Source organism: Suncus etruscus, chromosome 5 (assembly GCF_024139225.1).
Source record: "Suncus etruscus isolate mSunEtr1 chromosome 5, mSunEtr1.pri.cur, whole genome shotgun sequence".
Classification (NCBI taxonomy): Eukaryota; Metazoa; Chordata; class Mammalia; order Eulipotyphla; family Soricidae; genus Suncus; species Suncus etruscus.
In genome coordinates this window covers 101339015-101627372 of record NC_064852.1, presented here as the reverse complement: position 1 = coordinate 101627372, position 288358 = coordinate 101339015, and the positions used below count along the sequence as shown (strand labels likewise).

The following is a 288358-nucleotide window of genomic DNA, read 5'->3' as shown; positions in this document are numbered from 1 at the left end:
TAGTATATTAGCTATAATTTGATTACTTAATAAATAGAATGATCTAAAATAATTTTTAAAACAGCAGTGCACAATAAAATTCTTCACACTGATCTTATTTTTTCCTTATCTTGCTGAGAAATACAACTAATGTATTAAAAAATCTGCTGTGAATCCCACTGAGAAATGTCCTACTTATCCTCACTATAGTTTTACTATGAATTGCAAAATTAGAGTTCAGATGTCCATTTAACACACAAAGAAAGTAATATTAAGTAATTTACCCTAAGAAAAATTATTAGGAAAGTAGAAAGTATTAGAAAGATCTAAGCCTCTGTGTTCTGAAACTCTGATGCCTTAGTACTGGAAAAGATTTTTACTATTAATATGTCTCTCAACTACATTGAACATGAGCTTCTCTTTTTATATTTAAAAATTTAGGTTTCCTTCAGATTTCACCTTATGGTAAAATCATTTTATTATAGTCATTATTATAAAGTCTATCTACAAAGAGACTTCCATAATGAAATTGTCTACAAGCTCTAGGATGAATCCTTTCTTTCCTTAACCACACTCTATACTTAAGATTGGCACAATGTTTTAGAAGATCAGTTGATTGCATGTTTATATATAACCCATTTTATATGCTATAATAATCAATGTTTATCAAGTATAAAAGAAATATATCAATGATTATTAGCTAGTACTAGAAGTTGGACATTTTATGCAGGGAAATACTTTTAATAAAGTATTAAAATAACGTACCTTTACATATTATCGTGGCAGCATTGATAAGGATATGTTCTTATGTAACAGAAAGTCTGTGATTTGGTCCTAATTTTCTAGAGAACAAAAGATGTCAGCATAGCCCCTGCAATCATTTAGGATGGTACATGGGCATTCCTCCCTACAGAAAAATAACTATAAAAAAAAGAAAAGAAAAATAACTATGATTTTCTATGAAGGAAAATGTCCAATATGACAATTAAGGCAAATACTATAGCTGTTTCATCAAAAATTGGCTGAATAAATCTTGTAAAGATCAAAAAACCGGCTAAGCTTTGCAAGAGCTGGCTCCCTGTGTGTGACACCAGGCGGGGAAAATCCGCGAAAGTACACTGGCCCAGTGGGGCTCAAATGTGAAAGACTGTGAGTGTGACCTGTCTATGTCTGTCTACTGTCCTCTTGCGTGAAACTCTTGCAAGTGGGGCAAAAAGAGGCTCAGAGGAGCACGGCCGCTCCGCTTCGCTACGCGGCCGTGCACTCTTTCTAAGGAAAGAACTCCATTGCAACAAGAAGGAAAAATCACACTAAGAACGGGGCTATATCACAGAAGCAAACATTTCTCTCTGGACTGTCTTCTCTGTTGCATGCTCAGGCCTAAGATTTGACCCAGTGTGAGGCTTCATCCACGGAGGACTCCCCTCCCTTAGAGGCAAGTCAGCCCATCCAGAAAGGGAGGAGCCAGAGGAGTGTGCTGCCTACATCATATAGACAATGAATACCACCACAACACGTAGAAAAACCCACAATACAAGTGTGACAATGGGGAAACAACGCAGGCCAGCATCAGACATAGAGAATGAAGATGACAATTCTGAGGACCAGATAATGACTGAACAACTAATCAACCTCTCAGATAAGGACTTTAGACTAGCAATATGGAAGGTGCTCAACAGACTACAAGAAACCATGGATCGAGTTGAACAGAACACTAATAAGAACCAAGAAAATATGAAGGCAGAAATGACAAAACTCCAAACTGAAATAACATGCCAACTAACAGGACTGAAAAAGTCAGTAAACGAAGTGAATGACAAAATGGATAAGCTCTGGGACAGGGTATCAGAAGCTGAGAATAGACTTGGTGCTGTGGAAGATGAGATACATAACAATTCCATACAGCAGGAGAAATTGGACAAAAAACTTAAAGCAAATGAGCAGACAATGGAAAAATTAGTCAAAGAATGGGAACAGACGAAAATAGAAGTCTATGATAAGATCAACAGAAACAACTTAAGAATCATTGGAGTCCCAGAGACCCAGGAAGAAAATTTCCAGGAAGAATCAATGGTCAAGAACATCATTAAAGAGAAACTTCCAGAGCTAAAGAATATATGTGATCAAATCCTGCATGCCCGAAGAGTACCAACCAAAAGAGACCCCAGAAAAACCACCCCAAGACTCATCCTAGTCACAATGACAAATCCCACAGATAGAGACAGAATTCTGAAAACAGCAAGATCAAAAGGGGAAATTACATTCAAGCAAGCATCCTTGAGATTTACAGCAGACCTGTCACCAGAAACACTAAATGCCAGAAAGCAGTGGTGGGATATTGTAACAAGACTGAATGAAATGAATGCTTCACCTAGAATACTGTACCCAGCAAAACTCACTTTCCGGTTTGACGGAAGAATACATGGTTTCACAGACAAAAAACAGCTCAGAAACTTTACAGACTCAAAACCAGTCTTAAGAGAAAAACTGAAAGACCTAATCTAAGACAAGACTACCCAAAAGACACACCAAATTTTGAAATAAAGATTGCGTTAAATCCCAGGACAATTCTTTCTCTCAACGTCAATGGACTAAATGCACCAGTTAAGAGACACAGAGTGGCTAAATGGATCAAAAAACTCAATCCAACCTTCTGCTGCCTACAAGAAACGCACCTGAATAGTCAGAACAAACATAGACTCAAAATAAAAGGCTGGAGAAAAGTTATCCAAGCAAACAACACCCATAAAAAAGCTGGAGTGGCCATACTAATATCAGATAATGCAAATTTTATACTCAGGAAGGTTGTAAGGGACAAAGACGGACATTTTATATTAATCAAGGGGTACGTAGAGCAGGAAGAATTTACTCTCCTAAACATATATGCACCGAATGAGGGGCCAGCAAAATATTTAATACAACTGTTGACAAATCTGAAAAATAATATCAACAACAACACAATAATTGTGGGGGACCTTAACACGGCTTTGTCAACACTGGACAGGTCAACCAGACTAAAACCCAACAAGAATATACTAGACCTGAGGAGAGAAATGGAAGAAAGAGGCCTAGTGGATATATATAGGACACTCCATCCCCAGAAACCTGGATACACATTCTTCTCCAATGTACCTGGGACATTCTCCAGGATAGAATACATGCTGGCACATAAAACATACCTCCATAAGATCAAGAGGATAGAAATTTTGCAGACTACCTTCGCTGACCACAAGGCTCTGAAATTATTTGTGAACTCCAAAGGGACTCAGAAGAAACACTTTAACACCTGGAAGTTAAACAGCCTCATACTCAATAACCAGTGGGTCCGAGATGAAATCAAGGAGGAAATAAAAAGTTTCCTGGAAACAAATGACAATAAAGACACAAACTCTCAGAACTTATGGGACACAGCAAAAGCAGTACTGAGAGGAAAATTTATAGCTTTGCAAGCACACATCAGGAAGGAAGAAGGAGCTTACCTGAGTAGCTTAATGACACAGCTAATAGAACTAGAAAATGCTAAACAAAAGGACCCAAGAATAGGAAGACAGAAGGAAATAACAAAGCTGAGAGCAGAAATCAACGAAGTGGAAACTCAAAAAACAATCCGAAAGATCAACGAAAGCAGAAGTTGGTTCTTTGAAAAAATAAACAAGATTGATAGACCACTGGCAAACCTAACAAAGAAAGAGAGAGACAGAAACTTGATAACTCGTATCAGGAATGAAAAAGGAGAGATCACTACTGATATGACAGAGATTCAAAGGGTAATCAGAAACTACTTTGAAAAACTCTACGCCACTAAAAATGAGAACCTGGAAGAAATGGATAAATTCTTGGACTCTTATAATCTTCCACGGTTGAAGGAAGAGGATGTAGCATATCTAAACACCCCCATCACCATTGATGAAATTAAAACAGTAATCAAATGTCTGCCGAAAAACAAAAGCCCAGGTCCAGATGGATTCACTAATGAATTCTATCAAACTTTCCAAGAGGATCTACTGCCAATCTTGGCAAGACTCTTTCATGAAATTGAACAAACAGAAACACTTCCAAATAGCTTTTATGAAGCCAACATCACCTTGATACCTAAACCAGACAGAGACGCTACCAAAAAAGAAAATTACAGACCAATATCACTGATGAATGCAGTTGCAAAGATCCTCAACAAAATCCTGGCAAATAGGATTCAATGCCTCGTTAAGAAGATCATCCACTACGATCAAGTAGGTTTCATCCCAGGAATGCAAGGCTGGTTTAACATCCGTAAATCTATCAACATAATACACAACATCAATAATAAGAAAAATAAAAACCACATGATCACATCAATAGATGCAGAGAAAGCATTTGATAAGGTCCAACACCCATTCTTGATCAAAACTCTCAGCAAGATGGGAATGGAGGGAACCTTTCTCAATATAGTTAAGGCCATCTACCACAAGCCAGTGGCAAATATTATCCTCAATGGAGAAAAACTGAAAGCCTTCCCTCTAAATTCTGGCACAAGACAAGGCTGTCCTCTCTCACCACTCCTATTCAACATAGCACTGGAAGTACTTGCTATAGCGATTAGGCAAGAAAAGGATATCAAGGGAATCCAGATAGGAAAGGAAGAAGTCAAGCTCTCACTCTTTGCAGATGACATGATACTCTACTTAGAAAACCCTAAAGACTCTATCAAAAAGCTTCTAGAAACAATAGACTCATATAGCAAGGTGTCAGGCTACAAAATTAACACACAAAAATCAATGGCCTTTCTATATACCAATAGTAATAAGGATGAAATGGACATTAAGAAAACAACCCCATTCACAATAGTGCCACACAAACTCAAATATCTTGGAATCAACTTGACTAAATATGTGAAGGACCTATACAAAGAAAACTATAAAACTCTGCTCCAAGAAATAAGAGAGGACACATGGAAATGGAAACACATACCCTGCTCATGGATTGGCAGGATTAACATCATCAAAATGTCAATACTCCCCAAGGCATTATACAGATTTAATGCCATCCCTCTAAAGATACCCATGACATTCTTCAAAGAAGTGGATCAGACACTTTTGAAATTCATTTGGAACAATAAACACCCTCGAATAGCTAAAGCAATCATTGGGAAAAAGAATATGGGAGGAATTACTTTTCCCAACTTTAAACTGTACTACAAAGCAACAGTTATCAAAACAGCATGGTATTGGAATAAGGATAGGTCCTCAGATCAGTGGAATAGACTTGAATACTCAGAAAATGTTCCCCAGAGATACAACCATCTAATTTTTGATAAAGGAGCAGGAAATCCTAAATGGAGCAGGGAAAGCCTCTTCAACAAGTGGTGTTGGCACAATTGGATAGCCACTTGCAAAAAATTAAACTTAGACCCCCAGCTAACATCATGTACAAAGGTAAAATCCAAATGGATTAAAGACCTCGATATCAGCCCCAAAACCATAAGATATATAGAACAGCACATAGGCAAAACACTCCAGGACATTACAGGCATCTTCAAGGAGGAAACTGCACTCTCCAAGCAAGTGAAAGCAGAGATTAACAGATGGGAATATATTAAGCTGAAAAGCTTCTGCACCTCAAAGGAAATAGTGCCCAGGATACAAGAGCCACCCACTGAGTGGGAGAAACTATTCACCCAATACCCATCAGATAAAGGGCTAATCTCCAAAATATACAAGGCACTGACAGAACTTTACAAGAAAAAAACATCTAACCCCATCAAAAAATGGGGAGAAGAAATGAACAGACACTTTGACAAAGAATAAATACACATGGCCAAAAGACACATGAAAAAATGTTCCACATCACTAATCATCAGGGAGATGCAAATCAAAACAACGATGAGATACCACCTCACACCCCAGAGAATGGCACACATCACAAAGAATGAGAATAAACAGTGTTGGCGGGGATGTGGAGAGAAAGGAACTCTTATCCACTGCTGGTGGGAATGCTGTCTAGTTCAACCTTTATGGAAAGCGATATGGAGATTCCTCCAAAAACTGGAAATCGAGCTCCCATATGATCCAGCTATACCACTCCTAGGAATATACCCTAGGAACACAAAAATACAATACAAAAACCCCTTCCTTACACCTATATTCATTGCAGCTCTATTTACCATAGCAAGACTCTGGAAACAACCAAGATGCCCTTCAACAGACGAATGGCTAAAGAAACTGTGGTACATATACACAATGGAATATTATGCAGCTGTCAGGAGAGATGAAGTCATGAAATTTTCCTATACATGGATGTACATGGAATCTATTATGCTGAGTGAAATAAGTCAGAGAGAGAGAGAAAAACGCAGAATGGTCTCACTCATCTATGGGTTTTAAGAAAAATGAAAGACACCCTGGTAATAATAATTTTCAGACACAAAAGAGAAAAGAGCTGGAAGTTCCAGCTCACCTCAGGAAGCTCACCACAAAGAGTGATGAGTTTAGTTAGAGAAATAACTATATTTTGAACTGTCCTAATATTGAGAATGTATGAGGGAAATGTAGAGCCTGTTTAGGGTACAGGCGGGGGTTGGGTGGGGAGGAGGGAGATTTGGGACTTGGGTGATGGGAATGTTGCACTGGTGATGGGTGGTGTTCCTTTTATGACTGAAACCCAAACACAATCATGTATGTAATCAAGGTGTTTAAATAAAAAAAAATTATAATAAAAAAAAATCTTGTAAAGATCTCCCTCTTTTATTCATGTGAGTAGATATTGCTTTTTCTTTTTTTTAGGTTTTATTTCTATTTTCTGCAGCTGAGCATGAAAGTACACTGACTAACAGTCTGCAATTTAGCTGTGTTCCTAGGACCATCTGTAAGAATTTATGCATTTTCTGGGAATCTGATCAATTCTAGCAGCAACTCTATTTTCTCTGTGAGATTAAGGAGGCCTGCAATCAATTTATATTTAAAAGTTGGTTTATGTTTGAAATGTTGTGAGCATAATGACCAAAACTCATTCTATGCTTCAAAATTGATTTTCCTGAATAATTGTTTTTCATGCAGACACACATTTGATGTAATTATAAATATGGTATTTTGGGGGTGATGTTCAATGTTTTTTCCATATTCCTTTCTTCTTTATTCCTTTATTTTTTCGGTCTCTCCCACACTGTCTCCCTTGCTCCTAACTTTACTTGGCTTTTCAGTCATTTTATTTTTTGTCCTTAACTATATATACTTCATGCCCCTATAGATTACTTAAAAGTTGATACATTACAATAAATTTCCTGTTACTGGTATGAGAATACAATATCAATGTAGCACACTCACCATCAGAGTGCAATCATTACTTCATCCCTCCACACTGACACTAGGTCCTTTCTGCAACATTCCCATCATGTCCCATCATGACCATCACCATGATGATCATCACCACTATTTAGCAGACATTTCTATTTGTTTCATCTCATTTCTTAGGGTTTGTTATTGTCTAATATTTATTTCCCTGGACTTTTTTATATTCTACATATTAGTGAGATCATTAAGTATTTGTCTTCCCTCTGACTCATCATGTTTAGCATGATACCCTAAAGTCCCATCCAAGTTACAGTAAACTACAAAATTCCATCTCTTCTAGTATATAAGCAATATCATATATATATATAACACAAAATTTATTTAATCACTCATTTGTTCTAGAATATTTGGATTGTTTCCAGATCCAGGCTATCATAAACAGTGCAGCAATGAATATAGTAATACGAAAATCTTTTCACATTAACATTCTTGCATTCTCAGGATTAATTATAAGTAGTTTAATTGCTGAAGTATATAGAGATTCTAATCTTATTTTTTTTTGAGAAGTATCCAAACCATTTTCTAAAAAAAGACTGAACTACCACCAATAGTCCCACCATCCATTTATAAGGGTTCTTTATTTACTCCCTCCATTCAGCAATGGTTGATTTGGGCTTTTCTCTTTGATATAAAGCAATGCATCATTGTCATTTTGGTTTCTATTTCCACAATAATCAGCGGTAATGAATGCTTTTCAAGATGCTTGTTGCCCTTATCATCACTGACAAAATTCTGTTCTTCTCCTCGTCCCATATTTATATGGATTATTCGAACTCCTAGTTCTGTGCTTAGAGATCCACCTATTAGGGATCAATAAACCATATGGATTGCAGAAATTGAACCCCAGTCAGCTGCATGCAAGGGGTCAAGCACATTGCCCACTCTACTTGTAGTTGAACTCTGTGAGAGCTTTAGTTATCTTAAATATTAACTGTCTGTCATATATATAGTCTATAAATATTTCCTCCCATTAAAGTGCCTTTGTAGGTAGGTCATCATTTCCTTCACAGAGCAGAATGTTTTTAGTTTGATATAGTCTCAATGGTTTGTTATTTATTTGTTTCCTTAGCCATTTGGTGTTGAATCATTGAAGATGTCTGTGAAGTTAACATCATGGAAAGTTCTGCCTATTTTTTTAATGTATTTTATTGATTTAGGTTTAACATTGAGGTTTTTAAAACTGTATTTTAGATTGACTTTTTATGTAGTATGAGATATAAAGTCAGTAATCCCTGGCATAAGATAATCTGAACAAAACTTACTGTGGTCTCAAAACAAACCAAACAAAAATACAAATGACCATTTAAGATTTCTACAAAAAAATATTATGACACAAAACTGAGAATATATAAGAATATACTATTAGAAAAGAGTACACTCAGTGTTTCTCAGGAGCTACTCTGCTCGGGTATCACTAATGCAATATGCAGGGAATCATGCAGCACTAGGGATCAAACTCAGATCTCCTGCAAGGAAAGCCTGTGCTATAGTACATGGAGCCATTCCTGTAGCCTCTTTCATTAGTTGTTTGATTTCTTTTGTATTTTTGTGGTATGTTGTATTGACTCATTTATTTTTTATATATTTTTTAGTTTTCTTTTTCTTTTCATGAGTCTATCTAGTGGTTTGTCAAATTTATTATTTTACAAAACAAGCCTTGGACTTATCAGTCTTTTACATTGAATATTTTTAATTCCTATATCATTGAATTCTGCTATAAATTTTATGATTTTTCCTTATGTATTATTATTTTAAATTTCTTAAGATGTAAACTTAGCCTATTTATTTAGGACTTTTCTTATATCTTGATGAGCTTTTCCTTGTATAGCCATTTTTGGTGTGTTATATATGCTTTGATTACTTGTGACTTTATTCTTATGAGTTCCTTTTTTTATAATTTCTTTATTTAATTAAGCCATGGTTACAAAGTTTACCTTGAGTTTAGTTATACAGTATACACTACTCCTCACCAGTGACACTTCCCAGCACCAACGTTCCACTTCCCTCCCACTAACCCCTTTCCCCTTGCCTGCCTCTGGAGCAAGAATTTAACTTCTCTCTCTCTCTCTCTCTCTCTCTCTCTCTCTCTCTCTCTCTCTCTCTCTCTCTCTCCTCTTTCTCTTGGTCTGTCTGTCCTGTGTCTGTCTGTCTTCCTTCCTTTCTTCCTTCCTTCCTTCCTTCCTTCCTTCCTTCCTTCCTTCCTTCCTTCCTTCCTTCCTTTTTCTTTCTTTCTTTCTTTCTTTCTTTCTTTCTTTCTTTCTTTCTTTCTTTCTTTCTTTCTTTCTTTCTTTCTTTCTTTCTTTCTTTCTTTCTTTCTTTCTTTCTTTCTTTCTCTCCTTTTTAACACTGTGGTTTGCAGTATTGTTAATGAAAGGGTACCACTTCATTCCCTTTCAGCACCTGGTTCTTGTCCAAGTAATAAATTCCAAGTATCATTGACATAGTTTATCCTGCTTTACCATAAATGCATTCACTACTCTTTGTGACAAGCTTTCTACCATGGACTGGTTCTCCTGGCCCTCTTTTCTATTGTTTCTGGATATTATTACTATATTATAGTTTATTTTTCTCATATCACAAAAATGAGTGATAGCATTCTATGTCTATTCCTCTCCCTCTGCCTCATTTAACTCAGCATAATACTTTCCATATCCAGCCCAGTATAAGCAAATTTCATTACTTCATATTTTCCTAACAGCTGTGTAGTTTTTCATTGTGTAGATGTGCCACAGTTTCTCAATTCATTCATCTGTTATTGGGAACTTGGTTGTTTCCAGATTCAAGCTATTGTAAAAAGTGCTGTGACAAAAATAGAAATGCAGAGGTCTTTTCTGGGTATTTTTGGGTTCCTAGGGTATATCCCAAGGAATGGTACAGTTGTATCATATGGAAGCTCAGTTTCTAGTTTTCTGAAGAATATTATTATTATTTTCCAAAATGGCTGGACCAGTCTATAGACCCATTAGCAGCAAATAAAAGTCCCTTTCTCCTCACACTGATTGTTTTAGTCCTTTGTGATGTGTGCCAGCCTCTGTGGAGTGAGATGTATCATTGTTGTTTAAATTTGCATCTCCCTGACTATTATTAAAGTGGAGCATTTTTTCATGTGCTTTTTGGCCATTTGTATTTATTTGAGGAAATGTCTGTTCATTTTTTTCTCACTATTTTTGGATGGACTTAGATGTATTTTTCTTGCTAAGTTCTATCAGTCCTTTATATATCTTAGATATTAACCCATTTACTTCATTATGTGGGTAGCCTTTATATCCTAGTCACTGTTACCTTTGAAATGCAGAAGCTTCTTAGTTTAATATAGTTCCATTGTTTATCTTTGTTTCCACTTGCTTGGACAATAGTGTTTCATCCTTGAAGTGCCTTTAGCTACAAGTCATGGAATTTTCCACTATGTATCTTATGCCTTTGTTTTCCTCTATAAACCTTATGGTTTCAGGTCTGATATCAAGGTCTTTAAACCATTTTGATTTAACCTTTATGATAAAAATTCTGCTGATATTTAAAAATCAGTTTTTGTTAACTGTTGATTTTGTTTTGGTAGTGCTTTATTATATGCCAACATATGTTAAAAATAAAAATATATTTTTGTTTTGTATAAGTTAATAAATTAAAGGCTGAGTATAATTTTGATAATTTTATTTCAAAATACAACATATGGTATTATTAATTAAAAACTTATTCTTAAGTAGCTCTATTGTTCAAAATAAAATCAAATGAAGTATAATGTTCTTTAAAAACTTTACATGCTATAATAGATCTTTCCTTATAGTCTATTTTGATGTATGCTCTTTACCTGTTTGGAAGTTCTCCTTCAGAATGAATAATGCTTTCATGGTTGGAAGTATATTAAGTATGCAGTAATATTTTTCAGACATGTAATTGCAAATTAAGTTATTGTACTAAACTTAAGTTTCATCATCATCATAAAAAACTAAGCATTAGGGCTGGAGCAATAATACTACAAGTAGGTAGGGCATTTGCCTTGCATGTAGCATCCCCAGCATTTCATATGGTGCTCTGAATGTCACCAGTAGTGATCCCTGAACACAGAGTCAGAGCAGATCCCTGAGCAGATCACTGAGCCCAGAGCACCACTGTGTGAATCCCAAACAAAAGAAGAATATACAAATACTATACATCAAATTCACATTTTCTTAGTTATATTTGTTACTCGATTGTTTTTTTTTTTTTTTTTTTTTTTGGTTTTCGGTCCACACCTATTTGACGCTCAGGGGTTACTCCTGGCTATGCGCGCATAAATCACCCCTGGCTTGGGGGGACCATATGGGACGCCGGGGGATCGAACAGCTGACCATCCTATGCTAGCGCTTGCAAGGCAGACACCTTACCTCTAGTGCCACCTTCCCGGCCCCTCGATTGTTCTTTTTGACATAAAAAAATTGTGACACAAACCAATATTCCAAACATAAGCGATATCTTTAAGGGTCTGAATTCTTTGATGCTAAGAAAAATAGATTTCCTCTCAAGATACCAGCAATTGTAAGAAACAAAAATTTTAAAGATAGGAGCAATACTAGAATTCTTTTTTAACAATTTACATTTTCTTATGGTCAGTCATCAAATCATCCATTAAAAATAGTACAAGCTGACTTGATTTGATCGATTAGTCAAGACTACTACTGAGATGTAACCTTCAGTGACCTCAGTGAAATCTAGCATGGCTATTGATTAAAACATGCCAACAAGAGTTATGCGCCTCACTGACCTACAGCAGTTGCCCTTTGGAGAAAATGTTGATAAACATGCAAGAGTTTCATGACCTTTGCCACACCAAACAGCCAATTGGATTTATAGAGGTTTTTTTTGCACTAATAGATAACCAGGAAACTAAGACAAATGAAACATGAAAAGGTAGTCTTCATGTTTATCTGTAGTTCTGCAATAGTGCAGAAACTTCTAAAAGAAAAAACATATTCTTTGGTTAGGGTTTTGGCAATGCTGGGTCTTAAGAACCATTTCATTCCTTGGGCACCACCATTGACTGTCTGAACTGGCTGACCAAGCATTGTTGGTAGTATCACTTTGTAAGACCCTCCCTTTAAAAAATTGATCTTCTGGAAAATTATAAATTGAACCCACATACTATAAATGACCATATTTTCTTTTACGTGTACACAAATAATTTATAACAAATACTTAATTAAGCTTATATTTTATAGAATTAAATAAGAAGCTGATTCTATGGGTAAACAATATATCTGTGAGACAATATTACATTTATTATTATTGCTTGCTTTCTGATTCTTTTACAAATATCCTCTTCTGAAATTGTTTTCAAAATGCCCAGAGAATTATGTTTATCCAAAAATCAGTCGCAGTTATCATCTGTTAGTGATGAAGCCATTTACAGGACCAGAGTTTACACTTAAATTATGATCTAACTGACTGGGATGGGAGGATTCATTTCAAGCTTTAACTTTATATCCTTATAGGCAAGAAATTGGAGACAAAAGGGTAATCCCTTATAATATGTTCAGAAGAACATATTGTTGCCAAGGTAGCAAGCAACCTTATATGTTCCTGAGGTACCTTATGTGATGATTATTTTCCTACAAAGTTGCCTGACTCATAATGGTGTTATTGCTAAAGAGAATTTATCAGCAAAATTCCTCTTTTTTTCTTAATTATTCACACTCAAAATCAATGATATGGTATCACATTACCAATTTCTATAAGTCACCCTCAGAATCAAGGAGCTGAGATGGAATGATTTCCTACATGAGTCACTGCAAATACATTACATCTCTAGAACTAGCTTGACCCTCAGATCCCTAGCACTTGGAGCTGTACACTTAATATTACTTGTTCCCTCAGAATTATTCCTTTGAGGACTCTTTTCCAGAGACTTGATTGACTATAGAGTCAATCAGGTATATTCATTTATCTAAATCTGGAAACCACCCATTTTTTTAAAAATTTCATCCATTCTATCAATTTTCTGACTCTGACCTAGTTATAAATTTACATTATAAATTAACAAATAAAAACATTAGAAAATACATAATCTTTTTCTTTAAATTAGTATATATGTTACAAATATGTAGATGTTTTCTTATTTTATAAATCAAAATTGAACTACAAAAGATAATTCCCCCAAGGTTTTATAGCATAATGCATTTTTATTCTAAAAAAAATAGTGTTAAAAATCCCCTCATAGGTAGAAGTGATTTTTCAGTAACATTAAATTTGTTTTTCTTAGCAAGAATATTTGAATAAAGTAAATAAATGAGTTTTTAAAACATTCAACTCAACATCTAATTTTAATATTTTGTTTTAATTAAAAATGATTGCTGTGAAAAAAAAATGATTGCTGTGGACCATTTCTGGGTGAATAGGCCTGAAGCAGGGATTAAGGAAATAATACAGATATAAGAGAGAAAGTCATAGGATCTGGGGGGGGGGCTCACAACCTCGTGGACTGAGAGCCCTGACTGTCTTAATGTATCATAATTACTGTTTAGAAACAGTGACACAGGTAAAAGGGCAAATGTTAATAGCCATTTGTCTATCTACGCTAATCTTAACAAAAATTTTTTAACAAATCAAAAGAGCCTAGGCAGTTAAAGCAAAAGTCTCTAGAATATCTTCTTCTAGAAGAGGAGGCAGATATCAATACCCCTACCAAGAGGCACTCTAGTTATTGGTAATTAAGTGCCCACAAATCATCTTTTCTACCCCCTTCCCTGTTTTCTAGCTAAAAATATTTAATCCCTAGATGTCTGTATATCTGACAAATAATTTTAGAAGTCTATATTTGGTGGACATATTACAAATATTTACAAGCATCTGTTTTCATGTTTACTCATTGGTTTAATTTCTTAATTTACAATCCAGCATATGTATGATTCACAGTAGATAAATATATTTTCTTAAATTTTTTCAAAACATGTGTAACAGGTAATGCAAATTATTACTATGGTGATATTTATATATCCTCACTTAGTGTGTCACATTCTCTATGGAGTTTTGAAATATTTAAAACTTTACTTACAATTGAATTGTGAGTCAGTCTTCCTCAGATTTCAAGTTCTTTTTGTTTTGTTTTGTTTTTGTTTTTGTTTTTGGGTCACACCCAGCAACGTTCAGGGGTTACTTCTGGCTCCACGCTCAGAAATCGCTCCTGGCAGCTCAGGGGACCATATGGGAAGCTGGAATTCCAACCACCATCCTTCTGCACAAAAGGCAAACACCCTACCTCCATGCTATCTCTCCAGACCCCTCAGATTTCAAGTTCTGCTATTTGCGGTTCATCAGAATCAAATGTATTAATTCTAATACAGCATGAATCCTCTATGTTACTTTTTTCTAGCACCACAGTTATTATATTAATTTTTGAATCTATATCCCTAAATAAGAGGGTCTTTAAGACATGATTTTATGATATAATAACTTTTTTTGTTTCTTTGGCGGGGGGGGCACACCCATTTGATGCTCAGGGGTTACTCCTGGCTATGCGCTCAGAAATCGCACCTGACTTGGGAGGACCATATGGGATCCAACCGCTGTCCGTCCTAGACTAGCACTTGCAAGGCAGATGCCTTACCTGTAGCGCCACCACTCAGGCCCCAACAATACCTTTTCTTAAATATTTTTACATGTCACACTTCTCTGAACATCATCATCTTTTGTTGATTTCTTGAGCTATTCATTCTAAGATCACGTTTGTAACATTTCTATACTACAAACAGAAAGCTTCAAAAAAGTGATATTATAGAGGAAAATAAGAAATGTCATAACGCAAAGGATTTCACTTCCTCTTTAACTGATTATACAAACTTTTGTATTATGGTTCCTTCCACACTTTTCATTTTTCTTAGAATATATTTATTTTAAAACTTTCACTTAACTTACTTTGTTAGTTATCTTAAAACCTCAATAAGTTAACATTATCATTAGATTGTTTTCTTAAAAAAGGTTTTAATGGGTTGGAGAGATAGTATAGTGAGGAGGGTACTCGCCTTGATCTTTTCCCACTCAGGTGTGATCCTGGCATCCATCTGGTCCCACAAGAGCAACCAGGAATAATTCCTGAATATTGCCAATTGCCAGTCTTATCCCAAAAACAATCCCTCAAATTATTTTAATACACCTTATTTATTGTGACTTTCATGAGTCACCTTAAGCATTTTGATTGATTTTCCTGGTTTCTTTTTGTCTTGAGAATGTGAGTATTCTGAAGACTAGAAAGTAATCTAAATAATTAAAATTTATTTCTGATCAATTTCTTATCAAAACTAGATTGAAATGCAGGTGGTATGTGAATGAAAATACGTTTAAATGACTAAAAAATTTACTACGTACATTCTTCTAAAGTGATATTGTCTGTTTGCTTGGTTTGGGACCACATCTGACATTACTCAGGAATTATCATGAAGAAATCACTCCCAGTGGACTCAGGTGATGCTACGGGATAGTGGGAATCAAACCTAGTTGGTTGTATACTAGGCAAGAACCCTATCCTGTACCATCTCTCCAGCCCCAAGGTTTGTTCTATCTGCACAAAATTGTATATTGTTTGATCATTCAATCTATATTTTTTACTATTTGTATTCTAATCTTTCTATGAAGTTTTTTGTATCACATTGTATTTTTAGCTTGTTATCAAGTTAATTTTGGATAATTTGATTTTTTGAAGGAAAAATAATGAAGTCAACAGACTGAAAAGATGTTTTGAGAGGAAGAACATCTACAGGAAGATACTGGAGTTCATGAGATTGCAAGGTTAGCATTTCATACATTATTATAATATGTTTACATACTGAATTATAAAATTATCACTCATGCTATTATTGCTATTGTATAATTTGGAAATTGATAAGAAAAATTGTGCTTATTGAAAATACATTTTTAACAAGATTTCAAAATATTTATGCTAAAACTATTATTAAACTATTTTATTAGCTCAATTAGGAAAGAATAAATGCAAGGCCGGAGAGATAGCATGGAGGCAAGGCATTTTACCTTGCATACAGAAGGATGGTGGTTCGAATCCCTACATCCCATATAGTCCCCTGAGCCTGGCAGGAGTGATTTCTGAGCGTAGAGCCAGGAGTAACCCTGGAGAGCTGCTGAGTGTGACCCAAAAACAAATAAATAAAAAAAATAAAAGTCAATCACCTGAAAAAAGCTGCTCCATAAAAATCCTACCTTTTACATAACCATAAAGCTATTTAATCTTGATTTTACTGTATAAAATAGAAGTCTACAAACAAAACTATCCCTTGGATTCTAACTTCAAGAGTTAAGCCACTTACAGAAGAATAAGCTATTAAACTGTGGTGGTAGAAGTTCTGTGGAACTTAGATGTTAACATGGACATGACTGGTTCATTTGAAGAACTTTCAATCGGTGCCCCTCAAACATAAATCAACATCATCTAAAAGTACAAAAAATAATAATTAAGAACTCTAATTAATTTATTATACAACAGAAGTAGTTACATATATATTAATTGTTAATAAACACGAAATAGGGGCCAGAGCAATAGAGCAGAGGTAGGGCATTTGTCTTGCACACAGCCAACCCAGGACAGATGGTGGTTTGATTCCTGGCATCCCATATGGTCCCCCAATTCTGCCAGGAGTGACTTCTGATGGTCACCAGATGTGACCCAAAAGCCAAAAAAAAAAAAAGTGAAATTTTGCCAAGCCATCTAAATAGGAAAAAAAATGGATTGGAAGATATGAAAACCTCTAAGTTTTTTCAATATATTCATTCTCAAAAAAATCTTTCTATTTTATTTTTCTTTAATAGACAGTAATAACTGTTGAGCACCTATAACATCCAAATCATGGTACTGAGTTTACCTAATTAACAGTTATAGTTATTCTATGTCCCCAGTTTGTCTCCCTCAGGAACTTTGTACTTTCTTTCTTAAACTTTTTAAGTTAAATATTTTTTAAGTACCATGATTACAAACTTATTTGTAGTTGAATTACATTCATAAAAAAAAGTACACCCCCAGGTCGGAGAGATAGCATGGAGGTAGAATGTTTGCCTTGCATGGAGAAGAACGGTGGTTCGAATCCCAGCATCCCATATGTTCCCCCGAGGCTGCCAGGAGCAATTTTTGAATGTAGAGCCAGGAGTAACCCCTGAGTGCTGCCAGAAATTACCCAAAAACAAAGAAATGTACACTTCCCTTCACCATTGCAACCTTCCAACCACCAATGACCCTCATTTCTCTCCTCCCCCAGCCCTTGCCTGTCTTCAAGACATACATTCTATTTCTCTCACTGACTACCATTGTCATGATAGTTGTTGGTGTAGTTATCTCTCTAACTGCACTCACCAATCTTTGTGGGAAGCTTCATATCATGGGCTGGTCCTTTCAAACCTCATCTCTATTGTCCCTGGGTATTATTACCATAATATCTTTATTTTATTAATTAATACATTTATTTATTTATTGGTTTTTGGATCAACCTGGCGGCACTCAGGGATTACTCCTGGCTCTGCACTCAGAAATCGCTCCTGCAGGCTTGGGGTACCATATGAGATACGTGGGATTGAACCCGTGTCCTTATGCGTCAGCCGCTTGCAAGGAAAATGCTTTACAGCTGTGCTATCGCTTCAGCCCCACTACTATTTTTTTAAATCTCACAGATAAGTGAGACTATACTGTGTCTGTCTCTCTCTCTCTCTCTCTCTGACTCATTTCATACAGCATAATAGTTTCCATGTACGTCCATGTATAGGAAATTTTCATGACTTCATTTTTTCCTGACAGCTGCATAGTATTCCACTGTGTATATGTACCACAGTTTCTTTGGCCACTCATCTGTTGTTGGCATTTGGGTTGTTTCCAGATTCTGGCTAATAGAAATAGAGCTGCAATGAGCATATGCATCGGAGGGCATTCTTTTATTGTGTTTTTGTGTTCTTGGGGTATATCCCTAGGAATGGTATAACTGGATCATATGGGAGCTCAATTTCCAGTGTTTAGAGGAATCTCCATATTATTTTCCATAATGACTAGACTAGACAGTATTCCCACCAGCAGTGTATAAGAGTTCCTTTCTCCCCACATCCCTTCCAGCACTAATTATTCTTGTTCTTTGTGATGTGTGCCAGTCTCTGTGATGTGAGATGGTATCTCATTATTGTTTTGACTTGCATCTCCCTGATGATTAGTGATGTTCATTTCTTCTCCCCATTTTTTGTTGGGGTTAGATTTTTTTTTTTTTTGGTTTTTGGGTCACACTCAGCAGCGCTCAGGGATCACTCCTGGCTCCAGGCTCAGAATTCACTCCTTTCAGGCTCAAGGGACCATATGGGATGTCAGGATTCGAACCACCACCTTCTGCACACAAGGCAAACACCTTACCTCTATGCTATCTCTCCGGCCCCAGGGTTAGATAATTTTTTATTAACTTCTGTCAGTAACTTATATATCTTAGCTGTTAGCCTCTTATCCGATGGGTATTAGGTGAATAGTTCCTCCCATTTCATGGGTGACCTTTATATCCTAGTCACTCTTATATTCGAGGTGCAGAAGCTATCAGCTTAATATAACCCCATTAATTTATCTATGCTTCTACTTGTTTGTACTGTGGTGTTTCCTCCTTGAAGATGCCTTTAGTCACAAATGTCATGGAGTAAGTTTTATCTATGTGTTGTTCTTCCATATACCTTAACATCCCAGGTCTGATATCAAGGTCTTTAATTCATTTGGATTGATCTTTGTGCATGGTGTTAGATGGAGGGCCAAGTTCACATTTTTGCATGTGGCTATCCAAGTGTTCCAAAACCACTTGATGAAGAAAACTTCCTTGCTCCATCTTGTGCTTCTTTTCCCTTTATCAAATATTAATTGGTTGTATGTCTGGGGAACATTCTCTAAATATCAAATCTATTTCATTGACCTGAGTGTCTGTCTTTATTCCAATACCATGCTATTTTAATGACTTGCTTTGTAATACAATTTAAAGTTTGGGAAATTGGGCCCGGAGAGATAGCACAGTGGCGTTTGCCTTGCAAGCAGCCGATCCAGGACCAAAGGTGGTTGGTTCAAATCCCGGTGTCCCGTATGGTCCCCCATGCCTGCCAGGAGCTAATTCTGAGCAGACAGCCAGGAGTAACCCCTGAGCACCGCCGGGTGTGGCCCAAAAACAAAAACAAACAAACAAAAACAAACAAAAAAAAATAAAGTTTGGGAAATTGATGTTCTTCATCTTCTTTTTCCTAAGGCTTGCTTTAGCTATTCTTGGGTGTTTATTGTTCTAAATGCATTTCAGGAGTGTTTGATCCACTTCTTTGAATAATGTTATGGGTATACTTAGAGTAGTTGCATTAAATCTGTACAATGTTTTTGGGCAATTTTACATTTTAATAATGTTTATCCTCCTATCCATGAACAGGTTATGTGTCTGTATTGCCTTATGTCCTCTTATTTCTTGAAGCAGTATTTTATAGTTTTCCTAGTATAGGTCCTTCAGTTTTTTACATAAATTGACTCCAAGATATTGATTTTCTGTGGCACTATTGTGAATGAAATTATTCTTTTAAGGTTTATTTCTTCTCTGTCATTATTGGTGCATAAAAGGCCACTAATTTTTGCTTGTTAATTTTGGAGCCTTGCACTTTGCTATATGAATCTATTGTTTCTAGATGTTTTTTGATAGAGTCTTTAGGGTTTTCTTTTTTGTGTATCCAGTTATATCATTTTATTTTTATATAATATCTTTATTTAAACATCTTGATTACAAATATGATTGTGATTAGGTTTCAGTAATGTAAAGAACACCCCCCTTCACCAGTGCAACATTCCCACCATCAATGTCCCAAATCTCCCTCCATCCCACCCCACCCCCACCTGTACTCTAGACAGGCTTTCCAGTTCACTTTAGGGTTTTCTAAATATAGTATCATGTCATTTTTGAATGAAGAGAGCTTGACTTCTTCCTTTCCTATCTTAATGTCTCGGACATCCTTTTCTTGCCTAATTACTATGGTAAGTACTTTCATACTATGTCAAGTAAGAGTGGTGAGAGACGACAGCCTTGTCTTGTACCAGATATAAGAAGGAAGGATTTAGTTTGTCCCATTGAGTATAATATTTACCATAGGCTCTGGTAAATGACCTTGATATTGAGAAAAGTTCTTTCCATTTCCAACCTGTTGGGAGTTTTTTTTTTTTATCATAAATGAGTGCTAGACCTTATCAAATGCTTTCTCTGCATCTATTGATATAATCATGTGTTTTTTCTTTTTTATTTATTTTGGTGGTTTTTGGGTCACACCTGGCAGTGCTCAGGGGTTATTTCTGACTCCAGGCTCAGAAATTGCTCCTGACAGGCACGGGGGACCATATGGGACGCCGGGATTCGAACCGATGACCTCCTGCATGAAAGGCAAACGCCTTACCTCCATGCTATCTCTCCGTCCCCTGTGTTTTTTCTTTTGTTGATATGGTGTATGATGTTGATTGATTTATGTATGTTAAATATTCCTTGCACGCCTCAAATGAAACCTACTTGGTCCTGGTGTATGACCATATTGATGAGGTATTCTATCTATTTGCTAGGATTTTGTTGAGGATCTTTGCATCTTTGCTCTTTTTCGCAGCAACTCTCTGATTTTGGTATCAGGGTGACATTGCCCTCATAAAAACTATTTGGGAGTTTCTGTTGCTTCAATTTCCTGAAAGAACCTGAAAAGGATTGGTAGTAGTTTCTCTTTAAAGGTTTGAAAGAATTCATTAGTGAATCCATCTGGGCCTGGGTTTTTGTTTTTGGGAAGAATTTGATTACCATTTTAATTTCCTCAATAGTGATGGGTTTGTTTACAGGCTAGATCATACTAATTCAACCATGGAATATTATGAGTCCAAGAATTTATTCATTTCTTCCAGGTTCTCATGTTTTGTAACATAGAGTTTCTCAAAGTAGTCTCTGATTACCCTTTGAATCTCTGTAGTATCTGTAGTGATCTCTCCCTTTTCATTTCTAATTTGGTATATTAAGTTTCACTCTTTCTCTCTTTTATTATCGGTTTTGCTAGTGGTTTACTACTCTTGTTGATTTTTTCAAAGAACTAACTTTTGCTTTTATTGATCTTTCGAATTGTTTTTTGGATTTTCACTTCATTAATTTCTGTTTTAAGCTTTGTAATTTTCTTCTGCCACATATTTTTGGTTTATTTAAGCTGTGTTAATAAGTTATTTATGTAGACTCGTTCTTTCTTTCTGATGTGTGCTTGCAAAGCTATAGATTACCTTTTAGTACTGCTTTTGCTATATGACACAATTCTGATAATTTGTGTCAAATTTGCATTTGTTATAGATGGAATCTTTGGTTTCCTCTTTGATTTCCTCTCTGACCCACTGCTTCTTCAGTAGTGTGCTATTTAATTTCCAGGTGTTACAGTTTTTCTTCAGTGTCCCTTTGTAGTTCACTTCTAATTTTAATGCATTGATTTTATGGAGGTATGTTTTATGGGCCAGCATGTGATCTATCCTGGAAAATGACCCATGTGCACTGGAGAAAAATGTGTATACAGTTTTCGGGGGGGGGGGGTGGAGTTGGCTCTCTAATATATACTAGGCCAATTTCTTCCCTTTCTCCTTTTAGAGCTATTATATTCTTATTGGGTGTCAGCCTGGTTGATCTATGAAGAGTTGATTGGGTGTTTTGAAGTCTCCAACTATTATTGTGTTGCTATTAATGTAGTCTTTAAGATTTGTCAACTATTTTATTAGATATTTTGCTGGTCCTTCATTGGGTGCCTATATGTTTAAGGAGTGTGATTCCTTCCTGTTGTACATACCCCTTGATTATTATGAAATGTCCATCTTTATTCCTTATAACTTTTTAAAATTAGTTTATTTTTCTTAAATAATATTTTTATTTATCACCTTGATTACAGACATGATTGTAGTTGGGTTTCAGTCATATATAGAACACCCCCATCTTCACCAGTGCAACATTTCCATCACCAATGTCCCCCATTGCCAACACCCCCCCCCCTTATATTTGGACAGGCATTCTACTTCTCTCACTCATTAACATTGTCATGATAGTTGTTGGTGTAGTTATTTCTCTATCTGCATGTAGCACTCTTTGTGGTGAGCTTCATAGCATGAGCCAGTCCTTTCAGCTCTCATATTTATTGTCTCTGGGCATTATTATAATAATGTGCTTTATTTTTCTTAAAACCCATAGATGAATGAGATGATTCTGTGCTTATCTCTCTACCTCTGGATTATTTCACTGAGCATAATAATTTCCATGCCCATCCATGTTTAGGAAAATTTCATGACTTCCTCTCTCCTGATAGCTGCATAATATTCCATTGTGTGTATATACCACAGTTTCTTTATCCATTCATCTGTTGAAGGTCATCTTGATTGTTTTCAGATTCTGGCTATTGTATATAGGTGCATGTAGGTGTGCAGAAGCCAATTCTGTATTTTGTTTCTGTGTTCCTAGGTTATATCAATAGGAATCATTTGTCTGGATCATATGGGAGCTCAATTTCCAGTTTTTTGAGGAATCTCCGAATTGTTTTTCATAAGGGCTGGATTTGACGGCATTCCCACGAGTGTGAATGAGAGTTCGTTTCTTCTTGCATCCCAGCCAGCACAGATTGTTCTTGTTCTTTGTGATGTGAGCCAGCCTCTGTGGCATGAGATGGTACTTCATGGTTGTTTTGATTTGCATCTCCCTGAAGTTATGTGTATCATTTTTTCATGTGCCTTTTGGCCATTTGTATTTCTTCCTTAATGAAGTGTCTGTTCATTTCTTCTCACCATATTTGATGGGGTTAGATTTTTTTTTCTTGTTACCGTATTTATTTGAGTATAATGCTCAGAATTTTCTACCAAAAAAAAAAAATCAAAGTTTGGGTGCACGTTATAAGCGAGGGCTGGGCACAGGCGAATCGTGAGTTCGCACTGTGCCTTTTCTGAGCTGCAGCCATGCACTATACTTGAGGGTGAAGAAAAAAAACCTCAAGAAACCTGTATCTCTTGTGACATCCTGGTTTGGTTCAAACATCATGGGAACATACCAAAAGAAATGATCATCAAGAGCTTTTTGAAGACAGGCATCAGCAATCAAATGGATGGCTCAGAAGACGACCTGCTGTGGAATTCAGACTCAGAAGAAAGACAAGAAACTGGAGAAACAGATGTTCCTGCCAACTGGGACACTGATAGAAAATTAACTCGAGAAGAAAGGGAACAACTCTTTAGTGTATCTGATGATGAATCTGACTTTGAAGCATTTTAAATAAATATTGTTACTGATAACTTTATTTTGGTATTGTGTTTATACCAGTTTAGGTTGTCAATAAATGATTTTTATCATGGCCGCACATGTTCAACAACTTTTTTTTGTCAATTACAATGCTTGGTGTGAAACAAAATTTTATACCGATTTTTAATAGAAAATTAGGGGTGTGTGTTATACTCGAATAAGTACAGTAAGTTCTGTCAGTACCTTGTATATTAGCCCCTTACCTGATGGGTACTGGGAGAATAGTTTCTCCCATTTTGTGCAAGACCTTTGATACCCAGTCACTTTTTCTTTGAGGTGCAGCAGCTTCTCATCTTAATATAGTCCTGTGGGTTTATCTCTGCTTCCACTTGTTTGGAGAGTGCTGTTTCCTCCTTGAAGATGCCTTTAGTTTCAATGTCATGAAGTGTCTTACTTATGTGTTGTTCTATATACCTTATGGTTTCAGGTCTGATATCAAGGTCTTTAATCCATTTGAATTTGACCTGTGCATGGTGTTAGATGGAGGTCTGAGTTTGCTTTTTTGCATGTGGCTGGCCAGTTTTCTCAACACCACTTGTTGAAGAGGCTTTCCTTTCTCCATATTGCATTTCTTAACCCTTTATCAAAGATTAAATGATTGTGTGTTGGGAGAACCTTCTCTGAATATTCAAGTCTATTCCAATGATGCGAGAGTTTGCCTTTATTCCAATGTCATACTGTTTTAATTACTATTGCTTTGTAATGCAATTTAAATTTGGGGAAAGTGATTCCTCCATGTTCCATTAGTAAGGGTTGCACTAGATATTCATGGGTGTTTTTGTTTCAAATGAAATTCAGGAGTGTTTGATCCACTTCTTTGAATAATGTCATGCATATTCTTAAAGGGATTACATTAAATCTGTACAATGCTTTGGAGAGTATTGCCATTTTAATGATGTTAATCTTCCCAATCCATGAGCAGGGTATGTGTCTCCATTTCCTTGTGTCCTCTTATTTCTTTTGAAGCAGTGTTTTGTAGTTTTCTTTGTATATGTCCTTCCCCTCTTTAATTAAGTTGACTCCAAGGTATTTGAGTTTGTGTGTCATAAATGTGACTGGGATGGTTTTGTTAGTGTCCATTTTTTCTCTATAATTATTGGTTTATTGAAAGGTCATTGATTTTTGTGTGTTAATATTGTAGCTTGCCACTTTGCTATATGATTCTATTGTTTCTAGAAGCTTTTTGGTAGAGTCTTCAGAGTTTTCTAAATATAGTATTATGTCATCTGCAAAAAGTGAGAGCTTGACATCTTCCTTTACTATCAGGATGCACTTGATCTATTTTTTTTGCATAATTGCTATGGCAAAAAGTTCTAGCACTATGTTGAATAGGAGTGGTGAGAGGGAGCAGATTTGTTTTGTGCCAGATGTTAGAGAAAAGGCTTTTAGTTTATATCCATTGAGAATAATATTCATCATTGGCTTCTGGTAGATGGCCTTGACTATACTGGAAAAAGTTCCTTCCTTTCCCATCTGGAGAGTTTTATCATGAGTGGGTGTTGAACCTTATCAAATGCTTTCTCTGCATCTATTGATATGATCATATTGTTTTTAATTTTTTGTTGAAATGGTGTATTATGTTAATTGATTTACATATATTAAACCATCCTTACATTCCTGGAATGAAACCTACTAGGTTGTGGTATATGACCTTCTTGATGAGGCATTGGAGCCTATTTGCCAGGATTCTGTTGAGGATCTTTGCATCTTTGTTCATTAGGGATATTGGTCTGTAGATTTCTTTCTTTCTTTCTTTCTTTCTTTCTTTCTTTCTTTCTTTCTTTCTTTCTTTCTTCCTTCTTTCTTTCTTTCTTTCTTTCTTTCTTTCTTTCTTTCTTTCTTTCTTTCTTTCTTTCTTTCTTTCTTTTACTTCCTTCCTTCCTTCTTTCTTTCTTTCTTTCTTTTTTCTTCCTTCCTTCCTTCCTTCTTTCTTTCTTTCTTTCTTTCCTTCCTTCTTTCTTTCTTTCTTTCTTTCTTTCTTTCTTTCTTTCTTTCTTTCTTTCTTTCTTTTATCTTCCTTCCTTCCTTCTTTCTTTCTTTCTTTTTTTCTTACTTACTTCCTTCCTTCTTTCTTTCTTTCTTTCCTTCCTTCTTTCTTTCTTTCTTTCTTTCTTTCTTTCTTTCTTTCCTTCCTTCCTTTCGTTCTTTCTTTCTTTCTTTCTTTCTTTCTTTTTCCTTCCTTCCTTCCTTCCTTCTTTCTTTCTTTCTTTCTTTCTTTCTTTCTTTCTTTCTTTCTTTCTTTCTTTCTTTCTTTCTTTCTTTCTTCCTTCCTTCCTTCCTTCCTTCCTTCCTTCCTTCCTTCCTTTCTTTCTTTCTTTCTTTCTTTCTTTCTTTCTTTCTTTCTTTCTTTCTTTCTTTCTTTCTTTCTTTCTTTTTTTTTTTGCTTTTTGGGCCACACCCTATGATGTTCAGGGGTTACTTTTGGCGATGTGCTCAGAAATTGCTCCTGGCAAAGGGGACCATATGAGATTCTGGAGATCAAACCAAGGTCCATCCTGGATGGGTCGCATGCAAGGCAAATGCCCTACATCTGTGCTAACACTCCAGCCCTAGTTTTCTTTTTGTGCAGCATCTCTGTCTGGTTTTGGTATCAGGGTGATGTTAGCTTCATAAATCTTTTTAGGAATGTTTCTTCAACTTCATGAAAGAGCCTGAAAGCATTGGTAGTAGTTCCTCTTGAAAGGTTTGAAAGAATTTGTTAGTGAATATCTAGGCTTGGTCTTTTGCTTTTGGGTAGACTTTGATGGCCATTTTAATTTCCTCAGTAGTGATAGGTCTATTTAAATATGCTAGATCATCCTGATTTAATAGTTGAAGATTATGAGTTCAATGATTTATCCATTTCTTCTAGGTTCTCATGTTTTGTGGCATAGAGTTTCTCAAGTAGTCTCTTATTACCCTTTGAATCTCTGTAGTATCTGTAGTGATCTCCCCTTTTTCATTTTTAATTTGATTTATTAAGTTTCTCTATTCTTTTTGTGAGTTTTGCTAGTTGTTTGTCAATCTTGTTTATTTTTTCTAAGAACCAACTTTTGCTTTCATTGATCTTTCAGATTGTTTTTTGGATTTCCACTCATTGATTTCTGCTCTAAGTTTTGTTATTTTCTTCTGCCTACCTATTTTTGGTTTGATTTGTTGATCATTTTCTAATTTTATAAGCTGTGTCATTAAGCTACTTATGTAGGTGTCTTCTTCCTTCCTGATGTGTGCTTGCAAAGCTATAATTTTTCCTCTCATTACTGCTTTTGCTGTGTTCCATAAATTCTGATAATTTGTGTTTTATTGTCATTTGTTTAATGGAATGTTTTGATTTCCTCTTTGATTTCATCTCTGACCCACTGGTTTTCAGTAGTGCACTGTTTAATTTCTAGGTGCTAGTTTTTTTCTGTTTCCCTTTGTAGTTCACTTCTAATTTTAGTGCTTTGTGATCTGAGAAGATAGTCTGTACAATTTCTATTCTCTTGATTTTATAGAAGTATGTTTTATGGGCCAGTGAGTGTTCTATCCTAAAAATGACCTCCTGTGCATTAGAGAAGAAAGTGTATCCAATTCTCTGGGGATGGAGTACCATATATACCTACTATGTTACTTTCCTCCTTTTCTCCTTTCAGAGCTAGTATATTCTGGTTGGGTTTCAGCCTGGTTGACCTATTATGGGATGATAGGGCAGTATTGAGGTCACCCACTGTTATTGTGCTGCTATTGATGTCTTCTTTCAGATTTGTCAACAATTGTATTAAATATTTTGCTGTTCCTTCATTGGGTGCATATATGTTTAGAAGTGAGATTTCTTCCTGTTATACATATTCCTTGATTATTAATAAATGTCCATCTTTGTCTCCTATAATTTTTCAGACTCTAAAGTTTGCATTATCTGATATTCATATGGCCATTCTAGCTTTATAAGGAAGATTTTTCCTTGGATAATTTTCCTCCAACCTTTGATTTTGAGTCTGTGTTTGTACTGACTATTCAGATGTGTTTATTTTAGGCAGCAGAATGTTGAATTTGGCTTTTTGATTCATTTTTCCACTCTGTATCTCTTACCTGGTGCACTTAGACCATTGACATTGAGGGAGACAATTGTCATGGGATTTGTCATCTTTGTGAAGAATTTTGGTGTGTCTGTTGGTCTGTCTTTTCTTAAAGTAGACCTTTCAGTTTTTATTTAAAGCTGGTTTTGAGTCTGTAAAGTTTCTGAGTTGTTGTTTTTCCATGGAGCTATGTATACTTCCTTCAAACCTGAAAGTGAGTCTGGCTGTGTGCAATATTCTAGGTGAAGCATTCATTTCATTGAGTTTTGTCACTATATCCCACCACTGCCTTCAGGCCTTGAGGGTTTCTTGTGACAGATCTGCTGTAAATCTTAAGGATACTCTTTTGAATGTAATTTCTCGTATTGATCTTGCTGCGTTCAGCATTATTTCCCTATCTGTGGGATTCATCATTGTGACTAGGATGTGTCTTGGAGTGCATTTCTTTGGGTCTCTTTTAGCTGGTACTCTTTGGGCATGCAAGACTTGGTTGTGTGCAGCTCTAGGAGTTTCTCTCTGCAATGATATCCTTGACTATTGATTCTTTCTAGGGATTTTCTTGGATGGCTGGAATTTCAATGATTCTTTTGTTGTTTCTGTTGAGTTTATCAAGGACCTCTATTTTCATCTGTTCACATTCTTTGAGGATTTTTTTCTATTGTCTGATTTTTTTAAGGTTCCTTTTCAATCTCTTCTGTTGTATAGAGTTGCTATGCATCTCATCTTCCAGCTCACTACTTCAATCCTCAGCTGCTGTTACTCTTTTGGACAGGGTTTCCAGTGAAGTTTTTATTTCATCAAATTTTTCATCAAATTTCATTAAATTTTTCAACCCTTTATTTCAATTTGAATTTTTCTCATTTCTATTTTCATATTCTTTTGAGTTATTTGTGTTTTGTTCCACTCGATCATGCTTTCTTTGAGTTTTATGAACATTCTCTAATATTTTCTTTAAACTCCTTATCTGAGAGTCTAAAGAAGTGGTCAGCAGTTGTGTCATCAGGACTGCCATCTTCATTCCCTATGCATGTTGGAGGCCTGTGATGTTCCTCATTGTGACACTTGTAGTGTTGTGTTTTCTATGTGTTGTGCTGGATTTCACTGGATATGAGATTTGCATGGCTGCAAAGAGGAGCTGCTGAGCTCCTCTGGCTCCACTCTTTCTGGGCGGGTTCAGCACAGATAAGCTGTCAGGAGCTCTTTCTGGTGGGTGGTTCACAGCTACAGCAGAGCTGTTCAAGCGTTTTTGCTATCATAGAAACTTAGTTCTGTTATATCCACTAGTTTGTCTTTTTTTTTTCTTATGTATGTGTTTCTTTATGATTTATTGGCTAGAAGAAATATGTGTGGTTCTGTGTATGACAATGGCTCTTCTGAGTCATAAAGAGACCTTTCCTCAATTTTTCTGCCTCAGTTTCTTGAGCTAGGTTTATTTTCTATTTATAATTCTACATACTTATATTGCACATAATGGTGCAATCATCCAGTACATGTTTGTTTCTTACTGACTTAGTTTTTTCATACGGGTCCCTCAAACTCATTCAATTTTGGTAGGAATACTAAAATTTAGTATCTTTACATGTTATTTTATAAATTAATAAATCTTATTTATCCAATAATTTATCACATTTTGGTTTCTGCCATATTTTAGCTATTGTAAATAATTATAAACTGAAAGTATAATTATAATTTAACATTGGGGTTGTAAAATAAGCACAAAGTTAGGTTATACTAGTGGTTTTCTTAATTAAAACAAAGCAAAAATTTTATTACATATATTGTAGAGTGAAGCTCAGTTGTATTATATTGTTCAGCTGTATTAATTTAGAGACAATATATGTTGCCTGCTTTGTAAAAATCCAAAAGAAAAGAACAAATTAGAAATGCAGAAGATTGGAAGAAGTTAATGGGAAAAAGAAGGACTTCTCATATGATAGCAGTTATTTAAGACTGTTACTTTTCAAAATCAAGTAACAAATAATTTATTCTTATATTCTCTTGTTTTCAACAATTTTATAGTTGATATACAAAAGATAAAACTTGGAATTATTTGCAAATTTGTATCACAAATTCAGTTCCTCATGTAAAAAGAATAGTAAATAATTTGGCTCTAAATAATGACTCTCATTATCTAACAAGCTGCCACATTCAAATATTCATCTTTGACTCATATAATGACATATTCATATTCATTGGTTTTGGTTGATTTGTTCTTCTCTCATTATTTAATAACTTGTACAATAATTTTATACAATTTCTATCTGACCCTCATTCTTATAAATAATTTATCTAATCTCAGAACTTATTGCCATTATGATCCTGTTAATTTGCTGTAGCAATATCCTTAACACCAGATGCCACTTGTATCCTGACCTTTAGTTGTGAAAAACCAAAATGTCTTCAAGATTAAATCACCTAGAAGGGGGAAAGAGCTAATACAGCAGATACCTGGTCAAATGTGATAAAAAAAAAATCTTTAGCCCATGAGCCCGGAGAGATAGCATGGAGGTAGGGCATTTGCCTTGCATGCAGAAGGAAAATGATTCGAATCCCAGCATCTAATATGGTTCCCCCAAGCCTGCCAGGAGCAATTTTTTTTTTTATGATTTTTTTTCCCAGATCCCATTTATCTCACTATGTTCTACTATTTATACTTTCCTTTCATTCTTATTTTTTCTTTTCTTTTCTTTTCTTTTATACATTGTATTCCATTATTGAATAACAATATATTTTTTTTTCTTAACACCACCCATCACCAGTGCAACATTCCCATCACCAATGTCCCAAGTCTCCCTCCTCCCCACCCGACCCCCGCCTGTACTCTAAACAGGTTCTCAATTTCCCTCATACATTCTCATTATTAGGACAGTTCAAAATGTAGTTATTTATCCAACTAAACTCATCACTCTTTGTGATGAGCTTCCTGAGGTGAGCTGGAACTTCCAGCTCTTTTCTCTTTTGTGTCTGAAAGTTATTATTGCAAGAATGTCTTTCATTTTTCTTAAAACCCATAAATGTGTGAGACCATTCTGCGTTTTTCTCTCTCTCTCTGACTTATTTCACTCAGCATAATAGATTCCGTGTACATCCATGTATAGGAAAATTTCATGACTTCATCTCTCCTGACAGCTGCATAATATTCCATTGTGTATATGTACCACAGTTTCTTTAGCCATTCGTCTGTTGAAGGGCATCTTGGTTGTTTCCAGAGTCTTGCTATGGTAAATAGAGCTGCAATGAATATAGGTGTAAGGAAGGGGTTTTTGTGTTGTATTTTTGTGTTCCTAGGGTATATTCCTAGGAGTGGTATAGCTGGATCGTATGGGAGCTCGATTTCCAGTTTTTGGAGGAATCTCCATATCGCTTTCCATAAAGGTTGAACTAGACGGCATTCCCACCAGCAGTGGATAAGAGTTCCTTTCTCCCCACATCCCCGCCAACACTGTTTATTCTCATTCTTTGTGATGTGTGTCATTCTCTGTGGTGTGAGGTGGTATCTCATCGTTGTTTTGATTTGCATCTCCCTGATGATTAGTGATGTGGAGCACTTTTTCATGTGTCTTTTGGCCATCTGTATTTCTTCTTTGTCAAAGTGTCTGTTCATTTCTTCTCCCCATTTTTTGATGGGGAGAAGGAAATAGTGCCCAAGATACAAGAGCCACCCACTGAGTGGGAGAAACTATTCACCCAATACCCATCAGATAAGGGGCTAATCTCCAAAATATACAAGGCACTGACAGAACTTTACAAGAAAAAACATCTAATCCCGCCAGGAGCAATTTCTGAGTGTAGAACCAGGTGTAACCCCTGAGCGCTGCTGGCTGTGACTTAAAACAACAGCAACAATAACAACAAAATATCTTCAGCCTTGCATATAGTTCCCAGAAACCCTCTGCACAGACATTTATAACCTGAAAACAGCAAAATGTCCAGAAGCAGATTGGTGATCACACTTTACCCTCACAATTTCAATAAAACTCTACCCCTTGTCAATCACAAAAATTCTCAGGAAATCCAGAATCTTGTTATTAATTAAAATGTCTTAATTGAGACATTAATGTGTTTGATTTTCTTTGGTTTTTATACCTGAGATTAAACCTAAAACTTGTCTTACAAAATAGTAAGAATAGCTATATGGCTGTATAATTAGTGGCAAAAATTGGAAAATAGGAAAAATGTGTTATAAGCAAAAGAAAGTTATGCATATTATTAGATTACAAATGAAATATATTAATTCCTCTCATTTCTTTATTCATAGCATTCTAGGATATCTTAAGTTTTCATGTTTGAAATTTTGCTTAGACTCCAGCTACACTTCCACAAGATGTCCACGCATTCAGCTTGAAATCTAAGCTAGACTGAATCTTCTCTTCCTCTACCAGGCACAAGAGTGTTAAAGGAAAAAATTATACCACTCTGTAGATATGTGGTTTTCTCATCTGAATTAGTCCTCAGTAGCTTTTACTAATGCCTAGTCTCTGAATAAGATCAGTCACTATTTCAAAAATCTGTATCCTTTTCTATCCATACAGTCTCTCCTCTTCACTCACAGAATACCTGCTTTTTAAACAAAATAATGGGGGTCATTGTGGAAAAGTATTTTGCTTTCCAGGAATCTTCAAGCATCAAACACTTCACTTTTTACATTCTTGCTTTCTTTTCTTCAATCTGGAAGGTGTAGGAATTTTTGTTACTCAAGGCAGAGCAAATGTTTGATTTTTATTAACTAGCGCTGATGCTGAGGCATTTTGCCAATATTTTCTTTTTGTTCTTTATCTTCAACTCTTTCTATTTTAATGGTTCGATTACTTTAGCCTATACTCGTTCTTCTATCTTTTATCCAAAATATTAAGTTAATTAATAAGCAAAATTTTTTCCATATTAATTTAGTATAGTTGACACTTTCATTCCATTTCTGTCCTCCCCAACTCATTCAAATACTCCATAGTGCAAGTGAACACAAGTATTCAGCACATGTGAGATCTGATTTCAAACCCCATTTAACAGAGCATGCTCTGACTAAAGACACAGATGACCTGTAGCCCTTATCTTGACTGTCTCTCTCAGGCACACTCAACATTGTTAACTTTGTTTTACTTTATACTCCCAGGGTTATCGTGGCACCCCTTCCTCATGTTTGCCTCATTCCCCAAATGACCCTTTTATACCATTGCACAGGCTCTTATTCTCTCTTCACTCACAAATTCCCAAATCACAAACTCAAATACTGAAGGTGACCATATGGGTAATATAAATCGTAAAGTCAGTGGATTAAAAATAAAATTAAAATAAAAAACAGTAACAAGCCAAATAGCGTGCCTACAGAAATTCTTGATATTTCAGTGTTCAAATGATAATGTTCCCCAGAGATCCATTCTTAGTTTATTGCTCATAAGTCTTCCATGCTTTTCCTGTTCAAGCAAAGCCACTTTTATGGTTTTATTAATGACTCCAACCCACTTCAATTAAGCAAGAGAATCAAATACTACAAACACTTATCTGCAGAATAACACTGCTTATCAAGGACAAACACCAAAACAAATACCTAAAGCACATGAAATATTCAAAGCAAGTGAAAGCTCTATATGCATGCAATAGTAAAATACAATAAAAAATAAGTCATAAATCAAGGGATGACCCTCCAAGAAACCCAAGTACCTATAACTAATTAGTGTCTATAAAGAAATACTTTTAAATAGGGAGAACAGAGAATTATGAAATGAACATTAAGTTTTAGTACTAGAATAACTTTTTAACACTTAAAGGCAAATAAGATGTGATGCTACATTATACAATGTTGAAATAGATTGTAAATACTTAAGATATAAGTTTAAATCATTTTGTAAAATTTCTTTATTTTGGACACTATGGTTTACAGAGTTGTTCATCCTGCAATTATGTGACATTCAATATTCAGCATCAGTCCACCATTAGTGTCATATTCATTCCACCCCTGTCATCAGTTTCATCAAGTTTCCATAGTTTCCAAGGACTGCCACTCAGCATTTACTTAATACTGATTAGTGTAAGTAAGTGGAAATGGAATTATTTTAAAATTTTTTATTAAATGAAAATTTGTGGGGACTGGAGAGATAGCATGGAGGCAAGGTATTTGCCTTGCATGCAGAAGGACGGTGATTGGAATCCCGGCATCCCATATGGTCTCCTGAGTTAGCCAGGAGCAATTTCTGAGCATAGGGCCAGGAGTAACCCCTGAGTGCTGCCGGGTGTGACCCAAAACCAAAAAAATTTTTTATGAAAATTGTCGCATGGGATCTATGAACACTTAGACACACCCTACAATTGCCCTGACACCAATGACCCAGCTTCACATTTTTTTTTCAATAATGCATGCAGAGACTCCCAGTGCCCCAGAACTCCAGGATTGCTGTTTTTGTGGCTGACATCTTTGGGCATGGTTTGGGCATGTCCATCTCCCCCTATGCCTTTGCTCTTCCAAAAATGTTGGCACTTTTGTCAAATATTTACTCAAATATTTTCCCCATTTTTTGTTATTTTAGGGGCAGATGGGGAGTATACCCAGTGATGCATAGGGCTCACTCCTGTTTCTGTACTCAAGAATTATTACTGCTGGTGCTCAGGAGACCACATCAGATGCTGGGAATGAAACTCGGGTTGATTATATGCAAGACAAATGCCCTACCTACTGTACAATCACTCCAGCTTTAAATATTTTTCTCATTTTTAAGACAATTTTTAGAGTAGTTTTAGATTTGCAACAAACCTTAGGGAAAAGTAGCAAGATTTTTCATATGCCTTTTGCCTGAGTACATACAGTTTTCCCAATTACCAATAACCACTATCATAGCTTCTATTGATGACTCATCATATTTATTCTAACACTGTAGTTTACATTAGATTTCACTTTTGTGAAATATTCTGTGGATTTGAGCAAATGTAAAATGGCATATATCCATCACTGTAGGAACCTATAAAATGTCACTATCTTTAAAGCTCTCTGTGCTCTACTCCTCTCTCCTTCCAAATGGTGACAATCAATTTTCTTTTTGCTTGCTCAATAATATTGCTTTTTCCAGGAAGCTAAGTAGTTTGAATTACATTGATGTATTCTTCTCATATTGCCTTTCCCACTGAGTATTATGCATTTAAAGCCCATCCATTTATTTTTGTGTCCCAAAAAGCCATTTCATTTTCTTTTTGTAGTGTAAAATGTTCCAGTGTATGCTGCCTTGGTTGCTTCTAAGTTTGAAAAAGTATAAATAAAGCAAAAGTATTCATATGCAGATTTTCATGGGACATTATAGTAAATCTTTTGGGTAAATGCCCAAAAAATCTGTTGCTAGATTTATGGTAAAAAGGAAGTTGTTTGCATTGTTTTGTTTTTATAAGAAATTGCTAAAGTATCTTCTATAGTGGCCATATGATTTTGTATTCTATTAGCAATAATTCTGTTTGAACAAAATCCTTATTGGTGTTTTTGGTTTTTTCTTTTTTTTTTTTTCTGTTCTGTTAATTGCATAGTGGTATTTCATTGTTTTTATTTGCATTTTCCTGAAAAAATAAAGTGGAGCATAATTTCATATGCTTACTCGACAATTGTAGTCACTTGTTAAAAGTTTTTAAGCCAATTTCTAAATGCTTTAAATACTACTTTATATGTTACATTTTGACAAGTTTGTTTTCTATTTTTGTTTGTTTGTTTGTTTTGGGGTCACACCTGGCAGCATTCAGGAGCTACTCCTGGTTCTATGCTCAGAAATTGCCCCCGGCAGGTTCCGGGGACCATATGGGATGCCAGGATTCAAACCATTGTTCTTCTGCATGCAAGGCAAATGCCTTACCTCTGTGCTATCTCTCAGGCCCCTGTTTTTTTATTTTAAGAATATCTCATAGTTTACATAATCTTTTGAAAGATATGCAATTAGAAACATTATCTTCTTGCTTGCTTTCTCATGTCCCTAACTATGCTTTTTAAAGAACAAAAGTTTTTTTAACTTTGATAAAGTCATATTGATAAGTTGCTTTATTTATTTATTTTCGGTCACACCTGGTGGTGCTTAAAAGTAACTCCTGGCTCTGTGCTCAGAAGTCACTCCTGGTAGGCACGGCAGATCATATGGGATGCTGGGATTCAAACTGGGGTCCATCCTGTGTTGGTCACATGCAAGGCAAACAAACGCTATACCACTGTGCTATTGCTCCAGTCCCTATAAGTTGCTTTATTTTTATTGTAGATTGTGGTTATAATGTGGTCAAGAACTGTTTGCCTACCAAAAGAACAAAATGATATGGAATCTTCAAGATTTTTTTTATAATTTTATACCCCATATTAAGTGTATTATCAAATTCAGTAAATTTTTATATGAAGTAAGATTTAAGATTAAGTATTTTGTGCAGATATCTATTACTCCACGACAACTCATTTTATAAAATCTTTTCTCAATTAAATCTTCTCTGCTTGTCAAAAAAAAAGTCAATGCTTGTATACTTCTACTTATAAAATATTATCTCTAGTCTGTCCCATTGATATGTGAATTTATGCTTTGCCCCTTATCACACTGCCTTGATTGCTAGAACTTTAAGTTGGCTTAGAAAGTAAGTCACCTGGGTGTTTGTTTTTTTGTTTGTTTTTCAAAATTTCTTGATATTCTAATTTTTCTGTAATGGAATATACCACAAAAATCTGCTGGGATTTTTAATGGAAAATTTATTTATATAATATAATTGTACATATCCTATTGAATATTCAAAATTCAAATTAAACAGAATAACACTGCATGTATAAAACACTAATGATCAATATTTTTAAGAATTGAGAATTATTAAACATCATAAAAAGGTAAAAGAAACTTATTGAGATATTTGGCAAGACTTTGTCAGAACTTTCACAAAAGAAATTCTAGGGGCTAAAGAAATAGGACAGGGTATAAGATACAGTTAACCTCAATTCCTGAAACAACATATGCTCCCAGCAACACCCAGTGTGATCCCCAAGCACTGTGGGGTGTGACCCCAAAAGAAATAGAAAATAAACAAAAGAAGTTCTCAAGCACATAGTCACAGGAAACCAAGGCAGATAGACAGAGCAGAAGGGTACTCCTCTTTTTCATTCAGAAGTACCATTTTTCACACCCAGGTCAGAGGATTCTGAAGGAAAAAGAAACACCAAGACAAGACTCTGAGGCAGAACTCAACACAGCCAAATAGTCTCAAGCAACTGAGACAAACAGATAAAGCTATGAGGTACTTTTTTATGATTCAGAAGCACCATTTCTATATACAGGTCAGTACCCTGAGAAGAGTATGCTCTGTGTTACTCCATGGCTGTACATTTCTTCCAGTCAATGAGCCATACCACAACACGTGTGCGCGCGCGCGCGCACACACACACACACACACACACACACACACACACAAAGACAAATCTACAGACTGAAATAGTCAAAATGAGAAAGCAACGCAGAATTAAGAATAGTAATTCTGAAGACCCAACCATGAAATAAAAAGATAGCACAAAATTCTGTAACAGTAATCTCACTCAATGTCAACTAACGTACCAATTAAGGACAGAGTGTGGTAAATGAATTAGAAAGTTGAATCCAATATTCCGCTGCCTACAAGAAGCTCATTTGAATGGTCAAAGCAAACATAGAGTCAAAGGTTGGAAGAAAATCCTTCAAGCAAACAACTCCTTCAAAAACACTGAAGAGGACCCATAACCATATCCACAAACACAGTTACCATATTCGCTTCAGGTCAGCTCTATGTCTCATTCTTTCCCAGAAGAGATATAAATCAAGATACAAACAGTTATGTTGTACCCATGAAACTGGCAAACTCAGGAGAGGGAGCAGACCAAGCCCCCACCATGCCATAGCCATGATTACTCATAATCAATGCTTTGCCTATAGTCTTGTTCACCAATCCTTTATAATTCTCTGCAGAGATGTCAATCTGGTCAAACTTAAATTATGCTGGTATATGGGCTGATATTATCAGGACTTTGTTGGAGTGAATGTGGGAACCTTCCACCTCCCTAATCCTAATTCCAGGAGACCTGGCAGCCAAAAAAACAAAACAAAACAAAACACAGAACACTTAGCATAAAAGTCACAGTATCAGTAATAGTGCTTTAAATTCCTGGACAGCTTGATTTGTTTTATGTTGTTATCCCTTAGGATGACACCATTGGATCCCATAGATCCATCGATCCTATAGGATCTAAACACCAGTTTAGATGCCAATGTGTAGCTGAAGTCGCTTAATGTTCAGAAACAAGTGAAATAACAAAATGGTCAGCTAGCAACAAGAGCTTACTAAACTTTCTGCCAACAACTTAATGTCTTCATAGGAGATACAGTGATTTTCACAAATTTGCTGTCACTGTACATTTTTTCTTTCCTCTCTTCCTTTTTCTTTTTATTTCTTCCTGTTCTTTTGTATTATGTCAACTATGTCAACTATATGATACATGTTCATTATATAAAGCAAATAAAACCTAAAAATATTAGAACAGGTATTATTATACAAGCTAAGGCAGCAAGCCATTAAATATACTCAGCAATGTATTAATATACTAATTAAATTGAGCTAAACAAACAAAAACAAAACCACTGGGGTAGCCATACTAATATCAGATGACACAGACCTCAGGCTAAAAATCATTATAAGACACAGAGAGGGTCATTTTTTTTTGGGTCATACCTGGTGGTGCTCAGAGGTTACTCCTGGCTCTGAGCTCAGAAATTGCTCCTGGCAGGCTCAGGACCATATGGAATGCCAGGAATTGAACTGGGTCCATCTTGGGTTGGCTACATGCAAGGCAAACTACCTACAGCTATGCTATCACTCTGGCTCAGAGAGGTTCATTTCTTTTTTTTTTTTTTTTTTTTTTTTTTTTTTTGGTTTTCGGGCCACACCCGGCGATGCTCAGGGGTTACTCCTGGCTGTCTGCTCAGAAATAGCTCCTGGCAGGCACGGGGGACCATATGGGACACCGGGATTCGAACCAACCACCTTTGGTCCTGGATCGGCTGCTTGCAAGGCAAACGCCGCTGTGCTATCTCTCCGGGCCCATCATTTCTTAATAATTAAGGGATATGTACATTAGGGGAAAAATCACATTCCTGAACATATATGCACCTAATGCATGATCATCAAAATGTTTAAAACAACTGCTAATAGACTTGAAGAAAAACATCAATAATAACACAATAGTAGTTAAGATTTCTTTTTTTTTTTTAGTAGTTGAGATTTCAATACCATTTTATAACCTCTTGATAGGTCAACCAGGCTAAAGAAATACTCATTGAAGGAAGAAATGAAAGCGAGAGGACTAGTATATATGAGTGTGTGTGTGTTATATACATATATAACACATATATTATGTATACATATATAATGCTTTTCATCCCCCAAAAGCCGAATATACATTCTTCTTCACTGCACATGGGACATTCTCCAAGCTTGATCACAAACTGGGCCACACAATATACCTCCATAAAATCAAGAGGATAAAAATTGTATTGACTATCCTTTTGACTATGATGCACTGAAAATAGAAGTTAATCACCAGCAGAAAAAGAGAAATAACTATCACCAGGAAGTTAAACAGCTTACTGCTTACAACCAGTGGATCACAGAAGAAATCAAAGAAGAAATAAATGAAAATGAGGACATAAACTATCAGAATTTGTGGGACACAGTAAACTCAGTAGTAAGAGAAAATTTTATACCTTTGCAATCATTTATACATAAGTAACTTGACTGCACAGCTTACAAATTGTAAAATGGTGGTATAGAGATAGCACAGCGGTAGGGCATCTGCCAATCCAGGCTGGATAGTGGTTCGAATCCTGGCATCCCATATGCTCCCCCGAGCCTGCTGGAGCAATTTCTGAGCACAGAGCTCAGGAGTAACTCCTGAGCACAGCCAGGTGTGACCCAAAAACCAAAACAAAACAAAACAAAAAACCCAAACTGTGAAATGAGCAAAAAGTAGGCAAGAGGAAAGAAATAATAAAACTTAGAACAGAAATGAATAAAATGGAAACCCCCAAAACAACAACAAATGAAAGTATTTGTTTTTTGAAAAACATAAACAAGATTGATAAACCATATTAAACCATAACAGAAATAAAAGTGGGGATGTCATACAGACTATACAGAAATTCAAAGGATAATCAGATTATTTTGAGAATCTTTATGCCATAAGACTAGAGAACATAGAAGAAATGGATGAATTATTGAACTCTTACAGCCTCCAAGGTGCAATCAAGATTATTTGGAATACCTGAACAGACCTGTCAATATTATATTTAATTATAAAAATAATGTGTATAATGTATTTATATAAATAATATAAATAAAATTATATTTAAATTCAAGGAAATTGAAATGAAGGGTATAACCAAAAGTCTTCCCAGAATCAAAAGTCCAGGACAGGCCTATTTGAACTCACTAGTGAATTTTTTGTTGTTATTGTTTTGGGGCCACACCCGGTGCTTACACCTGGCTTTGCACTCAGAAATAACTCCTGGCAGGATTGAGGGACCACAGGAGATAGCTGGTGATTGAACTCAGGTTGGCCACATGCAAAGCAAATGCCCTACCTGCTGTGCTATCGCTCCAGCATCAACTAATATATTATTTTATACCTTAAAAAATGATTTACTGGCAATCCATTTCAAGATCTTTTAGGAAATAAGAAAAGAAGAGAAGAAGAAAAGGAGAGGAGGAGAGAAGACAGGAGAGGATGGAAGGGGAGGGGAGAAGAGAGAAGGGAGGAGAGGGGGGAAGTGAGGGGAGGGGAGGGGAGGAGAAGAGAGATGAGGGGAGGAGTAGAAAGGAGAGGGGAGGGGAGGGGAAGAGAGGGGAGGAAAGGAGAGGGGAGGAGAGGGGAGGGGTGGGGAAGAGAGGTGAAGATAGGAGATGGGAGGGATGGGGAGGGAAATGGAGGGGAGGGGAGGGGAGGAGAGGAGAGGAAAAAGAAAAGAAAAAAAAAGAAAAGACGCATTCCCAGTTTCTATGGCACAAACATCACCCTGATGACAAAAGTAGACAGAGGGGAGGGGGGGGGGGCAGACAGACAGACAGACAGACAGACAGAGAGAGGACATTACTTTGATGAACAAAGATCCTAAACAAAATACTAGCAAATAGAATTCAACAATTCATCAAAAAGATTATATGCCATGACTAAATAGGATTCTTTGCAGGCATGCAAAAATGGTTTGAAATATGCAAGTCAGTCAGCATAATACACATTTCATTTGTCTGAATTCTTTTCCAAAAACTATTTCAACCGTATGTCTTTGCATAGGTGTTAGTTCTGTTTGAAATGCTTTTCTTTTGGTAGTTTTCTCTTCCTTTGCTATGTTTCACTAACTCCTTTTATACTGAAATTACTAGATATGGTAAAGCTCCTCTCCCTAAATTTTATTCTGGGTTCTTGCAACTACTGGGTTCTTCTAGCAACTACTAATTTCTATGCAGCAGATAATCATTTGGCTCAGATTATTTATGTACATTTTATTGAATCAGTAAGTTCCTAAAGCATAAGTATAACTTACCACATGATCAAGGAAATCTTTTAAGAAGCAATGTAAGCTTAGTATTATTAAAGCCTATTCTACATTACTTATTTTGTATTTAAGTATTCATATGACTTACAAAACATGTATGAAGAGTTTTTTTACTTGTCAGAATATGTATTTTAAATGTTTTTAATGCTCTGGATATTTTCAAGGGCAAAGAAAATTTCTTAAGAAGAGTATGTAGTGGGGCTGGAGAGATAACATGGAGGTAGGGTGTTTGCCTTGCATGCAGAGAGACGGTAGTTCAAATCCTGGCATCCCATATGGTACCTCGAGCCTGCCAGGAGCGATTTCTGAGTGTAGAGCCAGGAGTAACCCCTGAGTGCAGCCTGGTGTGAGCCAAAAACAAACAAACAAACAAACAAACAACAGAAAGAGTATGTAGCAAAATGATTGACACATAAGAGTTATTTATTAGTATTTTAGTTTTTTGGTCAACCCAACGGTACTCAGGGGTTACTCCTGGGCTCTGTGCTCAGAAATCATTCCTGGCAGGCTTGGGGAACCATATAGGATGCCGGGAATCGAACCAGGTTTGTCCAGGGTTGGCCGCATGCAAGGCAAATGCCCTATTGCTGCGCTATCGCTCCAGCTCTCACCAAAGTTATTTTTAAATATTTTATTATAATACTGTGATTTAATACTGTGAATTCTATTCATAACACAATCATTTCAGTCATTAAAGATTCCCACACCAATTCCACCTCTAGTGCGACCTTCACTCACCAGTGTCGTCAGTTTCCCACCCTTTGCCCTAACCTGCCCCTTGCAGGTACAAATAAATTTAATTCATATTGTCATAACAAAAATTAAAATTGTAACTTGTTTATAAAATTATATTTAAATTAATTACAAATTTAAATTCAGGTAATTATTTCTCTATTTCCTTTACCAAATGATGGTTTTGGTTATTTTATTTTATTTTATTTTGGTTTTGGTTTGGGGGCCACACCCAGTGATGCTCAGGGGTTACTCCTGGCTATGGCTCAGAAATCACTCCTGGCAGGCTCGAGGTACCATATGGGATGCCACAGTCCATCCTAGGCTAGCACACAAAAGGCAGAAGCCTTAGCACTAGTGCTACCACTCAGGCTCTCAGATTTTTTAATATTTTATTGAATTTATTGAATTACAAAGTTATAAAGATATTTATACAGGATTGAGTTTCAGGTATACAATTTTTAGAGACAATCTGAAAAAAGAAAACAATAAGAATAAACATCAATATAAGTAACTTTTAAGATTACAGATTTTTCTTAATTTTTTTGGTTTTGGGGACCACACCTGTCTATATAGGATGCCAGGGATCGAACTTTGTATGGCTGCATGCAAGGCAAACACCCTACCCCTTGTGCTAACACTCTGGCCCCGAAAATTTCTTAGTTTTTAAGGTTTTTTTCTCTAAAAATTTTCAAAACAGGGTAATGAAATGTTATAAATACAGAAATATAAGAAATTGACTTCAGCAAAGCTTTGATTTCTAGTTGTCAACATCCTGTAATAATTTCTTTACATTCAGCAGAGGTGATGGCTTTACTTATTAAATATTAATTTGTCATGCTGAAAAAGTGGTTAAAACTTGGTGGGTTTTTTTTTTTTAATCTCCATGTGCTTTAATTTTCAGGAGCCTAAAAAATATATGTGACACAAATAATAATAAAAATTCACTTTTATCTCAAAAACTGATTAAGGAAGTCTTTGAAATTCAATTTTGATACATCTAATAACAATGGGAATCCTTTACTGAGTCATCTCTGTTTGACAGTCTCATAAGGCCAAAGGTCATAAAGTGCTGAAAAAAGCCAAGCTGCCTTGTGCATACTTACGTTATATATTCTGTGCTGAGGTTTATTGATACAGTGGGACTAAAAAAATAAGAGTTGAACCAATTACTTTCATGGCCTTCACCCTTTTCCATAGACATAAGACAAATGCTATTATTATTAAAAGAAAACTAGAATTTTTCTCTTCTCCTCTTCTGTTTCTGTTGTTCTTATTAAGCTAAATTAATGAGTTTTTTTGTTTGTTTTTGGGCCACACGAAGTAACACTCAGGGCTTACTCCTGGCTATGCACTCAGAAATCACTCCTGGCTTGGGGACCATATGGGAAGCCGGGGTATTGAACCATAGTTCATCCTAGGTTAGCACATGCAAGGCTACCCTACCGCTTGCACCATCACTTCGGCCCCAACTAATGAGATTTTTTTAATTTAAAATTTCCAAAGATATTTCACTAGATTACCTGTAAATCTCAGCAGGTATTTATAACATTCAGAACAAGTAAAATATTTTTATTTCTTATCTTCTTTTATATATGAGTAATAAAATATTAAAATTATATATTTTTTAAAAATTGAAGAATTACAATAGTACATTTGTAAATTTGTTAACGGATGGGAAAATATAAGTCATTATTTGTTACATATACATTATTGTAACATATCTGTTACAGAATATTTATGCAATACAATCAACATATTGGGGACAAGAGAATTAGTACAGCAGGTAGGGTATTTGTATTGCTGGCAGCCAAACAAGGTTTGATCCTTGGCACCCTATATGGTCTCCCAAGCATGCCAGGAGTACTCCTTGAATGCACAGCCAGAGTAAATCTTGAGCACTGCTAGGTATATCTTAAAACCAAAGGGTATATGAGGAAATTTTGGGACTGGTAAACCTATTTTATGTTTAGGATTTATACCCTGGTTACTAGGTTTATTCCTGGCTATATGTGTGCAGGGTATTGAAGTCAGATCTGCCAATTACCTGCATGTTTTATTTCTTACACTATTTCTCTGATCCATTATTTTGTGTTTAGGGTCTTGATTATGATAAAGTTTACATGACTTCATGCCATGCACTTGTCAAATCTTACGGAACTGTACACCATGAATAATGTTAATCAGCTCACCTTTCCTTGATATTAAGAATCAAATAAAAGAATGAAAATGACTTCATTTTTTGTTGCATTGCTTACTTTTCTAAACCAGAAGTCATCGAATTATTTAGCATTTGAATTCATCCAAATATTACAATAAATTAATATAAGTTATTATTGAAATTGGATTATTATTTTTTGTTTGTTTTTGAGTCACACCCGGTGGCGGGGCTCAGGATTTAATCCTGGATCTGCGCTCAGAATTCGCTCAGAAGTCACTCCTGGCCATCTTAGAAGACCACAAGGGATGCCAGGAATAGATCCAGGGTCCGTTCTGTGTTGGCCGTGTTCAAGGCAAATGCCCTACCACTCTGCTATCACTCTGGCTCATGAAATTGTATTATTGAAATTTAAATGGTAAATACTTAAAATATGGGGCCGGAGAGATAGCATGGAGGTAAGGTGTTTGCCTTTCATGCAGAATGACGGTGGTTTGAATGTGCCTGCCAGGGATGATTTCTGAGCATGGAGCCAGGAGTAACACCTGAGAACTGCCGGGTGTGACCTCCCCCAAAAAACACTTAAAATATATACTTGAAATGTTTAAATAATTTTAATATTGAAATATTCATGATCAAGAAATAAATTGGAGAAACTACATTCGGAAGCTACCCAGCAAGCCAGTGAGTGAGTGAGAAATGGCTGCATGTGGGGGTTTCCAGGCAGAGTGCTGATTGCTCTACCTGCAAAGTCTCCACCGGGCTGTACTTCTTCTGAGGAACTGAGCACCGGAAGGGAGCCCTGTCCTACCCTTCTCTGTCTTTCCTGAACTCTGGAAGCTCTCCTCAGAGCCCTGGGAAGTGAACCCCAAAGAAACTACATTCGGGAGCTACCCAGCTAGCCAATGAGTGAGTGAGAAATGGCTGCATGTGGGGGTTTTCAGGCAGAGTGCTGATTGCTCTACCTGCAAAGTCTCCACCGGGCTGTGCTTCTTCTGAGGAACTGAGCACCGGAAGGGAGCCCTGTCCTACCCTTCTCTGTCTTTCCTGAACTCTGGAAGCTCTCCTCAGAGCCCTGGGAAGCGAACCCCAAAGAAACTACATTCGGAAGCTACCCAGCGAGCCAGTGAGTGAGTGAGAAATGGCTGCATGTGGGGGTTTCCAGGCAGAGTGCTGATTGCTCTACCTGCAAAGTCTCCACCGGGCTGTGCTTCTTCTGAGGAACTGAGCACCGGAAGGGAGCCCTGTCCTACCCTTCTCTGTCTTTTCTGAACTCTGGAAGCTCTCCTCAGAGCCCTGGGAAGTGAACCCCAAAGAAACTACATTCGGAAGCTACCCAGCCAGCCAGTGAGTGAGTGAGAAATGGCTGCATGTGGGGGTTTCCAGGCAGAGTGCTGATTGCTCTACCTGCAAAGTCTCCACCGGGCTGTGCTTCTTCTGAGGAACTGAGCACCGGAAGGGAGCCCTGTCCTACCCTTCTCTGTCTTTCCTGAACTCTGGAAGCTCTCCTCAGAGCCCTGGGAAGCGAACCCCAAAGAAACTACATTCGGAAGCTACCCAGCGAGCCAGTGAGTGAGTGAGTGAGAAATGGCTGCATGTGGGGGTTTCCAGGCAGAGTGCTGATTGCTCTACCTGCAAAGTCTCCACCGGGCTGTGCTTCTTCTGAGGAACTGAGCACCGGAAGGGAGCCCTGTCCTACCCTTCTCTGTCTTTCCTGAACTCTGGAAGCTCTTCTCAGAGCCCTGGGAAGCGAACCCCAAAGAAACTACATTCGGGAGCTACCCAGCGAGCCAGTGAGTGAGTGAGAAATGGCTGCATGTGGGGGTTTCCAGGCAGAGTGCTGATTGCTCTACCTGCAAAGTCTCCACCGGGCTGTGCTTCTTCTGAGGAACTGAGCACCGGAAGGGAGCCCTGTCCTACCCTTCTCTGTCTTTTCTGAACTCTGGAAGCTCTCCTCAGAGCCCTGGGAAGTGAACCCCAAAGAAACTACATTCGGAAGCTACCCAGCCAGCCAGTGAGTGAGTGAGAAATGGCTGCATGTGGGGGTTTCCAGGCAGAGTGCTGATTGCTCTACCTGCAAAGTCTCCACCGGGCTGTGCTTCTTCTGAGGAACTGAGCACCGGAAGGGAGCCCTGTCCTACCCTTCTCTGTCTTTCCTGAACTCTGGAAGCTCTCCTCAGAGCCCTGGGAAGCGAACCCCAAAGAAACTACATTCGGAAGCTACCCAGCGAGCCAGTGAGTGAGTGAGTGAGAAATGGCTGCATGTGGGGGTTTCCAGGCAGAGTGCTGATTGCTCTACCTGCAAAGTCTCCACCGGGCTGTGCTTCTTCTGAGGAACTGAGCACCGGAAGGGAGCCCTGTCCTACCCTTCTCTGTCTTTCCTGAACTCTGGAAGCTCTTCTCAGAGCCCTGGGAAGCGAACCCCAAAGAAACTACATTCGGAAGCTACCCAGCGAGCCAGTGAGTGAGTGAGAAATGGCTGCATGTGGGGGTTTCCAGGCAGAGTGCTGATTGCTCTACCTGCAAAGTCTCCACCGGGCTGTGCTTCTTCTGAGGAACTGAGCACCGGAAGGGAGCCCTGTCCTACCCTTCTCTGTCTTTCCTGAACTCTGGAAGCTCTCCTCAGAGCCCTGGGAAGCGAACCCCAAAGAAACTACATTTGGGAGCTACCCAGCTAGCCAGTGAGTGAGTGAGAAATGGCTGCATGTGGGGGTTTCCAGGCAAAGTGCTGATTGCTCTACCTGCAAAGTCTCCACTGGGCTGTGCTTCTTCTGAGGAACTGAGCACCGGAAGGGAGCCCTGTCCTACCCTTCTCTGTCTTTCCTGAACTCTGGAAGCTCTCCTCAGAGCCCTGGGAAGCGAACCCCAAAGAAACTACATTCGGAAGCTACCCAGCAAGCCAGTGCCTCTCCTCAGAGTCCTGGGAAGTGAACCCCAAAAATACAGCATTCTGAAGCTGCCCAGCGAGCGAGTGAAAACTACGCCTGACCAGTGGGGCCCGACTGTGAAAAACTGTGAGTGCTGCCTGTGTGTGTCTCTCTGCTATCCTGTTGCGTGAAGCTCCTGAGAGTGGGCTGAAAAGAGGCTCCAGAAGGCACTTAGCTCCACTTCGCTACGCAGCCCTGCGCTCTTTCTAAAAAAAGAACACCATCACAAGAAGAAAAAAACCACACTAAGAACTGTGCTGGATCACAGAAGCAAGAATTTCTCTCCAGACTGTCTTCTCTGCTGCGTGCTTGGGCCTAAGATTTGATCCTGTGTGAGGCTTCATCCACGGAGGACTCCCCTACCTTGGAGGCAAGTCGGCCCATCCAGAAAGGGCGGAGCCAGAGAAGTGCGTTGCCTGCATCATATAACCAATGAATACCACCACAACACGTAGAAAAACCCACAGTACAAGTGTGACAATGGGGAAACAACGCAGGCCAGCATCAGACATAGAGAATGAAGATGACAATTCTGATGACCAGTTAACGACCAACCAACTAATCAATCTCTCAGATAAGGACTTTAGAGTAGCAATATGGAATATACTCAAAGAACTCAAAGAAACCATGAATAGAATAGAACAGAACACTAATAAGAATCAAGAAAATATGAAGACAGAAATCACAAAACTCCAAACTGAAATAACATGTCAAATAACAGGCCTGAAAAAATCAGTAAACGAAGTGAATGACAAAATGGATAAGCTCTGGGACAGGGTATCAGAAGCTGAGAATAGACTTGGTGCTGTGGAAGATGAGATACATAACAATTCCATACAACAGGAGAGATTGGAAAAAAAAACTTAAAACAAATGAACAGACAACGGAAAAATTAGTCAAAGAATGGGAACAGATGAAAATAGAGGTCTATGATAAGATCAACAGAAACAACTTAAGAATCATTGGAGTCCCAGAGACCCAGGAAGAAAATTTCCAGGAAGAATCAACGGTCAAGAACATCATTAAAGAGAAACTCCCAGAGCTAAAGAATATATGTGATCAAATCCTGCATGCTCGAAGAGTACCAACCAAAAGAGACCCAAGAAAAACCACCCCAAGACACATCCTAGTCACAATGACAAATCCCACAGATAGAGACAGAATTCTGAAAACAGCAAGATCAAAAGGGGAAATTACATTCAAGCAAGCATCCTTGAGATTTACAGCAGACCTGTCACCAGAAACACTAAATGCCAGAAAGCAGTGGTGGGATATTGTAACAAGACTGAATGAAATGAATGCTTCACCTAGAATACTGTACCCAGCAAAACTCACTTTCCGGTTTGACGGAAGAATACATGGTTTCACAGACAAAAAACAGCTCAGAAACTTTACAGACTCAAAACCAGTCTTAAGAGAAAAACTGAAAGACCTAATCTAAGACAAGACTACCCAAAAGACACACCAAATTTCGATATAAAGATGGCATTAAATCCCAGGACAATTCTTTCTCTCAACGTCAATGGACTAAATGCACCAGTTAAGAGACACAGAGTGGCTAAATGGATCAAAAAACTCAATCCAACCTTCTGCTGCCTACAAGAAACGCACCTGAATAGTCAGAACAAACATAGACTCAAAATAAAAGGCTGGAGAAAAGTTATCCAAGCAAACAACACCCATAAAAAAGCTGGAGTGGCCATACTAATATCAGATAATGCAAACTTTATACTCAGGAAGGTTGTAAGGGACAAAGATGGATATTTTATATTAATCAAGGGGTATGTAGAGCAGGAAGAAATAACTCTCCTAAACATATATGCACCAAATGAGGGGCCAGCAAAATATTTAAAACAACTGTTGACAAATCTGAAAAACAATAGCAATAACAACACAATAATTGTGGGGGACCTCAACACTGCTTTGTCAACACTGGATAGGTCAACCAGACTGAAACCCAACAAGAATATACTAGACCTGAGGAGAGAAATGGAAGAAAGAGGCCTAGTGGATATATATAGGACACTCCATCCCCAGAAACCTGGATACACATTCTTCTCCAATGTACATGGGACATTCTCCAGGATAGACTACATGCTGGCACATAAAACATACCTCCATAAGATCAAGAGGATAGAAATTTTGCAGACTACCTTCGCTGACCAAAAGGCTCTGAAATTATTTGTAAATTCCAAAGGGACTCAGAAGAAACACTTTAACACCTGGAAGTTAAACAGCCTCATACTCAATAACCAGTGGGTCCGAGATGAAATCAAGGAGGAAAAAAAAAGGTTCCTGGAAACAAATGACAATAAAGACACAAACTATCAGAACTTATGGGACACAGCAAAAGCAGTACTGAGAGGACAATTTATAGCTTTGCAAGCACACATCAGGAAGGAAGAAGGAGCTTACCTGAGTAGCTTAATGACACAGCTAATAGAACTAGAAAGTACTCAACAAAAGGACCCAAAAATAGGAAGACAGAAGGAAATAACAAAGCTGAGAGCAGAAATCAACGAAGTGGAAACTCAAAAAACAATCTGAAAGATCAACGAAAGCAGAAGTTGGTTCTTTGAAAAAATAAACAAGATTGATAGACCACTGGCAAACCTAACAAAGAAAGAGAGAGAGAGAAACTTGATAACTCGTATTAGGAATGAAAAAGGAGAGATCACTACTGATATGACAGAGATTCAAAGGGTAATCAGAAACTACTTTGAAAAACTCTATGCCACTAAAAATGAGAACCTGGAAGAAATGGATAAATTCTTGGACTCTTATAATCTTCCACGGTTGAAAGAAGAGGATGTAGCATATCTAAACACCCCCATCACCATTGATGAAATAAAAATGGTAATCAAAAGTCTGCCGAAAAACAAAAGCACAGGCCCAGATGGATTCACTAATGAATACTATCAAACTTTCCAAGAGGAACTACTACCAATCCTGGCAAGACTCTTTCATGAAATTGAACAAGTGGAAACACTCCCAAATAGCTTTTATGAAGCCAACATCACCTTGATACCTAAACCAGACAGAGATGCTACGAAAAAAGAAAATTACAGACCAATATCGCTGATGAATGCAGTTGCAAAGATCCTCAACAAAATCCTGGCAAATAGGATTCAATACCTCATTAAGAAGATCATCCACTATGATCAAGTAGGTTTCATCCCAGGAATGCAAGGATGGTTTAACATCCGTAAGTCTATCAACATAATACACAACATCAACAACAAGAAAAATAAAAACCACATGATTATATCAATAGATGCAGAGAAAGCATTTGACAAGGTCCAACACCCATTCTTGATCAAAACTCTCAGCAAGATGGGAATGGAAGGAACCTTTCTCAATATAGTTAAGGCCATCTACCACAAGCCAGTGGCAAATATTATCCTCAATGGAGAAAAACTAAAAGCCTTCCCTCTAAATTCTGGCACAAGACAAGGCTGTCCTCTCTCACCACTCCTATTCAACATAGCACTGGAAGTACTTGCTATAGCGATTAGGCAAGAAAAAGATATCAAGGGAATTCAGATAGGAAAGGAAGAAGTCAAGCTCTCACTGTTTGCAGATGACATGATGCTCTACTTAGAAAACCCTAAAGACTCTACCAAAAAGCTTCTAGAAACAATAGACTCATATAGCAAGGTGGCAGGCTACAAAATTAACACACAAAAATCAATGGCCTTTCTATACACCAATAGTAATAAGGAAGAAATAGACATTAAGAAAACAACCCCATTCACAATAGTGCCACACAAACTCAAATATCTTGGAATCAACTTGACTAAAAATGTGAAAGACCTATACAAAGAAAACTATAAAACTCTGCTCCAAGAAATAAGAGAGGACACGCGGAAATGGAAACACATACCCTGCTCATGGATTGGCAGGATTAACATCATCAAAATGGCAATACTCCCCAAGGCGTTATACAGATTCAACGCTATCCCTCTAAAGATACCTATGACATTCTTCAAAGAGGTAGATCAGGCACTTTTGAAATTTGTTTGGAACAATAAACACCCTAGAATAGCTAAAGCAATCATTGGGAAAAAGAATATGGGAGGAATTACTTTCCCCAACTTTAAACTTTACTACAAAGCAATAGTTATCAAAACAGCATGGTATTGGAATAAGGACAGACCCTCAGATCAGTGGAATAGGCTTGAATACTCAGAAAATGTTCCCCAGACATACAATCACCTAATTTTTGATAAAGGAGCAGGAAATCCTAAATGGAGCAAGGAAAGCCTCTTCAACAAGTGGTGTTGGCACAACTGGCTAGCCACTTGTAAAAAATTGAACTTAGACCCCCAGCTAACATCATGTACGAAGGTAAAATCCAAATGGATTAAAGACCTCGATATCCGACCCCAAACCATAAGATATATAGAACAACACATTGGCAAAACTCTCCAGGACATTGAGACTTCAGGCATCTTCAAGGAGGAAACTGCACTCTCCAAGCAAGTGAAAACAGAGATTAACAGATGGGAATATATTAAGTTGAGAAGCTTCTGCACCTCAAAGGAAATAGTGCACAGGATACAAGAGCCACCCACTGAGTGGGAGAATCTATTCACCCAATACCCATCAGACAAAGGGCTAATCTCCAAAATATACAAGGCACTGACAGAAATTTACAAGAGAAAAACATCTAATCCCATCAAAAAATGGGGAGAAGAAATGAACAGACACTTTGACAAAGAAGAAATACAAATGGCCAAAAGACACATGAAGACATGCTCCACATCACTAATCATCAGAGAGATGCAAATCAAAACAACAATGAGATACCACCTCACACCACAGAGAATGGCACACATCACAAAGAATGAGAACAAACAGTGCTGGCGGGGATGTGGAGAGAAAGGAACTCTTATCCACTGCTGGTGGGAATGCCGTCTAGTTCAACCTTTATGGAAAGCAATATGGAGATTCCTCCAAAAACTGGAAATCGAGCTCCCATACGATCCAGCTATACCACTCCTAGGAATATACCCTAAGAACAGAAAAATACAATACAAAAATCCCCTCCTTACACCTATATTCATTGCAGCACTATTTACCATAGCAAGACTCTGGAAACAACCAAGATGCCCTTCAACAGACGAATGGCTAAAGAAACTGTGGTACATATACACAATGGAATATTATGCAGCTGTCAGGAGGGATGAAGTCATGAAATTTTCCTATACATGGATGTACACAGAATCTATTATGCTGAGTGAAATAAGTCAGAGAGAGAGAGAAAAACGCAGAATGGTCTCACTCATCTATGGGTTTTAAGAAAAATGAAAGACATTCTTGCAATAATAAATTTCAGACACAAAAGAGAAAAGAGCTGGAAGTTCCAGCTCACCTCAGGAAGCTCACCACAAAGAGTGATGAGTTTAGTTAGAGAAATAACTACATTTTGAACTGTCCTAATATTGAGAATGTATGAGGGAAATGTAGAGCCTGTTTAGGGTACAGGCGGGGGTTGGGTGGGGAGGAGGGAGATTTGGGACTTGGGTGACGGGAATGTTGCACTGGTGATGGGTGGTATTCCTTTTATGACTGAAACCCAAACACAATCATGTATGTAATCAAGGTGTTTAAATAAAAAAAAAGAAATAAATTGATAAAAATTGTAATGATAGATATATCTTACATATAGTTTAATATACATTATATATAATGATGTAATTTTATTTAGGACTACAAGTAACTATTAAGACATATAATAAAGAGACAAACTGCAGAGAAAGCATGCTTTGCATCCTGGAAGTTCAGGTTTGTTCCTGAGAACTTCATGGTCCTCTAAGCACAACTGGGAACAGAATAATTCCTAAACACCAGTTGTGGTCCAGGAAACACAAAAAGCTCTATAGCACTTTCACAGTTGCATTGAGTTGTTATCTCACATTAAAAAAATAAAAAATAGTGTACCAGGGTCAAAGCGATAGTACAGCAGGTAGATGCTTGTTTTGTGTGTGGTTGGCCAAGGTTCAATTCCCTGAATCCCATATGGTCCTTCAAGCACCGAAATGCAAAAAATAATACCTGAGTGCAGAGCAAGAAGTAAGGTTTTTGTTGTTGTTGTTGTTTTGGTTTTTGGGTCACACCCGATGGCACTTGTGGGCTACTTCTGGCTCTGCACTCAGAATCGCTCCTGGCAGGCCCGAGGGACCATATGGGATGCTGGGAATTGAACCCGGGCTTGTCCCAGGTTGGCCTCATGCAAGGCAAATGCCCTACAATTGTGAGATCTCTCCAGCCCTCAAGAAGTAATTCTTGAGCAACACCAGGTATGGCCCATAAAACTAAACAGTAATCATTATTTTGCTAGCTTCTCTATATGGTGTAGATAAAATTATGACAGTTTTCTTGGTGCTTAGCTCTCTCTTTTGTAACACTTCAATTATTAGAGCAAGCAGGGAGCCAGTAACATTTATAGTTAATTCTATAGACAATCAGATTGCATTATAAGTTTTTGCATATTTTTCTTATGAAATTAAGATACATTATTAGGAATATAGAAAAGTATGAAATATAATTCATTCTTAGGAAGAAAAATCACTTACGGATATATTTATCATTGACGTAGAAGAAAATTTGGAAAAATTTCATTCTGAGGGCCAGGTTTATTTTACATACTATAAATATCTCTTCTTTTGACTCACAGTTTATAATTCTGTTTGGAAAGGAAAGAAAAAAGCATATTCCTCCCACTATTGAGAATAAACATTTGCCTTCTCTATCTTAATCATGAACTAGGCAGTGGGTTGCAAAATACTTGAGAAAATTTAGATGCCTCATCCTAAGAGACCATTTTGTCCAGAAATGTACACATGATATACAAGATGACCTTCATGTCATCAAAGATAGGATCAAGAATGAGGCAAGCTTGCCTGCTGAGGAAGGAATTTGTTCACTAGCCTTAAAATTTTTTATGTCCGAATTTATCACAGTGACAGTTTTATTGCCCTGATGAGAAAATTAAAACCTTGCTGGCCTAAAGAGAAACTTAAAAATAAAGAGAGGATTGCAATCTGAAAAGCAAGATCATGACTGGATTATTGTGATAACTATCAGTAACAGACTGAGAACTCAATAAACTCTCAGGGGTCTTCAAACTACGGCCCGTGGGCCACATATTGTATTTGTTCCCGTTTTGTTTCTTCACTTCAAAATAATATATGCAGTGTGCATAGGAATTTGTTCATAGTTTTTATTTTCACTATGGTCTGGTCCTTCAATGGTCTGAGGGACAGTGAACTGGCCTCCTGTTTAAAAAGTTTGAGGACCACTGCAGGAAAGGCATTGAATTAGGCATGGTGAATCTAATGTTATAAACCTGCTTGGGATAGATGTATAGAAAGACATAAATTTATTTAGTTAGTTTAATGTGATATCTTTATTTAGATATTACCAGAATTGATAACACTTGATAGTTTACTTTTACCATGAATTATGACATCTCAGAAAAATGCATTTGTAAGTTTGCACTAGAATCATGTCACTCATCCATAAATCCTTAGTTTAATTTTTAAATTATTTTTTAAGTTAGCTCTAAAGAAAGAGAATTCAATTTGTATTTTTACATTTCAAGATATATGTTCATTTGTGTGACAATAATTTGCTTCCAAAATTTATTTTAATTTATCTTAACCAAATTTGTCAGCACAAATTTCAGAGCCAGTTTTAGCTGTCATATTCCATCGTGTCATATTCCATAGTACTTGATAGTAGTTGATTCATTTTATAAAGTTTAATCGACATAGAAAATACTAGTTTCAGGTATACTAGATAATTATTCTAATAATACCTATTGCATAAATGATCACATAAAGTTGCATTGATATTTATTACATACAGAAGTTTATTTGAGACAAAAATCTTTCTAAAGCTCAACTTTCTTAGCAACTTTCAAATAAGCAATACAGTATTATCAGCTATAGTTACCATGTTACACATTATAAGCCCATGACATTTAATTTACTGGTTAAAGTTTATACATATTGTCACTTTCACCCACCTACTCTCAAAACCCTACATCTGCAGGCACATCTTTTTGTACCTATGAGTACATTACATTTTTTCTTTTAGATTCTATATATTAATATTTTCTTAAGACTTCTTCTCTCATATTTTCTTGTCTGAGAATTCATTTGGCTTATCACTGTTAAGATCCATCTATGTCATCATAAATGACAAGATTGATACTTCATTTTCTGTTAATAAAAAATCTTTGTGCCACACTCACTGGTGTTTAGGGCTCATACTAGCCCTAAACACAGGAATGACCAATAGTCATTTCTCATAAATGAATAATGTTTCATTTATATATACATATAATATACATATATACATGCACAGGTGTATATATGTATATACATATTATTTAGTGTAAAAATGCAGTGAACATGGGAGTACAAGTTTCTTCATGAAAATAATTGCTGCTTTATATAGAAGAGCCATTTTTTTAGAGATTTTTTGCTGTTTGTTTATTGTTTTTGGGTCATGCCTATCGATGCTCAGGGGTTACTCCTGGCTCTGTGCTCAGAAACCGCTCCTGACAGGCATGGGGAACCACATAGGATGTCGGGATTTGAACCACAGTCCATCCTGGATCGGCTTCTTACAAGGCAAGCGCCCTACTGCTGTGCTACCTCTACTGTTTTTATTTTTATAGTGACTGCCACTATACATTTCCACCAAGGACAAAAGAGTCAATAATATACACCTGATATTAATGTGTGCACATTAATATGTATTAGCAAAGATTGGTTCTAAAAGCCCCATGTGTTATAATATAATATCATTGTTCACATGTTGTATCATAAGTAAGATAGTCCTCAAAGGGAAATTTGAAACAGGATACATAAAACAACCAAACTGGAATTAGCCTTCCCTTTTCACTTCCTAGCTTAATAGACATTTCAAATGAATAATCCACAGCAGTTCAGACCTCTGTTTTTCACATTGTTCTATTGTCTCTACTGCCCAAAATAGAAAATAAGTCAATTTCTTCAGAAGTCAGGAGTGGATGGTGAATAACATGACTGTTACTTTACATTCAGCTTCAAGCTGTTCTTGTGTTCACAGCAAAGCAAGGAAGAAAAAGAAGCTAATTACTGAGAGCCACCGGGTTTGCAGATCCAGACAATAAAAAATGAGCTAGGGGGATTTGTTGACCACATGGTAAAGATATGCAGATACTAACAACAGGGAATCCAAAGACCTTTAAAACCAAGAAGGCACCTTGAATCTTCCAACTGAGAATATCCCTGAATCACAGATAAATAATGAATATTTATCTGTTCTATATCATTGATGTTATGTTAAGTTAGACAAAATAGTTTTGGTTAGTTTCAATTAATGTCTTGTTGATACATGCATATATAGGAAGAAAAATTATCACTAACTTTAAACTAATGTATGATGAATTATTAGAAATTATTTAACATAATTTGAAAAATCAGTTCACAAAGAAGCTCACAATTTTTTTTTTCATTTTATTTTTGGGCTCTTAAATATCCTTGGATTACTCACACAGAGGTTATTTTTCCTGTGTCCTGTTTTTTCTTTTCTCCATATTCCCCTTTCTAATTTCTTCTGATTGATCATAGAGTTTTTTATTTTTTTTCACCTTAATTAAATTTATGGCTGAACACTGCTAATTGTCTTCAATCTTTCTTTTTGATCTGCTCAATTTAGAAAACATTAACTCCCATGTATGTAGGCCCTGAGAATCCTGTAAATAAGGAGTAACTTATGTCATATGACAATAATAAAGTCTTTATTTTTTTCTTTGGATTCTGAAGAGAGTAGATGACAAACAAAATATTTAGATGACAATGGGAGAATACAAGGTCACCTTTTTCTTTACTATATCAGCGAGGACCCACCAGTACTTCAACTAAAATAGTTGCTGCTGTTTCTCAAGAGAACAAAATCTTTCATTTTATACTTTAAGAATTATTATTAATATAAATACCTCTGGGAGAAACATACATGATTAATCTTATCCTATCTGATATTCCACTGATACATTGTAAAATTTCTTATATCTTATAATAATTACATATTATTCTATCCCTAATGGTGTTATTTCCTCCAAACATGTAGAAAAAAATAAGGCTGGCCAGCTTGAGACTCCCAATCTAATTTCTAGTGTAAACTTCTATCTTTCTTACTAGTATTCTTGCTATTTTGGTATTTATTTCAGCTGCCCTTACTTCACATGTTCTTTATTTAATAGTTTTCTCTACATTGTATATTTACCTACCCAATTCCATTCTCTCTTCCTCTCTATTTCTTGAGGATAGAAGGACATGTTTGCGTTATTTCCATGTGGCCTTAAAGAGTCATTGTGTGGAATTGCTTTTGAAATGGATCATTGGCATTTCAATGGCATCTCCTTAGTATCCCACCATGACATCTTTCCATTTCTTTTATAATTATCTCCAAGAATAAAAAAAAGATCTATTCCTTTACATCACTTGTAGTATCCCTCTCCCCTTCAATAAAGAATAATGAATGGTTTCTTTATGCATTGAGGTGTAACATTTTCTAGAATGTGACAATATATTTGTGAATGCTGTTTTAAGGATACACAACTATTTATGAGCTGTCATTTTGCACCACTTTTGGTACCTGACAGCCAGTAGAAACACCAGTTCTGTATAGCAAACAGAAAAGGAAAAAATATTCTTAACAACAATTTTAGAAAATGGGATGGTTTAGGAAGGTCAAGTATTATGTAAACAACCCAAACAAGACCTTCTTTTTTGTTTGTTTGTTTTGGGGCCACACCCAGTGACTCTCAGGGGTTACTCCTAGCTAAGCTCTCAGAAATTGCTCTGGCACGGGGAAGCAGTGGCGTAAGCGGTAAGGCGTCTGCCTTGCGCTCACTAGCCTAGGATGGACCGCAGTTCAATCTCCCGACGTCACAAATGGTCCCCAAGAGGCATAGTCAGGAGTAACCCCTGAGGGTCACTAGGTGTGGCCCCAAAACCAAAAAAAAAAATTGATCCTGGCTTGGGGGACCATCTGGGATGCCTAAGATCGAACCCAAATTCATCCTGGGTCAGCCACAAGCAAGGCAAATGCCTACCTCTGTGCTATTGCTCAGGCCCCAAGACCTTTTTTTCCCATCCCACCCCCCAAACAAGGTCTTCTTAAAGCCTTGATGCTTTTCTTTAAAATTAACCAAACTTTTAACATTTAACTCAGTGTATGTTTATTATAATACAATATTAAGTTTGAATTATTTAAAGTATTTCTCCAAACATTTTCAGTATGCTGGCAAACTGACGTTCTATATACATTTATTTTTTGGTGGTTGTTGTTTTATGTTAAACTTTCTCTGGTAGTGAGGCAGAAATAGACAAAAATTCTCTTTTCCTTTCCTTTACACAACACTGAATTTTATCACTATCACTATTAGACTTTCTTCTTAGTCATATATACATCCACTTTCCTCCTCACTCTTGTACGAACTGACATTTCCCCTGACATTACATAAAAATCTTTTTGGGGGCGGGGTTTGGAGTCACACTCAGCAGTGCTCAGGGGTTCCTCCTGGCTCTCTGTTCAGAAATCGCTCCCGGCAGTCTGGGGGGATCATATGGAATGCCGGGATTCGAACCACCATACTTCTCCATGCAAGACAAACACCCTACCTCCATGCTATCTTTCCGGCCCCTACATAAAAATCTTACCTATTTGTACAAAAGTAAATAACTTTTCCTCTACTGCTGTGTACTTAAACATTTTTACATATTATCTCCATGTCATTGATTGAGAATGCCTAAAGAATAAAGACTTGGTTTTACTCTATAATTTAGTGTGATTTTTCACAGCTAACTTGCAGCAAGATGTCTAATAAATGTATTTTGATGATATTTTAAAATTTTTGTTCACAGCTTTGTTTAGCTGTCTTTATTTACTTCAATTAATATAACTTTATCTTTGTATTACAAGTGGTTGCCTGCTAGATATATGATATATATGCCTGCTAGAGATATGAATTGCACTCAGAAAAAATGTAGGCAATAATAGTAAGGACTATTAATATTAAATGGCATATTTTTAAAATATTAGGTGTCTGGGCTCTTTTTGTTATGTGAGAGAGCCTTGCTTACAGGGGTCATTTTTTACTGCCCTTAAAAAAAGATTGTTTAACAAAAAAACAGAATTAGAAAATTCTACAAGTGAAGCCTTATACTTGAGTTTGAGAGTTAATAGTTGTTGGTAAACACCAAGAGTAATTGACCTTGAATCCATCCCCATTAAAACAACATGAACTTACATATTATCCTGCCCAAGACTCTAAATTACAACCATTCTCTCTCTCTTTTCTTCTCTCTCTCTTCCTTTTCTCTCTCTCTCCCTTCCTCCCTCCCTCCCTCTCTTCTTCCCTCCCCTCCCTGTCCTCCTCCCCCTCTTTGCTCTCCTAATGTGTATTGAATAGTCTGGTGAACTTGTTTACATCATTTCCTTTAATAGCTTGCCTTGGCTAATTACTTTTTGTCTTTACTGTAAAATTCAGTATACTGGTGGCGTTTCACTTAGTTTGTAGTCCAGTATTTAATATTTCATCTAGTGTAAACAGTATTGAATAAGTTGATATTCTTTCTGAGAGATATTTTCTCTGAAGCTGAAAGTTTATCTTGACCTTTATTTGAAAGTCTCTTACTCAGTGCATAGTCTTTTTTTTTGCATTTAAAAAGTATCTTAATTCTATGGGAGACATAGTTAATACCTAGGATCAAGTCCTTTGCTCTACTGCTGGACGTGGCACTCTTATTTGCCTCATTTGAATGCTTAGCTGTGAAGTAGCTTCTCTTCGTCATTCTCCGCTCACTAAACCCTGGAGACTCATGCATACTTTCCCCTTCTATTCCACAAGACACCTCATTGATCTTTCCAGTTTTATTGCACCAGTTCTTTGTTTTCTGAAGGAATCCCTGCTGGCTCATCCCTACAGGATTCTGGCTGTATTCTGAATTACCTACTTATTCTAAATCTCTAAATTCTAAACTCTAGATTCTAGTAATTTAGAGGGAGAATTCAGCTGCCTGGCCCTGCTGAGAAGGGCACTTCCATTTACTGTTCTTAATAATTTGGCACTCTTTTTATATTTGTCATTAACATGGCTTCTAGATAATATGTGTAATTTATGCATCTAGAAATAACATCAAAGTGACATTTTGCATATATTTTTTAAAGCCAAATATGGCAGATTTTTTTCTTTCTAGAAGAAAACGTGCATAAATTTCCAAACAAAGTCTGGCATCATAACATTTTAACTTTTGCTGACTGCTTAAATTTGAGGTTAATATTTAAAATCCAATCAGTCACTTTTAATTCATTATTCATTTGAAGGGGCAGTTACTTTCAGATTTTAAATTTTAGTAATGTCTATAGTTTCTGGCTTTTCTTTCCCTTAGAACATACTAAATAATCACATCTTGTACCAAGGGGAGTTGTTTTTTTAGAATGTGAGGTATCTTGCCGGGTGCTTTCACATTGCAAAATTCATACAGTGGAGATTAATAATAATAAAGGACCTTTCACCTTATTCTCGACCTGTTGATTTTTCATATTTTCTCTAAATCTCTGGCTCAATAATATGTGAGCACTAAAGAGATTCAGCTATTGGGGCTGGAGAGGTGGCACAAGCAGTAGGGCAATTGCCTTGCATGTGCTAACCTAGGACAGATCGTAGTTTGATTTCCTGGCGTCCCATATGATCCCTCAATGCAGGAGTTATTTCTGAGTGCATAGCCAGGAATAACCCCTGAGCATCACTGGGTGTGGCCCAAAGAGCAGAGAGAGACAGACAGACAGACAGACAGAGACAGAGACAGAGACAGACAGAGAGACACAGAGAGAGAGATATTCAGCTATAGAACAATGATTATACTAAAACTTCTCTTCTCTGTTTTGAACTACTTCAGGATGACCTAACTTGGAGTTCTGCCCACTACATAATGCATGATATTTCCCACCAAACCATCTGGTCATTTTATAGTATAAATTCTTCTCTCCACAAGGACTGAGCTTGGATGACACACACAGTGAGTCAGGATGCTTATGCCTAGGACAATGACACATCTAGATGTAATTTTTACTAAACATTTTTTATTGACCCTCTAAAACTCACACTCTCAGGAGATCTTTCTGCTCCAGATATGTGGGTCATAATCTCAGCTGTGGTCCTAAATTCTTGCTTGGTATGTATTCTCCTACCACACCAAGAATTAGGATGTGCGATTGCATTTAACAGAGTATTGATCCCTTGAGCAAGTTTCCCTTCTAAAATTTTTTCATTAATCATTTTTTTTGGTTAAATTTTCCTTCCCTTTTAGTTGTTGTGGTGGTGGTGAAATGACTAGGGGTTACTCTCACAGTTGTTTATGTTGCTCACATATTCTGATTGTGAAGCTCAAACATTTGCCTACTGGGATGCAAATGTATATATTGCTTTAGTTGTGATATACATACCTGGCTACTATGTCCTGGGAGCTGACAAGCTCTGTTGAGACAGCTGGGATCCCACACAGCAGGGATGCTGGGAGCATGCTGCTGAATTGACCTCATGTTTATAAATCAACAGGCTCTCTTATAGAATCAGACTGATATGTGGAAGGCAAATGCTTGTTTGCGTGTGTATGGTGGGAGTGGGGGCAAGAGGATGGAGGAAGCATTGGTGAGGGAAGTGGGCACTGGTTATGAGATTGGTGTTGAAATGTTGTATGTCTAAAACTCAATCACAAATACTTTATAATTTCACGTGACTAATTTAAAAAAATTGAAGTAAAAAATAGCAAAGATTCTTGTTTTTTGGCCACTTATCTCCAAGTCTTACTATATATATAATATATGTTATATATGTTATATATATTTAAAGTATGCTTATTGTATCATAAAAAACAAGGTCATGTAGGTTTAAAACAAACTTCTTATCAACTAGGAAACCAATATTTGATTGATCAAGTGATTTTTCTAAGTTCTTAGCTCAGTCTAGAACTTGGGGTTTGTTTATGACAATAATGTCTTCACCACAATGTCCAGGTACAGCTATCATAGACTTGAGGTAATGGTTTTACAAAGACTTTTTAAAATCGATTTGCTATTTCCTTCAGAAACTTTTATTCTTCATTTTAAGAGTCCTGATATTTTATCTGTTCCTCTGGAAAATTAGTTTTCCCAAAACAAATGTTACTAATGAGATTGTCTTGTGCAACTGAATAGTGTGAAGAAAGTAAAAGTGTTAAAATCAGGTTTTTGAGAATCAAATGAAGCCTTGGAATAAATATTCATTTATGAAAATGCATATAAATTTTCCTAGAATTCCTGATCTCTTAAAATTTACTATTGCCATTTTATGGTGATACTGCCAGCATTAACATTTACCAATTTCTGTCTATATCTGTATCGAAAAATACCAAGATAATACATAATATATAATATACATTGAGAAACATAGTAAAGCTATAATTTGTTAAATATACACATATAAACATAATATGCAAAAGACTTAAATGATTTATAATGTAATATTAACTTTTTAGTTGCCAGTGTAGTATAAGTTTTAGATCAACACATATTAAGTGATATCATAATTTCAGTGACTGAATATTAATTATACTATAGTACTGTGCCGATTTATCTTTCTGGTTACTGAAATTTTTTCCATTATTTTAGTAATACTTAGAGTAAATTGCTTAAATACATATATGAGTGTTCTTTCTGCACAAATTCTTAGTGACTTCTAAGTCTTTTGACAAGTCATGTTATACAATGATGTAAATTTATTTTGCATATTCCCAGTGCAAGTAGTCATAAGATTCTTTTTTGAAATGGATTCTTTACATCAGAATAGACCTAGTATTTCACTTAAATATTCACACTTTTCAAGATCTCAAGTGACAAATCTTTGTAAAAAAAAATAAAGGAGTAAATCTGAATATTTTTCTAAATTTACAAAAATAAGAAATTCCTAAGGATTTGTGCTTTAGTAAATATCCATGAACTCTCAGACTTCTCTGAAACAGATCAAGCAACCAGTTGGCTCCTATTAGCTGCTGAAATATATCGTGCGGCTAAGATTTCTCGTGAAGAGGCTGAGGGTGACAGTTATCTGGCTTCCTGGGATTACTGAAACATCAGTTGACTCACTTTTAATTTGAGGCCTTGGGATTTTCTTTTACATTTACTAGACCAGGTTATCTCATCCTTCTTCCTTAACTATGCCAGACATCTACCTGGATTACAAAGCTATAGCTTCCCTTGTCTCTGAGGTCTAGCTGTATTCTTATGTTTGTTATCCTTTTTTTACTAATTGACTTTTATCTAACTGGTTTACCATTTTTAATTAAATGATTGCTTGTAGCAAATTAAAAGAGTACCTAGCTATGATAAAGATAGAAATAAGCTAACTGAAATAATTTTCTTAGTATTTTGTGCACATTTACATTATTTTTATTCAGAATCTGTAATAAATTGAGATTATTATCACACCTCCAATATGATTATTTACAAATTTTGAAATTTGATATGAAATAGATATAATTTAGAAAATTTATATAATATATATTAAACAATTTAGTTTATAATATATAATTTCTAATTTACATATATATTGATATATATTTCATATATTATATATAATATATTATAAATTATATATATTTTTTAAAAAATTAAAATAAACACCAAAATACTAGAGTGGATGGGGAGACTTCTCAGTCATTAAATTAAGTTATTTTCTTTTTATTCAATTCTATTCAGAATTTTGGTAGTCTCCTGATAAATATATGTGGTGATTAAAGTAGGAGGATAATGTTAATTTGAAGTTGCAATTAAATAAGATGTTTCAAGTTTTTCATTTAAAGGTAAACATTTAATTGGACAAGATACTATTATAGAGCCTTGAACATATCTATTAATGAGATGCAGGACAGAGAGATATTATAGGGCTACAACACTTGCTTTATACATGCCTGACCAGGGTTCAGTCTAAAGCACCACTTTGCATATGATCCTGTGAGCAAAGTAGGATTTATTCCTAAGTACAAAGCCAGGAGTTAGCTTTGACACAGTTGGATGTAGCCCCTAAATCAGCCCACCCCCATATAAAGCCAAGAGATGCAGACACACGCACTCCAGTAGCTTTCTTTCTATGGAGGAAAAATTAGTAGCACATTGTCATATTTTATAATATATTATTAAAAATCTCTTAAAATTGTATATTAAGTTATGTAGTATTTCTGATGAGTTGCAAAATTATATGAAAAAATAGAATTGAGAAAATGTGATCTGAAGTACAAAGGTAGGGAGATTTTAATATTAAATAAAGTGGGCAGGGTAGGCTTGATTTGGAGGAGCAGAAAGAAATGTAAGAGGCAGCTTAGGGTTTTCCTGGGGTTTTAATGTCTAATCAGAGTGTACAATCTACACAGGGGCAGGCTGACAGGACTAATCTCACAAGCAAAGGGCAGTTATGAGGCTGGGGGTAGCTGGAATGAAGAGTTACAGTGGAAGGATTGTAGGTGCTAGAGTCAGCATAATAAAGACCACCTATTTACCTGTCCTTTATGCTAAGAGATGTTCATTATTTGTTACTTTAAGTATTTAGGGTGATCTTCTGTAGGGTTTTGAGAAGAAAGTGACATGGGTAAGACCAGATACCATGTTAAAAATTGACTATAGAAGAAAGAAAAGAAGCACAAGGGAGAAACCTCTAAGGTTTAAACAAGGTTGACAGAAGTAGTCTCATTCTGCATATGCTTAGATGAGTGTTCAAATGGGGTTTATTAACACACTGTGTGCTACTAAAAAAAGAGAGACAAGGATAAAGTGACATCTAGAATCAAACTATAATTAATAGAAATGAAAACAGTTCTTGCTTTCAGGTTTAAGTGGAATTTCAAGTTGAAGTCAAAATTTCAAAGTGCTGGCTGAACATAACAAGTTTTAAAAATCCAGTGTAATTTCCAGTGGAGATTTTAAAGATGCAGTTCAGTGTTGAAATATGAATTTTTCAAAGAAAAGTCTGAAAAGTCTATATAGATTTAGCAGTTTCCAGCATGTATCTTAATACTTAAAACGGTGCATGTATAATGACTTTAAGTTGCTTTGCCATATAGGTAAACAAGGAAGGGTGCCAAAAACTATAGGCAAAATCATGTCAGATAAATTTTAATGGAAAAGATAACTGAATCTATATATGAAATGATCCAATCAAGAGTGAAGACATAGTACCACTGAAGAATGGATGAACTGCTGACTCAGAAAGGAAAATGGGATATGACTTAGTGATTAAGGAAAAGAAGCGTAAAGAGAGGTTTTAATATACTTTGGCATCGAATAAGGATAGGGTCATTATAAACAGTTTAAGGAGTCACAAAGTCACTGTAGAGAAGAGGGAGATTGTGGATAAGTATCATTACTTTTACTTCTTTTTAGGTTTTAAATTATACTTTTTTTTGTTTTTGTTTTTTGTTTGTTTTTTTTTTGGGCCACACCCATTTGATGCTCAGGGGTTACTTCTGGCTAAGCTCTCAGAAATTGCCCCTGGCTTGGGGGGACCATATGGAATGCCGGGGGGATTGAAACGCGGTCCTGATCCTTGGCTAGTGCTTGCAAGGCAGACACCTTACCTCTAGTGCCACCTAGCTGGCCCCTCTGAATTATTCTTAACCAGGATGCTTGAGTATAGTGACCACATCTATCTTTTTTACTCAGTGCCTCATATCTAAGAAGAGTTCTGACACATTATATATGTTCTTAATGTCTCTTATGACACAGGTGAAAAGGGCCATTTTTAACTTAAATTCAATATTGAAAATTTTTTATTTTTTAAATTAAAATGTGAATGCTATTTTTATCAAGAAGCTAAACAGATATTGGAATCTATACTTGTTGATTGCAATTGAAATGCAACATTTATAAATAGTCTACTTTGGATGACTTTATAAATACTGTATTATTCCAATTGTCAATGGAATTGTATGATAAGGTTTTCCATTTTTGTTAAAACAATGTGATTAGCTCTATTTTATAGCTGAGGAAGCAGAAGTGCAGAGACAGAGAGTATATTGCATGAAATCATTATGTAAAAAGTACGACCTGGACTCAGCCTGAGTCTTTCTGCATCTATATACTTTCCACTAATTTTCCTATTTTATACATCTCAGTGTCTTTTGCAGAACAGGTAAAATGTTATCCCAAAGCCTAATGTCAGGGCCGGAGTAATAGCACAGCCATAGCACAGCCTGTGCCTTGCACAGATTTTGATCTCTGGCATCCCATATAGTCCCCTGAGCCTGCCAGGATTGAATTCTGAGTGCAGAGCCAGGAGTAACCCCAGAGTGAGCGCCCCCCCCCAAAAAAACCCCCACAAAAGCCTAATGTTATGTTTTCCTTGAATCCAACTAATTATACGTCATTTCTTCACTATAAAAACTCAGAAATGTACATGTACATGTACAGCATGTTGGGTGATTGCCTTGCACATTGATCCCTAGCCACACATGGCCCACAAACTTTGCTAAGAGTTCTTCCTAAGTACAGAGCCAGGAGTAAGCACTGCTCAATGATGGGTAGAGAACAAAACACTCCTTTCCATTCAAAATTCTGAACTGTTTTCTAGAAACCATATTTTAGTTTAAAGTGTATTTTTTCATTACACTTTTAAGAGATATAAAAGCATATTTAAATGAATTGGGGGGACCAGAGAGATAGCATGGAGGTAAATTATTTGCCTTGCATGCAGAAGGACAGTGGTTCTAATCCTGGCATCCCATATGGTCCCCCGAGCCTGTCAGGAGCGATTTCTGAGCATAGAGCCAGGAGTAACCCCTGAGCGCTGCCGGGTATGACCCAAAAGCCAAAAAAAAAAAAAAAAAAGAGTTAGGGAATTTCCCTCAAAAAACACGTTTCTCTCCCCAATATTTCTTTTACTGAAACTTTCATATCAAATATATTAAAAAATTAAAAAAAACTACTTTACTTTTCCTTAGTTATAAATAGGATGAATACACTTAAATCTTCAAGATGCTGTGAGAATTAAATGACACAATTAACTTGACAAGGAACATGTTTACTAAATGTGTTTTAATTATCAGTTATCTTAATTTCTACAAATAACTTAATTGACTTTTTATCTAGATTTGTGATGTTATTTTCACCTGATTTTCTTATAACAAAAAATCTGTTTTATTCCAAATCTACTAAACAGGATTTATTTTAAATGCTGTGACATAAAATATTAGAACTTAACTAGACTATAGCATTTATTATTTTCAAGTAAAGGGAATATAAATTGTTTGGAAATAATTATGCTCTAAATATTAAGACCAAGGAGATGGTTCAAAGGACTAGTACACATGCTTCATGATAGATGTCCGAGTTTACTCTCTGGCACCAGATGGTCCCCCCAAGTACTGATAGGAGTTACCTCCAAGTACCATGTTGGTCATGAGTAACATCTGCTGTAGCCCAAACAAGAGCAGCAAAAGAAATTATGAGAATCATACTGGGAACGAAAGGCTTTTGCTGCATGGGAAACTGAGAGGCCTTATGTCAAATGCCTTCTACCAAGCTTAAATGGGGCTACAGGGCTTCTGCTGTCCCCAACATCCTTTCCTTTCCTTCCTCCTAGAATCCAGGGCCATCCCGGGAGCCCGCCCATGGGGCCAGTGAGGTGGGTGCTGGGAAGGACTTTAAAGGGGGACCTCAGGCCTTCCCCAACCCCCACCCAGCACAAGAGGGGCGGGCTTGGGGGAATTTGCAGGCAACTTTCCTTCCCATCAGTCTCCATTCTCAAAAAAGTATAGATAGTTTAATAGGATATCATAGAACTCATAATCTTAGAATGCTTTTAGGAAAGAAAACGAGGTGCTTAAGACCCACTGTATAGTAGTTAGCTCTCTCTACTTGAAAATTAGAAATGTTTTTAAAAATGCTCTCTCTATATAATCTAATCCATGAAGCCTTTCTTCAGTAAAGTTTAGCATCACTAACCATGATTGGTCTAGAAAATGGGAAACAGTTATGCCAGACTAGCCAGCTTTAAATGTGTGTGTGTGTGTGTGTGTGTGTGTGTGTATTCTTTCTTTTTTGTTTTGTTTTGTTTTTTGGTCACACCCAGCTGCGCTCAGGGGTTACTCCTGGCTCTATGCTCAGAAATCACTCCTGGCAGGCTCAGGGAACCATAAGGGATGCCGGGATTCGAACCATCATCCTTCTGCATGCAAGGAAAACGCCCTACCTCCATGCTATCTCTCTGGCACCTATATATGTTCTTTCTTTTTCTTTTCTTTTCTTTTATCTTATTTTTAAAAAAAGCATCCTTTATCACTGCACCTACAGTTTTTAAACTGTAACCCATGAATTTACCCCCAGTGTATGCTGATATAAATACATGAATATATGTCTTTGCCATACCAATGTCTGTCCAATGTCCTCTGTGGCATATGTCTATTTCATGGTATTGACTCCATGTAAGTGCTCATTAACATTTTACTTAGCTTTCTAGACTCGAATATATGATTTTCTTCTAGAAAAGCCCTATACACAATCTTATCCATGGAGCCTTTCTTCAATATAGACTACCCTTAACAAGCATGACTGGCCTAGAAAATGGAAAACCTTTATATCAGACTTTCCAGTTTTATCTTATTTTATTTTATTTTTTAAGCATTCTGTCCTTTTTATATGGGTCAGCTTTTTGACTGTAACCCATGGGTCAATCCTTAGTTTCTAATGATATATGCACATGAGTTTACAGGTCTGCCATACCTATGTCTTTTTAATGTACATTCGCAATATGTATTTTTTTTTTTAGAATGCCTATGTTATATACTATCTTCCCGCTTTGCTCACCACCAAATTTGTTTCTCTCTCTCTCTTTTGGTTTTTGGTTTTTGGGCCACACCCAGTGATGCTGAGGGGTTACTCCTGGCTATGTGCTCAGACTGACTTGGGGGACCATATAGGACGCCGGGGAATCAAACCCTGGTCCATCCTATGTCAGCTGTGTACAAGGCAAACACTCTACTGCTATGTCACCAATCCAACCCTTACAAGCTCATTTCTAGTCCTTCACTTCCTCACCCCCACCTGCTATTAATCCACATCTAACTTTTTTTACCCTCAGTTCTTGGCTCCTCAAGAAGCAGATCATTATTCTCACTCCAGCCAGCTACCAACCAGCACCCAAAGTGTAAAGATAGATTCTTAGCCTAAGAAGAAACCAATACTCTGTTTCTACTCATTTACTCTCAGAGGCCTTTTTTCCTCCACCTCCCCTCACTGTGGATCTTTACTTGCTACCAGACTCAGTTTCTGAGAAGTCCCCCACTCAAGGGAATTTCCTGATATAGGTCTGCTGCGAGCCGTTTTTTAGTCTCCACAAGGCCAAATCACAGATCTAAGCAGTATTCCAGATTTTACACACCCCTCTCCTGACTATTTCTAAAGAATTAAAAGGAACATGTATATCTCCTTTGAATATATTAGATGTATTCCCTTAACAGATATAACCCTTATTAAATATCCTCTTATATAACCACAATTTCCCACATTGTTTATTTTTTGTGCTCTGTTCAATAAGGAATTTTGGCAGAAACGTCTCTCTATTTAGAGTTCATGTAAAAACCAAGTTACGGGATTTTTGGACTTGTTCTCTTGGTCCCCTATATGCACCAATAATACTTTGTGGCATTGTTCCTCTTTTGCACAGGCACATTTAAATGGAAAAATATTATATATGCAAATAATTTCTTAGCTAATATAGATAGGAACCCACAAATTTTGTCATGCAGTAGAACCTTACACCCTGAACATTGTCATAATGACTTGGCTTGTGCCTCAGAAGAATGGGCATTGTCCATTCACCTCTGAACCATAGATACCATCTACAGAAACAACCATGGTTGTCTATAATATCACCAGGAAGCAAACCTCTATCAGGGATGACTCTACTACTGCCCTGGTATCCACTTACTTCAAAGAAGGTCCTTTTAACACCTACAAGACTTATCAACAGCAACAACCTGCTTTCAGGTCAGGGCTCTTCCACAGTGACCTCTAATGGTGAGGTGAAACTAGAGGACGCTCCACATCATCCTGACTTCAATTAGGATATGCATAGAAACTAGGATCTCAAACTACAGAAACCTGACACCAACAATGATTGTACAAAAAATTCTACTGGGACCACAGAGAATGACTCGGGTAGGACAACCTAGTATGCCTAGAACTCAGAGTTGGTCTTATGCCAGAATACTTCAGGGGTAAGGTCTCCTTGTATTTAGGCCAAGGCTTTTTCTTTCTATTTCCCCCATATTTTGCTGGGCCTATGCAACAACAACAACTGCCATTCTCACACTTCTTTTACTGTATTTCTTTAATTCTTATCCTTTTTAAAAAAAGAACTTACTAAAATTTCTGCTATTGCTCTAATGAATTCATTGGTGATACAATAATTTGCACAAAAATACCATATTGATTCGAGTATAAAAATTTCTACCAAAAAAAAAGAAATCAGAGTTTGGGTGCGCATTATAAAAGAGGGCTGGGGTGGCGTGGTAGTGGCAGCCGGTCCAATGAGGGTGCAGGCGAATTGTAAGTTTGCACTGCGCCTTTTCTGGGCTGCAGCTGAGCACTGTATGGGATCTCAAGAAGCCTGGTTATCTCTCATGATATTCTGGGTTAAAACATGGTGGGAAGACATACCAAAAGAAATGATCATCAAGAGTTTTTGGAAGACAGGCACAGAAGACGACCTGCTGTGGAATTCAGACTCAGAAGAAAGCCAAGAAACTGGAGAAACAGATGTTCCTGCCAACTGGGACACTGATGGAAAATTAATTCGAGAAGAATGGAAACAACTCTTTAGTGTATCTGATGATGAATCTGACTTTGAATCATTTTAAATAAATATTGTTACCGGTAATTTTATTTCAGTATCATGTTTATACCAGTTTATGTTGTCAAGAAATGATTTTTATCATGGCTGCCGTGTTCAACAATGTTTTTTTTTATCAATTACAATGCTTGGTGTGAAACAAAATTTTATACCGATTTTTAATCGAAAATTAGGAGTGCACATTATACTTGGGTGCACGTAATACTAGAATAAATATGGTACTAGCTACTGAACTTTTTTTTCTTTCCTTTCTCTTCCATTTTTTTTTTTTTTTGGATTTTTGGGCCACACCCATTTGACACTCAGGGGTTACTCCTGGCTATGCGCTCAGAAATCGCCCCTGGCTTGGGGGGGACCATATGGGATGCCGGGGGATGGAACCGCAGTCTGTCCTACGCTAGCGCTTGCAAGGCAGACACCTTACCTCTAGCGCCACCTTCCCGGCCCCTATATTTTCTAGTTTTTTAATAATAACTTTGCTTTTGGTTATCTTGAAACAATTGTAGTATGATCAGTTATGTCAACTATGTGTTGCATTTTCTTTAAATAAATGTATTTTAAAAAAGAGAATCATAAACATGAAAAGGTCACACATAATTTATCAACAAACTGTTTTAGGGGATCTTGGAGGGGCAAAAATAGAGACATGTTTATGCTTCGATATTTTTTTGAAATAACCTACTGTAAACAGATTTAGGCAAAATTATATCAAATTAGTATAATCCATAAGGATGAAATTTTTATTCTAATCTAAATAAAAAAGGAAATTAACTTTTTGAAAGGGTATTAGCTATATTTTTATCAAGTTAATTAAAAAATGTGGGGCTTTTTTGTAGTGAAGGTTTTATGGCTTAGGAGAAACTATTTTTTTATATTATCAAAATCTTGGAATTTGGCTCCTTAATCTACTCTTAGCTATAATGAGATTGCCTAGAAGGCATTGGAAGAATAAATCTTGAGTTGACATCTCAATTTAAAAATAATCTTTGTTGGTGCTGGAGAGGTGGCTCTAGAGGTAACACGTCTGCGTTGCAAGAGCTAGCCTAGGACGAACAGCAGTTCGATCCCCCAGCATCCCATATGGTCCCCCTAAGCCAGGGGCAATTTCTGAACGCATAGCCAGGAGTAACCTCAGACTGTCAAACGAGTGTGGCCACCCAAAAAAAAAAAAAAACAAAAAAAAAAAACAAAAAACAAAAAAATACCTTTGTTAACTGTGATGAAATAGTTATGAAATATAAACTTCAGAACCCTAATAAATCTTATGAAGGCCCAAAATTGGTGTTATTTTTTCAGTGTAAAAAATATTGTAACTTTCTGGGGCCAGAGAGATAGCACAGCGGCATTTACCTTACACACAGCTGTCCCAGGACCAAAGGTGTGGTTAGTTCAAATCCTGGCGTCCCATATGGGTTCCCCGTGCCTACCAGGAGCTATTTCTGAGCAGATAGCCAGGAGTAACCCCTAAGCACCGCCGGGTGTGACCCAAAAAACAAACCAAAAACAAACAAACAAAAAAAACAAAAATAAATATTTTAACTTTCCAATCTAATTATTTAATTGAGAGTTAAACATAATCATCATCATCATCTTCAGATACAATAACATAAACCTAAGAGATTTGAAAATCAACTAATCCAAATTGCTTATGAAAGTAGACCAATAAAAAATTTTAACGTTCACCCTTTAAAAACACTGAGATTCTTTTGTTTTTTTTGATTGTTAAAGAAATAAACATTACTTAACCAGCCTTCACACAGCATAAATGTAGTAGTGCTCAATTACATATAACATTACTGTTCCCAATGGCCTGTTACATTTTTGTTCTGTTATCTCATTTAAATCTTCATAAAATTGTTGAAAGACATCTTTTTATCAGCACTCGAATTTGAAAAAATGAAAATGGAAATATGAAAAATCTAATGTGAGGTCTTTTCCTACCCATTAAAACCCTACACAGAGCCACACAGGCCAGTTGTATAATATAGGGAAAATTCATTATTACAACAGCCTAAAGGAGTTTTCAGTCATCTGTAGTCCACATGGTATAGATGATGTGTCCTTTCACGTTTGTATTGAAGTTAGAGATAATTATCAAAATGACCTTGAAAATAGGCAAAGTTTTTACCTTGTCTTTTTCTCCTCACTGAAAATCATAACATTGCAGTGTGCTCAGCATATCAAATCTTTAGCAACTATATGTGTGGCAGTTTGGGTATTTTAAACTGATTAAATAAGCCTACACAATGAATTCAAAGTCTAGTAAAATAAGAAACAATCTTCTGACACTCTAGGAATGATTTAGTTAATGACTTAATCACCTCTCCTTAAAAAATCATTAAAATCCACCAAATTTTTTATAATAAAAGCAGTGCATGAACAAAGAAGGGATAGAGAAATAAATGCCAAGTGAAATAATATAATAATTATTTAGATATTATAGAATGCTTGGAAACAATATCTTGGTTTAAAGAAGAAGTCACTTTATCAGTGAAACTAGATGAATTATGATGTGGTAGTATGAGTAAAAGAAATATCAAAGGGAAGAGAATGGACAATTTATTTTAAATAGAGTGGAGTGGTATTAAAAGCTGGATTAAGTGCCAACAGTTTAGAATTAACTAAGAGTCATTGTCTCTCTGGGACAAATAAATTCTAGCTGTCCTATCTCATTTTATGTTTCACATTGATGTGCACTAAAATGTGCTTACATTGTTTTCTGTTGACAAAAAAACAAACCATAAGGCCTTAATTTGTGGAAATAAAGATTCTTGCAATCTTGATCTCTATAACATTTTCAAGGCACAATTACTTTGCTTTCTATATTTAATCAAATGTAGATAAATTTTAAAGGAAAAGGTGGACCAAATCTTTGCAGAGACTTATTGGATGCTCAGCTTTTTCTGTCTCACCAAGTCTTAGGAGGCTGCCATTACTTTGGTGGTGATCATCTTTTCTCAACCTTTGTTCAGCAAAGGATTTAATGCTCCAACAAGAACATCTGTTTGGAAAAAAAAAAATGAAAGCGGTAAACTTTACCTCAAATAGTTCTCTCCATTTTTGTTTTATTACATAATCTTACTCTCTCTTTCAGCTCCTGAAGTAGATGCATTTTCTTTCACTTCTAAAGTTGATATTTCAGATCCATCTTCTCTTAGCCTTTCCTATCATTTGCTTCCAGCACTGAACAGCTTTGATGACCCTTTCCCATGCTATTATTCTTTGATATCAAATCTGCCTGAGTTTCCAAAGTCATTACCACAGAAGTGTTGAAGTTCCTGTTTGCTCTTGCTAGATCAAGTTCAATTTTGGTCATTTCATCTCTATTCAGAAAGGGAGGACAGGGGCTGGAGAGATAGCACAGAGACATTTGCCTTGCATGAAGCCGACCCAGGACCAAAGGTGGTTGGTTCGAATCCCAGCATCCCATATGGTCCCCCGTGCCTGCAGGAGCTATTTCTGAACAGATAGCCAAGAGTAACCTCTGAGCACTGCCAGGTGTGGCCCAAAAATCAAAAAAAATTTTTTTTTCAACGACCTGTGTACTGGACAGGGCTTTCTGCATTGCCCTTTAATTGTGAGGTGAAATTAGAGGACACTCCACATCCTGACTTCAATGTAGGATATGCAGATTCCAGGATCTTTAATACAGAAACATGATACCAACAACAGAGACTGTGTGAAAAATAAAAGTGTGTTGGCACTACAGACAATGACTTGGATTGGGCAAACTAGTTTGCCTGGAGCCTAGAGTTGGTCTTATGCCAGGAAACTTCAGGGATAGGGTCTCCTTGTATTTAGGCCAAGACTTTTCCTTTCCATGTCCCCCATATTTTGGTGGGCGTATGCAAACAATTATTGCCACTCTAATGCTGTTTTTACTGTGCTCCTTTGACTCTTATCCTTAAAAAGAAAAACCCACTTTTGAGGTTAACTTAAACTAATATGCATGTGCATGGTAATGTAAAGAAATACTATGCCTTCAATGTTTAAGGAGTTACGTAAGTTTTATGGCTATAGATTGCTTGATGTGCTGCTAAGAAATATTATGTATTACAATCTGGGGACTTGAGGGACAAAGTAATTGTACATGGGTTCTGTTTTATTTTTCTTAATGTTCTTTGACTGAAAGTTTAAAATTAAGATATCAGCAAGGGGACTTCTGAGAATTCTGTTTATGGGTGATTGTCCTTCCACTGTAACTTTGACTTGTCCTCTTTCTTTGCATCTTTGTTCTCATAATTAAAAATAAAAAATTTTAAAAAAGAAAAAAAGAAAAAAAAAGAAAGAGATGATAAATATATAGTAATATGTTTCTTTTACTCAGGATACATTTTATATTTATCCAAGCAAACATTCTTTAATTTCCACACAGAAATAAAAGCATCCCTTATATCTCATTTTCATAGTTTTATCAATTTCCAACTATCTTTTACTCAAGTGAATAGTAGGAACTCCTGTTGTCTGATGCTCATCTTTATTTTTATCATCAGATAGTAGCTGAACATTGAATCAAAGGGAGATGGATATATTACAATTTAAAACTTCTCAATGTATCCATCTATAGCAGAAATAAGTTTCTAATGTCATTTTCAAAATTATTATTTGGATAATAATTCTCTTCAAATTCTAGATGTTCATTACTAAAATAGAAAACTGGTGTCAGGACAAAATACATTCCCAAAGAAATTTAAAAAATAACATTTCACAATATAATTTTTAAACTGTGTTATTTTTTTGTTCTAAAATTTTTAGAATCTTATTGGAAAATTCTATGGCTAAAACATAAAATGTGGGGTTATCAGTCTAACAGTTATATGTAGATTATTTTATAAAAGAAAAGCTCAGAGCTCCATAAAAGTTTATGTTAAAAATGTCAATTTATTCTAAAATAAGCCAAATACTTAGAAGAAAATTTTCAGAAAAAAATTGAAGAACCAATAACTTTATTTAGTTAAATAAATATAAAAGGTATTCAGAGTTATTTTTAGTAAAGATTCTAGCCTGTTAATACTTAAGACATGATTAAGAAGAGATACTATATTATTTGTGAAGAATATAAGAGGAGTACTCTCCTACAAAGTACAGAAAACTCACATTGCTAGGTAAGTTAGTATTCTGACATAAAAGATAATTACTGTTAGAGATATAGGTCAATAGGCTCAAGTTCATGCATTGTATGTGGCAAGCTCAAATATAAACCTTTGAACCACATGGTACTCTGAATATCACCAGAAGCACTCTAAAATACTGAAGCTAGAATATAGTCTGATGGTGAAACACCACCAGATATAGTAGAAAATAACAACAAAATTCTGATCAATCTTTTAGCCCACACCATTTATTTATAAGCACATCATGCAGGAAAACTCAGTGGAAATTTAATTTGAAAAAGATAATAGTGAGCCACAGTCTTTCCATGTGGCCGGTCCTAGTGCAGTCCCAAGTACAACATTGTCCCCTAATCATCACCAGGTACAGCACTGGAAGTGCTCCTTGAGTACTTTTATGGTGGCCCATGTAACCTCTGGAACACAGAGCCTGAGCAGTAGTGCTTTCTCTGGCCAGAGCATTGAACTACTGACCCAATCCTGGCAAGATTCTCCTGGGGCTCCTGATCAGCCATTAGCACCAATGGGAATAGCCCTTACCATAGTCATTTTTATTCTTTAAACAATCAACCTTACACTTAAGCATAAACCATGCTTATTTGTCTCTCAGTAATATGGTGAGATATGCTTTGGTATTGACAACACTGTTGGACCAGTATAGATTTTGCAGGATAATAAAAGTTAATATGTATTTATTTCACCATAATTATCATCAGCCAAGAAGGTAGAAACTAACATTATCTCCCTTTAACAATCGTCTGTGGTCTCTATACCACTTGCCTTGCTTTGTTAGCATAATATATTGATACTATCAATATCTATGAATGTTCCGATGGTAGTTTTGTGGCTCCTTTCTACAGTGATGTTACTTTCCCTTATGTGTAAATACCACACAATTTTGAATAACTCATAGCAGTACTCCTTTCAAGATCTCAAACTCAAGGAGCTTTTTTCTTCAATTACAATATCTCTCAAGCTAGTATTCATATTTCTATAATATTTTGGGGGGTGGGGAGTTAAGTCATTCCTGGCAGTGGTCAGGGCCTTAGTCCTGAATTTGTGCTCAAGGGTCACTTCTAGCAGTGCTGTAGAGTCATATGTGGTATTTAGGATCAAACAGGTCTGCTATGTGCACCTAATTAGCTATGCTATCTCTTCAGCTCTTTATTTCTCCAATTCTTTAGCCCAATAAAGGTCATAAGGAATCTACCACCTTTTGGTACTAGTCTTTCTTCCTTAAATAAACTAAATATTTCATGGTCCATCACTATAATTGTTTCCTTAACTTTACCCTTCCATCTTTCTTTATAGGATATGCCCTACATGATCTGTTTCAAATAACATTTTACCTGTTTCTGAGCATGACTGGAGCAATATGCACAAACATACTAATTTACTTCTTTTACTATTCTATTTATAGACTTAACTACTAATCACAACTGAGTCAAAGTAGACATCATTAGTCCTATTTTATTTTCTATTTATCTGATGAAGAAACAAAAATTTTTTACTGTCTTTCCCCAAAAGTTTTTATATTATTTTTGTCAACATGGATGAGATGTTTTTATTTCTCCTCATGGCTTGCACACTAATATAATTCATTGCTTATTCAAAAATATTGCTTCAGAAGATATCCCTCTCTGAGTTTATCTCTCTCTATCTCTCTATATATCTATCTTTCTCTCTCTCTCTCTCTATCTATCTATCTATCTATCTATCTCTGAGTTTATCTTTATCTATCTATCTATCTATCTATCTATCTATTGCTCCAGAAGATATCCCTCTCTGAGTTTATCTCTCTCTATCTCTCTCTATATCTATCTATCTCTATCTCTCTATCTATCTATCTATCTATCTAGAGTTTATATATAAAACATCAATACTATCAGCTTAAAACATACTTTCACTAAAAGGGAAAGCATCTTTCTTTGTTCACATCAGCTATCATATCTTGCTTTATTATTTATTCTACCCACTTAAGCAAAGCTCCTTGTAAAAGCTATTTACAAACTCTGGTCTTGCACAACTCTTAATATTTTATCAAATGTTCATTTCTAAGTCAGAGTGACTCCATTTTTCTCAATGAAGTTGGAAACTGTCTTTTATTTACTTAGTCCATCACTAGCAGTTGAGAATTTAGCAAAGTACCCTCAATTTGTAAACGTTTTTTATGTTCTTTTTAAGAACATATGTTCTTTCCCTGTTTGCTGCCCCTTCTATCTTTCCTCTCCTCTAGTCCCCCTGCCAATGTATATTGCTGAGTACAGGACTCTATGAATAGTTTAGAGGCTTGAAATGTTATTTATTCACTGAAAAATGTTTATCCTTAGCTTAAAATCATTCCATGAACTCGTACTAATACAGATATATAACCTATATTATGTCTCCACTTGAATTAAGAAGAGACATTTCAAAGTGAATTCTCCCTAACTTAAACTCCTGTTATTACATCTGTTGATGTAAAAAAGAAAGCTTTTGTGGCATTTTAAGCATAGTGCTTCCATACCATCTGTATAAATGAACAGGTGAGAATCCTTGGTGCTAATATTGTCTTTTTTTTCCTTTTCTAATATCCTGAAATACCTTTTGGCTCTCCTCTAAAATATATTTTCAATAAACCGAGTTTACTACCTTTTGCAGATGGAAACTATAATATTTCATCTAGATTATAATAGCCTTCCAACTTCCCTCTCATTCTATCCTTTCTCAATGTATTTTCAATATAGTAATCTGTTATTTTTAACTTTGTTTAGATCAAGCACTCTTTTTTTCCCAAAACCCATTAGTGACTATGTTTCATATAGAGTAAACCCTGAAATTCTGGTGTTGGTTGCAAATGATAGCACTGTCTGCTTCTCTTCCATCTCCCCAAACCTCGCCATATCTATGACATTGGTTCTTCCTTACTTTTTCCCCTATTCATTTCCAACTTTCCTACTTCCTTGTAAAATTGGAAACTGATTTTTTTCTCCTAAAATGTCTTCAGATAATTTTTTGCTCAAATATCACTTTCTAGGAGACCTTCCCTAATCATTCTATTTATAAAGGTGCCAACCACATCCTGCATCCCCACTTTATACGCTGTCCCTTGTGAACTTATTACTGCATATTTTATTTTATGTTATAGATTCTATTTCAGTATTTGTTTGTTTGGTTAGTTTGATTGGTTATTTATATTTTTGGACCACACCCCGTGGTACTTGGGACTAACTCCTGGTTTTGTGTTCAGGAATCAAAACAGTCAGTTGAGTGCAAGGCAAATGCCTAAGATCCTGTACTATCTCTCTAGGTCAATTTAGCTATTTGCTTTTCTTATCTAATTACTTGGATTGCCCCTTTGTATCTCTAGAATGAAAGTTCCTTAGGAAAATAGAAATTTTTTCTGTGCCTATAGTATTTGTTAAATCAGTCTTCTTTTTCTTCTTCTTCCTTCTTCCTCCCCTCCTTCTCCCCTCTTCCTCCTCCTTCCCCTCCCCCCTCCTTCTCCTTTTCTTCCTCCTCCCCTCCCCCTCCGCCTTCTCCCTCTCCCCCTTCTCCCCCTCCCCTTCCTCCCCCTCCCCCTCTTCCTCTTCCTCCTCCTCCTCCTTCTTCTCCTCCTCCTCCTCCTCTTTCTTCTTCTTCTTCTACACCTGGCAGTGTTCAGGGGTTACTCCTGGATCTGTGTTGAAAAAAAATCACTCCCGCCAGGCTTCAGAGACCATATGGGATCCTGGGGAATCAAACCCAGGTCCAATCTGGGTTTTTTATGCTAGGCAAATGCCCTACTGTTGTACTATCACTCAGACCCCAAGAATCAGTGTTCTTTTAATAAGTTTAAATTTTGAAGGTGAAGCATAAAATAAAAGTTTAAAAACCATAAAGCAAGAAATTAATGCTATTAGAAAACTCAACATAAGCAGTATAACTCTCATGCTGGCAAATATTCCTTTTATATGTGTGTTTACAAGTAATAGAATTAGAGTAGCAATGACAAATGCCTTACCTCCATGCTAATTCTCTGGCCCCTAAATATCTTTTTTTTTGGGGGGGAAGGTTTGGGTCACACCCGACGGGTCTCAGGGATGACTACTGGCTCTGTGCTCAGAAGTCGCTCCTGGCAGGCTCGGGAAACCATATGGGATGCCAGGATTCGAACCGTGATCTGTCCTGTGTTGGTTGCATGCAAGGCAAAGGCCTTCCTGCTGTGCTATTGCTCTGGCCCCTAAATAGCTTAATTGTGAGCCAGTTTATGGATTTCTACCTTGATTGCATTCATGAATTACATGGATTACCTGGTGGCAGTGTGGAGACATAGATCAGGGATAGGTTAGATATACCAAAGGAGTTGTCCAGATAATCAGGAAGACCAGAATAAGACAACAATGGTAGAGATACAACTAAAGAGGCAGAACAAACAAACACTTGAAGGAAAAGTCAGTGAGTGTGTCTTAGTTGCATATTAAGTAGAATCAGAAATCAGTTCAGAAAAGCAGTAAGAGGAATTTAAGTTTCTTAGTTTTTGCATCAAAGACTAGTATTGCTGGTCTAAGATGGAGTAAAAGACATCAGAAAGATGTCTGATGGAAATAAGAGCAAATTTAGTATTTTACTAATTGACATGCTAATGCTGAAATGAATCACAAGGTATGGAAAGATGTCAAAACTAAATAGCTATACTTTAAGTAATCTCATAAAGTAAATGAAACTCTGCCTGGATCAAACTGTCAACATTACAGTTTTTGACAAGAGTCAAAAATTCTCAAGAATTGCTTGCAGACATGAATAAAGCATAGAGAGTTCAAGGAAGAGGGACATTCCTGACCAACCAAAAATCAAAGGGAATTTAATGCAAATAACGGAAAGTGAAAACAGGAGAGTTTTGTCTATAAAAGTTCTTTTTATAAGAAATATTGGCAGCAGATGCTTACTAATGAGCGAATGAGATGACAAATTAGAATATTTTCTAAAATATTAGGTATAAAGAGAAAATAAGTAGAATAACATTGAGTTGGTAGTGCTGAAAGATTTTTTTTTTGGTTGGTTGATTTTATTTTGGATCCATACTCAGCAGTGTTCAAGGCTTATTCCTGGCTTTATGCTCAAGAATCACTCCTGACAGGGCTCAGGGGACTCTGTGGGACGCTGAGGATTGAACCTAGGTCCACTTTTAGGATGGCACTAGCGTTACCTGATGTAGTATATGTCCAGCCCCTTTGGAAACTAAATGGTTGAGAAAATATTGATATGAGTGTGTTTCACCCTGTACACTTGAAATTGTCCACTGGTTGTTTGTAGCTTTATCATATTGGAATGGTGTTTTCTTCTGATGGGTCACTAATAGGTATCCAGAGTTATCACTTTATATCTTAAGCATTCTTCTTAGGACAATTATAGATGTAGTAAATAAAGTAGAAAATGAAAGGTTGAAAATATGGAAGAATGGCAATTATTTCTAGCAGAGGTCAGCAAACTGGCTGGGATCATAAGGAGGCACACTACAATGTACTCTTTCTATATGATCTTGACGCAAAAGATGATCTTGCATTTTTAAATGATAAAGCCTTACTCCTAGAATTTTTAACACTATAAACAAATAAAATTTGATTCAAATGAAGTGATACAAGAAAAATAAGATAATATTATGACATAAATTTCACAAATTCAAATTTAAGTGTCCTTGTATAAAATTTCATTGTCAGAGAGACACATTCATTTGTTTACCGTATTATTTACAGCTGCCTTTGCATTATATTAACAGAATTAACTAGTTGTGACCATATGTCTTGCAAAAGCTTAAAATATTTATTATCTGGCTTATTCAATAAAAACTAGGTGACCACTAATTTATAGCACAATTTATAGAGAGAAACAGAATGAGATAGGGGAAAGAGAGAAACAGAGAGGGGAAAAAACAAATGTCAGGCATATGCAGATTGTCTGGCCTTCAAAAAAATGTACCTATTTTTTCATTACTTGAAGATGTAGGAAAGGGGCTAGGACTTTGCAAATATAAATGGGTTGATAGGTTGATAGAGGAGAAGCAGCAGGGAGCTGCCTGCAGTCTCACAAACACCACACACTCTTAAGTAAATCACTGTATTGACTACCAAGGATCATGACATTCTAAAGGACAAAAACTGTGTCATATTCTTAGTCTCTCCTGCAGTATTCAACACAGTGCTTTTCTTTCTGACAGTCTCACTAAATATTTCATTAAATCCCAGGAGAAACTCTATTATAAGCACATTCCTAGAAACCTCTGCCCTTGGGGCCATGCATTTAATTTTCTTACTAACTGGGCTCACATTTTATTACAGTTTGATGTTATGTTTAGAGGTGTGAAGAAAAGAACTCTCACTCTTTATTTAGTTAACTGCAGTTCACTAAATAGAGTTAATGTTCTTCTTAAAGTCAGCTCCTTTTGATAAGTATATAAATATGAACTTTTAGAATAAATCTTTTAAAATAAAGATATAAATGTGTTTTATAATTTTTTAATTAATTTTTTTATTTTTAATTATGAGAACAAGGATGCAAAGAAAGAGGACAAGCTAAAGTTACAGTGGAAGGACAATCCATAACATAATTATCAGAAGTTCCCTTGCTGATAACTTTGAAATTTCATCCAAAGAACATTAAGATAAATAAAACAGAATCCATGTACAATTACTTTGTCCCTCAAGTCCCCAGATTGTAACACACTATAATATTTCTTAACAGCACACAAGGCAATCTAAAGCCATAAAACTTACATAACTCCTTAAACATTACAGGCATAGAATTTTTTTACATTTCCATATTCATGCATATTAGCTTAAGTTAACCTCAAATCTTAAGTGGGTTCTTTTTAAGGATTAGAGTCAAAGGAGCACAGTAAAAATGGTGTTAGAGTGGCAATTGTTGTTTGCATAGGCCCACCAAAATATGAGGGACATGGAAAGAAATAACCTTGGCCTAAATACAAAAAGACCCGACCCCTGAAGGTTCCTGGCACAAGACCAACTCTAGGCTCCAGGCAAGCTAGATCATCCAATCCAAGACATTGTCTGTAGTGCCAACACACTTTTATTTTTCACACAGTCTCTGTTGTTGGTATCGAGCTTCTGTATTAAAGATCCTGGAATCTGTATATCCTACATTGAAGTCAGGATGTGGAGCGTCCTCTGGTTTCACCTCACAATCAAAGGGCAATGCAGGGAGCCCTGTCCTGTAAGCAGGTCATTGTTGTTGTTAAGTCTTCTCAGTGTTAATGGAAGTCTCTTTTGAGCAGGACAATGTCTGAGCAGTGTAGGGTCTTCCTTGGTAGAGGATTGCTTCCAGGTGATGCTATAGACCAGCCTGGATGTTTTGTGGATGGCTTCCCTGGTTCAGGGAAATGCCCTTTCTTCTGAGGTCTGTGCCAGGTCGTTATGTCAATGTTCAGGGTGTAAGATCCCTTTGCACTATAAGATTTGTCTGTTCCAATCTCTATTAGATAGGATCTTATTTGTATGTATAGTATTTTCCCATTTTAATGTGCCTATGCAAAAAAGGAGCAATGCCACGTGGTGTTCTTGGCGCATATGGGGGTGATAAGAACAATTCCAACGATTCCCATGATATGGTTAAATCATAAGCATTAATCTGGGGGACTCTTTCTCTAAGATTCCTTGTTAAACAGCTCAAAAAGAGAAGATAAAAAGTGGTTAGAATCGTCACTATATAAAACAACGTTTAGTAAGAATTATAGCTGTCAGAGAAAAAACACAAAATATTCTAAAGAAATACGTGTCCATTTATGTATCTTGAAACAGTTTGGGGTTGTTACACACAATACACGGCTTTGGTCTGTGATTAGGCTTGTACACTACTGAAGTTAAAAAGAGTAATGTAGATTAGAGATGTTTGGGGGGGGTTAGAGAGTAAAGGAATAAAAAAAGAGCTTTGTAGGGATGTGGGAAAGGGCACAATACAAAATGAAGATTCTGGATACGTAAAACATAACATAAGAATAAGGAATACTCTTAATACATGAAGTACGCGCGGGTGCGCGAGCCCCCGCGCGGTTCTGTAGTTTTTGGATGCATAGGGAGGAATTTCTCCCCCCCTCCCCCCAGGGCCCGATTTACCAGGCGTGGCCTTGAAGACCCACCAGGTTTGGGGGGATCTTGGTCCCCTGGACTAGGTGGTCAGCCCAGGGGGCCTGTGGCTAGCTGTCCTGCCCAGAGCCCCCAACATACCAGTCGAAGAACCAGAAATCCTGGCATGCGGAGTGTTCTGAGCCCAGCCGTGCCTCTGTAGTTTTTGGATGCATAGGAATTTCTCCCCCCTCCCCCCAGGGCCCGATTAACCAGGCGTGGCCTTGAAGAATGTTTTATAATTTTTAAGACTATTATTGTTTTTGGTCTCAGAGCACTGCTCAAAGGAAGATGAAGTCCACTCCTGATAATATTTGATTTGACCCTATGGTACCAGGGACCACTGATATCCTGAATTATGCTTGAGGCTATCCCAGAGGTGTTTGATGCCTCCCAGATTACATCTTGGGGTGCTGGGAGGGATAATACAGTATCTGTGAATTATCCAGAGTCCACTGGATTTTGTGTATGCAGAACCCAGAAAGAATCATGCTTCTCTGACTTTGGACCTATCTCCTACCATCTCCATAAAGATGTTTTTAGACTACGAATGATGTAAAAACAAACAAGAAACATATCTAGAGTCAGTCATGTATAATTGAAGAGATAGGACCCTTAATTATTTTGTCTGCTTGGTGAGACTTAAAAGTTTGAGTTTTCGGGGCCGGTGAGGTGGCGCTAGAGGTAAGGTGTCTGCCTTGCAAGTGCTAGCCAAGGAAGGACCCTCGGTTCGATCCCCTAGCATCCCATATGGTCCCCTCAAGCCAGGGACAATTTCTGAGTGCTTAGCCAGGAGTAACCCCTGAGCGTCAAACGGGTGTGGCTGAAAAAAATCCAAAAAAAAAAAAAAGAAAGAAAGAAAAGTTTGAGTTTTCAGGGTCGGAGAGATAGCATGGAGGTAAGGCGTTTGCCTTTCATGCAGAAGGTCATCAGTTTGAATCCCAGCGTCCCATATGGTCCCCCGTGCCTGCCAGGAGCAATTTCTGAGCATGGAGCCAGGAGTAACCCCTGAGCACTGCTGGGTGTGACCCAAACCACACACAAAAAAAGTTTGAGTTTTCTTAAAAAAAAAAAATACATTTTTACAATAATTCCCAGAGACAAAAGAGAGGAGGGCTGGAATGTCTAGCTCATGACATAAAGCTCACTACAAAGAGTGATGAGTGAAGTTAGAGAAATAACTACATTGATAACTATCATAACAATGTGAATGAATGAAGGAAGCAGAAAGCCTGTCTAGAGTGCAGGTGGGGATGGGGTGGGGAGGAGGAAGATTTGGGACATTGGTGGTGGGAATGTTGCACCGGTGAAGGGGGGTGTTCTTTACATGACTGATAATGAACCGCAATCATGTTTGTAATCAAGGTGTTTAAATAAAGATATCAATTTAAAAAGTTTGAGTTTTAATATATTTAGATGTATACTAGTTGTCTGGCAGTCTGGCACATAAGGCAGTTTCTACTGCCTTATCCTTGCTTATAACAACATTGACAATCTGATTTGAGGAGTGTTCAAATTTGCAATGGCTGATGAAGGAGTTGTTTAAAAAAATCAGAAATATCTTAGATGAGTAGCCGAAGTCTGCTTACACGCACACAGACACACAGAGTATATTTACATAAATATACATATATTTACTTCAATAACCACCAGTCACCAAATCGTAGAAAGTAACATGACAATAGTTATCATATGACATAATGTAAAATCAAAATATGTAACAAATTTTATACAAATTAATACAAAATTATATGTTAATAATTTTAAATGCATACATATCTACATTGATACACAATAATTTCAGGGGACATATATAGCAGTGCTCAGTAGTTATTCCTGAATCTTCATTCAGAAATTGCTCCTGGAAGGCTTGGGGGTCTACACGGGATGCCGGGATTGAACCTGGGTTTCAATTATGTTGCCATTATGTTGCAAGTCAGCCCTTGAAGAGGTTGACTGATGGAGGGATGAGGTCTTTACCCCTCCAGCTTGGGAGCACGCATCTGCCACCCTGTCCAGCCGACGGTTCTGAGGTGAAACTTGCAAGTTCGCAGACAGTCAAGCTTGTGGAAATATTAGCTTTATTCAGTGGACAAGACTGAAGTCCAAAGACTCAGCATAAGTTCCAGCCAAAAGCCAGGTCAGCTGCGTGCAAGGCAAATGCCTTATCTACCACTGTGCTATCACTCTGGCCCTCCCATAGATTTTTTTCTTTTTGTTTTTGTTTTGTTTTTAATTAATATCTTTATTTAAACACCTTGATTACAAACATGATTGTGGTTGAATTTCAGTCATGTAAAGAACACCCCCCTTCACCAGTGCAACATTCCCATGGAATGTCCCAAATATCCCTCCTCCCCACCCCACCCCTACTGTACTCTAGACAAGCTTTCTACTTCACTCATTCATTTACATTGCTATGATAGTTCTCAATGTAGTTATTTCTCTAACTTCACTCATCACTCTTTGTGGTGAGCTTCATGTAATGAGCTGGAACTTCCAGCCCTCCTCTCTTTTGTTTCTGAAAATTATTGCAAGAATGTCTTTCATTTTCTTAAAATCCATAGATGAGTGAGACTATTTTGCATCTATCGCTCTCCCTCTGACTTATTTCACTCAGCATAATAGATTCCATGTCTATCCATATATAGGAAATTTTCATGACTTCATCTCTCCTGATGGCTGCATAATATTCCATTGTGTATATGTACCACAGTTTCTTTAGCCATTCGTCTGTTGAAGGGCATCTTGGTTGTTTCCAGAGTCTGGCTATTGTAAATAGTGCTACAATGAATATAGGTGTGAGGAAGGAATTTTTGTGTTGTATTCTTGTGTTCCTACGGTATATATCCCTAGGAGTGGTATAGCTGGATCGTATGGGAGCTCGATTTCCAGTTTTGGAAGGAATTTTCATATCGCTTTCCATAAAAGTTGGACTAGACGGCATTTCCACCAGCAGGGGATATGTGTTCCTTTCTTTCCACTTTCCTGCCAGCAATGCTTGTTCTCATTCTTTGTAATGTGTGCCAATCTCTGTGGTGTGAGATGGTACCTCATAGTCATTTTGATTTGCATCTCCCTGATGATTAGTGATGTGGAGCATTTTTTTATGTGCCTTTTGGCCATTTGTATTTCTTCTTTGTCAAAGTGTCTGTCCATTTCTTCTCCCCACTTTTTAATGAGATTAGATGTTTTTTTCTTGTAAATTTCTGTCAGTGCCTTCTATATTTTGGATATTAGTCCCTTATCTGATGGGTATTGGGTGAATAGTTTCTCCCATTCAGTGGGTGACTCTTGTATCCTGGGCACTGTCTCCTTTGAGGTGGAGAAGCTTCTCAACTTAATGTATTCCCATCTGTTTATCTCTGCTTCCACTTGTTCAGAGGGTGCAGTTTTCTTCTTGATGATGCCTTTAGTCTCAATGTCATGGAGTATTTTACCTATGGATACTCAATCATTTTTAAGGTAACAACTTTGTATGTGCAAGTGTTCATGATTTTACATGTTGAAAGAAAGTTATTTTTATATTTAGTTATTTAATTTTATTTAGCACCTTTTTTTTTGTTTTTTGGGCCACACCCAGTGATGCTCAGGGGTTACTCCTGGCTAGGGGGACCATATGGGACACCGGGGGATCGAACCGCGGTCCATCCAAGGCTAGCGCAGGCAAGGCAGGCACCTTACCTCTAGCGCCACCGCCCGGCCCTATTTAGCACCTTTAATAATTCTTTGCACATTTAAAGAGGTAGCATATGTGTGGCATTCTATAATTATATTTATCATAACATGTTTTTCTTATTATTAACCTTCTACAAGGTATAAGTTGCTGAAAGGAATGCTGTAAAGTGACTGATAGTATTATAAATCATATATTAGTAACTAAACACTTTTTCATAGTTCATGCCTCAACCTCTAGTCCTTAACCCTCTCTAATTCATCTTTCATTTAAGCAAAAACCTTAGAGTAAATTGATTTGGCAGGAGTTGTTTGTGGGGGAAGAGACAGAATAGACTACAAAGGGTGGATTTGGGGAAGTCAAACCTTTTTTCAAATAAATCCATACTGGAATAGAATTATGGAAGTGTAAGCTGTTTCTCTTTAACTTCATTATATTTCGATATATATATATATATGTGTGTGTGTATATATATATATATATATTGTTTAGTTGCCACTTCAATAAATCACTCTAGTATAAGGGAAAAAAGCAGTGCTTGTTCTGTGAAGTTGAGAGAAACAGCAATAAAACACAATCTGTCAACTGTTGACCTCTACTGATGGAGGTATACCACTAAGATTACTTTTTCTAAATAGTTGTAGACTTCTCATAGATAAGAGATAGGAGAAACAAGATATGGATGGAAGTTGAACATGATTTAAGATTCCCACTTTTGTTTTTCTAACTCAAAAACACTTAAATATGTCATACCAAGATGTTTGTCTTTTTTTGGTTTTCAGGCAAGGGGAACCATATGAGATGTCAGGCATCGATCATTTAAAAAATTAACAGGACCATTTTTTAAAAATGGACCTTACTTCAAGGACAAAAATAGAAAAATGCTAAAATCTTACTCCTTTTCTTAGGGCCCTCACAAACTAATTCATTTAAAAAAAAATGCAATTAAGGGGCCGGAGCTATAGCACAGTGGTAGGTCGTTTGCCTTGCACACGGCCAACACAGGATGGATCCCGGTTTGATTCCTGGCATCCCATATGGTCCCCTGAGCCAGCCCGGAGCAATTTTTGAGCGCAGAGCCAGGAGTAATCCCTGAGCACTGCCAGGTGTGACCCCCCCCAAAATACAATTAAATAGTAGAATGACTGGTCTGCTTTTTTACAAATGGATTTCTAGAAGTCAGAGCAATGGTGCAAGTGGTAAGGCCTTTGCCTTCCATGTGCTAACCTAGGACAATCCACAGTTTGATCCCTGGATTCCCATATGGTCCCCCAAGCCAGGGGCAATTTCTGAGCACATAGCACCATCACTAGGTGTGGCCCAATAAAGCAAAAATCTCCAGTGTCCCATATGATCCCCATAGCCAGGAACGATTTCTAAGTGCATAGCCAAGAGTAGCCCCTGAGCATCACTGGGTGTGGCCCAAAAACTAAAAAAAAAAAAAAAAAGCAGAAAAGCAAAAATGAAAAGTAAAAAAATAAAAGCTATAGACTAAAATACATCAGTTTAGTTATATTTTCGAAAAAAGAGGCAATATCTTAGTGATATCTATAAATCTTTTAAAAATGACCCAAGATACTTACAATTATATAAGAAAATTAGGTAATGGCAACTCATCTTGGCTACTTCTATAATCACTCATCAGCAATCTTTATATTTTTTTTCTCTGTTCTTTTCTATCATACTATTCTAGAACTAATCTAAGCTTTATGGTATATTTTCTCTTTACCTGTAAGCTATCTAGTTCTCACTGAGTGATTTTGACTATGAGCAGAAATAGCCTTTCATTTTCCAACAGTTTCCACTCAGACCACTGGAAATGTGTCATTTGGGGGCACTTGGTCATAAACTGATCTCAAGTGTTTCAAATCACTATTTTTGATAGAAAGGAAAGTAACACAGTAATCAGTGATAAAACACTATCAGAAAGCAAATTTCAAGAGCTTTCAGGAAGAGCTCAGTGTCTTTGAACAACTGTTTTCCAAGTATAAAGTTTGTGAGTTCCATCACTGTGCCCTCACATCTACTGAGGTCTGACACATCTGCACCATAATCAATTACCAGCAGTTTTACAGTAATCATCATAGTCAAGGGTTGCAACTCTCGGAAAGCACTGTTAATAAAAGATATGCAAGTACCACAGCCAAAAGTTTGCTTGCTGAAAAAAACACATGCGAGCACAGCAGCAACTCCCAGCAAGCACTACAAGTAGAATGTACTGGAGCATGTACTAGTTAAGAGTAACACCTGTAGAGCACTTTAACCTAGTGTGTGAACACTGCGATCTAAAGTTTGTTGAACAACATAGTTAAAACTGTGTAAGTGTTAGAAACAGACATGCATCACAACATTAACAGTCAGAACAAGAGAGATAAAAATATATATAAAAAACAGTTGTATCATAATTTGTTAAATGTTCCATTTAATATGAAATACATATTTGTACAGTGAACTAGAATGTTTTCCTTTCTGTCATTGATTTGTTGTACTATTTTATTAATGACTAGCTTTTAACCACTTTAAATTGTTTTCTAATGTTCATAATGTTATAGAATTTACTGAAACTTAATTCAAGTGAAATTAAAAAAGAAGAAAGACATAACAATAGTTCAATGGTAGGGGTTTGCCTTGCATGCTGCCTACCCAGGACGCCCTACCCAGGTCTACCCAGATTCGATCCCCAGCGTTCCATATGGTGCCCCAAGCCAGGAGTGATTTCTGAGCAAAGAGCCATGGTAACCCCAGAGTGTCACTGACACTTGACAGTCACACCTATTATCTATCCTCTGCTTCAGCCTTATGAGCTCATTAGCTCAGCTATACAAACTCTCAAAGTCCTAGACCAAGCGAAGACATTTCCATAGGTTTAATATTGACATCCCACTACAAGTTAGATCTGAAATTATCATAGAAGTCACATAAGCTCAAAGAAAACCAACAACAGACTGATCCGCTAGCAACAGTTTAGTAAATCTTTAGACAATGACAGATTGACCCATTGCAAGATATGGCAATTTTCATAAATTTTCACTTTATCAAGCTACTGGTAGGGTCAGGGATCCATATGGGATGGATGCTGGGATGCTGGGATGAGATGTTTTTAGGCCATACCCAGTAATGCTCAGGGGTTACTCCTGGCTATGCATTTAGAAATCATTCCTGGCTAGGGGGACCATATGGGACACCGGGGTATTGAATCACAGTTCGTCCTAGGCTAGCACATGCAAGGCAGATGCCTACTGCTTGTGCCACTGCTCCTGCCTCATATTTTATATTTTTATTTTACACATATCCACATAGTACATTTAAGTGTAAGAAATATCTCTTCAAAGACTACTCATTTATTTAATGTATGAATATAAATATTTCAATTTCTTATATAAGTTACTAAAGTCTACCACTTATAAAAAACAATTATATGGTTAAACAATAAAAATCATGAGAACCTAAATGAAAAAGAACATTAGACTAAACCAGGGGTCTTCAAACTATGGCCCACGGGCCACATGTGGCCCGCAGAGGAGTCTGATCCGGCCTGCCAGCAGTGAGCACTGTTTGGTTGCCAAGATACCTGCCAGCATATACACTCAGTGTCACGATTTCTCAGGGATGACGTCAACGGCCTCCGCCCACAGCATGTTGTGTGCTGGGAGGGTGGGCGTGAGGGCAGTGTTGAGAGGGACACTGATGCGCCCTTGTGCCTGGTGCTTGGAGTGCACGTTGCTGATGACGTCACTGGAGGGTGCCGGACGCCACATGGCGAGGAGTACCACATGTGGGTGACTATATGATGTAAAAAGGCTCTTGCTCCACCCCCAGGCAACGTGGTGTCTGTGTGCTGTGCCTGCCTGTCAGTGAGGTTTTCCTCCACTCCCTCCACTGCCAAAGGTCAGTTAAAAGTGCCATAGAAATAAAATTTTGCCAGATGGGGGGTTCTGCCTGATTGGGCTGTGGGTGACTCATATGAAAATTCCCCTTTGGGGGTGGTGAGGTGTTCAGTGCTGAAATCAAAGTTAGGGGGTGGGCGGTGGTTGGGAGGTTAGGGGTTCGGTGCTGAATTGCGCATGTGGAAAATTAGGGGTTTGATGCTGAAGCATTTTAAAGGGGTTACATTGAAAATTTTATATGCATTTTGCAATTCCTTTTCAGTGTTCACATGCTGATTCTGAACATATCAATTTGGGCATTATATAGGGAGATATAACTGAACTATCAGGGACTGAGCTGGTCTGCTTAGAAAAGCCTGCAAGGGGTAAGTGTTCACATCAGGGACTAATGGGGGTTCATACACTGTGTGTATATATACACACATATTTGTATTTCACTAATATCAGTTTGGAATCCCTAGGAAACAATGATGTCAAGAAAAAGAAAAATTGACGGCGAGTGTAGGATATTCAAAGAACAGTGGATTTATGATTACTTTTTTATGCGGTACAAAGAAAAAGATGTGGGTCTGATATGCCAGAATATAGTTTCTGTGTTCAAAGAATACAATTTGCGATGCTACTATCAAACTCAACATAAAAATAAATATGATTGTTTGGTTGGAGAAGTGAGAAAAGATAAAATATTACAACTGAAACATACACTGACGACTCAGCAAAAATACTTTTGTGAAGCAGAAGCAGTTAAATACTTCCTCACTGTGGGCAAGTTTTCAAGTTGCCAAGCTAATAGCACACAATGGCAAACCATTTGTGGAGGGAGAATTTGTTAAGAATGCCTTATTTGTGTTGCCAAAGAGATGTGTCCAGAGAAGGCTGATTTATTTAGTACAGTGAGCCTTTCAGAAGTTACAATGACACGAAGGATTGAAGAAATGGGAGAAAATTTGCTGCACCATTTGCAAAACTCTGCAAAGAAACTTTGCTATTTTTCCTTGGCACTCGACGAAAACAATGATGTTCATGATTCTGCCCAACTTCTTATTTATATGCGTGGGACAAATGAGTATTTTGAAGTCACAGAAGAGCTTGCTGCACTGCAAAGTATCAAAGGTACAACCACAGGAGTGGATATATTTGAAAAGGTTTGCCAAACTGTGAATGGTTTGGAGCTGGACTGGGTTAAACTAGTCAGTGTAACAATTGATGGTGCTCCTAGCATGGTGGGGTCTAAGAGAGGAGTAATTGCTCACATTACACAAGAGATGGACAAACATAACCATCCTCATCCAATTGCCATACACTGCCTCATCCACCAACAAGTGCTGTGTTGTAAATCACTGAAGTAGGACTCTGTTATGAAAATTGTGGTATCTTGTGTTAATTACATTAGAACTCATGCACTAAACCACAGACAATTTCAGGAATTTCTGTCTGAGGTAAATGTTGCCCATGAAGATGTTCTGTACCACACAGAAGTCCATTGGCTGAGTAGAGGGAAAGTTTTGAAACATTTCTATGACTTACTTCCTCAGATTACAGCTTTTCTACTTTCAAAAAACCAAGAAGTACCAGAGCTCAATGATGCAGAATGGAAATGGCACCTTGCCTTTCTGACAGATATAACAGAGCTACTCAACAGTTTCAATCTGCAACTTCAAGGCAAGGGGAAGCTCATCTGTGATATGGCATCACATGTGAAAGCATTTGAAGTAAAATTAGGCCTTCTCATCAAACAAGTACAGGAGGAAAACTTTAATCATCTCCCAACAATTCAAAACCTGTTGGCGGACAAACCATTGGTTGCATTTCCAAAGGAAACATGTCTGGCTTCACTAGAATTGTTGTAAAAGGAGTTTTAATTTAGATTTAAAGAGCTTCATCTCCATGAACAGGACATACAGCTTTTTTGTAACCCATTTTCTGTTGAGATTGAAAATGTCCTTACAATTTACCAAATGGAATTGGCTGACCTGCAGAATTGTGACTCTCTGAAAGACGCATTTAAGTCAAGTAACCTTTTGAATTTCTATGCATCTCTCGCCTCTGAGACATATCCAAATATCAGGAACCATGCACTCAAAATGGTAACCATCTTTGGTAGCACTTATGCATGTGAACAGACTTTTTCAAGAATGAAACATCTGAAATCTCCAACCAGATCAAGATTAACTGATGCCCACTTGCATCACTTGTTATGGCTGGCAGTGACAAGTATGGAACCGGACATTGACCATCTCATTAGCCAAAAGCAGGCCGACAGTTCCCATTGAAATACTGGTGCATGATCTGTTTATTTATAAATGGTTTTCATTTTATAAATATAAGATATGTGCAGTGTGAGTAGGAATTAGTAGTTCATATAGTCCAGCCCTCCAGCTCTCTAAGGGACCATAATCTGGCCCCCACTTTAAAAAGTTTGAAGACCCCTGGTCTAAACTAAGAAAGTGACTACTTGAAATATTTATGCCTTACTTTTCTGAAACATCAGAAAAATGGAACAAAGCTACAAGTGTTTTTTTCTATCTCACATGGCTACTTAGGATGAAAGAAAGGGTTTAAAATTTCTTAGGAGAAAATCCAAGTACATCATCAAAGTTAATCGCTTTAAATTAGGTAGCACATCTCCACTGAAAGACCATATAAAGGCATTTCAAAGGAGAATGGTTGACATAAAAAGAACTGGGGGAGTAAAAAAGAGTATGTATGGAGCCTGTAGTTATTCCCATGAGTGTATGTTTAAAGGGCGGAGAAACCCTGTATCTCTTAGGCAAAGGGAACTCCCTTTCTAATCTCCTGAATATTTACTGTGCAAAAAAAAAAAAGTACAAGTTTTCTTTCTTTTTTTCATTTTTTCCTCATATTTTGTACTCATAGTTACTGTTTGGTAGTTGTCTTTATTGCTGTGGTGCTTTTTTGTAGCCGCTGATTTCGGGTTTTTTTTTTGTTTGTTTGTTTTGTTTTGTTTTTGTTGTTTTTTTTATTTTTTGTTGTTATAGTTTTGGTTTTTTCTGTTTTATTTTTTTGATACTTTTTTGTATTTGTCATGTTTTTCTTCTTTTTTTGCTTTCGTCTTTTAAATTGATATTTATAACTTCTAGATGGACTCCTCCAGTTGTTTTGTTTGCTTTTTTGTGTTTTGTTTGTTTGTTTTCCTTTCCTTTCTTTTACTTTTTTCCTATTTTTTTCTTTTCTTTTAAAACAGAACCACATAACCTGAATCATCTTATTCTGTTTCATAAATTGAGGGAAAAAAAAATAGATGGTTCCAAGACCAAGCAGTTGTATGAGCATTGAGTAGAAATAAAAAAATGTTCAGACTTAAATACCAAATCTAAAGCCAAGAACAACAGAATTGATACCCAGTCTACAACAAGCTACAGAGGGGATCACTTTTATTAGTATCCTGGGGGGGCACAGGAAAAGGGATACAGGAAGCATGCTGAGAACAAGGGTGGAGGGAGAACAACACTGGTGGTGGGAATTCCCCTGATTCAATGACACTATGTACCTAAAATATTATTGTGAAAGACCTGTCATTCACCCTGGTCACAATAAAAATTATTTAAAAAAACAATCTAGAATATCAAATAGAAAAATCCATAACAATATCTGAATTTGCAAATAGTCAATTACTTTTCAATAAAAATATAAATACCTTGGGGTGTGAAAATGAGCGTACTGTAGGAGCCTGTAGTTATTTCATAACAGTATGCTTCAAGGGTGAAGAAACCCTGTATTTCTTAGGCCAAGGGAATTTCCTTTCTAATTTCCCCAATATTTACTGTGCCTATGCAAAGAAGAAGAAGAAGAAGAAGAAGAAGAAGAAGAAGAAGAAGAAGAAGAAGAAGAAGAAGAAGAAGAAGAAGAAGGAGGAGAGGAGGGGAGGAGGAGGAGGAGGAGGAGGAGGAGGAGGAAGAGGAGGAGGAGGAGGAGGAGGAAGAAGAAGAAGAAACACAAAGCCTTGCCATACCAGCCCTCCTTTCTTTTTTCTTTTTCTTTCTTCTTTTTTTTTGCAAAATACAAAATGAAATGAATACAAAAATGAAATATTCATTTGAAATTTATTCTTTTTGTAAATATTACAAATTTCATTTACTCTCTCTTCTCTGAATTCAAAGCCAATGTTTATAAAATTGTTGCAATTCAGGCAACCATGCAATCTCTCTGCTTTAGGAAATGCTCCACAACTAAACTGAACTGTATTATTTTCTATGGCACAGAATGTCCCTAAAGGAAAAGCATTTGACAGTTTCCTTAGACCAAAATTTACAAAGCACTTTTTCCTTTGTAAATCCATGTCTGTTTCTGGTCCATCTGTTGGAGTTTGGATGGTGGGGGATTGTAAGTGTTCTCATCATCAATCAACGTCTCAATAAGTATTTCTTATGTTAATGACTTTAAAGTCCCCCTGAAACTGATGTTGAATGAATATGAACAAAAGCTCTCCTAAATATAATATTAACACAGGACATTTTGATCTGTTTTAATAGTTTTATTTAGAACATGCCATAATTGACAGAAAGCTTCTTTTGACAGTATTAGTATTATTAAAATGACTTACATTTAGTAGACGGGTTATTCAAAATGTGAAATTCTGAAGGCCCATTATCAAAGCATGAATGCCCCCTTGATATACAAGCCTTAATATGCTGAAACATCAACTTTCAACTTCAAAGAAAGTTAGGTTAGTGTATATAAAATCACAAAGATTGCTCTTTGTCATGGAAAGAGTTTAAGCATAGTTTGTTTTTTTATATTTGAAAAAAGAAGGGAGGAAAATAGTTTGAAAATGGATGTAATAATGATGATTGGTACTTAAGAAAAAGACCCAAAAAGTTTTATCAGTGGGAGAAATTTTTAACAAGTCTGTAAATGTGTTACCAGCTGTGGAAGCTATGAGAGGAGAAAAATTGCAAGATATCCTGTCTTATCCAATTCTCATCACTCTTCTGTGGGGTAAGAGAGGAAGTGTGTACAATATCTCCAGATTATTGTCTCTTCTTATTTAGAAAAGCTCGAAAACACAAACTGGAAGCAAGTGCTCAACAATAATTGGGTCCCCTCAGCTGCTTAATGTTACTTACCAGCTTTATTAAACCTTCTGAGGAAAGTGGTGTAAATGTGTGGGAAATTTACTTCTATATTCTAACATCACTTTAACAACTCGTTCAACAGCACCAGTATTTTGTCGTATTGATTTTACAAAAGCAAATATAAATAAGGTAGAATTCATATTTGTCATCCAAACTTTCTAGAATTGCTAATCCTAGCAATTAGTAGGGACATGGAGAAATATTACAAGAAATAAAAGAAAGGTGGTACAAACAAAGAAGAAAAACACAAGGAAGACAAAGAAGAAAGAGATCTAACCTTTGCTCCATATATGGGATAGGATGTGGATATTTTAAAAAGAGGATATGTCTAGGTTGAGGTTTAAAGTATGCCCCAGATGAAGAAAGAAATTGTAAGAAATCTGAAGGCCATACAAAAGTAACGTAGTAGTATGGAATAACGAGGTTTTATTTATTTTTATTTTTATTTTTCTGGTTTTTAGGCCAGGGATTACTCCTGGCTCTGTGCTTAGAATTTTCTCCTGTCAGGCTAATGTACCATATGGGATATCAGGGATGGAATCCAGATCGCCAAGTGCAAGACAAATATCCTACCCACTTTGCTATCTATCTCTCTGGCCCCCCAAAACCAGGTTTTTATACAAGAGTTTTATATTTAAAAATCACAGATTTAGGGGCCAGAGAGGTGGCATGGAGGTAAGGCATTTACCTTTCATGCAGAAGGTCATCGGTTCGAATCCTGGCGTCCCATATGGTCTCCCGTGCCTGCCAGGAGCAGTTTCTGAGCACAGAGACAGGAAAAACCCCTGAGCACTGCCGGGTGTGACCCAAAAACCACAAAAAAAAAATCACAGATTTATCTATCAATATAGATACAAGTTGCCACTTGGAATGGTGAGATAATCAATGGACTAAATTATGAGTATTTTGAAGACAGGAGACCCATTTTTTGTCTCTGGTACCACATGTTCTTCCCAAGTGCTGTTATGAGTAAGACCCAAGCATATTGTCAAGGGTATTCTCTGAGCAGTCCTATTCTGGTCTCAAATTCAAAAAATAATTGTTTTGTTTTGTTTTGTTTTATGGGTCATACCCAACAGAACTCAGGGGTTACTCCTGGCTATGCATTCAGAAATCGCTCCTGACTGACTGGGGGACCGTATGGGATGCTGAGATTCAAACCACCTTCCGTCTGGGTCGGCTGCATGCAAGGCAAACTCCCTACCACTGTGCTATCTCTCCAGTCCCCCAAATAATAGTTTTTGAAAGATATTCCAAACTGTTGCCTGGGAAGCACACTACAACTATTTTATAATTGGCTATTTTAATTAAACATGTCTCTCTGCTATAGTAAGAAAATCTGAGTTCAATTTTTGGAAAATTGTATTGCAGGAGCCTCCACACATCAGGAAGACTGTATGAAGACGCTAATGTCTTCTTAATTTGGAGAATTCACTCTAGGCTTTCCACTTTTTCTTGTTAGATTCCTAATGGATCTCTATAATGCCAAACTACAGACATTTTTTTTAATTGTCTGTCTTCCTTCTTACTTTAAACATGTACAGAGGTTCTTGTTTGTTTGTTTGTTTGCTTGGTTTTGGTCACACCTGCAGCGCTCAGGGGTTACTCCTGACTCTACGCTCAGAAATCGCTCCTGACAGGCTCGGGGGACCATATGGGATGCCGAGATTCAAACCACTGTCCTTCTGCATACAAGGCAGAAGGCCTTACCTCCATGCTATCTCTTCAGCCCTTAAACATGCATAGAGGTTCTTGAGTGAAGTCTCATTTTATGTCATGTTTGAAGCTCCTGAGTTTTTCAAGGAGTGATCTCTGAGCACAGAACCAGAAATAAAAACACAAGTGTGCCCCACCCCCCAGAATGGACTCCATTTTATGTTTTATTATAATTTGATGAGGGGGAAATAATCAGATCTCCAGTATTGGATAGTTGATATCAGTGAACTAAAGTGCATTCTTTGAATGCAGGAGCCTTGGGTTCTATTCCAGTATATGTGGTTCTGTGAGCACTGTCAAAAGCAACCACCAGCACTGAGCCAGGAGTAGCTACTGAATAGTCACTGGCTGTGGCCCCAAACAAAAAATGACAAAGATAAAGTTTCCAAGGAAGACCATGATCTGTGAAGTTTATATGTTCTTCTGTGATTGTGTGTATTTTCTCAAAGAAATAAGATTCCTTGGGCTTGGAGCTATAGCACAGGGGTAGGGCATTTGCCTTGCATGTGGCTGACCCAGGATGGACCTGGGTTTGATCCCTGGCATCCCATATGATCCCCCGAGCCTGGTAGGAGTGATTTCTGATCGCAGAGCCAGAAGTAACACATGAGCACCACCAGATGTGACTCAAAAACCAAAAAAGGAAAGAAGAAAGAAAGAGAGAGAGAGAGAGAATAAGAAAAGAAAAGAAAAATAAAATAAATAAGATTCCTTGCTGGTCCCACCCAAAGATGTGTAAACTAGGTTCCTAGATAAATCAATATCATCCATTCTAAGTGAACCTGGTATTTGTGATTGAATCTTACCATGATGGCAAGGTGTCTTTTCCCTCTTTATCACCCCTCCAAGAAAGCAAACAGTTCTGAAATTCAATGAATAAATGATATGAATGTCTGATAACATTGAAAGTGCTTTCTATTGGGGCTGGAGAGATAGCATGGAGGCAAGGTGTTTCCCTGCTTGCAGAAGGACTGTGGTTCGAAACCAGATGTCCCATATGGTCCCCCAAGCCTGCCAGGAGCGATTTCTGAGCATAGAACCAGAAGTAATCCCTGAGCACTGCCAGGTGTGACCCAAAAACTAAAAAAAAAAAAAAAAAAGAAAAAAGTGCTTTCTATCATAATAGAATTGGTAATGTTTTTGGATGGGGAAATAGAGACAATTCTAAGTTTAAAAATTTAACTGCATAGTAACTTAATTCTAAGTTTACATCAACTAGGCTCTAATCAAATTAGCTTTATTAAGTCTGTTATTTAAAATTACAGCTCCCAAGAATCTATTCATGATCTTAAGTGAAGACTTAAGATATTGTGTCTCCCTAGCACTTCTACCAGATTTTCTCTTTTTTTGAAGTTTCTCTTTTTCATACAAATAAAATAATTTATCCTCGTATTAGTCTCAGAAGCTGGATTAACTATAGTGCTATCACAAACACTTCATTGTGCCACCTCCACCTACCCTTTGAGGTTAATTATTAACAAAGATTAACTTCCCATTATACCAGGGGTAGTGAACAAGTTCGACACAAAGAGCCAAAAATTTAAACTGTGAGAGTCAGAGATCCACACCTGCAGTGATCTGCCAAAACAGACAAACACTCACACAAAAGCATTTTAACAATTTTAACAATAATATATTAAACACATATTGCATTTTGCCATTTTGAGTGAGGGTAAAAATTTTGTTCGCCACCCCTGTACTATACTAAAAAAAACCCCATAATTTGTAGTTTATAAAGAAAATGTTTCAGAGACATATATACCACATATCAATCAATCTGTCATCTATTATCTATCCATCTATCATCTATCAGTTTAAAAGAAAATTTGTCAGGAGTGCAGGGATGGCTCAATTGCAAAATAAAATTGACCTTATTTTACATGAGTTGAAACCTGAGCCCTACTTGCATGCACTGAGTATGGTTCTGGTGGTTCAGCAGCTGAGAAACCCCAACATCTCAACAGAGTGTTCTCTAGCCACCACAATCAGATTATATGTAAACACTATAACTAATGTGTGTAGCCCAACAAGCATTTAAAAAGTGGTACTATGTTTGCTGATACATCAGGCATAAAATCCATCCTTAGTATGCAGTTTGAGGGTCAATATCTATTTTCTTGATATCTTAAAAATTAAATTTAAAACAGTTGAATTGCTTAAACAAAATTCTTATTTCAACATCCTTCTTCCTACTTTTATTTTTTAATTTTTGGGCCATACCTAACTCTGGGGTTAATCTTGGTTCTGCACTGAGAAATTACTTCTGGCAGGCTTGGGAAACATATGGGATACCGAGATTTGAACCCCAGTTGGCCATGTGCAAAACAAGCATCCTGCCCGCTATGCTATCATTCTGACACCTAAAATGCTTTCTATTAATTTATAATTATTTTAAGTATAATAATAATTATAATATAAATTGTATATTTATACTATGATCAGAAAACATATTTTATAAAATATAGAAAAAATCTTGGAAAATCAAAATAATCTAGTGTTATACAGAATAATTTATATGATTTTGATTGTACTTTCCTAATTATTTTATGATCATATACATTTTAAAAAATAAAATTTCAGGCCAGAGAGATAGCACAACAATAGGGCATTTGCTTTGCACAGGCTGAACTGGGATGGACCTAGGTTTAATTCCTGGAATTCCATATGGTCCACCGAGCCTACCAGGAGTGATTTCTGAGAACAGAGCCAGGAGTACCCTGAACACTACCAAGTGTAATCCAAAAAAAAAAAAGGAAAGAAAAGAAAAGAAAGAAAGAAAGAAAGGAAGGAAGGAAGGAAGGAAGGAAGGAAGGAAGGAAGGAAGGAAGGAAGGAAGGAAGGAAGGGAGAAAGGAAGAGAAAGAAAGAAAGAAAGAAAGAAAGAAAGAAAGAAAGAAAGGGAGAAATAAAGGAGAAAGAGAAAGAAGGAAAAGAAAGAAAGAAAAAGAGAGAACACAGAAAGAAAAAGAGAAAGAAGAAAGAAAGAAAAAGAAAGAAAGAAAGAAAGGAAGAAAGAAAGAAAGAAAGAAAAAAAGAGAGAGAAAGAAAAAACACAAAGAAAAAGAAAGAAAGAAAAAGAAAGAGAAAGAAAGAAAAAGAAAGAGAGAAAGAAAGAAAAAGAAAGAAGGAAGAAAGAAAGAAAGAAAGAAAGAAAGAAAGAAAGGAAGGAAGGAAGGAAGGAAGAAAGAAAGGGAGAAAAAAGGGAGAAAGAAAGGGAGAAAGAAAAAGAAAGAAGGAAGAAAGAAAGAAGGAAAAGAAAGAAAGAGAGAAAGAAAGAAAGAAAGAAAGAAAGAAAGAAAGAAAGAAAGAAAGAAAGAAAGAAAGAAAGAAAGAAAGAAAGAAAAAAGGGAGAAAGAAAGGGAGAAAGAAAAGGGAGAAAGAAAGGGAGAAAGAAAGGGAGAAATAAAGGAGAAAGAGAAAGAAGGAAAAGAAAGAAAGAAAGAAAGAAAGAAAGAAAGAAATGAAGAAAGAAAGAAAGAAAGAAAAAAAGAGAGAGAAAGAAAAAATACAAAGAAAAAAGAGAAAGGAAGGAAGGAAGGAAGGGAGAAAGGAAGAGAAAGAAAGAAAGAAAGAAAGAGAGAGAGAAAGAAAGAAAGAAAGAAAGAAAGAAAGAAAGAAAGAAGAAAAAAGAAAAAGAAAGAAAGAAGAAAGAAAGAAAGAAAGAAAGAAAGAAAGAAAGAAAGAAAGAAAGAAGGAAGGAAGAAAGAAGAAAGAAAAATTGCAATGTATACATTGTATTGGGCTTATGTGTCTATGTTCTTTGTATTTCTTTTAGCTGTAATCATGCATGTCAAATATTTGGTAATATTTTGTTATTTATTTTAAACAGTTTTACTGTTTTTACAATCATAAGTCTGATTTAAAGTGTGTTTAACATTATGCTATTTCATTATATTGACAAAAATGCATTAAATATATTTAGATAATTCCGTTAATTATTGTAAAGGTGGTTTGATTAAATATATTTCTATTAAAAACTGTTTACTTTTTTATTTATTTTTGAGCCACACCCAGTGACGCTCAGGGTTCACTCCTGGCTATGCACTTAGAAATTGCTACTGGCTTGGGGGGGGTGGCATATGGAATGCTGGGAGATCGAACTGTGGTCCTTCCTACATTAGCACGTGCAATACAAGCTCCCTACCACTTGCGCCATTGCTCTGGCCCTATTTTTGTTGTTTCTTGAAAGCACACTCAGAGTGCCCAGAGATTACTCTAGCTCTTCTCTTCGGAATCACTCCTAGCAGTGCTTGCAAGGAACATATGGGATGCAAGGGATTGAATTCATGCCGACTGCAAGCAAGGCAAACACCTTACACACTGTACTATCTCTCTGGCTCTGCTTTCTTTTTTTGTAATTCACAACACTATAAATTCATTGGTGTCCACTAGTTCCACAGTAGCCACAAAATATAGTTAATTGGAGTAATGGGATAATGGATTGATGTAACCATAGGTTTAGTATGTCAAAGAAACGCTACAGAAACAAAATGCAATAAATATATGTAGACAAGTTAAAGTCCCTTACTGTGAATGACTGGGAAAGAGTAGCAATATAATGACCAATTTTATCTCATCCATGGTAATTGCATGTTCCATAGATAACATCAGTAATTAAAGGAAAATATCTAAATCATAATATGATGTACAAAGAATACCAATTACTGTAGTAGTCGTGTTTGTCAGCTGAAGTTATCAAGGGTCATAATAGTCAGAAATTATGTCTCTACTTCCTTTATTGTTAATTACGCATGGCTTTCTATATTAACATAAAATTCCTAGAAAATCTATATCAAGTTTTCTGAGACTCTGGTTCAACATTGTTTTTTCTAGTTTATTTACCAAGCAAATGGATTTTTATTCAATGAAATGCTGATATTCTAAACTAAAACAAATATGATAATGAATGTCTGTCATTTAGTTGACCTGAATTAAATAACTATTATCTACTGAGAAAGAACACATACATACTACATACCAGTTTAATAGGAGTGTAGAATTTCCTCTCCTGAATAACCAAAATTAAAGCTAACCATATTTGCATCATGGTTTCATGTAATAGTGTTCTTTGATAAAAGTAGACATGAATAATGAATATTAAACGGGAAGCTGACTATGAACAAGAAAGAAAATGCATGCGTTATATCAAAGAAGCCAGCCACTAGCATTAATAAGTCACTGGATTAAGCTCATTAAAACATTTGCCTAAAGGAGAAATTTAATGAATTCCTATATTTTTTCATGTTGTGTGATTAATATAAACCATGGAGGTGATCAGGACCATGATTTTTATCTATATGGATCACCTTTATATATAAGGTTATATATATATATATATATATATATATATTGTTATAAGAGAAACAGAAAAAAAGAAAACAATTCAATTGATGGTTTTCCAGATTTTCTTTTTTAATATGAAGTAGGGAGTAGTCACTTTGTTCTACCTTAACTTTTAATAAAGCCATTGAGAGAAAGTCTATATTTTTAAAAGTTAGCTGTAATAGATATTTGAGTAACAGATTTTTGTCTGTGAGTTCTTCATTTAGCACTCAGTCTCTTAGGATGGCATCTTCATGTTCTTAAAACTTTGTGTTCTTGCCTTGTATGGGGTGGGGGTGGGAGGCAGTCAGTATTTATGACCAAATACATCTATATCTCAGTTTTTCTTTTGTATTGCTGACTTTGGTTAATGGTATTGTCAGCCATGTTTTCTCCCAAATTCTTAATCTTGCATTCGAGGTTCTCCATTACTCCCAGTGTGTCTTTATTTATTTCAGTGTCCTTCATCACTAAGGGTGCCACTGTCTTCATTCAAAGCTTTGTAACTGTTTTCATAATGCATTTCAATAGTCTCATTGGGTTTTCCATCTTTTTGGATCTCTCTCCAATTCCTTCTCCTGAATTACCTAATAAAACACAGTTGTAATTAAACCACTCAAATACTACTATTAGTGCAAATGGATTCTAATATGAGTTTCAATACAAATACAAAATTCCAACAATTTTCACAGTTAAATTTTGTTTCCTTCACATATCATTAGTCATGTCTCATAACGTGTATATATTCTAACCCTTATGCCTAAAATACTAATCTCCTTTTTTGCAAAAGAATCATTCATGCTTTGAAACTTTTTTTTATTTCCTGTGTCACCTATTCTGTGAATTCCACCACAACTACTTTAGGAAGCATGATCCAAAAAGACCACCACAATAAGGTCACTGCATTTAAACCATACTCTCTGAGTTTAATGTGTGACTATCAATTCATACTGGCAAGTCACTGATAAACCAAACTCTGCTCTTAACCACTCATCTCATCAATAAAATAATGTTGATGAATATAGCTACATCATAATCTTGTTGCAATAGTTAAATAAATTAATTTTCATCTTCATAAATTTTTGATTAAATATAAATATAAATATCTTTATATATTTTTAATCTTGCCCTTTGGGGGTTATGCATATCTGAAAGTTTTTAAAAGTCACTCCTATTAATGCTTGGGGGAATATGCAGTGTCAAATATTGAACCTGGACTCTCACATGCAAAGCATGTGTTCCAGATCTTTAATTCATTTCCCTAGCCCTATTCACTTTTTTCTTTATGTGCTTATTTTTCACTTATAAAAATGTATTTAAAAGAAAAGACAAAAAATGTATTTATTATGCTGTAAGTATATCTCCATATCTGTCTTTACCTCTACATGGACCACTTCTTAGTTTGTGGCTATGACTTGTTTGTTTAATTTATCTCAGTATTGAAACAGTTTCTGTGCATATTGTGCTAAGAAAATATAAAATAAAAATAATGTATGCCTGTGCAAATAAATTGATAAATTAATTACAGTAACTCCAGGAATAATACAACAAAACTCTTTCTGTATGTTTATGTTACAGAAATCAAAGTAGATGCATCTAGAATCTAAGTGTCTGTAGGCTTGTGTTCACTGTCCTCTTAGCAACCGTTACTTTTCTGATAGTCTGATATTCCTCTAGAATCAAAAGAATAAAGTGGCAGGAAGATTATTTTCTTTTATAAGTTCTGGAGTGCGTGTGCATTTGAAGTCTTAGTTTATTTGAATTAATCAAAGTCTCTACTTTTATCTTTGCAGAACTAGGAAAAATATATCTTTTACCTATATTTCTTCCCAAAATATTTAAATCAGATACAATATATACATTGAGATATCCTTGTCATGGACTTTATGTAGGGAAGTTCCTATTGCTTCATATTTCTTCATAGCCTCTCAAAAACAACACTGTAATATTTGATACCAACAATTTTCATAATATTAGATAGTTTATAAACCAAGGTCAAAATATGTCAAAACGCTAAAATCACTTACTCTAATAAACTAGCTTAATGATCTCTGTTTATCAGATAGAACAGGTTTTTGAATCATATAACCACTGACTTTTAAGGTTAGAAAGACCAAAGATATCATTTGTTTGTTTGTTTGTTTGTGGCTACACCCAGTGATGCTCAAGGGTTATTTCTGGCTTTCCCTCAGAAATTGCTCCTGGCTCGGGGTCCATATGGGATGCCAGGAAGCGGATCAAACCCAGGTCCGTCCTGGGTCAGCAGTGTGCAAGGCAAATGTCCTACCATTGTGCTATCTCTCCAGCCCCAATAGATATCAATTGTAAACATGCCTTCTTTCCTTATGATGAATCTGTTCTCCTAATTCCTTTAGAACTAAAGAGAGTGAATTAGAAATTTACTCTCTTTAGTTCATGCCCTCATCATTTCTACCATCTTTTCTTCATTAAATTCTTAGGAATTGCTTCAGTGCCCTAACTGACTAACCAGTTCTTAGCTGTCAAAGTTGTCTTCTTTCCTCATTACTTTAACCATATCGCTTTTCTTACGCCTTGATGGCTTTTCAACATCTTAAATGTTGCAAAAAATCTCCTTACCTCGAGCTTCAGAGCATCCCAAGTAATAGTAGACTGCCATTTTCTTCTTCAACAGTATAAGTCTAAATCTCCTGTCATTTCGATTAGTTCAAAGTTCCTCTCACTCTTGCTAGTAAAGCTATTGCCCTTGTTTCGGGGAGTTCCCCAGAGCAACGTTTTACATCTAGGAATTCCCTTTACTCCCAGCAAATGTTCTGATTTGTTCAGAACCCCCATGCCTGCAGCATCATTTTCTGAGACAAATCAATCTTATTTTCTGAGGAAGTTCTGGAATTCTTAGATTCCTTTTTATCTTATGCTCACTTCTATTGAATGCATCATTTTTATTAAATAAAATTCAGTGATTACTTTATGTATCCAAGACTGTCTTTTGTGCATGTCCATGTATATTACAGTGTCTTTGTCATATTTATGTGTCAGCATCTACACATATAGTATGTGTAAGTTCCAGTTATTTTTATAGGATTCAAGGCTTAAAATAACATTTTAGAAATTATAAGGAAAGATTTAGAAAAAAAAGGTCAGTTAAGTGATTCTATGCAAACAGTAAAAAGTAGGGTTGTTTCATGGTACCTAGTTGGTGGCTGGGTTAGTCTGGGCTATTTCAAGATGGCTTCTAGAATGCTATACTCAGTTGGAACTGCTGGCATATATCTGGTTTGTTCACCATGACAATTTAAGGATAGTCCATCCTTTGTGTGGCTAAGTGTTCTGATAGGCAAATGTGGGAACTGCAATGTTTCTTAGGACTCAGCCTTAAAATCTTCAGAGCATCACTTCCACAACTTCTAAATGTCAAGCAAATCATTAAAGCTAAGTTTTTCTCTTGGTTGAAAATGATAGCATATGGGGCTGGAGAGATAGCATGGAGGTAAGGTGTTTGCCTTGCACGCAGAAGGTCTATGGTTCGAATCCTGGCATCCCATATGGTCCCCCGAGCTTGCCAGGAGCGATTTCTGAGCAAAGAGCCAGGAGTAACCCCTGAGCGTTGCCAGGTGTGACCCCAAAATCAAAAATGACAGCATAGAATTTTCAGTCATCTTACTTACATGTGTAGGTGCATTTACATTTAACACTCAACAAATGATCTATTATAAAATGTTTCTGAGTTTAAGAAACAATAAATGAAAATAGAGAAATTATGTTGACTTCATAAAAATGCATAAAATGTTCAAAAAATCATATGCTCCTACTTTTTTAATACCATCCACTCCATTATAAGTGAATAAAATGAACTTTATTTTAACCTAGAGGGATCATCATCCCTAGAGGAATCATCATTTTCTTGAGAGCTAAATAGGTTTCATTTTCATATCTCTAAAAACTGTCAGATCATGACACATAGTAGCTACTCATATATGAATTGAATTGAGCTAATCCTGAATTTTGAGCAGACATGGCCAATTTGTTGACTTTTAAATGTAGTTAGAAAATCCAGCTGAATCTAGGATAAATCCAATATGAGATATTGGTGTAAAGGACAATTACGGTAATATGGTTCCAGGAGAAATAGATGATGGTATTGGTAATAATTGGTAAATCTTATCTAACTTCTTTTATAAAATAGAATCTTGAGCAGATCAGCCATTTTGAATTTCTCTTATAAATTACTGTATGAATTGGACAGAACCTGGATTTCTTTTAAAAAGTTCTATTCTTTTGTAGAACATAAGAACACACAATATGATTCTATGGTACCCCTTAATCAGAGAAAAATCAAGCTAGTAAGAATCCATAGTTAGAATCAATATACATTGTTTCAATGAACAGCTTTTAATGAAATAGTAACTTTTAATTTTCCTTTAGTCTTGAATAAAGTTTTCTTCTTTAAGATAGGCTCTTATATCTATTCATTTCAAATATAAAAAATATTGGCCAATGAATCTGTTGTATAAGCAGAGGCACAGTGTTTAATAGTATAATGTAAGAATGAGAAAAGCTTGTGTAATTCTCCAGCCACGTCTCTGACGGAGACTCAAAATTTTGATTGGAAAGATAGGCATATGTTATAATTTATTCTAGTCTTGAGGTCATTCTATAAGAAGTGCTCTAAATTACTAACTTATTCTATTTTCAGCAAGTTAGAAAAGTAGTTGTCTCTTTATTTCTAGATACAATAATCTACAAAAATTATTGACCTGTTTGCAACTATAAAATAATTTGTTTTAAAATTTATTTATTCTTTAGAACTTATTAGCCTCATTACAGTTTATTAATATAATTTGACAATGAATGGTTATAACCAGTTTTAAAAACCTAAAATTGGTTTTAAAACCAGTCATAAAATATTTATCAATGATATGTGCTTTCCTAAGACTTTTATATTCGAGTTTTGCAGGTTTGAAATGGTCTACTGTAATAAATTATTACAATTCTGCTACTTCTTTTCTACATCATTCTAGTTCTCTTATCTACCCTTAAATGCTTTTGTCTATGTTAATGTATTTAAAAGCATCTTACATTCAATACTTTAAGTTTATAAACCATGGTCTTTCCCTTGGAGGGTCACAATTTTACCAGTAATTTATTTTAATTGATCCACATTTCTATATGCCGTATATTCAGTTATATTTTCTTTATATCACCAATTATTTCTTCATATACAGTAATATTAATTCACATATTTGCATTTTTCATTTTCATATTCATAGCCTTTGCCTTTACTTTCCCTAAGAATATAGAAGTAACTTATTTTATTTGCTGATTCTTTTTCTTCCTTTTGGCAACCATTTTATTTCACTGTTTTTGAAGAGATGCAGTAAAAGAAAAATGGCTGCCTTTTGTTTATTTCCTTGTACATTAGCATGATGACATCATTAAAGATATTAGCTAGAATGTACATTTTTTAAGAACCCCAGAGGTACATCATTATGCAGGAGTACTCTGCTTTTCTATTTCTTTTAATATCTCCAAGATTTTGTAGCATTAGCATTGCTCTGTGGGTAAAAGAAAAATGAACCTCTGTCTTTTTAAAAAAAAAAAAAGAAAGAAAGAAAATAGAAGAATGAAAAGGATATATTATAAAGGTGACACTTAAAGCATAAGTGTATTATTTTTCAGTGTTAGGAGAAACCTGTCAAAAATATTTATTTAAACCAATCATGAAACATTCTAAAGCAATGCTAAACCTGCAAAAACATAAAGAATAATATAAATCACTGATCTTAGAGACTATTCACTTGCCAATTCTAGCTCAGAATTATTTTTTTAAAATATTTAATGGACACTTTAAATTGAAATGTCCAGAAAAAAGTTATTCCCAGAAAATAGTTCATATTATTGGAATCCTTAAGTGGATGCATTTATTGACTCTTTCAATGATTATTGTGCTATTTAAAATATCATTAAAATCTATTGTATGTCTATATAGAATATTATTTTCTGATTCTCATTTATGGCTCTTCTGACTTTTCTTTCTTTGCCCTTTGTTGTACTTTGCATATATTTATCGTAAGTGTCCCAGTGAGGTTATCAAGCAACAATATTTCAGTGACAAATTCAATGTATACAGATTATTAAAGAGATGAGAAATAGTTCACTATCTTCAAATAACAAAATCAAATTAGCCTTTTCATTTAGAAATCCACATTTATCTCCAAGATTTTAACAGTAATTTTAGGTAATTATTTAAACGAATATTTTGAAAAAAATCTGACCATACATATGTATGTGTTTTACATATTAATTTAACATACAGACAGTAGAAAATTCTGCATATTTTGCCTAGTTGTCTCTGAAACTACCGTTAACACTGAAATCAGATAAGGTAAACCATATGCTTTCAGGAGGTAAGCTGTCTAATAGAAGTTACTGTGATTTTAAGAATTAATATGAACCATGTGTCTTTTAGATCTTTAAATTGAAATCTTCATTGTTCTTTTAAGTCAGCTGTTCTCGGAATGTGTCATCTTTTGAGAAGATAAATTAATCATCTACATCCTATATATATCAATAAAAGAGATTCAACCTCTCATCTATTTTATCAAAAGTAATTCAATTATCTTCATTTTTCTCATATATAGTATGCATTAGTGATTGAAGTTTCCATTGAAAAGATTTTGAGAGAAAGAGTCACTTATCCTTTGAGGAAATATATTGCCTGCAAGAAAGAACTCCAGCAGTCTAAAGGTTAAAACCTACTGTCAAATCATTCAGTTGAGCAGGGCTCCTTAATAACATTTGTGCAAAAGTACTTTCAGAAAGCAGAAGGTAGGAAACTGCATTTTGCTGATTTCCTTTCCTTACATTATTATTCAGCTTCTTATTAAAATAAAATTCAGTTAGCTTCTTTTAAATGTCTGCTCAAAGGTTTTCTAAAATAATTAAAAAAAACCATATGAAAGGATTTCCATAAGTTGTGCTGCATTAATGACTTAAGGCAGCTTCATAATTTGTTATTCCTTCCTCCTAGCAGACCTCAGCTGATAAAAATATCCATAGACACAGTGAAGTCAGAGGCATGCCTGGCTTTCTCAGACAAAACTCCCATGTGATCACATCCATATAGGAAGCCTCAGTGAGGCTGATGCCGTGGAGCAAGCAGTAGGTAATGAGTCTTTGTGCAGAATGAAGCTCTTGTCGTTGAACAATAAAGCATACGGTACCAGCAATAAAACACAGAGCCGGCAAATTTAAGAAGATTCCACTGAACCAGGAAGAACACTGCTTTCGATGATGCTGACATGTATTGTAAAATGATAATCAATTTATTTTGGATTCTAGTGAATAAAGAGTGCCAGGACTAAGATACAGCTATTTGAACAGGTCAGTGTTTTGTGATTTTGTGAATTGCTCCAGCACTTTCTTGGTGTCGATTTGGTTTAATTTAGGATGAACTGATGTGTCTTAAACAAAACTTTGCAAGGATACACTTGAATTGACCCAATGCGATTAAATTATTGAAGGAGTCAGATTTGCTAGAGAAGTCTTCATATGGACATAGTAAACTGAAAAGTTATATATCCTCTTTAAGAATTGGTGGGTAAGAAAAAAATATGATTTCTAATACTCTCAAAATAATATAAAGCAGAGAATTCATAATAAAGTTTGATTAAAGGTTTTGATTTCATTTTCTAAGGATAAAATATTCTAAATCATAATAGTTTACATTCCATATAAATCAGATGGGATTTAAAAAAATTTATTGATGACTTCCTGTGGGAAGGTTAGAATGTTGTAATATTTAAATTAAAAAATGTAGGAACAAGAACATATTGGTAATATTTATAGTGTTATTATTAGAACACTGGATTTTATATTTAATTATTGTAATATATTACCTATCCATATTAATCTCGTTTAAGCCTTATATTTTTAATGTTTTGATAGTTGGATAATAGTCTTGCAATAAATCTTATGCTTGATAGTTATTAACCATTCACTAAAGGAGAAAAATATTAGCTTATTTTTAAAGGAATGGTTTATGTGATGATGCAGAGTTCCTTTTTAGTCTCACTATTTAGATAAGATGTGCCGTCATGCATATTTTATAAAAATATGTACACAAAACCTTTTCTATCTAGAAAATTACCACTTCTTTGATTTATGAGCAATAGAGACATTTATGTTTAAATAGAAAGATTGCTGTGTGTAGGAAGACAAGGGGGGAAATAATTTTAGCAAATAACAGCACAACACTGAACCTCTTTGGTAAAGCCGGAAAAGCTTTGGTGCTACATGAATTCTCAAATTTAAACACATAGCTTAACTTTGCTTTCTACATTTTTTTACTGCTCTATTGTTTTAAAGGCATCCTGGGACTTAAAATTCTTTATAATTAATTTCCCGGACACCAATGAAGATGATCATCTCTCAGACTCTAGGGCACATTTCACATTTTACAGAATTGCTGTAGTCACTTCATGTACTTGCAGGGGACTAAAATAAATTTAAGGATTGTTTTAAACCCCAACCAAAAACAAAGATATATCCTGTGTCCTTGATTATGCGCGCCATGTGTATTCCAACAGAAAAAGAAATGGAGCTATGTTTCAAAAACAAGAGAAGTTAATGAAAATTTTAAATTGGCCTTCCACATGTATTTAAATGAAGTATTTGACTATTTGGGTTTCCTTGGTTACCATAGTCAGAGCTGACAGCTTCTTTGGGAGGGAAGGGGGAAAAAAAAAAGCAGGGCCCTAAAAACAAAGAGTTAAAATCATTTAGCCATTCATGGACTGGGGGGCATGTAGCTGAGAGTCCAGTAAAATCCTTGCCCACTCCCCATCGCCTATGCCTGTTCTCTAGTGATTCAGGTATTCTGGCAGAACTGCAGCTCCCCAGTTCCTTACCCAGCATTCCGTTTCAGCTGCTGGAAGGCTGCCTGAACCTTATGCAAATGAAGCCAGTTCCGAGGCTTAGACTGCAGAAGGAGAGGAGGGGCGGGAGTAGAGGGAGTTCAAAGGTCACAGGGCTGGTGGAAAGCTGGAGCTGTTGCCTGGAAAAAAAAATGCACAGGGTTCCTCTGCAGCAGTGTTTTGCAGCAGTTCAATGAAGTGTGCTTTATTTCTCAGAGTGAAGATTTTACAGCGTGTGCGCCGTAGTCGCTTAAAGTGCACGCAGGTACGGTGACAGATTTCATGATGCGCCTGGTTTTGTTTCTGTAAAAGACACTGAGAGGAATGGGCTGTTTTAATTCATTGTGGAAATTGGCAGGGTTTGGGTTATCAGCTTTCCTTTACTAGTTTTTTTTTGTTTTGTTTTGTTTTAAGAAAACCTGGATGATGTTTTCTCGATTTGAACCTGGGTTGTTGTTTTTTTTTTTGTTTGTTTGTTTGTTTCTGTGCAAGAGTTTTATGTGAAAATATAATAAAACTAGGATTCAAGCGTTGAAAATATTCCATCATTTGGAAAGTTTTATTTCAGAGAGCTATCTAAAATGGAAACATCTAAATAAAAATCAGGGGCTTATGACTTGGAAAGGGTTTTCAGGTTTTGAAGAAATGTATTTTTAATGAAGAACTGGATTCTTAGTTTCAAATTCTTGTGAAGTACCTGGAATTTAATAATGGAGTTCTTTTGTTCATATTCCACGTTTTCTTAAAGGCAGTTTTAGTAAGTTAAATTTGCATTTCATTTTCAAAGGTTTTGAGAGTTTCCATTCCTGCGTTTTGTTGCTAAAACAGCTAAGACCATTTATGTGGGGGTTATATCCTTGAAATGCTTCTTTCATTTTCATAATTGTTATTACTTTTCTTTGGTACTTTTACAACAAAGCTATTTTGAACTCAGCTTGTTCAACTTCCTATGACTTTTCCTTTTGCTTAAGCCTGGATTGTTGGGTGATCCTCATAAATGTCACTAGCGGGACAAAAGTCTCCATGCACTAGATAGAACACTTGGTAAAATATGTGATTACATCATAGATTAGCTGACCTGTACCAAACAAATGTGTACTCACTTTTATTGTTGATATTGCTATTCTGTTGTAAAAAAAAAAAACACTTAAAAATAACCAATTAAAGCTGCATGATCAGACTGTTTTTATCCATTTCATTAAAAATGCTTAAATATACCAATTCAAGCAGCAAACATTTTTATAGGGGAAATGTTATTTTAATTTACATCAAGTGTGCATCTGTCTGTAATACAGGTTATATATTGTATGTGTATTGCATTTGTCTATTATCACATTTTCTCCAGAAGTTGAAAATGAAAGAGAAATAGTATTTAATTATGAAATTACTGCTTTATGCATCTATATTTGCATAATATTTTAAAATGAATGCTATGAAGCTTGGATAGTTCTATCAATCTAATACTTTCTTTGCACCGAAAAAGGCTGATATTTTAATACAATGATTGAGATGTGATTATTATGATTTGGAAACAATATCTTCTATTTAAAAATAAGGGTGAGTAGAAGGCAGGCCAAACAGGAGGATGGCTGCTTTAAGCAATGAAGGACAATTACTGCAAATATTTATGAAATTGAGTTGTGATAGCATACAGGGCCAGATTCCTACCCTTTATCTCTCAGTAGGACATCATGACATTTATCCTACATTATGAGATCAATTCAGGAAAAGGAATTTATGTTTTTCTTTGAAAATTTTTGGAATGCTGTGACTGCCTTTTATTTCTAACCTCTTTTTCTTTTGAAGCTTTCAGTAATAACCCTGCTAAGGGGTATATTTTTTCTACATCATTTCCTTCTTCTGTTGAATGATAATATACTGTTCACTGGTCCAGAGAAAATAATTTTAGACTTTATATTGAATTTTTACAAATTTTATGAAACATATGTTGAGAGGCATGTTATATATGCATGTGTAGCACAATATATAAATATAAAATGCCTGTATACATATATAGACATATTTAAATAACCAGTAACTATGTTTCATTCAATAATTTTAATAGCTTTTTTTATTTTGTCTTTGACTCAAGTTGTGACCATAGTTTGCATCTACTAGTCCCTGTGTATGTTTTAGGTGGAGAATAGAGAAGGAAAAACAGTGTCAAATTCAATTAGGTAGTTTACTACTATTAACTTTGTAAATGTGACTACTACCAGTTAGCACAGTCTGAATATTAAAAAAAAATAGTGTGAGCAAAGAAATTGAGCCACGAAGATTCCTGGAGAAAATGTGATAATAGACAAATGCAATACAAAGAGAATTGCTGTGCTTCTGTTAGTCACGAGAGAGCTATATATGTCTTGCAGCAAATTTATAGCTTGGACTATGCTAGATAATTTATGTCTCTATGCAAATTCTCTCAAAACTTTGAATCATTTTTGTATTAGCTTCAGCAATACCATTTTAAAACACTCTGGGCCTAGTAAGTTTATTATCTAGAGGAAATAGCATCATGGCATAAATAAAATAAAATCAAAATTGGAAATTAAATGAGTTAACAGTGATGTCTAAGTAACTGATATATATAAAATTAGTATACATCAAGATTTGTGTTAGATCAGATTTCAAAGAGACCTGTGAAGATTTAAAAAATGAAGTTCCTGCCTTGTGATTATCATTCTGTCTTTGTCATCATTTGAAACTAGAGACCATATTGGAAGTATGGAAAAGATTTTAGGGCATGTTATATTTAGTTTAACGGTATAGATTAAAGGCTAAAATCTAGAAATAACTATTGTCATGTCAAAATTACTTGTAAAAATTTAAATTGTTATATGTATATATCTATCTAGCCCCTGAATTTCTGATGCCTATAGAAAGAAATTATAAAATTATAAAAAAACAGAAAGAAAATACTCAAAATATATATTCAGAACAACCACATGTTTTAACCTGACATTTCTTAAGAATAAACAAATGATTGACTTTGTATCAATTTTATGAAAAAGTACAAGTATAAAAAATAAGATGATTTAGAAACATTTTTTATTTCATGTTATTAGGTATCTATCAACAAAATAGTAATAGTTTATATATAGCACTTAGAAAATAATATATACTAAGTAAATGTGAGCAAAAGCAGTAGTACAGTCCCTTGCAGGAGACTGATCTAGCACTGTAGACAATACCCAAAGCTCTACTAAGAGTGGTCCCAGAGCACAGAGCCAGAGTTAATAAGTCCACAAAGAAAACGTCTAAATAATTCAATTGTGAAATATTTCAAGTTTGTAACTTTGAAAGTCAGGGTTGTTTTTAGTGTTAATTGCTTCCCAAATAAGAATACTTCTTATTCTTTCTTTTTGAGCAGGTATAAATCAGGTTAGGTGTTCCTAATGGCATAGGAATTATTATTCTTAGGGCCAGAGAGATAGTACAGTAGCCAACTTGAGTCAATCTCGGACACCCCATATTGTCACTAGAGCACTACTAGGGATTAACCCTGAGCACAAAGCCAGGAGTAAGCCTTTAGCAAAGCCAATGTGGCTAAACACCCCACCGAGCCAAACCCCCCAAAAATCATTATTACCATGATTACATTTTACTACTGCAAGAAGTAAAACTGTTTCTCAACACTAGAGTGCTTCTTGTTATTTTATACATTTTGTATAGACTTATTTTATAAATTATTTGCCTCTTTTTTAGTGGTATAGTTATTGCAAATGCAGTGAATTAAAATTACTCTATCTGAAAATCCACAAATCAGATTTGATGCATTTTAATTCATATTAAATTTCAAATTATTTAGACTTTAATGGGTAAAGAAGAGATGAACTATTACTGCTCTATATTTTTGTATACTGAACTTTTGACACATACATACAAAAATGAGTATGGAAACAGATCAAATAATATTTGTTTTAATTTTCTTGTATTCAATATATTTTCTTGAACTGCAGATTAGTACTGTTCTGTAGCTTCAATGAGAATATGTCATAATCATTCATCAATAGAAATGTGAAACCACATTGACTAATAAATGAGTAATCTCTTAACAATGGACACACACTCAAATACATATTTTTGTATGTAAATATTTTTGATTAATTATTGGTTTCATATACTTATTCTTGTCAATTTCAGAAACTCTAATCTTTTTAAATTTAGAAATATTTAAAAACTGGAATTTCAAGACTTATAATCTTCTACCACATCACCATAACAATTTGAAAGGTCTCTTACTTGGATAGTCTTTTATATCTATGCAAGCTTACACATTCACACATTTATTTAAAAATGTATTTTAGTCATGTCCTTGTAAGACTTACCTTTCTCCAAACATTTGCCAATAATGATAGCTGAGTCATTTATTTGCAATGTATATTTCATGATTTACAACTATCAAATTTTGTAGTAGGAAATGAATATTTTATATATTCTGAAGAACTTTGAAGATCATTAGAATCGTAAGTTCTATGAATTTAGAATATGGTATAAGAATAAAAGGTAGAAAAAGCTTCATATTCTGGTCAACTTTTGTCCATTCACAATTTTAAAGTTCTAAGAATTACTTTAATAAATCTGGATAGCATTGCTATTTAATACAATACAACCTTGTAAATTTAGGTGAATTTATAAACTAGAGAAACAGGGATTGTGTATTGTTTTCTTGATTTCTTAAGTGCCTTTATTATGTACTTTATTGGGTGAGCTCAATACAAATTACTGGATGTGAGTAGGTTACTAGGCTTGTCGTTAAAAGCTTAGGTTCAAGTTTCAACCTTGGCATCACTTCCAAGACATGTTCATGTTCATATGTTCTGCTAGTTACAATCATGTGGCCTTGAGCATAACACTTGAAATGTGTAATGCTCATCTTCCTTTGCCGAGTGGCAAATAGATTTTACAAAAGATTGTTATGAAATAAAATGACAGTTGTACATGACTGGCACATAATCGCAAAATTGTGTGTGATAGTTATATTAATATTTTTCAATCCATAAAAGTTGATTACTGACTGCTAATAAAGGCAATTTTGTTTTAGCCTGTAATTACAGAAAATCTTTGTTTTTAATGGGTAAGAAAGACATATATATGCAAAATAAAGAATCCATGATTTTGGTTTCTTGTTTTATTTATTTATTTATTTTTGCTTTTTTGGGGGCCACACCCAGCTGTGCTCAGGGGTTACTACTGGATCTGCGCTCAGAAATCACTCCTGGCTGGCACGTGGGGACCACACAGGATGCCGAGATTTGAACCACCGTCCATCCTGGATGGGCTGTTTGCAAGGCAAATGCCTTACCACTGTGCTATCTTTCCAGCCCCCTCTTCTTTTATTTTTTGTTTAGGCCATACCCAGATGTGTTTGGGATTTACTACTGGCTCTGTGCTCAGGGATCACATCTGATGAGATATAAGAGACTATATATGGTCCCTAGGTAATCCAATGTGCAAGGCAAGTTTCCTACCCACTATACTACAGTTAGTTTCTTATATTCAAGTAGGGTAAGTCAAGGAGACCATCATTAAGTCATTAAAGTTTAAATTGTGCCTTCATTATATATTATAAATTGTGCATTCATAATATCTTTCAAAATAGAAACACGTTCTAAACAAACTTTACTGGCATGATGGGCACAATCTGAGCTTTTCAGAGTTCATGCTTTTTGCCTTCATTGCCATTAAAATCTTGATCATGAGCCAGTGATGTAGCTCAGTGATTGAGCACATCCTTTGTGTTGGGCCCTGTTAGATGTCAGACATTGAGGGGCAAAAATAAGTGGGAAATAATTCATATTTGTGTTCTGCTCAAATGTTTTTCCATTTCTATTTTGACTTTGTACAATTAGACATTAGTTATTCCTTGCAATTTTGTTTTGTTTTGGGGTCACACCTTGTGACTCTCAGGGATTACTCCTTGCTATGAGCTCCAGGAAATCACTCCTGGTTTAGGGGACCATATGGGAAGCCTAGGATTGAACCCGGGTCCATCCTGGGTCAACCGTGTGCAAGGCAAATGCCCTACCACTGCGCTATCACTCTGGCCCCCTTAGAATTTTTTTATTCAGGGTTTCTAGTTTATTTATAGCCTATTGAATTTTCAATGACAAAGAGATCCTATCACAGATTACCTGCCCAGCAATGTTTTAGGATACAAGCTGTTTCATAAATTTCTTAAAATAATTTTGGGGTCCAGGCCCTGAGATGTGACTCTGCACTTTAGAGTTATTCCTGGATGACTTATGGGACCATATGGCATCATAATAGGGATTGAGCCAAGTTCACACTTGTGTAAGACAAAAGTCCTACTTCTTGTACTCTCTTCAACCCCTATTTCTTGCTATTTAAAACTCGCTTTGTAGCATAATGATTTTTACGAATATTGCATCAATTGATTAGGCACAGGGATTTTCTCAAAGAATTTTATAGATTAAGTATAGTTCTCTTATTTTTTACTCTTTGGGCCTCACCTAATTATTCTGGGTCTACTACTGGCTTGGTGGTTTGGGATCTGCTTTCTATGTTGCTCTGAGGAACCAGCACTTATGCCATGGGTTCTACACACCATTTCAACCATCTTCCTGGCCCCATTTTATTTATTATTATTATTATTATTATTATTATTATTATTATTATTATTATTATTATTATTATTTTGGTTTTTGAGTCACACCTGGCTCTGTGCTCAGAAATCGCTCCTGGCAGGCTCAGGGGACCATATGGGATGCAGGGATTCGAACCATCATCCTTCTGCATGCAAGGCAAACGTCCTACCTCCATGCTATCTCTCCGGCCCCACAGTTTATTTTTTGTTTGCTTGTTTGTTTGGGGGCCACACCTGGTGGAGCTCAGGTATTACTCCTGGCTTTGTGCTCAGAAGTTACTCCTGGCAGGCTCTGAGGAAAATATGGGATGTAGGGGGATTGAAACCAGGTTGGTCACATGGGAGGCAAATGTCCTACCACTGTGCTATCACTCCAACCCAACATTTTTGTTTTTTTAAACTTAAGTATCGCAATTGTAGCATGCCTAGTGATTGTATTACAATAAATATAAATAATTGTGGGGGGTTGGAGAGATAGTAGAGCAGTTAAAGTGCTTGCCTTGCATGTGGACATCTCTAGTTTAAACCCTGGCATTGTATATGCCAAATACCAGCTGATATAAGCACTGAGCCCACCCAGGTGTGGCCAAATCTAAAATCCAAAACAAAACTCAAAAATTAAAATATTTGTTGATTAGTAAATTCATAGGTAAGAATATCATGACTACTTCTGTGAAATCTTGTGAAACATCTGTTTATAATGGACTTCCAACTTTAAATGATTTTATGAGTTTGGTGTGACTAAAAACCATTTAAGGCAAATTGCCTTACCCCTGTATTGCTCTGTTTTTTTCTTTGGTACTTAGAACTACTGTGTTAACTGAATAATTTCTTCAAGATTTGGATGTCCACCAAGATTGTAAAATAGCATAAAATCCCGAGAAGTTCTTAACTAGGGTATCAATGGAGGGATGGTATCCATCGGTAATTATGTGTGCACTTTATTCCGGAGAAAGCCTTCATTTATTTTATCAGACTCAAACTAATCATTATCAAGTTGCAAAAATATCAAAATCCTAAGCACCTAATATTACTAAATATTTAACTCAAGGTCACAAGTAATTCACAAACAAAGAATTCATCCCAATTTGGGAAATCCCACAATCATTTCTACAAGGACAAAAAAATTGCATTATACTGAAGAACTCTCAGGGTTCTTGGCTTACACAGATACCTGGACAAAAGAGGCGTATTTGGCTGATTTGTGCTTCTTTCTTTGGCAACTCACCAGCAACATTTTTCACATTGGTGATGCCCCATGGAAACACCTTGCAGGATTTTATCTTGAGGAAGCAATGCCAAATTTTTATCCTCTTGGCAGCAAATACATTAACTTCTTGCCAAATGGCTTCAGGCACAAATGACCATCAGACTGTGGAAGAAAATAGTCTATTTTTTTTTAAATTCTTAAATATTCTGAGAATATGTGGAGTAATAAGTGTTCAAAGCATTAACTTCTGAAGCCAGTGTACTAACATGATGATGATTTTACAAAGTCATTACACTATTGTCAGTGCTTGGTTAAGAAAATACTGTTAGAGCAAGTTATAGCAATGTCATTGTTAGGTAAGAACAGCACATTACTCAAAATCATAGTTAGAAAAAATGTGGCGAAGAAAAAGGATTTAATATAAATTAACATAGTTAAAATCATAACCTTTATTTAGGAATACACTGGCTGGGCCCGGAGAGATAGCACAGCGGCGTTTGCCTTGCAAACAGCCGATCCAGGACCTAAGGTGGTTGGTTCGAATCCCGGTGTCCCATATGGTCCCCCGTGCCTGCCAGGAGCTATTTCTGAGCAGACAGCCAGGAGTAACCCCTGAGCACCGCCGGGTGTGGCCCAAAAACAAAAACAAAAACAAAAACAAACAAAAAAAAGGAATACACTGGCTAATGCAAAACATTACACACACACACACACACACACACACACACACACACACACACAAGAATCTGGTGGTGTTTCAGCTCTACCAAATTATTCTAAGTAAGATATGTGAATAATGTTAATTTTTCCGACTAAGTTCACATCACCTGATAGCAAAGATGAATCTACAACAATATTTTTATCATCCTCTGCAAAGCATCTTACTTCATTTTTCTTTCATGAGGGTAACAGAAGAAGCATCAAAATTACTTTCTGTTGTGAAAATAAGGGAAAGGAAATAAGGGATAAAAGCATCCTTCCTTCCTTCCTTCCTTCCTTCCTTCCTTCCTTCCTTCCTTCCTTCCTTCCTTCCTTTCTTCCTTCCTTCCTCCCTTTCCCCTCCCTTCGTCCCTCCCTCTCTCTCCCTTCCATCTTCTCTCTCCCTTCCTCACTCCTTACCTCCTTCCCACTTCCTCCTTCCTTGCTTCCTTCCTTCTTTTCTTATTTCTTTACCTCCATCCCTCTCTCCCTTTCATTCTTTTCACCCTCCCTCCCTTCCTTTTCTCCTTCCTTCCTCCCTCCCTTCCTCCCTCCCATCCTCCCTTCCTTCCTCCCTCCCTTCCTCCCTCCCTCCCTTCCTCCCTCCCTTCCTCCCTCCCTCCCTTCCTTCCTCCCTCCCTTCCTCCCTCCCTTCCTTCCTCCCTCCCTTCCTTCCTCCCTCCTCCTTCCTCCCTCCCTCCCTTCCTTCCTCCCTCCCTTCCTTCCTCCCTCCCTTCCTTCCTCCCTCCCTTCCTTCCTCCCTCCCTTCCTTCCTCCCTCCCTTCCTTCCTCCCTTCCTTCCTCCCTCCTCCTTCCTCCCTTCCTTCCTCCCTCCCTTCCTTCCTCCCTCCCTCCCTTCCTTCCTCCCACCCTTCCTTCCTCCCTCCTCCTTCCTCCCTTCCTTCCTCCCTCCCTTCCTTCCTCCCTCCTCCTTCCTCCCTCCCTTCCTTCCTCCCTTCTCCTTCCTCCCTCCCTTCCTCCCTTCCTTCCTCCTCCCTCCCTTCCTTCCTCCCACCCTTCCTTCCTCCCTCCTTCTTCCTCCCTCCCTTCCTTCCTCCTCCTCCTTCCTCCCTCTCTCCCTTCCTTCCTCCCTTCCTCTCCCTTTCTTCCTCCCTTCCTCCCTTCCTTTCTCCCTTCCTTCTTTCCTTTCTTCCCTCCTGTCTCTCCTTCCTTCCCTTCTTCCTTCCTTCCAATTTTCCTCCTTCCTCCTTCTTTCCTTCCTTTCTTCCTTCCCTCCTTCCTCCCTCCCTTCCTTCCTTCTTTCCTTCCTTCCTTCCTTCCTCTCTTTCGCCTCCCTCCCTCCCTTCCTCTCTCCCTCCCTTCCTCCCTCCCTCCCTCCCTTCCTCTCTCCCTCCCTCCCTCCCTCCCTCCCTCCTTTCTTTCCTCCCTCCCTCCCTCCCTCCTTCCCTCCCTCCCTCCCTCCTTCCTTCCTTCCTTCCTTCCTTCCTTCCTTCCTTCCTTCCTTCCTTCCTTCCTTCCTTCCTTCCTTCCTTCCTTCCTTCCTTCCTTCCTTCCTTCCTTCCTTCTATTTTCTGAGACAGGGATAATTGTTCAGGGCTTATTCCTGGCACTGTGCTTAGGGATCATTCAAAGACAGGGCTTAGTGTACAATATGGAGTGCATGGCATAAATTCTGCATCAGCAGCCTGCAAGACAAGGGCCCTACTTGCTTCACTATTTCTCCAGTCCTCCCAAAATGGCATATTTTCTGTGCATCTTAATCCAGGCACTGATTCTCCTAGCCTCTATGCCTATTGCTGATTGAAACAAGTGGTCTTACCTTTTTTCCAGAGTCATTGAAATGAAATTTGGTCATATTATGATAGTGTTCTGTGCTTGCTGGAATAATTTGATAAAAATACAAAATAAGCCATTTGGTTCTTTGACAAATATTTACCAAAAATGTTTTCCATGTTATATTCTAATATAAGTTTTTTAACAAGTCCCTCATCTATATGTCATATATGCTAAAGGGTCTTTGTTAAGGTCATTTTTAGTTAGAATTATTCTCCTTAATTTACCAGAAAACTGTCAGAGAACCAAAACAAAGGATAAACATGGACTCCTAATGGTAATAATGATCATATAATATCTAGAGGTCTTTATTCTTTACATTTCTTTTTTTTTGGGGGGGGGTGCATTATACCCAGCATCGTTCAGGAGTTACTCCTGGCTCTGCACTCAGAAATCACTCCTGGCAGGCTCAGGAGAAAGCATATGAGATGCTGGGAATCAAATCACCATTCATCCTGGTTTGGCCACCTGCAAGGCAAATGCCCAACCACTGTTACATTTCTATTGTTACAGTATAACCAGTTAACTTCAATTCTTATGGCCATGTGTAGTGTTATTATGCCAAACACCAGGTTATTTCAGTAATGCAATTCTTTTATTTAACAGCTCAGATAAGTGTCTATCTTCAGGCTAGAGTCACTGTAGAAAGAGGATCTTCCACATCCAGAACATCAACCCCTTTGACAGATTGATGCTTTCCACTCATTGCTTACTCACTCATTCTTTGCTCTCAGCATTGTGTGTCAATTCATCTGATCTCCCCAGAGCTCCAAAGTCTTTTTATCTTTCTTCAGTGATTTGTCAACCCTAAATCTTGTGCATTGTCTTGCATTTGTATATGTTAACTACCTCACCCATAACTATTCTGTTGTCTCACTGGCTACACTTTATATAAGCAAAATTTTAAAAGGCCAATCAGATCGCTTTAATTATCTCTCATTGTTTTCCACCTTAATACCACCACCTAAGGTTTTTAGCATTAGCAGCATCCATGAAATAAAAACTCACCACTCACTAGTCTGTCTTTTATTTGGCCAGGAAAGACATAGCGTGTCACTAAAGTGATACCCTACCTTACTCTATTACCATATAAAGATGTTCTAGCCATTCCAGAGTTTTTTTTTCTTTATTTCTTTGCATTTTTGAAACCCATCCAGAAGTGCTAATGGGCACCTTCTGACTTTGTGCTTTGAAGTCTCTTTTAGCAGTGCCATTTATTTGGTCATACATCTGTTTGAGACAGTTTTGGCAGCATTCTACTAGATTGTGTTCAAGATTGAACACAGCTACATTATGCTTTTTAATCATTTATTGATAGACATTCAAACAAACCAAATACATATCCATTTTAAATCCATAAAGGTACAGAAAGGATTTGCTGTTTTCAAGATTTCCCACATGATTTAAGCCTAGATCAGTCACACTAACAAAACTAAACCTTTGGTGAGGTTCAAAAGTGGCATAAATCCAGGAATTTGGTCCAGGTTCAATTTTTCAGATTCTACTTACTGCCCCACTATTTAGGTTCTGGATTGGAAAAGTCGAAGCCAACACACCATCCCATGAGGTTAGAATTTATTGCTTGTGATTGCTGACACATTGATGAGGTACAGAGAAGTTTTCTTTAAGTTGTAGGAAAAACTACCTACATTCATATGGCTGTCATGTCTCTTTAGTATGGCTCGTATATGGTCATTTGATTGTCTACATCCATTGCAGTATTTCCAAGGTTCTTGTGACTGGTGGTTATATGTAGGGTGTATTGAATATGTATAGGTGTAGGAAAAATTCTAGTTATAGTTGTCATGATCACTTAGCATGAGCTTCTCTATTTTGAATCTCATATTACATGATTTTATGATCAGGCCTGCCTTTATCCAGATTAACAATCAACTACTCCACTCACCTTTCTTGATAAATTTATGATTTCATGATTCATTCTATTGACTTTACAAGTTTTTTTAACAAGTTTTATTTGTTTGATTAATCACAAAATATCTATGGACTTAAGTTCTAATTAGTAGGTGTCTTTTCTTATGGCAATGTATTTTTTATTTCATAAGCCATTCTCCTCTTTGGAGCCAGTTGCTTCACAAAAAGTTGTCTGATAAATTGAATGATGAGTTAAGTTTACATTTAAGATATAAAACTAATAATAAATAAAAGCAGGCCCCAACTTTTACTTATATTTTATCTAAGACTCAAATTTAACTGGTGTCTCTCTCTTTGCTAAATTATCTTACAATCTAGAAGACTGAGATTGTTTAAATCTATTTTTTAAGTACATGATTTACAACAATATCTTATTATTGTTCTATACTTACAGTGTTATTTCACCACACTCAATACCCGAGAGACAGTAACTTATTTGACATTCTGAAATTATGTTTTCTGTGATAGTTTTCTTATAAAATAAAGAGTTAGGAAATAGTAATATTGAAAAATAAGGATTTAAGATTAGCTGGCATAGTAAGAACTCAATGATTTACATTAAATCTGTCAGTAGAGAATAATATGAACAAGATTCTAGTAGACAGCCTCCCAAAGTGACTAAAATGCACATTCTTACTCATCATTTTGATTTGGAACACGTGGCCAAAGTCAAACATTTTTACTATCTTCTAATTTTTGATGCTGTTGTATTAGTTCATCATGCTTTTGTAGTAGGCAAGATATATACTAAATGAAATAGTTTTACTTATAACCACAGAAAATTTAGTATGGCTTATCAATACTTCCTTAAGAAAAGAAATAAAATATGTGTACTTTTTTAATGGTTTTTCATAAGTTGTGCCCAAAGGATTTTGAGTCATGGTTACGGCTAGTAAAATATTAAAAAATAATATATGTTAATCAAAAAGAGCATATTCAATTTCAAAAGATTTTTATTTCATATTTAAAATAAAGTTGTTCTTAATTAAATTTCTTAATCAAAACGGCATGTGGGTTCAAGGAAAGAAAGTCTTAAGCTAAGAAAGTAGCCATGTGGTGAATTTGTGGACTGTATTAATACCTGAAAAACATATGAATTCATTTTATGCATGCAAAGGCTATTGACTTTGAAATACAGTTAAATTTTCTTATTCTTTATTTCTTTTTTGTTTGTTTATGGAGAAAGATAGTTTTTATTGAAAGTTGCTTAGATAAATGTGAGAGGAAAGTAAGTACATGATGATAAGAGAACATGGGTTTCTCCAGAGTCAAAAAGCAGCCTAAGGAACAGAAACAAGCAAACCAGATACATATTTAAGGGAGAACACAGGCTTGAAGAACAACCACAGCTAAACTTTTTTGAAGCCCATAGGTAACATTCTCTGGAGTAAGGATTAGGAGATTCTGACCTATAGTCAGGGAATAAAAGGTTTGACACATAAAACAAAATGGCCTAAGAACACTGTTCATCCCTTAGACATTAAATTTGAACTGTGAAACAGAGAGAAAGTTTCTGGACTTAAACTTCATAGTCTTGGGATCCTAGGGAAAAAAAAAGTTATTTCAACTATAATTTCAGAAACAGTCCTTATTTTTACATTTTCTCATCTAAAAAATTTTAAGCTCTATTTTAAATTGCATGAGCGTGTATTTTTCCAACAGATGTCTTATGCTTAAGTTAGATAGAATTGGCTTTTCAGTGGCTTACAAGCAAAAAAAAACTACATGACATTTTGAGGTCAGTTTTCTCTCATATTTTGATTTTTATTCTATCAAATATGTTATATATTTTGTTAGCCAGGAATAAATTGGTAAATGATGTAAGTATGATTTTTGCTTCAATAAGTTTTTAGTCTAGTAGGGAAATGGGTATTGATAAATTATTTAAATATGAAAATGGAAGGGTTTTATTCATTTCTCAAATATTTTTCAGCATATATTACTTAAAAAGACTGTCCTAGGCTCATGTAACATTAAGAAAGAAAATGATGATTCCTTTTTTCTTTTCCTTTTATCTTTTAGTGAGAAATAAAAACAACTAGCAAACAAAATACATAAATTATATGGCTTACAGAGTGGTAAATGCTATTGGGAAAAATTTAAACATTGATCAGAAGGTCTAGTTTCTCAAAAGGTAGGTTGGAGAAATAGAAAAGTATTAAAGTGAAAATATTGTGGACAAGGTTAGTGCCTCAACATCAAGAGGTTAGCTAAACTAGGTTGTTAACTTTATAAGCCATTTTGAGGATTTTTGAACTTCATCCTAGATGATCCAAAACCACTTAGATTTTTTAAGCTACAGACTGACAGGATCAAATTTGCATTTTAAATTTATCCTTCTGCCTGCAACATGGAAAATGCATTGAAAACAAACAGTAGGGGATGGGAGAGAATAATTAGGAAGCTGTTGTCCTAAGTGCGGAATGCTGGTACCCTGACTAGCATGTATTTCATGAATTGTAAACAGTTACTGTGTTAAAATCTTGCTATATAGGTTTCATCTATGCTTTTTTTTTTTAATATTTAGACCAAAGTAATGCCTGTCCATTTTTATCTACTATTTGTTGGATGCTATATAAAATACATTTTAAATATGGACAACTCTCACTGGCTTCATACCTTCCACATTTAGTTATGCCTCATCCTGAGAAACAGAAATAATTATACAGGACTGGTGTTGTTAATTGTCTTACTCTAGAAAAGTGAGGAAAGTACATTAATTTCTCCATTTCACCATATTGGAAGATGGTTCCTGTAGCACATGAATGATTTGTAAGAAATCTACCTTTCCTAAGGTAACTGGAGGAGGTGGGTAGGAAATTGGAACTTAAGGACATAGGGCTGAGAGATAGTACAGTAGGTAAAGCACTGTCTTTGCACATGGGTGGCTTGTGTTCAATCCACAACACCAAATATAGTCTCCCAATCTCAGTATATACTATCTCTTGAGCACAGAGCCAAGAATAAACTCTTAGTGTAACCAGGTATGGCTCCAAAGAGTTTGCAAAAGAGCACATGGTCTTTCATTGTTCTCATTGCAATATTGTGTTTTATAAAATGTACATTTTACATGGGTTTTCATCTTGTATTCTCTTCCTCATGAATTACTTTGCATGTTGTTTGAAATAAACTATTTTAAAATTTATATCTTGTCCTACTTTATTTCAAGAACTTTACTTAAAATATCTTTTTGTCTCTTCTCCCTGTTCAGATATGCATGCACATTTATGAATTTCACACTCTTTTTAGATGGAGAAAATGAGATGCTAATCTGAACAGTAAACAGTAAAGTCGATCAGGATAGAAATTTTCTTTTCTCAGAAGAATGGACAATTTGGTGTTTTCATATTGCCATTTTTATTGTGCCCACTTAATGTAAATCATGTATTCATAAAACAATGTTGTAGAGTATGAATTTGGTAGTAAAATGAATTCACTGGAGCCCAGCATAGTGGATACTCTTTGAGGATAGATAACTTGGTCTAATCACTTTTGATTCCCCTGCCTCCCCACCAGAGTAAAATTAAGCACATATAACAATGCCTCAATACATGCTTAATGAATTGAGTAGTATATTGGCATTAATAACAATTAATGTCTGGAAGAGAGTTAAGACGGTGGATATAGGGTGTTTGTCTTGCACATAGTCAGTTCAGGCTCAATCCCCAATCCTGTATAGTCCCATGAGCACTTCCATGTAGTAATTCCTGAATGCAGAGCCAGGAGGAATTCCTCAGCTTCACTAGGTGAGACCTCAAAGCAAAACAAAAACAAATTCTCAAAAAGATAGGTGCCTAATACCAAATAGCACACCCAAGAATGATCAAGTAAGAAATGTAAGGGGCAGGGAGGCAAATCAAAGGGCCTAGAGCACAAGATTAGCAAACAGAAGCCATGGGTAGTATCCCTGCCCTGCCCGGGGTCTCAAACTCGCAGCCCATGGGCCGCAAACGGCCCTCCGTACAACATTTTGTGGCCCTGCCCTAGAGGAATCTTTTCTTGTTTTGTTTTGTTTTAGTTGTTTGGGTCACACTCCCCAATGTTCAAGGCTTACTACTGACTTTGCATTCAAGGATCACCCCGACTTTGCCTCCTGCGGCCCCCAGGTAAATTGAGTTTGAGACCCCTGCAAGGCAAAAGGGGTGGGAGAGAAAAACAGGTATTTTCTTATTATAAGTTTATTTTTCTTTTTTTCTTGGTGGGTGGGTTTGGGGCACACCTTTGACACTCAGGTATTACTTCTGGCTCTGCAATCAGAAATCGCTCCGAGCAATCTCAGGGGACCATATGGGATGCTGGTGATTGAACCCAGGTCCACCATGTACAAGGCCACCTGCTGTTTTTTCTTATTGTGTGTTTCTGTTTTGCCTTACATGCCTTAAACCAGAAACAAAAGATATAGCGAGTACATTCAAGACAATATGAGGACTGTGAATATGAATAAGCCTAGAGTAGTTTTGAACATCACTGGGTATGTCCCCAAAACTAAAACAAAAGAAAGATTGAGAGAGATTGATATATGGGTTTTCTTTTGGTGTGTGTGTGTGGGGGGCAATATCAGTGGTACTCTTGGGTTCCTTCTGGCTTTGCACTCAGGAATTAGTTTTGGTGGTGGTCAGGGAACCAAGCATATGGGATGCTGGGGATCAAATCCAGGTTAGCTCTGTACAAGGAAAGTGCCCTATCCACTATACTATTGCTCTAGCACTGAAGAGAGATTGATTAGAACAAAAAAATTAGGATCAAGTACTGGATTGCTCATATTCAGATCCAATGATTTGTTGCTTAAAGTCCAAAATTGCTGGCATACCTACTACCTCAGCAGTACTCAGGAAGCCATTTCTTATCAGGTGTTGAATTTGGGGCCTCACACAAAACAACATGCGTTCCATTCCTTTGAGCTTTATTCCTGATTCCAAAGAAAACATTTTGTCTAGAATTTCTATTGGAGCACAATTTCTGGGGCTAGTGTGTGGACATACCCAAAGAAAGAAAAGTCCCAAGAGGGAACTAATGCAGTACAGACTAGATATTTGAGTTAGATATTAGATCTTTAATTTGATTTTATCTCAGAATCATCTGGAAGGCTTTCATCATAGTCCAAGAAGTCTGGCACCAGAGAATTTAATTTATTTTTACTTTGTGTGTATGTGTGTGTGTGTGTGTGTGTGCGTGTGTGAAGTCCTACCAGAGAATTCCATTTATTTTTACTTTTACTGTGTGTGTGTGTGTGTGTGTGTGTGTGTGTGTGTGTGTGTGTGTGTGTGTGTGTGTGTGAATGCCTAGATCAAATCCAGGGTTTCACATCCAATGTATGTTCTCTACTGCTGAACAACATCACTGGTCCCCAAGAAGATTTCCATAGATCTGTGATGGCATCTGTGATTTTTGTGTGTCTAACAATTTCCCTCCCAATGATGATAATGGTATAAATACAATTTAAAAACTACTAATTAGGCCTTAGGAAGCTGATTTAGTTAAAGAGAAGCAGATATTGCTTTATGATCTGCACAGACAAAGAAATTTTAGATCCCTTATAACATACTGAGATCGTGTAACAAAGTAGACATCACAATAGTTTTAAAGGGTTTACTACTCACAACAGGACTGATGGCTTGCCTGGCAAGAAAGTAGAGAATGACTTCCATGGTTCAAAGGAGATTTCAAGATGTCATTAATGAGGAGGAAGATGGAATACATGGGATTGACTTAACACTCCCAGGCAAGTTAACCTAATAGAGCAATGTAAGACCACGTACATATATCTAACCTAAAGTATAATGAAAGGGCAATTAAAATTATTATAGCTGAAATATATTATATATAGCTTAGATCCTAAAATAGCCTTACGCTGCAAGAAAAATTTATATCCTCTAGCTGACTGTGCATATGTCAAGTTAAGTGGGAATGGTGCAGAAAGGGCATTGAAGGAGAGTCTTTCATCAAAGAGATGGAATTTAGGAGAAGCCATACCCCTCATTCTTCCTGCTCAATTACTATGATCTCCTAAGTAAATAATAGCTTTAGGATACTATGATAACAGTTTTAGCAATCAGGTATCATTGATGCACGTTTCCCACATTTCATTATTGACATAGAAAACTTAAGTATTAAAACGAGTATTAGAACTGATTTTTTCTGTTTCCATATGCTCTGCTAAAGAGATGGGGTTTGTGCATTGTATTTTAAATTTTAATGTGGAGATTTTGCTTACTGATCCTTTTTTCTTCTAGGTAAATATTATAGAAGGCTGTCATTATTTAGGGGTTTTAGAGGGTCGTTGGCATATATTTTTGCTTCCAGATTTGCTTGACCCAGATTCTTTCCCTTTGCCAACAAAAGAAGTATTGCATTAAGATGAAGTAGATCTTTAAAAATAATAGACACATTTGCGTAACCAAATAGTTAATGCTAATATTCAATTAAATTTTTGATAAGCTAAAAAAAAGAAAACACCTTGCACAGTGATGCTTTCAAGGGAAAACTCAGCTCATGTATAAAAACTCACACATAAACATGAAAATGACTCAGGAGACCTTGACTACACATTCAGCGGTCAAATATTTCAATGCATCGTTGCTTTCTTTCCTGTTACAGGTACATGTGACAGTGCTGCAGCTATGAGTGGAATTTTAAAGAGGAAGTTTGAAGAAGTTGACGGCTCTTCACCCTGCTCCTCTGTGCGGGAATCGGATGATGAAGTCTCCAGCAGTGAAAGTGCTGACAGTGGAGACAGTGTCAATCCATCCACTTCTAATCACTTTCCCCGTGAGTACAGAAAACAAACCTGAAGCTGAGTGTCTAGATCTCAGTGAAATATTGTAGCATCGTGGTCATTTTCTTGAACTATTTACTCCTCATGTCTTGTTTTTACGATTGATTTAAAACCAAAACATGAATAAATAAAAATGAAATATGATGGAGGAAATTTAAGGGATTCTCTTATTTTGATTGTTTTGAACTGGATTTTGTGTCAACTTGTTAATCAACTGATGCTATGAAGAAAAAAAAATGATACTTTCTTATTGCTTTTCCTGTGACACATCCTGAGACTAGATGAAGGGAAGACAGGGATTATGTCTAGGCCTAACAGAATTGAGCTTCATCACTGAAATGATATTTGGGCAGGAAGTGGAAATGATGATATATTTGGGAGTGAAAGCTCGAGGTTGTGAAGAGGAAAGCTAGCTGACAGGGCATTAAGAGATGAAAATGCAGCAAAACTCATTTGCTGAAGTGTGTAGGTGTGTACTGTTTATAGCTCTTTCCTGGTCTTTCTTATATGCACTCACCTCCAAGGATAATATTTAATGCCCAAAAGGGGGGGGGGGGGACAGGATATATGTTATTTCTTTGATTTCTTGTTCTGTCACACTGTAACTAACATCAGCCGATTCTGTCAGTGAGAAAAGATCTTAAGGTAATACAGTCCACAAGATCACCGAAATAAGTGATATGCATTTTTATAAGACTGTTTCTAATGGGAACATTTTAATATATCATGATGTTATGATAGATAACTAATCTTTCACTTTTCCAATTTTCAGTTCAGTGGCTGATGTGGCTAATTTGGAAATATGAAAGTCCAAATAAAAAACAATAACAAGGCTGGAGAGATAGCACATTGGTAAGGTGTTTGCCCGGCATCCCATATGGTCCTCCGAGCCTGCCAGAAGCGATTTCTGAGCGTAGAGCCATGAGGAACCCCTGAGCGCTGCCGGGTGTGATTCAAAAAACAAAACAAAAAATAGAACAAAAAAAAACAATAACAACACTAACAAAAAAAATCCATTATTTTCAAGTTAGTAAGAAAATAAAATGGTCAAACATAAAACAAATATACCAAACTAAGAACATCCCTTTAATTCAGAAAAACTAATACAAAACATGATAAAATGTAAGTTACGATTACAGCACAAGAAAATAAAACTGCTTTTGAACAAAGTTATTACGTTTATAGAAGCATACACTATATTTTTTAGACCTATAATTATAGGTATTGTGATAATACAAAGTGTGCTTTATCTTTGATTTGAAATAAAGATTTTCCATTTAATCTTAAAATAAATTTTGGGATGGGGCTTGAAGTGTCACATGGTAGGACCTTGTGGACCATATGCAGTGCTAGGTATTGAAACCAGAATTGGCCACATGCAACGGAAATACCTACACTCCTATACAATCTCTTGGCCCCTAAATTTAAAGTCGCATCTCAAAATATATGTTAAAGTATATTCTAGACACAATAAGTAAATATTACATTTTTTTAAATCAGAGATGCATATTTGTCAGACATCTGGCAGGATTGTTATTCTACTTTGCTTTACAGTAACAGAAAAATTACATTTTAAAAACAATAAATAAAAATGTTAAGCTTTTGCTAAACAAACAAATAAGAAACTACAGTGGAGCAATGTATAAGGTGCAAGACTTTAGTTAATCTTGTACTAACTGAATAGGGTTATTTTATAATTAGATCATAAAATATGTGTAAAAGTTTTAGATAAATACAAGATACATATCCCAATGAATATGCACATAAGAATTTTAATTAGCAATTAAAACAGTTAATAGTAAAAACAATGCACATTTAAGCAATTCTAATGAGATTTCAAGGATATGACATCATAGAAATATCCTCTTCATGAAATTAGTGTTCCTAGCATTGCAAAAAAAAAATCCAGAAAGTATGAAAACATACTCTTTTCCACTCCTTTTCACTCTCCTCCTCTTGGTACCAAAAGTAAAATAAAATTATACATTATCTGGGTACTGGCAAAAGTCATAGTACATACTTTGCTAGTAATTTCAATAAAATTTTAAAAGTACTTTGTATATATATTAAAAAAAAAGCTATAATAGGGCCGTGGAGAGAGCACAGAGGCGTTTGCCTTCCAAGCAGCCGACCCAGGACCTAAGGTGGTTGGTTTGAATCCAGGTGTCCCATATGGTGCCCTGTGCCTGCCAGGAGCTATTTCTGAGCAGATAGCCAGGAGTAGCCCCTGAGCACTGCTAGGTGTGGCCCAAAAACCAATAAATAAATAAATAAATAAAAGAGCCATAATAGATTCTATGCAGATGTCTGTACTTGGCAAAATTTTCTGAAAAGATAAGCATTAGAAACAAAGGTAAAACTGAATAAATATAAAAATGTTTGTGGTTAAACCATTAACCAAAAATCAGACCAGCGAAACAAAGGAAGGGGACACTGGAAATTAATATATTTACGAGATGGAAAATAATTCACTGGATTATGATAATTTCTATAACTTTTGTTAGTGAAGAAGTCTTTATGGAAATATGTAAAATTTCTATGAGATAATATTAAGAACAAATAAAACTAGATAAAATATATGCAGGGAGTTAAATGTCTGCCCCAGAGGCAGGTAGGGGGTAAAAGAGGAGGGAAACAAGGGACATTTGTGGTAGAAAATATTCATGGGTGAATGGTGCTGTACATAGTGAGATGAAACTCAATCATGAACAACTTTGTAATCACGTGTTTAAATTTAAAAAATGCAAAAAAATATGCATGGGGAAAATAGTAAATTATCCTAAACACTGAAAGTTCAGATGTGAGAATGATGGATAAGTGTTCACATTTATTTTTATTTCTGTTAATGGTGTGCATCTCTCATGAAAAAATGAGTTTTAGTTATAATCTAAAATGATTAGTATAGTTCAGGCTGTGTTTTATTTGACAACAACAGCTTAAGATGGCATCATCATATAAATCATTCAATATATTAACCAATCTGTAAAGACATTTTTCAGTTCTATCCAACAGAATTAGTTTTCCCACTGAAGAAAATGGTCATATTTTATAATGGCTAATAAATGATTGAGTTGCTTTTTATCTTTCTCTGTCTTTTTTTTTTGGTTTTTGGGTCACACCCAGCAGTGCTCAGGGCTTACTCCTGGCTCTACATTCAGAAATCGCTCCTGGCAGGCTCAGAGGGACCATATGGGATGCTGGGATTCGAACCATTGTCCTGCATGCAAGGCAAATGCCCTATCTCCATGCTATCTCTCCAGCCCCACTTTTTTTTTTTTTAATTTCTATTGTGACCAAAGTGTATTACAAATCTTTCACTGCATCATTTATGGTACATAGTGACAATGAATAAGGGGCATTCCCACCACCAGTGCTGTCCTCCCTCCGCCCCTATTCCCAGCATGCATCCCACATCTCCCTCCTCTACCCCCCAGTATGTCAGTGCAACTGGTCTCCACTTTACAATTTGTTGTAGATTGAGCATCTATTTCACCGTCATTGGAGATAAAAAGGATAAGAAAAAGGGGAGAAAAAAAGTTTGGTGACAACTACTAAAAAAAGAAAGGAGAAAAGAAAAAAAAAAGAAAAATGGAAGAAAAAAGAAAAAAAATGGACCCGGCAAATAAAAATAAAAATAAATCTCTAAATAATAACCAGAAGTGTGAAAAAGAAAGAGAAAAGTAGAAGAACAAAGAGAAGGAAAATATAAAGTCAAAAACTAACAAATCAAAACAAAACAAGAAAAAGTATGGGTGCTGGAGTGGTAGGGTTTGGCGTTCCCCCCACTTTTTTTTTTTTTTTTTTGCATAGGCACAGTAAGCATTGGGGAAGAAAGGGAATTCCCATGGCCTAAGAGATTCAGGGTTTCTCCATCCTTGAAGCATACCATCATGAGATCAACTCCTGACTCCATATATACTCATTACCCCATCCCAAAGGCTTTTTTGTGATGCCAGGAAAGTTTCCTCTCGGTTGTGTGTGAGAAAATCAAGCCACTGTATCTAGTATTTTGGTATTTGCGCAGGTTATAGGTCAGGGTCTAGAATAGAGTCTCTAGGTGAGGTTCCTATCCATCGTTGTTGTGGTGTTCAGTCTTCTGTAACACTTGCTCCCTGTTTTCGTTCAGTCCCTAAGCCGAAGCCTAGGATATTATGGATCCAAAGGTTCTGCTCATTCTTTGTTGTCCAAGTTGGACATCTGCAATAAGACATCTTGTTGTTGTTGTTGTTATTGTTGTTTTTATGTGTCCTGGACTACAGCCTAGGGTGGGGTTTTCCTTATTAGTCCCAAGGTAGGCTCTGTTCAGTCGCAGTTGTCAAAGTCAGTTTTCTGTTGTTGGTGCTCTTATTTTCACAGTTCAAAGGACGATAGCTCTTCTGATTTCCATTTAGTGTTAGGTGATGTGATAGGACAGCCTGGTCTTAGGTCAAGTTTTCCTTTCCTCATCATATCAAAACTGGCACAAGTTGGTGCCAAAGTAGTGTTATAAATCTCCCAATGGAGCTTAGTTCCTGGTGGCGTTGCCCGGAGCTGTATCATTTCTATGTCGGGGATCTGGGGTTTCGATTGGACTAATACTGTCCAATCTCCTGGGGACTGGTTACATCCACATGACACAAGTTCAGGATGGGAGGCACCCTTCTGCTATAAAAAGTGAGTTCTTATCCCTAGAAGATAAGATCTTGTTTCTGTGTCTATGGTTTCCCCCTTTTTTACTGTGCCCATACAAAAACGTATGGTATCATACTGTGTTGTTGGTGCTATTCTGGGTAAGGATGACAGGCTGCACACACAGTCTCTGTCGTCTGGTTTTGTTCTGAGCTTTCATCCCAGTCAAAGCATTTTGTACCAAGCAGCACCGAAAATGGTAATGATAGAGAAAAAATGTATATATTAAAATAGAAAAAATAAATAAAACTGAGTTTAAAATAAAAGGTATTCGAATAAAACAAGTGGTGGAGGAGGCTACTTGTATATTTAAGAATACACATCTTAACATCTTATACAGGTATTGAGCTTCTAATAGGCAATATAAGACTCCCAATTAAGTCTTTTGATATATTCTTGTGGGGAGTAAAAGCCAAGGTACTTTTCGATTCACAGGCCTTGGAATTGAGTTTGAGAGATGCTTTGCTGCATTACGAGACCATATAGTGTCTTTGAGCTGGAAGTTTTGCTGAGGCTGATTCCTGTATCGTGCAACAGTCCACAATTTGGTGGGGGTGAGAGGGGCCATCAAACATGAGTCAGCAGGCATGCTGGCTGTAGTTCTTTGCCAAAGCATGAGAACGGGGACCCAGAGGGTGTCTTTCACTGAGGAGCTGGAAGGTGGTCTGTTGGGGCAGGAGGTCAATCTTGATGCCTACCGAATTAGGAACTGAGGGTAAAGAGGGTTAAATTAGGGGAAGATAACGGATCAGGATTGAAAAATGAGGGGATAGAGGAGACACAGGGGAAGGGGAGAGGCAATACATGACAGGGGCTGTATACAATACATATATATGAATTGTTTGTGATTTCGGCTTGGAGTCAGTACGAAAGTCACATCCATAAAGACTAACTTTAAAGATCTATTTGAGTGTTATCATCCAAATCTTTGGTATTCCGTTTCCTTTCCTAGGAATCTCTAGAATGAAGAACATTTTTAGATAATGCTCAAAAAATATATTTGTCACGAGTGCGCATTTGCGCCCGCACGATTATAAAAATGAGTATTAGTAAGAAAAGACACCGCTGCAGGGGGTCCAGTATGAATACGGGAGGAGTTTCCCTCTGCCCCCTCCCCCCAGAGCCCAGTTGCCAAACCTGGCCCTGAAGACCAGTTTGGCATGGGGGGATCTCGGTCTCCTGGACTAGTTGGTCAGCCCAGGAGGCTACTGGCCAGCTGTCTGCCCAGTTCCCAGCCATACTTGTAGGAGAGGAACAGTAATCCTGGCATGTGGGATCGTCTGGGTCCAGCTGCAGCCTCCCTCTACAGTATGAAAAAGCATAGGGGAGGAGTTTGCCTCTTCCCCATCCACCCAGAGCTCAGATGCCAGACCTGGCCTTGAAAGCCAGCTTGGCGTGGGGGGCTCTCGGTCTCCAGGACTAACTGGTCAGTCCTGGGGGCCTTTGGCCAGCTGTCTGCCCAGATTCCCAGCCATGCCAGTAGAAGAGGAGCAGTAATCCTGGCATGTGGGATTTTCTGGGTCCAGCTGCAACCTTCCTCTCCAGTTTGAAAAAGCATGGGGTTTGGAGTTTCCCTCCTCCCCCCTCCCCCCAGAGCCCAGTTGCCAAACCTGGCCCTGAAGACCAGTTTGGCATGGGAGTTCTCGTCTCCTGGACTAGTTTGTCAGCCCAGGAGGCCATTGGCCAGCTTCCCAGCCATACCTGTAGGAGAGGAACAGTAATCCTGGCATGTGGGATTTTCTGGGTCCAGCTGCAGCCTCCCTCTCCAGTATGAAAAAGCATAGGGGAAGAGTTTGCCTCTTTCCCATCCCCCCAGAGCTCAGATGCCAGACCTGGCCTTGAAAGCCAGCGTGGCGTGGGGTCCAGGCCTACTTTTTATCTCTCAGTATCAGAGGCAGCTAACAATGGTTAACCTACTAAATTACTTATTTTATTTTGTATTAAATTAAATCTTGTTCTAATTTTTTTTTGTTATTTGTTTTTTGTTTTTGTTTTTGAGTCACACTCGGCAGTGCTCAGGGGTTACTCCTGGCTCTATGCTCAGAAATCACTCCTGGCAGGTTCGGTGGACCATATGGGATGCTGGGATTCAAACCACCATCCTTCTGCATGCAAGGCACACACCCTACCTCCATGCTATCTCTCTGTCCCCTTGTTCTAATTTTTTTAAAAAAATATAATCAAATGAGGGCTTTAAAAATTTATGTACTGTCAAATTTGTATAAAATTTGGAAACCAAATTTACTATCACATTTGGATTTGAGTCAGAGAGACGGTGGTTTTTACTCTAGAGGTCCTATGATTTAAACCCAACAATTGAACCTGAATGCAAAACTTAAACTTTAGTTCTTTGAGCATTTCTCTGATCCCAAATTAATTTTTAAAAATATGGTCATTTTAAAAATCAGTGCTCAGAATTTCACTGTTCAAATTTTAAATATCTCAGGTACTGAGTGAGTTCTGTGAAGTAACATATTGTATTTTGTTATTACAGATACAGAAAATTGATAGAATGGTTTGATACCAGTCAGCAGCTGTGTTTTTGAAAAATACTATGCTATTTTGAACTTTCTGTAAACATGTTCAATTTCTAACACATTGCATTATGATAATTAAGGCTTCAAAATTCCTTCAGGAAAGGCATTTGCCTCATTTCTTGGTTTTCTGAGTAAGGCTAAGCATCTTAGCATACTTACCAGCATTCAACCAAGGTCATATCTTGTACTTTGCTTGACATAGAAGCTGCTGTTGTCTGTAATGCAGTGGGATTCTTTGTTTCATCAAATCCCTGTGGTTGTATAGCCAATCACTTTGTACTTGAACACTGTCAAAAAGAGAGTTACAGAGAAACTAGAGAGGAATGATTTCTTTCTGACCGTTCAAGGTTCTTAGCACTTCACATGAATAATGAGAAGCTATATGATGAAGTGCCCTCCCAAAAGGAACACATTATTTTTTCTGTAATAGAGTGTTTCTACAAATAAATGTACAATATGGAAGGAGTAAAAAGATTAAGGGTTATAAGGATAATGTAAATTGCATATAAAAACAACTAGTGAATTTTATATGGTGTTAACAGGGATTTACAAAACAATTATATGATTGAGTTCAAGTCCAAAAATAGCTGTATGATCAGGATATATTGCTTCTATAACGATTTTTATTAATATTCAGCGATTTATTCATAATTGATCAAAATCTGATATTATGATTTATGTTTCTCCTTCCCACTTCCTTTCATATTTCTTTCCATTTTCTCTGTACATGCACATTCTATCATGTGCTCCCAAGTCTTCCTCAGTGTCATTTCCTTTGCACTAATTGCATATTTCATATTAAATTAGGGTTCTTTTTTTTTTACAAATAGATAATGTTGGTTCAGTCATGACTTCTGAATACCCATTGAGATCTATTTCTTTGACTTCTCTTTGTCCTACAGTCTACATCTCTTTTACTCATGTCCTTTGTCATTTCCATTCTTTACAAACAAAAATAGCTCTACCTTTGAAATACCAAATTTAAACACCACAGATTCAAACTAATACCCAGTCCTTCTACTTTCTCCCCACTCCCCACTTTACTACATTATTATCTTATTTTCTCCCAATAGATATTATTCCACTTTGCATCATTTGCTACATGATTTTAATTTTTTAATTTGTTTTGAAGACCAGTTTTCATAATCAGTTCTCTACCAAATCCTTCAGTTTATATATCTCTCTTATTTTAAATATCTCAAATTATAGGGAGTTTAGGAGAAAATGACACAGGCCCATCATTAATTTTTTTTTCCTCTCAAAGCACTAAGTATCGGGGCCGGGCGGTGGCGCTAAAGGTAAGGTGCCTGCCTTGCCTGCGCTAGCCTTGGACGGACCGCGGTTCGATCCCCCGGTGTCCCATATGGTCCCCCAAGCCAGGAGCAACTTCTGAGCACATAGCCAGGAGTAACCCCTGAGTGTTACCGGGTGTGACCCAAAAACCAAAAAAAAAAAAAAAAAAAAAAAAAAAAGCACTAAGTATCAGTCTCTGTAGTCTGCATGTTCTTAACTTCTCCCTTTAAGAAAGGCACTCAAGATGGATTTTGAAGGAATGAATGAATGTTAACCAAAAGCATATTCTGGGGCTTCCATGCCTGGCACCTAGGAAACACTATTTTTGTTTATTATTTGTATAAATGGAGAATTGATTGAACTTTTAAATATGTACTATTTTCTCTTCTCTGGTCTCTAGGACTAGGCACTAAAAAATTGTTTTTAGAGAAACTCAGAGTCTATTAGTATTTTAGCATTTCTTCAACATGTAACCTTTTTCTATTTAAAATTATAACTGTTTATACACACATTTGATCGTTTTTGAAACTTATAGAGCTTAAACATGTATTTGTAGAGCTTATGAATATCTCACTAATTAGATTGGTGTTGCAAAACACTTGATAAGTAACAGCTTTGTAAAGAATTGTCCCTTTTTTTTTTAGCACAACCAAACTGCTAAACATTTTTAAAAGATTTATAGTAAGACTACATATGTCCATTTTAGGAGGCCTTCTAGTAGCATGAACATAAATAAATATAAATACCAAACTTCCAGGTGATCTAATTTATTCATTTAATGGTGGTCATTGTGATATCTGAATAATTTGTTATTATACTTGAATATAAGCAACATTGAACTATGTATAAAATTAGGCCCACTGTAATGATGTATTCCTAACATGTATCTTTCTGGTTTCATTTGCTTATTTATAGCCTTCCTGGGCAGAAGCCTTCCTGATTAATTGGATCTTGCTCAGCTATTTATGCTGTAGCTATATAACACACTTGAGGGAATCCAAGTTCCTCTCACCTTTACTATCCTTTGACTCAGCTAAAGAAAAATCTTTATTACCAAGTCAGATCACTTGCATTATATACGTGGAGCTCATTTAGTTGTTGTTTGGCTTGGTTTAAATTCAGGATCAAGAGCATATGGTTAGCTTTAATAAATGGTAGCTTATTAGGTTAGTTCTTTATTTCAGCCTGCTGAGAATTTTTTTAATTCTGTTTTGTCTTTTTATTTATTTGCCTTTTCTGCCACAATCGTGTCTTACATAAATATATCTCAATCTATCCACTCTCTTCCATTAATGTTGTGTATCCCACGTGCATATGACTTTTATCTTTCTCCTTGAGTGCTAGAGGAGCCTACCAACTTTCTCTGTTTACTTTCTTGTCCAAGCCTCAGTCTTCTCGCAGCAGCCCTATAATAGAGCACATCACTTTCCTACTTAAATCTTTTTTTTTCTTTTGGTTTTTGAGTCACACCCGGCAGTGCTCAGGGGTTACTCCCGACTGTATGCTCAGAAATCGCTCCTGGCAGGCTCGGGGTACCATATGAGTTGCCGGGATTTGAACCACCATCCCTCTGCATGCAAGGCAAATGCCCTATCTCCATGCTTTCTCTCCGGCTCCCCTACTTAAATCTTTAACTTGTTTTCCTTAGTACCTCTCTCTCTTTCTTTCTTTCTTTCTCTCTCTTTCTTTCTTTCTTTCTTTCTTTCTCTCTCTCTCTCCTCTCTCTCTCACTCTCTCTCACTCACTCTTTCTCTCACTCTCTCTCTCTCTCTCTCTCTCTCTCTCTCTCTCTCTCTCTCTCTCTCTCACACACACACACACACACACACACACACACACCTCCAAATGCTAGCCACACTAGTATTTCCTACATTCTTTAAATAAAACAAATCTTTTTTTAAAATAATTTCTTTAAGCACCATGGTTATAAACATGTTCGTAATTGAGTTTCAGCCATAAAATGCTTACCCTGCTTCACCAGTCCAACTTTCCTTTTTACTGCCTGATAATCCTGCCTAGAAGTCATCCTATGGCTGACTCTTCAAATTAAGTGTTTTAACATAAATATTTGCTCTGTAGTGTATTTATTCCCTGATCAGAAAAGTATGTGGGTTCGAAGTCTGTATCTTAGAAATAGGCTTGGACATTTTCACAGTAAAAATGTTTACTGATATTCCTAAGTAATTTTCCACCTAAAAGAAGAACCAATAGATAGAACTAGAGAGGTAACATAGGAAATAAGGCATTTGCCATATATGTGACCAAATCCAGAACAATCCTGCAGATGGCTCCTAAAGCATCTCCAGGGGTGATTCCTAATCAGTGCTTACCCAGGGGTGAACCCTGATCACTATATGTATGGCTCCAAAACCAGAGGGAGAGAGAGAGCTAGAGAGATAGAGACAGAGATAGAGACAGAGAAGGATAAAATGAGATTGAAACAATATAAAACCTATTATTTTACCACTCTGTATTTTCTCATAAATCAGTTTTTCATAATAAATTAAAAATATTTGTAGGTATATGGGGTTAGAGCAGTAGCACAGCGATAGGGCATTTGCCTTGCACATGGCAGACCCAAACAGACCTGGGTTCGATCCCTAGCATCCCATATGGTCCCCTGACCTGCCAAGAGCGATTTCTGAGCACAGAACCAGGAGTAACTCTTGAGCACCTCTGGGTGTGGCCCAAAAACAAAAAAATATTTGTAGGTATAATTTATCCTAAAATTTTTGTGGAAGAGTTGAGCCTGAAAAATAAACTGACATAAAATTTTGAAAAAGAATATAGAGGAGGGTATGCTTACTTTAGTAAACCTTACTTTAAGTTAACCTTAATACATTCTGTAATAATTAAAATGACTCAAATTAGTTGAGCCCCCACATGGAGCAAAGGATTTGGAAATAAACCCACAGTTAAATGGCAGCATAAGATATGTCAGGGAGACAGTGCAAATGAGACGGGACAAGAAGGACTACTCTGGGGCCAGCGAGGTGGCACTAGAGGTAAGGTGTCTGCCTTGCAAGCACTAGCCAAGGAAGGACCGCAGTTTGATCCCCCGGCATCCCATATGGTCCCCCCAAGTCAGGGGCAATTTCTGAGCGCATAGCCAGGAGTAACCCCTGAGTATCAAATGGGTGTGGCCCGAAAAACCAAAAAAAAAAAAAAAAAAAAAAAGGACTACTCTAATAAATATCTTTCAGTGGCCACCCACATTGAAAAGATAAATTAGATACCTACTTTAAACCAGTTATGCAAATTAATTTCTTATAAACTAAATACCTACATGTGAAGAAAAGTCTGTATAGTTCATGAAAAATATAGGAAAATGTGTCTGTGGTGGGGTCTGATGCAAACAGCATAAAAAAAGTATAATGTATTTAATGTAAATTTAACTTGTTTATGCAAATAACTATCTCTTTGGGATATTAAAAAGATGGACTGCAGATTAGAAAAAGACACTGTAACTTATATACTGAGAATGTATTTGTAATCAGATATAAAAAAAAAGAGTACAAAAACAGGGAAAAGTAAATGAAGATTGAAAATAGCCAGACAGGGCCAGAGATATAATTCAACAACTGAAACACAATGTTGAATGTAGGAGACCCAAAATCAGTCCTTAGCACTACAGGGCCTCCCCAAACACTGCCATAAATGACCTCTATACTCTAAAGTCAGTAGTAGCTATTAAACACTATCAAGTATTGACCAAGAAACAAACAATATAGCCATAGACTATGAATAGATAATACACAGAATACAAGTGTCATATGGTGTAAGTAGAGGTTCAAGGATGTAAGAAATTTGGGAATCTTTAATCAGAAGATGCCATATTACACATATTAATTCATCTGTCCGGCAAAATGTGAAAGTTTGACAGTAACTTATATAGACAACTATGATTTGAACCAAGAACTCCGATCTTATCCTGCTTTTGCTTCAGTCATCTTGAAAATCAGTAGTAAACAATTAAAATAATATGTTTCCATTAGTCTAAAACTTGATCAACTGTAGTTTGAGCTATACAGTAGGAGACTGTATTGCTAGGTTTTCTCATATCTATTGAGTGTGATAAAGCAAGTTGAGAAATTATGCAACTTTTATAGTATTTACAAAATCAAAACATGTGGAATGACATTACATTTTATGGGAGCAATAATATATGGAGGAAGGGTTAATGCAAAGCAATGTGAACATTGGCACCACTAGATGAAGAAGATAAAGGGTGGTGGGTGTGCTTTAGCTTGTACTTTCATACTGCTTTTAGTATGAGCATTCTGAGGAAGTATAGCAAAATATTAATGTCTTTTACTAGAAATTTGAAATATCTTATTTTTTTTAACAAGTTTCAGTTACCTTTTTTTTTTATAAAAGCCTTTGGGTCACCCACCAATCTCATCTCCATTAATTTCTTTCTGATTACCCCCTTTTTTTTTTAGCTATATGATAGTCTGTTTACTTTTCTGTCTTTTGTTTATCACTCTTCTCCTAATATAGAAAGGCAAAGAGGACCAGTAATACTTTAGAAATTTTTAGACCAAATTTGTTCACTAAAGAAAGCTAAATTTAAAATAGTCATTCAGAGCCTTCATTTTGCCTTCAGTTTTAGCCAAGTGATCTGAAATGTTTTCTGAAATCCTTTGACCCACATTCACTGCCTCAGCTCCCAAATGTGGGGAGTTATATCTTACCTCAGTGTGCGACTCTGTTTCATAGGAACATGTTAGAAGAAAAAAAATTTTTTTTAAATCCTGTTTGGACTATTTTGCTTCTTGTGCTTCCAAAGTTGACTATACAGTGATGTATGTATCGTAAGTCCTATATAATATTTTGCCTCTATCATGTTAAAAATCTAATCTTGTTGCTTTAGCTAATCATCAATAAAATTGTTGTGTTTGGAAAACACATGAAAGAAAAAAACTTATGTTTACCATGGTTTTTCTTTCCCAATTGAATTTGTGAGACTGGAACTCTATTGCAAATTTGTTCAGTTTGTTAAAATTGAAAAAGCCAGAGCTAAGAAACTGGAAGAACCTCACTATCTATAATTTCATTTGTTATAGGTAGCCCTCTCTAAATTTATTTTACTTATGTTTCCCTACTTGTAAAATTTAAAACTAAACTGATCTTTACTGTTTTATAATTTGCATAAGAGTAAGATATTCCATTTTCTTTTCAAACACACTAAGCCTTTTTGTTTATGTTACTTAGATTTTGATATTTGAGACTGTTCAAGTGTTTTATTGTTTGTACTTATGGTGTTAGTGTATCTATTTATAAATCCAAGAAGCTTATGCAAGAATATATAAATTATAGTACCACATTTGGTACTTTCACCTTGAAGATTTCACAGAAATGAAAACTGTGAATTATTTGAACAGATTTTTCTTTCAGATATTCTGATTAAAACTAATGAATTCAGAGTAAAGGATATTTGAACTAAAAAAAAAAACTATGAGAAACAATGAGAAATGAGCAGAGATGTGATAATAGTTGAAGTTAGAAATAATGTATATTGGCCCACTGAAAAATCAGAGAAATAAATTGAATATTTATGTAGTTAGTTATATTTTTAAGTTGTTTTAGCTAAAATTATAAATATTCATTGGAACATTTCATTACTACAAAAATGTCTGAAAACTTCCAAATAAAAGTACAAAATAATGAAAAGTTCTCAGAATGAGTTGTGGTGGTGGGGTCATTTAAAAACTGAATTTTATAAAATGTTATTTTAAAAATTTTGTATTTATATATATCTCATTTACATGTTAATTGTTTTTCCATATTGGTGAGGTTAAGCCTATTTTTCAATAGAATGTGCAAATATTTAGATAGTATATCCATAAGACTTTATTTGTTCTAAAATAGATTTTTTTCTCACGATTTAATTTCTCATGATAAATGTAATCCTTTTGAGACAACTATCGAAATCCACATATAGGTGGTAGTCTACCTAGCAGTTATTAGAAAATAGTTTGTATTTGTTCAGTTAATTGGTGGAGGTAGTGTTTTGTTTTGTTTTTGGCTATTGCTGATGATGCTTGGGAACCATATATAGTACCATTGATCAAATCAGGATTGCCCACATATGCAAGCTAAGGGTCTGAACCACTGTACTATACCAAGTAACTTTTTATACCAAGTAGCCAGTACTAGTAAACTAGAAAACCATTAGTACGTCTTCTGGTAATGTCTAGACATAGGTTGCTAAGACTTTTATCAAAGACTTTTTTACTCTGAGGCAGTCAATGTATTGTTTCTGTGTCTTTTGGTTTTCTGGTAAATATTAGGGGGAAAAAAGACTCAGGGCCAAAGGTAGAGCATTTGCCTTGTATAACTGAGTTTAATCCCTAGCTCTATAGAAAAAGCAGTGCAGCTGCATTATATATTTCTTGGGGGCTTAAAATGAGCAAATACATGAAAAAGCTTACATTGTACGTGATATTTAGTAAGTCCCAAAGTGTATTTGCTATCATAATGATGATAGTGGTGGTAATGATGGTTCCAGAGACAATACATTTTATTAATAGAGTGGAAAGAAACATATGACAGCTTTTTGTAGAATGGGAAAGAAGTTTTGGGTAGATCTAGTTCAGGGATGCAAATCCAAAATTCTTCAAACTAATAGGTCATATAAAAGAGATCAGCCAAGTGAATGACAAGACATTAGTAGGTATGGAATAAGACCCACCTCAAAGGCTTTGAATTGAATAATAGTGACAGCCACACCAACAAAAGTAGTAAACTTATCCAACCAAATGAAATTCTTCTTAAAGCTAAATTCACTGTTTATCTACCTGCTTCCTAGACAATTTATGTCTAGGAAGTGGAGCATTCTTCAAGGAACATCTTGGAACTTATTCTCAGCTTTGAAGAAAGAATTTGAAGAATATATCTTTCCCATCCTTGCTGGCACTGGTCCTAAAAAAGCATAAGAGTTCAGAATAATACTTGCAGCTGTAATAACATTTTCTGATTCTTCATTAAACTTTCAATGCTTTGGATTGCTCTTACATTTACAGGCTTTATACATGTAATTAATTAGCATAACTGATGTAGCATCTAATGCTGATTGTAAGTAGATGCCTGGAGATACAAAGTTTAAATAGTGGAGCTATTTTTTTTAATCTGATTCCTGAAAACACCATTTTCAGCCAATTCAGAACATAGAGTAAAGTCTACAGCTACTTAAATTAAAATGTGCAGAGTGATATTTTAAATCATAGAAATTCAATATGTCTTAAACCGGTTGGATTCAAATTAAAAGCACTCTATTTACAAATTCTTGCATGCTTGTAGTTTTTTTTGTAGTGGAATGAAAAACTTTTGTAATCAAGTGCCATGATTAACAGGAAGTACTTTGTCTTCTTAGATTTTTTTTTTTGAATCTGAAGAATCCTAGTCTTTTTCTGATTTGTATTTTCATTTTCACATAGTAAAAGAAGTCAGGAAGAAGAGGTTCCGACACTGTTATGACTAAGGGATAATAATACTGGGCATTGTGACATTTCACAGTCAGACCCAATTTCCTACAGGAAAAGCTTCAGAGCTACAGAGAAGGGGGTGGGGTGAGGATATTCTTGGCAAATGCCTCCTGATTGACTGACCATATCAGGTTTTAAAATATCTATGGGGTCATTAGCATCAACCATTTACAGCGCTCTCTTGCAGACTATCTTAATGGAAATAAGTGAGTACTTTTATGAGTGCACTCCAAGATATGATTTATGGGAAATAGACACACAAGTGTTTGATGTCTTTTGGACTCAATCTTCTAAACTCTAAGCACCATCAGAACATCAATACAGCACAACTTTTGTATAAATAACCGGACAGAGAAATTAATGTTGGCACAGGTATTCTGGAAATTTTTCTATAGAATTCATCAAGGATAATTTACTGGAAGAAATGGATAGTAACATGAAACTAAAAGTCAGAATGGTGAAGGAGAGGAGGAAAAAAGAAGCTCATGAAATTGATTGGAATGAAATGTATATGCTTGTAGACTCAGATGTGGAATTAGGAAAAGAAAAAGGACAGCTATCAGGAAAGCACTACAGGATGGAAGCCTGTGTGAGTTTCTGGCAAACAGAGTACAGCCAGGCAAGTGGGTAATAAAAAGAAAATACATATAAAACCAATTGCTTCTGTTCCAGTTAACATCACTTAAAATTTCCAGTTAAGAGGCCTGAGCAATAGGATAGCAGTATGGCATTTATCTTGCACGCAACTGACCCAGGACAAACCTGAGTTCAGTCCCCGGTGTCCCATATGGTCCCCCAAGCCAGGAGTGATTTCTGAGCACATAGCCAGGAATAACAGCTGAGAATCACTGGGTGTGCCCCTCCAAAAGCTTCCAGTTAAGAGACAATATATTCTATTTTCATAATAAAGTGGGTTTCTTTTCAAATACTAAAAAAAAAGTGACTTTAAAAATGACACTTGCAACTATCATTTATATACATTATTACATCTAATTCTCACAGAAGTCCTAGGAAATGAATATTTCTTTTTTTAATATAATTTTTATTTTGATCGTAGTGGTTTACATATTGTTGACAATAATATTATGGGTACATATTTACATAAAATCAGGGGGTTTCCCATCACCCTACCCCTCCCTGTTCGTCCTACCTCCCATATCCTCCTCCCTCACCTCCAGGGCTGCGAGAATATGTGGTCCCCTCTGTACCTAGCTTACTACTTAGAAGTCTTGGTCTTGGTGCCTCCCTTATTTCCCCCTCTAACTGGGAGGAAGAACTACATAGTTCAAGTTATGTTGTTTTATTTGAAGAACAGAAAAGTAGTAAACTGGGGTAAAAGTCATTAGACTGAAAATGGGCGGAATCCTTCTAGAGGCTCTCATCGTCTGTTTGAGAGATGAAGGAGAAAAATAAGGTGAAACACCCCAACAGTACAAAAAGAATAGTCAAATATCCAGTGAGCACTCCAGTGATAATGATAGGCACCACAAAAAAAAAAATCATGGTCTTGAGTTAAAAAACATGGCGGAGCACCTAAAGAAAGAAAAGAAAAGAAGAAAAACAATATAAATATAAATGGGGATAACAACTTCAATAACCACACCAAAGCAAAGAAATCGACAAAAAGTAGATAGGTAAATAATAATAATAATAATTAATAATAATAATAAATGAAGAAAAATAATATATAAAAGATAAAAAGTGTTTTGCCTTTTTTGTCCCCTCCTGCACTTGCACAGTAAATAATGGGGTCATTCGAAAAGGAATTCACTTGGCATAAGCGTTATGGGGTTTCTCCACCCATGGGGTATATTGTCACGGGATTAACTATAGACTCTGTTCAGGTTCATTTACTCAACCGGTGGTGCTGCTTTCCGTGGTGTTTGGAAAACTTCTGCTCCGTCCTGGGTGATGAGATAAGACCTCTGTATCTAGAGATCTCAGTATCTGCACAGGTTCAGGAGTGGGACTAATGATGAAGTCTTTCTTTGTGGTTCTAGAAGTTCTGTTCCCTTAGTGTCATTTTAATTCATCTTCTGTGGTTGGTGGTCTTGGTCTTTGCACTGATCCTGGGATGAAACTTAGGATAGCGTCTTTCATTGTGTTTCCAGAAGCCCCATTCCGTTGCGATTGTCTCTGCCGGACCTTTGGAACTGGGGATCATGGTTGTTGTGCGGGTCGTATTTCAAACCCTAGACTAGGGCTTTTTTATTGGTCTCAAGATGTATTCAGTCCACTCATGGTTCTAGCAGCCAGTCATCTGTAAATCGTGGTCTTGGCTTTTGGACTGACCAAAGGGTGACAAGTCTTCTGATTTTGTCTTATCGTTAGCTGGTGAGGTAGGATAACCTGTTCTTAGGTCAAGTTGTTCCCATTTTCTTTGTTGTCAGGATATCATATTAGAGCTGGCACTTGTTGGTGGCCCAGCGGTATTAAGGATGTCCCAGATGGGGTTTGTTTCCTGTAGCTGTTGTTAAAAACTGTGTCGATTCTATGTCTGGGGTCCAGGGTTCAAGGCTGGACGGATGGTGTCTAATCACCTGAGGTCTAAGTTGGGTCCAAATGACATATTTTCAAGGTGGGAGATATCCCTGTATTGTAAACAAGTATGAGTTCTTATCTCTAGTAGATAAGAGCTCTCTTTTATGTGTAAGATTTCCCCTATTTTTAGTGTGCCTTTGCAGGGAGAAATGGTGCTACTTTGTATTGTCGGTGCATATGTGGGTGTACAGAGAAGAAAACAGAAACAGGTCACACATCCAAACAAGATAAAAATAGGAATAAAAGTATATGTGCTCAAATATGTATATGTAGAACAAACATTTAAAAAATGAATAAACAAAATAATTAAAGGAACCATGTGATGTCTCAGACTACCTTACTTTTGGGGAAAAGCAGGTAAAGAGGTAGTGCAATACCAGTCTTATACTTATGTTGGAAGTGTAGGTTTCCCCATTGTCTTTTGGGATTTTCTTGTGGTGTGTGGGTTCCCAGGCACCTTTCCTTCACTCCCCCTGACCTTCTTGAGATTGGCAAAGGATTTGCGGCAGGTAGGTCTTGTAAGAGTTCTTGCATTGGGGATACTTTTGGAGCTAAGTCCAGTTTCAAGTAACAGTCCAGGGAGGACCGTGCAGCATGAGTCCACCGGGGAGTTGGTTGCCTTTTCTTGCGGGGGCGAGGTGTAGGTTTGACTGGGTGTCCCTTCGCTTGGGTGCTGGGTACTGGTTCGTTGGGGTAGGAGGTCAGTCTTGATGCCTGATGGATTAAGAACTAGAGGTGAAGAGTTTTAATACAGTGGGAGGTCTGGATGGGATTGAGGGGTGAAGGGATTGTTGGATTTCCAAAGGGGGGAAAGGATGGGTTAGGGAAGAAGAAAAGAGAAAATACATTAGAAAGAAAGGAAAAAGAGAAAAGAAAAAAAAAAGAAAAGAGAAGAAAAGAAAAGAAAAAAGAAAGTAGTGAGAAGAGAGGAGAAAATAGCAAGGGAATGCTAGTTTGCTTGAATGTGTTCGATGAGTAGGGCCTGTAGTATAAGTCTGTACATCACCGTTGCTGCTTCGGTGGTCTGACTGGTCACATGCTTCAAATCCTAAAAGAAAGTATAACCTAGAGATAAAGTGTATGTGAAAGAGTTTTCTCGGGACATTCTCATAGTGCAAGCTGGGTATGGTATCTCGTGTGACTGAGCCCCGAGATGCCATCTTAGTTTGTCCACCCTTTGTATCCAAGAATACCTGTGGACAGAAAAGCTGAGAGGTTATTTTAAATATAGTAAGAATAAGGCATTAAAACATAATGTTATGGGATGTTTCCTTTGGAGTCAGTGATTTCCCATGGTATACTTTACCTGTGGTCCTGTATAAGATCCCTAAGGGATTATTATGGACCTTTGTAGTAGAAGGCTGATTACTTACCTGTTCTCTCTATTCTGCTGTTTCTACTGTTGCTGGTTTCTTTGTGGTATAATGTGTAGTCAAGAGTTTGTGTTGTTTCTTTTTCATGTATTTTAGGCACTGCTCCCGAGTATACATTGAGTATTACCGTGTTTGGAGTTTCTACCCTGTTATACCCTGTTATTTGATTGTTGAGTATTAGTTGTATATAAGGTGTATGTATTAGGTGCTTCAGAATAGTGCTATCATTCTGTGTTTATCTTTTGTCTTCTAACTTACTTCGTTTAACATAATATGTTCTACATCCATCCGTGTTGCTGCAAAGTCTGTGATTGTATCATTTATGACTGCCATGTAGTATTCCATTGTGTATAAATACCACATCTTCATGATCCATTCACCTGTTGTTGGGCATCTTGGTTGGTTCCAAGACTTGGCTATTATACTGAGTGCTGCGATAAACAGTGGAGTGCACACGTACTTTGGAATGAATGTCCTTCTATCTTGGGGGTATATACCTAGAAGAGCAATTGCTGGGTCAAATAGCAGCTAAATTCTGAGTACTTTGAGCACTCTCCAGACTGTTCTACATATGTGTTGGACTAGGGGGCATTCCCACCAGCAGTGGATGAGAGTGCCTTTCATACCGCATCCCTGCCAACAAAGGTTGTTTCCATTATTTTTGATGTGAGCCATCCTCACTGGTGTTAGGTGGTATCTCATTGTTGTCTTGATTTGGATTTCCCTGATGATGAGTAAAGGTGAGCATGTTTTCATGTGTTTGTTGGCCATCCTTCTGTCTTCCTCTGAGAAGTGTCTATTCATTTTATCTCCCCATTTTTATGGCTTTGTTTGGATTTGGGGGCTCAGCTTTCTGAGTGCTTTGTATGTTCTAGATATCAGCCCTTTATCTGATATGTCGAGTGAAAATATTTTTTCCCATTCTGTTAACTGTCTTCCTGTGTTAAGTAGGGTTTTTTTTTTTTTTTTTTTTGCCATGCAGAGGCTTTTTAGTTTGATGTAGTCCCATTTGTTTATGTTTGACACTAAAGTTCTTGCCATTGGTGCTCCATCTTCGAAGACCTTTTTGATATATAGGTCTTCGAGTGTTCTGCCTATTTTGTTCTCTATACACTTTATAGATTTGGGTCTCATTTCAAGGTCTTTGATCCATTTTGAGTTGATTTTTGTATAAGGACTGAGGTATGGGTCAATTTTCACTTTCGTACATGTGGTTTTCCAGTTGTACCAGCACCATTTGTTGAAGAGACTTTCTTTGTACCATTTCAAGTTCTTGCCTCTTTTATCAAATATTAGTTGGCTGTATATCTGGGAATTCTGTTCTGACCCACTGGTCTGAGGTCCTGTCTCTGTTCCACTACCATGCTGTTTTGATCACTATGGCTTTCTAGTATAGTTTCAAGTTAGGTAAGGAGATGCCACCCAGCTTCTTGTTTTTCAGTATGTGTTTGGCTATCCTGAGTCTTTTGTGGTTCCAGATGAATTTTGTGATTGATTGTTCTAATTCTTTAAAGAATGATGTCTGAATTTGGATAGGGATTGCATTAAATCTATATAGTAGTTTGGGTAGGATAGTCATTTTGACTATGTTAATTCTACCTATCCATGAGCATGGGATGTTCTTTCATTTCTTTAGATCCTCTTCAATTTCTTTCTAAAGTGTTTTGAAGTTTCCCTGGTATAGGTCTTTCACTTCCCTTGTAAGGCTGATTCCTAGGTACATAGGTACATAATATTTTTTGGTACTATTTTAAATGGAATTGTGTTTTTAATTTCTCTCTCCTCGACTTCGTTGTTTGTGGCTATTTCTTTTATTTCTAATTTTCAGATGATGAAACTGTAATTCTGAGAAAGGGAGTGACTTTTCCAGGATACTATTGTTAGTTAAATACTAAGACCAGGTTCAAACCTTGGCTGTGCACAAACTAGAGTTTGATATCTATACAATAGCTTTTCTATGGAAACCTTAAAGGACTTGACACATGAGACTTTTATTGTTTCTCAGAACAGTTTTTAATCCAAGCTTGATTTTCACAATTGCAACTTATATATATTGCAAATATACATTGCAAATTATATGTATTTATCTCTAGTTTCAAAATTGTATTCTGTATAGAGTAACCAAATCAAGTTTAAGTACCTTAAACTTACTGAATAATGGAACTATGTATGTAAAGTGTGCATGAGAACACTGGATAATTCACTTTCTTTTAATGAAGGGTTTAAGGACATTTGGGTATGAATATCAATAATGTAACCAGAAGCAATGAAGTTCTAAAAACTTTATTTTATACCTATTAAACTCATTTTCTTTCTTTTCTTTCTATATATGTATTTCATATATTTATTTAAGCAATCTTATAAAACATTATTTTAATGTAATACTATTAACAGTACTTTTCAGACCTATAGAAATATTTACTGCACAGAAACTGCAAACACATATTAGTTTCTGATTTATTATTTTATATCAATGATTTTTAACCTTTTTTACACCTATCTAGTGATGAAAATAGAACTAATTTTCAGACCACCAAGCAGAAATAAAAAAAAACATATGTCATAAAGATATTTTGTGTTTTCATTTTTTAATCCTGCTTTACTCCACTATATGATTGAGGCAACCATATCTTTGTTAAGTGGCATTAGCTCATTTGCAAACCAGAAGGAAAGTTTTCATATCAGTACCAATTTGCACAATCGTGACTGAAAAAATCAATTTCTAAGCCAAGAAAACAGCTTTGGAGTTAGAGTGGCATGATACCGAACACCATCTTCTCCCACCTCAGTATGTCTAGCATTCTCAGAAGTGCAAGGTCAGCACCACATTCTTAGACCTTAGCATTGAACCAACAAAGGTCCCCAGGCTTCCTGAGCAATATTTGAGATTTCTCCCAGACCTTCATAAAATAAAAAATAAGGAAAGTCACTGGTGTTGATTTACAAAAGCAGTGAGGAAAATAAGTGAATCATGCAAATAAAACTAATTAAACTCAATCTACAACTATGTATACACTTGCTGTTGAGGATCAGTAGCAACTTAAAGATAATAGAAATCATGAACCAAATGAATTGATAATTTACATTGTGTAGATGTTCCAGTTTCTTTAGCCACTCATCCGTTGTCAGGCATCTGGGTTGTTTCCAGATTCTGGCTATTGTAAATAGCGCTGCAATGAATATAAGTGTGCAGAAAGCATTTTTGTATTGTGTTTTTGTGTTCCTAGGAAATATCCCTAAGAGTGGTATGGCTGGATCATATGGAAGCTCAATTTCCAGTTTTTTGAGGAATCTCCATATTGTTTTCCATAATGGCTGCACTAGATGGCATTCACACCACCATTGAATGAGAGTTCCTTTCTCCTCACTTCCTCACCAATACTGAGTGTTCTTATTCTTTGTGATGTGTGCCAGTTTCTGTGGCGTGAGGTGTTACCTCATAGTTGTTTTGATTTGCATCTCCCTGATAACTAGTGATGTGGAGTGGTTTTTCATGTGTCTTTTGGCCATTTATTTCTCCTTTGAGAAAAATGTATGTTCATTTCTTCTCCCCATTTTTTGATTGGTTAGATTATTTTTCTTGTTAAGTTCTGTCAGTACCTTGTATGTCTTGGATGGATATAGATCTAATGGGTATTGGGTGAATAATTTCTCCTATTCTGTAAATGGCCTTTGTATCCTAGTCACTGTTTCCTTTGAGGTGCAGAGGTTTCACAGTTTAATATAGTCCCATGTGTTTATTTCTTCTTTCACTTGTTTGGACAATGATGTTTCCTCTTTGAAGATGCCTTTAGTCTCAATGTCATGGAGTATTTTACCTATGTATTTTTCTATATACCTTTTGGTTCGGAGTCTGATATCAAGGTCTTTAATCCATTTGAATTTGACCTTTGTGCACGATGGTAGATGGAGGTCTGAGTTCACTTTTTTCATGTGGTTGACCAGTTGTCTCAACACCACAAAATATTATGCAGCCTTCAGGAAAAGTGAAGTCATGAAATTTTCCTATACATGGATAAACATGGAAACTATTATATTGAGTGAAATAAGTCAGAAAGAAAGAGATAGACACAGAATAGTCTCACTCATCTGTGGGATTTAAGAATAGTAAAAAAACATTTTTGTAATAACACTGAAAGACAACAATGATGATGGCTGGAAAGACCAGCCTACAGTATAAAGCTTACCACAAAGAATGGTGAGTTTAATTAGAGAAATAACTAGACCAGGGATGGCGAACAAGTTTGACACAAAGAGCCAAAATTTTAAACTGTGAGAGTCAGAGAGCCACACCATGCAGTAACCTGCCAAAGCAGACAAACACTCACACAAAAGCATATAATTTTAACAATAATATATTAAACACATATTGCATTTGCCATTTAGAATGAGGGTAAAAATCCTGTTTGCCGCCCCTGAACTAGACTAACAACTGTCAAGGCAATGGTAATGAGTGAGAGAAATAAAATGCCTGTCTCTTATACAGGCAGGGGGTTTGGGGAGGCAAGAGATAGGGGCATTGGTGGTGGGAATGTTGCACTGGTGAAGGGGGTGTTCTTTTTTATAACTGAAACCCAACTACAAACATGTTTGTAATCATGGTGCTTAAACAAACATATTATTGAATAATAAAAAAGAATTGATATTTACATAGATTCCATCATTTCATATGAAAGGAAAAGTGTTGTCAGCATTAGGAAATCTTTGCTGTTCATTCACCTCTTTCCCCATTCTCATTCCTTACAGAACAGATTACCTATGTAGATGGAATATAGCGTACTAGAAAGCAATTCTTTTACAGGAAGAGAACTACAGTAAAATCAGGGTAAAAAGCAACAAGAAAAAAAAACTAAGTCAAATCCCCTTTAATTTATATATGTTTTCCTTAAAGACTCGAAGAAAGCACAATGGAAAAGAAAATTATTATTGTAAGGAAACCTCTTTTCTATATTGTAAATTTTTATTTATTGATTTTAAAAATTTAAAAATTTAGAAACTGTTAATGAATTAGATGAACACATCTTTGGAGATTACAGGTGCAGTATTATTGAATCCTTTTTACTACAAAGTATTTTACTAGTTATGAGGCTGGAGCACAAATAGAGCTTGTTGGTAAGTTTGTTGGAATTTATTCATGATATCTCCTCCTTTAATATATGTATGTATATATATATATATATATATATCTAATAGGTGACAAAATCAAGAAAGTGACAGAAATCTCAAGAGAAATGGTGTCTTTCAAAATACTCATTGCAGATATTACTACACCCAGAGCCACACACTTTATGCAACACTGTCAAAGAGAGAAAAATAATGGAAGCTTAAGAGCTTTGCCTAGTATCCCGAGGTTTATTTATTAATAAATATTCTGGTATAGGTATTTTGATATGTGATAATTTATTGCTAGTTTAATCTGATAAAGATATCAAATGCAATCTAACTTAGACAATTCTTTATCTTTGAAATGACCAAAATTTCAAAAACCAGGAGTCTAATAATCAGGTATATTAAGAAACTTATTCATTTATTAGTTGGAATAAACTTGTTGCCATTCTAGTGAAGAAATAATCTCCAAATAAGAGTCAAGATTGAAACAAACCAAAAAGCTTTAGATGAAGAACATATATATCAAATAGGCACTCAAATAAGATGCAATCTATTTTCTTATTTTACTTATAAATATTTTAGATAAATCTCAGAAAATTTTCAAATGTGACTTTAAAAGCAACTTTATAATAAATATTTATGATACATATATATATACATACACACATATGGTACATGTGTGTAGTGCTAATGTTTAAACATAGGGTTTCACGCATAAGACACGTGTGCTTTACCACTGAGCTAATCCTTCTCCCTTATTAAATAAAATATATAGTTACTTTAAATATTAGCAATTTTACATTTTTATTAATTTGTTCTAACTGGAGCTTAGTCCTGAATAAATTTATATTTTTCTCAATTATCTGATATCTATTAAAAATCAAACATAATATTTAAAAAATATTTTAAATTTTATTATCTTATTTTATTTATTTATTTATTGTTTTTTGCCCAATTGGCAGTGCTCAGAGGTGACTCCTAGCTCTGCACTCAGGAATCACTTCTGGCAGTCCCCAGGATCATATGGGATGCTGGGGATAGAAGCTGGATTGGTTATATGCAAGGCAAGCACTCTGCCTGTTTCTGCTCTACCCCTTAACAATTTTATGATATTTTTCTTTTTCTTTTTTCAGACTGGAAGCCTCCCAATTTTTGTGATTTTTAATATATGCAGATGCTGCTATTAAACACTCATTTAAAATAAATTATAAAGACAAAATGGCTTCTTTCCATGTATTTCCCAATTAAAAGATAGTATTTTGGGTGTGACATTCCTGATATTAAAAGGGAGTCTTGGGGCTGGAGCGGTGGTGCGAGTGGTAAGGCATCTGCTTTGCCCGTGCTAGCCTAGGACAGACCGTAGTTTGATCCCCCAGCACCCCATATCATCCCCTAAGCCAGGAGTGATTTCTGAGCACATAGCCAGGTGTAACCCCTGAACATCACTGGGTGTGCCCCCCCAAAAAACAAACAAACAAGACTTGGTCTTGAAACATTGGGAAAACATGGGTCTAAATACTCTAGTATGATTTATTTGCTAGCAATGATATATAAAGAGGATTGAAAAGGCAAACCAATAGACAGTTATTAATATTAATAACATGTAGATCTTCATGTTCCTTCAGATATATTATTTTGTTCAAACAAATGCTAAACAAATATTTGTTTTAAGAAATCTTTGGAACGTTACCAAGGCAGAGAAGCATTAATTTAAATATTTTTATAAAATTGGCAAACTATTTCAAGCACACACATTTGATAATTTTTGTATTATTTTCCACTGCATTCTACAATCTGACCTAGAGTGGGTAGTAATAGCATTAGTTATCCATATCTGAAGTGACTGGTATTATACAATTGGTATTTTGATAACTGAGATATTTATAGAAGTTTATTTGAAAGATATGTTATTTTGATTCATTTTCTACAATCAAAATTGTAAGTTACCTTTGATTAAATCACAAGATTTGTTTACTATTGCTCAATTTATTTTTGAATTTTGGGTCACACCCGGCCATGCTCAGGGGTTACTCCTGGCTCTTCACTCAGAAATCACCCCTGGCAGGCTTGGGGGACCATATGGGATGCTGGGATTCGAACCACAGTCCTTCTGCATGCAAGGCAAATGCCTTACTGCTGTGCTATCTCTCCTGCCCCACTATTGCCCAGTTTTATCATCTCTTTTATGCACCTCTCTATATAGATAGAATAGACATAGATACATATATCATTGTACAGATGTTAACACCTCATTATATATATATATGCTCAAATTTGTATATTTAATGATTATGTTATCACTTTCTGGCCTCCTTTTTTTCAAATGTACACTTTGAGAGGAAAGATCACCATTTAGATAGGCTTGAACCTCTTGCCTTATTTCTACTTCTTTCCCCAGTATTAGAAGACCATAATGGTATGGTCAAATATGATGCATCCTAAATTGGAAACCAAAAGCTATAACACACACTGTCCTTGGTTACCATTAATCTCGAAACACTGTTATGTTGGGTATGAATGTTGAATCTCCTCTCATCACAACTGTTCTTGGCAGGTCTTACTGCAGGCATGCTACCAAAATATTATTATTATTATTATTATTAATTTGTATTCTGTTCACCTCCCCAAGTCCTGTTTTTGAAATTCCATTGATGCCAACTCTGGCTTTCTATTGTGGCTTTTCATCTCACTTTCTTTACAGAAGGCACAATTTTCCTCCTGAATATGTTTCACTTGCTATGCTAAGAATTGAGGTTACAAAGAAATTAAACATGACCTGACCTTCAAGGAACACCTGGTTTTATTGAAGGGAATAGAACATGAAACTAGTTTTCAGTAGATCATGAAATGAGTCTGCAGAAAGTTTATCATTTGGAGGCCACATCCAGCAGTGCTCAGGGCTTACTCTTGGCTCTGGGCTCAAGGATCACTTCTGGTGATACTGGGAGGTCATGTGTGGTGCTGAGGACAGATCCAGGTCAGCTGCATCTATGCCAGTTCCATATACAATGAATTTTCTTTCTGGCATTGGATTTTTTATTTTCTTTTTTTTTCTTTTATTGGTTTTTGGGCCACACCTGGCGGTGCTCAGGGGTTACTCCTGGCTGTCTGCTCAGAAATAGCTCCTGGCAAGCACGGGGGACCATATGGGACACTGGGATTCAAATCAACCACCTTTGGTCCTGGATTGGCTGCTTGCAAGGCAAACGCCGCTGTTCTATCTCTCCGGACCCTGCATGAAGTAGTATAAAAAAAAAAGTTCCTGTTTTAAGAGGACAATGACTGACAAGGTTCTTATGGAGGAGGAAATGTCTGAGTTGTTACGTTTTTATGTCATTGTAAATAACTTTATAAAAGGTAATTTAGTACAAAAATTATCTTGGTCTTTCATCTACAGTTTGTACCATTGAAATTTTAATCTAGTTGAAACATCTCACCTTATTTTAATCTTCATAGCTATAAGTACATGTGTGTACTCACTCACTTGGTGTGCATGCTTCATCTTGCTTCCTCTATTGCCTTATCCTCGTTGATTCCATTGACTTGTATTTTAACTGCCCAGTTGGTATTTCTACCTATGTGTTCTTTTAAATGTTTTTACAGAGGGGAAAATTTATTTTACTCTTCAGAGCTTTTAGTTTTAATACTTAATTTTCTTCAAACCATTTAGCATGTTCCTCTGATCTTACAGAACTTTGAAGGCAAGTAGAACTTCCTCTTTGTGCTTATATTTCTATTCTGTTTTGAGATGTTTTCTTCCTTATTGGTTTCTTACTCTATTGTTCTCATGATCTACATTTAAAAAAATAATTCCTAAAGTTATTGTGGCAGTGAGGAAAGAGTTTGCCTCAATGCAAAATTTAAGTATATTTCCTTGCCAATAAATATTTTAATTCTGGCAATCTATTTTCCTTATTTCTTCAGCTCCTAGGTGATGATCTAACCCAGGATCTCACACATGCAAAACAAGAGCACTATTCCTGAGATACATACCTTACACATTTTTACCTTCTTTTGTTTGTGTATTTCCCACAGCATTATCACGTAGCAAAATGTCCCTACTACTTTTTCGGCATCACTGATCTTTAGACAGGTTCATTTTCAGCCTATACATATTACGAATCAAATATGATCTTTTAAAGCATAATATATTAATGTTAGTAAGTAGTAAATTTCTCTAATTTATTAGTTTGGCTGCTTTAACTTTATAGAATCCAATAGAACATTATAGATTACAGGAGGCTGGAGCGATAGCACAATGGTAGAGAGTTTGCTTTGCAAGTGGCCAACCTGGGACAAACCCGGGTTTGATTCCCAGCATTTCACATTTCACAAACCTGCTAGGAGCGATTTCTGAGCACAGAGCCAGGAGTAACCCCTGAGTGCCACTGGATATGGCCCTAAACCCAAAATAAATAAATAGGTGTTTATTTAAAAGAAGATTAGAAAAATAGATTAAAAATAAATTACAGTTTACACTTACACAAAATAGAAGTTTATTCTCTAAGTGTAAGAGTTTTAAATATATTATTAATGTGCATATTGTATATATTGGTTTTTTTTTAATATAAGGAGCCCCTGATATGCCAATTCCCTATTTTGATAACTCAGAATAGCAATTAGAACTCCCATGTGAGGTGCTAGGGATTGTATGGTTTTAATGGAACTCATACCATGTGCCCCAACCTTGAGTTATTCCCCCCAGGTCCAGAATGAAAAATTTTGTTTTTTGTTTGAGAGCCACATCCAGCTCACTCCTGGATCTGTGCTCAGGAATCAAATGTGGTGCAGTGTATTAAACCCAAGTCAGTGGCATGCAAGGTAAGCACTTTACCCCTCTACTCTCTCTCTCTCTCTGAATCTCTTTATCAGATATTTTTATGAAATGTAAGCCTGGATTTTTCTTTTTCTTTCTAGAAACCACTTTTGGGCTTGAATTCTGCTGTTTGTTTTGGCAGTTGTTATGAAAACTACTTTCTTCCTATTTTTATTTTATTATTATTTTGGAGAGCCGCACCTGGCAATGCTCAGAGCTTATTTCAGCTCTGTGTTCAGAGATCACTTCTGGCTGTGCTTAGGCAACCATAATAGGTACCAGGGATTGAACCCAGGTTGGCCATGAGAGGGCAAGTACATTGACCACTGTATTAGTAACCCCCCTTCTTTTTAATTCTCCATTGATTCTCTTTTTGTTGTTTTCCTGACCAGAGGTCTCACTCAGTTGATGCAGCACTTGCACACTTAACTGCGATGCTAAGGAGACATCAGACACAAGTTGCAGTGCGTGTGTGTGTGTGTGTGTGTGTGTGTGTGTGTGTGTGTGTGTGTGTGTGTGTGAGTGTGTGCTTACCAGGGATGGTGCTCTCTTCAATTGTGGCACTTGTACATGTTTTGATCACTGCTTCTCCGTGTTTTGATCACTGCTTATCTGAGCTCACACACTTGATAGTGATGTGCTGACTACACTTGCCTTTTTCCACTGCCAGAGATCATCTAGTAATATCACTGGATGGAGCTTTTAGAATCACAGCCTTGTGTTTGTAAATAAAAGCTTTGCCTCTTAGATTCCCCAGTCAAGAGAGGCGACTCTTGTTTGTCTTCTCTTCATTAAAAGTGATTGTCTCCCTATTTAACTGATATATAGCAACAAAAGAATCATTACCTCCTTTTTTTTTCCTTCCCAGTAAAGCTTATCAGCCACAAACCCTAAAGATAATAACAAGTCCAGTATCTGTCCAATTACTCCAGCTTGCTTACCTTATTTCTTCTTTTCTAAAGAAAATTCAGCAAAATCATTTGGTAATGGGGATAAAGAAGGAAGACATTTCATATAATATTGGCCATTTAAAAACATCTTCATTGAAAGTAAGCCATTTCATTTGCTTTAGGTTTTTCCGAAGATATTTAAAAATAAAATAAAACTATCTTTATCCAAACACAGGTTCAGCTTTTAGATTCTAAATATATGCACCTCACAATGACAACCCCATGGCTCCAGAGCCCCACCAGAGGAAGGGAATCTAGGTATTGGGGCCATCTCCCCGCACACCATCTTGGGTTTCCAGAAGTCAAAAACCTAACTCTTTGCTTTAGCAAGATGTCTGTTTTTTTGTTCCTTCATTTGATAAATGCTATCAATCTCCTCACATTCAGGGACTGAAAATTCACTTTTTCCTCCTTACATTTTTTTTAGTGAGGTAAACACATAATATAAAATCAGCATATTTAGAAATTATTCAGTATAGAATGTATTTTTGGGGGGGGCCACACCAGGTGATTCTCAGGGATTACTCCTGGCTATGTGCTCAGAAATCGCTCCTGGCTTGAGGACCATTTGGGATGCTAGGGAATCAACCTTGGTCCATTCTAGGCCAGCACATGCAAGGCAAATGCCCTACTGCTTTAGCCACTGCTCCAGCAGAATGTATTTTTTTTAATAGTTCTTATTTTGACCAAAGTGGATTACAAATCTTTCATAGTAATATTTTAGGGACATAGTGACACAGAATGTATTTTTTTTACCCCCCTCCAGAATGTATTTTTTAATTCACTGTTTTTGTTTGCTTTTTGGCTACCTCTGTTGATGTTCATGGCTTACTCCTGGCTCTATGCTCAGGGATCACTCCCAGTGCTCAGAGAATCTTATGGGGTATCAGATATTGAATCTGGGTCAGCTACATGCAAGACAAGTGCCTTACCTGCTGTATAATCTTGCCAAATTATCAGAATATAGTATAAAAATGATCAGAATATAATTTTAACTTAATGTTATTTACCCTAATTATACACATTTTAATTTTATTTTTTAATAAAAATTGTGCAAATAGACATACATTATATTGCCTTTTTTAAATGAGATAACATGACTGGTAGGTTCGAGGAACCATATGGAACCACCGTCCATGCTGTGTTGGTCGCATGCAAGGCAAATGACTTACTGCTGTGCTATCACTCTGGCCCCTCTTTTCTCTCTCCTTTTTTTTTTTTTTGATAAAATTGTTGTCTTGTTGATCCTAATGTGTTTCTTATATATCTGGATTATTACCATTTTGTCACATACATTGTGTGCAAATATTTTCTCTCCTTCAGAGGGCAATCTTTCTAATTTAGTGACTTTATTTTTCAGAAGCTTTTTCAATGGACATAATCTCATTTATTTATTTTTGCTTTTTTCCCTTACCATTAGAATTTAGTCATTAAACATATCACAGAAACCAGTATCATGACACTTTGCACCTAAGTGTTCTTCAGTCTATTTTATGACTTATCTTTTAACATCTAATTCTTTAATACATTTTGAATTAATTTTTGTGCATGGTTTGAGATAACTGTCCAGTTTCATTCCTTTGCACATCATGATTTAATATTACATACTAGGTACCATGATTATTACTGTCGAATTAATTAATGTCTTGATCTCTTCACATATTTAACTTTTGGGGATAGGGAGTAAATGTGTGGGAACTTGAAATTGACTTTCTTGGTAAGCTTCCAGTTTTCTAAAAGGGAGTATAATCAGTTGAGTTCTCATGCTGTGCAGCAGCTATTTAAATTTATTTGCTATAGAAATGAACTTTTATAAGGATTTGTCCATTTTGGGATACCAGGCTCTCTGCAGAGCTCCTTGCTTGTCAGGTGCTGTCACTGATTGTTTAATGGGTGCTTTATAAATTTCCCCTTAGGAGTCTCTCCTCTTTGCAAAAGTGGCCTCGGTTTTCTTCTTGTAAAAAAGAACTGCCCTTTATTAACCTACAGTTCTCAGGAAAGCCAAATACAGTGTGGTTCTTGCCTCTCTGCCCTTGCCTTTCCTTATTTCCTCCTCCATCCTAACACCTCATTCCTTTATTTATTCTGTCTCCTCCAGAAGTCTCACCTTCCATTCACTAGGACTGACTTTGGTGCCAGATGTTAGATTTGTTAATCTCCACAACCCAGTAAGGGAGATATTCTCATTTTACAACCAGGAAATGAGCCGACAGAGGTTATGAAGCCTGAAAAGGGTGGAAAAGTAAATAGTGGCTGAAGCAGATTGGAAATTGCTGTCTAACTCTGAAGCAGTGTGTGACCACATTGCCCCTTAGGCTCATTTGTCACATCAGGTTCTTAGAGAAGTCATGCAGAGCCCATAAACCCCTGTGACAGTTCAAAGATCTGATTTCAGGCCCTGGCTCCCTCATCTTGACTTCTTAGCAAATTACTGAACTTCAAAGTTCATTTTCTTCCCTGTAAAATGAAGTAAGTGATTTATTTTTTTTATTCAGTATTTTCTCTATATGACAGCTACACTTCTAGACCTCAATAGCACAGATGTGAATAATATACCATCTTACTGGTTTTCAGAGAGGAAAGGAAAGGGAAACTGAGGGAGGAAGATCTTTAAGGCAGCTAATATGGTGACTCAGACATCTGAGGCATGAAATTAAGACCCTAACATTTTATAGTATTATAAACCAATGGTAAATTAATAAAAAATATGATAAATGTTAGAAATAATTTAAATAGTGACATAAGAATACAATTTTAAAATTTTGTCAGGGTACTGCAAACCCAGGTTGACCATGGCAAAACAAGAGCCTTACCCACTGTACTATCTCTCTAGCTCTAAAATATTTGTAATACAGTAAATAACTAAATAACACTCTCTCCAGCTGTTTATACTTCAAAGAGGAAACATAATAATGAAATATATTGTTCTTGTAGTGGTCTGAAAAGAAATGAAACCAGGTGAAGAAGAGAGTGAAATGAAAGAGGTCTGTCTGTAAAGACTTTTGCAGGAAAATTAAATTTACTTTCATGCGGGCTATGAGGCTCTCATGAAGTAAGCAGGGGAGCCACAGGGTATCCAGATATAAGTACTCCAGACAATGTCATTCAGAATTAGGGCACTTGTCTTGCAAGCATCAGACGCTGGGTTCAACCCCAGACATTGTAAAACAAATTTAAAATAACATAAAAGGAAGTAATCTAAAAACTATTTTTCATTATATTTATTTATTTATTTATTTATTTATTTAATCTTTTGGTTCTTGGGGCCACACCTGGCAGCGCTCAGGATTATTCCTGGCTCTGTGCTCAGAAATCTCTAGGCCCCGGGGACAATGTGGGATGCCGAGAATCAAACCGGTGTCCATCCTGTGTTTTGGCCATGTGCAAAGCAAAAATTCTGCCTCTGTGCTATTGTTCCAGCCCCCTCCCCATAAAGACTATTTCTGAAATAAAAGGGAAAGTACAGCAACTTAAATGGTCTGATTTAGGGGCCTGAGGGATAATACAGGAAGTAAGATAGTTGCCTTCTCTATAACTGCATTAGCTTTGACCCTGATTTGAGTCACTAGCACCAGACATAGTCCCTTAAGCCTTGCCACAGGGGTCACTCCTGAACATAGAACAAGGACTGGTCCCTGAACACCATTAGCAAGTATCTTATCCCTCTCCCCCTTGGGAAAAACATTTTTTTGTTTGCTTGTTTTGGTTTTTGGGTCACACCCGGCGGTGCTCAGAGTTTACTCCTGGCTGTCTGCTCAGAAATAGCTCCTGACAGGCACGGGGGACCATATGGGCACTGGGATTTGAACCAACCACCTTTGGTCCTGAATCGGCTGCTTGCAAGGCAAACGCCACTGTGCTATTTTCTCCGGGCCCCGGGAAAAAACATTTTTTAAAAGACAAATTTAATAGAGACTAATGATTAAGTTAATTCCTATACTGTACAAAAGTCCTTAAATTTTTTATGCAAAGACTTTTGCCCTTCTAAGAAGGTGAACAAAGAAAGATTCATGCAATCAGCCTTACATCCAATTTTGAATTATGATATTCTAATGTTCACTTTCCACACATTATTTAATAAACTACATCAGATATTTAATACTTAAAAACATTTTATGTTAGATAATTTTGTCCAATTGTAGATTGATGTAACTTTTCTGAACATGTTAAAGGAGACTTGGCTAAGTTATGATGATTAGTACATTAGGTGGAAGGAAATGGATTTTGATTTGTGAGATTTTTCTTTTTTTTTTTTTCCTCCTATTCCTTTGTTTCCATGACCAGTAGTCATGCATTTTTTATTGTGGTGTTTGCCCAGGGTTGTTCTTTGGTGAAATGCTTCTGCGTAGTGCTTACTGGGGTTACTGTAGTACCACACCTGCTCACCAGATGTTCCACTTCTGACTTCAGCAACCACACATCTTTTATTGTGATGCTTGCCAGGGGTCACACACTTTGCTTGTGTTGCTTGCACACTCCTGGCTGTGTGCCAGAGATCCCACACTTGATAGCAGGACTGGAAATCCTAGAGAGATGAACTGCAGGACCGTGGTTTACTCATGTGGGTGGTGCTGAGGATTGAATTCATGACCTCATATTTGCAAGACAGGCACTGTTTGCCATTGAACCATCCCATGGGTCCTGGTTTATATTTTCTACCTACAAGGAGTTTATTGAAATGTAGCTTTATTATAAGTAAATAAATATCTGTACTTGACTTGGCATAATAATAATAATAATAATAATAATAATTCAAGTGTGTAAATGTCTGCTTGACTCTCCGTGTTTTTATGTATTGCTAACTTAGTATTTCCTTCTCAATGTGTAGTTGAGAGCTGAACATATTTAATTCTGCCTTGCATCATTGATATGACAGCAATTTATTTTTCCATTTTTTACATAGGTCTGCCCTCGGTGACTGCTACTGTCACTTTTTGTTCTGCCTGATGTTTTCTCTCTCTATCTAGTACAAATTGGATTCACCCCAGTTGTGTATGTACCTGGGCTGTGTTTCTCCCATAGGTAAAAGTTCATGTTCTTAACATAAAAATAAAAGTAATTATTTTCATTCCCAAACCACAGAAAATTTCTGTGCTTGCCTTTATTTTCTACATCCTCAGATGTATTTTCCACATCTATTTCTTTTTTTTTTTTTTTTTTTTTTTTTTTGGTTTTTGGGCCACACCCAGTAATGCTCAGGGGTTACTCCTGGCTATGTGCTCAGAAGTTGCTCCTGGCTTGGGGGACCATATGGGACACCACGGGATCGAACCGCGGTCCGTCCAAGGCTAGCGCAGGCAAGGCAGGCACCTTACCTTTAGCGCCACCGCCCGGCCCCCACATCTATTTCTTTTTTAATTATAATTTTTATTTGAATCATAGTGGGTTACATATCGTTCACAGTAATATTTTTAGGTACATATTAACATTGAATCAGGGGAATTCACGTCACTGAATTGTCCTCCCTCCACCTCCGTTCCTGTCTTGCCTCCCATATCCTCCACCCTCACCCCCGGGGCTGCTTGAATGAGTGCTCCCCTCTGTGCCTAGCTTACTACTTAGTGATCTTACAACTGTTTGGTCATGGTACCTCCATTATATTCCCCTCTAATTGGGAAGCGGGACTAGATAGTTTAAGTTATGTGGTTCTGTTTGAAGAAGAGAAAAGTAATAAAATGGGGTAAAAATCAAATATGCCGAAAATGGACGGAGTCCTTCTAGAGGCTCACATCCTCAATTTGAGAGATGAAGGGGAAAGAGAAGGCGAAATACCACAGCAGTATAAAAAGAAGTATCAAATAAAATATCCAGTGAGCACTTCAGCAATCAAGATAGGCACCACATAATAGCCATATTCTTGAAATAAAAAACATGACAGAGCACAAAACGGAAGAAGAGAAGAAAGAAAATTAATAAATAAATAAAAACGGGAAAACAAATTCAATATCCACAGCAAATCAAAGAAATCGACAAAAACTAGATAGATAAAAAAAGAGTATTTTGTGCTTTTTGCCTTTTTTTTCCCTCCTGCATAGGCACAGTAAGCATTAAGATCTTTCGAACAGGAATTCCCGTGGCCTAAGAGATACAGGGTTTCTCCACCCTTGAAGTATATTGTTATGGGATTAACTATAGACTCCTTTCAAGTTAATTTGGTGCTTTTGTGGTGTGTTCTACATCTATTTCATTGAACAGTTTTCAATATCACTTTCTTCTTCTTTCTTCTTCCTTTTTTTCTTTTTGTTTTAGTTTTAGTTTTGGGTTACACCTAGTGGTTCTTAGTGGCTCTTCCCAGTTTTTTACTTTGGCTTCACTTTCCACAGTGTAGGGTGGATCACTGTGGATCCCAGACCTCCCAGGTGCAACACAAACTCTTTGAGATATTTCTCTATCACTCTAATTGCTCTTTCTTTATAACTATGTAGCCCTGGTTCACTGGCCATTGTCCACATGTGATAGTGTTACTTGTTCTGTCTTTGTGCTTTTTTTACCTGTACTTTGAGAAGTACTATCTCTGAATTGTTCCTGTGAGATTTTCACCTGTTTCTCCATTCTCTGTAGCTGGTGAAGATTATCTAGGTACTCTATCCATGCACCTTCTTTATACCCAAAATTCACTAAAGTGATATATTCACTGAGCTGAATGTTTTACCTGATAATTTCCACCTGACCTGAGAACTTTATCTCTGATGCAATCCACTCCACATCCCTCCATACACTAGCTGCAGAATTTTTTTTTGTATTTTTTGATTTCTCTGTTGTCCAAACTGAGTTAATTAGTTCTTCTTTCCAAACTTTTGTTACCATATCCTAAAATTTTTTTCCATATATCCTAAAAGCCATTTAATTGCCAGCTGCTTTTTATCTCTTTCTATTTTAGACATAGGTAATTTTCATAAGTTCTTTATTCATTCACTACAGGGCCTTGAAGTACACATAACCTGCCTTTATTATTGAGAAATGATTTGAAATAGTATACTAGAAAATCTTTTTTGCCTTTTTTTCTAAAAATAAAATACCCTGATTTCTTCTATTTGATATCATTCTCCAATAAAACTGCAATGACTGTATGAATAACATGCACAGCATGTATTTGATGCCCACTCAGTCAGTTATGACACTTTCTTCCTGAACTTGTCCAGTAGGTCACAAGTTCTTCCACTTGCTACACAACTTTGAACTTTCTTTTTCTCAAATTACTGCAAAGTTATTAGTAAATGTAGTTGAGCAAGTTTTTATTTAGATTATCATTAGCCAGAGACATGTTTGGGAAATGATTCTTCATGAAAAATGATTATCACAGAAAAGTTCCAGGACACAGCGTAGACACAAAGAACCCCCACTTGGGCCCTTCCTCTATTGAACTATACTCTTTCCAGTGTCTGCTTTACATATTACCTGCTTGACCCTATATGGGATCACATAACTGGATATGGATATTTGGAAAACATTTGGTAATAAAAAGATATTTGAATGTGCAAAAACCGAAAGCTAGTTCAAATTAACTATACAATGAATCTGTGTTTATGTAGTACACAAGGTGTTGCATTTCTCAACAAAAAGGAGTTGTAAGTGGGAAAAGTTGAAGCCCTGTTCTACATAGTATAACAAATCAAGTGTTTCTATGTATACTTGATAGCAATGTTTGCTAAAACAAACAAATTCAGTCTTGGGGCCTTTGTGGAATTCCTACAGATAATGCGTATTTGTTTTGTTTTGTTTTTGTTTTGGGGCCACACCCGGCAGTGCTCAGAAGTTACTCCTGGCTATCTGCTCAGAAATAGATCCTGGCAGGCACTGGGAACCACATGGGATGCGCGATTCGAACCAACCACCTTAGGTTCTGGATTGGCTGCTTGCAAGGCAAACGCCACTGTGCTATCTCTCCGGCCCCTAATGCATATTTTTTAATTCATTCTACTCAAGAGATTTGTCTCAGAATCATTTCAGCAACCCTCATCTAGAATTACTAGAATGCTGCATTTGATTTATGTGTATATTACTGTTATTCTTATTTAAAATATTTGCATCATAAATAAGCTCTGGGAATTATGTTCCAGATATTCTTCCTCTTACACCAAAATGCTCATGATTCAGATCTTCTTGACTCTTGATACATCATGTATGCTCTTCCTTGACTTTTATACTTTCCTACCCCAAAGATGCCACCACTTTCTCAGTTTCTTTCTGTACTTACAAAGTTCTCTTGTTAGGACAATGGTTCTCAAATGTAGTCCTCAAAATAGATGCATCAACATCACTTAGAAAATCAGAAACTGGGGTGCAGCCCAGCAAGATGTGCTTTCACAAGCCTTCCAGGTGGCAGCATATTGAAGACAGTTGATGTTTTAGCATCTCTCTTCATAGCTGTGTTCAGAGATGTTATATCAGTACCTTGAAATTGTGCATGAAGGAAATATTTACACAATAGGAATTAGCAAAATCTAGATAGCAGTGTTTTATCTTTATAGACATTTGTAATCAGCTCAGTACTTAGTGCTTGTAACTGATTCTGATAGGAACTAACATTTTACCCTATTTTCATAGATTATATCTGACACCCAGTCCTACTCAGGACAAATAGTTTGTACTTTGACAAGTTGTCCACATGTCTTTTTTCTTATCTTCCTTTATGCTTAGGATTCTAGGGACAGATAAAGGACTTAGTGTCTGTTCCCTCTTTATCTCTTTTTGACTACTTAAATAATATACAGAACAGCACGTAATATGACTCTGAACGTGTCCTGTGTCTATCTCTGGAGTAACTTTTTTTTTGTACTCCTGATTCATGAATATCATCCATATATACAGAGCTCCATAATTTTTCTCTTATGTCTGTGAATTCAAGAGTGATTATGAACCCACGTTCCTGAAGTATTTACAGGTATGTGACTGGTTACATACAAGTCAGAAGAAAGGACTAAATCAGAGACAGAATATAATTTTCTCCCTCTAGGCTAGTATTGAAGTGTTCTACCAAAGGAGAGAAAAAAATATCAATATGGGGACAAAACAATAGTAGAAAAGGTAAAGCACTTTCCTTGTATGCGACAGACCCAGTTTTGATCCTCGGCATGCCATATGGTCCCTTGAGCACAACCAGAAATTATTTCTGAGTCCAGAGCCAGAAGTAAGTCTGAGCATTACTGGATTTAGCAAAAGAAACAAACAAACAAAATAAAACCTGTAGACATGCTTGGTTAAAAAATATCAACGATTTATTAAACATTAAAATTAAGAGCCATCAAGTAATGGTGTTGTGAAAACTTGAATAATCTAGCATTAATCCTATTCCAACAAGCTCCTTTTTTCCCTTTAAAAGGTTCCCCTTTATTTGTCTTCATTTTGCACTCTATCTGTCATTGATTCCCTCTTTTATCACCAGATGTCCTGCCTGCTGCATTCAGCAAACCATTCTTTGTCTCAGATCTAGAAGACTCCAAGCTGATTTCCTGGGGTTCCATTCTCAGTCACTTAAAAAGAAACATTGCAGTCTTTTTCTTTTGTAGTTGGGTAGATTTGATTGTTTAAAACAAGCTTACTTTCAAAGAATCTCAACAGACTATACAAAAAGCTTAATCAACTGATCTGTATGTCGACTGAAAAAAAGATGAGGTACACCAGCCAAGGGTAACCGCTCTTTGATTTTTGAAAAAATTTAAAGATGCTTACCTTTTGTCTCCTTTTCTTCTGAAAGATTAAATTCAAGTGTTTTTAGTGGACAATATATTAATCCTAAAATCATGTAGATATATTTTGAAGGATCTTTTTCTTTCTGCAAAGACAGCATTTTAATTTCAATTTTCACTATTTTCATTATCTTTTACATCTCCATTTGACTCCTTTTTCTCCTATTGTCTATTTATTCCTGTACTTACCTTATTTATCTTCACTTTACTTCACCCCACATGGGTCTCTTACACATTTATGATGCCTTTTTGCAATTTGATCACTTTGAAATCACTGTATTTCCTCATTTGTTAACCCTCATTTCTCCCTGGCATTAACTTCCAGGAGTGGCAGAAACATTTCCCTATCACCTTTCAGCCTGATCTAGCCTTCAAGCTGCTTTTTGCTCTGCATCTCTTTCCCTCCCTGTTATCAGAGCAAAAAGAGAGTATGATTTTCCATTTCTTTTACATGGATATATCTCCCTCATCATGTATTTCAGCACCATAACAGGAAACATTGACCTTGCGCATATATCTTCTTGTGGGAATTTTATCAGAAATTCTTTTACTTTTCCTAGTACAAAATTGCTGATATTCAGCATGTTCAAAGGGAACTCATCAAGTTTTCAAAGATGGTAAAGCAAAGGCTTAATGCCCTCATTCATTCATCAGACTTTTATTAAAAGCCAGCCCAGGGACACATGAGGACATGTGGATGCTCCAGGGAGGCTGATTGTTTGTTCAACATTTTCTCATTAGGGCCAGAATTTTCAATTATTTGTATACCCTTTTTCATTACATTCAAAATGAGAGATTTATTACCCATACTAAACATTATGTAACATTATAACTTAATTGTAATTGCCTTGCTATTGCAATTTTCTGAACCAGATAACTTCTGAAGAGGCATGTAAGAGAGTTTAAATTGAAGTGGAAAAAAATAAATCATGTGTTTCTGGCAATCAGCAGTTATGCTATGCATCATACACTTTTAGAATTTCAGCTCCTAGTGACTGGGAGTTAAGACAACTGACTAGACACCGTGGGCTGCATGTGTGCAGGGATGTTGCCCTGCCTGCCATTGCAAGGAGTGGTTTGCTATGTAAGCCTTGGTATGCCAGCTTATAGGAGTTGTGCCAGTGACTTTCTTATATATCGACTTGTGAGAACAGTTTAATTTGTTGGAAATAAGACCAACTTACTAGTTGTTGGTCTCTTATGGAAATAGAACTTTACTAGTGGCTATTCTTTATTTATTCCAGTTATATTCTTTAATTTAAGATGCCCATATAGGAGCCTTTGACAACTTAATGTGTTAGGGATATTAAGAAAGCAGAAAGATGTGCTTCATGCCCCCAAGGATTTTGATCTAACAGTAGTGGCTGTAGTGGAAAAAAAGAAATTTTACAATTTCAGTAACAAGAAATCAGAACAAGTCATTGTGTTTAATGATAGTTTTGTTTATATATTTATTTATTATTTTCCAAAGAGGTGCTTTGAGGCTTTATATTTACAAATAACTCTGTCAACTCTTTAATGGAGGAACTCAAGGAGTCTTGCAGTGGTGCTAAGGGGCCTAGACTACAGGTGCTGCTCTGGGGACCATGTGATGCCAGGGATCAAACCTAGGTCAATCATATACAAATCTCTTCAAATCTAAATGAAATTTTTATAACAGTAATTTATTTTGCAAATTTGTTCCCATAGAGTATAGCCATTACAGTCGAAACCCATCCAATTACCTGTTTTTACAAGTAAAGCTTTACTGGAGTGCAGTGGTTTTACATTATAATGACAGAGATGAAAATTTCCTAGAGACCCTAAAGCTTCACAATATTTACTAAGCTAATAACTATCCTTGTATCCTTCCCTTTGTAGAGTTGTTTAAACTTACAATAAAATAAGTATAGAACAACTTAAAAAGAAGAGGCTTAAATATAATTGGTACTTAAAGAATGAATTCAAACATATTTGCTGTATTTTCAGTTTCTGTGTTGCCTTGACCAGATCTTGAATAATAATGCAATATGACCATCATCACATTAACAATGACAGAAAATAGTTAAGTTAGGGCCAGAGCAATAGCACAGAAGTAAAGCATTTGCTTCGCATGTGGTCAACACAGGACAGACCCCGATTGAATCCCGGCATTTCATATGGTCCCCCAGAGCCTGCCAGGAGTGACTTCTGAGCCCAGAGCCAGAAGTAACTCCTGTGTGCTGCCAGGTGTGACCCAAAGAACAAACAAAAAAAAATTTTTTTAAAAAGGAAATAGTTTTTTTAATTAAAAACAATTTATTGCTAAAGTATAATTAGCTATTGTATATATAGTACTCAAAAGATTTGCTCAACACAACAGTACTACAAACCTTTGATGTGTAAAATTGCAGTACAGGTAAAATGCATCAAACACTTCACTTTGTTGTTGTTGTTGTTATTTGTTTTGGGGCCACACCCGGTGATGCTCAGGGGTTACTCCTGGCTCTGTGATCAGAAATAGCTCCTGGCTCGGGGACTGACTATATGGGACACAGGGGATCAAACCCAAGTCCATCCTGGGTTGGCAGCATGCAAGGCAAATGCTCTACTGCAGCACTATCACTCCAGCCCACATTTCACTTTATTAACTTTTGATGTACTTTTGCAGTTACTTGTACCATAAAATGAGGGCTTCTTGAAGAACACATTTATAAGAGTTCTACAGGCTGGAATGTCTATTCTCTGGCTCACGGGCAGTTGTAGCTCTTCAGATAGTGAAGTGGCAAAGGAGAATTCTGCTACTAGTGGGGGCTCGGTCCCATTCAGGAATGAATCTGCCATGGCCTAAATAGCTCCCTTATCAACTCCAAATACCATCACTATGGAAATCAGATTTCAACTTACATATTTACAATGTCACATTCAGTCTCTACTGTAAGTTATTGAGAGTATGCCAAGTTTTTTAAATTTTCTAGATAGACATTGGAGAGATTGTATTATGCTTTCTTTCTCAATAAAAAATACAAATGGTCAAAAGACACATGAAAAAGTGCTTCACATCATTAATCATCAAGGAGATACTAATCAAATCACCTCATACCACACAGACTGAAAAGAACAGCCAGTACTTCACAGATGTGGAGAGAAAGGGGCTCTCACTCACTGCCGGTAGGAATGTCAATTGATCCAGCCTTTTGGAAAACAAGATAGACATTTTGCAAAAAAAAAACTAGAAATTGAGCTTTCATATGACTCAATTCTGGGAACATACCCCAGTTGCCCAAAAACATAATGCAGAAAAGCCCTCTTCACTATTTCTTTCCATACTTAGAATGCATCCTAGATGCTCATTCTGAATAAAGTGGGAAAATGTTTTTTTTTTTTAATTTTTCTATGTCACTATTGAGTCTGCAAGGAAATTATCCGATACCTCTCTTGGTTCTCCAGAGGCTACACAAATAATCCAATGACATCAGCAGGGCTTTTGAGAAATCTCAACAGGCTAACTCCATGCATTTCAATGAGGGAAGCCCAGGTTTAACATTTGCACAGCATAATACTATGAGCATAACTAGGAGTGAGCCGTAAGAAGAGCCTGGAGTAGTCTCCAAGAACTACTGGATGTAGCCAAACAAACAAGACAAAACAAAACAAATGAATTAGTAGTATCAGGTAAGTTACTAAGATAAAAGTTAAGAAGAAATGTATTAGTAACAAAAGGAAGAAGAAAGGAAAAGGGTAGGTTGGAATATTATCAAAGAAGGTACAATAAAACAAAATACAAAAAAAAGATACAATAAAACAAAGGCACATTTTTGTTCTGATTAGAAGGTCTATGAGTTTGTAATAAATATATTTTTTCAAAGATAATACTTCCATTCTGTCTTCAGAGATCATTTGATGAAATAAACCATTGGCAAAAAGTTGTATTTGGAAAAGGCAAAGTTTTGCAGTCCTACAATATAAATCTGTCATTCTACTAAGAAAAAATGCTATAGGAGCAACCACATACTGTTCTCTCTTTCTAACCTTCTTATGGTTGTTTTTATAACCTTACACTTACAAAATCAAAATCTAAAATATCATCAAGAGTAAATTACTGCGGTTGATGTAAATTCTCTACAACTTTGACTTATTTAAAAGTTGGGGCTGGAGAGATAGCATGGAGGTAGAGCATTTGCCTTCCATGCAGAAGGACGGTGGTTCAAATTCTGGCATCCCATATGGTCCCCTGAGCCTGCCGGGGGCGATTTCTGAGTGTAGAGGCAGGAGTAATTCCTGAGCAAAGCCGGGTGTGACCCAAAAACCAAAAAGAAAAAAAAAAGTCAAACTGTGGGGCCGAGGTGGTAGCACAATGGTAAGGCATTTGCCTTGCATGCTGCTGACCCAGATTTGTTCCACATCATCCCATTTGGTTCCCCGAATCGGGAGTGATTTCTGAGTACAAAGCCAGAAGTAAAATCTGAGTGCTACTGGGTGTGACCAACTCCCTCCCCAACAAAGACAAACTGCACTCAATGAGTTTTATTTGTGGTACATTTCCAATAAGTATCATAACTGTATACCTGGAATTCACCCACTTCTTTACTAATTTTTTCTTTATTGGAATTTTGACCTTGGAAATTTGAGGGTATTTTTAATTTTTTTTTTGATTTTGGGACCACACCTAGTGACTCTCAGAGGTTACTCCTGGCTATGCGCTCAAAAATTGCACCTGGCTTGGGGGACCATATGGGACACTGGTGATCAAACCTAGGTCTGCCCTAGATCAGCTGTGTGCCAAGCAAATGCCCTACTGCTGTGCCATCGCTCCAGCCTCAGCTGTTTATTTTCATTTCTACTTACAAAATAGAAACTTTTTATATTATTGTACAATTTTATTATTAGGAATTGATTTTTATCAATCAAGAATTAATCAAATAAAACTCTAAATATTAGTACTATGCATATCTGTAAAATTAGTATTCTTTCATATAGTAATATAAATACATATGTATACATTTATATTCTATAATGTGTATATTTTCTTTATTTTTTTCTCTTTTTCTTATTTTTGGATCACACTCGGCCCGGTGACACTCAAGAGTTACTCCCGGCTCTGTGCTCAGAAATCGTTCTTGGCATGGGGGATCATATGGGATGCTGGGATTTGAACCATGTCCATCCCAGATTGGCTGTGTGCAAGGCAAATGCCCTACTGCTGTGCTATCTCTCCAACCCCAGTGTGTATATTTTTTTATCTCATACTTAATGCAAATGTATTTGTCTTGGGAAAACTTAATTTCAAAGAGCTGAAAGATTGTGTAGGCAATGACATTTGTGGGACATCTGTCTCATTCTAGTTGTATTCCCAGCATCACATATGCTGGGTATCCAGCTGCAAGGGATCACTCCTGAGCACATAGCTAGGCATAGCTTCTGAGCAGTGCTATCTGTAGTCAATGCGTAACAACAACCCCAACACCTACCGAGAAAAAAAATATGGCGAGCCACACATTGTTTGTATGAGTAAGCTTACTGAACATCTCTTAAAGTAATTCACCCATCTTTATTTTACTATTCCACTTCAGGTGTATTAAATCTAGGGATGCCCTACTTCTACAGACATCAGATTGTTTTTGGCTTTTAAGAATTAGAATTTTTAGGGGTCAGAAAGATTTTATAGCAAATAAGGCTCATGCCTTACACATGGCCAACCCAGATTCAATTCCTGGCATCCCATATGGTCCCCCAAGCCTACAGGAGTGATTTCTGAGTACAGAGCCAGGAGTAATGCTTGGACACCACTAGGTGTGACCCAAAAACCTAAACAACTAAATAAATAGAAATTTACAAGATTAACTATTTTTCTAAAGAATATTGACAGAAGAGATTTGCGAAAGAATAGGGAAGAGGCTTGCGCCTAAGCACAAAGGAAGAAACACAGGACAATGGCATGGCTGAATCCCCATAGAGAGCCTATTTAGGGGTTTTTAAACTCTCCCTTGTGGTTTAAAAGGTTTGGCCCAGTCTGTCAGCATCCTGGTTTGCACATTTCTCTAGAAACTTCATGAACTCCAGTGTGCACATGCTTAATTGGATTTGTCTGTATGACAAAAGGCACTACAGGTGGTGCTAGCCTAGTAGAGATCAATGGCACAGATCTAATATGACAGTTTCTCATTAACCACAAGATAAATGAGTTGCTCATTACTGCCACCTTAGGAAGGTGAGAAACTGGCAGGTTGCTTGATCATGTGCAAGTGCCAAGGCTAAGATTTCTCTCTTAATAGGGAAGAAGTTTGTATTTAAAAGCCTGATTAACTTTCCCTGAATAATTTTTAGCCTGGACAGCATTTTGTTGTAAATCAAATTCTCCGAGGAATTTACTGACTTAACTTTGTTGATGGGGAATCCAAGTCCAGTCCTCATTATATCTCATTATTCAAAATTGACCTGTAATGCAATGATATACCAAAAGGAAAAAAGCCAGAAATCCAGGACGAGCCTTTAGTTGCTTCTGTAATTTAAATTTTACATCACCCATATCTCTATTGGATATGGATTATTAACCTCCTTAAATCAACAAGTATTCATGCTCTATTTTGAAGAAACCATAATGACATCTTGTGAAGACTTAAATCTCTCTATCATATTTTGATCATGTTATTTACTGGAATTTCTTAAGAACCTGCATGAAAACATTTACTTTTTAATTAAGATAAAAGAAAAATGTTTCTTTTGTGAATTGCAGCTTCTTTTGTCATGTTTAATTCAACATCAGTATATGCCTGATAACTTTCATCTTCCATCTTGAGAGATTTCCAAGATTTCCTGCTGTGTTTGATAAGAATTAAAAAGGCAAGCCAGAACATTCATGATTTCTCATTGAATACTAGAGAGCGTGTCTTCTTCCTCCCTTCATTTCCACGGTGCTGAGATTAGTATCCGACATGAAGTAGATAGTCAATACGTTCATATCAAATTTAACTAGTAATTGAAGTACAAATAGAACTTCCTCTGCAAGTACTCATTATTCAAAGTCTTATGTGTTTTGCCCCTTAACAACCTTGGAATAAGTTTTAGATCTAATGAAAGGCTAGCACCACTTTGTTTCATAAAAACAAACAAAAAAAAAGCTTTGTTTCATAAAACCTTTCCCAATCCTTCAGTGGCATAACTAATTACTTCATTGAGTTCTCCTAATATTCCCTATATCTTTTACATTATTAAAGCAATTCTTTTAAGTGTACTCATATTTAGTTGCTGTGGAATTTGATTCATAAAACATGTATGAGCATCTGTGGCTGAAGGGTTGGTCATGAGGTGGCCACAGTGCCTGCATTTTTTTTCTGCTTGTGGAGAGCAACTTCCCTGTCAGAGCCGTAAAGGAAGCTTCAGGCGACTGTTAAGTCTTGATCTGCATAACCTAGAAATTTTCCATGCTACCTATACTTAGAAATCTGGCAGATTTTTGAATTAGAACTTGATTTTATTATCTCATATTAGAAGAAAGAGAAGCAAGCAGCCTCTACCAGGACAATGAGTCCTTGTTATCATTGCAAGAAATAATTCTAGAATGAGAAAGTATCTGGAAACAAAGGAATGTAATAAAGCAAGATTATAAACTTGATGGGGCCGGAGAGATAGCATGGAGGTAAGGCATTTGCCTTGCATGCAGAAGGATGGTGGTTCGAATCCCAGTATCCCATATGGTCCCCCAAGGCTGCCAGGAGTGATTTCTGATCATAGAGCCAGGAGTAACCCCTGAGCACTGCCGGGTGTGACCCAAAAAACAAAACAAAACAAAACAAAAGATTATAAATCTGAGGCATAGAGACTAGCACTCTCAGAAAAGTTATGCCTGTTAGGTCCTGGAAGTTATGCCTGTATAGCTTTATAAGATAAGTTAATAAAGATGCAAAATATTTATGAAAGGGTTTGGTTATAAAGTATACTGGGATTACAGGCATGTTTATGCATCCAATATATCATTAGAATCTTATTATACAGTTAGGGGCCATGTGAGTAAATGTGCATTTCAGTCTTACTGAAAGGAAGATGAAATTAAGGTTGGAGATTCCTCTTTATATACATAGCAGTAACTGATTATACTAGTTCCTCTTAGTTCAAGAATCACAAGAATATTATTCTGTGTGTTTCCATTTTCTGTATAGTGACTCCTTATCCTACAGTGTTCAAGGTATTAGGGAGGCTGACTAGACTAAGTAAGTATTCATTATAAAAATTTTATTATTAAAAGGGTAAATATTAACAAATGAGGCTGCCAAGAAATAGATCAAAGGGCTACAGTACATGCTTCGCATGTAGGACACCAGACTCTATCCCTGGTTCCATATAATTCTCTGAGAACTATCAGGATCAGCCCCAGAGCACAAACCAGGAATAGCTTCTGAGCACTGCTAGAACCAAAATAAAGAATGAACACATGGAAAATAAGACATTTACATATAAAACATCAAGTAGTGACATTGACAAAAAATTAGAAAAAGTGAATGAATAATGCCTTTCGGCAATTATCTATTCAGTGCCTAAAGGATAGGTAATTGTCTTTTAGGTAAGAGGGTGGGAGAAAAATCTCATAGAGGTAAAGGAATATGAATATACACCTAGATTATATTAAAAATAAGTAGAGCATACTCCTTACTAAAATATGGACAATGATTCTAGCCTTTTAGGTGACAATTTTACTCTTGGATCTGGAAAGTACTTAAATTTGGGTTTGGGGTTTTTAGGGGGGCGATTGTTTTGGTTTTGTTTGTTACCAGGAATCACACATGCCTTACTTGTATGCTTCTGGTGATCCACTACATAGAAAGCATTCGAACACAACCTTAGAAGGAAGGTCATCCTAAGAAAGAATGGTTGGGGTGCTTGCATTATATGTGGCTTGTCTGGATTTGATCCCTGACACATATGGTCCCCTGATCCCACGAAGAGTGATATATAAGTCCATATTCAGGAGTAAGTTCTGAACACAGCCAGGTGTGGCCCAAAAACAAAAGGAAAAAAGTATCAGAATGGTTGCCTAGTCATTTTATGTGCTTCTGTTTTTGTTTGTTTGGTCAGTTTTTGCTATAGTATCACTTGCCGGGGTGATACTATCTTAAAGAACAGTACAGTCTAATTACTTGTTATTATTCTAAGCATTTACAGTTCCTAAGCCTTCTAGGACTATCTGGCTTTTGCATTTGTTAGAACTACCTTGACACAGCTATTCCAGCATTTCCTCTGGCACTAGGGAGGAGCCTCCTGGAACTTGGTGTACTCAGCAGAGGAAGTGATTACTTTTCCCTGTAATTTATGAATTTACCAAGAAGCCCCAGGGCAGTTTGTCTGATAAGTAGGATAGCTGCCAGCACAGTGCAGCAGGCTGGGCCACTGCAGCTCCTGTGAGGTCATCCTTTTCCTTCTGTTTGAAAACCTGCCTGTGATCATCTGGGAATTAGTGAGCGGAACCTGGAGAATCTCTTAGTCTTTTCTCTCCCAAAATATGACCCTTTTTGCTTGGACAATTTGCTTCATCCTGGTGGGTAAAAACATGTCTCTATCATTCTCCTAAGAAAAATAGTTTTAAAAGGAAATTATAAGTACCCAAGCCTTTAAAAAATTACCCTCATTCTCAGAGGCACATCTGAGACTATACTCTCTGGAATAGTCAGCTGTTTTAATAAGGAAGCTGGGGCTTGCTGAGGCCGACAGAAAGAGAATAAGAGAATGAAACAGGGTAATTTATGCTCCATTAAAAATAGCTATCATAGAAAACACATACACACATCCCACACACAAAATTTTATTATTCTAAATCCTAATCTGATGTATTATTTAAAATGGAACAATATTCTCTCTCTAAATGGTATTGTACCTATGGTTTAAGTTAGTCTAGATATGATTAAGTTTCTGTTAGGTGACAGGCATCTAGATGTTGTACCTAGGCTGAAGTACTGGGCCAAATAGAATTAAAATGCTCCAGGTTTAATCAGAATTAGTGTAATAAGAAAAAAAGAAAAAAGAGTCAACATGCAAATTCCATCCATCTCTGGTTTTAATTTTCTTCTTTTATTATAGACTCAGACCTGTTCTTCCCTTTAGTCTCCTGAGAACTGTAAATTATATTCTTCCCTTACACAGAAGTCTCTAGATGCTTCCAGGTTCTTTTCCAAATATCCAAATACAATATGGAGAATACCAAATTCAAGGGTAAAGAAATCAGTAATTGTTGTAACACTGAACAAGTGCAGCCTGATTCAAAGTAAACTCAATGACAGAGTTTTAACAGTATTCAATTTACATTGAAAGAGAATCTCTCAAATTGGGTCAAATGAACATAATTGTTCTTCCAGCTGTTGCTAATACTAAATTGATATATGAGACATACTATAAGCTTATATTGATATATAAGCTGATAATGTATTGCAAGAACAACTTAAAAATGTCCTGAACTCTAAATGTTTAATATATACTTATTCAGTAATGAATAAATGTGAGTGTACGCATGGCATGCATAATTTGACCTATTAATAACTGAATAGATTGGGAGTGTATAGGTCAAGAATTCTTTAAAGAAATAATAGCATTGGAAGATGACCTATCTCCTATGTGCTCTTAAAGATCTGCATGAGGCTAACTGTTTTAATTCTGTTGATAAGATGTGTCTTGACATGTTTTCCCAATAAAGTTGATGGATTTGTAGCATTTGAACCCATCTCTCCTTTATTTCTTATAATTAATAGCAAAAAGTGCAAGAACGGACAGGTAATCAATATGATCTCATATGACCTTAGCTTTTCTAGAATCAAATTATCAAGTCACACAAGATTGCTTATTATAAGCAGTTCCAGAACTATAAAAGTGTACATAAATTATATCTCTATGTTTAAGTTGCATGTACCTTTAAATTCTACAAAACAGACTGTAATTTTCTAATTCTAACACTAGAATTTAGTTAGAATTAGAAATTCTAATTCTGATTTCTAGAATTAGCAATTCTAATTCTAACTAACTAATTCTAACATTCCTTCGTGTTTATGCTGCTGCTTTTCCCCCCAACTAATTAGAATATTAAGTGTTTGTTAACTTATTGGCTAAAAATCCATTAGGCTTTTAACAGCACAAAGATTTCTTTTTAGTGGGACTGAGACAGAGCAGTCATTTGGATTAGGGTTGGCCTCTGTATAGATAGCCTTCAGTATAATTCACAATATTATGGCATATTTACTTTCGTCAAGGCCTTTTTTAAATTTGTTTTGTGTTTCATTGAAATGTGTGATATAATGGAAAGAAATATAGGATAAAATACTCCAAGATCAAAAAAACTAGGAAATTACAGGTCACAGAACTGTAATTCTAGGTTGATATGACAGGAATATTGGAATAAAATAGCTTAGAATTAAAGGAATAATATAGCAAGCCAAGAGTAGGAGGAAAAGAACTAAATGAGACTAGGACTGGCTAAGAAAGCTGGAGTATTAATAGAAATAAAATGCAAATATAAAACTCTCTAGACCTTTACAGAAAGATTTGCCTATAAGGATGCTATCCAGTGTATGATATGAGTATACCCTAAGAGAAGACTGATTGTACACCAAGCATATGATGGTGATAGAGCTATTTACGTACGTACTTCCAAACCCATTCTCACTGGTTCAGTGTCAGGTGAGATTCGTAATCACAACTGGTCATGGTTGGGACAGGCAAGAAATGACACATTCATAACCATTATGGAGTGGTTTAAACTTTTAAGCATATTTTCTGGAATTCTATGAATAATTACTTGTGCTTTACTCTAATGAAATTTTTGAAAATGTGAAACATATGGTCATAAGTGCTAGAGTATAAGATGACTTATTTATAATAATGCCACTTTATGAAAGTATTAAACTATTTATTATATTGACATATTTCAAAAACTATAAAGTGATTCTTAAAATAAAAATGTTGAATTTACAGTTTTTCTAAGATTAGTGCCTTTTGTGATTCTTCTATAAAAGAAATTTCAAAACAGAGTGAAGAAACAGATTATTTTTAACTATAACATATCATCCCAAGGCAATAAATATAAGCATTGTTGTGTTATTATTTCAGATTTCTTTTATGCAGTTGCTACAAATTAAGCATTTTCTAAGCTGCTTTTTTTCACTGAGAATATTTTAGCATTTTCTAGTTTTGTTAAAATATCTGCAAAGTATTATTAATATATGTTGATTGCAAAAATTTTCTTATCTTTATATTCTCATTTTACTCAATTATTTCTATGGTGCTACACTTGAGGTGATTTTTATTTGCTTCATTATTGTACATAATTGGTGATTAGTATATATGAACAAAAAATAAGGCTAAGGTTTCTATTGAGTCTTTGGTTGAGAGTTGGGCCACACTGGCAGTGCTTGGGGGACAAATGCAGTACCAGATAATTGAATCACAATCCATCCCAAGTGCCTTAACTGTATAAAAGTCGCTACCGTCTAAATATATTATTACATCCTTAAAATCAGTTCATCGTTCAAAATTTTTATTTTTAAGGTTATTTTTCATTCTTTTTATTAAATATATTTACACTAACAAATTTCTTTTGATAATGTAGTAATCTATATTCCAATGAGCTATATAGAAAAGTACTCATCTCTTTATACTATTTTCACCACTTTATTTTTATTTATTTATTTATTTATTTATTTATTTTTGGTTTGAGACACACCCGGTGGTGCTCAGGGGTTACTCCTGCCTCTGTGCTCAGAAATCACTTCTGCCCGGCTCGGGGGACCAGATGGGAGACTGGAAATTGAACCACCATCAGTTCTGGTTTGGTTGTTTGCAAGGCAAATGCCCTACTGCTGTACTATCTCTCTGGCTCCTATTTTCACCACTTTAAATCATTGTAATTTTGGAAGACAAAAAGCTTTACTTTGTAATTATTTTTCTTTGATTATTAACAAGGATCAATATATTTTATATATTTTAAACACCAATATTGTATTTTGTCAACTTGTATTTATTAACTTTGCTTATAAATTGGAAAATTAGCTTAATAGCTGAAAACTTATACAGCCAATTCTCATTATTTATAGTAGTTATGTTCCATAAAGTCACAAACAATGTTAAATTAGCAAATATTAAATAGTAACTTCAAAGAGCTATACAGGGTGAGAGTCCTACAAATTTCTGGTCCACTTACTTTCACCCATTGATCAATATATACATTTCTAGTATATTTTAATTTAAAACATTTATTTAATATAAATGTTAATTTAATTAATATTAGTAGTTAATTATTAATTAATAGTAAATGGTACTAAAATTTAAACGTGAAAAAAAGTTCTGTCTAACACTTTTTTGTTTGTTTGTTTCTTTTTGGATCAAACTTGGCAGCACTCAAGGGGTTATTCCTGACCTGTGCTCAAAAAATCTCCTGGCAGGCACAGGGGACTGTATGGGATGCTGGGATCTGAAGCACTATCAATCCTGGATTGGCTGCATGCAAGGCAAACACCCTACCACTATGCTATTGATTTGGCCCCTCTAACACATATTTAAGATGTCTTATACCTTTAATATGCTGAGGAACACCGATGAAAACATTTGCACAGTTTTGATACCATTTTATTTATTTATTTATTTAATTATTTTTGTTTGTCTTGGGGCCAACCCAGTAATGCTTAAAACTTTCTCCTGGTTCTGCACTAAAGGATCAATCCTGGCAGTATTTATGGAACCATACATATGTAGTACCTGCTATTGATCCCTGGTAAGCTGCATGCAGAGAAAGTGCCTTATTGATCAGGAGATGATCTCCTTGGCTGTCTAGACCAATTTAAACAGTAAAATGGAAAATAAACAGCTTAAAGTCCAAGAAAGCAGATGTCACCTTGTCCTGTTTCAACTGGGAATGGGAGGCAACAAAAAAATTTCACTTCTCTGCACATGTCTATAAACAAGTGTTTAAAATATTGGCTTACTAATCTGAAGTTAGAATTTTTAGTCATGGGCTGGAGAAACAGTATACCTGGTAGGGTACTTGTTTTGCAAGTAACTGACTCAAGTTTCATCTTCTCTATCCCATATGGTCCCCAAGCACTGCCGAAAGTAATTTCTAAGTGCAGAGCCATGAGTAAGCCATAAGCATCACCAGGTGTGGCTCAAAACTAACAAAGAAATAAAAAGACAGTAAGTAAAATCACAAATACAAAACCTATGAATAAATACAAATATAGAACCCATGAATAAAACAATTTAGCCATACCTTTATATCTTAATCAGTTAATCACACATGGATAGTGATAAATAAGTGAGAATAAAGAAATGAATGGATGACTAGATAGTTAATTCAACTTATGTCAGAAGGAGTAGATAAAAAGCCTTGCTGCAGAATTGTTTCAAATCACCTACACCATAGGTGCACAACTAAGGGTCACTTTTGAGCTAAGTGCCAAAACCCCCAAAACAAAACAAATTTATGTAGAGATAGTACAGGAGGTAAAACACTTACCTTAAACAGGGTCAACCCCTGTTTTATCTCCTAAATTGCATATGGTCCCTTGAGTGAATCCAAAGCACAGAACTGGGAATAAGCCAGAAAACAGCCAGGTGTTTTTACCCAGAGCAAACAAAGAGGAGTATAAAGAGGAGAAATTTTTTTCTCTAAATTCTATTATTTGGAAATTTAAGTGATCTATGTGAATTTAAATATATGAATGCTTTATTGATCCATTTTTATTTAAAATATATATGTGACATGCACCAAATATTATATAATGCTTTACAAATGCTAATGTATATTATTCATATAACAAGACTATGCAGAAGATATTATTTTAAAATTGTCTCATCCATGAGGCATAGAAATTGTAAGCAACTCATCTTAGTTCACATATCAAGGATATGACAGATCCAGTATTTGAGCCAAGTACTTTGATTCCATAGACCATTTTTAACAATCACTGTTTCCTTACTACAGGCATAGAAGATTACAGATAAGAAATAGGAGTTAAGTAATTGACCCAAGATGTTTATGAAACTTCTAATATGTCTGATTCTAAAACTGATGTCATTAGTATTTATAGCTCCTGACCTATAATGGTGTAGGATAGTAAAATAACAAATGCTAATACATTATTATTTAGGCTGTTTCTAAGATGAACTGAATTTGCCTCAAATCTTCTTGTTTTCTAAATAATGAATTGACATTATTATCACCAGAGTTCACATTTGTCTGAATCCTAGGAACAGGTGTCAATAGAATAGAGGACGGAAGAAGTAAGGAATATTAACCCACCCATACCTAAGAAAGGGTTACAGGTTTTTTTTTTTTTTTCCAACATTAACAGATTGAGCTAGGACTGACTGGCTTTATCTGTATTCAAATTAAGCTATTCGGGTCTGGAGCAATAGTGGGTGTTTGCCTTAGTGCAGCCAATCTAAGTTCAATCTCTAGCATCACATATGCCTCGATACTGCCAAGAGTAAGCACTGAGCACAGAGCCAGTAGTAAGCACTGAGCACTGCCACAAAACAAGCAAACAAAAAAAACCAAATCAATAGATCAAGCTACTTTGATTCTAGCACTAGGGTTTTGGTAAATTACTTCACCTCTGTAAATTATTTCACCTACTTTTATCTATTAATGGACACAGCTCTTCCTACTCAAACCATAATCATATTGATATAAAAATTCAAGGAATATCTATCAAGGCATATCATTTTTGTGATATGCAGATAATTTCCCCCCCACTTGCTTTTTAGGTATTGGTTTATATGCTCATTGTTAATAACTTATTTAAACATTTGTTGTTAGATATTTTCTGAAATATAGCAGTTTTAAAGGGTTTATTTTATCTGTTGTTGCTTCAATGCCTGTGATTGACCTCTGTCTCAAGTGCAAGCCGGGCACTTTCACACTGACTCACATCTCTCATCTAAAATGATTTCTAATACTACAGGATGTGTACCCTTAGACACAAAGTCATTTGTCCTCTGAAACATATTTACTTTTATTGAAAAATACCAAGGAATAATTAAATTACTAGAAGACAATTTTGACTATGACTTAGAAGGAGAAACTTTCTAACGTTACTTTGAAAACTAAGAGGAAAATTGAGGCATACACACATGTAGAGTTATGAAACTGTACTTCTAAATTTATAGAACTCTATATAAATTTACATATTAAATTAAAAGAAAATTTAGGAAATATATTCAGGAAATTTAAATTATTATCCCATAGTTAAGTTATTTGTTCATGTTTAGATAGACACATCAAATAAATCCTAGGATCCCCACAGGGTATTTTATGCTGAGTTTTCCTCAGGCAGGAGGATTCAGTCTTTCTCCTCTAAGGTCTAATAGAACAATGGAGAGCTGAACGTTTATTCCAACTAGCATCAAGGCACAATTTCTCTGTAAATGTAGAGAAAGAGCACTTACCTCCTCCTGAGCTTCCAGAATAACTCCCTGGGGTGGAGAGAAATCACCTCAGGCTGAAGCACATATTTTGTCTGCAGGAGGCTCAGGTTTCATCCCAGTACCATATATGTTTCCTGGAGCACCTCCAGGAGTAGCCCCTGAGCACTGAGCACAGCAGGATGTGGCCCCAGCTATCCTCATTTTTACTCCCAAAAGTCTTCTTAGAATATAGACATTTGAATGTTCTCGACTGTATGTCTAACACTTTGGGAGGATAGTTCTATGACATATATTGTGATTAAGCAATTCCTTTATTAATAGTTTTTAAAAAATATTAAAACAGTACAGGAATGATGAAAACTTAAAATATATGGTCAAACTGAAAAACCTGCATTTATAGAAAAATCATAGATAAGCCTTTCTAATTTATTTTTGACATTAGCAACCCTCTACAGTCACTCATTGAAAATCAGAAATAAGGTCTATTTTCCAGCCACTTTTTCAACTTTTATTTGTTTGTTTTCTTTGGGGAGCCACACCACACCATTCAATGTTTAGGATATACACCAGGCTCTGTTTTCAGGGATCACTCCTGGTAGTCCTGGTGGACCACAAGTAAGTATCAGGAATTAATTGAACCTGGGTCAGTTATGTATAAGGCAAACAAGTTATGTACAAAGCAAACAGTACCTGCCATGCTGACACTCCAGGATTTCCCCACCCCAACCCCAACCCTGTGCCCTTCATCTGTAAATTTAGAATTTATCACATCTGGAGCAAATAAAATATTGATTTTTCTTTTTTCTTTCTTTTTTGGACTTTTTGGGCCACACAAGGTGATGCTCAGGGGTTACTCCAGGCTATAAGCTCAGAAATCGCTCCTGGCTTGGGGGCCCATATGGGACGCCAGGGGATTCAACCACGTTCAGTCCTGGGTCAGCCGTGTGAAAGGCAAATGCCCTACCGCTGCACCATCACTCTGGTCCCAAAATGTTGGTTTATTTTTTCCCTTATTTTAAAAACTATTTAAACTTTGTTTGAGATATAGTAATGGGATAGAGTCTTCAGGATTACAAGAAGAAATTATGCTTCTAAATTTTGTCCTTCCTCAGGAAGTTCCAAGTTCAAATACATACTTTTGTCTGGTTTTGTTCTCCAGAAAATCTTGAAGATTTTTGAAAATCATAGAACTGAGTCCTGTTGCCCTATTTTTGTTACTTTGATTTTTGTTGTTGTTGTTGTTGTTGTTTTGTTTTGCTTTGCTTTTTGTTAGTTTCATTCTTGGATCACACTCGGCAATTCTTTGGGGTTACTCCTGGCTCTACGCTCAGAAATCACACCTGGCAGGCATAGGGGACAACCATATGGGATGCTGGGATTCGAACCACTGTCTGTCCTAAATCCGATGTGTGCAAGGCAAACGCCCTACTGCTGTAGGGCCCTGATTTGTTTTCTTTTCTTTTTTATTGTTCTTGTTATTATGTGGTATTCTCATCTGGATTATCATGATACCTTGGAGTTGATGAGTTAGATTGCAGGGTCAGATGAGACAGTGAACAGCAAAACTTTTGAGCAGGTGACACTTCATGAAAGAGGCTGTTTAATCTTTTGAACTAGAGAGGTACATGATGCTATTGAGTCAAACAGCTGGAACAGTCAAAGCTGGAAAACTAGTTGAGTTGAAGAATATAAAATTTTTTCTGTCATTTTGTAAGAATTGTAATCTAAGGCCTGCCTCATGCAATTTTATTTTGCATTGAGATATTCCATGTCCCCCAAATATTTCTCCAATGCTGGTAATGAATTGTATTGCCCTCCTGGTTGTAAGAGTGCAGGTATTCTGCTGTGGAGCCATATGGTTCCCATTTATTTTAATGTGTCTTTGACATCAGGAGAATTGCTGAGACAGCAGAGGAAAATGCTTACACCTTGGACTACAGCCAGACTGTGATTATTTATGGTTAAAAATTACTTTTTCCAGTAAGAAACGATAGGGTTTTAAGAAGGTATCCATGTTGAGTTTTTTATACAATGAGTATACAGGCTTATATGCTTTAGAAATAGCTGTCACTGTTGTAGCAGTGAAATTTGTTTCTTAGCATGTAATTTTAGGGTATAATTGCACATAGGAGAGATTAAGAAACAATCTAAGAAGTAGGTGGTATGTATTTTCTTTCTACTGATAAATAAGGGAACAAAATTTTTATTTGGTTTAGCAGCATCACCAAGATAGTATTCTCCATATGAAAAAATTTCAATCTGTGATTCTTAAAGTTTTTTAAAAGGTAATTTTAAATTTAAAGGTAATTTTATGATATCATAATTCTGAAAATAACTCATGAAGAAACTGAGAAATGCAGATGTTCAGTAATGTCATCTGTATAATGGGTCCTGGCACATATTAGAATTCATATTTTAATTAGTTACATTGAGGTGGTATTTTTGTTTGTTTGCTTGTGTTTATGCTATACTTGTCAGTCCTCAGGGCCCACTCTCAGTAGTGCTCAGAGGATCATGTGGTGCTACAAATTGGACCTGAACCTCCCTCCTGCAAAATATATGCTCAACATTTAACACTAACTTTTCAACCTACATATATTTGTTGTATGCTTGTTTTGGTTTTGGGACCGCACTCTGATGCTCTGGGTTTACTCTTGATTCTGCTCAGTTTTCACTCCTGGCAGTGCTTGGGAACAATAATGGGATAGTAGTGATAAAACTGGGGTTGGCCACATGCAAGGCAGTTACCCAAACTTCTATACCATCTCTTTATCCAGGCTCGGGGGATCATAAGGGACACCGGGGATCAAACCCAGGTCCGTCCTGGGCAGTCATGTGCAAGGCAAGTGGCTACCTACCCTACCGATGCACTATTGTTCTGGCCCCAGTCCAGGTTTTTTTTTTTTTAACAACTAATGTTTTCTAGATATTTTTAGTAGTATTTCTTTAATTCCTTAGCAATAGTTTATGCTTAAAGTAAAGAAATATCCTTTAAAAACTAGTGGCTGAATACCTCAATTAATAATGTACTTTATATGTAAAAGTTAATTTGGGGTTCTGAGGAGATCTTAAATTTTGTAATTACTTTAATGTTATTTATTAAATATACCTAGTATGAAATATCAAAGAAACTAACTTGATCAAAATTCTGTAGAGTCCTTGTTAGCAGTAATAAAGTGAAAGCACTAGTAAAGTATATAGCACAGGAGGGGGAAAAATTACAACTTTTTCTTTGTTTAGGGCAGAACTGAGCACAGTACAGATTTACCAGATTACATGAATGCTTTATCATTGTTTCAAATATTTATATAAATATTTTTATTCATAAACTTTCTTAATGTGATGTAAAGACACAATTGAACCAGAAGATTGTGTATAAACTAAATACCAATTAAATACCAAATTTATGACACTAGTAATAAAATCTGGTGGATGAAATTGCTGATAAAAGAAAATTAGGATGAAATCAAGAACACTTAAACAGCAAATTTAACATGTTCTTTAAACTATCTTGACTTTAACAATTCCTCAATCTCTACAGAATTGTTTGTGGCTGATGCCAGGGTGCCCAGCAAGCCCTTTTCTTTGAATAGACATCCACTTTTTTTATACTATTTACAGAACATGCAGAATATGAATAAGAAAAAAAACAATGCATTAGTGACACAGCTTCTGGGAACAAACTTGTAGAATTTCTTCATTAAAAAAAAATTTAAATGGCAGCATTTAAACACTTGAATTTAAAAACATTAAACATTAATGTTTTGGGCCTCATTTCATGAAAAGAATAGGAGGGTCAGTGCTGTCAATTATATACAAAAGAAATGATTTCTAATTTTTTACTTTCACTATTTTAATTTTAATCTTATAGATATAAAATGGAATATTTATTTCTTTTATCTGAACAAATATAAGACCAAAATGACCTTGTTTTATTATAAGATTCAAGGGAAAGGTTAGGGCCATTTCTATTTCATAAATAAAAGTGTGTGTGTAATAAAGAGCTGGTTCTGAGGAAGGATTAATCCTTGTGAGTCAGTCATTTAAATTATCTGTGACATCGAAACTGGAAGGTCAAGGTCTCCACTTAATTTTGCTAGGCAGTTTTCTGAGTTTACATCAAAATCCTGGATGTAATCCTCCTCCCTTCATATCCCCTCTCAGCGTCCCCACTACCAAGCTGAAAATTGCAAATAGATGATGACACAATTTAGCCGCTTTTCTAATGGCAAATTCAGCGTGCTTTGTGCTGAGCAGCCTAGGTTATAGCTGTCAGGAGAGCTTCAGAAAAGAGCTGTTCCCTGCATGCAGCTTTGGCTTGCTTGTGTGGGTGCAGACAAACTGAATGGTTGGTGACGTGACCTGCATGTTCATGATCCCAAACAAAGCTCTTGTCATCCAGCCTCAGGGGTCATCCTTTTTATTTCAATTCTTGTTATTTTTTTAAATTTCAATGCTTTTGAAATATTTGCACCTATCTTGATGGGACATTGAATATTTCACATAGTTTTATTTGTATGGAGTGTTTTGAATTTGTATATTAATGACTAAAAAAGGGTTTTACTTTTTTTATTCAGTAATTGCAAAGCATGAAAGACATTATTAGTCTCTAGAGAAAGCCATTGTGAATATTCCTGACTTAATATTTAAACTGGAAAATATGTCTCATCTTGCCATCAATTATGAACTTATTCCTCTTCTATAGAAAGACTAATGTCAGAATACCAATTGGTATGTATGTAAATTATATTTAATATGGTTAGTCTGTATATTTAATATTTTTGCTGCTTTACTAACATATAAATTGTTGGGTTAGTTTATGATGATTAGAGGCTCAAGAAAGATGAGCTAGTTTTTACAATATTTTGAACTTTCCTTCATTCTAAATATAATCTTGGGCCTGACACTACATGCATTAAAGTAAAAGGGAAATACTTTTCCTTGATTTTTATTTTTGAATGATTACTTTTGTAATAGTAATGTCAGTATTAAAGAAAGTGAAGTCCCTGGTTTGGTATTTGGCAAACACATTTCTTACACATGCATACACTCTGTTGCATTTATTATTATCTTTTTAGAAATACAAAGAACTTCAATTCTTTTTTTTTTATTTAAAAACCTTGATTACATACATGATTGTGTTTGGGTTTCAGTCATGTAAAGAAATTCAATTCTAAAGTGTCTGGTAAATCCTAAAGTTGCCTATGCTATGTCCAGTGCTTGGAATAGTTTTCATTTGTTGTGTTATTCTTTATAAATATAAAATAATTTGCCAATAATTAGACTAAATAATATTCAATGGATATTGATTTGACCTGATATAGGTATTAGATATTAAATTTTTTTTACCTGGCCAGTAATAATAGGTAATAGATTTAAATCATGTTTTGTGAGGTTTTCTATCAAATAAAGTGTGCAAAATAATTACATCACCTAATATTTAAAGGTGATTTGGATTTTGTTCATGGTTAGAGAGAAAACATTGCCAATGAAATTTTAGTTTTGCCTCTCATTCACTATGTACCAAGATATATCCTTATAGGCTTTTTTGGGGATAGCACAGTAGCTTAATGAACTAAGCTTGCAGGCATAAATCTGCAAGTTTAATTCCTAGTGCTGTGAATGTGCTGAACATGATGCAGGTACTCTGCTGTTTGTGCTTGGTAGCTCTGCTTCTGAGATCTTCAGTCAGAAAAGTGATGCCTGACTCCAACAGAACCAAGTGTGTGTAGGCACATTGCAGCTAAAAAGAGTGACTAATGATGTGGGAGCACCTCAATGAAGAAATTCTAGACTTCGTGAGCACGTGCAAGAACCATAAAAAGTTTGAGCAACACAGTTAGGGGGGGTGGTGGTGGTGGTGGTGGTGTGTGTGTGAGGGAGGGAGAGAGAGAGACTTGTGGTTCTAGGTCATGACTATAATAATAAAGTGAAGGCAAAAGAGGTGGGAGAGAAAAATAGGTATTTCCTTATTATGAGTTTATTTTTCTTCTTTTCTTGATGGGTGGGTTTAGGCCACACCTTTGACATTCAGGGATTACTTCTGGCTCTGCAATAAGAAATCGCTCCTGGCAGTCACAGGGAACCATATGGGATGCTGGTGATTGAACCCAGGTCCACCATGTACAAGGCCACCTGCAGTTTTTTTCTTATTGTGTGTTTCTGTTTTGCCTTACATGCCTTAAACCAGAAACAAAAGAAATAGCTGTAGCGTGTACCATCAAGACAATATGAGGACTGTGAAAGTGGATAATGAAAGAAGACAGAGAAAGGAAGGATCACTTTTGATAGCAAAAAGTTTTTGGAGGGGTTACCAGCATGAGAGTGGACCATAAGTGGTACGAAGGATCAAACCAGGTCATCCACATGTAAGGCAAGCACCCTACCCACTGTACTATCTGCCCAGCCTGTGAGATTTATTTATTTACTTACTTATTTTTTGATTTTTGGTTTTTCTGGTCATACCCGTTTGATGCTCAGGGGTTACTCCTTGCTAAGTGCTCAGAAATTGCCCCTGGCTTGGGGGGACCATATGGGACGCCAGGGGATGGAACTGTGGTCCTTCCTTGGCTAGCGCTTGCAAGGCAATCACCTTACCTCTAGCACCACCTCACCGGCCCCAGATTTATTTATTTTTAATATTTATATTTTTTTCTTCTTTACGGTAATAAAATTAAGAATCACATGAGATACACAGTAACAAGGTTGTTCATGATTGAGTTTCAGTCATATATCCAATACGTAGCTATCATCACCAGTGCACATTGTCCCCGTTTACCACCCTACTGCCCCCCCAACTCTCCCCATGCATACATCTTTGGAATATATTTTTCTTCTCTCTCTGTGTCTATCTCTGTTTTTCTGTATCTCTTTGTTTCTCTTTTTTCTTTTCTTTTTTCCTTTTAGACACTGTAGTTGGAATAGCGTTGCTTAAGGGGTATGGTGCATGTCACTTTACCTCCTTTCAGCATCCAGTTTTTGTCCGGTGATCATTTCCAACTATCATTGTCATAGTGATCCCATCTCTGCTCTAAATGCACTCCTCCATTATTTGTGGCAAGTTTATTAACATAGACTGTTCTTTCTGGCCTTTGACTCAAATGTCTTTGGGTATTATTATCATACTAATTTATTTTTATAACCCACAAAAGTTTGTGATAATTTTATGTTGACCTCTCTTCCTCACTTATTTCTTATTTCTTATACTTATTCTTTCAGCATAATACTCCATATCAATTTATGTATAAGCAAATTTCTGACTTTTCTTAATAGTTGCCTAGTATTTCATTGTGTAGACATACTACAGTTTCTTATCCACTCCTCTATTCTTTTTCTTTAATTTTTTATGTAAACAACTTTATTACATACATGATTGTGTTTGTGTTGCAGTCATGTAAAGACACCACCCATCACCAGTGCAACATTCCCATCACCAATGTCCCAAATCTCCCTCCTCCCCACCCAGTCCCCGCCTTACTCTAAACAGGCTTTCTATTTCCCTCATACATTCTCATTATTAGGATAGTTCAAAACGTAGTTATTTCTCTAACTAAACTCACCCTTGTTTCCAGTGAGCTTCATGAGGTGAGCTGTAACTTCCAGCTCTTTTCTCTTTTGTGTCTGAAAATTATTATTGCAAGAATGTCTTTCATTTTTCTTAAAACTCATAGATGAGTGAGACCATTCTGCATCTCTCTCTCTCTCTGACTTATTTCACTCAGCATAATAGATTCCATGTAAATCCATGATTAGGAAAATTTCATGACTTCATCTCTCCTGACAGCTGCATAATATTCCATTGTGTATATGTACCACAGTTTCTTTAGCCATTCATCTGTTGAAGGGTATTTTGGCTGTTTCCAGAGTCTTGCTATGGTAAATCGTGCTGCAATGAATATAGGTGTAAGGAAGGGATTTTTGTGTTGTATTTTTGTGTTCCTAGGGTACATTCCTAGGAGTGGTATAGCTGGGTCGTATGGGAGCTCGATTTCCAGTTTTTGGAGGAATCTCCATATTGCTTTCCATAAGGGTTGAACTAGACAGCATTCCCACCAGCAGTGGATAAGAGTTCCTTTCTCTCCACATCCCCGCCAACACTGCTTGTTCTCATTCTTTGTGATGTGTGCCAATCTTTGGGGTATGAGGTGGTACCTCATAGTTGTTTTGATTTGCATCTCCCTGATGATTAGTGATGTGGGGCATTTTTTCATGTGTCTTTTGGCCATATGTATTTCTTCTTTGTCAAAGTGTCTGTCCATTTTGTGATGGGATTAGATGCTTTATTCTTGTAAATTTCTGTCAGTGCCTTGTATATTTTGGAGATTAGCCCCTTGTCTGATGGGTATTAGGTGACTAGTTTTTCCCACTCGGGGGGGGGGGGCTCTTGTATCCTGGGCATTATTTCTTTTGAGGTGCAGAAGCTTCTCAGTTTAATATATTCCCATCTGTTAATCTCTGCTTTTACTTGCTTGGAGAGTGCAGTTTCCTCTTAGAAGATACCTTTAGTCTCAATGTCCTGGAGTGTTTTACCTACATGTTGTTCTATGTATCTTATGGTTTCGGGTCTGATTTCGAGGTCTTTCATCCATTTGGATTTAACCTTTGTACATGATGTTAGCTGGGGGTTTAAGTTCAATTTTTTGCAAGTGGCTAGCCAGTTGTGCCAACACCACTTGTTGAAGAGGCTTTCTTTGCTCTATTTAGGATTTCTTGCTCCTTTATCAAAAATTAGGTGATTGTATGTCTGGGGAACATTCTCTGAGTATTCAAGCCTATTCCACTGATCTGAGGGCCTGTCTTTATTCCAATACCATGCTGTTTTGATAACTATTGCTTTGTAGTAAAGTTTAAAGTTGGAGAAAGTAATTCCTCCCATATTCTTTTTCCCAATGATTGCTTTAGCTATTCGAGGGCGTGTATTGTTCCAAATGAATTTCAAAAGTGCCTGGTCCACTTCTTTGAAGAACATCATGGGTATCTTTAGAGGGAACGCATTAAATCTGTACAATGCTTTGGGGAGAATGGCCATTTTAATGATGTTAATTCTGCCAATCCATGAGCAGGGTATGTGCTTCCATTTCCGCGTGTCCTCTCTTATTTCTTGGAGCAGAGTTTTATAGTTTTCTTTGTATATGTCCTTCACATTTTCAGTCAAGTTGATTCCAAGATATTTGAGTTTGTGTGGCACTATTGTGAATGGGTTTTTTTTTAATGTCCATTTCTTCCTTAGTAATATTGGTGTATAGAAAGGCCATTGTTTTTTTGTGTGTGTGTGTGTTAATTTTGTAGCCTGCCACATTGCTATATGAGTCTATTGTTTCTAGAAGCTTTTTGGTAGAGACTTTAGGGTTTTCTAAGTAGAGTATCATGTCATCTGCAAACAGCGAGAGCTTGATTTCTTCCTTTCCTATCTGGATTCCCTTGATATCTTTTTCTTGCCTAATTGCTATAGCAAGTACTTCCAGTGCTATGTTGAATAGGAGTGGTGAGAGAGGACAGCCTTGTCTTGTGCCAGAATTTAGAGGAAAGGCTTTCTGTTTTTTTTCATTGAGGACAATATTTGCCTCTGGCTTGTGGTAGATGGTCTTAACTATATTGAGAAAGGTTACTTCCATTTCCATCTTGCTGAGAGTTTTGATCAAGAATGGGTTTTGGACCTTATCAAATGCTTTCTTTGCATTATTGATATGATCATGTGATTTCTCTTTTTCTTGTTGATATTGTGTATTATGTTCATAGATTTACGGATGTTAAAGCATCCTTGCATTTCTGGGATCAAACCTACTTTATCGTAGTGGATGATCTTCTTAATGAGGCATTGAATCCTATTTGCCAGGATTTTGTTAGGATCTTTGCATCTGTATTCATCAGCGATATTGGTCTGTAATTTTCTTTTTTGGTAGCATCTCTGTCTGGTTTAGATATCAATGTGATGTTGGCTTCTAAAAGCTATTTGGAAGTGTTCCTGTTTTTTTCAATTTCATGAAAGAGTCTTGCCAGGAAGTAGAAGTTCCTCTTGAAAGGTTTGAAAGAATTTATTAGTAAATCCATGTGGGCCTGGACTTTTGTTTTTGGACAGACATTTGATTACTGTCTTATTTTCCTCAATAGTGATGGGTGTGTTTAGATATGCTACATCCTCTTCATTCACCCATGAAAGATTATGAGTCCAAAAATGTATCCATTTTTCCAGGTTTTTATTTTTAGGGGCATAGAGTTTCTCAAAGTAGTTTCTGATTACCCTTTGGATCTCTACCATATCAGTAGTGATCTCCTTTTTCATTCCTAATACAAGTTATCACGTTTCTCTCTCTTTCTTTGTTTTCCCAGTGGTCTATCAATCTTGTTTATTTTTTCAAAGAACCAACTTCTACTTTTGTTGATCTTTTCTATTGTTTTTCAGGTTTCCACTTCATTGATTTCTGCTCTCAGCTTTGTTATTTCCTTCTGTCTCCCTATTTTGGGTCCTTTTGTTGAGTACTTTCTAATTCTATGAGCTGCATCATTAAGCTATTCAGGTATGCCCCTTCTTCTTTCCTGATGTGTGCTTGCAAAGTTATAAATTTTCCTCTCAGTACCGCTTTTGCTGTGTCCCATAAGTTCTGATAGTTTGTGTCTCCTTTGTTATTTGTTTCTAGGAAGGTTTTGATTTCCTCTTTGATTTCATCTCGGACCCACTGGTTATTCAGTATTAGGCTGTTAACTTCCAGGTATTAAAGTTTTTCTTCCGTGTCCCTTTGTAGTTCACATATAATTTCAGGGCCTTGTGGTTAGCAAAGGTAGCCTGCAAAATTTCTATCTTCTTGATATTATGGAGGTATGTTTTATGTGCTAGCATGTAGTCTATCCTGGAGAATGTCCCATGTACATTAGAGAAGAATGTGTATCCGGGCTTCTGGGGGTGGAGTGTTCTATATATATCTACTAGGCCTCTTTCTTGCATTTCTCTTTTCAGGTCTAGTATATTCTTGTTGGGTTTCAATCTGGTTGACCTGTCAAGTGTTGACAATGCCGTGTTGAGGTCTTCCACAATTATTGTGTTGTTATTGATTTTATTTTTTAGATTTGTCAACAATTTTATTAACTATTTTGCTGGCCCCTCATTCAGTGCATATATGTTTAGGAGACTGATTTCTTCCTGCTGTATGTATCCCTTGATTAATACAAAATGTCCATCTTTGTCCCTTACAACTTTCCTAAGTATAAAGTTTGCATCATCTGATATTAGTATGGCCACTCCAGCTTTTTTATGGGTGCTGTTTGCTTGGATGATTTTCCTCCAGCCTTTTATTTTGAGTCTATGTTTGTTCTGACTATTCAGGCACATTTCTTGTAGGCAGCAGAAGGTTAGATTGAGGTTTTTTGATCCATTAAGCCACTCTGTGTCTCTTAACTGGTGCATTTAATCCATTGACATTGAGAGAAATAATTGTCCTGGGAGTTAGTGCCATCTTTATGTTGAAGTTTCGTGGGTCTGTTGGTCAGTCTTGTCTTAAAGTAGGCTGTTCAGTTTTTCTTTTAAGAATGGTTTTGATTCTGTAAAGTTTCTGAGCTGTTGTTTGTTTGTGAAATCATGTATTGTTCCTTCAAACCTGAAAGTGAGTTTTTCTGGATGCAATATTCTAAGCGAAGCATTATTTCATTGAGTTTTGTCACTATGTCCCACCACTGCCTTCTGGCTTGAGTGTTTCCGGTGACAGGTCTGCAGTAAATCTCAAGGATGTTTCCTTGAATGTAATTTCTCTTTTTGACCTTGCTGCTTTCAGAATTCTGTATCTGTGGGATTCATCATTGTGACTAGGATGTATCTTGGGGTGTTTTTTCTGGGGTCTCTTTTAGTTGGTACTCTTTGGGCATGCAGGATTTGATCACATGTATTCATTAGCTCTGGTAGTTTCTCTTTAATGATGTTCTTGACCATTGATTCTTCCTGGAAATTTTCTTCCTGGGTCTCTGGGACTCCAATGATTCTTTTTTTTTTTTAGTTTTTGGGTCACACCCAGCAGTGCTCAGGGGTTATTCCTGGCTCCATGCTCAGAAATTGCTCCTGGCAGGCATGGGGGACCATATGGGACGCTGGGATTTGAGCTGATGACCTTCTGCATGAAAGGCAAACACCTTACCTCCATGCTATCTCTCCAGCCCCTTAAGTTGTTTTTGTTGAGCTTATCATAGACTTCTATTTTCATCTGTTCCCATTCTTTGAGTAATTTTTCCATTGTTTGATCATTTGCTTTAAGGCTTTTTTCCAATTTCTTCTGCTGTATGGAATTGTTATTCATCTCATCTTCCAGTGTACTATTTCTATCCTCAGCTGCTGTTAACCCGTGGGAAAGCTCAACCATGTTTTTCTTCAATTCATCTACTGAGTTTTTCAGACCTGTTATTTGACCTGAAATTTCAGTTTGGAGTTTTCTGATTTCTATCTTCATATTCTCTTGATTGTTATTAGTGTTCTCTTCTATACTTTCTTTGAGTTCTTTGAACATCTTCCATATTGTGACTCTAAACTTTTTATCTGAGAGACTGGCTAGTTGGTTGGTCATGTTGAAGTCATCAGAGTTGCCATCGTCATTCCCTATGTCTGGCGCTGGCCTGTGTTGTTTCCCCATTGTCACACTTGTATTATGGGCTTTTCTACATGTTGTGGTTGTTTTTATTGGCTAAATGATGTGCACAGCCAGGAAGCGATGCCGAGCAGCCGTACTCCTCGGGCTCCACCCTTTCTGGGCTTGTAAACTCACCTCCAGGGAAGGCTCCAGGGAAGGCGAGCGTCCTCAGATGAGCCACACACAGGATGAAATCAAGCCAAAAATGGATCACAGCACAGAAGACAGGCCGATAGGGGTGCTGGCATCTGAGTTCCAGCAAAGTTCAGTGACTTGCCCTTTCTGTGCATGTAAGCTCAACTCCAGAGAAGGCTCCAGGGAAGGCGAGCTGTCCGCAGATGAGCCACACACAGGATGAAATCAGGCCGAAAATGGAGCACAGCACAGAAGACAGGCAGATAGGGGTGCTGGCATCTGAGTTCCAGCAGAGTTCAGCGGCTTCCTCTTTCTGGGCGTGTAAGCTCAGCTCCAGGGAAGGCAAGCCGTCTGCAGATTGGCCACACAGAGGATGAAATCAGGCCGAAAAATGAGCACAGCACAGCCACTCTCTATTCTTGGACCTTAGGTCATTTCCAGATTCTGGCTATTGTAAATAGTGCTGAAATGAACATAGTACAGAGAGCACTTTTCTGCATTGGACTTTTGGACACCTGGCTATATATCAAAAATTGTTATTGCTGGGTTGTATGGGAGCTAAATTTCTAGTTTTTGAGGAACATTTATATTGTTTTTCAAAAAGGCTAAACCAGTTGCCACTCACATCATCTAACCTTATCAGAAAATGAAGACAAGAGAGGAACAGACACTTTTTCAAAAAAGAAACACAGATGACCAAAAGGCACATAAAAATACTCCACATTATCAAAACAACAAGGAAATAGCATCTTATACCACAAAGATTGGCACACAGCAAAAAGAAGCACAACCAGTGCTGGCTTAGATGGTGGGAGAAAGGGATTCAGATTTATTTTAAACAATTAGTGTAGATAAGATTTGAGACCATTTGGAGTAAACCTAATTGAAAGGAACCAACCATGACAATCTTGTCAACTTTTAAATGATGAAAAACATGTTCACAGGAAATTGTGTGCCACTTACAAAGATGAAGAACAGTTTTAATATTAATAGTTCTAACCATTGGAAATTAATATTAAAGATGTTATGCTGATTTCTACACAAAATATTTTCTAATGGTGCATGATTTGTCTGAAGTCCTATTACTTCATAACTGATTTATGCTTGATTTGTTCTTCCCATGGTACTAATATGCATATTTTCAAACCTCCTGATTAATTTTGACTATATAATTTTAAAATACAAATTTTCTTTGTTTTGGAGGTTGGGGCATTCCTAGCAGTGTTCAGGAAACCATGGAGTACCAGCAATCACATCCGAGCTTCTGTTTTCCAAGCATATCACTTGGTCCTAAAATTAATTTTGATTGCTTTGACTTACCAGAAAAAAAAACACAAGGTAATCTGCAATATTATTCTGTGTATATAAAACTTCTCCCAGTAAATGAAAAATAAATTCAAGACATAAATCATCTGATAATTTCCTTTCGAGCACTGTTCCATTGAGAGTGTATACTATTGATTTTATTTATTTATTTATTTATTTTTGTTTGGGGGGGCCACACCCATTTGATGCTCAGGGGTAACTCCTGGCTAAGCGCTCAGAAATTGCCCCTGGCTTGGGGGGACCATATGGGACGCTGGGGGATCGAACCGCTGTCCTTCCTTGGCTAGCACTTGCAAGGCAGACACCTCACCTGCCCCACTATTGATTTTATTTTATTTATTTTTACTAACCTATTTAAGCACTATGGTTACAAGCATGTTTTTCTTTGGGTTTCTGTTATAGAGTGTACACCCACATTCACCAGTGTAACTTTCCCACCACTAATGTTCCCCATTTCCCTCTAGTCCCACTCCCTGCCTATCTTAAGTATAGGTATTCCATTTTTTTCTCTTACTATCATTGTAAAGGTAGTTGTCAGTGCAGTTCTTTCTCTAACTGTGCTTACCACTCTTTGCTTCATATCCTTAGTGGTCCTTCCAGCCCTAATCTTTATTGTCTCTGGGTATTATTACCATATTGTCTTTTATTTTTCTTACATCCCACAGATGAGTGAGACTATGTCTATTTATCTCCTTCTGGCTTATTTTACTTAGCATAATAGTCTCAATGTGCATTCATGTATAGGAAAATTTCATGACTTCATTTTTGCTAATAGCTTCCTAATATTCCACTGTGTAGATGTACCACAGTTTCCTTAGCCACTCATCTGTTTTCAGGTACATGTGTTGTTTCCAGATTCTGGCTACTGTAAATAGTGCTGCAATGAACATAGAAGTACAGAGAGCATTTTTTTATTATGGTTTTGGTTTCCTCAGGTATACACCTACAAGTGGTATTCCTAGGTCATATGGTAGCCCAATTTTCATTTTTTTATTGGCCACACCCAATGACGCTCAGAGGTTACTTCTGGCTGTGCACTCAGATATAGCTCCTGACTTGGGGGACCATATGGGATGCCAGGGATCGAACCAAGGTCCGTCCTGGATCAGCCGTGTGAAAGGCAAACACCCTACCACTGCACTATAGCTCCATCCCTCAATTTCCAGGTTTTTGAAGAATATCCATAGTGTTTCCAGAAAGGTTGGACTAGATGGCATTCCCACCAACAGTAAATGAGAGTTCCTTTGCTGGTTTCTCATTAGGCACGTATATGTTTAGGAGTGTTATTTTTTCCTGTTGTACATAATTCTTTATCATTAAGAAATGTTCAGTTCTGGGGGCCGGGAAGGTAGCTCTAGAGGTAAGGTGTCTGCCTTGCAAGCGCTAGCGTAGGACAGACCGCGGTTCCATCCCCCGGCGTCCCATATGCTCCCCCCAAGCCAGGGGCGATTTCTGAGCGCATAGCCAGGAGTAATCCCTGAGCGTCAAATGGGTGTGCCCCCCCCCAAAAAAAAAACAAAACAAAAAACAAAAAAAGAAATGTTCAGTTCTGGGCCCGGAGAGATAGCACAGCGGTGTTTGCCTTGCAAACAGCCGATCCAGGACCTAAGGTGGTTGGTTCGAATCCATCCCGGTGTCCCATATGGTCCCCCGTGCCTGCCAGGAGCTATTTCTGGGCAGACAGCCAGGAGTAACCCCTGAGCACCGCCGGGTGTGACCCAAAAACCAAAAAAAAAAAAAAAAAGAAATGTTCAGTTCTGTCCCTTATAACCTTTGTAAGTCTAAAGTCTGTAGTCATATAAATATGGCCACCCTAGACTTTTAGGGGAGTGGTTTGCTTGAATAATTGCTCTCCAACATTTGACTTTGAGGCTATGTTTGTTCTGACTATTCAGATGTGTTTCTTGTAAGCAGCAAATGTTGATTTCATATTTTTGATCCGTTTTGCCACACTTTGTCTCTAATCTAATACATGTAGTCCATGGACATTGAGAGAAATAAATGTCATGAGATTTAGTGTAATCTTTTTGTTTGAGTTTGTCTGTTGGTCTGCCTTTCTACTTTTCAGTTCTTCTTTTGAGACATGTTTTGAGTCTGTAAAATTTCTGAGCTGTTGTTTATTCATGATGCTGTGTATCCTTCCTTCAAACCTAAATTTAAGTCTGACTGGGTGAATTACTCTTGGAAAAGCATTCATTTTGTTGATTTTTTTTGTTTTTGTTTGTTTTGTTTTGTTTTTTGTTTTTTTTGGGGGGGCCACACCCATTTGATGCTCAGGGGTTACTCCTGGCTAAGTACTCAGAAATTGCCCCTGGCTTGGGGGGACCATATGGGACGCCAGGGGATCGAACCGCTGTCCTTCCTTGGCTAGCACTTGCAAGGAAGACACCTTACCTCTAGCGCCACCTCGCCAGCCCCTCATTTTGTTGAATTTTGTCACTACATCCCACCACTGCCTTCAGGCCTTGAAGATTGCTTGTGACAAATCTGCTGTAAATCTTAAGGATGTTCCTTTGTATGTAATTTTCTTTTTTGATCTTTCTGCCTTCAGTATTCTATACCTGTCTGTTGTAGTCTATCCCTGTCTGTTGTATTGTCTGGTTGGGTTTATTAACTAAAGGATATGTGTTGGCTGTAAAGTGGGAAATGAGGAATTGCCATGCCTCAGGTCAGCCTTCTTGTTGATTCCCTTTAGGGCTTCAGTGGTGTGCACTGAGTGCTTGCAGTCTCCAGGAGCCTGGGGATACTTTCCATGCTGCTGGTCAGTTTTGCTGGTTCTGTTCAGGGCCTTGAAGCTGGTGCCAAGTGTGTACTATTGATTTTAGACCAAAATTGTAGAATTCTTTATTGCTAAAATAAGAGTTATTAAGAATAATAAATAGGAGCCAAAGTGGTGGCACAAGCGGTAGGGTGTTTGCCTTGCACATGCTAACCTAAGATGGATGGTGGTTTGATCTCCTGGCGTCCTATATGGTCCCCCAAACCTGGAGCAATTTCTGAGCACATAGCCAGGAGTAGCCCCTCAGTGTCATTAGGTGTGGCCCAAAAACAAAAAAAAGAATGAAGAAAATATTTGATGTATTAAATTTGCAGAATTATATTTTAATATATATCCTCTAAAATAATCAATATGTTATTAAAATGAATTCCTTTTATTGTGATATAATTGATATATAACTATATTTATCCTAGATGTATAACAAAATAGGTTGATATTACATATTACAAAGGAGTTGCTATCATAATCAGTTTAACATAGCTACCATACTAACTATAATTTTTATAATGATGAAAAATTATGAGATCTACCCATTAAGCAATTTTTAAATATATAGTACAATATTATTACTACAGTTACCATGTTGCATAGTATAGGAGGTACAATTCTAGTCAGGGATGTGTATCAGTAGTAATGTCATGCCTAGCATTTATATATATTTTTTTCTTTTTTTGCCCACCCATCCACCCTTTATATTTATATATAATCTGACTTATTTCAGTTATTAAAACTTTCTATCTACATAGTCGCAAAATTTTATTCTTTATTTAACATTAGACTGGATTTTCAACCTATGGTATGTGTCCAATTTTATGACAAAAATACATGATTTTGTTATTGCTTTCTACCTTTTCAGCTATCAGGACTCCACTGATAGCATCTGACACCAGTAAGGACAGGTATGTGTCTTAAGAGGGTGACAAGCTTACTCCTGAGCATTAGCTCTAAAATACCTGCATTATGTTGGAATCACTGATCCAGAACCTAGTCTTCAGTTTACAGACCCAGGTACATGATGACCTTTGTACATGCTGAGAATGAATCTCAAATGGAATGACACATACTAAGCACATTCACAGATAGCTGAAGTTTAAGTCTGCAGCTCATTTATCTTCAGCATGAATTCCAGTTGATGAGACCAGTAGATAGTGTGTGGACTTGCAGGGGTATGAGTATATTAATTTGTTAGAGTATAAATAAAGTAAAGTCAATTCAATTTTCTTAGAGTTTAATGTTATTCAATACTGATGCTTTGATATATACATCTTGTATGGGGCCAAAATATTCCAAATATGTGTCTCCTCTGAGCTCAGCTCTTAGAAACTCTATTCAACCCCCAATTTTTTTTAATATAATTTTTATTTTGATCATAGTGGCTTACATATTGTTGACAATATTTTAGGTACATATTTACATAAAATCAGGGGGGCTTCCCATCCCCAAATTGTCCTCCCTAACCCTCCGTTTTTGTCCTACCTCCCATTTCCTCTTCCCTCCCCCTCAAGGCGGCTAGAATATATGGTCCCCTCTGTATCTAACCTACTACTTAGTAGTCTTGCATCAGTTTGGTCTTGCTGCCTCCCTTATTTCCCCCTGTAAGTGGGGGCAGGGCTAGCTAGTTCAAGTTACGTGGTTCCCAGTTTTTACCTTCAAAATTTTAAATAGGAGTCATGCACAAAAGCATAGGGAGGCCCACTCCAGTGATTCTAAATCTATTGCCATAGGCCTTGCAATTTGGTGCTCAGGAGTTGCCATTGCTATACCTAGTGGTGGCCAAGGGAATTTGGGGGGCAGTAATGTAATGCCAGCAATGGAAGTCAGCCTACACCACAATACCACTTGAGTCCTGACAATCAATTTTTAATCCACTATTTGTTAACTCAGTGGTGCATATTATTTTATTCATTTTTTTCATTTAGTTTTTTACTCTTGCATTATGAGTTACTCAAGTTCCCAATTCTCTTCTACATTCATTTTCTCAAGCTCCTATTTGAGGACATGTAGCTTCTATACATTTTCAGTATCAATCACAATCACTCTATGGTGTTTATTCCTTCCTTTTACAAAGATAAATATTACCTCCATACAATGTGATCATTTTATATCAACACCAGGATTCTCTGATATGCTAACCATATTAGTATTCCCTGCAGCTTTTCCTGAGCAGAAAATATGGCATTGTTGTATTTACACTTTTGCTTCAGGGTAATAGCTGTGAAAGGGATAAACAGAGCTAGAAGACAATAAAAATTAGGATCATATGTGAAATAGACTATTTTTCAAAGTCGTTATAAAATCCACTTTCACCTTCTATTTTCCTGCTCTTGACCTCTTTCTGGTTGTAAACTGAATACTGAACTCTGGAGAGTTCTAAGGTGGATTTCATTCGTCCTGCAAATGACACAAGTGACTAGGTAGGCACATCAGTGAGGACTCAGAGTCCCTAAGGCAGATGTTCTAAGTGAATTTAGACTATTTTACCCAAGCTTGAACAATACAGACTATTTTATGTGTGAGTTCATTTTGTGGTGTTAGTGAAATTCAGGCCTGGAGGCAAGAGATAGCCCATAAAGTCCAGTTTTTGCACTACAAATTAATCATCAGAAGAAATATGTGAATGTTCCTAAGTTCAGGAAATGCACACTTAAAATATCCCCCATCGGGCTGCTTTTATAGTGTTTTTAAAACCCTTCCTTGTAAATATTCATTGACTGTTGAACATTCTTTCTTCAGTGCTATTTATACTGTGCAAATGCCTAAACAAGCTCAAGCACGTGTTTGGATTCTAGTCACTGTGGTTGGTGGAAGTATGGAACCTCTACACTCCAGCAGTGTCAGCCATTACCACAGCCCATGCAAAAGCTTCCTATTCTCTGTGATCATCTTCAAAACCTTTGAAAATCATCTATAACCACTTTTGGGGAATGGACAATGCAAAAATTCTTTCAGAAAATTGAGGAATTCTTCCTATAATGAAAAAGAAGCACAAGAACTAAATTTTAGAAAAATAAATGTCTAGTGCAGAGCTGGAACTTTTCCACCTACCACCCTTTTTCATGTGAGATAAGCAACACGAGCAAGCACTATCAGAAATATCTTGATTCGTGTGTGTAATTCTAAATTAATTTGTGGTGTTTTCATGATCCAAATCTTTCACAGTCTCCACACTCAGTTGTGAAGAATTTAGAATCTAGAGACAAGAGTGTACGGACCATCTCAAACTAATTTATGGGGCTCTGCAGAGGGCTACTTGGCAAAAAAAAAAAACCTTTAAAGGGTGATCAAGGAGAGGATTGTGACTGCTGGCACTACATCCCTGACTATGGGCACATTATGAGTTCAAGTTCAGCAAATATAGCTTAGCTAGCACAGCAAATGAAGCCATCAGCCCTGATCAGTGTCTGAGTGTGAGTACCACTGGCAAATGCCCTGTTTTTCATAATCACAACAAAAGGAAGGGGAACAAAATTTGAAGATGAAAATTAAAAATTAAAATTATTCATAGCAATAGCTAGTATTTGTGATAGCTAATTTGTACATGAATGCATTAATATATCTGATAAATAAATGTAAACTATTATATAATAATACTAGTGATTTTTGATATTTTTATAATCTCAAGAGTGAAAAAAAGTAAAAAAAAAAAGTTCTTGCCCTCAAGTCTGAGATTTTAGCTTATTGTAAGAGAAAGAGGAATGAGGTTGTCATATAGTGCAGAAAATTATTAGATAGATGATTGCATTTTTGTTTTCTATGTTTGCCTTTCCCATTATGATAAAAAGCATTATCTTAAAATAATTTAAACATATATTTTAGAGTAAATACAAATTTTTAACTAAAATTTAAAAATTATTTGTACTGCCAGGTAGATAAGTATGTTGCTCTGAAGACAACATAAATGAGTGGGAAAATTTTGCACATGATTGGAAGCAGTTGCTTTTTGGTATGTCCTTTTTTATTTTTGTTTTTGGGTCACACTCAGCAGCGACAGCACTCAGGGGTTCTCTTGGCTCTGTGAAATTACTCCTGGTAGGATCAGGGTACCATACGGTATGCCAGGGATTGCACCCTGGTCATCCTCATGCAAGGCAAACATCTTACATGCTGTGTTATCACTCCAATCCCCTGGCATCTCCTTTAAATAAATAAAACAGAAGAGAGGAAACATTGACAAAGCTAAATTCTTGCCTATGTGTTATGTTTTTCTTACTCTGTAATCTTATAAAAATAAGTCTGTTCATTCTGAGTATTTTATCAAAGGAAATGTTTATTCAGTAGAATACTTAATTATTTGTCTAATATAGTCAGTCATTTAGAAAGAATTTGTCAAATAATAGGTTTTTGGATTTTGGTTTTTGTTTTGGGATTTCCAAGACAGTTTTCCAGTTATCTGGAAGCCCCTCTCAGCATTCCTTGGCCAACCAGACCAGAGGTTTAATGTAGTCCAGAAATTATCTGTCTACCCTGGAGATGCTCAGCATCACCCAGGGCTTCACTCAGTGATGCTCAATGGACCATATGGTGCCAAGGATTGAACCAGGGTCAGCTGCATGAAAAGCGTGCTCCTTAAGCACTGTACTATATATATATATAGCCCAGATATTTATTCTCTAATTATTGAACAAATGAGAGAAGCCTCATTATCCTTGGCTCAAATGAAAGTGTTAAGAAAGTGGGAGATGAGACAAGGGAACTTGATTCCTCTTGGAGGAAGAATAAAATAAATGCAAAGAGAGATATTATAATAACATTTTGTTCACTACTAAATACAGCATCCTATGTCAGAACTTTATTTGTAGTCAGTAGCAGCTGATAACCAGCTGAAATAGCATACCAAATCCTAGCTTTATTCAATTTCATTAATCGGGCCTCAGTTTTCTGCTCTGATACTGATTATTCCTGAACAAGATCAGTGAATCTTTTTTATGATTTATTATATAACCTTTGCCATATTTCACCTAGGATTGATGTTGGTTTCCTCAAAGTGAAAACATGAGTAAGATTCCATAGAAATGTAAGGATGAATCATGATAATACTTTAATAGTTTTATTATAGAGAACAAAATTATCTAAATGTTAGCTTCATTTATTTTTGCCATCCAACTATGTCATCTTAGTTTTGTTATCTTTCTATTTATGTTTGTCTATTCAGTTCTAGGTCTGCTGTAATAAAGTGATCTATTCAACAGCTTAGAACAACATAATTTGTCTCATACTGGAGACTAGAACATTAAAATTGGGGTTGATGAGCCATACTCCCTCTAAAACCTATAAGGGAAGGATATTTTCTTTTTTTTTTTTTTTTTTTTTTTGGTTTTTGGGCCACACCCTGTGACGCTCAGGGGTTACTCCTGGCTATGCGCTCAGAAGTTGCTCCTGGCTTCTTGGGGGACCATATGGGACGCCGGGGGATCGAACCGCGGTCCGTCCTAGGCTAGCGCAGGCAAGGGAGGCACCTTACCTCCAGCGCCACCGCCCGGCCCCCAGGGAAGGATATTTTCATTTCTTTCTTCTAGGAGACCCAGATATACTTTGGACTTTCTTCATATTCTTCCAATATATGTGACTTTCTTCTTGTTTCTTCATATTTGTTCGAAATTCCCTTTTGATACAGACAGTTGTATTATTTTGGGACATATTCTAATGACTGTACCTTACCTTAATTATCTCAATAGAAATCTTATTTTCTAATAAGTAACTTTCTGAAGAACTGTGTTAGAACTTCAGCATACTTTTAGAGGAAGAGTCACAATTCACCTTAAAATGACGTTGTTCGGTATCTTTCTGTTCAGTTCAGTAAATTCTTCCACCCTAATTGTGAATCCTCATAATTTGGCATCAGAGTTGCAGTAGTTCTTTCACTATCTACATTGAGAAAAAGACTACAAGCATATATTACTTCAAAATAAATTAAAAGGTCTGGGATATATCAGGTTTACCATGTCTTCCAATTTTTTGAGGGGGCATAACCTGGGGATACTCGGGCATTATTCCTGACTCTGAGCTCAGAAATCATTCCTGCAGGTTTTGGGATTGTATGGGATTCCAGGGATCAAATCCATGTCAGCCAGGAACAAAGCTAATGCCCTACCTGCTGTTATTGTTCCTACACTAGTATGTCTACCAATTCTTAAAGGTCATGATTATAATTTCTCTCTCTCTCATCTAAACTGTAACTTAGTCTCAATGATGTTCTGTACATATGAAATTCCCAGTAACTGGTAATATGATTCCCATATACATTATTTTATGTTAATTATTTTTATGTTTAATTATTTTAGTGGTTACATGAATAAAAATCAAGATTTATAATACTATTAATGGGATCAATAGATACTTTGTTAGTTTTTGATTTAAAAAAATTAAAAAATAATACCAATGAATCTTTTTATGTTTTTAATTGCTTTTGTAATAGCTACTCAAATTTATGAACATGTCTTTATTTTTTGGATAAGGGTAAAACAGAATGCTGTGTGTGAAATTCAGGAATTCATACATGAGTATAAAGTCTACCAAAGAACATTTTTTCCTTAACAAGTACCCAACTTATCAAAATAAGATGCAAACTGTAATGGTTTATAGTTTGCATTATGTTCTCTAATTATACTACCTAGAACTCATGTGAAAATCATAAACCATAATTCAGGGTATGGGGAAATAAAAATTTAAATTCTGTCACTGAATCATAACTTAATGTCAACTTTTCTATAAGTTTGCTTAGGTTTCCAGTGGGAGTTCTTTAGAAAGTTTAAGAAAGGATATCGAAATCTATGTCAGCTCTGGCATGTAAAACTTTTAAGTATCTCTTAACCACAAACTATATACTGTAGATTCAGAATCATCAAGATGCATTTCCTAATCATTTTCCTCACATAAAAATGACTGCTGTGGGTAACTACTGACTCTTTCTCTTTCAGCTTCCTCCATCCTTAAAAGAGAGAAACGTCTGAGGACAAAAAATGTGCATTTCAGTTGCGTCACTGTGTATTACTTCACCAGGAGACAAGGCTTCACGAGTGTGCCCAGCCAAGGGGGCAGCACCCTGGGCATGTCCAGCCGACACAATAGTGTGCGCCAGTACACGCTGGGTGAATTCGCTCGGGAGCAGGAGAGACTCCATCGGGAGATGTTGCGAGAACACCTCCGGGAAGAAAAACTGAACTCTTTAAAACTAAAGGTAAAAGCAAAAACCAACATTCAGAACTCACTTCTTTCAAAACCTTATGTTCTTGATGTTTGGGGAGGCATAGATCTCAGTACCTGAGATTGGACTTTAGGTTCCTACACACAAAGTATATCTAGTTCTCCAAAATGAGTTATTGTTTTATATTTATATTCACTCAGATAATTTACAAAACAGACTGCCTATTGTTACTTTTATTTTTGGACCATAGAGGTGGTCAAGGCTTTGTTTTCAAAAATTAACTCATACTTGGTCATATATGCACAAGGAAATCTCTCTACCCACCCAGCCCCATGACCTTCTTTTTGTTAATAATGTAGTCTTTTCACTAAAAGCAGTATAAAAACTTTAACCTGGTACCTATATTCATTTGGCTAATACTGGTTGTGTATTGATAGGTGGTTACTTTGTGCTTGAATTAATGCTAACAATATTCAAAATTAGATATGGCTCATTGTCTTTTGGAACTTACCCATTAAACAGGGAATAAGAGTTTAAATCTTGTAAAAATAATAGCTTACTAAGGAATACAGAGAAAAGTAGCAAGAGACAATGGAAATATATATCTGTAATTTTTTTTCTAACTGCACTCATCACTCTGTGGTGAGTTTCATGTCATGAGCTGGACCTTCCAGCCCTCCTATCTTTTGTCTCTGAGAATTATTGCAAAAATGTCTTTTATTTTTCTTAAAACCCATAAATGAGTGAGACTATTCTGCATCTATCTCTCTCCCTCTGACTTATTTCACTCAGCATAATAGATTCCATATACATCCGTGTATAGGAAAATTTCATGACTTCATCTCTTCTGATGGCTGTATAATATTTCATTGTATATATGTACCACAGTTTCTTTAGCCATTCATCTATGGAGGGGCATCTAGGTTGTTTCCAGAGTCTGGCTATTGTAAACAGCGCTGCAATGAATATAGGTGTGAGGAAGGAATTTTTGTATTTTACTTTTGTGTTCCTAGGGTATATTCCTAGGAGTGGTATAGCTGGATCGTATGGGAGCTCAATTTCCAGCTGTTGGAGGAATCTCCGTATTGCTTTCCATAAAGGTTGTACTAGACGGCATTCTCACCAGCAGTGGATAAGAGTTCCTTTCTCTCCACATCCCCGCAAGCACTGCATGTTCTCCTTCTTTGCGATGTGCGCCAATCTCTGTGGTGGCTCTCTGTAAATTGATGCACCTGACGCGGATCAGACATATTCCACCAAGACAGTGACATTGACCTAGCTCATGTGTGGTCCTCAGTTTGATTCCTTATACTGCAAAACAAATAAAAAAAAGCATAAAAGAAATTTACTTGAAATATGAATGAATGAATGAATGAATGAATAATATGGAGAAGATTGACAATAATGGTTCAAACAGCAGAAATATCAGAGCTGCCTTGTGAATGGAGGAAGCATAGCTAACTCACAAACTGGTGTGGGCAGAGCAGAGACTAGAGTGAAGATACATGAAGTGGATGGTGCTTTGAATATGACATGATGATTTTTTTTCCCTCATTTTTCTAAGGTCTTTGGATGTTATTCAACAATTTTCAGCATGAAATGGGCTGATAGGATATTATGATCTGACTCATGCTATTCCATGAAAATAGTTTTGTGACAGAACCAACTATGCTGGAGTGGGGTGATCTATGGTAGATATAGTCAGGCAGTTAAGAAATAATTATAATAGCCCCAAGAGTGAGCCAGTTGTAGGTGAGATTAGGGGAGATAATTAAAGATGAACAAAGGGAGAAGTTTAGGAAGTAGGATCAACTGTTCTTCTTTATGGATTAGTTTCTGAGTTTAAAAATGAAATGAATTGTAAGTGATTTTATTTTTCTCTATGACAAGGCTAAGACAAGAAATCCTGGAGACTGAAGAGAGAAGAGAGTGAATAATTATCATTTTTAATACAACTGATTTTGAGGATTTTTCCAGTCACTGAAAATTTCAGGGAGATGTCCAGATGGAGAAATCTATTGTTGGATCTCATTAAAGACTAATGAAAAGAAATACAACTCATGAAAATGGCTTGCATATGCTAGAAACAGTGTCTGGACTGGTTCACCTGTAGATTCATAGCAAATTCTCTTTACTAGCTAAGGACAAAGGGAGTGTTTTTAAAGTAATTCAAGGAACTAAATACTTGTTAATAACTCAAAACCAGATGCCCTTGTTTTACATATTTCTTGAATTTTCACTGTAAAGAAAGCCAACATAGTGTTATATATGTTGCAGAGCCCCTAAATCTATTTTTTGTGTGGTTTTTGTTTTGTTATGTTTTGGTTTGGTTTGGTTTTTCGAGCCACACCTGTTTGATGCTCAGGGGTTAGTCCTGGCTAAGCGCTGAGAAATTGCCCCTGGCTTGGGGGAACCATATGGGACGCTGGGGGATCGAATCGCGATCCTTCCTTGGCTAACGCTTGCAAGGCAGACACCTTACCTCTAGCGCCACCTCGCCGGCCCCATTTTTTGTGTTTTTTATCATTAATTTGTATGCAATATTTCTATCTGCACAACAAAAACATTGCTTAAACTGAATATAAACTCACCTTATGGATCTGTGTTTTTTTCCAACAAATATTAGTAGGAAGTCCCTTAAGATTGCTTTTTCTAGCAGTTTTTTGTTTTTATTCTTTTTGTACCTCAATTTAATAATAATTTCAAGTTCTGATTCTGAGTATCTACTACAAACCAACTTCATCCCTTAACCCAAAGAGTGGGATAGTTCTCTCAACTTAAATATTGGTAAAACAGCAATAGTAACTATCATTCAGCACATGACAAATTTGCCATGAGTTTTATTTAATTTAATTGGTACAAGAACTAGTGGGGTTGGTGAATTTTAAAACCATGTCTATATCTGTGAAAAAGGAAGCATAGATATGTAAATAACAAAATAACAATAACAAAAGGGCAAAATGTAAAATAAAAATGGCTTATTAGGTTATAATTTTGCTATGTTTATTCTTTAATTGACTATCACCTAAATCAGTGGGAAAGATAATTTCAGAATCTATAATGTGTGTGGTTTCTAACAACTAGGAAGCTATACTTCTAGAATCAAAAGATCTATTGTGTTGAAGTTTGCAGTGCATTATAGATGAAATGGATGTTTGAGGAAGCCACACACCTCCAGATACTTTTCTCTGTGATATATTTTGATACTCAAACTGATATTCAATGACCGTTTTTTAGAAATTAAAGCAAAAACTTTCTATTGCTTCAGTTTTTACTGTGAATTATGTTGGAATCTTGAGAGGCAATCATCTGAGTAGGTGTCATGTCATGGTATGTCATATATTAATGAAAATTTTAGTGAAGCTGTAAATCAAAGACAGATATCAATACTGATTTTGAATTATTACAGAGCAGAAAATAAAGGAATTCTAATTAAGGTGATCTAATATTAGCCACACTGTATGACAAGTACTCAGAAAAACATTGTCATGACATATGTGAAACTAATAAAAGATCACAAAATATGAACAAAATCATAAAACCCCAAGGGGAATTTATAAAGAAAAACTTAAATATATAATTTTGATTATTTTATTTTATAAATTATTTATAAAAAATAATTTCTTCTGTCCTCCTATTACATGCTGTAGGTGTTGTTGCTGTGATGGTTTGAAATTTCCTTGATGTACTCATACATTTTAGTTGTGCTGCTGGAGGCCATATGTTCAGTTGCAGTGCTTGTATGCTTGGCCTTACTAATCACTAAGTTTTGCACTCCTCTAGTTGTAATGCATGCACACTTGTTTACTGGGCACACTCTGACTTGAGACATACAAGTTATGGTTGTGAGGCTCACTCCAGTCGCTGTGATGCTCATACCCATGCTCATCAAGAGTTAGAATTCTGGCCATGGCTCTTGCATGTGTTTTTAGTTCTTACGTTCACATATGTTATCCTTTTTGTGGTTCTTACGCATAACTAGTAGCAGTACAACTGGAAATTGCTTGTGACACCAGAGATATTAGACAATAGAACTGCCAGAATCTCATTTAGTCCAAGTGGGTCATCAGGGATTTTACCCATGACCATATGTTTGCAAAGCAGGTACTCTATGCCACTGAACTATTCTTTTAAACCTTATCTTTTATCCTTTATAAAGTATCATGGCTTGACCGCTGCCTGCTGCTTCAGCATCCCAGGTGAGGCTGACTTTAGCTGACATCACTGGACCTAATCCGGAATTGGAGGCCCCTTCTAGCTAGCTTCCAACAACTTTGACACTGACTTGTGTCATATTAACTGGCCCATTCTACTGGTCCTGAACCAATAGACCTGCTCAACAAATTACATGCTACTCATAGTTATTCTTCTCATTTGGTGAAGTCAGGCAGAGTAAAAAGAAAGCAACCTCAACTTAATCCCTCAGCATCTTTCAGGGGGTCTTACTACAAAGATTCACCACTCAGCACAGAAAATACACTAGAAAACCAGTGTGAAAAACACATAGAAACCCACAAAGTTTCATGAATAAAAACAGAAGCACCGAAGGTATAAACAATACCAGTAAATCTTCAGACTATTTCATTAATGACACTATGATGAAGATGTTCAACAAGTTCAAATAAGCGATAGGACTGATAGCCTTTAAAACCTAAGAAATTGTAAGAGTTGAAATGAAAAACTACTACAATCAGAAAAGATAGAAATGAAGAATATGGTAGGTGATATTAAAAAAATCTCTGAGGGGCTGGAGAGATAGCATAGAGGTAATGTGTTTGCCTTACATGCAGAATGGTGGTTCGAATCCCTGCATCCCTTATGGTCCCCTGAGCCTGCCAGGAGTGATTTCTGAGCATAGAGCCAGGAGTAACCCCTGAGCATTACCAGGTGTGACCCAAAAACCAAATAATAATAATAATAATAATAATAATATGATTTAAAAACTGAATAGCAGAATAATAGAAGCTGAACAAAAGATGAAGGAGATCCAAGATAATAACAATGAAACCTCTAACTAGCAGGGAGTAAAATATAAAAAATAAATGGCACACCAGATGATTTCAAGTGGAAACTAAGAATTTTTGATGTCTCTGAAAAACAGTAAAGTGAGAGTGATGAAGAAACAGTAGTTAAAGAAATCATCAACAAGAATTTCCTTAAGTTGAGGATAATAAGCAGAAGGATCCATGAGGTCTGATGCATTCCAGTGAAAGTAGACTCAGCTAAGAAACTCCAAAACATATTGTTCTCAAAATAACAAAATTCAAAGATAGAGACAATACTGAAAGATTACAGCAAGATCAGAAAAAGAATCTTACATACAAAGAAAAGCTTACAAGATGAAGCAGATCTGGCAAATGAAACTTTAAACGAGGTGAATATGGAGGAATATATTATAAAAACCTGAAAAAAGAAATACCTGACTAAGAATATTTTATCCACCTAGATTATCATTCATTTTTTAAAGAACTATACAGAGCTTCATGGTGATATACTAGCTTATGGAATCCATAGCCTTGAACCTAGTTTTGCAAAAAGGATTAAAAGAGGTTTTTTAATGTACAGGAAAATTTTCCCAGCATGTGGCATTGAATATGGCAGAAAATAATGTGCATATATTTGCCTTTTACTAGAACAAGAAAGGTATGTTTACTCCTAACTTGCTATATTTGTTCAATAGTGAATTAATTTATTTGGTTAAAACAAATTATCAATCATCACAAATTGACATTAATTTATTCTATATTAATCCCTTAAGTTTTATTGAAACAAGTAATATGAAATACTTTTATGTATGCCTGCTAAAGGGAGGGAAGCTTGGGTCATTGGTGGAGAGAGAATACTTGGTGTGACTGATGTTGAAACATTGTATGCCTGAAACAACTATATTATGAACAACTTTGTAAATTATAGTATTTTGATTAAAAGTGAAAGGAATAGGAGCTGGAGCATTGGCACAACGGTAGGGTGTTTGCCTTGTACACAGCTGACCTAGGACACACCACGATTCGATCCCCTGGCGTCCCATATGGTCTCTTAAGCTAGGAACAATTTCTGAGCGCATAGCCAGGAGTAAGCCCTGAGCGTCACGGGGTGTGGTCCAAAAGCCAAAAAAAAAAAAAAAATCGGAAAGGAACAAAAGTATCAGTCATAGTGAGATAAGCTCAAAGAGTTAGTGAACATGTTTTGCATGCAGTAGACAAGATTTAATCTCCAGAACTGAAAAGATCGATGAGCATCATTGGATGTGCCCAAACCAAGCCAAAGCAAAAAAACAAAACAAAACAAAACAAAAAAATAAGTAAATGTATATCTTAAATGAATAAAGTTAACTAATGAATCTTGTCTAAGATTATTGAAAATTGGTTAACAAAAAGCATTCAAAATCATTAGTTAACAAAAAATGTCACTCTTAATTTTTGAAGTATCACATTTACTATAATGTACTTCTTTTGAAATGTATGTACTTCTGACTTAATATCAAAATAAGCATAACTAAACTGAATCTGTTATTTTGACTGAATCATTATAAAGGGTCCAAAGAGGAATGCAAGCAATATCGAAGACATGGAGCCTGATAATACAGCAGTTAGGTCATTTGCCCTGCACACAGAGGACACAGGTTTGATATTGGCACCCCATATGGTCCCTAGAACACCACCCGGAGTGATCTCTGAGTGCAAAGTCAGGAATAAGCCTATCCACAGCTGGTATGCCTCCCCCCTCCCCCCCAAAAAAAAAGAAAAGAAATGTCACAGGCAGACTTGAAACACTTTGGCTTTGGACCACAGAAGATACTATTCTGTGTATATAACCTATTAAATAAAGGAGAAAGCGACATTGGAAGAACACTTTCAAGAGTGTGGTTAAAAAATATTTTTCAGGGCCAGAGAGATAGCATGAGGTAAGGCGTTTGCCTTTCATGCAGAAGGAGGGTGGTTCGAATCCCAGCATCTCAATTGGTCCCCGGAGCCTGCCAGGTGCCATTTCTGAGCATAGAGCCAGGAGTAAACCCTGAGCGCAGCCGGGTGTGACCCAAAAACCAAAACAAAAAAAATATTTTTCATAGCCCTCATTATGGAGATAAAAATTTAAAAAACACACCCCCCCAAACACTAAAGCATTGTACTTGGAATTGGATAGAATATCCAATTCTGAAAAAGGCAGTATCAGAATAGTAATAAGTTTCTCCTTCCACTTTGTCTCCATGTCTTTCAATTTGTCTTTAGATTGCAAATAGAAACCCATTTTTACAAAGGTACCTTCTGCCATGGGACCTTCATAATGAAAGATTAGTAAAAAGGAAGCATACATTTCTTTGTCCTTCCTTTTTATAAATAAGATTAAAGTGGAAATTAGTTTTCCATTGTAAAATCACTTAATCATAATTAAACAACTTGTGAGGTACATATGTTGAGAAATATTTACTGTAAAAATAATTCTATTTTAGAGGTTCGTGTGTATCTTTTTTTTTATGGCTGTGGTGGTAAAAATAATCTAAAAATAGAAGTTAAATAAAACACATGTTCCAAGAAGAAATAACTAGCTTTAGTAATTTTAAAATTTTAAATTACAGATACAGTCCTTTTTCTCTGTCAGACCCATTCAAACATGTCACGCTCTTCACAGTAATCAATGCAGTCATCTTAATTCTATACTCTTCTCCAAATTAAGTGGTTAGATTTCATCATCTGCACCACATTATTGAACAATTAGCCTAGCTTTTATTCCAGTTCACATTTATCTGTAAAGTGCATTAAGTAACCATTTGTATGTTTCAAAGAGTCATGGTTTCCCAATTGCCTCTGGTTTATATTCTTATCAAATTCTACTACCTTATAGAAAATTTAATTTTATTTTCACAGCTCTTGATTGACCTCTTTTTCTCTATGATTTTTTCAGCCTTGTTTGTTCTTTCCCTCCTCTCAGATCAAGATTTCCCCACTCTGGTACCATATTCAATGACTTTTCAGGGTTATACACTTCTTTCTGCCTGTCAATTGTTATTTGAGCAGTGCTTAGTTGTTTGCTCTCTTTCCTATAAAACAAATGAAAGAAAGAGAGGAAGGAAGGAAGGAAGGAAGGAAGGAAGGAAGGAAGGAAGGAAGGAAGGAAGGAAGGAAGGAAGGAAGGAAGGAAGGAAGGAAGGAAGGAAGGAAGGAAGAAAGAAAGAAAGAAAGAAAGAAAGAAAGAAAGAAAGAAAGAAAGAAAGAAAGAAAGAAAGAAAGAAAGAAAGAAAGAAAGAAAGAAAAAGAAAGAGAGAGTAAGAAAGAAAGGAAGGAAGGAAGAAAGAAAGAAAGAAAGAAAGAAAGAAAGAAAGAAAGAAAGAAAGAAAGAAAGAAAGAAAGAAAGAAAGAAAGAAGGAAGGAAGGAAGGAAGGAAGGAAGGAAGGAAGGAAGGAAGGAAGGAAGGAAGGAAGGAAGGAAGGAAGGAAGGAAGGAAAGGAAAGGAAGGAAGGAAGGAAGGAAGGAAGGAAGAAAGAAAGAAAGAAAGAAAGAAAGAAAGAAAGAAAGAAAGAAAGAAAGAAAGAAAGAAAGAAAGAAAGAAAGAAAGAAAGAAAGAAAGAAAGAAAGAAAGAAAGAAAGAAAGAAAGAAAGAAAAGAAAGAAAAAGAGCAGAAAGGGAAGGAAGGAGAAAGAACAGGAAGGGGAGGAAGAAAAAAAGGAAAAGAGAGAAAGAAGAAGAAAGTTGCCAAATTGTAAACTTAATATAGTATATGCAGATGTTGATTTATGTTGATGCACAGCTGAAACTTATAAAACATATTACAATGTTACTTCAATAAAAAATTATTTAAACATAGAGTTTCCAGATGTTAGATCTTACTTTAATGATCACATCTATAAAATCTCTAAATCTTCTTCATCTCAAAGCTAGGATTTATGATTGTGCTTTGTTCTTTTTTGTGATTTATCCAGGAACTATTTCTCCACCTCTAGCCCCAGTCCTGACCCTTATATCTATTCAGCAGTCTTAAGATTTTTTTTTTCCCTCCAGTCTTAAGATTTAACTAAATTCCAGGTAAAGTTTCTAAATGCCTTAGGATATATGAGGTATTAGTGATTTGTGAGAGAGGTGGATACAGGCTATTATCCAAAACCTACGGGTTCCAAATGTTTGGGTGGGTCTCTATTTTTACATATTATACTTCTTTATTAAGATGGGTCAGAGCTGGTTTTGTCATGATAATTTTAAATCCACTTATTCCTATTGAACTTCACTGTGAAACTCGATAAGAATTACTCATAAGCATGCTTCACATCAGTATTTCCAGAATGCAGCCCAAAAGCAGATCTTCTATATAACTAATAATAACTAATAGTAAACTTTTATATTTCAGATAACCATCTCATATGCATGGTCTGTTTCGGTAAGTACAGGAGAAAGGGCTTTAGTTTAGCATTCAATGGATATAATCTTTTTTTTCCAAAAAATTCTGGTGTTCCATTTAATGGGAACCATGAAACAGGTGTAACTAAATCTCTATTTTCTTCTTTCCTAATAAACATTTACTTTCCAGAACCAGATTGATAAAATGAGTAAGGTTCTTGCCTTATACACAGATTACTTAAATTCAATCGCAGGGACCTCATAGGGCCCTCCAACTGCTGCCAGACGTAATCTCTGAGCCCAGAGCCAGTAGTAAACCCCAAGCAATACCAGATATGGCGCGCGCACGCGCACACACACACACACACACACACACACACACACACACACACACACACACACGTCAGAGATAGTACAGTAGAGTGGGCAAGGCACTTGTTTGGCATACAACTGAACAAGGTTCAATCTCTGAAACCCTATCTGACACTTGAGCCCCACCCACAGTGATCCCTGAGTGGATTCACTCAGGTGTGACCCAAAATCCATTTTAAAAAATTGACAGAGTTAAAGAGAAGCTAACTCAACTGTTTTTTCTAAGTAATAATGTGGTCATACAAAGATATGTATTGCTGGTGGCAGCTTACTAAAGTTAATGACTATCTTGTACAAAAAGAGATATCTCTTTTTGTTATGACTTGAAATTGACTATGATAAGAGTATTTGTATCAGGGGATTGAAAAACAAAACTAATTGGAACTTTCTTTTTTTTCTTTTGGAGAATTTATTGTTAAATATTGTCCAGAGCACTATAAGATTTGTTTGGCTTTTAGAAAGAGGAAATGCTGAAAGAGGAAATGTTGGTCTAAACCAAAGAAGATAATAGAATGTATAAGGAGTTTTAATGTTATTATTGTTTCCTTAATGGTACCTAATGGTACCTATTTCAGTGATATGTTAAAAAAAATAATCATTGAAGTTTAGGTTAAAATTCTTGTTGGTTGACAGAACAAGACATTTTTAATTCAATAAGAGAATAATTAAATTGGTTACTATTTGCTACCTATGTTAATAATAGCTAATGTGCAAAAATATACACTATAATATTTGAAATAATATAAAAATGACCTGAATGTCTTCCAGAGATCTCAGTGACTAAGTCACTATTCAATTTATGTCACAAAATTAGAAGTTTTGAAACCAGAAATATAATACATAACACATATGATATGGTCCCCTGGTCACAATCAGGAATAATACCAAGTGCAGTTTCAGGAGTCACTCCTGAGCGTAGTTGGATGTGGCCTAAAAAGAAAACAACCAAACAAAAACCACAGAATGTTATTTTATTTTATTTAAGCCTGTAATAATTTTTTCATATAAAAATGTTTATTTGTCTCCAAACTGTTAATTCATTTCTCTCTGCTTGCTGCTTTTTGAGATGTCATTTTTAATGTTACTTTGTTAGAAAGCTCTTTATTTTATCAATGATTGCCTTTTTTATTGTAAGAATTTATTCAAGAGACAAAATTGATTAACATAATGAGGTAAGCTAACATAACATAATATAGTGACATAACATAACATATAATATAATTGATATAATAATACATGTAAGTCAAAGAAAGTTTCTGATTAAAAACATATTTTTTCCATAATGGCTTACATATCTTTCACAGTAGTGTTTTAGGTACATGTTAACATTGAATCAGGGGAATACCCATCACCAAATATGTCCTCCCCCATTCCAGTTCCTTTTCTACAACCCATATAACCCACCATCACCCCTTGGGCTGCTAGAGTAGGTGGACCCCTCTTTGTCTGGCTTACTATTAGTGATCTCATATCTGTTTGGTCCTGGAACCCTCGTTTCCCCTTCTATTTAAGAGGCCGAGCTAGAAAAATCGAGGTATGTGGTTTTGTTTGAAGGCAAGAAAAGCAATAGAATGGGGTACAAAATAAGAGGGAAAAAAAAAAAGAAGTCAAAAGTCAAATACGCTGAAAATGAGCTGAGTCTCTCTAGAGGCTTCCAACCTCAGTTTGAGAGAGGATGTGAAAAAGGTAATTGAAATACCACAACAATACAGAAAAAATTATCGAATTAAATAACCGGTGAGCACTACAGCAATAAAGATAGGCACCACACAATAGTCTTGGTTCTGAAATCAGCTCATGCTCGAATGCAAAAAGAAAGAGAAAGACAAGACAAAATAAAATAGAATAATATTGGAGACATCAACCGTAATCTCCACACCAAAATAAAGACGTCAAAAAAATCGATCAATCGATAATAAACATGTGGAAAAATGATTGTTTTGTGCTTTCTTTTTTTCCTCCTTTTCTTTATCCCCCTGCATAGGCACAGTAACTATTGGGGTTATTGTAGAGGGAATTCCCTTGACCTAGGAGACACAGGGTTTCTCCACCCCTGAAGTATACTGTCATGGGATTAACTCTAGACTCCTTGCATGATCATTTACTCTCCCCTTGCTGCTTTCGTGGTGTGCGGAAGACTTCTGCTTTGTCTTGGATGGTAAAATCAGACCTCTGTTTCTAGAGATCTTGGTGGCTGTGCAGCTCAGGGAATGGAGTTTATGAAGTCTTTCTTTGTGGTTCTAGTAGTTATGTTTCTTCAGTGTCATTTTAATCCATCTTCTGTAGTTGGTGTTCTTGGTCGTTATGTTGCTCCTAGACTGGAGCCTGGGATAAAGTCTTTCGTTATGATTCCGGAAGACCCGTTCAGTTGTGGTTGTCTCAGTCAACCTTCTGGAATTGGAGCTCCTGTTTGTTGAACAGATCGTATTCCAAAAGCTAGGCTATTGTTGCTGCTGTTGTTGTTGTTGCTGGTCCCTGGATGTGTACTGTCCAGTCTTGGTTGCAACATGCAGTATATAGCGATCTTGGCTTTTGCACATATCAAAGAGTGACTTGTTTTCTGATTTTGTCTTGTTGATAGCTGATGAGGGAGGACAACTTGCTCTTAGATTAAGTTGTTCCCATTTCCTCCTTGTCGGGTTATCAATTTAGGACTGGCTCATGTTGGTGTCAGAGCAGCATTGTAAGTGCCCTGGAGGGGATTTGGTTCCTTGAACTGTTGCAGAGAATTCTGTTGTATCTATGTCTGGGATCCTGGAGTTAAGGCTGAACGGTCAGTGTCTAGTTCCCTGGAGCCTAAGTTGTTTCCACATGACATACATTCAGGGTGGGAGATGTCCCTGTGTTGTAAACAAGTATGAGTTCTTATCCCTAGTAGATAAGAGCTTGTTTTTATAAATACAATTTCCCCTTTGTTTAATATGTCTTTGCAGGAGGAAGTGGTGCTACATTATATTGCTGGTGGATTTGGGGGGTGGAGAGAAAAGAAGCCAGACTCCCGACAAAAACTAAGAATATATATGCTCACACATATCTAAAGGAAAAAAAGAAGATTAAATAAAAGATGTAATTAAAGGGATAAAGTGGGGCCAGGAGAGATAGCATGGAGATCCGGCATCTGTCCTTTCCGTAGAAGGGCAATGGCTCAGAACCCGGCATCTCAAATGGTCCCCCGTGCCCTCCAGGGATGTTCTCCAAGCATAGAACCAGGAGCACCTTCCGAGCGCTGCCAGGAGTGACCCAAAAGAAGCAAAAACAAATCAAATCCAATAAAAAAAACTAAAACAAGGCAAAACAAACAAAATAATCTAACAAGAATAAAAAAGAAAAGACAAAACAGAGAAAAGGGGGGGAAGTGATACAGGAGATCTCTATTTTTGGGGAGAAACAGAATAAGAGGTAGTGTTATATAGGTCTATACTTATTATGCAAGAATAGGGTTCCCCCTTGCTTTTTGAGATTTCCTTGTGTGGTGTGGGGTCCAGGCAGGGAGGTCTTGGGTACAGTTCTTGCAGTGGGGGTCCTTTGGAGCTAGTTCCGGTATCAAGCCACAGTCCACATTAGGGAGAGGTGATTAGGAGGGCCACACTTCATGAGTCTGTCAGGGTGTTGGTTTTATTTTCTTGCCGGGAATGAGGTGAGAGCTTGAGTGGGTGTCTCTTCACTTGGTTAGTGATGAGAAGAGCAAGGCATGTTAGTTTGGTTGAAAGGGTTTGATGCTTGGGCCCTGTGGTAAAAATTCGTAGGTCTCGGTTGTTTCTTCGGTGATTTGGCTGGTCCTGTGCTTCAGGTCCTAAAAGAAGGCATAATCTAGAAATAAAGGGTATGTTAAAGAGTTTTATCTGGCCATTTTCATGCTTCAAGCAGAGTATGGTGCCTCGGGTGACTGAGCACCGAGGTACCCCCATAGGATGTTCACATTTTGTATCCAGGAACCCCTATGAACAGAAAAACTGAGAGGTTATTTTAAATGTGGTAAGGTTAAGGGATTCAAATATCATGTTTTGAAGTGTTTCCATTGGTTCCATTCAGTAGGTTCCCATCATAATTTTTACCTGTAATCCTGTATATGACCCCTAGTAAATTATTATGGGTCTTTGTAGTAAAACGATAATTACTTACCTGTTCTCTCTACACTGCTGTTTCTGTTGTTGCTCATTTCTTTATGATATAGTGTGTAGTCGGGCTTTGTGTTGTTTCTCTCCCCTTTGTTTTGGGCTATACTCTCCAGTATATGGTGATTATTACTGTGTTTGAGGTTCCTATCCTGTTACACCCTGTTATTTAATCATGGGGTATTGGGTGTATATCTGGTGTATATTCTAGGTACTTCAGAATAGTGCTATCATTCTGTGTTTATCTTTCATCTTCTGGCTTGCTTCATTTAACATAATATGTTCTAGGTCCATCCATGTTGCTGCAAAGTCTGTGATTGTATCATTTCTGACTGCCATGTAATATTCCATTGTGTATAGATACCACATCTTAATAATCCACTCATCTGTTGTTGGACATCGAGGTTGGTTCCACGACTTGGCTATTATACTGAGTGCTGTGATAAATAGTGGGGTGCACACATACTTTGGGATGAATGTCCCTTCGACTTGGGGGTAAATACCTAGGAGAGCAATTGCTGGGTCAAATGGGAGCTCAATTCTGAGCTCCTTGAGCACTCTCCAGACTGTTCTCCATAGGTGTTGGACTAGGGGGCATTCCCACCAGCAGTGGATGAGAGTGCCTTTTATACCACATCCCCGCCAACACAGATTGTTCCCATTATTTTTGATGTGGGCCATCCTCATTGGTGTAAGGTGGTACCTCATTGTTGTCTTGATTTGGATTTCCCTAATGATGAGTGAAGGTGAGCATGTTTTCATGTGTTTGTTGGCCATCTTTTGGTCTTCCTTGGAGAAGTGTCTATTCATTTCATCTCCCCATTTTTCTATGGCTTTATTTGGTTTTGGGGGACTCAGCTTTCTGAGTGCTTTGTATATTTTGGTTATCAGCCCCTTATCTGATGTGTTGAGTGCGAAAATTTTTTCCCATTCAGTTAGCTGTCTTCTTGTCTTGAGTTGGGTTTCCTTTGCCATGCAGAAGCTTCTTAGTTTGATGTAATCCCATTTGTTTATGTTTGATGCTAAGATCCTTGCCATTGGTGTTCCATCCTCGAAGACTTTTTTAATATATAGGTCTTTGAGTGTTCTGCCTATTTTTTCCTCAATAAACTTTATAGATCCTAATCTAATTTCAAGATCTTTAATCCATTTTGAGTTGACTTTTGTATAAGGGGTGAGGTATGAGTCATTTTTCAGTTTCTTACAGGTGGTTTTCCAGTTGTACCAACACCATTTGTTGAAGAGACTTTCTTTGTTCCATTTCAAGTTCTTGGCTCTATTGTCAAATATTAGTTGACTGTATATCTGGGGATTTATTTCTGGAAATTCTGTTCTAACCCACGGGTCTGAGGCTCTGTTTTTGTTCCAGTACCATGCTGTTTTGATCACTATTGCTTTACAGTATAGCTTCAGATTAGGTAAAGAAATGCCACCCAACTTCTTGTTTTTCAGTATCTGTTTGGCTATCCTGGGTCTTTTGTGGTTCCAGATGAATTTTATGATTGATTGTTCTAAGTCTTGAAAGAATGATGCATGTATTTGGATGGGGATTGTATTAAATCTATGTAGGAGTTTGGGTAGGATTGTCATTTTGATTATGTTGAGTCTACCTACCCATGAGCATGGGATGTTCTTCCATTTCCTTAGATCCTCTTCAGTTTCATTCTGAAGTATTTTGAAATTTTCCTGGTATAAATCCTTCACTTCCCTTGTAAGGTTGATTCCTAGGTACTTGATATTTTTTAAAACTATTTTAAATGGAATTGTATTTTTAATCTCTGTCTCCTCAGCTTCGTTATTTGTATAGAGAAATGCTACTGTCTTTTGTGTATTGACTTTGTAACCAGCCACTTTGCTGTAATGGTTAATCAATGATTGCCTTTTAATAAAATATATTAAGTCTAATTCTGTTTTCTACACATACCAAATGAAGTGTGTCCTTGTTCTCCAAATTCTGTGATTGTGATGAGTACACAGATTTTTTTATATAAGTTATATAAGACTCCATGTATTTCTGTTAAACAGAACTAATACTAAAGTAAGAATACTTTATCATCCTCCTTACTTTTCATGGACATATGATACAATAGTGAATGCTTTGTTCATGTTCATATATTATGGTAGTCATTTGGACCATGATTAATTTTTTCATATTAAACTGCAGTAAGTAAACAAACTCAAAACTCAGTAGACCAAATCTGCTTTGTCTTTTCAATCCTAACTTGATCACATGTTCTGTACAAGAATCTCTTTTCATGGTGGTCACAATGTACCAAGAGCAAGTTTTATTTTTTGAGTAAACCTAATCTTATATTTGCAATTGTGATAAACCTCCCTTTATATTTATCAAAGAAAGAATTTTAACACTACATTTAACAAAACAGCCCCAATTTTTGATATCCTCTCAAAATAGCACTCTTTAAGAGGTAAAGGAAAGAACATCCCATTTCGCAGACCAAGATGACCTCTGTTGAGACACATTGCCAGGTGATAAGTGTATGCTACAAGTGTACTGTGTCTTAGAGATATTTTCAACTGTTCAACTAACTAGAAATTCCTATATGCAACATGCTCATCATCAATCAATTTATATTCTGTCTCATCATATATGAAACATAAGGAATTTTTACAACAGCTCAAGAACAGATGAGTGGATAAATAAACTAATACATCTATACAAAAGTACTGTGAAATTGTTAGGAAAATTGAAGTCATGCAATTTGCTTATACATGGATAGATATGGAGATTATCATACTGAGTTAAATGACTGACCACACTCATCTTCTGGGCATTAAAATGTATGAGAATAATACTGAAAGATGACAGAAATAATGGGTGGAAAGTGCAATTAAGTAAGACAGATGTCCATACAGTTGGAATTGATCACTGGACAAAACTAGTAATTGAAAAACAAAAGTGGATGATACTAGAAGCAAACAGTCTCTTGAAATTTGAGTGGAAATAAAAAATGATCAGACCTAAATACCAAATCCAAAGTCAACAACAACAGAATCAAGACTCCCAATCTACAACAAGCTACACACAAAGGGGACCTGTTACACTAGCAGGCCGGGAGGTAAAAGATGGAGGTATTGTATGCATGCTGGGATCAGCGGTGGAGAGAGGACAATACTTGTGGTGGGAATGGCCCTGATTCACTGTCACTATGTACCTTAAATATAATGTGAAAGAATTGTAATTCACATTGTTCACAATAAAAATTATATAAAAAAGAGTACAAACATATAAAGGGAACTCAATATTTGACTGTCACTCTGATATTAGGTAAGAAAATGTATTTTTCTCCCTCTTTGAAAGCAATTTAAAAATTTTACATGTAGATTTACTGAAAGAAAGTAAAGTGATATTTGTGATATCCCTTAAGTAACAGTATTCCAAACTATAGTGCCTAAAAGGAAAAAGGAAAACAAAAGAAAAGTATCTGGTCACACTGGGTAGGAGTGAAGGTTGGGATGACCAGAGAGGGTAACTGGGGATATTGGTGGTGGGACATGAACAATGATGAAGGAATGGATATTCAAACATTGTATGACTAACTCAACTATCAACAACTTTTAAATTCTGTGTCTCATGGTAACTAATGTTACCCAAGTACTGACAGGAGTAAGTCCTAAACACCATGAGTGTGGCCCCCAAACAATAAATAATTATTTTGTCACATCAAAGGGGGGACAAGAGAAAAAGGTAATTCTCCCTGAATTTTGTCTTACTCAGGATTTAGTATGTGTTAGGCAATATATACTTAAATTGCTTTTAAATTCAGATTTTTGTTGTTAGAAAAATACTCTGTTAGTAAATAAGAGTTAACAAAAATATGATAGCAACACTGTAAATGATAGTCCATTAGAGGACATTATAGAAAAAATGAGAACAGCTTTAGCAATGCATGTGAAGAAATGCCAAGATGGACATAAATTATATCAAGAAACACCTAATAAAAAGGAAAATCTGTTTTTGTAAGAACGCAGATTTTTCTGAAATACTTCTTAAAAAATAAATATGCTTTGAAATTGCATGTCAAAAGCTGTTGTGACATACTTTGGTATGTACTTCCTACTATATTATTTCTACAAAAGGAAAGACTAGACTCCTGTATGTTTTCAAATATGTTTACCATTTTCTGGTGTGGGATTTTTTGGTCTCTAAATGTCAAACTTTTTCCTATGAAAAATGGATGTTAAATGCCACCAGATTATTTTAACTCTGTAAGGGCTGAATTGTTGTTAAAGGAAAGGACAACAATACTTGTAAATAATGAAGTCTGATTTTATTCACAGAAAATGCAAACATTAAAGAAATTGGTTTCTCTTTATTTTTTCAGAATTTTCTACATAATACTTTATTGTGTTTTTACCTTTATACATATACTCCTACTTAGAATACATTGCATTTTCCTACTCAGATAACATCTTATACATGCCTATTTTTTATGAGGAAACCATAATATATTGTAGTATAACTGGAAGAAGGAAAAGGCTGAGTTTGAGTTTACTGATGGATGAAATTAATTTATAAAAGAAATATAAATAGAAGCCAAATAGATATGGGTCTGTGAGACAATGTTGTCCACATGAGCTATTATGCTGAAGGTATTGCTTTGGGCACTCGTTTCCTTAGACTCCTATGAGAGCTGCATTTATTGTTTCAGTTTTCTGGTTGCAAGTGCCCTCCCTACTTCCTTCTGTGCCTTGTCTTGCTGAGAACTCTCTGGCCTGACTGATTACTTCATATCAAGCTTTTATTCCTAGAATGTTCTGTAGGGTAACCATGTTTGTAATCCCAATAGCATGGTGCAGCACAGCTTTATTTCGTAGTACATTATTTTGCTGGAGCCCATAAGGCCAGATTGTTATTTCAAGGACAACTTGTTTGCTGATTTAGGTGGTAATGGTTTCCACTAAGATGTTATCACTTCTGAACAAGGACACATTTATTCCAACATCAGAGATGCCCATCACAGAGTCTAAAGATAATTTTCCCTGATGGAAACCTATAACCTTGAGTTTTTTCCACTTTGCACAAACTAAAAGCTCTAAGCGTAGCTCCTAGCATTAGGAGGTTAAGAGTTCCAATTAACAGTCTTCTATTACAGGAGCATTTAAAAGTCTGTTGTTTTGATAGGTATATTCCTCCCTGTGCCGCCTTAAAGAGAAAAATAGAGGAAGTGATTTGAGTCACAAACACATATTGACTATGGGAAGAGAGGGACACTCTGTTATATGATTTTCTTCTTATAAATAGTATAGTAGGGATTTGAGAACTTGCACATGCTAGGCCTCTGATTTTCTGCTTCATGTTTTCAGATGACTAAGAATGGCACCGTGGACTCTGAAGAAGCTAGCACTCTCACAGTGGATGACATTTCTGATGATGACATTGATTTAGACAACACCGAGGTAGATGAGTACTTCTTTCTACAACCCCTGCCAACAAAAAAACGGAGAGCTCTGCTGCGGGCCTCTGGAGTGAAAAAGATTGATGTGGAAGAGAAGCATGAGCTTCGAGCCATTCGCCTCTCGAGAGAGGACTGTGGCTGCGACTGCCGCATGTTCTGTGATCCGGAAACGTGTACCTGCAGCCTGGCAGGCATTAAGTGTCAGGTAAAGATTTACATTTTAGGAAATCCAGTGGCAGACATTATCAGCTACCCCATGGAGAGACAATTTTTACTTTTAATGGCATTTCCTACATAGGAAAGCGTAGGAGTAAGTCAAGATATAATTCACTAGAAAGACTAATTTAGGACCATTTATTGTATGCATGCTATGCTCAAAGTAATAAGATACTTGTGAAAGTTAGCTCAGGGCAGCAGTAGAGTGTGTTTGGAGTTACTTTCTCTTCATTTTATTTATTTTAACAGTTTAGTTTGGCTTTTTATAAGGATTCGAAGAGATAATGACATCCTTTATCTTTGCGTGTGCATTTTCTCATCCATCTGTGGAGTTTAAAATGGTTGTTAATATGATAATGAACTAATGGAAAAAATTGCTAGATTAAAACTTAGTAACATAAATTCTACTCTGGTCTCTACTTTTTTTAGCAGCTATGGAAATTATCAAGTCAGAAAATGTTTCTGAACTGCCATCTGTAAGATGGAGGGGCCAGATTTGAAGAGGGGTCGAAAAACACTCTAGGATTGTTCAGAATTTCACTTTTTCACCAGTGCCAACAGCTTACTCCAACAATACTTGCTGAATCTGTCTCTCTTTCTATAGAATCTAGTTATGTATGTAATTCTGGAATACTGGTTAATTGTTCATGAAGAGGTTGATAATATAATGGAATGGGGAAGGAAACATGGGGGTCAGGACCTACTCATACAAGTACCATTCACCATGAAAGGGCATGCCTCTTGCAGTGGGACCAAACACTATATGTCATGTATCATGGATCCAAAACAATGAGAAGGTTATACAGGGAGAGTGGAATAGCAGCTCACATGACACTAAGTGGTATTGATCTAGACATCTTCAGCAAAGAAGGTGATTTTGTAATAAGTAAAGGGAAAAAATGGCATGACTAGTATAGAGACTATCATGTGATTTAGAATGAAAAACGCAAATGGGATGAAGGCAGTAAATTCACTTATTTAGCAGTGGCCATGTTAGCTGGAATGTAGCAGAAGGGAAAGACACTTAAGAAAAGAATATAAGCATCACAGAAATGGAAGTAAACTTCATAAGATGGAAAGAAAGCAGAAAAAAAGGACAGATGCAGAAAAAAATTTTCAAAAGCATTTGAGGGCTTAACAAATTACAAATATGCACCTAACCCATGGACTTTTATTGAATATATGCTTTAAAACTAAAAAAAATGCTTAAGTTTGAAAGCTTCCCTTCCCTTTTTTGTTTCTCTTTGCAGTTAAATTCTCATTTATTCCAGTACAAGTAAAATTAAGTCATCTCAAAAGCTAAAGAGTTGCCAAGAGAGATGAAAATTGTATTTAGTTTGTCAGAGTTCCATGAGGCTAATCTATGTTCTTCTTTCCAAGGTGGATCGAATGTCTTTCCCATGTGGCTGCACGAAAGAAGGATGCAGTAACACAGCAGGTAGAATTGAATTTAATCCTATTCGTGTTCGGACTCACTTTTTGCACACAATAATGAAACTTGAACTGGAGAAAAACCGAGAGCAGCAAATCCCTGCTCTGAATGGCTGCCATGGTGAGCTCAATGCTCATAGTAGTTCCCTGGGCCAAGTAGCTCATTCAGTAGAATATTCCATCACAGACAATTTTGAGATTGAAACAGAACCCCAGGCTGCTGTACTGCACCTACAGTCTGCTGAGGAATTAGATTGCCAAGGAGAAGAGGAGGAGGAGGAGGAGGAGGAAGAGGAGGAAGATGGGAGCAGCTTCTGCAGTGGAGTCACTGATTCTAGTACTCAAAGCTTGGCACCAAGTGAGTCCGAAGAAGAGGAAGAGGAGGAAGAAGAGGAAGAAGAAGAGGAGGATGAGGATGACGAGAAAGGGGACAGCTTTGTGGAAGGCTTGGGTACTCATGCTGAAGTTGTGCCTCTTCCCTCCGTCCTTTGTTATTCTGATGGCACTGCCATTCATGAGAGTCACTCAAAAAATGCTTCTTTTTATGCCAACTCTTCAACTCTCTATTACCAAATAGATAGCCACATTCCAGGAACACCTAGCCAGATCTCAGAGAACTATTCGGAAAGAGAAACGATCAAAAACGGTACCCTCTCGCTGGTGCCTTACACCATGACCCCTGAACAGTTTGTGGACTACGCCCGACAAGCAGAAGAAGCTTATGGCACCTCCCACTACCCAGCTGCCAATCCCTCTGTCATTGTTTGCTGCTCCTCTGCAGAAAATGACAGCGGAATGCCCTGTAATAGTTTGTATCCTGAACACAGGTCCAGTCATCCGCAAGTGGAATTTCACTCCTACTTGAAAGGCCCGTCCCCTGAAGGGTTTGTCTCTACATTGAATGGTGACAGTCACATTTCAGACCACCCCGCTGAAAATCCCTTGAGCCTTGCAGAAAAGAGCAGATTGCACGAGGAGTGCATCAAATCGCCAGTAGTCGAGACTGTCCCTGTGTAGTTTCAGTTATTCTAGGACCAATCAACCTTCTTGTATGTAAAGCATTGTATTTCATTGGATTTCTGGGCTCATCTTTGTTTAAACTGAGGACCAAAAACTCTTCGACTGTGGTAAATCTTCTAGACTGTGTTCTGTTTTTCTCCTTTCTAGCTATATGACTGTGGCATTGCACAAATACAGTCTCTAGGAGGATTTTAAAAGATTTCAGTCTGTTTTGATAGAAAATGCTAATTAAAAAAAAAAGCATATCTCACAGTTGCCTACCTGTCAAACTGTGCAAAACCTGCCAAGCTGTGTAGATCAGACTTCCAAGTTTTGGATTATCGGGCCTGTGCAAGATTGTTAACCAAGAGTGGGAAATAATAAGATTTAGAGTCCTAATTTTCAATATATCTGAAGATTATGGTGACTTTTTAATGTCAAAGTAATTATTGTAAGAAAAAAAAGATTTAATAGTTCCATGTGTATTTTATTTATGGTAGTTAGAAATTATGTTTTGATGAAAATGAACAGCAGCATGTTGTTTTAAGCTGAAGACTCATAGTTAGAACCACCGAGCATGCCCACCTCGATTGCACCTGGAATCCATTCATATTTTTTATGATTGTGACTGATCAGATTTGCAAATACTTTCTTAAGGGTGAAATAGGCCTATTTTTGCTATTTTGGACAAATAAATGAGTCTCTCTGTGCAGGTCCTTACACAGTTTTCTCTAAAGTTAAGAGTTAGGACAATCCTGTGGTGAGGGTTGAGTTGATGGCCCTCCCTCAATTGACTCCAGAGATGGAGGCAGAAGGAATTGCCTTTCTTTTTTAAACAGCATCATCTTGGTTCTTAGCTTGGACAGCACCTTTAAACCCAGCTCCCCTCCATTAAAATGCACTTTAGTGCCCCTTCATGGTACCTTGTGAGGGTGGGGACTGAGAACTCTTTAAAATGAAAAATTTTTCAAAAAAAAAAAGATTTTTTTTAAATTCGTAACTATTATATAAGGTTCATATAATTAATATAAAGGAATCATCCAGTGATACTTTATGAAGGAAAAGTGATCTATTTTCCTTCACCACTCTGAAGACCTAACTCGATAGAAACAGAGGAGGCTGAGAAAACATGCAAGAGATACCTCCTCAACAACCAGCCTTCTCTACAGTGTGATCAATCTATCACTGCAAAATGAGTGAGAATGAGATTTCCATTTAGTGACTAGCTGAAGCAGGGCCTCTACCCAAATACTCTACTAGGCCTTACTTTTCTGAAGCATTTTGATTTCACTTGTCTTGGACAATTAGCCAAACAGTCCAGAATGCATTGAATATTTTCTAATTACCTCATTCTCCCTTATTCAAAGGGACAGATAGAAACCAATCATGCACTCCCCTCCTTTAGATTATCTGCACTTGATTCATTGGAGGACTTCTAAAATCCCTTTTCCTGTAAATTACTTTAGGTAACTAAATAGGGTTCTGCTTTCTTTTTTTAACTGCAATATGACAATGCTAAATCTATTATGCATTTTTAAACTTTTGTTGTTATATCATTTCACATTTTATGCCTCTTTGAACTATGGACATGCCTTGTTATTCAGTGACTGCATTACTACTTATTTTTTAATGCCTTTTGATACTTAGGTGTTTAGAAATGTAGATAAAAATACACTGTAGGTTTTAATTCCTTAAAAAATACTTAATTCAATCTAAATATATCTGATCTAGAGAAAGTCCTCCAATGGAAAATTTTCCACTAAAACTTGACTTGGGGTTAATGTTTACCTGGCAGCTCTTTCACTGCAGTTGGTTCCAGCCCATTCTTGGACCCCAATTTTGGGGCAGATTAAGAACCATATTAACATTCAAAGAGCTTTGTTCCTGTTCTTAAAGTTAAACAATATTGAAGGCATTGACATTTTTTTGAAGAAGTGTTTTGGAATTATCAACTTGGAGTTTAGCTCAAGTCTTAGTGGTATATTCCTTGTTTTCTATGATGGTTCAAGTTTTCATGCTTGACCCCCCTTTTTCTTTTCTACTACCAATGTGATCTAAAAAGCATAGGCCCAAAGAGAAAATGACAAGAGGCTGCTGTCCCTCCATTCAAGCTGATGAAGAATCAGGTTGCTATATATTCTGATACATTGTAAGCTCTTGAAGTTTCTCTGTGTGAGTACTATGGGCTTATTCTTGAAACAATATAAAGAAGTAGGTACCATGAATCTGTGCCATAAGATTGAAGGATAGAGTTGACAGTTTAATTTTAGAAAGGAAGGAAGGTTATTTACTTTTGTTCAGCTTTATTTCCACAAGAAGTTTTGATGTTTATGTCTTCACATTGAACTTTATTCCCATGTTATTGTTTACACCCAAAAGTGTGCTTTACCTAGAAATAGATAAACAGAAACAGCACCTTTATTTTATCCGTCCAATTGGGGTTGAATATTACTGCTCCACAGAATAAATCTTCCAACCATAACAGTATCCATTATGAATTTTTATATGTCTAACCTAAACCCCAATCATATATCACAAAGTAAGTACACAAAATACCCATCAAAACAGCCTCCATGAAATATAATGAACAATATAGAATGCCAAGTGTTAGGCAATGATCAATAAGTACTGCAATCTTTCTACCCAAAATTTGGTTATATTTTGTCATCTAAAGCTGATCTAGAAAAGTGGAAAAATTAAAGTATACTATGAAAATATTCAGAGACTTACAATTAATATGAATGATGGAATTACTTCATTGTTACTTCCTTTCATAGAAAAGCTGGGAAAGCACGGTGTTCCATCAGTTTTTATTTTCCATTAATAACCTTTCTATTCAACAAAAATTGCCCATATGCCAGGAAAGCACTATCATTTTTCTGAGCCCTTTAAAGTAGAGATCAAGCTGGATGTAGCCTCTTGTTATACTTAAGATCTTTACAGCAAGACATGATAACCTGACCTGCAGCAATTGTATTGTTCCAGAGTATATCTGACCAAATTAGTCTTTTTTGTCACAGTTTTTTGTCTCTCATGGTCAATGGCAAAGCTTTCCCCTCTGCTCTCTGTTGTCTCAGTACCATTCTATACCTTTCATTGGAGTTTAATTTCCAATGATAATTCAGGCCAAATTGATTTGCCAGTCAAGTGATGGGAGCAGCTTGCATCTCCTTTGTCATTTGAGGTTTCCTTTGGGAGAAAAAGAAGTCAATGAAAGAAATTTATTTAAATTAACTCCTCCTTCTCTTTATCATTGATTATTAAATCATAAATGAAATCTGATGATTCCATGTCTTTGGGTTAATTGAATATTGTATTTATTTTTAAATACTATTCTTTTTTTTTTTTTTTTTTTTTTGGTTTTTGGGCCACACCCGGCAGTGCTCAGGGGTCACTCCTGGCTGTCTGCTCAGAAATAGCTCCTGGCAGGCACGGAGGACCATATGGGACATCGGGATTCGAACCAACCACCTTTGGTCCTAGATCGGCTGCTTGCAAGGCAAACGCTGCTGTGCGATCTCTCCAGGCCCATACTATTCTTTTTTGTGTGTGAAATTTTTTTCCAGTGTGCCAGACACATGAAAATAATATTTATTAGTGATAGAATCTTTACAGTAGTGACAGCTCAGCAATTCTCACCTAAATAAAACAATAAATTACAAGAAACTACCATTAAAAAATCAAGATGCAAGGGAGATTGTGTCAAGTGGACATTTCTATGCAAAGTTCTTTTTTATTACTAAACAGAAAAATATATGCTGATTTATTTTTTATAAATTGCTGCTTCTGGTTCTTTAACTTTCTGGAATTATGGTGTTAAGTTTATAATACTTACATTTTGATAGAATTTTTTGGTTCCAATTCTTTCAACAGGTATTTATTCCTAGAGTACCTTATATGTTAAAGAAAGTATCTTAGGTTGTATAAAGAAGGGCACCACAAATTCTAAGGAAAAGTAATAACGATAAAAAGTGGTATGGATTATTCAGTCAAGCCTCATTATAATCTGGTTGTTAACGTAAAGTGGTATAAAAAATGTGATACCACTTTTCATCTAATAATAGAAAAAACTACCACTGAAAAGAACTTTCCCATTCGTAAAATAGAACTCACAAGAACTTCCTGTCTCTCCTTGAATCTAAATTCATTAATTTAATATGGACTATTGAATAAAATTTATTAATTTTTTCATCAATATTATATGTATGAAAATAATACTAAGTTTATTTCAGAGGCTGGAGAAAGAGTATAGCAGGTATTCATGCCCTAGAACATGGTTGACCCAAATTTAATCCCCAGTACCCCATATGATCATGTGAGCCCCACTGGAAATTACTCCTGAGTACAGAGCCAGGAGTAAACCCTGAAGACCACTGAGTGTGGCACAAGAACAAAAAATAAAAAAATATATATTATATCAGAAAATTCCTACCAGGCAGTTCCAATGGGCCCTATTTATAAATAATAGGCTATCAATGTAGAAGAATCCTTATTTCAGGTTCCAAATATACAGAGTGCTTTTACCAGGTTAAACAAAATGCATCCTACTCCCTCTCTTTAACTAGGGTTTCAAACCATGGAATTAGCAGGTGAACATTCCTCAGATCCATCTAGACTCGAAGTGGTCCTCAAACTTTTTAAACAGGGGCCACTTTACTGTCCCTTAGATCGTTGGCGGGCCGGACTATAGTAAAAACAAAAACTATGAACAAATTCCTTTGCACACTGCATCTATCTTATTTTGAAGTGAAGAAACAAAACAGGAACAAATACAATATGTGGCCCGCGGGCCATAGTTTGAAAACCCCTGATTCTAGAGTCTACCTATTTAGAAGATATCAAAAAAGCTTTCCATTTATCCTAGTATGACTTAATCATTTTATTTTAAATGGCATATGCCCCTGATTGTCTCACAGAGCATTCAGTATCACTATTATAGTGCGTGTATAAAATGCCAAATTTAGAGGCTAAGCACTTGTGCTTTCAGAGCAAGATTAGACACCACTTCCAATTGGAATTATCTTTTGTACCTTTACCAGAACACCGCCACATTTTAATGTCCTAACATTCCCAGTTCTAACATAATTTTGCAACTTCAGATAACATTACTTTTTCTGAGATCTTTTAGTGTGTGCTCAAATAATTTAAAGGCCTAAGCCAAATACCACAGTTTTGCATAAAGAGTACAAACTCATCAGGTGCTTTCTTTAACACTGAGAATTTAATTGAATTAAATCTATGCTAGGATTTTTAGAAACTCAGTGGCGTTTGGGGAGGGTCAGAAAGGGCTGAGGACGAAATATAAATTTAATAAGTGGTAGTGTTTCCTAAGAACCATAAAATTTTAGCAGACCTGGAAAATTAAAGTTTTATTATATTTGAAAAACTGGATTCACAAACTGGCAGTTAGCTAAAATGTGGAGACTCTTGGGACCCAGTTGGTAGTCATATCTACTCACTGCTATATAGAGCAGTATCATTTTACTATTTAAAAATCATTTGAAGTCTGAATCAATGATACACTGAGTAGGGCATTTGCCTTGCACATAACCAACTCAGACTTGATCCTCAGCACCTCATATGAGTCGGAGCTCTCCAGGAATAATCCCTGAGCACAAAGCCAGAAGTAATCCTTGAGCACAAAGCCAAGAGTGAGCCCTAAGCTCCACTGGGCATGGCTCCAAGACAAAATGGCTACAATGTATTTAGCAAATATTTTTTAAGATTTAAGTGCATTTTATGTTAAAATGATTTTTGTCAAAAGTAACACATATAAAAATGAAATACTATTTAGTAATTTACCACTAAATATCTATATTAAGAGTGATCTTCCAAAAAAACTTTTGTTAGTTTTATTTTAACTTATCTTAAGGCTGTAAGCTTAAGCAGCCTCTTTTCTAACCAATGCAAATGTTTCATTTGTTTTGTTTAGTTTTTCCTATCAGAAATTTGGACTCAAAATATGTCTCTAACCTGGATTTTACCTGGTAAAATATCAGAGCATTAGTCTAACAGTTAGACTCAGCAGTTAGACTCTAACTGCATGGTATCTGGTAAATATTCTGACAATGGTGATAATACAAATTAGGAAACAGGAAGAATATATGTGTGTATATATACATACATATATATATATACATGTCTAAACCAATTTATTTTTCATGCAGTTTTTTAACTTAACCTATAACCTGCAATTTCCATACCTGCAAATGCCTTTTACATTTGTGTGAAATGAAGTAACTTCAAGGATTTAAGTCAAAAACTGACTCCTTTCACTTGCGTCAGATATGGCACAGTATAGAGTAATTGATTTTACTTGATAATTTATACATGCTTTTAATTTAATCTTAGTGATTCATTTTATTTCATCTCATAAAAGTTTCTGACAGAACTAAAGTTTCAAAGGAATTGATATAGCTTATTTTGGAGAATATTTATATTCAACAAGCTAATGATGTTATTCTTTCCTTTAAAATACTTATTACTATGGTGATAGCCAATTCACTTCACTAACTCATATAGTGAGAGTCACACATATAATGTGACTATAGTGACATGTGAGGTCATTTAAATATTAAGACAATGGATATTGTTTAGAAGAACTTAGAAGAGGATAAAGTTATGCTCAAAATCAGCCTTACCATTGTCTAAGTTAATTTATATGAGTCATTTGGGTGGTTTTATTTGTCATATTGAAATTGATACTTTATGAGGTGTTCTTTTTCTTTTTCCATTTTCTTTTTTTTTTTTTTTTTGAGGGAAAGGGGGACATCCAGTGGTGCTCAGTGGCTTTGTCTGGCTCTGGGATCAGGAGTGACACCCAGTAATGTTCCAGACACCATATATATAGTGATAAGGAACAAAATTGATGCTGGAGATCAAAACCAATCAAGGCAAGCCCCTTACCTCCTACACTACCTCTCTGACCTCTTTCTTTCCTTTTTCTTTTGACTTCATCCTACTATTTTTATGTGACTTAGTAGTATTTTAGTAGTTTAGGAGAACTTGGTTTAGAAAAAAATATCTGAAAATCATCCAAGTGTTTCTATCATCAATTATCTGGGTAAAGTCTTATTACTATGTTGGATAAATCTCCTGTGAGAGTATTGCCTTCTTATCAGGTTTTGCTTTTGTCATTGCATAAGAAGTCTACTAAAAATGAAATTAAAATTTCTAATTTTGTAACTTAATTTATCCAATTTTATTTTTTCCTGTTATTTTTGGCCTCTAGGTTTTTCTCCTTAATTATAAAGAAAACCATCAATCTTTACAAATCCAAAATTTTTACAATATTTTGAATTATATTTAAATAAGAGAAAAAGGGAAAGAAATGAAATTCAAATCTGAATTTTTCTAAAGAAGAAAGATACAGATAGCTAACCTTACTAAATAAATACCTGGGGTTAATTGTTGTTGTTTCAATTTATTGCTGATTCTTAGATGGCTTAATGACACAAAAAAGAGATCTGAACTTGATAAATTTTAATCTCAACAATTTGCAAAGTCAATCATTTTCTTTCTTTTTGTACTACAATTAAATCAGGACTGCTTCAAAAGTTACTGTCTAAATACTGATTTATTGGAACTAATTATTCCCAATGGGAATTTTAGAACACTTTACTTTTTCCCAGAGAGACAATGGTCAATTGTATATGAGTAATGGAAAGTTTAAGATTATTCTACGTTCTTCTATTGTTGTGGTCCTGAGACTGTAAGAGATCTCCAGAGGTTACCTGCCTCATCCATCTACCTCTAGAGAATATTGTCATTCAGGCATGCCCAACAGGACAGAGACCCACTTATTCTTAATGTCACTAAGGAAGGCAGTTCCATGACAACACTATCTAGTTCTTTTAGGTTTTTCTCACAATAAGAAAACATTTTGGCCTGTTTCTGTGAGTCAGGCACCTGCAACAGTTATGCTGATTTGGGCCATTGCACTGAGTAACTTATTGAAAGTTAGGTTACCCCTAACTTTGATGATTATTCCACAAGTCTCCTAAGAAGTCAGATTTTTAGGCCTCAATATATAGGCAATATTGTCACATGGCTTAGTTTGGAAAAATATGACTTCATTAAAAATATTTTTATTAATGATATCTATGAGATCAAGAGGTAATGAGTCCTTATGACAAGCATCAAAAATAGGATCAATAATTCCCAGTATCCCATATGGTCCCCAAGCCTGCCAGGGGCAATTTCTGAGTGCAGAATAAGGAGTGCCAGTAACCTCTGAGCGCTGTTGGGTGTGTCCTAAAAACCAAAAAAAATTAAAAAAGGATCGAGTAACTATTCTGTTTTCTTAGAAATTACAATTATAAAAAGTGAGCATGTTTTACCTTCTTTAAGTACTTTTATCTTTTTGACCCTAAAATTACAAATGAGGAACTCAAGTGTATCCATTCCTTGTAAGGGATGTATTTGTGGTTATAAACAGTCTGATAAGGAATAAAATGACTCCACAGAATGGCTCAGTCACCACTTGATGCCAGCCTTTATTCTATGTTATTTAAACCATGGCTTCTTGCCTTCTCAGGAATCAGCAAATGACTTAAATTTGTTGTGACAGAACCTGAAAAGAAAGGGAAGAGTTGGGAAAGGTGGTTCCTTTCTGATCAGACCACATGACCAAGCACCCTTGCAACTTTCAGAGTAATTTCTGTTTACTCAAAGTTGCTTCCAAGTCAGAGATAGAACTAACCAAAAGATGAGGAGAACCCCTGAAGTTTCCTTTCCCCATGGGATTTTTTTTTCAATCAATATACAGCTGCTTATCTCCCAACATGGATCTCCTGTGAAAGGACAGCCACGCCATTGTGGTTGCTCTGCAGAAATAACACTAGGGATACACCCCTTCTGCTTAAAAAAAAAAAAAAAAAAGGGAAGAAGAAATAGGAAAGCTATACTATGCTATGTAAAGGATGTAGAACAATTTGGCCCGTGTTTAATTGACTCTAGGCACCTCTATAAAAATATGTCTAAGGCGTAGTTTGTGAAACATGTTTCAAAAGTGTTTGATGTAAAATAAACGCTAGACATTTACAGTACAGAATAGTTTTAAAAATTAAAAACCTGTAGGTTACAACTCTTTTCCTAAGAATCTCAGCATTATTGTGTCTTAGTACAGTTGATCTGCTTTTATTTTAGTTCCTTGCATTTCTGGTGTAATAGCCTCTTAAGATAGAACTATTAATACATATATACTGGTTAATGCCTGTTAATGCAGAAAATGGCACTTTGTAATTTCAATGTGTTTCCCTCAGTGTCACAGGGTATATCAATTTGATAGGAAAAGGTCATAATATCAGTCAAAAATGCATTGTCCCCATTTAAAATATATCTGTTCAATTGACTGCAAAGACAAATGCCACCTTTTGCAGCATTTTTTTTTAATCATTAACTTTAGACTTCACCTATGTCTTCACTCTCCAGCTGCCATAGAAATGTAATATTTTTGAAAATTTTGGTGAAATCTAGTGAGCTGAATGTAACGATACATCAAATGATCCAAAGGACTTGGGTGTTATCCTGTAAGTCTATGTTGAACCAGAGATTGAGAATGGTATTTATACAAAAGTAGTTTTTAGAGAGCATTTTTTACTTTCTTTTGTTGCTTATTTGTCTTTTTTTTTTTTTTTTTTTTTTTGCTGGTTAAAAAATATAAGGGGTTAATTAAAGAAGTTAGTGAGGAACTCACTATAACTTTTATATTGTGACTTGTTTTCTCTTTCATTAATGTTTGCTATTTTTATTTTATTTCAGCAATATGTTAATAGGTGTTTTTTATTACTTTTTATTACTGTTATGTTCGATCCAGTCTCTTTGAAAGGTTTAAAGGGAAGAAAATCAAATGAGAGTTCATACATACAATCGCTTTACACTAAGGTGTCATGTTGTAAGTCAGTTTTTAGATTGATTTCTCTTGTGTATAACATCAAAGATGCCAAAGGGTATGACAGAAACTACTTAATATTCCACAGAATTTAACCTGGACCTTATGTTGTAATAATTTATTCTTATTAGTTGTAGTCTACTGTATTTATATTTTCAGTATTTATTATGGATGACATGGAAATTTGTGTATTTATTGTGGCTTTTTATTGCAGTGTGTATATATAAATGACAAGCATTTTTAAGTCTTATCCTTAAGTTAGTGGCACTTGTATTATGCTGTACTTTTTATTATATATTGTACAATATATTGTCCATTTGTTTGCAGCAGAGTAAAACCGGTTTCTAAATTGTACATACGGTTGCATTTTTATTTCATTTTTGTGTAAATTCTTCCTTTTTACAATCTCAGTTGTCACAACACACAAGAAACTGCCCTATCAAGTGTAAAAGATAATTTCTTAAAAAGATGGGGGTCGGAGAGATAGCATGGAGGTAAGGCGTTTGCCTTACATGCAGAAGGAGTGTGGTTCAAATCCCGGCATCCCATATGGTCCCCTGTGTCTGCCAAGGGCGATTTCTAAGCATAGAGCCAGGAGTAACCTCTGAGCGCTGCTGGGTGTGACCCAAAAACCAAAAAAAAAAAAAAAAAAAAAAGTTGTATGCAAAGCCTCTGAAGGGGCTTCTCATTACATTTCATCTCAAGCATGTGTTAACTTTGTTATCAATGATTCCTAAGTAGAGACATTTTCCTCCTTCAACTATATAATCTCTTCATTAAGTAATAGTTTATAAACAAATATGAGAACCAGAACAAACTCCCTACTCAAATTAAATTTGAAAGAATATTTTTACAAAAATCAAATTCTATCTCTTTTAAGTAGCATCTCCTAATTTTCCCACTTAGTAATCTTATTTTGCTTTATTTATATCATTTGGTTTTAAAATAGGTGATATACATTTAGAAACATATATGCGCTGTTTCATAATATTAATTTAAGATCACCAGATTTAATTTTTGACAGAAATAAAAGAATATGTACACACACACACACACACACACACACATATATCCTTGCTAATCTAGTGTGTGCAAAACTTGGTTCTCAACTTATTTTATACATCTTTTCATTGAATCTATTTGAAAGTTAAAAAACCTAGATCATGCTACTTATTTAAACAAACAAGCAAACAATTGTCTAGTGTTTTGTTTTTTTTGAGTTTTCACACCTTTAATTCAGTCCTCCAAGCCCGCTTCACTCACTTAAAAATATGAAACGCTTTACGAATTTGCGTATCATCCTTGCACAGGAGCCATGCTAATCTTCTCTGTATAGTTCCAATTTTAGTATATGTGCTGCCGAAGCGAGCACATTGTCTTGTGATTTCTATGAAATGCCCCACAAGATCTCCTAAATTGTGGATACTACAAACTAAGTAGCATTTTTCGTGTGTGTGTGTGTGTGTGTGTGTGTGTGTGTGTGTGTGTGTGTGTGTGTGTGTGATGTTTAGGAGCTCTGAGTGTGATTTGGTCTAAAAGCAGTCTGGACCTGACTCGTCAATATTTGATCTAGGCAGATAGCGTTGGGTATCACTGAACTTTTTTTTTTTTTTTGATCACACCCGGCAGCGCTCAGGGGTTATTCCTGACTCTGTGCTCAGAAATTGCCCCTGGCACGCTTGGGTGACCATATGGGATGCTGGGATTTGAACCACGGTACGTCCACATGCAAGGCAAACACCCTACCGCTGTGCTAGTTCTTTTTTGTTGTTGTTGTTTGGTTTGGTTTTGGTTTTTGTTCACCTGGCATGCTTGGGGGACCATATGGGATGCCTGGATTCGAACCACTGACCTTCTGCATGCAAGGCAAACACCTTACCTCCATGCTCTCTCTCCGACCTCCCGCTGTGCTATTTCTCTGGCCCCACCACTGAACTTTCTTCCCAGCCTTTTTACTCATATACTTTCACTCGCTTTCCTGTTCGTCTATATGACAAAAAAAACAGGCATCTCTTTTTCCTTTGGGGAGTAGGGTGTACACCCAGTGTCTTTCAGGGGTTACTCTGGCTATGCGCTCAGAAATTGCTTCTGGCTTGGGGGACCATATGGGATGTAAGGGGATAGAACCTTGGTTCATCCTAGGTTAGCGAATGCAAGGCAGACTCCCTACCACTTGTGCCACCACTTCAGCCTCCTTTTCCTGTAATTTTAATTTCCTTTGTACCCCCTGCCTGAATTCAATTCATCCCTATTATTTAGAACCTCGTCCTGATAACAGTTCTAAGTTTGACCTTTTCTTCAGGTTTCCTTTATAGTGCTCCCCCATTTCTTTTAGGTTATCCCCCCCTTTTTTGGTCTTTGGTTTTTGGGTCACACCCGGCAGCACTCAGGGTCTATTCCTGGTTCTGCACTCAGAAATTGTTCCTGGCAGGCACGGAGGACCATATGGGATGCCGGGATTTGAACCATCGTCCATCCTGGGTTGGCTGCATACAAGGCAAATGCCCTAACACTGTGCTATAGCTCTGGTCCCTAGAGTTCCCTTTTTTAAGGTTCTCTTTCTGATTCCCTGAAAATTGATGACGTGCCTTTGTATGATTTATATGGCATTGTAGCCATATAGGCATTGTAGCACATCTCACTCATTTCTGAATTTGCTTTCTCAGTAGGTCTATCAGAGAGCAAAAAATTGTGATGCTTTACTCTCGGTGTCTTCTGCATTCAAGTAAGTAATAAGGACATAGATTATTGAAATTCGGTTTTGGGAGCCAGGTCAATAGTAGAGCACTTGCCTTGCACAAAGCTGACCTGGGTTTTATTTCCAGTGCTCTGTGAGGTCTCTTTGAGCCCCTTCAGGAGTGATCTGAAGTGCCGAGTCAAGAGCAAAACATAAGCATCAACACCTGGTGTGACCCAGAAATATAAAAGAAAAGAAGAAAGAGGAGAGGAGAGAAGATGAGGGGAGACAAAAGGATGGGAGCAGAGGGGAAAGGAGGGAGAGAAGAGACAAGGAAAGATGAATGAAGAAAAAAGAAAATGAGGTTTCTAATATATTGTGCAGTGCAAAATATGAAGGGTATATTTTAAGGAGTTTCAATGAGGTAAGGATGACTTACTGATCAGGTAGAAAAGATGTCAGACTTAAAGAGAGGGAGGCCCATCTGGTAGGAAGCATCCCATATTCTTTATAGAACAGCTTGAAGAAGGCTGAGTCTGGATTAATCAACCTGTTCTGTAGAGGAAGGGCACCTAGTTAAAAGCAGATGATAGAAGTATAAAATATAGAGTCCTAGTGTGGAAAAAAAGCAGATGATTTATCTTTAGGGACAAATAAATAATCAGGTTTGATTCAACCCAGATACTAAATATTACTCTGATTTATAGTAGAGAAAGAGGGAAATTCTGAAACTCAGAAGGAAGCCTAAATAGGTATGATGAATAGCAGCACTGACTATTAGTATGCTTGCAGTATACAGGTGATTTGGAAAGAAGGGAATGTCAAGATAAAACTTTCTATAGCTATTTTAATAACTAATTACTATTTCATAAATTATTGTTCCAGCCAGAGGGGTATCTAAGTGACAAAATTCTTACCTTACATGTAAGAGGGGTATCTCAGTGACAGAACTTTTACATATGTAGAGACATTAGATTGGTCATAAGTGCTTAAAAAAAATCTAGAAATATTGAGTTAGAGAATCAGGCAAACAACTGAAACAGATTAACCAGGGTCCTTCCTGACAAGCAAGCATTATGAACTATAGTATAGCAAATGAATGCCACTTATGGCAAAGAAAAGGTGTTTGGAGGTTTGCTTAAGTGTGGGAGATTGAAAGTAATGACTGTGAGTTTAAACAAGAATAGATGGAACATGGGAAAGAATTTCATAAGACATAACTCTAAATTCTGGCACAAGACAAGGCTGTCCTCTCTCACCACTCCTATTCAACATAGCACTGGAAGTACTTGCTATAGCGATTAGGCAAGAAAAAGATACCAAGGGAATCCAGATAGGAAAGGAAGAAGGCAAGCTCTCATTGTTTGCAGATGGCATGATACTCTGCTTAGAAAACCCTAAAGTCTCTACCAAAAAGCTTCTAGAAACAATAGACTCATATAGCAAGGTGGCAGGCTACAAAATTAACACAAAAATCAATGGCCTTTCTATACACCAATAGTAATAAGGAAGAAATGGATATTAAGAAAAACAACCCCATTCACAATAGTGCCACACAAACTCAAATATCTTGGAATCAACTTGACTAAAAATGTGAAGGACCTATACAAAGAAAACTATAAAACTCTGCTGCAAGGAATAAGAGAGGACACAAGGAAATGGAAGCACATACCCTGCTCATGGGTTGGCAGGATTAACATCATTAAATGGCAATACTCCCCAAAGCATTGTCAGATTTAATGTGATTCCTCTAAAGATACCCATGACATTCTTCAAAGAAGTGGATCAGGCACTTTTGAAATTCATTTGGAACAATAAACACCCTCGAATAGCTAAAGCAATCATTGGGAAAAAGAATATGGGAGGAATTACTTTCCCCAACTTTAAACTGTACTACAAAGCAATAGTTATCAAAACAGCATGGTATTGGAATAAAGACAGGCCCTCAGATCAGTGGAATAGGCTTGAATACTCAGAGAATGTTCCCCAGACATACAATCACCCAATTTTTGATAAATGGAGCAAAGAAAGCCTCTTCAACAAGTGGTGTTGGCACAACTGGCTAGCCACTTGCAAAAAATTGAACTTAGACCCCCAGCTAACATCATGTATGAAGGTTAAATCCAAATGGATGAAAGACCTCGAAATCAGACCCAAAACCATAAGATACATAGAACAACACGTAGGTAAAACACTCCAGGACATTGAGACTAAAGGCATCTTCAAGGAGGAAACTGCACTCTCCAAGCAAGTGAAAGCAGAAATTAACAGATGGGAATATATTAAGCTGAGAAGCTTCTGCACCTCAAAAGAAATAGGGCCCAGGATACAAGAGACCCCCACTGAGTGGGAGAAACTAGTCACCCAATACCCATCAGACAAGGGGCTAATCTCCAAAATATACAAGGCACTGACAAAAATTTACAAGAAAAAAACATCTAATCCCATCACAAAATGGGGAGAAGAAATGGACAGACACTTTGACAAAGAAGAAATACATATGGCCAAAAGACACATGAAAAAATGCCCCACATCACTAATCATCAGGGAGATGCAAATCAAAACAACTATGAGGTACCACCTCATACCCCAAAGATTGGCACACATTACAAAGAATGAGAACAAGCAGTGTTGGCGGGGATGTGGAGAGAAAGGAACTCTTATCCACTGCTGGTGGGAATGCTGTCTAGTTCAACCCTTATGGAAAGCAATATGGAGATTCCTCCAAAAACTGGAAATCGAGCTCCCATACGACCCAGCTATACCACTCCTAGGAATGTACCCTAGGAACACAAAAATACAACACAAAAATCCCTTCCTTACACCTATATTCATTGCAGCACGATTTACCATAGCAAGACTCTGGAAACAGCCAAAATACCCTTCAACAGATGAATGGCTAAAGAAACTGTGGTACATATACACAATGGAATATTATGCAGCTGTCAGGAGAGATGAAGTCATGAAATTTTCCTAATCATGGATTTACATGGAATCTATTATGCTGAGTGAAATAAGTCAGAGAGAGAGAGAGAGAAAGAGAGAGAGAGAGAGAGAGAGAGAGAGAGAGATACAGAATGGTCTCATCTATGAGTTTTAAGAAAAATGAAAGACATTCTTGCAATAATAATTTTCAGACACAAAAGAGAAAAGAGCTGGAAGTTACAGCTCACCTCATGAAGCTCACTGGAAACAGGGGTGAGTTTAGTTAGAGAAATAACTACGTTTTGAACTATCCTAATAATGAGAATGTACGAGGGAAATAGAAAGCCTGTCTAGAGTACAGGCAGTGGTTGGGTGGGGAGGAGGGAGATTTGGGACATTGGTGATGGGAATGTTGCACTGATGATGAGTGGTGTTTTCTACATGACTGAAACCCAAATACAATCATGTATGTAATAAAGTTGGTTAAATAAAAAAAAGACATAACATCAATAATATAAATAATATAAATTATCACATCATTAACATAAATCAAGTTGTTAGAGGGAGGAAGGAGGAGTAAGATTCATTTTGAATCTGGATTTAATGCTGGTATACTTAAAAATGTGATGGAGATAAATCTAAATTTAAAGTTGATAAATATTGGTTAGCATGCTTCCAGGGGAGACTATAAACAGAAAGAAGACATCCTGGTGTTTCAGGTTGAACTTTTCAAAAGTAAATATGGAGATAATTTTAGTGAGCAGGATTTTTATTAGGGGTGAAAACTTGCAGAATTTGGTAGATGGAAAAGTTTAAGAAGAAAATGTCAAATTCTAATGCAGTCCCAACAAAGCATGCACCAACTTGTCCTTACTGGGTTGCCCTGAGTTTATATTATTCCTTCAAGTTTGGTGAACTGAAAAATGACTGGCCTTCTTAACTATCTGGACATGAAAGGACCTTCTTAGGCATGAAAGAAAGGGTATTAGGTGAACTGGCATTTTGGAGAAGAAGGCATTCTCTTAAAGATCTGACAACTTGGGCCCAGAGAGATAGCACAGCGGCGTTTGCCTTGCAAGCAGCCAATCCCGGACCAAACGTGGTTGGTTCAAATCCCAGTGTCCCATATGGTCCCCCCTGCCTGCCAGAAGCTACTTCTCAGCAGGCAGCCAGGAGTAATCCCTGAGCAATGCCGGGTGTTGCCCAAAAACCAAAAAAAAAAAAAAAAAAAAAAAAAAAAAAGATCTGACAACTCCAGGGTGTGTGCTGACATCACACTAAGAAGCTCAGGAAGTTCTTCCTTTATAGGAAAATCCTTAAATGTTTCTTCCCTGATTCTTCACATTCTTCCTTCTGGTCCACTTCTCAATATGTATGTCAGAGAGCAGGATTCTGGGGGAAATTTAGAAATCTTGATGACACACATCACAAAGAATGAGAATAAACAGTGTTGGCGGGGATGTGGAGAGAAAGGAACTCTTATCCACTGCTGGTGGGAATGCCGTCTAGTTCAACCTTTATGGAAAGCGATATGGAGATTCCTCCAAAAACTGGAAATCGAGCTCTCATACGATCCAGCTATATCACTCCTAGGAATATACCCTAGGAACACAAAAATACAATACAAAAACCCCTTCCTTACACCTATATTCATTGCAACACTATTTACCATAGCAAGACTCTGGAAACAACCAAGATACCCTTCAACAGACGAATGGCTAAAGAAACTGTGGTACATATACACAATGGACTATTATGCAGCTGTCAGGAGAGATGAAGTCATGAAATTTTTCTATACATGGATGTACACGGAATCTATTATGCTGAGTGAAATAAGTCAGAGAGAAAGAGAAAAACGCAAATTGGTCTCACACATCTATGGGTTTTAAGAAAAATGAAAGACATTCTTGCAATAATAATTTTCAGACACAAAAGAGAAAAGAGCTGGAAGTTACAGCTCACCTCAGGAAGCTCACCACAAAGAGTGATGAGTTTAGTTAGAGAAATAACTACATTTTGAACTGTCCTAATAATGAGAATGTATGAGGGAAATGGAGAGCCTGTTTAGAGTATAGGCGGGGGTCGGGTGGGGAGGAGGGAGACTTGGGACATTGGTGATGGGAATGTTGCACTGGTGATGGGTGGTGTTCTTTACATGACTGAAACCCAAACACAATCATGTATGTAATCAAGGTGTTTAAAGAAAAAAAAAGAAGAAAAAAAAAAAGAAATCTTGATGAGCAGAATAAACCATAGCATGGCGGCTTCAGGTGGTCTCTTAACAAGTGACACAACACATTTACCTTTTGTGTCCTCACTTCTACATTCTCATCAGCACCTTTCCTCACTTCTGCTCAAAGTTTGCTCACATGTTGATATGTCAGATCCCAAAGTAATCTGAGTGGATATTCCTTCCCAGCCCCACATATGGCAGTATATACCCTCTCTTCCTTAAATTCTATTACCTCTAATCAGTTGGCATCTCTTATTCCTGCTCAAAATGTCCAAGCAGCAGCAGTAGCTAAGTTCTCTGTTTGAAAAATGTGCTATCTTTAGAGTCTTGAACCCTAACGCTCTATAAGGGTGTGGTATAGGAAGCACAAATGTCCCCACTGGATTATCTTAAGCATGGCTGGCACCATGAGAGAAACAAAAGTGGACTTGTGAATCTACATATTCTTTCTCTGGGGATCATATTAATATACAAATGGTTTTTGATCCAGTTTATATACTGAATACTGGAAAACAGTACCCTCTTTTTGCAGAATATTATCCCTAAACTAGCATTAAATTTGGCATTTTAAACTGCACAAAGTAGTTAACACTTTGTCAGACCAGTACCTTTTTAGTTCCTAAAATAATCATCAGATCTTATGGTCATGGGTCTGCTGCCCATCTTCCCTTTCTACAAATTTGTTCATCTACTTTGATACAATACTATGTGGATTCTGTCTGTGAAGATCAAATACACCTAAGTCCTGCACTTGAAAAGGTAAATCAGACTTAACATATGTGTTTGTTAACTAAAAGCAAACAACAAAGCAAAAAAAAATCACCTTTTAGTTCTTCTAAAAGGCCATTATAATGAATATGCTAACAGTTTCTGCTTAGACTCCAGAAATACAACCTTATGTTCAAGAGACCAGAGGAGGGCATTTGCCTTGCATGCAACCAACTCAGCACTACCCAGATTCGATCTCCGGGATCCCATCTGGTCCCCCAAGCATCAGTCTTCAGTGCTGGCACTCTGTGCATTTAGGAGCCATCATGGTATCTTCATCAGCACTGGAAAGGGGAAGGTCAAACTCAGGGCCCACTGTCTTCATGTTTTCCCTCAATATCTCCTCTTTTCAAGGGAGCCCTAGTGTAGTAGTGACAGAGGTTGGCTGCTGTTAATCTATGAAGTCATCCTGTTCGTCTCATAGACAAACCAAAATAATGAAAAACACCAAGCTAATATACACATGTTAAAATTATTTTTAAATGGAGAGCTATGAAGATGGCCACAGTAGTGGAAGTGGACATTAGAGGTGTTGCCAGGAAATGGGAGCTAGATGTAATGGTAATGAAAGCCCACATAGAATGGTGACCTTGACCTGTAGGGCATGCAGCAATTTTCTCTCTTCAGCATCTTCTACTGGCCGGGCAATGACTCCTTCAGTGAGTATCTCCCAGCTATGTGAGATACATAGCTATCTGCCTGCTATGTGAGGGCAGCAACAGCAGCCCTGTGCAGCACCAACTTTAGCTGTTTTTTTTCTGACCCTGTACGCACTGCCCAGAGCCACATAGTCCTTGCTCAGTTATGGAAGTTATGGAAGGTGTGACTTTGTCATCCAGAAGCCTCATCTTCCAGTCACAGCCTAGAACCACAGCTGCCCACAGTGCCAGGAGTAATCCCAAGGCCAGCACTCTTGCATTGATGAGCCTGCAGCTTGCATGTGCCTAGGCAAGCAACAGAACTACTGGCCACCCATAAACACCTTGGGTGTTGGCCTAGGATGGCATGTATCCTTCTATAACCCACTACCCCCAAAATGGTAACCCTCTCTTGAATATTTCCAGCTTCCTTCACTGTGTTACAGTGGAGGCCTACAAGCCTGGCTGGAACCACTTCAATCAAGTCTCCACATTCTTATCAATTTGATGTATTTTCTTCCATCAACATGACAGGGGCCTGAATGGTTGCACAATGGTAGGGTATTTGCCTTGCAAATGGCTGATCTAGAATGGACGAAGGTTCAATCCTCTGGCATCCCATATGGTCCTCCAAGTCAGGAGCAATTTCTGAATGCATGGTCAGGATAAGCTCTGAGTGTCACCAGGTGTGGCCCCAAAACAAAACAAAACAAAACAAAAAACATAACAGAGCTAACCCTGAACACCAATAATATAAGTAATTTTTTAAAATGGATTGGATTGTGTTAATGTATTTTATTCATCCCAATGCATAAAATATCATTTTAACATATAAAGATAGAAATTATTGGTGAGGAGCCAGAAAGTTCAGAGTTAAAGCCATATGGTTCCCAATACCACCAGGGGTCACTCCTGAACCCTGAATCAAGAATAGTCCCTGATCACTGCTGGAAGTGGCCCATGCCTTTCCCCCAATAGTTATTGATATTTTGATTTTCTTTTCCCTTCTAACTCCTTGAAATTTAGTATGTCATGGCATATTTTGTGGAGGTAGTCACACTTAGATAGTGAATACCGTATTAGAATAGAACAAGGCAGCACTGGTGTCTAATGTTCTTCTGTGAAAATGGTCTTTTGTAGGTGTAATACAATATGAAGATCTTCACACATTGTGTACTTCTATTTGTCTCCACATGGTCTTCCCCTGACCATTTTGCTCCAGTTTGTTAATCTCTCTCCTTTTAAGTCCCTGCTGAGTCAGGCCGTTCACTTCAACTCATTAGCCCATAGACATCTTAACAGTCTTTTCTCCTCCGACAAAAAGAGAATGGCCATATAAACAAAGCACTGCCCATCTTATTGTTTTCTTCTTTTTTCTATTTTTCCCCTCTTCCCTTTTTGCTGCTGTTCTTGCTGGGATAATAGACAGTTGAACATGTGGAATTGTAGCACTCATGTTCTTAGTTGTCTTCAAAGGCACTGCACTTTGTTGCAGTGCTCATACAAACAGTTATGATACAGTGTACATTTTATTAGGATGGGAAGAATCAAATTTGATACTACCACTGAGCCCATCACCTGCTATGTCCATTTTATATGTTTCCCCAAGCCTCTCAAAAACACCTCTAAATGTGGCTCTGGAGTTGCTACGATCCATTTTCATCTTGCTAGACAAAATTGTCTTGTTTTCCTTCTCCAAGTGCTAACAAAAGAAATCTTCCATATGATGTGAGGAATGTACACTTATAAAAGGGAAGTGTTGATACTTGGAAGCTGACAACATGGAAGATAGGGCTACCTGTTCACAAAACTTCCTTCTGCTCAGTTCCAGCTTTTCAACTTCTTTCTTGCAGTAAAGGGCTATTAATCCTACTTTATCCTCCTGTGGCGTTGTTAGATGCCTGTTCATGACACAGTTATAAGGCATAACAAACTGATGTACAATAATCCACCACTTTAATCACAAGAAGCACCAGAAATAGACAGGAATTTTGTTTCAAAAGACGCAAACACTCCTGCTACAAATGGCAGTCCCTTGACCCCAGAGTCTCTGTGGTGATTCTGTAACATTTTTGCCTCTACCACATCTAATGCTGTGTCTCTTGGCCTGAGCTGCAGGGCTCTGTGTACTGAAATCCAAAACAGCAGCATAGATCTTGTTGGCTGTGTCCTATTCCAAGCTGTGTGTCTCTCACAATGCCCAGATTAGAGGCCGAGCAGTATTTCCAGATGTGGAATTATGTTTAACTCAGGACCTGAAGAGCTTAACAAGATTGTGTTTTCCCACTTAGTTTGGGAGAACAATGTGCATCTTTACTGCACATTAAAGGTCCTGGAATACCCTAGAAAATAGATGATACTGATGCAGCAAGCAGGCCCCTGAATCTTCACAGGGTTAATCCTCTGTCCTCCACCATGCAGGTCATGTAAGGCTCATCTGACCTAAGTAACATAATACAATAATAAATAATAATATCTTGCAAGATGTTAGTCAGGATAACTTTGTACTGTTATGATGGAGTTCAAAATCAAATATAGATTTGTTGCCCATCCCCATGAGTAAAAGCAAATGTGTATCCTCTTTTCTAATGAAAATACAGAGGAATGGATCAACAACTATGGAGAATAAGAAGGAAACTATTAAATCCTGATAGAGGTCCAGAAAATCCACAGAGAATTCTAATGCCAATGGAGTTGTTCCTGTTTTGTTGTTGTTGTTTGTTTGTTTGTTTTGGGGCCACACTCATTGACACTCAGGAGTTACTCCTGGCCATGCACTCAGAAACCGCTCCTGGCTTGGGGGGACCATATGGGACATGGTCAGTCCTAGGCTAGTGCTTGCAAGGCAGACTCCTTACCACTAGCGCCACCACTCTGGCCCCAAAGGAGTTGTTCTTTTAGTGAGTCCAACATGCCCTACCATGACTACTCACTGGAAGTGAATACCCTTGGGAGTTTACACTTTTAATCAAGGCTTCTTTCTGCAGCTGAGGCTTTTCCTAAAAGAGGGATGATAACAAGGTCAGCTCTAAGATGAATTTGAGTGGGCAGCACATGTTCACAACTTTCACTTTAAACTAAGAAGAAAAGGCTGGTAACAGTTAAGTGATAAATGTAAAGCTTTGCACTGAAGTTCAAAAAATAAATCAGTTATTTGCAGAAACAGTACAAAATGTGTCCTATGTGATTGAGCCATATGGACTGTTGAATTCAGTTCTCCTCACTGCAGCTTTAAAGAAATATCTATTTATTGGGATGTTCTGAAGAGATTAATCTCAATTGTAAGAGACTAAGACTAAAAAAACAAGAGGACAAGTTTGAAAAAGCAAAAATATGTATGCTTACATTACATAGAAGTTTTTTCAGAAACCTGAATTTACTCTCTATGAAATCAATAATGATCAGTCTAAGAAGCAGAAGCTGTCAATAACATAGGAAGGATAATTTTATATAATTGAAAGTGTTTTACTTAAAAGCAAATAAGATGGGGCAAAAGTGGCAAAGTATATGCTATACATGCATGGTTGTCAACACCACACACACACACACACACACCAAACATAAAAGGCAATGAAGGTATAAGTAAGCTAGTCTAAGGAGACAGGCGCGGGTAGGAGGTATACTGGGGTAGATATTTCTGACTCAATTATCTGTTTCAGATAACATTATAGGAGAATGAACACAAAATCAACTTGAGATGATTAATGTTCTTCCATGCCATATATGTAGGACTTTGGCCTTTATTTCCATTTCCTATGATTTTTAATTTTTTTTAAATTTAAGGCACCATACAAAGTGTTAATAATAGAGTTTTAGATATACAACGATTCAACAACAATCCCACCATCAATCTGACCTTGGCTCTTAAGGAGAATGAGTCCAATCTTTTGAAAACGATGACCTTGACAGTAAAGGAAGTTTACATGACAGAAGCTGAGAAGTCAATTAAGAGTATTTGTGATCAATGGGACTATGTCTCTCTTTTCATCATTTATTGTCTCAACTATGCCTGGGCATTCTTTTTACATGAGGTTGAGCCTCATTAAATAGCTCTAAATGAGCAAACGTACGTGCAAAGCACCAGACAGTGCTGTGGAAACAAGGAGGTTATGTGTTCACAAGATATATAAAAGCTGAATGCTGATTTAGGAGGAAGGAGTCAAGAATATTGTAGATTTTTTGATTTGCAGCTACTCATGATAGAAACAGTGAAAAAAAATGTGATCAAGTTAAGGGGAGGAAGCTCTGAATTCTAAAGATTCATCCAATAATCTATTATTAAATGCTATATTTCTTGAAATTTCTTAATAGCATCCCCACTAATGTCTATCTTAGATGTTTTCTATGCAGAAGTTCCCCACGACTCCCATTACCCTGTCAGAATGGAACAGCCTCTGCTTCTTTGTCAAGTTTTCAGTGGTAAAGCAAAGCAGCAAGCCAATTACTGAAATCATTCAGATGAAAATTTTACTTTTGCCTGAATTAGTCAGAGAATTGAAGCATAAATGGACCTTTTCACTTGACTGACTGAGATAATTGCCTCACTTTTCTTATAGCTGGGAGGCCATGTTTGCTCACCAAAACATGTTTGTAATATGCTTTATTGACTTTTCTTGAACAAGTATGCTTGGTTAGGTGCCACACTCAAAAGCGATAGGTATCTAAAATAACTCTGAGAAACACCCTCCCTGTGAAAACTCACGAATTCTTTCATTTGAAGCCAGCCCAAATGCACATCAGCACAGACCTCTTAGAAGAGTTAAAATGACCTCTAGGGGAGTCTTCGAGGAGGTGGCAGGGCAGGAGGTTGGTTCAATGAATAAAATGTAAAAAGTGAGAATTAGCTCCAGGTGCATTGGAACAAATGGCTCTTCCTGAAAGAAGTAAGTAGATGGACTTGAAAGAAACATGTAATTTACATTTATTGTTGGAGGGGTAAAAGGAGCTAATGAAGAGACCCAAGTAGGGGCAGACATTAAAGCAGCAGCAGGACCCAGATCAGAGAGCTTTTGGCCTAGATCCTGTAATAGAAGTCTTTTCTAACAGCTTAGCACATAGGGAAAAACTGCAAAGAAACAACACAGCATCTAAGCTTCTCCACTGTGGTTACTACCTGGTGGTTTGCCATGACAGTTAGGAGAGCATACAAACAAATCATACTCACTGATGACCTAGAAACTCGCTGAAGAGCGAGAAGTACATTAGAAAATCCTCACAAACTCTCAGGAAAAGTTGTCATGTAAATGTGTAACTATTTTGTGAGAGCTCCCCTTACTGGTCAACTCAAAGAACATCCTAAATCCCAAAGTGGGAAAACATCACCAAGGCATCCTCTTGAACAACTAAGTTTCTTTTATTAAGAGATAAAATTCTAAGATATATCTTATATTTTGAGTACTAAAGTCAAATATATATATATATATACATATATGCGGAAATTTTATAAAATTCACCAAAATTACATATACATTTATTTAACATCAGTGAATGTTTCAAGAGTCTGGTATTAAAATATTTTAACCTAAAATTATCTGACTGTTTCAAATTATGTAATGTCTTAACCTTTTAGAATATATCTAATTTCAAAAATATTTGGGGGTAATACAGAAGATAAACATACAAATATATTTAAATAAACTCCAATTAAGCAGAGAGTACAGACTTAATAGAGGTAGTGATCAGCAGTCAAATTTCCTTTTTGTTTTCATAACACTTCAGAAATCCAGTTTATATTTTTTAATATCCAAAGGCCATTTATCATCAACTTCGCTGAAACATAAAGTAGCAAAACCAAACCATTGTTTTAAAATATACATTCTTCCTATTTTTACCCCAGATTCTAAAGAAATTATTTAAAAATTTGAGTAATTTGCTAATTATATTATCTATTTTGTGAAAAAATTAGACACAATAATATATAGCAATTGTATCACTCGACTTTCCCACAATATATGTGTGTGTGTTATGCTATAGAAGCTTGGGGTATTTTTGTTTGTTTGTTTGTTTGTTTGTATTTTGGATCATAACCAGTGGTGCTCAGGGGTTACTCCTGGCTCTGCGCTCAGAAATTGCTCTTGGCTTCAGTGCAAGGGCCATGACCACTAACCACAAAAGACAGATTAAAATGACATCGAGGAAACAGAACTTCTAAAATCACAAAGAAAGTCATCATCATAAGTTCCACTCCTTGACCTGTGAACAGACTGAGACCCCTAGTTTTAGAGGTCTGTCTTTATCATCCAGATCGGAGTAGAAGTCTTCCATACAGCACAAAAACACCAAGGGGAGAGTAAATGAACGTGAAAGGAGTCTATAGATAATCCCACGACAATATATTCCAAGGGTAGGGAAACCCTGTATCTCTTAGGCCAAGGGGATTCCCATTTCGAATGACCCCAACATTTACTGTGTCTATGCGGGGGCAGGGGGAGAGACAAAAAATACTAAATAATCCTTTTTTTAAATTTTTTAAATATTTATTTTTATCTAGTTTTGATCGAATTCTTTGTTTTGGGGTAAATATTGAAGTAGCTGTCCATTTTTTAATTATATATTTACTTTTTCTTTCTTCTTTTCTCTTCTTCCTCCTTGCGCCGTGTCATATTTCCTATCTCAAGACATGGCAACTATGTGGTGCATATTTTTTTTTTGTGGTTTTTGGGTCACACCCGGCAGTGCTCAGGGGTTACTCCTGGCTCCATGCTCAGAAATTGCTCCTGGCAGGCACAGGGGACCATATGGGATGCCGGGATTCGAACCGATGACCTTCTGCATGAAAGGCAAACCTCCATGCCATCTCTCCAGCCCCGTGGTGCATATTTTTATGGCTGCAGTGCTCACTGAATATCTTATTTGATTCCTCTTTTTGAACTGCTGTGGTGTTTCACCTTCTTCTTTTCCCCATCGTCTCTCAAACCAAGGACTAGAGCCTCTAGAATGACTCCACTCATAATCGGTGTAGTCGATTTTTACCCCATTATATTACCTTTCTCTTCCTCAAACAAATCCACATAACTTGATCTTTCTAGCCCCGCCTCCCAACTAGAGGGGGCAATAATGGAGGCACCAAGACCAAACAGTTATAAGCCCACTAAGTAATTAACTAGACACAGAGGGAACCACGCATTCTAGCAGCCCCTGGGGGGAAGAGTGGAGGATATGGGAGGCAGGATGGGAGCAGTTGTAGGAGGACAATTCGATGGTGGGAATTCCCCTGATTCAATGTAAAGGCATGGAAGACCATATGGGCTGCTGGGATTCAAACCACCATCCATCCTGGATTGGCTGTGTGCAAGGCAAACGCCCTACTGCTGTGCTCTCTCAGGCACCAAATTTTTTTAAAGTTTTTTTTTTTTTTGGCCTTTTGGGGGCCATATCTGAATGTTCTCAGGAATTACTCCTAATTCTGCACTTAGGCATCACATCTGATCAGCTCAGGGGACCAGATGCTTCCAGGGATCAAATCAGAGTCGCCAGCACACAAAGCAAGTACCTTAGCTACTAAACTATCACTTTGGTCCCAGTTTCTTAAATTTTAATAGCTAATTAAGTGTCATCAAGTAGGGGCCGGAGAAAGCATAGAGGTAAGGTATTTGCCTTTCATGCAGAAGGTCATTGGTTCAAATCCTGGTGTCCCATATGGTCCCCCAAGCCTGCCAGGAGCGATTTCTGAGCGTGGAGCCAAAAGTAACCCCTGAGCACTGCCAAGTGGGACCCAAAAACCGAAAGAAAAAAAAAAAGAAAATTTAAAAAGTGTCATCAAGTGTTAAAAAATATAATCAAGATGTCTGAGAAGGTCCAGGAGATAGCTCATGGGGTGAGCATATGCCTTGCATGCATGAGATGCTAAATTTCAGCATTTAAGATTGCTTAAATTCCAGCACTACATGTCCTCCCAGCACTGCCTGGAGTGGCTCTGGTGACACTGAGCACTACTACACTATATCACAGTTTTGGGAACCCAACTCTCAGACCCAAATTCCAGGGCAATATTTAGTGGCCCTACTTATCCACCCTTCCTGTACCACTGGATGTGGTCTGAAGAGACCAATTTTGTTGCAATAATAGTGTTACTTTTTCCTTTGATGTAAGCCAAGGTTAATACAATTTTACTTGGAAGACAAATGATATAAGCATGGGGTAAATCCTACCATTGCATTGAATAGTGGTTTTGTGGGTTACACCAGTGGTATCTGGGGGGCACCTATAGGTAAGAAAGAAATTAGGGTATTATTTAACTCTGATTCACTTATATCCAAGACATATACCCTACAGTTAAATTATATTTTCTCTATTTAAAACTAGTAGTGCATGTGCTGACTCCTGCCTCTGCTCACTTCTGACAGGGTTATCAAGGATTGAATCTAGGTTGGTTGCATGCAAAGGAAAAACCCTACCAGCTATACTCTCTTTGTTCCTGAATCACATTTTCTTAAAATTAGCAGTTTAAATCTAATTTTTTTATTCATCAAGTTATTCAGTGAAAAAATTAGCGTTTTTTGTTTTTGTTTTGGTTTTGGTTTTGGTTTTTGGGTCACACCCGGCAGTGCTCAGGGGTTACTCCTGGCTCTATGCTCAGAAATCGCCCCTGGCAGGCTCGGGGGACCATATATGATGCCGGGATTTGAACCACCATCCTTCTGCCTGCAAGGTAAATGCCTTACCTCCATGCTATCTCTCCGGCCCTAGCATATTATTTTTTTAGAATATCATTTTTATTAAGAAAGTAAATTATATTGTCTATCACAAATTAGTCTCTAAGACCCAATAGCTTATGTTTATCCCCAAGACCAAAAAAAATTCACTCAAAAAACATATGCACATACTTATTTACTGAAGCACTCAGTATAGTACCTAAGATTTGAAATAAACTATGTGACCAACAATAAATGATTGGATTATGAAGATGTGGTATACACACACACACACACACACACACAACACACACACACATGCACACAATGGAATATTATGCAGCTTCAAGGAATAAAGCAAACATGCAATTCACTACAATGGAACTGATGGATATCATGTTAAATACTATGCAATATCCAATAATCCAAAGGAATAATATACATAAGATATCCCTTACATGTAGTATTTAGAATAAATGCATGAGATAATACAATGGTTTAAAGGGATTGGATACCTGGGGCCTTCAAGCATTGGGTAGAGAAGGGAAAAATAGAGTGGGAGTGAATGGAAGAAAGACAGATGAGAAATAATTGGGGGCAGAAATCAAGGTGATTCAGACATATTGATGGTGTTAAGGAAGGACAAAATTAAATAGCCAAACCACTGAAATCATAAGACCTGAACTTTAACTACTGAACTTTATTTTATTTTATTTATTGTTGTTGTTTTGGGTCACACCCATTGGCCTTCAGGGGTTACTTCTGACTCTGCTCTCAGAAATTGCTCCTGGCTCAGGGAACGATGCTGGGGATTGGACTCAAGTTCATCCTGGGTCAGCTGCATGCAAGGCAAAAACCCTACTGCATGCTATCACTTTGGCACCAACGACTGAACATTAAAAGATTCCTGTAAAGATGGTAAGGTGAAGAATAAGTTATGGGAGAAAATCTGGAAACATTGGTGTAGGGAAGTTGACACTGGCAGTGGAATCGAATCTGAAACATTGTGTGTCTAAAACTCAACAATGAATAACTTTGTAAATCATGGTGCTTTAATAAAAAATATTTAATAAAAATAAAACCCATTGGTTTAAAATATGGTCTCTCTTCAGTTCTAACAAGAAGATGAGACTCTCTGGTCCAAGGCTTCTCATACAGGTATTTAGCTCTGAGACAGTCTTTAACATCAAAACCATCTCAGACAAGAGGAAGAAATGTAGGCTATATCTTAAATGTTTCTAGCTAAAGGTAACTCCTGCTACTTCCATTACTTTGGCCAACTTCAATTATATGGTCTTAATTGCTTCCCAACAAAGATGCTTTAACTTTTATTGAAGGGGAGTGTGTATAATGCATCCCTCCTTATGATCTGAGAAGGACAACAGAAACAGGGGCAAATAGCTCTAGTGATAATGCTCAGGCACAGTAACAGAGGAAATTTATTTTAATGCAGGGAAAGACCACAGTGTTTCATAGCTGAAAATCAAATACAGAAATCAGGTGGCTGTGTTCTGATTTTTTTTTATAACTGAAAGAAGCTGTTAATTAGATATACTGACTGAACTTCTTCCCAAGTCTTCATACTGAAATAAATTGTGCTAAAATTGAGCACTCTGGGATTTCACAGTGATTGATTGATTAGATTGTGGTTAGGGACATTCAGGCTAGATGTGAGGAGTGGGGCAAAGGTGTAAACAGTTGCTTTGGAACTCTGGCCTCAGTCTTGAGGGTTGTCATGGTGACAGCGGTTTCTGTGAACCCACTGGGAACTAGTAGGTATTCAGGCTGTCAGACCTTTGTATCACAGTGCTCTCTGTTCCTGGCCTTTCAGGTACCAGCATAATATACTCTACCAACAGGGTGTTGGGGCCTGCTAACCTTAGAAACCCTTTACTCTTACATGAACAAACTGTCAATTGTCAGATGTCCTTTTAAGCAAACATTTTGGGGGAGGCGGCACTCAGGGGCTAATGGCTAATGGCTCTGCCTTCAGAAATCGCCACTGGCAGGCTCAAGGGGATCATATGGGATGCCTGAATTTGAACCACGGTCAGTCCTGGATCGGCTGCATGCCCACTGCTGTGCTATTTCTCTGGTTCTAAGCAAACAATTTTTTTCTCTCTCCCCCTTATTCTCTTTCCTTCATTTTGGTCACAAAGTACATAGTCACTTCAATCTGCTAACTCAAATCTAGTGGAAAATCTAAAGAATAAAGAAGATTCATCAATACTACAAAGAAAGAGAAAACTTTCATGGATGTCAGGGATCTTCTATGTCTGTGTTGTTCCCTGCAATATCCCCTGGCCACAAAAGAATACTTAGTACCTGAGTATGAGCAGTCTGACTCAAAAAATTTCTTAATTAATTTAATTTTTATTCATTTTTATTTAAATAAACATGTGGTTCAAGCTAATGCATTAAACAGTACAGTTCTAAAGTCATATTTAATACCAGAAAGTTGGGTCACCTACAGCTAAGCAGGAAGATCTATCCACCGTAGCTTTCTGGCATTTGAATGAACACATTTATTGTTGATCCTAAGCATAACCTCTTTATTGCTCATTAAGTATGCAATGCTTTGATTCAGTGGCTTGAAACCCTGCATTCATACTAGAATTATTTGGAGAATTTTGAAAAATATTGATCCTAAGGATTCTTCTGAATCCAATGAAATTAAACGCATCAAGAAGGTGGTCCAGGGGGCCGGAGAGATAGCAAGGAGGTAAGGCATTTGCCTTTTATGCACAAGGTCATTGGTTCAAATCTCGGCATCCCATATGGTCCCCTGAGCTTGACAGGAGCGATTTCTGAGCATGGAGCCAGGAGTAACCCCTGAGCACTACCGGGTGTGACCCAAAAACCAAAAAAGAAGGTGGACCAGGTTGATTTAAGACCCTTAGGTAATTGTAATGTACATGAAGGAATTGGCTTCCCAAAAAAAGCCATTCATCATTCTAGTTGATGTGTTTCATTTTATGGACATGATCACATTTGGAGCACTTTGGGAAAATGGAAATTCTAATTTAGCTGGTCTTTAAAGCCAGAAGAGGCAACAGTGTGCCTACACACAAATGATACACACAAACTAAGAAAGGGAGCTTGGAGATGGGACTCAAGAAAACACACATTCTTGACTTTTTGTGTTGGCGGGACTCAAATAGAATGTGTCTTTGATATTGTCCCATCTTTTGTCACCTCCCTATATAGGAATGCTTTTTAAGATTATGTAGTTGTCACTTACACTGACTCAATCCCTGGACTCCTGGAGAGATAAGGGGAGCCTTAAGCCTGTGGGCAAATATAAGCAGCCCTGCTAAGGCTAGTGAAGAGTGGAGTGACTCTAACAAATTAAGTTGCAATGTGCTCAATTCCAATAACATGTTAGGTCTCTACTGCTTGTCTCTTGCTTGAACTGCTCCCACTTTCAGGGAGACCTCAGACAAATCAGGTGCTCCCTCAAGGGGTACAGCTGGCACCAGAATCCAAAGGGCAACTGCCAAGCTGAGATGAGAAGGCCACCTCAGGAAACGAGTCTCTTCTCTGGAAGATGACTAGACATGATCTAAGAGTAATTTTTCATTCCTGGCTGTTAAGGCTCAGAAGCCTGTCTCATGTAATACTAGAAGGAAAGTAGTATGAAGAGGGAATTTATCTGCTGAGGAAAAGAAGGGTTCACCAACTTTATTCTAAATTCCTTTCAATGAACTGGACTGTGCTGGAGACCATGTTGCTTTGGGGCCAGGGATGTGTCCTTAAAGCAGGGGTCTCAAACTCACGGCCTTTGGACCGTTTGTGGCCCTCTGTACAACATTTTGTGGACCGTGGCCGGCCTTCAAATATTGCAGTATTCGCGATTATAATCGCAATAAAAATCGCATTAAATATTTGCATACCCCCAGTAGTTCCGTTCGGGTTATGCAAATGTTTAATGCGATTTTTGCGATTTTTTTCTTACTAATGCGATTTTTTATTGCGAATATTCGGTAAGCGTAATCCCTTATTGTGGCCCTGCCTCACCCCGACTTTGCCTCCTGCGGGCCCCAGGTAAATTGAGTTTGAGACCCCTGCCTTAACAGCTTCCTGGTTGGTAGAAAAGACCATAGTAAAGCAAGTATTCCTAAGCAGGACACCCCATCAAGCCCTACCTCTCTGCCCAAGGAACAAAGCTGCTAACCAACTTGGTGTTCAGAAACTAGAAAAGAGGTTTGTATGAAGGGTCACAGCTAAACCAACTGCTTATTTTCCATTATTATTATTATTATTATTATTATTATTATATTTTATTACTTTATTTTAAACCATGGTTTACATAGTTTCTGCCATTCCATATTCCAACAATCCTACCACTAATGTAAAAATTCCCACCCATTGTTCCTGGATTCCCATCCGCCCAAGCCTGCCCCTAGGCAGGCATGATATATTTATTTTATATTTCTTGTTTATAACTAAATGATAATGGAATTATAAAAAATCTACAGGCAAAATGATTGTGAAAGTTATATCTCACAATGTAGTAATTAAGCTTCTGAATGTTTCCTAAACTATTTGTTGTTAATTGGTCATTCTGTTATTGGCTTTATTTGATAACCTTAGTTGGCTTCTAAGCTGCTTTGACATCTAATTTGGTCTGTTCTTGCTGGGGTTTCAGTATAAAAAAATTTGGGAGGCCTCTTTAACCAGGCCTGGGAAGGGGTGCAGGACATGGGTCACCCCAGCATCCCCTACCTCCTTCCTCCTGGCAACTATAGCCAGGCCCCATAGTCAACATCTCCCAGATAACTGAGATTTTCTAGATCACTTGGCTGCATATGTAACACTTCCAAATTTTTTAAATTAATTAATTTATTTTTAAATATATGTTTTACTTAAGTAACATGATCATAGTTGGGTTACAGCCATAAACAGAACACCCCCCTTCACCAGTGTAACACCCCCCCCTTCCCATCCCCTGCCTGTATTCGAGACAGGCATTCTACTACAGTTATTTGTTTTTAAGTTCAGTAAATTGTATTTTTTTCCTTAAAGGATAAGAGTAAAAAAAATATAGTAAAGGTGTGATAGTAGCAATCGCTGTTGTTTGCATAGGTCCAGAAAAATGGGGAAAATGAAAAAAATCCTTGACCTGATTACAAAAAGGCCTCACCCCAGAAGTTTATTGGCATAAGACCGACTCTGGGTTCCAGGCATAACAGTCTGTCCAACCCGAGTCATTCTCTGTGGTCCCAGTGAAACTTTTTCACACTTAGCTATTGTTGGCATCAAATTCTTATATTTAAAGATTCTGGATTAGGTGCATTTATTTTATCGATGTCAGGCTGATGTGGAGCATCCTCTAGTTTCAGCATACCATTAAATGCGGAGCGATCTGCCCTGCAAGCAGACTGCTGAGTATTAAAAAGCTGGGTTGGGAGACTGCCTGTATTCACTCAGACCATGCCCTGGGGATCTCAACCCAAACATTAACATACCTTAAATTTTGAACAATTAGACGTCTCTGCAGAGATCATTGGTAAAGTGGTGAAGCTGGGCCATTGGCAGGACCATGATTATGGGTTTTGGGTGCAACTGCTGAGGTTATGGCAGGATGGGGGACTCCTCTTGTGAGTGCCCCTGTTTTGATCAAAATTTTGTGCAGAATCTTTTCTTAGAATAAAGAGCAGGGTGGGAGATATAGTACAGCAGAAGGGCATTGGCCTTGCATGTGGCTGATCTGGTTTAATCTTCAGAACCCCATATGGTCCCTTAAGCACCACCAGGAATAATTTTTGAGTACAGAGTCAATAATATCCTTGAGCATTGCCTGGTATAGCTCAAAAACAAAAACATAAAAAAGAAAATAAAAATGACCCTATTTCACTACTCTTCTATAGCTCTCTGTAGAGACACCAAAAAAATGAAAAGGAAAAGAAAGAAAAAAGAAAGAAACAGGAAGAGAGAGAAAGAAAGAAAGAAAGAAAGAAAGAAAGAAAGAAAGAAAGAAAGAAAGAAAGAAAGAAAGAAAGAAATAAATAAAGAAACAAAGAAAGAAAGAAACAAAGAAAGAAACAAAGAAAGAAAGAAAGAAAGAAAAAGAAGAAAGAAAGAAAGAAAGAAAGAAAGAAAGAAAGAAAAAGAAAGAAGAAAGAAAGAAAGAAAGAAAGAAAGAAAGAAAGAAAGAAAGAAAGAGAAAGAAGAAAGAAAGAAAGAAAGAAAGAAAAAGAAAGAAAGAAGAAAGAAAGAAGAAAGAAAGAAAGAAAGAAAGAAAGAAAGAAAGAAAGAAAGAAAGAAAGAAAGAAAGAAAGAAAGAAAGAAAGAAAGAAAGAAAGAAAGAAAGAAAGAAAGAAAGAAAGAAAGAAAGAAAAAGAAAGAAAGAAAGAAAAAGAAAGAAGAAAAAATCAGGAAGGAAGAAGAGAAGAAAGAAGAAAGAAGAAGGTAGAAGCAGATAATGCAGTAGGCAGGGAGCTTTGTCTTGCTTAATAACAATCAGGGTTGGATCTCTGGAATCCTGGTTTCCGAAACTGCATCAGATTCTGAGTGCAAAGCCAGGAATAAGCCTTAATTACTAAACTTTATATGTAGAAATTTTACTATTTTGAACAACTCATAAGTAAATCATTCAAAAAGTCTTTTCTAGCTCACCATTTTATAATGCATTTATTACTTATTCATAATGGAGAACATATTTAAGATATAATTATTTTTATAAATAAAATTCTCCATTGTATGAACACACCAAATTTCTTTGATTATTAAACATTTGTATATTTTCACTTTTTAGCTCTTATTATGTTATATGAAGATTTATACACATTTGTCATGTTTGCCAAAAATAAATTTTAACACTAAACTGGCTGTATAACATGGAGTAGAATTATTGAGTCATATGTAAAAGATTTTGAGGTAATACCAACTTATCAGGTTCCTTTTAGTGTAGACAAAATAATTCTTTAACGTGTAAATTCAGAAATCAGAGCGCTCCTCCAAGGTATTACAAAATAACATCCTTTCTTTTTATAAAAGTTAGTGCATTTTAGATTGTCAACCCTGAAATCTCCCTTTCAGCAAGGTTAGGAAATAAGAAATAGTTTGGATAGGTCATCCACCTATGAAGGAAATAAGAAATAGTTATTAGTTACCAGATCCAAAGAATTTAGACAATTAGTTGAATAAAGGCAAGGTTCTCCTCTTTGACACATAGATCTCTGAACACTATTGTACCACCCAATCTGTTTTACACAGTTACTTTTAAACTGTGTTACCCTGTTTTCGTAAGTCATATATTTTATGACATTCATTACTTAATTTTCTATTTTTTTATCTCTTCCCTTTGAGAATGTAAATTCTATGAGATCAATATCAAGATATCCCCCTTTACAGTTATATGACAAACACCAGCATAGTTTCTATAACAGAACAGACTGAAACTGATATTCAATTTTTAGTTCGGCTCTTGGGAATGACACAAGTGAAAAAAAATGATATATGTGATAAGTATAACCATCTAGAAGAATGACCATCATGTTTTTATTTGGGGAGGATGGCACACCTGGTAATGCTAAGGGCTTACTCCTTACCTGGCTCTGCACTCAGGGATTACTCCTGAGAGGGTTAGAGGGATCAGGGATATGAGAAATCAGGGATCAAACCCTGGTGGGCCACATAAAAGGCAAGCACCTACCCACTCCAATTTTGGGCTCCATCCCCAAATTACCAGGACTTAACAGGTCATATTGCTGAGTTTTTTGTGTGTTTAAGAAAAACTAACAAGAGTCCCCATCCTGCCAAAGCCATGCCTGCAGCACCCATTACCCATAATCAACACTTCACCAATATAACCCCGTTTCACTACACCTCTACAGCTCTCTGTAGAGACACCAATCTGACCTAAACAGTATGGCAGTATTTGGATTGATGTTACTAAGACTACTTTGGAGTAAAAGTTCCCGCCACACTGCTTTCTTATATGTACACAAAATCTGGTAGCCGAAAATATACACTACAACAGCTGCTTGGAATTCTTGAACCATGAGGCTGAAAATGCCATTTTTATGTAATACTCCATCCCTGTAGGAACACACTAATTTAGATGCAATGTGTATCTGAAACCACCTAATGCTCAGAAACAAATGAAATAAAAGAATAGTCAACTAGCAACAAGAACTTAGTAGACCTGACAATGATTTAATGACCTCATTGGAGATATATTGTCACAGATTTTCTTGTGACTGTATTTCTATCTTTTTAATCTTCTCTTTTCCTCCTTTCTTACTGTTGTATATGTAAATATTTTAGGGGATTATTATGTTACTGACCCTACACTGACCGGTGATTGTGCCCTACCCTAGGGTGTGACCTGGCATTCTGCCCCCACCCTAGGATAATACCTGATTCTGTTTCCACCATTGGGTGGTATCTGATCCCACCATTGGGTGGTACCTGATTCTGGGGATAAAAACAAGGGTCTGTAGAAGGCGAGAGGCTTTTGGCTGGAACTTATGCTGAGTCTTTGAAATTCAGTCTTGTCCACCGAATAAAGCTAATATTTTCACAAGCCTGACTGTCTGCGAGCTGTTTACCTGCCGTTTCACCTCAGAATCATCAGTAGGACAGGGTAGCAGATGCGTGCTCCGAGCTGGAGAGGAAAGACCTCATCCTCCATCCCTCCATCAGTCAACCTCTTCAGGGGCTGAATTGCAACATAATGGCGCCCGAACAGGGACCTGAATATGCTGAACCTGGACCCTCAATAACTGTGAGTAAAATACCTCATTGGAAATTTTCTCTGCTGACCATTAAATGTTTCTGTGGTTAGTCATGTGGATTCTACCACCTTTTTGTTTACACATTGGTTCTCTAGTATACAAGTGGATTATTCCATTTTGTTTAAAACTAATTGGTTTTGATCTAAGGACAATCACTGCAGTTGGATGGTTGTGGTCTATATTTCAAATGAAAATTGCATTTTTCCCAGCTGTCATAGATTGTGGAATTTCTGTGTTGGCTCACGTTATTACTGTAAGTGTAGTTATTGGCTGGTATTTAGGAAATAGGAAGTGTAGAAATGGTGAGGGTAAAACCAGTATGGATAATAAGGAAATCTTTCCGACAAAAACTCAGACCAAGGTACGGGCTGACAAATCCAGCCCCACCATCAACAATATAGAAATTTTTGCTAGAAGAAAAACAACTCGGAAAGTTAAGCCTGATTCTACAAATTGCATGACAGTAGTGACTCAGACAATGATCAACCTTCAGTGCTAACTCCAGAAGGGAGGCCTCGTTCTATTCAAAAATTGAATTGCACAACAGTGCAGATTCAGATGATGAACCACAGGCACAGCCTCAGAGCTCTATTCAGAGTAATTTTGCTAATCTGGCCTCATACCCTTTACATGGGGTAAATGTTTCTAACTATGTACCCTATCAGATGGAAAAATTAGATTGGTTTAAAAAGCATGTAAAGAGTATGGCCCAAAATCACCATACAGTGTGGAGTTACTAAGACTTTGGAGTCATAACTCATATTGGACTTTGTATGATTTTAAAAGAATTACTGAAATATGCCTGTCATCTAAACAGCAAACTGAATGGGAAATGTACTATTCAGAAGGCATAAAAGCCAAATTATATAGCCCAGATGGTACAAAAAAGCAAGTGGCAGGTGTTACTCTATCGTATGAATTATTGATAGCAGAAAATCAATTTGCAAGTATTCAGACACAAGCAGCTTTACCTAAAGAAATATTAAATTTAATTAGGGATATTGCATTGTCATCATGGGAAAAAATGATTCTAACAGCATTGGTAGAGGAAACTTTTTAAAAATTACCCAAGGCCCTTATGAGTCATATGCAGAGTTTGTAGATAAGATTAACGATGCTCTGAAGTTACAAGTCGAAGATGAGGAGATGAGAAACTTTCTAGTAAAATCTTTGGCTTTTCATAATGCAAATTTGGCCTGTAGATTAGTATTGAATACATTAAATGAAAAGGCAGATGTGAATGATTTTCTTTATGCCTGTCAGAATGTCTATGGGGAACCCCAACCCTTACCCCACTTAGACTCAGTACAAACCTTCCCAGTTACCAAGGGAATGATGCCTTACTCCTCTCGGGGACAGGACACTTTCAGTAAACCAGGTCTTTGCCCAAAATGCAAAAGGGGTCACCACTGGCCGAAAGATTGCAGATCCAGAAACCTCATTGATAATAACCTAAGAAGAGGTTTCAACAGAATCCCCAGGAGGCAAATCACCTGCTACCATTGTGGAAAACAGTGGCATATCAAAAGAAATTGCCGTTTCCTTATAAATTCAGCTCAAGAACACACATACAAGACGCAGGGAAATGCCCACAGGGCCTCCCCCCAGGCATTTTCAAATCAGGGGCAAAGCTCACAGACAATAATCCTTCCAAGCCCAGTCCAAGAAAATTCATCACGATAAGAGAATTAATTCACTCCACATCAGGGAGTGCAGGATTAGACATATTATGCCCAGAGGACATTAAAATCTATCCAGGAGCATGCCCCTACATGTTAGAAACTGGCTTTGTGGGCCCGCCACCCCCAGATACTATGGGTTTGATTCTTGGCAGAAGTTCCCTCAACATAAAGGGTATATCAGTAATCACTGGTGTCATTGACTCAGATTCTATGGGAGATATCATTGTAGTTATTACTGTACCACATGGACCTTAAAAAAGAAGAAGCGATTGCCCAGATAGTAATAGTGCCTTATGTCAAATTTGAGACTTCAGATAAGACTAGAATTGGAGGTTTTGGAAGCACAGATCCGGGTGCTGCTCAAAACCCAATCGTGGCTCTGGTTACTAAATTTAAAGATGAACACCCAATGATTAAACTTCACTCGGAAGGGCAACCCTTTGACAAAATGATAGATACGGGTGCTCAAGTTACCGTAATTTCTGATAAAGAATGGCCAGAAAATTGGCCTCTTCAGAAAATCCCGTATTCGCTAGAAGGAATAGTAGCCTGAACTCCTGTCTGTTGACTACGAGGACTATGATATTTTACGGCCCAGAAAATCAAAAAGCAATAATCAGACCTCACGTGGGCCCATTTTCACCATCCCTGTGGGGCCGTGATCTAACAAACAGTGGAAAGCAGAATTCCACATCCCATTAGCTCCAGAAGAGCCCGAACCTTCTTTTGATTTAAAAACCCAAAATTTTTAGTAGGGGCCACTACCATAAAAACATCAGCACCAATAAAAATAAAATGGAAATCTGATGAACCAATTTGGACAAGTCAGTAGCCACGTGAAACAGATAAATTAAAGGTGCTGACAGAATTAGTGGAGGAACAGGTAAGTTTAGGACATATTGAACCATCCTTTTCTCAATGAAATTTACCTATATTCACTATAAAAAAAGAAATGTGGTAAATGGAGATTTTGATGGATCTTAGAGCTGTAAATTTATCTATGATACTTATGGGCAAATTGCAGACTGGTTTACCATCGCCTGTAGTTATTCCAAAGGAATGGCCACTAATTATAATTGATCTGAAAGACTGCTTCTACCATATTCGTATCCACCCAGATAATAAAAAACGTTTGCATTCTCAGTTCCTTCTCTCAATAATACCAATCACTGCAGACATTTCCAATGGACTATTCTCCCACAAGGAATGCTGAATTCCCCAACAATGTGCCAGTTTTTTGTAGATAAGGTTTTGAGCCCTGCTCATGAAAAATTTCCTCAAGCCATGATATTTCATTATACAGATGATATCTTGCTTAAAATGAACAATGAAACAGATTTACAGGACTTATACTCTTATGTTACTGACTGTTTTCAAACATCAGGACTAAAAATAGCTTTAGAAAAAATACAGATAATGCCACCATATCAATATTTGGGTTTTATTTTGGACCGTACGTCTATACATCCACAAAAAAATTTCTATCAAAAAAGAAAACCTCAGAAAACTTAATGATTTTCAGAGACTTTTAGGTGACATGAATTGGCTCTGTCCTGCACTAGGAATCCCAAATGCAGAGTTATCTAATCTCTTCAAAATGTTGGAGGGTTACCCTGCTGTAGATAGACCGAGAAACTTAACAACAGCTGCCAAAAATGAATTGGACATCTTCTTGAGCAGATTACAAAAATCGTTTCTCTTAAGATTCATCTCAGGAGAAAAGGTATTTCTTAATGTCCATTTCTTCTTTATTACTATTAGTGTATAGAAAGGCCATTGATTTTTGAGTGTTAATTTTGTAGCCTGCCACATTGCTATATGAGTCTATTGTTTCTAGAAGCATTTTGTTAGAGTCTTTAGGGTTTTCTAAGTAGAGTATCATGTCATCTGCAAACAGTGAGAGCTTGACTTCTTCCTTTCCTATCTGGATTCCCTTGATATCTTTTTCTTGCCTATTCGCTATAGCAAGTACTTTCAGTGCTATGTTGAATAGGAGTGGTGAGAGAGGACAGCCTTGTCTTGTGCCAGAATTTAGAGGGAAAGCTTTTAGTTTTTCTCCATTGAGATAATATTTGCCACTGGCTTATGGTAGATGGCCTTAACTATATTGAGAAAGATTCTTTCCATTCCCTTCTTGCTGAGAGTTTTTATCAAGAATGGGTGTTGGACCTTATCAAATGCTTTCTCTGCATCTATTGATATGATCATGTGGTTTTTATTTTTATTGTTGTTGATGTTGTGTGTTATGTTGATAGATTTACGGATGTTAAACCGTCCTTGCATTCCTGGGATAAAACCTACTTGATCATAGTGGATGATCTTAATGAGGCATTGAATCCTATTTGCCAGGAATTTGTTGAGGATCTTTGCATCTGTATTCATCAGTGATATTGGTTGTAATTTTCTTTTTTGGTTAGCATCTCTGTCTGGTTTAGGTATCAAGGTGATGTTGGCTTCATAAAAGCTATTTGGAAGTGTTTCTGTTTGTTCAATTTCATGAAAAAGTCTTGCCAGGATTGATAGTAGTTCCTCTTGGAAAGTTTCAAAGAATTCATTAGTAAATCCATCTGGGCCTGGACTTTTGTTTTTGGGCAGACATTTGATTACCGTTTTAATTTATTAATAGTGTTGGGGGTGGTTAGATATGCTACATCCTCTTCCTTCAACTGTGGAAGACTATAAGAGTCCAAGAATTTATCCATTTCTTCCAGGTTCTCATTTTTAGTGGCATACAGTTTCTCAAAATAGTTTCTGATTACCCTTTGAATCTCTGTCATATCAGTAGTGATTTCTCCTTTTTCATTCCTAATACGAGTTATCAAGTTTCTCTCTCTCTCTTTCTTTGTTAGGTTTGCCAGTTGTCTATCAATCTTGTTTATTTTTTCAAAGAACCAAATACTGCTTTCGTTGATCTTTCAGATTGTTTTTTGGGTTTCCACTTCGTTGATTTCTGCTCTCAGCTTTGTTATTTTCTTCTGTCTCCCTATTTTTGGGTCCTTTGGTTGAGCACTTTCTAGTTCTATTAGCTGTGTCATTAAGCTATTCAGGTAAGCTCCTTCTTCCTTCCTGATGTGTGCTTGCAAAGCTATAAATTTTCCTCTTAGTACTGCTTTTGCTGTGTCCCATAAGTTCTGATAGTTTGTGTCTTTATTGTCATTTGTTTCCAGGAACCTTTTGATTTCCTCCTTGATTTCATCTCGGACCCACTGGTTATTCAGTATGAGGCTGCTTAACTTCCAGGTGTTTAAGTTTTTCTTCTGTGTCCCTTTGGAATTCACAAATAATTTCGGAGCCTGTGGTCAGCAAAGGTAGTCTGCAAAATTTCTGTTCTCTTTAGATTATGGAGGTATATTTTATGTGCCAGCATGTAGTCTATTCTAGAGAATGTCCCCTGTACATTGGAGAAGAATGTGTATCCAGGTTTCTGGGGATAGAGTGTCCTATATATCCACTGGGCCTCTTTCTTCCATTTCTTTTTTCAGGTTTAGTATATTCTTGTTGGCTTTCAGTCTGGTTGACCTATCCAGTGTTGACAAAGCCTTGATGAGGTCCCCCACAATTATTGATATCAATTATTGATATCAATTATTGATATTATTTTTTCAGATTTGTCAACAATTGTGTTAAATAATTTGCTGGCCCCTCATTCAGTGCATATAGGTTTAGGAGAGTTATTTCTTCCTGCTCTACATACCCCTTGATTAATATTAAATATCCATCTTTGTCCCTTACAACCTTCCTGAGTATAAAGTTTGAATTATCTGATATTAGTATGGCCACTCCAGCTTTTTCAAGGGTGTTGTTTGCTTGGATAATTTTTCTCCAGTCTTTTATTTTGAGTCTATGTTTGTTCTGACTATTCACGTGCATTTCTTGTAGGCAGCAGAAGGTTAGATTGAGTTTTTTCATCCATTCAGTCACCCTGTGTCTCTTAACTGGTGCATTTAGTCCATTGACGTTGAGAGAAAGAATTGTCCTGGAATTTATTGCCATCTTTATATCAAAATTTGGTCTGTGTTTCGGTTAGTCGTGTCTTAAATTAGGTCTTTCAGTTTTACTTTTAAGACTGGTTTTGAGTCTGTAAAGTTTCTGAGATGTTTATTGTCTGTGAAAGCATGTATTCTTCCGTAAAGCCAGAAAGTGAGTTTTGCTGGGTACAGTTTTCTAGGTGAAGCATTCATTTCATTCAGTCTTGTCACAATATCCCACCACTGCTTTCTGGCCTTGAGTGTTTCTGGTGACAGGTCTGCTGTAAATCTCAAGGATGCTCCCTTGAATGTTAATTTCCCTTTTTGATCTTGCTGTTTTCCGAATTCTGTCTCTATCTGTGGGATTCATCATTGTGACTAGGATATGTCTTGGGGTGGTTTTTCTAGGGTCTCTTTTGGTTGGTACTCTTCGAGCATGCAGGATTTGATCACATATATTCTTTAGCTCTGGGAGTTTCTCTTTAATGATGTTCTTGACCATTGATTCTTCCTGGAAATTTTCTTCCTGGGTCTCTGGGACTCCAATGATTCTTAAGTTGTTTCTGTTGAGCTTATCATAGACTTCTATTTTCATCTGTTCCCATTCTTTGACTAATTTTTCCATTGTCTGTTCATTTGCTTTAAGTTTTTTTCCAATCTCTCCTGCTGTATGGAACTTTTATTTATCTCATCTTCCACAGCACCAAGTCTATTCTCAGCTTCTGATACCCTGTCCCAGAGCTTATCCATTTTGACATTCACTTCGTTTACTGAGTTTTTCAGGCCTGTTAATTGACATGTTATTTCAGTTTGGAGTTTTGTGATTTCTGTCTTCATATTTTCTTGGTTCTTATTAGTGTTATGTTCAACTCGATCCATGGTTTCTTTGAGTTCATTGAGCATCTTCCATATTGCTAGTCTAAAGTCCTTATCTGAGAGTTGATTAGTTGGTTGGTCATTATTTGGTCATCAGAATTGTCATCTTCATTCCTATGTCTGATGCTGGCCTGTGTTGTTTCCCCATTGCCACACTTGTATTGTGGGTTTTTCTATGTGTTGTGATGGTATTCATTGACTATATGTTGCAGGAAGCCACACTCCTCTGGCTCCGTCCTTCCTGGATGGGTTGACTTGCCTCCAAGGGAGGGGATTCCTTCGTGAATGAAGCCTCACACAGTATCAAATCTTAGGCCAGAGCACGCAGCAGAGACACAGTCCGGACAGAAATGCTGGGCTTGAGTGATCCAGCACAGATCTTAGTGTGACTTTTTCTTCTTGTTGCAATGATGTTCTTTCCTTCGAAAGAGTGCATGTCTGCATAGCAAAGCGGAGCTTCTTTTCGGCCCACTCCCAAGAGGTTCACGCAACAGGACAGTAGACAGACACACACAGGCAGCACTCACAATTTTTCACAGTCGGGCCCCACTGGGCAGGCATAGTTTTATGGAATTTCCCAGCCTGACGTCACAAACAGGGTACCTGGCTTCTGCAAAGTTCTGCTTATAGCCGTTTTTCACGTTATGGAACAGTTCCTTGGCATTCCCCCCCCCCCCCCCAGAATTGGCCTCTGGGAGAGCGAGTATTCTGGAGCCTCTTTTTGGCTCACTCCCAAGAGTTTTACACAACAGGACAGTAGACAGACACACACAGGCAGCACTCACAATTTTTCAGTTGGGCCCCACTTGGCAGGCGTAGATTCATGGATTTTCTCAGCCTGACGTCACAAACAGGGGACCTGGTTTCTGCAAAGTACTGCTTATTTCACATTATGGAGCAGTTCCTTGCCATTCCCGCCCTAAAATTGGCCTCTGGGAGAGCGAGTTTTCTGGAGTCTCTTTTTGGCCCACTCCCAAGAAGTTCACGCAACAGGACAGTAGACACACACACAGGCAGCACTCACAATTTTTCATTGTTAGGCCCCACTGGGCAGGCGTAGCTTTCAATGCCAAGGTTTTTTACATCGATGGATCCCAAAATGGAAAAGGAGGAATAATCAGAGACAGCATTAATATGACCATAGATACCAAATATAAATCTGCACAGAAAATTGAATTAGCAACGTTACATTACCTATTAGAAAATGTATCTGAAGCCATGAATAAAGTTTCTGATTCTTTGTATGTGGTAAATTTATGTCATGTGATAGCCACTGCTCCCCTTAATGCTAATAACCCAATCAGACAGAATTTACTTAAACAATTAGAGCAGCTCTTCAAAAACGAACTGAGTCCATCTTCATCACGCATATTAGAGCCCACTCAGGTCCTCCAGGACCGATGGCTCAAGGAAATAAAACTGCTGACTTGTTAGCAATGCCTATATTTAAATCACCTGTAGAGAAACATTCAGCCCTACACACAAATGCTCGCCGTTTACATGTGAATTACCAAATTCCATGGAGGCAAAGCTAGAGAAATTGTAGAAAAATGCAACATATGTGCACCGTTAACAAAAAAGACTCACATAGCAGGAGCAAACCCAAGAGGCTTACAGTCTAACAAACTTTGGCAAATGGATATAACTCAAACAGATTTATTTCCAAGAAAACCTTATCTTCATGTTGTGGTGGACATGTATTCTCGTTTTATGAGGGCAATTCCATGTCTTCTCAAAAATCTAAGGCTGTTTGTAGTTTTCTTTTACAATGTTTTTCTGTGATGGGTATTCCATATTCTATAAAAACTGATAATGGGCCAGCCTATGTTAGCAAAACTTTTGAATTTTTTTTTGTAAAGAATGGCAGATAAGCCATCTGAAAGGAATTCCTTACAATTGTAGGGGACAGGCCATTGTAGAAAGGACTCACAGAACCTTAAAATCTCAATTACAAAAAAAATAGAAAAAGAGGTTTAGCACCAACGGGTTTGCTATCTTTGACTCTTATCACACTAAATTACTTAAACTTACCCCAAGGGGAAAGTTACACTGCAGCAGAAAGACATTTTAAAGAGGATATTCAGAGAAACAACCCATAAACCTATTTGGATCAAGGAGAATGAAAAATGGATAGCTGGATATCTTCTCCTAAGTGGAAGGGGTTATGCCTATCTTTCTACAAATGACAACCCTCCCAAGAAATTTTGGGTTCCATTATGCCTTGTTAGAAATCGGGCTAGCACAAATGATCAGGTTCAGACTATAAACTCCCCTTCAGAGCAAAAACAGAATACTCCAGACACTAACAGCAGTAATATTGCTGAGGTCTTTGGGGCAGGGAACAAGGATTTAGCTGTCACACACCATACACCGTAGTGAGTCTGATGGTAATGATAAACCCTTACACTCTGAGATGCAAAAGGAAAGACAGGAACCTGTCTTAACTGGGCTCCAAAATATAGAAAACTCTTGCTACATGAACTCAATATTGCAATGCTTGTATAATATTTCAGACTTGACTCAGTATTTTCATCAAGATCATTATAAAAAGGATATTAACAAGAAAAATCCAATGGGGCATGAAGGTAAATTAGCCAAAGAATTTGGTCGGCTCATCAAAACCATGGGAAAAGGATTTCATAGATATATTAACCCTGAAAGTTTCAAAATAACAATTGGTTTACTTAATGACCAGTTTGCTGGACACAATCAGCAGGATCTTCCTGAACTACTGATGTTCCTAATAGAGGGAGTACATCAGGACTTGCTTACTGTAAATCTAATGACAGACAAAACTACACATCTTATGAAAAATGAAAATTATGAACAATTTAGTCCAGAACACTAAAAGGCTCACAATTTATTATTTATGATCTCTTTCAAGGATAATTCAAATCTATACTACAGTGTCTCACATGCCACCAAAAGTCTGAGGTTTATGAGACATTTGTTCATTTGTCTCTGGCTATTACATCTACAGATAAATGTACATTTCAGGAATGCCTCTCTGAATTTTTTAAAAAAGAAGAGTTAAGGGATGACAACAAAGTTCAGTGCAACAGCTGAAAAACTAGAAAGGATTTTTCAAAGAAAACGTACTTATGGAAACTGCCACCAGTACTTATAAACTTGAAACGTTTTGCTTTTGATGGCAAACAAATAAAAAAATTGCACACTTATGTAGATTTTCCTTTAGAAGACATCAATTTAGTAGAATTCACTTCATAAAAAAAAGCAAGATTAAGAAATACAACTTATATGGGCCCGGAGAGATAGCACAGTGGTGTTTGCCTTGCAAGCAGCCGATCCAGGACCAAAGGTGGTTGGTTCAAATCCCTGTGTCCCATATGGTCCCTCATGCCTGCCAGGAGCTATTTCTGAGCAGACAGCCAGGAGTAATCCTTGAGCACAGCCGGGTATGGCCCAAAAACCAAAAAAAAAAAAAAAAAAAAAAGAAAGAAAAAGAAGTACAACTTATCATCAGTGTCAAACCATTATGGTAAAGTTCACTATGTATGAACACTGTACTTCATACTGTAAAATTGCTGCAAAACAATACTGGATCAATTTTGATAACAAGAAGATCAAAAAAGTCCCTAATACATTGGTGAAATCCGCAGCAGCATACATCCTGTTTTATACTTCTTAAAGATCTACAATGAACACCAGATAATCATTTCACTTCCTTATCAGTTGCTATTAATGCTCTAGGATTCTTTCCACAGACATGATCAATGAATATGGGTAGAAAATCATGGACCCCCAATGTGTTTCCTTGTATGATGGGTTTATGTTTTAATTTCATTATTGCTCTAGGTCTCAGTTAATCATGAAATCTTACAATTTAATTTAGTCAAGGTTCACCTGAAAGAAAAATTTCTCATCATATTAATGCTGTTTTTCTTTCTAGGTATACTCATTTAAAGACTTTCACTCTTTTTATTTTAACATCATTGCTTTATTTACCTCAATTTAGGTTTTAAGACACTGACATAATGATAATTTTTAGGTGGACTTTCTTCACAGTGCCTATGATTGATTATCATAGAGTTACTGTTATACAATAACTTTGTATATATACTGTTATACACTTATTGTAGAGTTTTTTGTATTATGCATGAAATTCTCTTTCAGATCTGCTCTGCTCTGCCATAAAATTTTTTTTGAATTTGAAAATGATTTATCTAAACAGTTGCCAGCTATTACATTTTAAGGCGCTTTTAGTTGATTCAGCTGAATTCTCTTTTCGTTTGCTCTATTTTGGATCTTTTCCAACAAATATTTTTTGGTATGAGTGAGTACTATGGCAAGTCTGTATGTGTATGTCTTGTTCAGTGTCTGTCTGTTTTGCATATTTTGTATATAGTTCCCTTTTTCCTAACTTTATCTTCCTTCCTAACTTTATCTTCCCCAATTTAGTCTTCCTTATCCTTCCTTCCTACTCCTTAACATTTAATTCTCAGGATTCCCTTCACATGTGCAACTCATCTCCTTCACCCACAATTACAAGCCTCCTGATCTTGGCCTGAGGAAGAAATCCGTGACGGTTGGAGTTTTTTTTACCACGTTTGCTGCAAACTTGTTGAAAATGAAGCCACCTGAAATTTGTGTCACAATGAAACCCCAGAGAAAAGATTCATGGATAAGACCCACAATCTCTGAATCCCAGTTAAACTGTGTTATCTGAATCTCTGGTTTTCCATCCACATACACAGTGCTATTGTTGACCATCTCTACAATGGCTACCCCAAGATTGCACTGATCCCAAAGAAAATTTAGAAGCCCAACCAACTCATGACGGCTTCAACCCGCTTTTCCAGACCCATCAAGTGTCTTTGGCCGGTCTTTTCGGAGTTCCAGACCCCTCATCTTTATAGATTGGTATTGGACTCTGTACAAATTTCACCTTTTGTATTTTTCTTATAATTGTAATCCTTTAAATTTATATTTGGTACTACACTTCTTTTGGCTATTGTAATTAATGTTTTTCTATTTTAGTTTTTAATCTTAGGAATTGATGTTGTATTACATTAGGGTTTTGCTTTCTTGACTTTAGTTTAGTGGGTTAGATATTGTTGTCTATAATTTCCTAAATGATATTTTTGTCTGGTCTCAGGGCTTTTTGTGTGGGCACATCATAGGCAAAATACTAGGTTTATAGGAGGTTCCATTCATTTTGGATGGGCCCTCAAGTTGTTTATTTATACAGGGAAGGTCTCTGCCTTAAACATTTTGTTTTGGTTTGTGACTTAAGCTCCCATCTATAAATAATCGACCTTATTGGTACATCAATTTTGGGCATCATATGGACTTCAGCCTGGATTAAGAACTTGGATTAAGGGCCCGGAGAGATAGCACAGCGGTGTTTGCCTTGCAAGCAGCCGATCCAGGACCAAAGGTGGTTGGTTCAAATCCCGGTGTCCCATATGGTCCCCCGTGCCTGCCAGGAGCTATTTCTGAGCAGACAGCCAGGAGTAACCCCTGAGCACCGCCGGGTGTGGCCCAAAAACCAAAAAAAAAAAAAAAAAAAAGAACTTGGATTAAGTTCAGAAGCCTATTGATCATATTGCAGTAGCCCCCCCACTGTGCAGGAAGTATATGATTCTTCCTCCAAAATAAGGGCCTAATTCAATTACCTCAAAAATGGGCTTTCTAGTCTACCTGGACTTGAATGAAAATGGGTTCTGAGATAGCATGAAGATAAGGCATTTGCCTCACATGCAGAAGGTCATTGGTTCGAATCCCAGTATCTGCCAGGAGCGATTTCTGAGCGTGGAGCTAGGAGTAACTCCTGAGCACTGCCAGGTGTGACCCAAAAACCAACAACAACAACTACAAATAAAGAAAAGGTGCTTCTTCTCACCTGCTACACAACCTTTCTGGCATCTCTTCGAAGGATCTATGCATGTCTTAGATTTATCTTCTCAGGAGCTTGTAGCTTGTCTAGTTTTAGACACCCTGTATTTAGGTTAGAAGTTTTTCTTTGGGGCCGGGCGGTGGCGCTAAAGGTAAGGTGCGCCTGCCTTGCCTGCGGTAGCCTTGGATGGACCACGGTTCGATCCCCCGGTGTCCCATATGGTCCCCCAAGCCAGGAGCAACTTCTGAGCGCATAGCCAGGAGTAACCCCTGAGCGTTACCAGGTGTGGCCCAAAAACCAAAAAAAAAAAAAAAAAAAAAAAAAGAAGTTTTTCTTTACATTTTCCTGTGATGCGCTTATGCAAACAGCCACTCTTTTATTATTGACTAGTTTTTCCTTTAATAATTGTAGACAATATTGTTTGTTTACTAAAAACAAACGGAGGAATTGTTGTGTATGTAAATATTTTAGGGTATTATTATATTACTGACATAATCAGTGATTGTGCCCTACCCTAGGGTGTGACCTGGCATTCTGCCCCCACCCTAGGGTGATACCTGATTCTGTTTCCACCATTGGGTGGTATCTGATCCCACCATTGGGTGGTACCTGATTCTGGGGGATAAAAACAAGGGTCAGTGGAAGGCGAGAGGCTTTTGGCTGGAACTTATGCTGAGTCTTTGGACTTCAGTCTTGTCCACCGAATAAAGCTAATGTTTCCACAAGCCTCACTGTCTGCGAACTGTTTATCTGCAAGCTGTTTACCCGCCGTTTCACCTCAGAACTGTCAGCTGGACAGGGTGGCAGACACGTGCTCCGAGCTGGAGGGGAAAGACCTCATCCTCTATCCCTCCATCAGTCAACCTCTTCAGGGGCTGAATTGCAACACTTACTTTTCTTTCTTTTTTCTTTTTTAAATAATTTCATTCCCATGTACCTGGAAACAAATGTTTTATGATAAACTATGTGATATAAATAAACTATGTTCTTTAAATAAAGTGAACATAAAAAAAACTTAGCAAACTGTGAAACTGGCTCCCATTCAATAATAAACAGTAAAATTTTAAGACTCTAGAAAGTAATATGACTAAATGAATGTAGCAAACTAGTTTAAGAGAATCAGTTTAAAAGTTAGATGACTTCGATCATTTTGCAATAGTAGAGAACAAGTTGAATATTGCAGGCTCAAATTTACAGTCTCAAAATTGGGCTGGAGTGGTAGCAAAGTGATAGGACATTTGCTTTAAACACAGCTGATGTAGGTCGGACCTGGGTTTGATCCCCAGCATCCCATATGGTCCCCAGAGCCAGGAGTAACCCCTGAGCACCACTGGGTGTGTCCTCAAAACAAACAAACATACAATCTCAAGATTAACATTTTCATATTGCTGTATTATTACTATAGATGAGTCTGAATCATACCACGCCCTAGAAAATAGCATTTTAAATGCACTTAACCTAGTAGTTACCATATTCAAATTAAAATTTTAGCTCTACCTTCCATTATCATCAAATCTTGTCCAAGATCTTAAACTTAATTTGAGTCTCTCTCTCCCATGGTAGAAAAAAGTGATCAATCCTGTATTATAATGATCCTATATTATAACAATCATAGATAATAATTTTATAATACAAGAGTATCACAGTTTTTATCTAGGATACCAAAAGAGGTGATCAATAATGCTACTTTTCTTTCTTCAAACATTTATGTTGCCTACATTTCACCATGGATTTGTGAGAGGGAGAGGATTTAGGTAATATTACCTAAAGAAAGAATATCAAGAAAAACAAAAATATAATCATTTGTTTGGGTACCAATTTATAAATATTTTAACTATATGGATGACCACAGGATGCAGTTTTAGTTATTACTCCTGGCTCAAAGTTTAGAGTCATTTTAGTCTCTGCTCAACACCCAGATACAAGAAGTGAACCCAGGTTTTCGTACACAAGCATGCAATCCTGTCATTTGTGCTATCTTCTGCACCCTTCATTTTTTCTGTGTTAATTTTAAGTATTTTGTGTACTGAGATAAAGAACGGTATTATTTGAAATTACAAAACCTGAATTCCACTACAGACTGTCAGGTAGGAATCTAGGCATCTGTGTCTTCATAAATTCTTTAAGGATCCTACTTATTGGCTAGGTACATAACATTGACACTATGCTTTCCTCCAGAATGAAATCTCAGAACCAAACATTAAAGGCATAAAATAGTTGGCTTGACTGCTGCATTAAAAATGATGATAAATAATTTAACAAAAACTTTTGTCAAACCTATTAACAACGGACAGCTGAAGACTTATTGTAACAAGCATAGGAAAGAAAATATTTCCTTGGAATTCATTCAAGCATTGATGTTTCTGGGACATGAAACCTAAGGGAACATCAAGTGTTTTCTTGTACAGCAGTAGCTAAATGACTATGCACAAAATTGAAAATGTTGATTCAAAAGGAAAAAAAATAATGTGCAATTTTGTTCCTAATGTTACTTCTAAATTAATTGCTTTTCTAACACAATTTTTTGTTTATTTCTTTGGTGAATTTTTGAGCCATACCCAACAGAGCTTAGCTTATCTATTCCCACATGATGCTTGAGGGACCTTGTATCCCTCAAGAGAATTAAACCAGGACTTTTCTGATGTGAAGTATGTGTGCCAGTTCTCTGAGCTTTCTTCTTTCTTTCTCAAATTAATATTTCTTGAGAAATACTGTGAAGAGGGAAAACAATTAATATATTTTTAGATTTTTTTGCAGTGTTGTAAAGGTCTATTTATAATATTTGTGCAAGAATTGTTCAGCTTATGATAAGTTCTGAAAATAGAAAGTCCTGGGAAGAAGGATGAAGGCATAGAGAGGTAGAAGAGAAAATATGGAAAACGTGGCATTTTTAAACAAACTCTATTAGAACCCTGTGATTTACTTAGTTGTTCACAATACAGTCATTTCAGGCATTCAATGTTAAACACATACCACCAGTGTGTGTAATTTTCCCTTTGTCAGTGTCTGTAACTTTCTGCCTACTACCTTATCCTGCCTCCTTGCAGGAACAATTTTACTTCATATTGTTTGTTACAACATAAAAACTAATGGAATTATCAAAAATTAGCTCAAGAAGGGTGAGTCCGAAATAACTATGGTGTGACAAAAGTCAGTGTCTATAGATTTACCAGGCTGTATGTGATTGGTAATAGTTGAATACCTGCATTACTGTTTAGATTCACTGAGCCTGGTACATTGCTATGCTACTTTACCATCAGATTTTCTGTGACAGAAAACTGTTCTTATATCTTTGTCTTTTCTGAAGTTCTTCTCTGTGGCTTGTAAATACCCCATAATTCTATCACATGTAAATCAATTCCATGGTCAGTCAGGCACTCCTCTATTCAACAAACGCCTCATTTTTCCACTGACGTGTAAAAACTCTTTGCTATATTAAGAGGAAATATTTTTATTTTATTCATAGCCCTTTAATTCTACCTATCTTTTTTTGTTGTAGTGTTGGGGGTTGTAGTGCTAGGAATGGCATACTGTGCCAAGGATCACATTCAGCAGTGTGGGGCATTGTTGGAAAATTGAATTCAGGCAAGTTCAGTGCTCTACCACTGAACCATATCACAGGTCCCCAATTACCCTTTTAATATCTTGATAAAATCTGCATAGCTTTATAAAGACTGTCATCCAAAACATAGACAGGGTGGATAGTCACATAGTGTATAAGTTATACATAATATATGAAATTATAACCAACATGAAAAATTTAAGAATTGGGCCAGATAAGTGAGTGGATGAAGCATTTGTCTTGCAAGCATTAAGTCTCTGTTCGGTCCCCAACAGTGCATAAGGTTCTCTCACTCTCCTCCTAGTCCTGCCAATAGTGATCCTGGAGCACAGAACAGGAAGTAAAGTCTGACCACCCTGGGGCATGATCCAGAAACTAAAAAGAAAAAAGTATTTTTGTTCTCAAAATAATAGAAAAAGAATAACAACAATAAAATTTTTATATAGACAAGAATATAAGGCTAACTTTATATCACTTTAAAAATACATGAGAAATTTTACATTATTTGAAACATTAAATTGTCTATCACAAGAATTCAAATTCCTTTCCCTCATAAAGGACCCCAATTTTCCTAAGCAGATACATTTAATCTTAATGACAAACTCTTTCAATAGTGTCTAACGTTATCAGTACAGCAGGTAATGACAGATGTATCTCCATTTTTCATATAAAGTACTTGTTTTCATAACAGTAAAGCCCAAAAAAAGGAGGGTCAAAGTGAGATGCACAATTGTTTTTGCTACTGTTTTTTTTTTGAATTTTTGTACTTCCAATTTTTAAGTATACATAATTTCAGATTTATTGAAAATTTCAAGAGTAATGTAGAAAGGATATTTCCATGTGTCTGTCACCCAAATCCCTTGCATATTATACCATCTTAAATTTCTGTCATTTTTCTTCACCTCAAAAATTTGATCCAATGCTGCAGATATAATGACTCCACCCTATCTATGAATGTTTCCTTTTCTGCAGTGCTTTGGAGGCTCCTTGTCTAACTGAAGCACACAGGCTGGGAGTCATAAAGCCTGGACCCTCCAACTTTCAGATCAACATCAAGCTTCTATTGACTAAAATCTCTCTGGAGAATTTGGAGCAGCTTCTAGAGTTCACTGATAAAAATGTGGGGGGAGGGGGTCAGGCAGTAACTATTGTCCAGCCAGTTAGGGCTTTCACATTCTAATGCCTTTCAACATCCATAGCTGCCCCAGTATTAAGAAAAATACAGTTCACTTTGCACTGTAGCTGCTGACCTAATTTAGCTGAACACACCCTATTAAATATTTATTAAACATCGGTTGGTGGAAGCACTATATCAAATGGGTACACAAGGGCAATGCCCACTGAGCAGATTTCCAGTAAATTAGAAAGCACAGTCAAAATGAAGAAAGTGGTTGATGCTTTTAAATGAATAAGTGTAACATGAACTAAACTACTGGGGAAAAAATT

At 36.6% G+C, this 288358-nt stretch overlaps 1 protein-coding gene and 1 non-coding gene across 2 annotated transcripts; one reads left to right on the top strand and one right to left on the bottom strand.

The window, feature by feature from the left end:
• The first annotated feature begins 111027 nt into the window (after positions 1–111027).
• Positions 111028–234929, top strand: CSRNP3 (cysteine and serine rich nuclear protein 3). Its single transcript, XM_049773423.1, has 5 exons — positions 111028–111218; positions 131590–131760; positions 212355–212614; positions 231723–232019; positions 233411–234929. Exons 2-5 carry the CDS (start codon positions 131613–131615, stop codon positions 234476–234478), a joined length of 1773 nt encoding a protein of 590 aa, XP_049629380.1. The 5' UTR covers positions 111028–111218; positions 131590–131612; the 3' UTR covers positions 234479–234929.
• Positions 234930–245617: 10688 nt separating this feature from the next.
• On the bottom strand, positions 245618–245724 carry LOC126010550 (U6 spliceosomal RNA). The gene has a single exon (XR_007496573.1). It is a non-coding gene; the product is annotated as a U6 spliceosomal RNA (small nuclear RNA).
• Positions 245725–288358: the final 42634 nt, after the last annotated feature.

What these genes read in the sequence shown, in the direction of transcription:
- CSRNP3 (XM_049773423.1), top strand. Translation starts at nt 131,613, where the DNA reads ATGAGTGGAATTTTAAAGAGGAAGTTTGAAGAAGTTGACGGCTCTTCA. An exon ending in CACTTCTAATCACTTTCCCC is followed by an intron (nt 131,761 to 212,354) that starts GTGAGTACAGAA and finishes TTTCTCTTTCAG; the next exon opens with CTTCCTCCATCCTTAAAAGA. An exon ending in TGGCAGGCATTAAGTGTCAG is followed by an intron (nt 232,020 to 233,410) that starts GTAAAGATTTAC and finishes CTTCTTTCCAAG; the next exon opens with GTGGATCGAATGTCTTTCCC.